General features: G+C 50.6%; 12 protein-coding genes across 36 annotated transcripts in view; 4 read left to right on the top strand and 8 right to left on the bottom strand.

Moving 5' to 3' along the window:
• Positions 1-38,383, bottom strand: part of XPO6 (exportin 6) — a 106,111-nt gene extending 67,728 nt beyond the window's left edge. For both annotated transcript variants that reach the window (XM_082670128.1, XM_082670129.1), the window contains exons 1-4: positions 38,014-38,383; positions 4,292-4,382; positions 1,193-1,305; positions 196-393 (exon numbers count right to left, since the gene is read on the bottom strand). In XM_082670128.1, coding sequence (XP_082526254.1) covers positions 196-393; positions 1,193-1,305; positions 4,292-4,382; positions 38,014-38,016 — 405 coding nt within the window. In that variant the 5' untranslated portion in view covers positions 38,017-38,383. The remainder of the gene's footprint in view (positions 1-195; positions 394-1,192; positions 1,306-4,291; positions 4,383-38,013) is intronic.
• A 31,337-nt stretch (positions 38,384-69,720) lies between these two features.
• SBK1 (SH3 domain binding kinase 1) lies at positions 69,721-117,268 on the top strand. Its single transcript, XM_082670273.1, has 4 exons — positions 69,721-70,106; positions 113,560-113,792; positions 115,229-115,431; positions 116,169-117,268. Exons 2-4 carry the CDS (start codon positions 113,567-113,569, stop codon positions 117,000-117,002), a joined length of 1,263 nt encoding a protein of 420 aa, XP_082526399.1. The 5' UTR covers positions 69,721-70,106; positions 113,560-113,566; the 3' UTR covers positions 117,003-117,268.
• On the top strand, positions 81,881-82,335 carry LOC309833177 (protein transport protein Sec61 subunit gamma-like; the record flags this gene model as incomplete). Its single annotated transcript, XM_082671355.1, has 2 exons — positions 81,881-81,951; positions 82,181-82,335. The coding sequence occupies 2 exons, from the start codon at positions 81,881-81,883 to the stop codon at positions 82,314-82,316; spliced, it is 207 nt and encodes a 68-aa protein (XP_082527481.1). The 3' UTR covers positions 82,317-82,335.
• A 32,763-nt stretch (positions 117,269-150,031) lies between the features above and the next one.
• Positions 150,032-154,302, bottom strand: LAT (linker for activation of T cells). 4 transcript variants are annotated; one of them, XM_082670528.1, is made up of 11 exons: positions 154,044-154,177; positions 153,840-153,867; positions 153,680-153,714; positions 153,327-153,411; positions 153,129-153,193; positions 152,859-153,036; positions 152,693-152,787; positions 151,002-151,064; positions 150,738-150,800; positions 150,566-150,640; positions 150,032-150,413 (listed from the first exon to the last, which is right to left on the bottom strand). In XM_082670528.1, exons 1-10 carry the CDS (start codon positions 154,144-154,146, stop codon positions 150,573-150,575), a joined length of 783 nt encoding a protein of 260 aa, XP_082526654.1. In that variant the 5' UTR covers positions 154,147-154,177; the 3' UTR covers positions 150,032-150,413; positions 150,566-150,572. The 4 variants fall into 4 exon arrangements, with proteins under 4 accessions (XP_082526654.1, XP_082526656.1, XP_082526657.1 ...); XM_082670530.1 differs by having other exon boundaries at positions 150,032-150,640; positions 152,859-152,919; positions 153,007-153,036; XM_082670531.1 differs by having other exon boundaries at positions 150,032-150,640; positions 154,044-154,302.
• A 606-nt stretch (positions 154,303-154,908) lies between these two features.
• Positions 154,909-162,917, bottom strand: SPNS1 (SPNS lysolipid transporter 1, lysophospholipid). 6 transcript variants are annotated; one of them, XM_082670405.1, is made up of 13 exons: positions 162,847-162,898; positions 162,308-162,598; positions 162,144-162,209; positions 160,238-160,374; positions 158,923-159,074; positions 158,760-158,826; positions 157,827-157,972; positions 157,365-157,520; positions 156,889-157,078; positions 156,463-156,528; positions 156,106-156,204; positions 155,641-155,812; positions 154,909-155,367 (listed from the first exon to the last, which is right to left on the bottom strand). In XM_082670405.1, the coding sequence occupies exons 1-13, from the start codon at positions 162,866-162,868 to the stop codon at positions 155,273-155,275; spliced, it is 1,659 nt and encodes a 552-aa protein (XP_082526531.1). In that variant the 5' UTR covers positions 162,869-162,898; the 3' UTR covers positions 154,909-155,272. The 6 variants fall into 6 exon arrangements, with proteins under 6 accessions (XP_082526531.1, XP_082526532.1, XP_082526530.1 ...); XM_082670406.1 differs by having other exon boundaries at positions 154,912-155,367; positions 162,308-162,516; positions 162,599-162,917; XM_082670404.1 differs by having other exon boundaries at positions 154,912-155,367; positions 162,308-162,512; positions 162,599-162,917.
• Positions 162,918-168,903: 5,986 nt separating this feature from the next.
• NFATC2IP (nuclear factor of activated T cells 2 interacting protein) lies at positions 168,904-179,617 on the bottom strand (the record flags this gene model as incomplete). 2 transcript variants are annotated; one of them, XM_082671423.1, is made up of 8 exons in its annotated part: positions 168,904-171,156; positions 172,758-172,867; positions 172,993-173,137; positions 174,380-174,566; positions 174,657-174,737; positions 175,442-175,556; positions 177,867-177,939; positions 179,231-179,617. In XM_082671423.1, 8 exons carry the CDS (start codon positions 179,615-179,617, stop codon positions 170,998-171,000), a joined length of 1,257 nt encoding a protein of 418 aa, XP_082527549.1. In that variant the 3' UTR covers positions 168,904-170,997. The 2 variants fall into 2 exon arrangements, with proteins under 2 accessions (XP_082527549.1, XP_082527550.1); XM_082671424.1 differs by lacking the exons at positions 172,993-173,137; positions 174,380-174,566; positions 174,657-174,737; positions 175,442-175,556.
• A 7,761-nt stretch (positions 179,618-187,378) lies between these two features.
• CD19 (CD19 molecule) lies at positions 187,379-192,865 on the bottom strand (the record flags this gene model as incomplete). The annotated part of the gene is made up of 14 exons (XM_082671268.1): positions 187,379-187,467; positions 187,570-187,662; positions 188,241-188,297; positions 188,397-188,456; positions 188,561-188,629; positions 188,712-188,816; positions 188,939-189,052; positions 189,440-189,528; positions 189,852-189,900; positions 190,170-190,280; positions 191,309-191,602; positions 191,712-191,915; positions 192,238-192,525; positions 192,775-192,865. The coding sequence occupies 14 exons, from the start codon at positions 192,863-192,865 to the stop codon at positions 187,379-187,381; spliced, it is 1,713 nt and encodes a 570-aa protein (XP_082527394.1).
• Positions 192,866-197,992: 5,127 nt separating this feature from the next.
• On the top strand, positions 197,993-209,543 carry RABEP2 (rabaptin, RAB GTPase binding effector protein 2). Its single transcript, XM_082669749.1, has 14 exons — positions 197,993-198,068; positions 198,572-198,781; positions 200,831-200,988; positions 203,492-203,602; positions 203,898-204,245; positions 205,178-205,273; positions 205,358-205,456; positions 206,660-206,815; positions 207,633-207,810; positions 207,961-207,972; positions 208,065-208,120; positions 208,217-208,270; positions 208,363-208,479; positions 208,921-209,543. Exons 1-14 carry the CDS (start codon positions 198,008-198,010, stop codon positions 209,020-209,022), a joined length of 1,758 nt encoding a protein of 585 aa, XP_082525875.1. The 5' UTR covers positions 197,993-198,007; the 3' UTR covers positions 209,023-209,543.
• Positions 209,544-209,652: 109 nt separating this feature from the next.
• On the bottom strand, positions 209,653-225,973 carry ATP2A1 (ATPase sarcoplasmic/endoplasmic reticulum Ca2+ transporting 1). Its single transcript, XM_082669742.1, has 22 exons — positions 225,605-225,973; positions 225,276-225,293; positions 224,858-224,940; positions 223,361-223,465; positions 222,531-222,669; positions 220,520-220,600; positions 219,550-219,635; positions 219,101-219,398; positions 218,741-218,907; positions 215,832-215,920; positions 215,458-215,560; positions 215,078-215,209; positions 213,666-213,788; positions 213,322-213,540; positions 212,331-212,666; positions 211,913-212,133; positions 211,609-211,811; positions 211,331-211,416; positions 211,099-211,232; positions 210,868-210,985; positions 210,587-210,704; positions 209,653-209,828 (listed from the first exon to the last, which is right to left on the bottom strand). The coding sequence occupies exons 1-22, from the start codon at positions 225,720-225,722 to the stop codon at positions 209,803-209,805; spliced, it is 3,003 nt and encodes a 1,000-aa protein (XP_082525868.1). The 5' UTR covers positions 225,723-225,973; the 3' UTR covers positions 209,653-209,802.
• Positions 225,974-229,995: 4,022 nt separating this feature from the next.
• Positions 229,996-238,403, bottom strand: SH2B1 (SH2B adaptor protein 1). 6 transcript variants are annotated; one of them, XM_082669744.1, is made up of 11 exons: positions 238,048-238,116; positions 236,433-236,460; positions 235,059-236,086; positions 234,702-234,803; positions 234,383-234,474; positions 234,095-234,270; positions 232,245-232,448; positions 231,823-232,034; positions 231,463-231,690; positions 230,957-231,056; positions 230,647-230,777 (listed from the first exon to the last, which is right to left on the bottom strand). In XM_082669744.1, coding segments are annotated over exons 1-11 (2,178 nt in total). In that variant the 5' UTR covers positions 238,054-238,116; the 3' UTR covers positions 230,647-230,775. The 6 variants fall into 6 exon arrangements, with proteins under 6 accessions (XP_082525873.1, XP_082525874.1, XP_082525869.1 ...); XM_082669745.1 differs by lacking the exons at positions 236,433-236,460; positions 238,048-238,116 and adding an exon at positions 238,233-238,403; XM_082669746.1 differs by lacking the exon at positions 236,433-236,460 and having other exon boundaries at positions 238,048-238,123.
• A 9,833-nt stretch (positions 238,404-248,236) lies between these two features.
• Positions 248,237-251,646, top strand: TUFM (Tu translation elongation factor, mitochondrial). Its single transcript, XM_082669826.1, has 10 exons — positions 248,237-248,366; positions 248,469-248,663; positions 249,136-249,302; positions 249,519-249,623; positions 249,715-249,879; positions 250,027-250,159; positions 250,243-250,347; positions 250,447-250,598; positions 250,688-250,807; positions 251,286-251,646. The coding sequence occupies exons 1-10, from the start codon at positions 248,324-248,326 to the stop codon at positions 251,457-251,459; spliced, it is 1,359 nt and encodes a 452-aa protein (XP_082525952.1). The 5' UTR covers positions 248,237-248,323; the 3' UTR covers positions 251,460-251,646.
• Positions 251,647-254,278: 2,632 nt separating this feature from the next.
• Positions 254,279-265,631, bottom strand: ATXN2L (ataxin 2 like). Of its 10 annotated transcripts, none has more exons than XM_082670126.1 (24): positions 265,102-265,607; positions 263,566-263,602; positions 263,292-263,348; positions 263,134-263,205; positions 262,584-262,734; positions 262,058-262,182; positions 261,118-261,209; positions 260,470-260,670; positions 259,686-259,861; positions 259,405-259,515; positions 258,655-258,849; positions 258,495-258,566; positions 258,174-258,244; positions 257,704-257,999; positions 257,556-257,625; positions 257,025-257,171; positions 256,828-256,900; positions 256,547-256,734; positions 256,066-256,195; positions 255,854-255,975; positions 255,477-255,689; positions 255,161-255,350; positions 254,798-254,834; positions 254,279-254,685 (listed from the first exon to the last, which is right to left on the bottom strand). In XM_082670126.1, exons 1-23 carry the CDS (start codon positions 265,395-265,397, stop codon positions 254,803-254,805), a joined length of 3,117 nt encoding a protein of 1,038 aa, XP_082526252.1. In that variant the 5' UTR covers positions 265,398-265,607; the 3' UTR covers positions 254,279-254,685; positions 254,798-254,802. The 10 variants fall into 10 exon arrangements, 7 of the variants coding, with proteins under 7 accessions (XP_082526252.1, XP_082526253.1, XP_082526248.1 ...); XM_082670127.1 differs by having other exon boundaries at positions 254,279-254,556; XR_014297688.1 differs by having other exon boundaries at positions 254,279-254,556; positions 254,798-255,350; positions 265,102-265,631.
• Between the last annotated feature and the right edge of the window lie 15,122 nt (positions 265,632-280,753).

Here is a 280,753-nt window from a genome sequence, read left to right as displayed (position 1 = left end):
CACCTTCTCCACTGCACCAAGGTACAACACGTCTCAGGAACACAAGGTTAAGTGAATGAGATAATCCACCCCACAATGACCTCACCACTGCAGTTCCAAAATGCTCATCTTAAAAATCCTCGTCAAGACAAGAAAATAACCACTTCTTCAAACAAATTACTTACAAGATAAAGTTTCCATAGGTTATCTCCTTACCTGTAAAATGTTAGTAAAAAAGTCATGGTAGAACATGGGCCAATCTTGACGGCCAATGTCAACAATCACTTTGCAGAGCTTGTTCCGGATGAAGTAAGGTAAGGTCTTGTGGTGAGCCAAGAGGAGTTTGGGCAGGCAGCTACGGATTTCCATCTTATCCTGAGATGGGACCCCAAGCCACATTTTATTGATCAGATTCTGAAAAACAAGTATACATCTTGTAAGTTAACAATCTATACACAAAACAAACTGGTTTTCATCCAACAGTAGCTATCTCCCTCAAACAAGAAACTCTGCTTTTAAACAAAGGTTTGGAGCAATTTGGCAATGAGAATAATAAAATATTCAAATTTTATGATACAATAATCCCATTCCTAGGAACATAATTTAACAGCTACATAATTTAACAGAAACAAAAAGGTGTAGGTGCAAAAACTTTCTATAACACCATTGTCTCCACCAAAGAATAATGACAGAAACAACTTTAATGTAAGAATAAGAGAATGGCTTGGTGAATAATGGTACAACCACTTATAGAAATATAATATAAAGGTTAAGTGGGGGGGAAAAAACAGAATGCAAAATGAAATGAGCAATATGATTATAATTAGGTTTTTTGGAAAAAAGTGTGCACAGGAAGGCAATGATTGGAAGAGAGTTGAAATAAATGAAGATTTTTAATGGGTATCATCCCTCCTCCCAACTGTTTTTCTTTAATCATCTTTCTCTTTTAAATGATAACATGGAAGGAAAAGTTACATGTTACCACAAACGACCTCCCGACCTCACCTATCTTACCTTTTGGTGCTGAAGATGGAAAGGTGCCCTGGAAAACCTGACATCTTGACAAAGGCAGTATATGGGGAAGAAGCCCCTGAGATGGGTTACCACTATTTCCCAGCCATGTACACATCAAAACTCAAGTCTAGTGCCAATAACAAGGCAATGTGACTAAGAAATACTCTTCAGAATAGTATAAAAGTATCTGACAACTTACCTCAAAAACCGTTAAACTGTACATCATTACATAGTCATTCCTAGTGCTGGAGAGAAAATACAGGCAGAATCTCCAGGCTCCTATTTGCTGAGCAAAGTTATTAAGAAGTTCCTCTGGAAAAGTTAAATAGCAACAAGAGAAGGCTATGAAAATACACAAAATTAATACAAGGCTGGCTGTTTTACTATTTTTTTTTTTTAAAACACACCTCTTCTACATAATGTAATGACATCAAAACCAACTACAAAATCAAGCTGATTCTTCAAGATAGAAAGGACAAAGCATACAATATTTTTCTGACTCTGAGGTGACCATGAACGCTGACACCCAAATAACAATAACCTAGCTACGGACACCTTTTTTTTTTATGGGCACTATTTTAGGTAGAGAAACTTTCACTGCTGAAATTCTTAATCTAATGTGTAGACAGACAGATAGAAGAGTATCATTTTTACCTTACAAATGATGGCCAACCGGTAACTTACTTCCTCTGGGGTACAGCTATATGTTATCTCCTCACCACTCACTCAACACTGTTCTTACACACTTATACACACACACACACACACACACACACACACACACACACAAAATGATGGCCAGAAAAGCAGGAAAAGAAAAAATTAAGACTAATCTTATAAATGCAGGATTGGAAAAAATGCAAGAGAATTCAAGATGGCTAACTCCCTTCATCTGAGTTGGTTTTATTTTAAAATATCACCCAGGAGTCGGCAAACAAGAGCGGCAGTCATGGGAGTTGCCAGGAACCACCCTGGGCACCTCAAATCAGTTAGAAGTGGTTTTCTTCCTCCTGAGGCTGCTGGACAAACAGCAAGCATTAAGAGTCTATCACCGTGTTTCTGGACATGCTGCCCCTTAGTCACCTTGACCTGCTGCGCTGGTCATAAAATATAACACAGAGTGGGTAAAAATACAAAGGCAACAACCCTGAGAGATTCTAGGAAGCCCTTGGAAAAGCAGCAAGCACTGCAGCCCGTTCTAACCCTAAAGTCACCGCTCTGCCAGTGCCCTACAACGCAGGCTAAGTGCACCAAGGCAGTCTCATTATAAATCCCATAAAGGAAGCTGATGATGTGTTCTTATAATTAAGCAAAAGTTTCTATGACTCCCAGAGGTGAAGTCCAACCAGAAAGTGATCTCTGGCTGGAAATGAGGAACGCTGGACTCTGTTCTAGACTTTGCCACTAATTCACTGAGTCTGATCCCAAGCAAATCACTGCTCCTCTTTGATGTTTCAGCCTTCTCCACTTTTAAAAATGACCAGACTGTCTCTTGAGGCTCCCTGCTAACAGCTCTATCTCTAGAGCACTTTTGGTGGAGGATGGGTGGAGCCCCTATAATAAAAGGTCTCCCTCCTTTCTCCCACCTAGCTAGGAAAGACTTTAGTTTATCCTAAGACATCAAAAAAGAAGCAAGAAGTGGTTCCAGCCCACACACTCAAATAAAGCTATGGAGACTAGGTACAAAAAGAACTAAGACACGCCTACTACCAAACCCCCGGATTCTCCTTAGCCGGCATTTAAATTAGACTTCTGTAGCATCTGGTTATTTAAAACTATTTAAAAAATCAGATTAGAATAAAAATGTTAAAAAGCTTCCACTTTTAATTCATGAACACTGAGGTGAACAACATTAGCTTTGCAATCCAAAACTTAAAGAGAAAAACAAAAAGCATATCAATTATAAGCTTAAAACAGGACTATGGAGAAATTAGATATAAGGGAAAGATCCTTCACCTCCTTTGGTAAAAATCACCACTGATACTTTTACTATGAGGTACTTTGGTAGCATAAAAGTAACAAGAGGCTCACTCTGGGGGCAAGAGGTGGGTCAGCCCAACTGAGTAATAAGAGAGAATCTAGGGAAGCAAGCAGAGGGGATCTTCTAAGCCAGATGCCTGATCATCTACTGGGCTCAGCTTCCATCAGTATCCCCTGTTTATAAACTCTCTGGTTCCCTACAGCACAGTCCCTCAGAAAAGAAGGCATATACAGGGCAGGCCCACAAGAGACCACCACATTTAAAATTAAGAGATAAGAAGCTACATCCACCGGAAGCTAATGTGATACTCAAAGGATGCAAGGGAAAATGGGCTGCAGCCAAAGGTCTACTAGCCACCTGAAAATCCAAACGCTAATCAAGCTTTGGCCCAAGGGCAGAAGTCAGCCATAACACTGAGCTGGCTAACAAGACTTAGAGAAGCCACGTGCGACAGAGAAATGGCTCTGCAGAGACCCGGAGACACAGAAAAAAGCCTCCAAGGAAGTGAAAGCAATGAAGGTCAGTACAGAGCAGCCAGACACACAGGGGAAAGCCTCGAGGTCTGGATCAAGAAAAAGATTTTTCATCGTCAAGTTCAGGGCTTAAGTGAGGACTCAGAGAGAGAAAAAGATTACTCTAGGACTTTAGTGCAGCATGTCCCTGAAGCAGAGATCTCACAACTTAAATAAACCTTCTAGTTTACAGTATGCTTTAATGAATATTGTGCATGTCAGTGAGTATAAAATTCAAAAAGAGGTTCTAGAAGGTGCCAAGGTTCCCAGAAGACCTGAAATTACACCTACATCTCTCTGTTGTTTGAAGCCTTTATTCAACAAAACTTGCAGAATGAGAGCGATAACAGTGGCAATAAGGAAAAAGCAAGAAGGCCCCAAAGGATACACCCGTTAAAGGATCTCTGGGCACTAGATGAGGTTCAGGATAGACCTCTACACACCAAAAACATGTTTGTTTTAATGCTTTCACGAGTTTTTTCTTTAAATTAAGTCACAGACATCTTATAAAAGTTTAACATTGCTAAAATTAAGAGCAAAGCAGGGGTAGGGGTTTCCACACATGGCCAAAGGAAAGAAAATCCATCACTATGGATTATAGTGGGCTCTACCGACTACAGCCCTTGCAGCTAGGTTTGTAGACCTCACCAGCCACCAACCAGCAGGACTGGAGCAAAAGGAGCCAGAATTCAAGGGGAAACATGCAGGCTTGACCAGGCTGCCAACATCAAGGCTACCAACTCCTTCCTCCCCATTGGGGCCTTTTCGTTATAAACGACTCTTTACTACTCAACATTTCACTTACCTATCTCACGTTTTCTTTCATTGGTTGTACAGTCGTGGAAAAACTCTGTCATCAGACTTTCCAGTGCCCTGAGAGAGGCTTCTTCAGATGCCTAACAAAGAAATTTGAAAAAAAACAAACAAAAAAAAATCAGTAGCTGTATTTTCAGTTCTACTGTTCCTCAGTTCCTTCCAGGTCAATTCAACAGCCATAGTAATTTACTTCCTCAAAACATCTTGGTTCAACATTCTTCAAATACATGATATAAGCCAGAAAAACTGCAAGGAATTTCCCAGCTGACTCAAAACCCAAAGTTTTAGTATACTCTATAAATTCATGCTACCGTGCTATCGATTTTCAATTATTTATGCTAAGGAAAAGAGAGCAAATAATTTAAAATTTAATTCTTGAAACATACTGAAAGCAAATTAACAGCCCCTGGCTCTGACTGAATAGGCAGAATGAAGAGATTCAGAAAGGTTAGGGTGCCCTATAGACTATCCGTCAACGTTATTTGCCCCATGTCTGAATAGTTAGCCATATTCTAATTCAGAGCAACTGTAGTCAAACTGCTGCATGGATTCCTGGGGCTTTCTGAAGGGACTTCAGGAGCCAAACATCCACTCAACTCTCAATCTCACATGAGCAGTCAACAGAGATTAAGGTGCAGCTAAGAGCCAAGCAGAGCAAGGACTCAAAATGAGACAGTACCTCCCACGCTCAGGCCCACAGAGAGCCAGACTCTCAGCAGAACCACTCAGGCGGAGAATAAGAGGAGAGGGACCCTAAGCCCCCTAAGGCTCATCCTCTCCCTTTTCCATACGGAGCCCCAAACCCACTTCCTCTTCTCTCACTGAAGGAGGGGACATCAGGTGCAGCAATGAACTTGAGTCAACACTCCTTCACATAACCAGTCTGCAACAAGGTGAGCGTTCGCAGGCCCCTCTCGAATCCTCACTGGCAATAATTACCTAGACATGATCAGAAGCCAAGAGCAGTTTTGATTTCTTAATCATCTCCTAATTTCCTTCTTCCCACCCACCTTCCCTATATCCTCTCCACTGCCCCTAGAGTGAGAGCTGACTATTAAAACTGTATTTTGAAACAAGCTCACAGGGACTTCGCTGGTGGTACAGTGGTTAAGAATCCGCCTGCCAATGCAGGGGACACGGGTTCAATCCCTGGTCCGGGCAGATCTCACATGCTGTGGAGCAACTAAGCCCGTGCACCACACTTCTGAGCCTGCGCTCTAGAGCCCATGTGCCACAACTACTGAAGCCCACACGCCTAGAGCCCGTGCGCTGCAACAAAGACCCAATGCAGCCGAAAATAAATTTATTTTTAAAATAAATAAATAAAATAAGCCCACACTCAAATGTATCACGTATCAAGCTGTAATATTACCAGGGGCCTCCACTTGGTAATGGGCTTTTGAGGACACTGAGGAACTTGGGCCATTTCTGTGGATCAACGAGCACTTCTTGGGACTGGCACTAATTACAGAGGCTGAATCAGGCTTGCACCAGCCCACCTACATCAACCAGCACATGTTAGCACACTAGACAGCACACGGGGGGCCACGTTCAAGCAGTGCCAGGCACGGCTGTTGCTCCCATGCTGCAGTCATGGTGACAGCTGTGCAATGACAGCTGAACTCTGACATGTTGAGTGATGAATTATTGTTTAATAGTTCTAGCACTTGTGAGTTTGAGGGACTTTTTTATTTATTTATTTACTTTTATTTATTTATTTTTGGCTGCGTTGGGTCTTCATTGCTGTGCGCGGGCTTTCTCTAGTTGCAGTGAGCGGGGTCTACTCTTTTTTTTTTTAATTAATTAATTAATTAATTTTGGCTGCATTGGGGCTTTGTTGCTGCACGTGGGCTTTCTCTAGTTGAGGCGAGCGGGGCTACTCTTCGTTGCAATGCGCGGCCCTCTCATTGCAGTGGCTTCTCTTGTTGTGGAGCACAGGCTTCAGTAGGTGTGGCACGTGGTGCATGGGCTTCAGTAGTTGTGGCACGTGGGCTCAGCAGTTGTGGCTCACAGGCTCTGGAGCGCAGGCTCAGTAGTTGTGGTGCACGGGCTTAGTTACTCTGCGGCATGTGGGATCTTCTCGGACCAGGGCTCGAACCCATGTCCCCTGCATTGACAGGCGGATTCTTAACCACTGCACCACCAGGGAAGTCATGAGGGACTTTCTGGTCTGAATTTTATGATAAATATTAGCCCTCTGCTCTTTTTTCAAACCAATATATCAGTTCAACTAAAAAATACCCTTGGATTGCAAGTTAAGCTTTTTAATGCAGAAATAACCGGAATGTGGAACAAAAATAGGACTGCAATCCTCTTTAACCTGTTTCAAGTTTTTGTGTTGATCAAAACAGCCTCACTGGAAAAAAAAAAAAAAAAAAAAAAAAAACAGCCTCACTGTTCTCAGTGACAGATTTGCTAAGTGTTATAAATTCATAATTCAAAATGAATTTGTATAAATAAAAAAATGCTTCGGTCTGCTTCATTAATCAACTTGGTGTACCATTTCATTTGAAAAAACAATTTTTAAAAATGTTTGAGGGAAGATTTAAAAGAATCAAAGGAAAATCTCCTATGTTAAAGTAACTTATTGGCAAAGAAATAAACATAAATCAAGACATATTTCTCGAACCAAAATCAGCTATTTAGTCAAAATAAATCTATAGTTTTTCTGGAGCTAAAATAGGTTCCTGAACACTAATGATACATCTTCAAGTCACACCTGCTACATAACTTATTCTTTTTTTTTTTTTGGCCGTGACGCGCAGCATGTGGGATACATAGTTCCCTGACCAGGGATTGAACCGGGGTCCCCTGCAGTGGAAGCGTGGAGTCTTAATCACTGGACCGCCAGGGAAGTAAGTCTCTCCACAACTTATTCTTGCAATGAATCATTTTAGAGTAGATCCTGGAAAAAACCTGAGCTTATCACATTCAAGCAATCAACTGTCAAGGTTTATTTCATATGGGTTCTTGAGGCAGAAGTTTGTGAACTTGACAATTACAGGCCATACATCAAAGCCTGCTGAAAGCAAGTCTCTGACTCCCCAGAGAATCCAACCCTATCTCCATTCCCAGTCCCATCAACCTCACCCCTCCCAGCTCCAACCCTAGCTAACATTCCCAAAGAAAGTGGAAAGACAAAAGTATCCACAAAAATCACAGGATGATAGTCTCACCTGATTTTGTAAATGATGGTTATACGAAAAAGGAAACTCTAAAACCTAATAATCCAGTGGCACACCAGGTGTTTCTCAGCAAGAAAAAATAACATGCTGTTTGCATTTTCAATCATTTCGATAACTGCAACAGGAATACCTACCCCATGGGGTGTTAAGAGGATCAAATGAAATGCTCCATGTAAAACTGATACGTAAACTCCACGAGGTTATCTAATTCACAGTTATGGCTGTTATCATTTTTATTTGGTCTCAGATACCAAATGAAAACAGACCAAAGCAAAACAACAAAAGTGGTCAGGCCTACTTTGAAACTGGAGATTCATGCCTTCAGGCTTAAGGGCTTTGTCCCAAACATTATCCAGTGGCGCTTTTTTCTAACTGGATTTCAAAACAAAACTATCTTGAGGAGAAGAAAAGAAGGGTGAGACTTTTCCAGGATCATACAATCAGAACAGAGCTATAAGGACATAAAGGAGGGCTTCCCTGGTGGAGCAGTGGTTGAGAGTCCGCCTGCCGATGCAGGGGACAGGGGACACGGGTTCGTGCCCCGGTCAGGGAAGATCCCACATGCCACGGAGCGGCTGGGCCCGTGAGCTATGGCCACTGAGCCTGCGCGTCCGGAGCCTGTGCTCTGCAACGGGAGAGGCCACGGCAGTGAGAGGCCCGCGTACCACAAAAAATAAAAATAAAAATAAAAGACATAAAGGATATGTTCAAGACCTGCAAATGGTTGAAGGATATTGGAGAATTAGCCCCATTTGGCAAGAAGGCCACTGGACCCTTTGCTAGCTGTTTTAAGCAGGTGGTGAAGCCAGAATCCAGACGGCAGTGGGTTAAGAAATTAGTGGCCTACTGAAGCCCGCGTGCCTAGAGCCCATGCTCCACAACAAGAGAAGCCACTGCAATGAGAAGCCCGTGCACCCCAACAAAGAGTAGCCCCCACTCGCCGCAGCTAGGGAAAGCCCACGCACAGCAAAGAAGATCAAAAATAAAAAATAAATTTATAAAAAAAATTAGTGGCAAGTAAGTATCAATACATGGGAATATTCCATACAGACTGCACTTTCAAGTTATAAAAGGACAAAGACATTTTAAAAAAAAAGTGTCATGGTGTGGTAGGAAGAGAGGTTTCAATTCAATTCCCAAAGGCTATTCAAGCAATGCTCTGATTAACTGATGAACAACATTCAGGATTCAGAGACACCTGACTGCTTCCCATCTTGGACTTGGGATTTAAGACCCAGATCTTGCAGAACTAAAAGACAAGGTTAGCTTAAAACCAAGCGAGGCACATTCACACACACAAAAAATTTCAGTTACGTGACAGACATAAAATGTAAGCAGTAAAACAATAAAACTTCTAGAAGATAATACAGATCATCCTCATGACCCCGGGGTAGGGAAAAAATTCTTAGAAACACTAAACATAAAGGAAAAGATTGATAAATCGGAATATTCATCAGATGGCACAATGAAGAGAGTGTAAAAGAAAGCCATGAAATGGGAAAAGATATCACCAATATGGATAACAGAGAACTCCTATCAGAGTATAAAATAACTTCTACAGATCAATAAGGAAAAGATAAATGACTCAATTTTTTCAACAGGCAAATAGTTATTAAAGAGGATATCCAAAAAGCCGATACATAAAACAAGTGCTCAACCTCATCAGTCATCACAGAAATGTAAATTAAAAACAAGACAGTGCTACAAATCTACCAGAATGGCTAAATTTTTTTTTTTTCCCAGAATGGCTAAAATTTAAAAGACAGTAACAAGTATTGGTGAGTATGCTGAGCAACTGGGACATGCACACACTGCTGCTGGTGGGTCTATAAACTGGTGTAACCATTTTGGAAAATGAACATATGCATACTTTATGATCCTGTAATTCTACTCCTTGACAATATATCCAACAGAAATTTGGATACCCCACAAAACGTACACAGATATTCACAGCACCATTATCCATAATATCCAAAAAGTCTAAAGAACCCAAATGTACATCACCAGTGGAATGGACAAATAAGTTGTAGCTTATTCACCAGGAAGATATTATAAGACAACAAGAATGAATGAATAGGTACTTCCGTAAGTAGCGCAGTGGTTAAGAATCCGCCTGCCAATGTAGGGGACACGGGTTCGAGTCCTGGTCCGGGACGATCCCACATGCTGCGAAGCAACTAAGGCCGTGCGCCACAACCACTGAGCCCACGTGCCGTGATTACTGAAGCCCGTGCGCCTAGAGCCCGCGCTCTGCAACAAGAGAAGCCACAGCAGTGAGAAGCCTGAGCACCACAACAAAGAGTAGACCCCGCTCGCCACCAACTAGAGAAACCCCGCACGCAGCAACGAAGACCCAACACAGCCAAAAATAAATAAATTTTAAAAACAAAAAGAATGAATGAATATTGCTTCATACAACAACATGGATGAATTTCACAATGTTGAATTAAAGAGGCCAAAACACATCCTTCATTATTCATCTCATATTAATTTTTAAAAACAAGCAAAACAAATCCATGGTGTTATAATCAGAATAGTGGTTATTAACCTCTGCAGAGGAGGGATTCTGGGATGCTAGTAATATTATGTTTTCTTGATCTGAAAGTTACACCAGGATGACTGTGCACTTTTCTGTAAGTACATATACACAATTTTTGAAACTTAATGTTATACTTATTTTTAACATTCAGGTTGGTATTTGCAGACTCTGATTTCAGAAATTGTGTTTTTCCTCTATTAGCACAATTATTAAGAGCAGTTGGGAGGCCTACAGGTGAAGTCTGAGCATGAGACTCCTGGATTCCTAGGAATCATCACCGATTTGTCTTCAAAGCTCCAAGGGTGACAACAGAAAGTATTATAATCCCATAAGTCTATGCTTCCCCTGGGCTCACCTCAACAGCAAATTAAAATCCTTAGGATGATGAATTAAAAGTGGCTCAGAATACATACACTCTCGGAGACCTATGTATATACCTAAAAACTCTTTTGTGTTCCAAAAAGAGTTAAAATCTGCCAAGTGGAGCTTTCAACTATGCCTGCCTTGACTTTATCTGCATTTTTATTGCACTGCTCATGGTCCAGCAGTTCAGAGACTATGCTGTACGACTGACTCATTTATTAAGGAACTACTAAGTCAACCAAGACTCACAATCACCTAATAAATTATAAGAAAAATTGGCAAGAAGGGCAAGGGCCACATAATTTGAAATCTTCTTTGACTTTTCCCTCAATACCACTTCTACCAGGCCCTAATCACCCCCTGCCTAGATTGCTGTAACTTCTTTTACCTAGTCGTCCTGATGTCAGCTTTCCCAATTCCAATCCAATCTGTACTTCACTACCAGATAAATACTCCTAAATATCCATTTTCTGCCCCAATTATTCTAAACCTAGCTTTAAAGAGGCTTTGAATCTGGTCCAACTGAGACACTCAGCTATCCACTCAACAAATAAACTCAATATTCACTAAGTAACTGATACTGCATTAGGTCCTTGAGATACCAGGATGAGTAAGACTGTCCTTGACTTCAAAGAACTGGAGATGGCATGGGGGGTGGGGGGGGGCGGGGAAGAAGGGTAGAACCTATGAATAAAAACGTAGAATGTGATGGTCTACATCCTATAGTAATGACATACATATAAATGGCTTTAGGAGCCTAAACAGAACTAACTCTGTCTGAGGGAGACAAGAAAGCTTCACAGAGATGATAATATACATTGGGATTTGAAGAATGCAGAGTTTACTAAGAAGAAAGAAGGAAAGCATGCCTGATTCACCATTACTCACCACAGGAAGCCATCACTCCACTCTGAATACTCATGGTCTCAGAACAAATGTCTATTCCCATCCTGCATTTGCTCCTGGGTCTGCAATTCATAGTTCAACCTTCATGAAATTTCTTACGAAGTTTACAGTGCAGATCCCCTCCTTGTTTTCATCTTTTGTCTTTTCTTGTAATCGGTATCACAGAATTTTGCCCATGGCACTGTTCTCTGCTCATTTCGGAATGGCACAATGAAAGAGCACAGGCTCTGGTGTCAGGTTCCTTGGGTTCGAATCAGAATGCACCTTGGCCTAGTTATGTAACCTATTACTCTTTCTCCTCTTGTGCAAAACTGGGGATAAGAGAAACTAACACACGGGGTTGTTCTGAGGATTACATAAAATAATCTATGTAAGGCATGTAGTAAACCTAATGCCAGGAATAAAGTAAGAGTTGAAAGTCGTATCTGTAACTATTAATAATTCATAGATATTAGGCCTCTCTAACCAGAACATGAACTGTCTGGAAAGAGATTCTGCCTAATATGTTTGTACTTCCTGTAACGTCCAGTATGGACTGGTACTCAAATATTTTACAGACCAAATTCAGGAGAGTAAAAGGAACAAGTAGACTGTTAGTATCAGTTTTATTTTCTCAGGAATAATGGTAATTCCCTCCAAATTCAAGATACATATGACTCTGTTTAAATTTCCCCCTTTAAGAGCTCTGATCAGGGCTTCCCTGGTGGCGCAGTGGTTGAGAGTCCGCCTGCCGATGCAGGGGACGCGGGTTCGTGCCCCAGTCTGGGAGGATCCCACATGCCGCGGAGCGGCTGAGCCCGTGAGCCATGGCTGCTGAGCCTGCGCGTCCAGAACCTGTGCTTCGCAATGGGAGAGGCCACAACAGTGAGAGGCCCGCGTGCCACACACACACAAGAGCTCTGATCAGAATGACCTTTGCTCACAAGCACTCAATGAATACGTTTTGAAAACCAGGAGACTGCTAATAATTTATCTTAAAAACACTGAGACTGATGATGGGTAATATGGTGCTTTGTTTGTTAAGACACCTAGATGACAGTTTTCTCAAATCCTGATTAAATCTGTAATGTTTTACCTAATTGCCTCTATAACACCCCTCTCTAACACATAAACTTTTTATAAAATAGATACTGGGGAAAAAATGACTTTTTTTTTTTTTTGTGGTACGCGGGTCTCTCACTGCTGTGGCCTCTCTTGTTGTGGAGCACAGGCTCCGGAAGCGCAGGCCCAGCGGCCATGGCTCACGGGCCCAGCCGCTCCGTGGCATGTGGGATCTTCCCGGACTGGGGCACGAACCCGTGTCCCCTGCATCGGCAGGCGGACTCTCAACCACTGTGCCACCTGGGAAGCCCAAAATGACTATTTTTTTAAAGAAGGTTTTTATCAAGCTTTTTGCCAGGAGTCACGTTTTGTCTATCCTTCAAGGAGGTGAATCACATGAGCCTTCTGTATTCAGGTTCATGCTTCCTTGATAGTAAACCTAAAAAAATGACGGCGAGCATAGCGGAGTTCCAACTCAAATACTCCTGTGGCATATCTAGAACAGTTTTACTACTCTATTTACTTATACATAAAGAACGTTTCTGAGAAAAGTGATTCTATACTAACTGCTGACCAAGGTTAAAAATAAAAAGTATGCAAAACATACCTGGTGTGTTACAACAGACACCATTAGCAAAGAAATTCAATCTCACATAAACTCTGGGAGCTAAGAGGATTACCATGGATGCCTAAACTCTCAAAAGAACACTCTCATTCTTCCCTATACCCTTCACCACTGCAAAGAAAACAGACAAGGGAAAAAAATCTCTTTGGCCTTTAGGCCTGCATATAAGTAGAGATGAAATACTAAGCTTAAAATAACACACAATGGGAATCAATGTGACATCTATCCATCCCCTCCTGCAGTCAGCTCAAAATGCTAAGAAGCGCACCAAGGAAGCCCCAGGCAGGAGAAGAATACGCAGAACAAGTCTTCTTCCCACCTTTCCCATCACTGCTCTTTGTGTCTCAACCTGCAGATACTGTCCTTTTAAAAAACAAACTAAACACACCATGATGAAGTAGAACTCTCACTTTATTTCTCTGAAAGCAAATTGGTAAAACCAGTTGAATCTTCAAAGTCTGACACTCAGAAGTGCAGTCACCCTGGGGGTGTTGAATGCTTCCACCAAAGACAGAGGGGAGACAAAGGGTACAGATACACAGTGAAGTAATTAACTCTAAAAGTTATATACCGGGCTTCCCTGGTGGCGCAGTGGTTAAGAATCCGGCTGCCAGGAAGGTTAAGCTGGGACGAAGTAAGAGAGTGGCATGGATATATATACACTACCAAATGTAAAACAGATAGTTGTGGGAAGCAACCGCATAGCACAGGGAGATCAGCTCGGTGCTTTGTGTCCACCTAGAGGGGTGGGATAGGGAGGGTGGGAAGGAGACGCAAGAGGGAGGAGATATGGGGATATATGTATATGTATAGCTGATTCACTTTGTTATACAGCAGACACTAACACACCATTGTAAAGCAATTATACTCCAATAAAGATGTTAAAAAAAAAAAAGAATCCACCTGCCAATGCAGAGGACACGGGTTCGAGCCCTGGTCCGGGAAGATCCCACGTGCCGCAGAGCAACTAAGTCCGTGCGCCGCAACTACTGAGCCTGCGCTCTAGAGCCTGAGAGCCACCACTACTGAGCCAGAGTGCTGCAACTACTGAAGCCTGAACTCCTACAGCCCATGCTCCGCAACAAGAGAAGCCACCGCAATGAGAAGCCCGCGCACCGCAACAAAGAGTAGCCCCTGCTTGCCTCAGTTAGAGAAAGCCCGCGTGCAGCAACAAAGACACAACACAGCCAAAAATAAAAATAAATAAAGTAATTTTTTTTAATTTAAAATTAAAAAATATAAAAGTTATATACAAAAGATGCAAGGAAAAAAAATATTTTCTACTGGGCTTCCCTGGTGGCGCAGTGGTTGAGAGTCTGCCTGCCGATGCAGGGGACATGGGTTCGTGCCCCGGTCCGGGAAGATCCCACATGCCGCGAAGGGGCTGGGCCCGTGAGCCATGGCCGCTGAGCCTGTGCGTCCGGAGCCTGTGCTCCGCAACGGGAGAGGCCACAACAGCGAGAGGCCCGCGTACCGCAAAAAAATATATATATATATTTTCTACTGAAGGAAAGACATGGAGAGCCACACCATGTTCCAGGAAAGCAAGGCCGGGGCAGATGCACTTACCACAACTCTACGAACACATGACTGGAACTAACTACTAAAGTTATACGTGTGCCTCGAAAGGCTCCTGGTTGTCTCACCTACAGCTTAAATCTGAACAATATTTGCCCTTTGAGAATAACTACAGACGTAACTTTGAATGATATCATCATGCAGATACTTAATATTTGATTAAAACATATACTGTGGCTGTATCTAAACATAACTCTAATCATTAAAAGGCACCTATCTGCTTTAGTCTAAAACTACTATAAAGGTGATCAACTACAAGACATTCCCGCCCCTCCCACCCCCAGTATTTCTTGGGTTTGCAGAAAGTGCCCAGTCAGATTCTCCGTCCCTTCCATGAACAAAAGGATCTGTTTACTGCTGAGGACCAGGAGTCAGGAGCAGGATGACTGCCAGTCATCTGGGCCAGAAAGCCCAATGGGTCCCACTATGGTAGTGAGAAAGCCAAAGCAGTATATTCGGTCCCTATGGGGACCAATTAGAGGAAACATCTTGTACACAGAGGACAGTGTGTTTTATGCTGGGAAAAACCAATCCACCCACTACTAGACAAGCTATAATAACAAGAGGCACCAATTAGCTACGAATGGACAGGTGCCCTGGTTTCAAAATTTTCCAGCAAATCTAAAGAAAACTACAGAGTCATGACAAATAACTGTCATTCCTGATTCTAGACTAGATCCTGTACTGGAGGGAAAAAATGCTATAAAGGACATACTGGGCCAACTGACAAAACTGGAATACAGATGGTAGATCAGATAAAAGTACTGAATCAATGTTAAATTAATTAAAGTTGACAACTGCACTATGGTTATGTAAGAGAATATCCCTATTAGGAAATATACTATCTAGGGGCAATGGACCATGATGTAGGCAACTTACTCTCAAATGATTCAGAAAATATCGTGTGTGTGTATATGTATGTATGTGCATAAATATACATAGAGAGGAAGTGCAAATAATGAAAGCAATCATGGCAAAATGTTAACAATAGGTGAGTTTGGGCTAAAAGTGTAAGAGTGTTCTTGGTACTACTACTTCTTTGCAAGATTTGTCCAATTGGAATTTTTCCAACTAAAAAATCTCATCTGTTGGATTGGTACTCTCCACCTTGCTCCTCACTGCTCCAAGCTAGCTGGTCAAAGAGGAAAGAAAAAGTGACAAAAGAGTACAATAAGAAGGAAAGGATTATGTTACTCTCTCAGATGCCAGATTTATTATCTCACACTGTTTCTGAAAAAGGATAATACATAGCCTAGACATTAAAAATTTTGCATCTGCTGGTTGGACAAGAACCACATCCCACTAAGAGCTAAAATACGTACAGCTTATACACTTACTTATTTATATTCTAGTCCGAAGGCTTTAATTAGACAGCCAAAGAAGCAAATGATAAAAATAGTTATTCTGCAAGAAACTGCCTAAAATAAATGTGTAATACAGCCAAGAACAGGCTCTCTTCACAATCCCATCTGCTTCTCTTTCCCAGGTACATATCCCAGGAGGATGAATGTTTATACCAGCATGCCTAGTCAATTAAACTCAAAAGATACTTAGTGAGCACATTTAACACAAGGCATGCTACCAAGAATTCCTAAAAGAGGACCACAGAATCTTAAGAGAGAAATAAACAAACCCCAGAGAACAGCAAGTCCAACCTCATTTTACAGATGAGGAAAATGAAGCTCAGAGTATCTTGCCCAAAGTCAGCCAGCTATTGGTCAAGTCACTGGGCAGGGCCACCAGAGTCCTTTCCCAGCGACGGCTCCTCTACCCCTTAAAGAAGCCCAGAGAAGTTCTGCTCCAAGGGCTGTGGGAACGATGAATGAGCTGGCATTACCCTGCATTTGATGAAATCAGGAAATGAATGGGTGCAAGGTTGATGGACCACCATAAAAACACACTGCAGGGCTTCCCTGGTGGTGCAGTGGTTAAGAATCTGCCTGTCAATGCAGGGGACAAGGGTTCAAGCCCTGGTCTGGGAAGATCCCACATGCCGCGGAGCAACTTAGCCTGTGTGCCACAACTACTGAGCCTGCGCTCTAGAGCCTGCGGGCCACAACTACTGAGCCAGCGTGCTGCAACTACCGAAGCCCATGCTCCTAGAACCCGTGCTCTGCAGCAAGAGAAGCCACCGCAATGAGAAGCCCGCGCACCTCAAGGAAGAGTAGCCCCCACTCGCTGCAACTAAAGAAAGCCCGCGTGCAGCAACAAAGACCCAACACAGCCAAAAATAAATAAATTAAAAAAAAAATACTGCAAATCTGAATCACAATTAACACTACAGCTCAAATGTAAATAATTTCATTTCACTGCTGTTACCACCTGCACCATTTAAGAGCAAGTCTCTTGTAAACCCATACCACCTTCCTCCTGAATTACTCCCAGAATGGCCTTTTAAATAAGTTAAAATAACATGTTTGTAATTTTGGCAAAAATCTCCAGACTATATTACAGACTGTTGGAATCTGGGGGAGCATAATCATTTCCCTTCTCTCACCCTCCCTGGTTCTATCCATTGATATACAGTCTCAAGAGATCAAGTACAGGTCAAAGTCTAATGTCCTCCTCAGGACGGGTAAAGCTGCAACCCCTTTCTCGTTCTAAACTGCCCTGGCCCGCCCATGCCTAGCCACGAGGGGAAGGCGGACACAGAGGAAGACAAGGTTCTCCTGAGAGGAAGCAAGTGAGAGGGCACAGGCACAAAGCTGGGCAGTGTTCTGATGCAGTCAGTGACCTTGCACCTAGTAGATACGGGCCTTGGTGCTGGGCTCCCCCCAGTGCAACCATCAAGAGATCAATCACTCTTGTGGGAAGAAAGAAATGCGAAGAGGGAGACAGGGCCCAGAAGACTGTGCTCCAGTACTGCTCCCACTTGGGGTACAGACGACAATCCCCTGAATGTGCACCAAAGCAGGAATGAGGGGACACAGAGAAGGTGCTTTTTACACGAGCAATGACAGAACTAACAGGCTGCATGGGAACCAATGCTACCACTGAGAGGTCCTCAGCCACAGCCTGGCAGGCAGAGAAAATACCAAGTGAGAGCCGGCCCCAGCTCCAGAATACAGCCTGCATAAATTTGGGCCAATCCTGCCAGCTCTTGGAGCATCCTTGGTACTAAATGCAATCAGGTGTGTGTACTGCATGTTGATTATAAAGCACTATGTAAATGTTGGCTAATACAGTAGTTCCTCTCTCACTACAGGTTTCTCTTAGCCCACCCTCATGTTTGGATTTGCTTTTATAAAGGCAAAGTCTCCTAAGTTGTCATCAGCTTGTCCCTCTCAATACACCCAGCACCACCTTAATGCTGTAATTCTTAATTTATGATCAGTCACATTACTCTAAGGCTCTCCGAGTATCACTGCCGACTGCCAAAGGGTGCTTATGTATCCCACACAACGTAAACAATGATGCCCACGGGAGCAGCTGCTGAAGGACCTTTGACGGTGCTACATTCTGCAGGAAGTGTGATGCTGCTACACAAGCAGAGATCTGCGTTCAGTAGGAGGTGACTCTTCCTGACTGGGGAGTTCTAAATGCTCCTCCCATCACCATAGATGACTACTAGTCACCAAGAAAGAAGACACCACATGCTCTGGTGAGAGCAACTCTCTCCACCAGGGACTATCCTGGGTGCTGGGTTCTGCACAGCACTATTAGTCGATGCAATTTTCTTAAGTTTTACTTTCAATAGTATGCTTGGTAATCACAACTGTGATTTTTAAAAAGCTGTAACTTTTACAATATGGAAAGCTATCGTAATATTGAAACTATTCATGTTTCTCTTCCTCCACCCCACTGAAGATTCACTGGGTTAGAAGACAGAACAATGGCAGTTCTGGGGATGTTTTTTTAGGAGTGGGGGAAGTGGAGGTGGGAGGTACACAGGAGAAAGGAAATGGATACTTAGCTCCTGTCCAACTGTCTGATCCTGCCAGGAATCCTGGCCTTGCTCACATCCCTGGATAATGAAGGGATGACTCAAGAAGCAGCCTTCTATCAGCCTCCAAACCCCACACAACAAGCATAATTAGCTTGAGACGGGAGCATGTAACCACCCTTCCTACAGTTCCCAACCGACCCTGCTAGGACATGGGGGAAAGGAGTAGAAACAGAGGTAAAGATAAAGTGCTGCTTTTGATTCCCACCTCCCAGCTCTGCTCCTTCACTCTGGGCAACAGCCCAAAGCCAAGGACTAGAAATTCCACACCATTCCACCTGAACGTGCCCTTCCACCATACAGCTGGCTGGGTACTCCCTATCCTGGGAATGCCTTAAAATGAATTGTCACAGCGTAACTGTGAGGGGTGTGGACTCTGGAGTCAGCCTCAGGTCTGTATCTGACCTCTAACTTTACCACTTTGTGCATGACCTGGCACAAAGTACTTAACGTCTCTGAGCCTCAGTTCTTCACCTGCGAAGTGGATTTACAACAGCTCCCCACCAGGTAGCTGTGAGAAGTAAATGACATAACACACAAAAACCCCTTGGCACCTTTAACTATAAATGAGCAGAACTCTTTCACTATATATTTCACTGATGAGTCAGTAAGCTTTAAAAAAAGGAAGAAACCAAATAAACAAAAATCCCACATAAGTCAACTAAATGCTCAAAAAAATTCCAAGAATGCCACCGTCTTCACTTTCATTTTTATAGTGATCAACCTACCAGTGCCGCACACAAAGAATAAAAGAACAGCACCATTGTCTTCCAGGCTTCTATTTGTGTTTGGGACAACATGGGTTGGAATTAGATTCATGATTCCAGCAGCAAAAGCTGTCTGGTCTTTTTTTTAAGAAAAACATATTACATAGAATCCCAATACATAAAATAGACTCCATCAGAGACTGCTTAATTAATGGGGCTGAAGGAGGAGAACCCAAACGCCTATCCAGCATTTGGGATACCTCCAAGAAAGTACCACATTAAAATTCCTCAGAATTAAAGCCCTTCCAAAAAAAAAAAAAAAAAAAAGCCCTTCCAGCTTCGATCCAGGTTCTACCAAGTCTGGCAAGTTTTCTTCAGGTAATAAATGGTTTATAAAAGACTGGTTTGCAAATTCTCCCTCAAGTATCTTTCAACTGCAAGCCTCTCACCACCACCCAGGGGCTTTGCCACCTGACCATCAGGGGTGATCAAGTCACCCCATCACCTGGCCCTGACCTGCCCCTTGGACGTCACCATCCCCATGCTCCCTCTTCCAGTTTCCTCAACCACCCTGTGCCCCAGCCAGACCCAGCTTCTCCACATAACAGCTCCATGTCTTCACAGATGCCATTCCTGCTACCTAGGATGCACTTCTCTACCCAGAAAACTCCTACCTATGCATTAAGACTCCTTGAAAATGGCACCACCTCTGTGAAGCCTACTGAAGTTCCCCCGGCAGGGCCGGCCATTCTTTGTGGGCTTCCTAACATTACACTGAACACGGTGAACTGAAATGACCTCTTTCACACAACACTGGCGAGATCATAAACCAGTGCCACCACAATGGAAGACGATTTAGCGGTTATCTACAAATTTTAAATGCATAGACAACTTCACCCAGCGAATATACTTACAGCAATTTTTTTTTTTCCTCCAAAAGTTTATGTGTCAAAGGACCTTCAAGTCAACACTGTTTGTAAAACAAAAGATTGGGAACAACCTAATTTTCCATCAAAGCAAGACTGGTTAAATAAGGTACATCCCTATCATGGAATACTATGCAATAGTGAGAACGCTCTATACACATAGGTATGTGGAACTACATCCAATACATTAAAATTTTTTAAAAGGCACGAAACAGTGTACCAGTATGTACAGTATGCTACCCATTAGTAGAGGCAGAGTAGGGAATATGAAAATACACACGCTTTTCTTTAAACTGGTAACGGTGGTTGCCTCTAGAGAAGAAAATGGGGTTCTGGGGACAGGAGAAGGGAAAGAGGCTGACTTTTCTCTGTACACTCTACTGTATCATTTAAATTTTGTACAATGTTCACTTGTTTAAAAAAGAAAACAGAGAAAACAACTAGAGAAAAAAGAAATTTCCTGCTAATGTGTGGGTCTCTCCAGTAGCCTGGAGTGCATAGGCAGAGACCACTTCCTAGTCATCTCTGTTCCCAGGGTCTAACTAGCACACAGCAGGCACTTAATAAACACTTGTTACAGGAATTATTTTAACTCTTTCTCTTATACTAAGTGAAGCTATAGTTACTCAATGGTGATAACTTAAAAAACTAACATTTACTTAGCACTCAGTACATACCAGGCACTGTCCTAAGGACCTGACATCAACTCCTTTAATCCTCGTAACAATCCCATTGCACAGATGAGGGAAATGAGGCCCAGAGAGATGAAGTAACTTGTCCCAGGTCACATACCTGGTTAAGTGGCAGAGCCAGGATTCAAACCCAGGCCCCAAACCCATGCTCTTAAACATGAGGTTATACTATTTTTCAGATACCTAGGAATGTATTAAAATTGCTAAACACTGAATGCATTCCTTACTTGAAAACTTGCTGCAAAAATCCGTCCTTAACTGCTTAATCATAAGCAATGTTGAAATAAAATGAGTTAGGCCACTGCCTACTTGGAGACTGAGGTATCTCTAATCCAAGTTCTGATCACTGGCTTTGCTGATTCACAATGACCCCACCCCACTCTCATGGGTATCCGGCTCTGGGGAAATAACACACTGACTAATGAAAACAAGACATTGACTTGCCCACAGAATTTACCATGGAAGCTATACTTTGTTCCATAAATAAAATCCTCCATCTACACCAAGCATTCCATTTCAGTGGGTGCCTGATCAAACTCTGAAGGCCTTTGGAAAAACGACCTGAAAAATGAAAAACCACACAAACACACAAAACTTCCCCCACTACCAAGGACTTCCAATGAAGATGTCAAACACGAAAAAGACACCCCGGACCCTCTCTGGTTGTCCTTGTTGTCCCCAACACCACTCTTACTCCTAAGCAAAAATTCGTACATTTCCTGAGGTATTATACATTAGATACTGTCACAAATGTATTCATTCATTTTTAGGCTGGCTATTTTGTTGCTATTGTTGTTATTTTTTGATGACACAGAGGGAAGCACCTTACCTAAAGTTCTCCAAATCATGCTGCTGTAGAGGTTAACTTCTAGACGAGTTTCCTATATAGTCCCAGCCATGGAATGTGCTGTCATTTCACTGGCTTTCACTCTCCAAGCCCATATTCTTCCAATCTTTGTCCCTATTTCAGGTTCCCTCCTCCTCCAAGGCCTGTAGCCCTCTGTTCACCAACAACAACCATAAACTAGGAATGGGACATCTTGACCAACTAAATATGCTGAATTCAAGACTGTTGCGGGGACTTCCCTGGAGGTCCAGTGGTTAAGACTTCGCCTTCCGATGCAAGGTTCGGGTTCGATCCCTGGTCGGGGAGCTAAGAACCCACATGCCTCGCAGCCAAAAAAAAAAAAAACACCAAAAAACATAAAATAGAAGCAATACTGTAACGAATTCAATAAAGACTTTAAAAATGGTCCACATCCAAAAAAAATATCTTTAAAAGAAAAGAAAAAGACTATTGCCATAGATGGACTGTCAATTTTCAAACTTTAATATTAATACATAGACTCAATTCAAATTTTATTTAATCTAATTCATCTTTTTTTCTGCTTTAAAGGATATTGAGATGTCATGTACTATATGATCCCATTTATATGAAACATCCAGAATAAGCATACCTATAGAGACAGAAAGCAGATTTGTGGCTGTCAGGTGCTAGGAAGAGGCAGAAATGGGGAGTGACTGCTCCTGGGTACTGGGTTTCCTCTGGAGTGATGAATCACTCTAGAACTGAAGAGTAGGAGTAGTTGCATAACAGGGTGAATGTACTTTAATGTCACTAAATTGTACACTTTAAAGTGGTCAACTTTCTGTTATGTGTATTTGAAGAAACAATAAAAATCAACTTAAGACTATGGAAAGAAAAAGTTAAAGGCACCATTTCTAATATATTACAGTAAGCGTAAAGGATACTTAAATAGTAACTAAAGTAACCATAAGGGATCTGTCTCCTATAAACAAACAAAAATAAAATCTAACTTGGTAAAAACTTTTCCTACAAAAAAAGATATTAAGGAATAATGAAAAGCCATTTTTTTAATCTACTAATTTTGCAACAATTTTCTTAAGACTACCCAATGCTGATGAGTATTTATCCATACCTAGTGGAGGAATAAACTGGCGTAACCTTTCTGGAAAATAGCTTACAACATACCTTAAAAATGTTTATACTAAATCTAAAACTATTTTAAAATAAAAGATTTATTAAAAAAAAAAAAAACTTCATACCCCCTTGGGCCCTTCTGGGAATCTAGCCTAAGGCAATTTTCTGAAATACAGAAAAAGCTTTTTGCAAAAACATTAATCACATATTATTTACAATGGCAAAAAATGGAACAATCTAACTGCCAAAGAATCCATGCAATGTGATATTATAGAGCCACTGTAAATATTTATGAAGTATTTAATGATTTGGAAAACTACTTATACTATGTTAAGTGGAAAAGGCAGAAGAAAAAAGTACATTTATAGTGTGATCTCAACCGTATTTAAAAAGTAAATAGAAAAAAAGACTGGAAGGAAACAAAAACGTTATTAGAGGTTGAATCAGATGGGGGTAATTTCTTGTCTATTTTATACTATCAAATAGTCTACAGAGTTCAAAACACTTTTTACAATCAGGAAAAATAAGCAAAAATCAAAAAATGGCAGAGAAGACCTTGTGATCACATCAGTACCTACTTTAACAGCCAAGCAGTACTGGAAGGAAGAAGGTGCAGAAACTGAGCTAAATTACTGGAAGACTTGGCTACTGTGGTTTTGTTTTTGTTTTTGTCTTTAATAAATCCCTATGGGAGAAGAGTATACAGGAACTCCCTGTACTATTTTTGCAACTCTTCTGCAAGTCTAAAATAACTCAAAATAAGATATTTAAATTGAATAAATAGGGACTTCCCTGGTGGTGCAGTGGATAGGACTCCACACTCCCAATGCAGGGGGCCCAGGTTCCATCCCTGGTTGGGGAACTAGATCCCTCATGCCACAACTAAGAGCTTGCATACCACAACTAAAGATCCCGCACGCGGCAATGAAGATCCCACATGCCGCAACAAAGACCCAACAGCCAAATAAATAAATAAATAGTTTAAAAAAATAAAATAGATAAACAACAAGGACCTACTGTAGAGCACAGGGAGCTATATTCAATATCTCATTAAAACCTATAATGGAAAAGAATCTGAAAAGAATATATAATGTATACACATATATTCTATATATATACACATATATTATATATATATATATGAATCACTTTGCTGTACACTTGAAGCTAACACAACATTATAAATCAACTATACTTCAATAAAAAATAAAAATTAGGGACTTCCCTGGTGGTCCAGTGGTTAAGACTCCATGCTTCCACCGCAGGGGACACACATTTAACCCCTGGTTTCCAAGATCCCACATGCCTCGCAATGTGGCCATAAAAGTTTTTAAAATAAAAATTAAATTTGTCTTTCTCTAAAAAGAGAATGCAGAATATAGAGGAATAATTTCCTAGGTAATAATAAAGCACATGGCTCCTTCCCTCAATAATTAAATAAAAACCTTTCCAGGAGTAGCTGCCTTCACAGACGTCACCTGCACTGCCTATTAGAACTCCTTATTCTTCAACATTTCAAAGCTTTCATCTTCACGACCCGACCTAAACACGCTGCGTTTTTTTTACTCTTCTGTGTATACCTGTGGCTCCATCTGTCCAAAATGGCCCTTCTGCTTCCCCACCACCTCATGTCCCAAATTCTATGCCTAGGGACTTCCTACTTCTGCTTTGAAACCCAACTCATTTGCCACCTCCTTTGGGAAGCCTTCCCTGATACAACCCTCCCATCCCCAGTGTGGCCAGGCTTTTTTTTTTTCTTTAAGTACAGTTATACCTCTTACAAAGTTATTTTTCTGTACTTATTCCCCAGCATTGTAATCATTTGCTGACATGCACATCTCTTCCAGAAGTTACAAACTTCTGTAACTTCTAGTCACCCTTTTCCATGCTTACATTCAATAGCTGTAGGCCAGCTTCCAGTTATCTTGCAACTCTGTTGCAAGTGAGCCCCCAAATTCACCAACAATGTTTCCTCCAGCTCCTGACTTTCCCTTTCAGTAAAGAATTACAAATTACACACATTCCAGTGAATAGAATAACACCACAAATTAAGTGTCTTTTCAACTTTCTCTAAATAATCAGCAACAGTTTGCAATGGCCCACCTAGTATGAGGAATTGTTTTCCTTTCCTTCCACACCTAGAGTATGGTGGATCCAAGGCACCAAGTTTTTAACATTGTTCTCTAATTTGTCCATAACTCCTTTTTGCTAACTAAGAACTTTAACTTCCTCAGATCATTTCATTTGCATCACCAGTTCTATTAGTTGAATTTCTTTGCAGGATTTTCTTTCATAAAGTAATGAAGATTGTCATAACCCTGAACAGTAAAGAACCCCCAGGCTGTACTGAGCTAGGAGATCAGCCGGGCCCACTCATGTGCCAGCCAAGTGAGTTGCTCCAGACACCTGAAGGTATTGCAAATCATACTTTTTTTAAATAACAAATGATTTATCAAAGGCTTTGAAGGTTACTGACAATCAAAAACACAAGTGTTACGTACCAAGGGTCTATCTACTGAGTATGCCAATAAAAGCAGTCTACTCAAAGCTCTCTTTCAATCTGTTCCCTCTTGAGGTGTAAAGGGGTATTTTCTCAAAACGTTTCCTTATATTTCTTTTGAGGTCTTTTCAAAAGCCTTAAAGTTTTTTCTCTTCATAAGAAGTCTCCTTTACAGATACACCAGGATATTTTTCAACGCTCCTCATAAAAGTATGTCTGTCCACAGAGCTCAGGAGACGTGGACCAGGTACCCCCACAGTAAAATGTGATGATGGCTACACAGCGCTCCTCAAGATAATGGATGTGCCTGGATCGTTAATTTGCTTGTAAAGATTGGGGAGGGAGGGAAGGGAGGAACAAAAGAAGAGAGGGAGAGAGGAAGAAAGAAAAAATATATATTGACTTTTAAACAACACAGGTTTAACATACAATTCAAGATTATCAAGAAACTTCAGGTTCACAGAGAGCTGCTATGACCTAAAGCCCCAGGACAAGGGCCTTCTCTTAAGCAGGTGTAGGCTCTCTCTGCCATTAGAGGAATTTCAGTAGAAAATCAGGGAAACCCTAAGCATGATCGGTAAACTCTCCTATGAAGCTACTTCATATATCTTTTTTTTTTAAACATCTTTATTGGAGTATAATTGCTTTACAATGGTGTGTTAGTTTCTGCTTTATAACAAAGTGAATCAGTTAACTTCATATACCTTTTAACATTCTAAATTCATGCACCCAATTAACAGGACCAGCAACAAATGATTACCAGAAAAATCACTTCATTCACCAGGGTGAGCACTGCAACTTTCTGGCAATAGAAGTTCTTTCCTATGATTAAACCTGTTCTTACATCATGTTATGACAAATACATATGAAACCAAGTGGGAAGGAATAGACAACTTAATTACATGGATCATCAGACAAAAGGTCTGATGGTTCAGAAAACTATCAGATTACAGCCCCCTCACCAAGACAATCTTTTTATTCAAGTCCACAATACTAGTACACAAGAAATAATAGTGTTCTTAACCTGACTAAAATTAGTGGCATGAGATTAATCAACCAAATGTGCAAGCTATTCCAAACCTAATTTTATCAACATTCTAAAACTATTCAGCCAAATTACATTTAAAAAAAAAAAAATGTTGGCTGACCCAACAGAAAAATGTATAGAGGTCAGGAATGGTCAAGTGACATAGGAAAAAATACACATGGAAATAAAACATCAAAAGATGTTCCACTTCACTCATAACTAAAGGACTGCACATGTTATTCCTGAAGTGCCATTTTCATCTTTCACATTAAAAAGTTTTATTGGTGTCAGCCAGAAGGTGGGGAAACAGGAACTATCCCACTAGTGAGAATATAAACTGATACAATCTTTTTGTAGAAAAAGCACTAAATACCAGAATTTTTAAATGTACTTTTTGCCCCACAATTCCACTTCTAGAAACTTATCCTACAATCTCACAAAATGGACAAAGAGAAATTTGATGTGTTTATTGTAGTACTGATGCAGCACACACTAGAAATCTAAAATATCCAACATTAGGGAACCAGGTAAAAACATTAAGGCAGGCATACCATGTTCTAGGGCAAAATGATAAAAGAATGATCCACACTTAAAGATATCCTAATTGAGTTACTGAACTTCAGCAATACAGAGTTCTCCTAGCAGTCATGCAAAAAAGGCAAGTTCTCTCTCACTGAGGTAAAGGGAGAATGCATTAGGCTAACCAGGCTTTTCCACACAACAACCTTCAATGGAAGAAAACAATGGAGAAATATCCACAGAATTCTAAGGAAAAGAATGTATGACCCATTAGTATTATACCCAGCCAAGTTACCATTTATGGATAAGGACGACAGACATTTTCAAAACAAATAATTCAGGGAACAGAGCAACCATGAACTCTATTGGAAAAAAAGTGTATACACACACACACACACACACACACACACACACGTATCAACTAATCAATGTTAAATGGCGAAGTGGTTGAGAATCCGCCTGCCAATCCAGGGGACAAGGAAGATCCCACATGTGGCAGAGCAACTAAGCCCGTGCGTCACAACTACTGAGCCTGTGCTCTAGAGCCCACAAGCCACAACTACTGAGCCCACATGCTGCAACTACTGAAGCCCGCGCACCTAGAGCCCATGCTCCGCAACAAGAGAAGCCCCCTCAATGAGAAGCCCGTGCACCTCAACAAAGAGTAGCCCCCGCTCACCGCAACTAGAGAAAGCCCGTGCACAGCAACAAAGACCCAACACCGCCAAAAATAAATAAAATAAATAAATGTTTAAAATAAATAAATAATAAAATAAAATTAATAAATTCAAGTAGACGGAGAGACCTCAAGAGCACTGTGCTCAGTGAAAAAAATCAATGTCTAAAGGTTCCGGCCTGCAGATTACATTTACACCACTCTCAAAATGACAAAACTGTAGAGATGGAGAACAGATTAGTGGTTGCTAGGGGAGAGGGAGGAGGGCTACAAATACAAAGAGTATTAGGAAAAATATACTCAGGCATGAGTTAGATCTTCAGCGGTGATGGGACAGCTCTGTACCTTGACTGTGGTGGAAGTTACATCAATCAATACATGGAATAAACTGCATAGAGCCATACACACACATGAATGCAGGTCAAAAAATGGTGAAAACTGAATAAGGTCTGTAGTCTAGTCAACAAATGCCATGTACTAATGTCAATTTCCTGGTTTTGATATTGCACACAGCTATGTACGGTGTCACCGTTGGGGGAATCTGGGTGAAGGGTACAACAGGAATCCTTGCACTCATTTTGCAACTTCCTGTAAGTATATAAAGTATATAAATATTTCAGAAAGTTTTTTTAATACAAAAAATAGTAAATTGATTTTTATTTTAAAACTAGCATGACCCAAAAAATCAGCATCACCACTTTTTTAATAAAAGTACTTATTTTAGATATCTAACCTCCTTACCTTATAGACAGATAGAAACAAAGACATATGGATTGTTAATCATAGTTCAGGGTAGGAGGATTTAGGGGATTTCTTTTTTTGCCACGTTCTTTGTATTGATACCTTTTGATACTGCTTGATTTTTAATGAGCATACATAATTTTTATACAAATTATCCAACTGTTAATCTAAAAAAAAACCCTGATCTATCCCAGGTCTGATTATTAGCCAATTTAAAAACTAATGACTTCCCCCACAACTGCATTTAACTCATAAAATACCTTTACCTTTTCAAGGAGTCTGAGATCAGAGATATTTTTCATTATAACCTTCATATAAAACAGCAGCAGACTGCTCTGATGTAAATTAACTACTGTGTATGCTAAGCCTAATGGGCTTAACTGAACTGAAATACATAAAGAAGCCAAGCAACCTTCCTCTCTGTTGTCCTGTTATGTGGTCCAGCTACCACTTTGCCCTCGAGTCACATTTTTTCTAATCTATCACATTAGAGCATATGCAGAAATATCTATTTTCTCGTTTGTTATCAGTGAACTTTTACCATCTTGCCCTTTCCATTACCAGGTGTAAATTATGCAGCTTTTAAGGTTAGATGACTAAATGTACTGTTTTTCCTGGGACAATATACCCAGTTGGGCTACATTTCAAGTAACGTTTGTCATCAGCAAACTTTTACCATCTTGCCCTTTCTGTTATGAAAGGTAAATTATGCAAGTTTTAAGGCTAGCTGGCTAGATGTACTGTTTTTCCTGGGACAATATACTCAACTTGGGTTACATCTGAAGTAAATATACCTATGTAAATGTGCATAGGCTTAAAAAGAAATCTAGTGCTACAGAAAAAACTTGGGCTGTGCGTTTAGAATCTTGGGTCAGCATCCCATCTCCATCAACTTGCTATGTAACTTTAAACAAGCTACTTATATTACCCTCCCTGAGCCTCGGGGTCCTCATCTTCCTCAACTGTAAAACAGGAACAGACAGTAATACCTACCTTGCAGGGTGGCTGTAAGATGAAATGAGGTACTGTCTGTAGTATACATGAGGGCCCCCAAACAACGGCTAACACAGAGTGTTGAAACACTCACAGACCTTTTTCCTCCCTCTGAGCCCCAGCTTCCTTCCCTTCCCATTAGCCTCTTTCACCTCCCTCACTTCTCTCTGCCTTGTGGGTTTCCTCAGGTACATCCACAGCTCTCACCTCACCCCACCCCTACTCCCACTTGTTCCCCAGCAGTCCTCCCAGAAGCAATCAGTTTTTGGAGCCTCACAGGAAGTGTACCATCTGCACAGCATTTGTTCTAACAATTCCTCTTGCTTACCTGCTCCCCACCTCCACCTGCCCAGGGCAAAAATGCTGCTATCTGAGCTTGCTGGCTGCATGGCTTTTGGAAAAACAGGGTTTTACTATATTCATACTCTATTTCAAGCTTACTATACTCTCTAAATGCTGCTACTATCATTTACTAACCTCAAGGGCCTACCTTGACCTTCTTGGATTTGTTTTCACACCTCTTTTTTGGGGGGGAGGCGGGGGGGGGGCGCATCACACAGCTTGTGGGATCTTAGTTCCCCAAACAGGGATCGAACCCAGGTCCTTGGCAGCAAACGCAGCGTCCTAACCACTGGACCACCAGGGAATTCCCATCACACCTGACCCTTTCAATTACCTAAATATCTGTTGAATGCTTACGGGGCACTGGAAATGTAAAGACTGAGATTCATTCTGATATGGGCTCATAAAGAGAAAGAACTAATCCTCTCCACTCCCAGGCTTGGAGGGGGAGGAAAGGAGAGGAAGCCAAGGAAAGGATGGAGGAGGTTCACATTTTGCTCTTCAAACTTCTGAGTTATTTGACACTTACTACAAGAATGTAGCCTTGTAATTCTTATATAATAAAAACAAATAAATCAAAATAATAAAAGCAAAAAAAAAGAACACCTAACTATAATCAAAGATGAGAAATGTTAAACTAGTGGCTGGAAAGCCTCAAAGAGGTAGGTAAGGTCTCAAAAAGAAGAAAAGGACATTCAAGCAGAGGGAACAGCACTGAACAAAGGCAGAGACGTACGAAAGCGTACTCGGTGTTCTGGGAATGACAAGTGGCTTGCTGTGGCTAGAGAACAAGATATAATTTGAGAAGTTTTGAAATGAAAAAGGGACCAGTGTTTGCCAACAGCCAAAAGATGGCACAAGGACTGAAAAGAGGCTATTTATGCATTCACTGTACTACGCCAACTTATGTAAGGAACTTGAGCATCCATAGATTTTGGTATATGCAGGGGCTCCTGGAACCAAGCCCCCGTGGATACCAACGGATGACTGTATATACTGGAGTCAGCACACAGTGGTCGTTGGTGATCTTGAAAAGTAGTGAAGACAAACAATCAGTCTGCAGTGGGTTGCACAACAAACCACTGGTGGAGAGGAAAAGGGAGGATGAAAAAGAAGCGGAAAGTAACAGCTACACATTCAGGAATTCCCTCCCTCTTCACCCCAGCTGGTGCAGTCACGTCTCCCTTGACTTGGACACATATGTCAACAATCCAACTACCTAAAAGTTGTCAAGATCCTTGTCCTGCGCAATGCCAATTACCTTCATCTCAACACAGCGGCATCTGCCTCCCTACCTACAGAGCCAAATCCCTTATTTTATCGGCACATGGACTGTCTCCTGTCATCTCCCTGTCAGTTTCTTTACCTGTCATCTCTTCCATTCCTACCAAATCCAACCACCAATTAATTAAAATTTCCTACTATTCCCAATCACCAGTTCAGAGGCTTCCAAAATCAGCTTGAGCTCCTCCCTTTTCTTCATCCCTTGAATCTGGAATCAGTCAGTTTTAAGTGATGACTCTCTTGGTCAAGTCTTCCTCTCCACTCCTAACTCCAAATCCAAGAACAGGCCTTTATCACATCCACACAGGCATGGTGTCCTATCTGTTTTCCCACACCAATCTAACCTACACACAGTAGATGGATTAATGTTCCTTTAAGAAAAATCAGCCGAAAAACAAAGCCAAACTCCCTTGGGTAGTACTGGAGGCCCTTCATAACCCAGCCCTTGACTGCTTTTATAAGCTTTCTCCCCAACCACTTCTTCACAAAAATCTCCACCATTGCCAAACCAGTCTATTATAGATCCTTTCATAACACTACACATTCAGTTACACCCTTCTCTTCTGAAATACCCACTCTGTGCAAGTTCTATGTACTCCCTTTCTCTAAAGGTCTTGAACACCCAAGACCTCCACAGCATTCCTAACTACAATGTAACTGTCTACTATGCCAGCAATTGTTCTAGACTCTCGGGATACATCAGTGAACAGAGCAAAGCTTTAGGGAGTTAATATTTTAGCACAAAAAGATAACAAAAAATAGATTTCATAAATAACATTAACCACGTAAAATGTTTAAAAGTGTAAATGCTACAAAAAGTAAAGCAGGACGTGAAGGACTGGGAGCTCTGAGATGGGGTTACAATTTTAAATAGGGTGGTAAGGACTGGCCTCACCGGGAAGATGCCTCTTGAGAAGGCCTCAAGGAGGTCACGCTAGTCATATAGACATCTAGAGGAAAGTGCAGTCCAAGCAATGGCAACAGCCAGGCCAAAGCCCGGAGGCAGGCACACACCTGGAGCATCTGAAGGACAGCAAGGAGGCCAGAGTAGCTGAACAGAGTGAACCAAGGGGAGAGTAGCAGGAGATGGGTTCAGAGTGTAACCATGGGCCAGAATATGGAGGGCACAGTAGGTCACGGAGGCGCACGTGGGCCACTGTGGCCTTCGCTCTAAGTGAGATGAGGAGCCATGGGAAAAAAACAAAGACATGATCTGCCTTAGACTTTTCAAAGGATCACGGAGGCTACTGTGTTAAAACAATCTATCATGGGACAAGGTCAGAAGCTAGGAGAACAGTTAGGAGGCAACTGCAGTAATTCAGGCAAGAGATGATGAAGGCCTAAACTAGAGAGACAGCAATGGAGGGAACAAGAAGTGATAAAATCCTGGCTACATTTCGAAGGTAGAAAACAATCAGCCTTCCTGATACGGACCAGATGTGGGATATGAGAGAAAGAAAGGTCAAGGATGACTCCAAGTTTCTGCCACAAGCAACTAGAAGGATGGAGCTGCCCCCAACTGAGAAAGAGAAGACTGTGGGTAGAAAAGAATTAAGGGGAAAGTCGGGAGTTGGGTTTTAGACAGGTTACATTTGACATGCCTGACAAACAAGCTTGCATGTCAAGTAGGCATCTGGATACATGAGAACTGCGGCTCAGGAGGGAGGTCTGGCCTGGGAGCTAACTAGGTCTGAGGCCTAGAGCACTCCAGCTGTTCAAAGATCAGTGCGATGAGGAAGAAATATCCAGTAAGATGGCGGAAAAGCAAAAGCACATTTTAGTGTCCTGGAGGCCAGGTGAAGAAAGACTTTAACAGAAGGGGGAGTGTTCAACATGTCCAATGCTACCGACAGATTGACTAAGATGAGAACTAACCCCTGCGTTCAACAGCAGCGGGGTGGGACCTTGACAAGTGAGCTTGGGAGAGAATGGAAGGTGAGGAATCAAAGACCACTCCTTCCTGGAGTTCTGTTGCACAGAGGAACAAGGAAATGGGGCAGCAGCTGGCCAGGAAAGTAGGAATAAAGGTATTCACGATGAGAAAAAATAGCATGTTTGTGTACTGTGCATATAAATGCACATAAAGCCCTACAAAGTCCTAAGTACTCAACGAATGTTAATTCCTTCTTTCACTTCCACCCCTGACACCTATTACTTTCTATTATCTTTATTGATACATATCTAATCTTTGTAACTATCTGCAAACTTTCAATTAGAAGGCTCTCCCCCCCCCACCCCACCCCACCCCACCACCCCCCACCCCACCCCCCGTGTCCAGCTGTCAAACTCTTCCTAACCCTTCAAGACTCAAATATTCCTCCTGGGAAATCTTCCCTGTTCCCTGTCCTCAGGAATGCCACCTTTGTATCAATGCATTCTGTGTTAATGGTCACCCTTAACACAGCCTCTCATAATTACCAGAATATATGTCCCATTTCCTCATTGAACTGACCTCTAGAGGGCAGGGACAATACTATCCCTCCTGGGGTGAAAGTGTAACAGTTGAGAGCACTGAGTCTTGAGCCAGACTGCCTGGCTCTGAATGCCAGTTCTGCCACTTGGTTGTAGTGTGAGCTTGAGAAGCTGCCTAACCATTCTGGGTCTTGAATGTTCTCATCTATAAAATGGGAAATAAGAACTTCCCTGGTGGCACAGTGGTTAAGAATCCGCCTGCCAATGCAGGGGACACGGGTTCGAGCCCTGGTCCGGGAAGATCCCACATGCCGCGGAGCAACTAAGCCTGTGCACCACAACTACGAAGCCTGCGCTCTAGAGCCCGAGTGCCACAACTACTGAAGCCCGCGCACCTAGCGCCCGTGCTCTGCAACAAGAGAAGCCACCGCAATGAGAAGCCCGTGCACAGCAAGGAAGAGTAGCCCCCACTCACCGCAACTAGAGAAAGACTGAGTGCAGCTATGATGACCCAATGCAGCCAAAGATAAAGAAAAGAAAAGAAAATGGAAAATAACAATAGCCTCTGCCTCCTGGAATTGTTTGAAAGAGTAAATGAGTTAACATATGTAAACTCATTAGCCTGGCATATGCTAAGCCCTATAAATACAGACTCTTTAACATATTGTATCCACAGTACCTGGGATTTTAAGCTTGATGAGGGAAGTCAATAAACAAATGAATAAACTGAGGTACTCAAAAGCTGGCCTACCATACAGAATTACTTCTCTGTACCACATTAATAGTGCTTTTGGGGTCTGCTTAGCAGGTAATTTTATCATTTGAACCATGTCATCTACTAATTTTTTCACAAGCTGTTCAAGTCATTTCTGGATATATACTTGTCTCCCAGACAACCTCTAATGCCGTGACTGCCACAGAGCCCCTCTGACAACCGCTGAACCTTTCCCTGCCATCTCCCTCCACCGCCACAGCTTCTTCACGCCTCCCGCCCCGGTGCACAATCCAACACAGTTGCTGAACTAACAGAAGACACACCAACTGAGTGGCCAAATTTAAGGTCTGATTTTCCCTCCATTACAGGGACCATTCATGAAACACGACAGTCAAAAATAAGAAAGTAGGGCTTCCCTGGTGGCTCCATGGTTAAGAATCCGCCTGCCAATGCAGGGGACACGGGTCTGAGCCCTGGTCCAGGAAGATCCCAACATATCGCGGAGCAACTAAGCCCATGCGCCACAACTACTGAGGCCCGCGCACCTAGAGCCCGTGCTCCCCAACAAGAGAAGCCACGGCAATGAGAAGCCCGCACACTGCAAAGAAGAGCTGCCCCTGCTCGCCACAACTAGAGAAAGCCCACGCGCAGCAACGAAGACCCAACACAGCCAAAAATAAAATAATTAAAAAGAAAAATGAGAAGGCAGACTTCCCTGCTGGTCCAGTGGTTAAGACTCAGCACTTCCACTGCAGGGGGCACAGGTTCGATCCCTGGTGGGGAACTAAGAGCCCACATGCCTCGCGGCACAGCCAAACATAACAAAAATACAGAGTTCAAAAATGAGAAGACTTTGTAACCAAAGCAATCTTCTAAGCAACTAAAAAAGAAAAAAAATGCTAATTTAAGTAAGGGTTCAATTTTGCACAAAATTTCCACAATAAGCAAAGCTCATTTGATATTAAGTAACAACTTTTCAGAGAAGTAGTGGGAACCTCTAAGATGTTACATCACTTGAGAACTCATGGGAATTCAACCCAAAATGATGATTTAATCCAATGTAGTTAGAGTTTAACTGTTCTAGGAATTCTGTACTGCAACTACAAATTTTTTTTAACTAGCTCTAAATTTGCAGGTCAAAATCCCTCCTCCTAGAGGGACAGTTTAAAGGAAATTCCCATGCTCCCCAGCCCTCATCACTATCTCAGAACCAAATAAAATATAGTTGGATAACATTCCCAACCAACTTCCACATGAGGAAGCACCTGCACCTCAAGGAGCACAGGCTTTGGAGAAGAGCACCTTGGACCCAAATGCCGGCTCCACCACTTGTTAAACAGGTATCCTACACCAGGTCTGTTCATCTCCTCCTCTGGTAGTAACGGCAATAAGGTAACCAACCTACCAGTGTTGGTGTGCTTAACTGATACTGAGTGACTGAAAGAAAAACCAAATAAATGAAAAACAGCTAGCTTAGTATAGATACTTAATAAATGGTAGTTCTATCATATTACACCATTTTCATCTTAATAGAGAGTTGAAGTTTTAAAAAGAAGATATTACAAAGGCCCATACTTACTTGCCAACTCTTTAAACGCTTTTTAAAGTAAAAATGTTAAGTCAGTAAGAAATGGAAAAAAGTTCCTGGAATAAAGAACTGTGATCCCAGGCAAAAGACCCTCCTCTGGGAAGACACAAATCAGGCAATGGCTTCCTTGCGACCAGGGACAAGGCCTGCCCTATCCACACCCCTGAACCTGGGACACCTATAGGAGATGAACCCCTGGTGTCAGTACTGCAAAAAGGATGTAATTTGACAGTCCTATTCACCTTAATCCGCTGTGGTCACCCACTGTGTGCTAAAATAAGTGAGGGGTAGGCTATAGAAAACTTGACTCAAAACTTACCTCAGAAAAAATTGTAAATGGTAAAATCATGAAGTCAACTACTACTACTTTACAATTACTGCTCAAAGGTGGTCATTTTCATAAAACTCTCCTGACCGCCAATTAAAATGGAACCTGAATACAAGAGTGCCTGGCCAGCTTAAATCAATAAACAATAAAATTCTGTCCAAAGGTTCTAAAGCAATGTTGTCAGCTACCCGAGGGGAGGTACGTGTCTATCTTGTTTAGCTGACATTCGCTAGAGCCTCGAATATAGTGGCTACTTAAAATTCATTAAAAGATTTGTACATCCATGTTCACAGCAGCATTACTCACAACAGCCAAAAGGTGGAAGTAATCCAAGTGTCCATCAACAGATGATCGGATAAACAAAATGTGGTCTACACACACAATGGAATATTATTCAGTCTTAAAAAGGAAGGAAATCCTGACAGATGCTACAACACGGATGAACCTCGCAGACATTATGCTAAGTGAAATGAGCCAGTCACAAAAAGACAAAAACTGTACAATTCCATTTATATGAGGGACCTAGAGTAGTGAAATTCATAGAGACAGAAAGTAGAATAGTGGTCACTAGGGGACAGGGAAGGGAATGAGAGTTACTGTTTAATGGGTACAGTTTCAGTTTTACAAGATGAAAACAGTTCTGGGGATGGACGCACACAATGCGAATGTACTTAATGCTACTGAACTATACACTTAAAAATGGTTAAAATGGTAAATATTATGTTACATATATTTTACCACTATTAAAAAAAATTCATTGAAAGAATCAATGAAGGATTACTGAATACTACTTTCATCGTTCACTAAATATTATACCTCATACCTTTAGATTATTCATTAGAAAATCCCTGTCTCCACATTTTATAGCTGAGGAAACTGGGACTCAGAGAGCTTAACTGACCTGCCACTATCCTACATACAGTATCTATTATACAGTGCTGCTTGGCATTAATGGTGCATTTTATCTGACTGGTTGTAAGCCCCACGAAGGCACGGGCTATGCCTTAGGGCTTCTTTCTCCGCCCAGAACCTAACACATAACCCACAGGCCCCTTGAAACTTCTGAAAACCCCACTGGCCTGAACAGTTGTATTACAGATGTAATCCCCCCCTGCATCCCCTTCTCTACTAGACCACTAGTGTGGAAGACGTAAAATGGGCAACCTTAAGAACACTTCTGTAACTGGAAGTGGTCAAACACAGGCCAGGCAACCACCCCAGCGGGCTTACTATGTTCCAAAAGCTGGGGCAGATAAAAGTTCAGACAATTTCATCTTTGAGAGTACTGAGTCTACTGCAATAGACAATTACAATAACAATAAGACAAATGCTTAAAAACAGATGTGACCGCACAAACCTAAGGAAGTACTGACAGTGCCTTTGGGTCTGGAAAATGTGGAATGTTATCTTCAGAAGTGGCTTCTGAACTAGATCTAGAAAGATGAAGAGTTCTCCAGGCACTACCAGGGAAAAGGCCAGAGCATGTAGCAGAAAGAAAGGCAGAACGGGTGTCAAAAGAACAGGCCAATTCCTGACTTTGATTCCTAGTTCCTATGATCTAGGTAAGTGACCTCTGAAAACCACAAACCCTCTCAGCTGCCCCGTATATAAACCTACAGCAAGACCCCCTCCAGCTCTGTGAAGTGTGTTCTATCAAATAGGAGCTCTGAAATCAAGACTGCCTGGGTTCAAATCTTGCCACTGTTACTTAAGAGTGACCTTGAGCTGGGTAATTAGCTGCTCTGTGCCTCAGTGTCCCCACTTCAGAACACAGGGCTGGTATGCTAATTAAATAACACACGTCAATCACTTTAGCACAGCGCCTGGCACATAGTAAGCACTCAATAAATAAATGATAGCTACCATCATGATGAGCTGCTACAATGTAAGAGAGGCAAACACCAGATGCAAGGGTTGTGTCCGCTTGGCGTCCAGGTCCCTCCCAGTTCTGAGCGATCCCGAGGGGGAGGGGGGATGGGAGCTCAGAGCCCGGCTGCAAACCCTGCACGCATGTGTCACTGTCGGGCTCGGCACGCGCCTCTCCCCGCCCCGGGGAGAAGCGATGGCTCAGCAGTCCCGGGCCCGCTCCCACCGCTCAGACCCGGCACCCGGGAGAGAAGGGGCCCCGACCCCACTTACCATGCTGGCTGGGGGAGAGGGCGGCTCAGGTGAGCTAGCTCTCGGGCTTCGGACACGTCCCGCTCGCACAGTTCAGGTCATGGTCCCGGCAGGCTCGGGAAGTCCCCCACCCATGCAAAGACAACCGCCTCCCCACCCGGGCCCCGCGGGGACCCTCTACAAAGAGCACGGCCCCCTGGCCCGCCTCATCGGGGACCCCCGGAACAATTCATCCAGACCCACCCGCCCCTCCGCAAGGAAACTGAAAAAGCAGGAAATGGGGCTCGGAGGCCGGCGAGGAGAGCAGCGGCTCGGGGCCCCCCGCCCGGGCCCGACCCCCAGTGGGAGGCTCCGGGCCCAGGCAGGGGCTCCCCGGCCCCCGCGTTCAGAAGTGGCGGTGGGCCCGACCCCGAGGCTGAAGGGGCGGACGCTGAATGGGCCTCGGCGGCGCAGCCCGAGCGGCCGGCTCAGGGGAAAGGCCCGAGGGCCCGAGCTATCCTTGCCGCCTCAGCCCACACGGCCGCCGCCGCCGCCCCCCGGAGCATCCCTGCGCAAGCCCGCTCCAGTGCTGCCCGCTCCCGCCGCGCGGCCGCCCCCAACCAACAGCCCCAACGCGCCGGAAGTGGCGAGTGCCCGGCGCGGCCCCACGGCGCGGCCGCCGGGCTGCGGCGCTGGAACCGGACCAATCCGGAATCGAGCGGGCGGAGGCCGGGGGGGTGCGGGGCGGGGCCGCACCTGACGGCTCCCTCTGGCACCGCCCCCATTCGGCCCCGCCCCGCGCCCGGCGCCCTCCGCCAGTCCACGCGGGCCGGCGGCCATGTTGGTAAAGGGTACCGGACCTGCCACCTTGGTAAAGTGTCGATTTCTCTTTCGTTTCCTGCGCTCATTCATTCCCCATATCTTCATGGAGCGCCTTCTGCGTGCCCAGTACCCGGCTAGAAGTCGGCGGCACACAGCCTCTGCCCTTGTGGAACTTACATCCATTCAGCCCAAACATTTTAGCCCTGCCGTGGACCTGGCGCCGCTGTGGGTGCTAGGACTAGTGTAGTAAACAAGACTACTGTAGTCTCTGCCCTCAAGGAGGCAGATAAGCAGCAAGTAGAGAGCAAGTGAATAAATTAATTGTAAGAAACGAGGAGTGCTGTGAGTGAAATGAACGCCACAAACACGCAGGGTCCCGAGATAGAAAATGGAAGGGAGGGATGGAAATGTAAACTGAGGCCTGAAGGATAAAGTCAGTAGCGGGAAGTGTGATCAAAGTCGAAGGAACAGCAACTGCAGAGGATCTCAGAGGGCAAAGATGCGTTGGGTTCCTGTTCCTTTCCTCCAACCACTTTACTTGTGAAAGTGCTGAGTTTAAGAAATAGAAGCAAGAAACAATCCCAGGCAGCAGAGGTGCTGCTAGCGTGCATAGGCTGGATAGCAAATCTGTATAGTGGCTTTCAAACTCCAGCATGAACCAGAATCACCTGGAGGGACTGTTAAAACACTGATTGCCGTTCCCCACTCCTAGAGCTTCTAATCAGTAGAAGCTCATGATTTACACTTCTAACAAGTTCCCAGGTGATGCTTGTGCTGCAGGATCACCCTTGGAGAACTGCTGATATAACTCATGGCTACAAAAAGCAACCACTTTCGTTTATTCTTTCATCAAATATTGTTGCCCACTAAGTGACAACCACTGTTCCAAGGATTCAGTGCTGAGCAAAACAGACACACTTGGGCCCTTATGGAATAGAGAAACAAATTATTTTAAAAGTATTACAAAATAAGTCGGGCTTCCCTGGTGGTGCAATGGTTAAGAATCCGCCTGCCAATGAAGGGGGCAAGGGTTCAAGCCCCCGTCCGGGAATTTCCCACATGCCGCGGAGCAAAGAAGCCCCTGCGCCACAACTACTGAGCCTGCACTCTACAGCCCGCGAGCCACAACTACGGAAGGCCACGTGCCTAGAGCGCAGGCTCCGCAACAAAAGAGCCACCACAATGAGAAGCCCAGGCACCGCAACGAAGAGTAGACCCTGCTCGCCGCAACTAGAGAAAGCCCGCGCGCAGCAACAAAGACCCAACACAGCCAAAAATAAATTAATTAATTAAAAAAATAATAATAAGTCATCACTTACAATTGTAATAAGAGCATTAAAGTAAAATACAAACCACTTGAGAGTTAATAGCCAAGGGATATAAGCTAATCTTGGGGGTTGGGATGGAGAGGCAGTCAGGAAGTGACTTTTATTTAGCTGTGGCCTGGATGACATGTTGTAGTTTGCTAGGCAAAGAGAGGGGACATAGAATCTCCTAGGCAGCATAAACTGCATGTACAAGAGAAGCCATCTCAGAAGATAAACAGGGACTTCCCTGGTGGCCCAGTGGTTAAGACTCCGGAGAGTGCCACAACTAAGAACGGGTGCAGCCAAGTAAATATATATATATTTTTTAAAGACCATAAACAGATGAATCAGGATCCATGCCAAGTGACTTGGCCTTTCTTGGCTCAGTTTAGTGAGATGAGCAAAGGCTTTAGGATGAGACAGATTTGAAGCGGAAAACCCCGCTCTTACTGCTAGCTGAGATACATTGAGCAAGTCTTAATTTTCTCACCGTGTGATTGGATTAAAAGTCAACCCACCCTCAGTAAGAGGTATGCCTTTGGCTCGCATAACTCCCATGACTGGACAACCAGAAATAAGTCAGCTTCAGGCTGGGAGTGATGGGAGCCCTGGATCCATTCCTCTAGGATGTTCTTGGCTCTGCAATCCTCCATGTATCAGCCTTGTCCTCAAGATGGCTGCCGGGGCCAGCCAGGGCCACAAAATTCCCTGTTCACATCCAGCAAGAGAGAGCACCTTTTCTCATGTCCTATCTCATGGCAGTAAGCTTTATCCTACCGGTCCTAATTGACCCAGGCCTGCCCATCCCTGAACTAGCCATGTGGAGGAAGATGGAATTGCTATAATTGACTTAAAGAATCCTCCCCTTGGGCTGATTTCAATTCCCCAGAATAAAGTGGACTTGTTGGAGTCACCACACGTCCATCATACCTCCTTTGCCAGGCTAGAGTGAAGATTAAATTTAATGTACACAAAACGTCTAGCACATAAGGCATGCAATAAATCACAGCTATTATTAATTTTACTCCAGGGATTTTGTCCAAGTCAACTAAATAACATTCTGTTATTAATATTAATCTCAGGCCTGTCTATTCCAAAAAAAGATTTAAGACTGCTATTACTTTTTGTTGGCACTGCAGGGATGGCCCCCATCCATCTCCTCCTGACCATTCCTATTGCTACTGCCTTGGTCTCATTCATTCAGTTATTTGTTCAACATTCAATGAGTTAGTATTAACTTTCTGCCAGACCTTTTGCAAAACCTAAGAGTTCCAAAATGAATAAGATTCAGGCAAATTGTTCACTGCCTCATGGTGGAAACAGCCACCCAAAATTACAGTATAGTGTGACAGGTGCTATAACAGAGGTGTGTACAAGCCTTCTAGCTATGGCAGGGGGAGTAGTTGGGAGGCTAAACAGAAATTGTAACGTTTTAGTTGGGTCTTGCTGGATAAATAGAAGTTCACCTGACTGCTGCAGTGTCCCCAACTCCTCTTCCCACTCCAAGCTGTCTTGTACTGTGCCAAGACTCTTTCCACTGCAAGTGACAAAGTTGGGACTCTAGAGTTGGAATTCTAACTATCATATGGAAAAAAGGGACTATATTGTCTCAGGGAGAGATCCAAATGGTCGCTTGGATTTTAGACATGGCTGGATTCTGGATCTGAAGTGATGTCATAGAACTCAGTTTTTCTCCATTTCTTGGTTCTGCTTCCTTGGTTCTGGCGGTCCACATGGTGGGCCCTACATACTCAGGCTTTATCTTCTCCCAGGTTGAAGCCTGGTAGAGAAGAGAGTATACCTCTCCTACAAATGTTCCAGGAATATAATCCCATTGGCTTTCATTGGATCGCTCCTGAACCAATCACTGCAACCAGGGGGAATATGATGCTCTGATTGGCTGGACCTTGGTCACATGCTCCATCCCAAGCTCCACAATAGCTCTTTCAATGGCCAAGATCTCTCTGAGCCCCACCACAATTCTGCCAGGCTGTTAGAACCTGGAGAATTCTCCCATTTTGCAGATGAAGAAACATATTAGTTTTTCAAAAGACATAGGTGTTAGCGGTAGCACTCAATATGGACTTAATGAAAGAAGGGAAAAAAGGGTGAGTGTCTGGCACCCTCTATAGGTGATGGGAACACACTCTCTTTAACCTGTCATTCAAGGCCTTTGACAGTCTTTGAAACTCTGTAACCAGAGTCTCTGGGTTGAGTCTTTACTCTGCCTCTTACTAGCTGTGTGGCCTTGAACAAGTCACTTAAACTCTCTGTACCTCAGTTTCCTCATCCATCAAATGGGAAAAACACCAGTACCTAACTGGCCAGGTAGGTACCTGTGTCAGTCAGGTTCTATCAAGAAACTCTAATTCAGATTTGAAGAATTGACAAAGGGGTGTTTCAAAAGGGGTTTTTGTAGGGAAACCCTACAAAGGATAATGCAATACCCCGGGTCTAGTAACAGCAGGACTACTGGTACCCCTAGGCCTAGAGGGGCTAGAGGAGGAATGGTTGCCAGAATCTGGCAAGGGAGAATCATGTGAGAGCAGCTGAAGGAAGCATCCAGCCAAGGTGATCCTGCAGGGAGGAGGCCAGTGGAATAAATACACTGACCTCACTCTCTTCCCTCCCTCTCTCTCCTGCTGCGGCTCCCCTTTGCATAAATCCAACTAGAAGCCAGAGACCAAGGGAGGCTGGTGACACAGTTCATAGAGGCCAACCTCCTGGACCCAGGGTTAGGTAGAGAAGGGGAAATGGAAGAGACCCAGCAGAGCACCATGCAGTATTTAGAACTATGTCTGGCATATTAAAAGATTTTCAATCATTTTAGTTATTAATTACTATCTCCATCCTAGTTCCAGTCCTCCTTTCAATCTCCTCTCTCTCACCTAGCTAGAATCCTCATGGCTCCTGGAAAACAGCAGCCTCTTTCATGTCTCTGAGCCTATGCTTAGGTTGTTCAACCTTTTAGAATGACATTTTCCTAATCCCTTTTCCTCCCTTTCAAAATCCTACTCATCCCAAAGACCAAACTCACATGTCTCCTACCAAGTGTCCTCCTCATGTGGAATAAAGGGCAGTTAATAAACAGTCATTAATATGATATCGGAGAAATATTGTCTGAAGACTTAACTAGTTGTAACATCCACCAGAAATATCCAACAGGAATCATCCATGGGTACAGCATCATGGGGGACAGACCCCTAGTGTCCAGCAATATCTCCCCCTGTTCTCTTCCAAGTACAGGGGAGGATTACATGTCCCTATTCCTTGCAGTTGGGTAGGATGATGCCAACTGAGTGGAAGTGACCCATGTCACTTCTGGGCCAGAGCATTTCCTTGCCTGGGCAATTCCCTTCCATTCTGCTCTCCCCTGCCATAGTAAACCCTGAGGCACCATGTTGAAATTGTGGTACCATGAAATGAGTGACTACATGGGACAGAACCCCTTCCAGACCCACACCAGACCAGCAGAACAAGCAATAAATAAATTTTGTGTTTTGAGGCACTGAGATTTTGAGGTAGTTTGTTACTGCAGCATAACCTGGCCTTTCCTGACTGGTACACATGACCATGTGTGCAAAGATGAGCCCCCTCTGAGTCATATCTGTCAGTATTCTTAGGCTTATGTAGTCCCCTGCCCTTGAACCTGGGCTGGCCCTGGGAATTCAATTCTGACCAATGAATTGGAGTGGAAGGGAGCATGACTTCCAAAGTTAGATCTTAGAAAGCTTATAGCTTTTACCCAGGTTTCATGGAATATTCCCTCTGGGGCAAGTCAGCCACCATGTAAGAAGTCCAATTATGTAAGAATGCCATGCTGCGAGGAAATTCTGGCTAGCCACATGGAAAGACGGTGGGAAGAAAGAGAGTGTTGCCTGACCAGCTTTCATCCATCACAGCTGGCCCAGGGGAGGCACCAGCCATGTAAGGGAAGAGGCCATCTTGGATGGTTGAGCCCAATCATGACTTGGGAAGACTCCAGGCCCAGCACCTGTCTGCCTACAACTGCATGAAAGGCCCCAAATGAGAACCACCCAGCTAGGCCTGGTCAATCTGCAGAACTGTGACAGATAATAAGTTGTTGTTTTAATTCATTAGGTTTTGGGAGACAACAATACCTGCCCAGAACCTGCAACTATCCATAACCAGAACACTATAGTAAGAGTCTGCCCTTTAAGGGAGCCCATAAGGAGCCATCACAGCTCCTTTCTTGTAGGACTATGAAAAACCAGTTGTCCACAACCCCAGTCAACCACTGGGCAATCCCTTGACAGGAGACCTGGTTAATTGTCTGTTGACTGTGTCCTTAAAAGACAGAAAGTGCCTGAGGCTCACATCATGCAAGATCAAGACCATCCAACCTCAAGACACACCCAGGCCTCCTACAGCTTCACTGAGCCCCCGCAACCTTCAGATCAGAGACCCTCCAGCTCAAGCCCAACCCCCGCCTCCACCTTCACCGTTAGCTAGTTGTCGAAATGGATTTCTGTTGACCTGGCAAACTTTGGAGAAATGAAGCAGGGCATATGTATTATTAATAGAAAAAAATCTGTGAAGTTGCAATACCTCAATTCTGAACATTGTGTGTAAGAGTTATTTTTACCTAAGTTATTTCCCAAACAACATCTAAATTGAGGAAATCCATAAATAATTACTTTTTTAATGGCTAACGAAAATGGTGAGGGTAATAAAAGATCATAAATGGTTCCAAAAATATGGTGCCGACAAAAGAGAAGATGAGCCCTGGTCTGTGGACAAATGAATACAAATTGAGTGCAAAATATCTCTATTTTATATGCAGATTAGACCTAATGGGAAAAAATGTAAAATGCAGAAAATTAAAAGGACACCTTATGGGAATTCCCTGGCAGTCCAGTGGTTAGGACTCCAGGCTTTCACTGCCAATGGCATGGGTTTGATTGCTGGTCAGGGAACTAAGATCCCACAGGCTGTGCGGTGCTCTGGCCAAAAAAAAAAAAATTTTTTTTAATTTAAAAAAGAAAAGGGCAATTTATTATGAAGCAGACAACAAAGAGGAAATAAATCTAGGGCTTTAATGAAGGAAGATATAAAAAGAGAAATTAAGTGATGTAGCTACAATATAATCAAAAGTCTTTTTTTTTAAGTCTTTTTTTTATAAATTTATTTTTTAAATTTATTTTTGGCTGCGTTAGGTCTTTGTTGCTGCGCGCGGGCTTTCTCTAGTTGCGGTGAGCGGGGGCTACTCTCTTGTGGTGCGCGGGCTTCTCACAGCAGTGGCTTCTCTTGTTGCAGAGCAAAGGCTCTAGGCATGCGGGCTTCAGTGGTTGTAGCACGTGGGCTTCAGCAGTAGTGGCACGTGGGCTCCGTAGTTGTGGCTCGCAGGCTCTAGAGTGCAGGCTCAGTAGTTGTGGCGCACAGGCTTAGTTGCTCTGCGGCATGTGGGATGGTCCCAGACCAGGGCTTGAACCTGTGTCCCCTGCATTGGCAGGCGGATTCTTAACCACTGCACCACCAGGGAAGTCCCTGTAATCAAAAGTCTTATATTCAGGTGTAACCCAGGTGTCAGCTGTGTCTTTGTCCTCTGGCTCCTGTATGCTCTGCTTTTTGCCTTACATCAACCTGGATGCAAAACCCAAAACATCTTCAAATTTCCCAAAACAATTGACTCACACCAAAGCAGTGTTTCCAATGGGGTGCGACTGGCCGTGTGTGAGAAACATCTCACCAGTTAGTATGATCCTGGCCACCGAGACAGTAATGACCATGCCCTCACCCCCAGCAGTCACTGTGGCCAGTAAAAACAGCCCACATGTTTCTAATGCTGCTGGGGCAGCGCCATCCTCAACAGAGTAACCGTGCACCAAAGCAACAAGGACCCATCTTTACTAAAGATTTCATAAGGATACAGAAGAGGAGACTTACATCACACACCCCATTGCAAACAACCTAAAACCTTCATTCACACTCTGCTTTTTTCTACAATCCTTCATCAGCAAAACTGCTACTGGCTCGTTTTTTCTTTAGCCCATCATCTCTCATAGTGCCTGGCAGTCTAGTTCATTTCTCTCCCTGCAGAATTTCATTCCAAATCTCAAGTTTCTCTCCTCACTATTATACAGAAAGGAGACTTATCATTGCCCTGGATGCTACCCCATATTTGCATATGCACACTCATCATTTGCTCAGCAAAGCAAAGGGCCCTCATGTCAACAGAACTTGCCCTCCTTAAAAGGTGGTTTAGCCACCATCTCTGGTTACCTGAACACATCTTGAAATCTTACCACAAGTATCATATCATCTCTGTTTGCTCTGGAACGTTCTGATGAAGGAAGTTGTCTCCATCTTGTTACACTGGAAGAACATAAATGACACAAGGGACTCCTATTTTTTTCCTGTCCCTTCTTCTGATAACCTCAGTTTTGCTCAGAAGGTACCTCTCCTCCACTCTCAGTGTTTAAAGTTTGGGTGGACTGACTCCATGTCAGGGTTAAGCATGTGACCCAAGATAATATGTTTTCCATTCTTTTACTAACAAAATCAATACTGTAAAAAATAATCTTGGGGACTTCCCTGGTGGTCCAGTGGTTAAGAATCCGCCTTCCAACGCAGGGCACATGGGTTAGATCCCCAGTCTGGGAACTAAGATCCCACATGCCACGGGGCAACTAAGCCCGTGCGCCACAACTAGAGAGAAGCCCGCGAGCCGAAACCAAGAGCCCGCACGCACTGCAACAAAAGATCCTGTGTGCCACATCTAAGACCCGACACAGCCAAAATAAATAAATAACTAAATAATAAAAACCTTGTGCCTCTACATACATAAGTGTGCCAGAGTGTCCATAGAATAAATTCACAGAAGTAGAATTGCTGGGTCAAAAGATGTTTCTGATGGACGGTGCCAAATCACCCTCCAGAGGAGTTGCGTACTGCTCTAAGCTACACAGAGAGTAGCTATTTCCACATAGACTGGGCCAGCAGGATATATTGTCAAGCTTCTGAATTTTTTTGCCAAACTGAGAGGTGCCGTTACAATTTTTCTGTGAACTGTCAATTTATGTACTTTGCCCCTTTTTGCCATTGAATTGTTGGACTCTTGCCTACATTTCTAGGAGTTCTTTATGTAATTAGGAGATAAACTATTTGTGATACTGACTTGCAGGTATTTTCCCCAGATTGTCATGTGTCTTTTGATTTTGCTTATGGTTTTAATTTTCCAAGAAGTTTTAAATTTATTTTTTATACTTGAATTAATCAGTCTTTTATGATTTCTGGATTTTGAGCCATACTTCGCAAAGATGCTACCGTGCCAATGTTTGAAGGAATTTGTCCATGCTTTCTTTCTTTTTTTTTTTTTTTAATATTTATTTATTTATTTGGCTGCGCTGGGTCTTAGTTGCGACACACAAGATCTCCGTTGCTGCGTGCGGAATCTTTAGTTGCAGCAGGCGAACCCTTAGCTGCGCCATGTGGGATCTAGTTCCCTGACCAGGGATTGAACCCCCCCCCCGCATTGGGAACGCAGAATCTTAGCCACTGGACCCCCAGGGAAGCCTCTGTCCATGCTTTCTTCAAGTACTTTTATAGCTTTAAAAAGAACACCAAACAACAACAGGTAAATCTCTGATCTGCTTAAGAGTTTATTTTGGTGTACAGTGTGAGGTATGAATCCAAACTGTTGTTTGAGACAGAAGACTCCAAACCCAAACCAGGCACAGACTAAGGTGACTTAGTTCCCAGAAAGAGGCCAGGCCAGTTGCTAGGACCTGATACACAGAACGAAAAAAAGTGCCCAGAACTGGCCAAGTTTAGACTCCAGGACAGCAGGAACGAACAACAGGTCCTAGTAGAATGATAGCAAGAAGCAGAATCAGATGGCAAGCCCAAGGTCCCAGCCAGCAGAGAGACAAGGAGACGAGGAGAGGGCCTGGGAAGCTGCTTCCAGCACTCCAGACGAAGCCTGCACGTGCCTGGCCTCTGGTAAAGTCTGTGGCTCCAGGCCTGCCAAGCCTCATGGCCAACGTTCCCTTGAACCCTGCTAACCTGATACATGGAGAGAAGTGGGAGAGAGTCCTTGCCCTCAAGTTCTCATTCTTAAGGGAGAGCCACAGGGTATTCCCTGGTGGTCCAGTCGTTAGGGCTCCATGGTTCCACTGCAGGGGGCCCAGGTTTAATCCCTGGTCAGGGAACTAAGGTCCCACAAGCTGCCTGGCTCGGCCAAAAAAAAAAAAAACAACACAAGGGAGAGTCACAGCTATCTGCCACCAATTCTAATGAAAGATTGAAAGCAGAATAAAGGTCAAGGAACACTGAGCAATACATTCTGACTGGGGGGCTTCATGTAGGAGGTGATGGCATTTGTGCTGAGCCTTAAAGAATTAGTGAGCTCTGAACAGATGGAGTTTTTTTTTTTTTAATTGCAATAGCATATATTATACAGATCATCTTGGGAAGAAGCGACATCTTTATGCTGTTGACTTTTCTTTCAAGAATAAGTCTGTCAGGGCTTCCCCGGTGGCGCAGTGGTTGAGAGTTCACCTGCCGATGCAGGGGACACGGGTTCGTGCCCCGGTCTGGGAAGATCCCACATGCCGCGGAGCGGCTAGGCCCGTGAGCCATGGCCGCTGAGCCTGCGCGTCCGGAGCTTGTGCTCTGCCACAGCAGAGGCCACAACAGTGAGAGGCCCGCGTACCGCAAAAAAAAAAAAAAAGTCTGTCATTCCATGAGTTCAGTCTTCTTTTGCATCATTCAGCAGCACTTTAAAGTTTCCTTCATATAAATTTTTCATTTTTCTTTTTATAAATTTATTTTTATTTTTGCCTGCATTGGTCTTCATTGCTGCGCGTGGCCTTTCTCTTGTTGCAGTGAGCAGGGGCTACTTTTTGTTGCGGAGCATGGGCTCTAGGTGCGTGGGCTTCAGTAGTTGTGGCACGCAGGCTCAGTAGTTGTGGCTTGTGGGCTCTAGAGCGCAGCCACAGTAGTGGCGCAGGGGCTTAGTTGCTCCGCAGAATGTGGGATCTTCCTGGACCAGGGCTCGAGCCCGTGTCCACTGCACTGGCAGGCGATTCTTAACCACTGCACCACCAGGGAAGCCCCAGACCTGGGTTTTCCAGATATAAAACTATATCACCTGCAAATCATTTTCATTTTACTTCCCTTTATCTATTTTCTAGAGATGACGGGAAATCAAGGAGGGCATTCCTCCTGATTTCAAACCCTACATGGGAGAAAAAGGAGAGAAATTTGCATCTAATATAGTACCTCATGGCCTTTACATATGTTCTTTCCTTTGCCACTACCTCTCCCTTTACATAAGAGATCCCCATTGAGACAGGAGGGAAGAGGGCAGGGCACAACCATTAAAAGAATGACATAGGTGTTGAGGATACAGACAAAAACTTGTTAGAACCAACTAGGTCCAAGATGGCGGAAGATTTGACTTCCAGTCGACTCTGAGCCTCATTATACATGCATAATAATGCATTATCATGCTAAATGACACACCCACAGGTGCCAGGACAGTTCTGAGGCTAACCATAAAAGGCCAAAAGTGGGTGGTGACCCAATTCCTGGAAATCTCCGCCCCTTCCCAAAAATAGTTGGAATAATCCTCCCCCTTATCAGCCTATGAAACTATCCAGCCCATAAAAACTAACCACCCCCCGTTTCAGGGCTGCTGTCCCTTCCGAGATGGACTACATTCTGTCTGCGGAATGTGTATCTCTGCATAAACTTGCTTTCACTTTACTGTGGCTCCCTCTTAAATTCTTTCCTGCATGAAGCCAAGGACCCTCACTTGGCAGCCAGTCCCAGGGACTCACCTGAGACCTGTGAAGGGACCATCCTCTTGCACCCCATTTTTTCTTGCAGCACCCTCACTCTTAAAGCCTGGGATCAAATGTTGCTTCCTCTGGGAAACTCTCCCTGACCACTTGGCCCAAGTCTGGTTGGCTTGCACTTCTCCATCATGGAGGTCACCCCAGTCCATTGTACTGCCTTGTGAGAGTATGTGATTAGCCTCAGCCTCCTGCAGGCTGGAACTCTGAGAGACAAGGGAGTGTGCTCATTTGGGGAGCACTTGTTTTCAATCTGCCCGACATCCATCTCCCCCTCAGTTCCCTTTTGACGTTTTCTTCCTCTTATTAAATATGAAACCGAGCCCCCCTAAAACTGAGTTCTCCTGCTGAGTTTACGATGAATCTCTCTATCCAAAACTTTATTCCCTTTCTTGTCCCACCCCTGTTCCCCTCAGGGTTGAGGAATATCAAAGAAAAGGGGGGATTAAAACCGAGCAGGACCCTGCGGGGCCTTCCCAGGTACAAAAGTCCCTCTGTGTCCCCCATTTCTTGCTTGTAGAAAAAAAGGCTTTAGTCTCCAAGGGCTTCCCTGAGTTCCAAAGAGCAGGTTCAGACAATTGATGATTAGGGCAAGAGCCACAGGACTCTAGTTCCTCCTAAAGGGAAATAGATAACAATCTGATGCATACCTTTAAGTTGTTCTGCAGAAACTAAGACCCCCACCCAGGTGGAGGATGGTGACTTCATGCTGCTTCGAAGCAGACCCCAGGCTGATTGGAACCAGAAGTTTGAGATTCCTGAAACATCACCCTGTTACCTCGCCACCAACCAATCAGAAGAAGGTCCACAAGCTGATCAAGCATCCTATGACCCTCTCCACTAACACTGTCTTTTAAAACCCTTGCCTGAAATCCACTGGGGAATTCAGGTCTTTTGAACATGAGCTACCCCTTCTCCTTGCTTGGTACCCTGCAAATAAACCCTTACTTTGCTGCAAACACCCACTGTCAGAATTTGGCTTTGTCTGTCATGGGTACATGAGCCCTTGCTCAGTAACAAATACAATTAGCAGGGCTTGAAATCAAAGATTTTCTCTCCTCGTGCAAAGGGGAATGTGTGAACCCCATTACTCATGTAGTCAACACTTGTTGGACGTGAGAGGATTGACATTGAATAAGAAAGCCTCAGTGTAATGAAGGAAGGAAATTATTCAGTGAGCCCTTAATCCTAGGTGACCAAGAAAGTTAGTTTAGCATACAGCTAAAACTAGGTCAGATGGAGCCCTCCTCCTAGGAATTTGAATACTGAGACAAAGAGATCAAAATGATTAGACTGTGATTCCAGATGCAGTGCCTGCTCCATGTGACTATTTCCCCTTCCTGACCTCTGGAACTGCCCATCATCTCCAAGCCTCCTGTTGACCCCATGAGCAGTCCATTTCCTTCCAAGAAATTCACTTTTGCTTAAGTTGGCCACAGGTGATGTCAGGGTAAGTTATGCTGCTGTAACAAACAATCTAAATTCTCAGTAGCTTATCACAGTAGAAGGTTATTTCTTGTTCATGTCACAGTCACAGTGCCTCGGCAGGAGAGCTTCGCTCCACACAGTCATTTGGGGTCCCACACCTTTTCCATCTTGGGACTCAACCCACCTTTAGGACCTTGGAGTCCTTCATGGGATCCTCTGCATCTGCTGGCAAAAAGAAAAAGAGAGAGTGTGGAGGATTCCACTGCTTTAGGAGAAAGGCCTGGGAGTGTCATATATCCCTTCCGCCCAAAATCCTTTGGCCAGAACTTAGCCATATGGCCCCACCCAAATGCAAGAGAAACTAAGAAATGTAGTCCAGCTGTGTGCCAGAATGAACAAAGAAACAGTGTTTGCCACCATTGCTTACTACCAACCAAATTATATCTTGACATATACTCGCCATTGTATTTTTAGCTTCTAGCCCCATACCTGACACAGAGTGTCACGCAATAAGTATTTATTGGGATTTCCCTGATGATGCAGTGGTTAAGAATCCGCCTGCCAATGCAGGGGACACGGGTTCGAGCCCTGGTCTGGGAAGATCCCACATGCCGCGGAGCAACTGAACCCGTGCACCACAACTACTGAGGCTGTGCTCTAGAGCCAGGGAGCCACAACTACTGAGCCCGCACACCTACAGCCCGTGCTCTGCGGCAAGAGGAGCCACTGCAATGAGAAGCCGCACACCACAATGAAGAGTAGCCCCCGCTCACCGCAACTAGAGAAAGCCTGCGCGCAGCAACAAAGACCCAACGCAGCCAAAAATAAATAAATAAATAAATTCTATAAAAAAGTATTTATTGAATGAAGAAACAAACGAACGACATTTTATACTGTTTAGTGTTCACGATAGCCCTGATGAGGCTCAGAACAGTTAAGTAACTTGCTGAAGGTCACCCAGGTGGTAAGTGGCAGAGCTAGGATTCAAAGCCAGGGTATCTTCCATTGTCCCATGCTGCCACCCAAAAGTTCCATCTGTGTGCAGAGCCCTAAGCTGTGTAGAAAAATGAAATCAATAAGAACCAGCCCCTGGCCTGGAGGAGTTCACATAAAAAGAGGAAGTTGAAAAGCAGCCCAAGTTTGCCAAGATTTAAAGACCAGCTAAGGACAACAGATGAGATGGCACATAATTTAGTGCCAAATGCACTGCACAGACAAATGTGGAGAGCAGAGAGATGCACTCTGGGCTGGAACCAATGGTCTGGGAAATCCTCAGGGACAAGGCAAAGCTGAAACATCAAGACAAGCTATATGCACCCAGATTCTCCCAGGGGAACTTTGGAATCAGGCTCTGGTCATCAGTGCATTGCAATGGATCTGACAATGGGCAATGTGGGCCTTAGGTCTCAGCCTAGCTGCCTAGAGACCACACTGTTCTTCATGAGCTGAAATTCTCAAGACATTTTTACTTTGTATGAAAGAAAGCAATTCAAACTGGCTTTAAGAAAACAGTGATATATTCTGATTCACATATATCCTTTTATAATTCTTTTTTTCTTTTAATTTATTTATTTATTGGCTGCGTTTTGGGTCTTCGTTGCTGCACACGGGCTTTCTCTAGTTGCGGTGAGCAAGGACTACTCGTTGTTGCGGTGTGTGGGCTTCTCTTATTGCGGAGCACGGGCTCTAGGCACGGGCTTCAGTAGTTGTGGCACACGGGCTCAGTAGTTGTGGCTCGCGGGCTCTAGAGCGCAGGCTCAGTGGTTGTGGTGCACGGGTTCAGTTGCTCCGGGGCATGTGGGATCTTCCCGGACCAGGGCTCGAACCCATGTCCCCTGCGTTGGCAGGCGGATTCTTAACCACTGCCCCACATATATTCTTAAAAGTTTCTAAAAAAAAAAAAAAAAAAAAGTTTCTGTGCAGGTGGTCTTCAGGCATAGCCTGATCCAGGAGCTCCTACCATGTCCTTGGTCTCTATCTCTGTGGTTTTGCTTTGCTCTTGGACAGGCTCTCCCCTAGTGGTGGACCCTGGTTCCTCCATACTATCACCCTCTCAGGAATGATTCTAAAGGAAAGAAAGGTTTTCTTCTTGGATTGCTCTGGGAAGAGTCCTAGGGCTTATTCTAGGTTGGCTTGGCTTGGGCCATCACTTTTGAGCTGGATGGAGTCAGATTTGAAGTTCTGGATAGTACACATTCTCCAAACACCAACCATATCTGTACTCTGTCAACCCTCTATTTTCAGGCCTTGATGACTTCGTTTGAAGAAGGATGCAGAAGGAAGGGACTAGCAAAGGGATTTCCCCTTGCATAAAGGAAGACCTCAGCCTGGCACCTTCCTCTGGAGCAGTCACGAACCTGCCCAACGTATCATGACACACCTGTAGAAGCCTTCTAGTAGACAAGTCTGGATTTTCCTCAAACACCCAGTGAATGATGGCCTCTGCTGCCCAAAAAGGGGGCCAAGGAAGTGCGGTGGGTCCCAAGGTTGACAATAGTTGGTGGACTATCTCCACCCTTCAGCCTGCTTGAAGAACCAAGATTTTCCACTCAGTACCCCTCAGCAGAATTTACTTACCTATGTGACTCACTCTGAAACATAGAGCCTGGCATGGGGACCACCAGGACAGAACTGCTGGCTGGGTCTGGGCTGAGCATGATGGAGGATAGTTAGGAATACTCTTGCATCCACATGGCCCAGAATCCAAGACACTGTCACTGTCTGGGCACCAGTCATGATAATAAAGAGAAACCCATTTGTGCTAACTTAAATAAAGTTATAGTATATACATTAGGAATGGTTTCAGCAGCAAGAAACAAAGACATAAAAATGAGGACTTATTTTTCTTGCTTAATAGTAAATAAGTGATGCTGTGTAAACTCAGCTGCTCAACGGGTCGGTGGCATCTCTGATTCTCTTAGCTTTGCCTTCATGGTGGCAAGATGGCTGCTGCAGCTCCAGGCATTGTGTTCACATTCTAAGTAGGAAGCAGAGGGAAAGAGATGGTGGCAGCCACACCTGGCCTCTTTTTTTGGATAAAATAAAAGCTTTCCCGTAAACCTTGAGCAGTCTTCTGCTCTCATCTTATTGACCAGAACTGAGAAATACAGCTTCCCTAAGCCACAAGAGAGGCTGGGAAAGAAAATCTTTAGCTTTTCCAGGCTGTACAGTGGCAACAGCAAGAGGGAAGGAGGTAAGGAATGCCAGATAGTGTCAACCACAGGGAAGTTTATTGAAAATATGGCAGGACAATATTTTGGGGATATTAACCTATGTTTTTTAAAATTTCCTGATATTTTCTTTTTTCTTTCCTGCTGTCAAGCCAAAACCTGGGCTTGTCACCTCAAGAGAGGAATGTGAGTGGGTAAAAAGCCATGAGTCTGGCTTTTGTGTCCCAATAGCTTAAGTCGTAACTGGAGAAACATAGAGGCTTGCCAACTTCAGATCAGAAATATTCCCCTGAGGTATGGGACAAAAGAGAGAGGCAGAGGAGAGGTAATGAAAAAAGAGAGTTTGGGAAGTCTCTGAGGGTGAGGCCCTGAACTCAACTTCTTGTGGGGAAAGGAACAATATCCCAGAAAGAGGTTTGAGAAGCCCAAGGGCAGATGGAAAGAATGCGGGCATGGGAACAGCAGAATGACCCCTGAGCCTTGAGGATGGTCCAGAAGAGGCCAAAGGAGCTGCAGAGACAGAAACGAGGGGGACTGTACAAGCTAAAGGTCAGTGGCAGACGGCTGAGGGCTGATGTTTTGGGCACACCTGCATGGATAGAGGACTTTAGGACAGACATCGCCCACCATAGCTGGGCATTTCAAAAGCCACCCAGGAATTAGACACATTCACACAGTGAGGTGGCAGTGCCATCCTAGCTTGCGATAGAAATTATGCTAAGTTGCGGAAAACACAAACAGAGTTCTTCATGTACCCTTGAGTACCTGGACTGAGGCCACGGTCTGTGGTTGCCTCCCCCAGCATCCATTCTCCCCTTGCTTCTTAGGAATAAACCCTTGCTTTTAGCTGGGCACATTTCCCAGACTCCCTTGCAGCAAGGTTTGATCATGTGACTAAGCCATAGCCAATAAGATGTTAGCAAAACTGCTCCATGGGACTTGCAGGAAGTTGCCTTAAAAAGGAGGGATCCACTCTTTGTCCCTTCTTCCTTGATGCTGCCTGTAATAAGGCAACTCCGGCAGCCATCTTGGTCCAAGAGGTGACCTTGAAAATAAAAGGTGGGAGAGAAAGTGGAGCCTGAGTCTCTGTGACATGGCCGTACCATCTTGGACTGCCCACCTCCAGACTTATTTGACATGAATGGGAAATGATCTATATTAGTCTGCTCGGGCTGCCATAACAAAGTGCCGTAGGCTGGGTGGCTTAAACAACAAAATGTATTTTCTTACAGTTCTGGAGGCTAGAAATCCAAAGTTGTCGATAGGCTTCTCTCATTGGCTTATAAATGGCTGCCTTCTCCCTGTTTCTATGTGGTCTTCCCTCTGGGTGTCCCTGTGTCCTAATCTCCTCTTCTTATAAGGACACCAGTCATTGGATTAGTGCCCACTCTAATGACCTCATTTTACCTTAATTACCTCTTTAAAGACACCATCTCCAAATTCAGTTGTAATAGGGAAGAACAAATCTGACTCTGTATTAGATCTGTCTCTTTTACTTTAACCTTTGTGTTCTATTGCCTTTGCTTCCAATTAAGAATGTTGCCTATATCCTGAAATATACAGGGTAGCCCATTCTCAAGGCTCTGACCTTTAAGAGTATAACACTTCCATTCATATAGAGATAAAAAGTTGCTGAACAGAGAATAACATTTGACTCATTGGAGGTTTACAGGAACATTGTGACCTGACCTATGTGGACAGCTGCAAGAACAAAGGATTCCGACACCAAGAAGTTTGCAACAACTAACCACTCCCCTTCCTTGCTTTTAAAAATGCTTTGCTGAAAGCCTTCAGGAAATTCGGGTTTTGGAGGCCGAGCCACCCATTCTCCTTGCATGGCCCTGCAATAAACCTTTCTCTGCTCCAAACTCTGACGTTTCAATTTATTTAGCATCACTGTGCCTCGGGCACAGTGACATTCTAAGGGACTGGGGTTAGGACTTGAACATATGCGTTGGGGGAGGGGGACAACACTACAGAACAGGTACTTGCTAGCAGGGGCCAGGCCCACCTTGCTGTGCAGCTCTGGACAATTAGCCCCCCAGACCTTTCTGAGCCTCAGTTTCTTCTGTTGTGAAGCAAGGGGTTTAACATGCTGGCGGCTGCTGCCGTGCATTTTGCTTCTCAAGCTCACTCTGGGGCTGCTTTTCAGCTAAATTTAGGGCCAATCTGTCCCCGCTGTGGGCTTGTGGAGCTGGAGAAGGGTGTGGGTGGACTTGTGAAGTGATGGCTGCCAGCCTGCAGCCTCCCTGCCCCTCAGCCTCACTTGCGGTCTCCCTCCCTCGCATGCAGTGAGGGTCGGGACTGCCTCAGGCCTTCCACTGACCATTGACTGTCCTCCCAGGCTGCACTTAGAGGAGTTATGGACAAGGTCTTTTCCCGAAGCTGGCGTCTGCACCCAGCCTACTCAGGGCCTCAGAGAAGAAGTGAGAGTTACATCTGATAAGTCAGTGCTAAGTGCTTTTCATAGTTAGCTCATTTTACAGATGGCAAAACTGAGGCAAATCCCGACACTTACACCCGGGCCTTGAATTCCAACACTCCTACCCTCTTGCAAACCTCTCTCTTCTATATTTTCAACCACTTTCTCTCAACTGGAATCCATCCCATTCATTTTTTGTTTTAGATATTCATTTATTTATTTATTTGGCTGCACTGGGTCTTAGTTGCAGCGCGCGCAGGCTTACTTGCCCTGCGGCATGTGGGATCTTATTTCCCCGACCAGGGATCGAACCCACGTCCCCTGCATTGGAAGGTGGATTCTTAACCACTGGACCACCAGGGAAGTCCCCCATTCACTTTTTAAAGAGTAAATAATTTACCGGTTTAATAAAAAAACTAAGAATAAAAATAAAGTTATATTTGTCTTTTCTGTTCCCCATCCTCCCTATGTCCCAACCTTTTGTGATAACCATTTTTTACTTTTTCCCCCTCAGTGGTTTTTTTTTATGTAAATAAAATATATTTTCATATTTCCCATTTCCCCCATGTCTTACACAAAAGATGGCATTCTAAATATACTCTTCCTTTTCTTGCTTTTTTTGGGCTTAACATTGTCCTAGTGATTTTTCCACTACAGCACATAGAAGCTTTCATTTTTTTATGGCAGTGAATCAGTCTTTTTTTCATTTATAGCAAGTAGTCATTAAATGTTTATTACTTGAATGAATGACTAATAATTTCAATCCAACAATCTTTAAATTGCTTAAAACTATGACACTATTTACCTTTTCAAATTTCATATAATCTTCTTCTTTCTCTGCTCTAGTTTCTAAAATCTTGATAATTCTTTCTATTTCTTATCAAAAATTCTTATGTAGCAAATTAGTCCCCTATTGATGGCTTCTTGGGCTATTTCCAGTCTTGTAAGAAAAAAAGTCAACAGAAACAATAACCAACATACATATACACACACACACACACACACACACACACACATTTTCATCCATGTCAAGTTGCTCTATAGCATAAATTCCTGGAGGTGAGACTGCTGAGTCAAAGGATAAAGGCATTTGTAATTTTTAAAAATTGTATTGAACCATAGTTGATTTACAATGTTGTGTTAATTTCTGCTGTACATCTAAGTGATTTGGTTATACATATATATATATATTCTCTTTCATATTCTTTTCCATTACGGTTTACCACAGGATATTGAATATAGTTCCCTGTGCTATACAATAGGTCCTTGTTTTTATCCATCCTATATATAATAATCTGCTAATCCCAAACTCCCAATCCTTCCCTTCCCCACCCAAGGCATTTGTAATTTTGATAGATAATGGCAAATTGCCATTCACAAGAATTGTACAAATTTGCACAACGCATCAGAAATATACACAAGGGCCTATGTCTCTTTTGCCTCACAAGAGTCAAAAGAAAAATGACAGGGCTTCCCTGATGGTGCAGTGGTTAAGAATCCGCTTGCCAATGCAAGAGACATGGGTTCGAGCCCTGGTCCGGGAAGATCCCATATGCTGTGGAGCAACAAAGCCACTGCATCACAACTACTGAGCCTGTGCTCTAGAGCCCACGAGCCACAACTACTGAGCCCGCGCGCCACAACTACTGAAGGCTGCGCGCCTAGAGCACGTGCTCCTCAACAAAAGAAGCCACCGCAATGAGAAGCCTGCACACCACGACGAAGAGTAGCTTCCACTCGCTGCAACTAGAGAAAGCCTGCGCACAGCAAGGAAGACCCGACGCAGCCAATACATACATACATACATATATACATAAATAAATAAAATTTATTTAAAAAGAAAAGAAAAATGACAAGCTAGGGAAATATATTTGCAGCTCATATCACAAATGAAGGACTCTTTTGCCTAATATGTAGAATTCTTAAAGTCAACAAGAAAAAGACCAATGAACCAATAGGAAAAATGGGTAAAAACATGAAAAAGATAGTCTCTAAAGAAAAATTTCCCCTAGACCTTTGAAAAGATGCCAAGTTCACTCACAATAAGAGAAATATACGGTGAAACCATACTGAGAGGCTATTTCTCACCTATCAAAGAGTGACAAAGAGGGCTTCCCTGGTGGCGCAGTGGTTGAGAATCCGCCTGCTAATGCAGGGGACACGGGTTCGAGCCCTGGTCCGGGAAGATCCCACATGCCGCGAAGCAACTAGGCCCGTGAGCCACAACTACTGAGCCTGCACGTCTGGAGCCTGTGCTCCACAACGAGAGAGGCCGCGATAGTGAGAGACCCGCACACCGCGATGAAGAGTGGCCCCCGCTTGCCACAACTAGAGAAAACCCTCGCACAGAAATGAAGACGCAACACAGCAAAAATAAATTAATTCATTAATAAACTCCTACCCACAACATCTTCTTTAAAAAAAAAAAAAGTGGCAAAGAAAATTCAAAAGTTTTCACACTAATATATACAAAATAGATAATTAATAAGAACCTACTGTATAGAACTGGGAACTCTACTCAATATTCTGTAATGACCTACATGAGAAAAGAATCTAAAAGAGTGGATATATGTATATGTATAACAGAAACTAATGCAGCATTGTAAATCAACTATACTCCAATAAAAATTAATTTAAAAAAATAAAAGAAAATTCAAAAGTTTGCCACTTCATCGTTATTTATACATTTTCCAAGTTGCCCTCTCCGGCACTATTTCTCTTCTCTACGAGCAATCTTCTAGAAACAACTACCTAATGTCACTGCCGCCGTTTGCATGCCTACTCAAAACACGCTGCCGAGGCAGGGGTTCTCAACCAGGGTCAACTCTGCCTTCCAGGGGACATTAGGCAACATCTGGAAACAATTTTGGTTGCCACAGCTGGGGAGTGGGGTGCTACGAGCATCTAGTGGGTAAAGGCCTGGGCTGCTGCTAAACAATCCTCCAAAGCACAGGACAGCCCACAACACAGAATTATCCAGCCCAAAGGTCCACAGTGCCCAGGCTGAGAAAGCCGGCATCCAGGCTGCCTCTGCCATAAACGTTACATCCAGTTGGCTTTTTCTAAGTCTTCATCTCTCTTGGCCCCTCGGCAGCGTTCAGCACTGCTCACCCTCCCTCCCTCTTAAAAAGCTACTTCTCTGACCCAGGTTTCCTTTCTTCATCCCCTTTCCTGGCTCATCTCCGTCTATGTGGCAATTAAATTTGGGGGTTCCTCAAGGCGGGGTCCTAGCCCCCCTCTTCCTCTCACTCCACACTAACCCTCCTTGTTGTCACTTACTCCCTTGAGTTTAATCACCATCTGCCCAAACCGACCCTGGAGGTTCAGTTCTGCATGTCTAACTTGCTACTCCTCAATTCCACCCGGATGTTTCCTACGCCCGTGGGACCCATCAGGCTAAGCTTGCCCTCACAATGCTCCGTACCAATTCTCTTTCATTGTTCCTTATTTCATTGACTGACAAAACTGTCGGTCTAGATATGTGAGCCAGGAGCCTAGAAGTCCCCCTCTTCCTACAACCTCACCAAGGCCTGAGATTTACCCTCTACATATCTTTCTAGTTCATCCGCTTCTTCCATTCCCACTTCCTCCAGTCTGCTCCAGGCCACTGTCACTTTTAGCCTGGACCACTGCACCATCTCCCGCATGGGTTCCCCACCCCGACCCTGCCCTCAGCAGCCAGAGGGGACTTTTCAAGTCACAAGTTTGATCATGTCTTTTCCTCCTGATTAGCCTCTGTTTACTCTTAGGATCAACTCAAAACCCTTAACCTGCTGGCATGGCCTGGTCCCTGCTGGCCTTATCTCACACAGATGACCTTCCAGGGGCCTTCCCACCTTAGATATTGTGAAATTCAGGCCCCTGGTCATTTATAGCCCTTAGACTATACAGTGACACTTGAGTGACACAGACCTGAAGGAACCGGTGGCAAGTGACGTTGCTACCTGGGGGAGGAGTGTTCCAAACAAATGAACAGGAAATGCAAAGACCCTTCAGGGATGAGAGGAGTTGAATATCTTCCCCATATACTTATTGGCTGTTTCTATTTCTTTGTTTTGGAACTGCCAGTTCACAGTCTCTGCTATTTGTCCTATTGGGTTCATGGTCCTTTTCTTTCTGATTTGAAAGAGCTAATTTTGTATTAAGGACACTAGCTCTTATCTATCATTTGTACTACACACTTTAAAAATAGTTGACCGGGCTTCCCTGGTGGCGCAGTGTTTGAGAGTCCGCCTGCCGATGCAGGGGACACGGGTTTGTGCCCCGGTCTGGGAAGATCCCACATGCCGCGGAGCGGCTGGGCCCGTGAGCCATGACCACTGAGCCTGCGCGTCCGGAGCTGTGCTCCGCAACAGGAGAGGCCACAACAGTGAGAGGCCCGTGTACAAATAGTTGGCCATTTGTGTTTATTTGGTTTGTAGTAGTTTTTGCCGTGTAGAAACTTTTAAATTTTTTATAGTCAGATTTATAATTTCTGAACTTGGTTTCTCACCAGGAGAACACTTTCTCATTGAGATTATTTTTATGTACGGTTTTTGTTTGCTTGTTTGTTTTGAGGTACGCGGGGCTCTCACCACCGTGGCCTCTCCTGCTGTGGAGTACAGCCTCCAGACGTGCAGGCTCAGCAGCCACGGCCCATGGGTCCAGCCGCTCCGCGGCATGTGGGATCCTCCCGGACCGGGGCACGAACCCGCATTCCCCTGCATCGGCAGGCGGACTCTCAACCACTGCGCCATCAGGGAAGCCCTATTTTTAAAATTTATTCATATTTCCTTCTAATTCTTTTATAGTTTTATTTTTAACTTTGAAATCTCTGATCCATCTGTTGTTTCCTATGCTTTAACGAGTGAGGTATCTAGTGAGTGAGTATCCAGATATATATTTTTCAAAGACTATCAAGTAGCCCTTCTTTTTCTCACTAATCTGAAATGCCCCGGTGCCAGGTATTAGGCGCAAACCTACTCCTTCTATACTTGGCCTCGTAATGCAGGGGCCGGGGCTATGCAAACCACCTCTCTGCTGGGTCAGAGCTCTACGGTCGTCTCTGTCCATAGGGGGCGCTAGAGGTAGACTTCGAGGATGGAGGACTGAGGACGCACGTTGGCCCTGGGGCAATGGTGATGCTTAGGGGTGACTGAGCCGCTCAAGCCCTCCCACCACTTCATCAGTTCCCCCCACAAAGTCATCCCAAATAAGCATTCTAAATTCAACAGCACCCTGGCTCTCCACTGCTGCCTCAAAACAAGCTCCTCTTCCTCTTCCAATCAGATTGCCTTCCCAAAGATGTCTACGGAGAAACTCTGGAACTGACCTTACTTGGGTTCAGAAGGAGAGATCATCAAGGTCCAAGGGGGCTGGTCTCCCAGGTCCAAGACCCGCCTTGCTGAGATCTGCACACAGGTCACCCAGCCCACAAAACTTCTCTTTGCAAAGCTGAGCCCACCCAGGTATATTGACCCAAAGACAGCATTCCCTGCGTCCCACCCTCTGGTTCCTCCTTCCCACCACATACCACTCCGGAAGGGGGATGCAGACCTGAAGGCGGAGTCCCCCAGTACCAGGGACTGACCCTGCTGGGCTGGGAACCCAGTTGCCTCTCTGAGGCCACCAGGCTTCTTCAGCTGTGGCCGGTGCCACCGTAGTTCTTTGGGCAGCTCCATCACAACACAGGGTCACGAGGCAGCCGCTCTCTAGCTGGCATCTGACGGAAGGGAGGGGCGGGATTCTACTTCCTTCACATGGGTCCCCAAGGGTAGACGTAAGGCTGGTGGGTGGAAGGCACGGGGGCCCTTCCTATTGCTTGTAGCCGTCTTGGAAGGCAGTGAGCTCCCCATCCGTGATCCTTTGTCTGGAATGGTTTTCTCCCAAGTATTAACATTAATCACCACTCACCTCCTTCAGCTGTATCACTCAGGTGTCACTTTACCAGTGAGGCCATCTGCGACCACCTTATCTAAAATTGCAAACCTCCCTCTCCATCCCTCTTCCTTGCTCCACTTCCCTAGAGCATGTCGTCATATATTTTCTTAATTGATCTTGTTAAGTATCTGTCCTCCACCACTAGAATATAAGCTCCACAAAGGCAGGGGTTTTTATCTGTTTTGTTCATTACTGAATCTTTTGTGTCTAGAACAGTGTGCATAGTAAGTGCTCAATAAATATCTGTGGACCCCTCCCAACCACCTTCAGAAGTAAGTAGTATTTTTATTTTTTGGATATGCTGTGCAGCTTGTGGGATCTTTGTTCCCCGACCAGGGATACAACCCAGGTCCTTAGCAGTGAAAGCTTGGAGTCCTAACCACTGGTCCTCCAGGGGATTCCCAGTAAGTACTATTTTTATCCCCATTTCACAGCTACAGAAACGGAGGCATATAAAGATGAAATAAGCAGACTTAGCAGCAGCCCTGGGTCTCCAATCCCAGGCATTCTATGTCCAGGGCATGTGCCCTTAACTCCACACTGCATTGCAGTTACAAAATGCTTATATTCCAACATTGTCTGTAACAGAAGGCTACAAACACAGTTAAATAAATTACAATACTAGGCATCCTGTTATAGCCTATAAAAGCAACCTATAAACAAATTAAGCAGATCTATATGTGCTTATCTGGAGTGACCTCCAAGTTATTGTTGAGTGAAAATAGCAAGATGCAGAACAGTGCATAGCATGGGCTCTTATCTGTAAAAAAAAAAAAAAAAAACATAAACAGGATAATCAGACACAGATAGCTTGGATGTGCAGAGAAATGTTCTGAATGGATACTCTAGAAACTGTTGGCAAGGTGAAGGTCTCTAGCGGGAGAAAGCCTTTGCATTCCATTTGGTGTTTGGGGGATTTTATTTTATTTTATTTTAAAATTTATTTATTTATTTATGGCTGTGTTGGGTCTTCATTGCTGCGTGTGGGCTTTCTCTAGTTGCAGTGAGCGGGGGCTACTCTTCGTTCCAGTGCGCGGGCTTCTCATTACGGTGGCTTCTCTTGTTGCAGAGCATGGGCTCTAGCGTGTGGGCTTCAGTAGTTGTGGTACGTGGGCACAGTAGTTGTGGCTCGCAGGCTCTAGAGCACAGGCTCAGCAGCTGTGTCACATGGGACCAGCTGCTCCGTGGCATGTGGGATCCTCCCAGACCAAGGCTCGAACCCGTGTTCCCTGCATCAGCAGGTGGACTCTTAACCACTGCACCACCAGGGAAGCCCCGCTTTGGGGATTTTAAATCATGCACATGATTTATTTTTTTCAGCAACGTAAATCTTCCACATGGTTTAAAACTCAAATAAAACTACAGGGCTTAGGGACTTCCCTGGTGGCACGGTGGTTAAGAATCCACCTGCCAAAGCAGGGGACACAGGTTTGAGCCCTGGGCAGGGAAGATCGCACATGCCGCAGAGCAGCTAAGCCCGTGCACCACAACTACTGAGCCTGTGCTCTAGAGCCCGCAAGCCACAACTACTGAGCCCGTGTGCCACAACTACGGAAGCCTGCGTGCCTAGAGCCTGTGGTCCACAACAAGAGAAGCCACTGCAATGAGAAGCCCATGCACGGCAATGAAGAGTAGCCCCCGCTCGCCACAATTGGAGAAAGCCTGCATGCAGCAACAAAGACCCAAGGCAGCCAAAAATTTAAAAAAAAACCTACAGAGCTTATATCAAACATTAGCAGTCCCCTACTCCACCTCTCTTGTACTCCAGGTCTCTTCCTAAAGGCAATGAATTCAACTCTTTCAGCTGTTCCTTCTATTTGCCATTCTCTTTCTTTTCTTCTTTTTTTTTTTTTTTCATTCTCTTTCTAAGTCAGGGTTTCTCAAACTTCAAGGAGCACGTGAATCACCTGGGATTTTGTTAAAATACAGGTTCTTATTCAGCAGGTCTGAGGCGGTTTCCAAGGTTCTGCATTTCCTTATTATTTGTTTTAAAATATTTATTTATTTATCTGGCTGCACTGGGTCTCACTTGCAGCATGCGAACTCTTAGTTGTGGCAAGTGGGATCTAGTTCCCTGACCAGGGATCGAACCCGGGCCCCCTGCATTGGGAGCGTGGAGTCTTAGCCACTGAACCACCAGGGAAGTCCCTGGCATATGCTCTTAATTTGTCAGAAGGTTTGCTTGAGCCACTGTAATTGAAGGCCTCTTTGTTACAGCAGTTTAGCTGCACCCTAATTAATAGTGAAGGGCCATCTCTCACCCATCCCCTGCTGGGCAGGTGGTGGGAGTGTTTCCTCTCTGGACCTGTCTGGGCCCCCACGTGCACTGCCCAGCATGGGGGGCCTGGCCTAGAGTGTGCACCCCGTGACTACTGAATTTGAACTTGAAATGGGAGCTATTTGTGTCTGTATTTGCTTCCCCCTCGGATTATGAGCAATTTAGATTCTGTCATTCAGGTCTCCAATGAAGGACTTTGAAAAGCCCCAGCCATGCTCAGGTGTGCCCAAGGGGAAGGTGCTTTGTCCAAGCTTCAGAGGCCCCTGGGCGAGAGAACCCGTCCAGTTACTGTGTACCTGGCATTTCACGTGCCCTGGTTCACATAATTCTCCCCACCATCCCCCGAGGTAGATATTTGGAGTAAACCTCAGGAGATTTTGCCTGCCCACCATCCACGGAGGTGAGAGGGAATGAGAAATGAATCAAAAGGAAAAAAAGGGTCCTGTGTGGACCGAGAATGACAATGTGCCATGAACTGAAGGGAAAGATTAACCTCGCCTTCTGCACACCTGAGTCCAAAATGGAAAATAAGGGGCATGGGGGAGCGTTCGCTGGGGCCTGGGTGGACAGGAGAGGTGAGGCCTGGCAGTCACTGTTCACATCCCGGTTCCTGGTTCACGAAGGCCAGGGTGCTAGGCTAGGAACCCGGCAGACAGCCCCTGCGGATGGCCTGAGTGTTTCCACCCAGCAAAGGCGTGGGTCCAGGGTCCACCAGGAAAGGCCTAGGCTCTCAGGTAAGGAGGTGGGTGGGCCTCTCCAAGGTCAACACACCTCAGGCCTCTTCCTTTTTTAGAGGCTCACTGTGCTCTGGAAACATTAAGAAGTGCTAAAAACAGCATTATGAACGCCACGGTGTATCTTAAATGTTTATACTTGCCTAATTAACATACATGCAAGTACAGTGCAAGATAGTTGTTCCGTTCACGAGGTAATGACAGGATTCATAAAGGACAGTGACTCAGGGATACCCCATGGAGGGGTCAGGGGAGGATGTGGTCTGAGATGGGACAAGTTCTTAATGTCCCATAAATGTTCTCGGTTCTCAATCCCATCAGAGAAATTGTCATGCCTGAATGTATAACTGCACATAGAAATCGTATCAGAAGCTTACATTTAAGTCTCTTCAGGAATGTGAGATTCCCCTGACGCCTGAGACAGGTCTGTGAGCCGAGCCTGAGCCCAGGAGGATGGCTGGGGCTGACCCTGAGTGCCAAGGGCTGCAGGCCTGACTCCAGCCCCCCAGAGCCGGTGGGGCTGCCCCTGCTGACGTGTTTCTGGCCCATAAGTCTGGTGCGGGAGCCATCCCTCTTGGAGGGGGGTCAAATGGCCGAGGTGTAGTGCTCAGACTCTCCCGAGATGCTTGGAGCTGCCTGGTGACTCTAATCTTCCCTCCCCAGGCGGGGCTCAGAAGCGGGTGGGGCCGAGAGAAGGAAAGGCAGAGTCTCAGGCTCCTGCGAACTGGGTGTGATCCTCCACCCCCACCCACAGCCCAAGAGCAGACCCAGCCACCCAAACAGTAGACAGACAGAGCTTCACAGCCACTGAGAATTAAAACCTATTGATTTTCCCCATTAGCTAGAGAACACCATCAGAGTGCATTAAAACCAGGCAAAGCACCAGCGTCATGAATAATTAACATCCACAAATGACAAACCCAGGGGGCCCAGGGGAGGGGAAGGGGCGCCTGGAGGCCTAGGGCACCTGACCCCTTATGACTCCCACCCCAGGGAGTCCTAACCTGGCCTGCCCTCCCCTCCCTTCCCCTCCCCCTCCTCCATGAATCTCTACTAGTCCTCCTATCCCCTCTCATTTCTTGTCCTCTCCTTAAAGAAACATCAAGTCTCCGAGGGAAGCAACCTAGGAAGACAGAGCACTGAGGCGAGAATCAGGAATGCCTGGCCCTGCCGTGTGTCACTGTGTGACCTCCAGGGAGTCTGCCCCTTTCTGGGCTCATTCCTCTGGCTAAGTCTATAGATCTATGGTTCCAGAGAGGGATGGTGACTGGCCCAAAGCACACAACAGGTCTGTAAGCAGAGACCATACTTGAACCTGGGGCCCCTAGTCATGCCCCCCCAGTCCCGCCTATGGGGCACCTTTATGCAAATCAGAAAAAAGTCCCCCGCTTTGGATTGACCACTGGAAAATGGCACCCCTCTGGGTGAACCAATTAGATGAAATCATGCCCTCTGAACAGATCAATTCAAAAGCGACCCCCCCTCTAAGCGGACTAATTTTTAAAAAGGCACTCTTCAGGCTGACCAATAAGAAAAAGGAACTCTTTTGAGTGGACCAATTAGAAAAAGGTGCTCCCCAACCCCTGCATGCGGTCAGAGTTTTAAAGGTGCAAGACTGCAGAGCAGAGGTAGGGCTGCATGTCAGCCCCCACTCACCACCCACCGGGCTGCCCTGTGCAGTGTGTGCAGCCTAAACAACTGTGTGTGGCGGGCTGTGTCCCCACCCCCACTTTTCTTGGCCAAGGAGGCCCAGATCTGTCCTTCCAGCCGATGGAATTCAGTTCACTGAATTGATGTTTCCTTCCAAGCCGCTCCACCTCCCGCGTACTTCCTCAGCCCCTCAGCTGACCCAGGTCCCCACTTCCATCCTCCTCCCACCCATTCTTCCTCCTCAGAGCCCCGGGAGGGGCAGCGCTGGAATGAATACCTCCTACATCTCTGACCCGTGTTACCTGCATCTTCTTCCTGTCCTGCAGGGCACCCAGCATCTTTCCATGCGTCTGAGCCTTTGCAGGTACACTGCTCTCTGCTGGTGATGCCCCACCTCTAGAGCCCCTGGGAAACATCTACTCACTCTAAAACTCAGCTTCGAGACCTTCTCCTCTGCTCCTCACTCTGTTCCTTAAACATGCCAGCTAGTTCTTGCCTCTAAGGCTTTGCACCTGCTGGTGCCTCTTCTTGGACCTGTTCTGCCTCCAGATATCCTCCAGCTATTCCAGCTGGGTCCTCCTCCTGCCGGTCACAGCTCGGGTGTCCCCTCCTTGTGAGGTCTTCCCTGAGCACCCTGTCAAACCACCTCCCATCAGCCTCCCTCCAGCTCCATGTCTTATTTTTTCATAACACTTTTCACAAGATGAATTTATTTTTCCTTTGTTTACTGGTGCTTCCAAAGCCACTTTGAATGGCTCTGCATGTTGTAAGTTGCAGAGGAGGTGAGTGGGGCTGCAACCCAGCCTGCCATGCACTACAAGCTGGTGCTGGGGAGAGGGGCGGGGGTGTGTGTGGGGGAGGGGCTGCCCCTAATTCACACACTGCCACCAGTTATACAAGCTTCAGCCCCAACAGCCTCCAGCTGTGACAGGCAAGCCCACCAACTCAGGAAGTGTCTGCCCTCTCCGTCGCTGTGAGTCCAGTGTCCAGCACAGTGCCTGGCATGTAGCTGGTGCTCAATAAACATTTTTCAGTTTTTTTGGGCTGCACCTCTCGGCTTGCGGGATCTTAGTTCCCCGACCAGGGATTGAACTCAGGCCTCGGCAGTGAAAGCGTGGCGTCCTAACCACTGGACTGCCACGGAATTCCCAAACATTTTTCAAGCAAACAAATTCTACTCGGATTCTCCCACTCCCACCCTCTCCCCACTCTTCAATAGAATACACCATGCATATGGTCCATTTCTGGGTCCCACAGGGGCTGCGTGTGGTTCATTGTGGCGGGGCAGGGGGGTCCCACAGGAAGCCAGTGACAGAACTGGACCCAGACTTGGTGACGGTAATTGTTTGTTAAGGGAATGCAGAGGGGATCCAGGAGTGGATGTGTAAGTGACGGAGTCCTGGGGATGCTCCCTGTAACTCGGTGCCCTGCTCATGACAGGGACGATGCCCTGAGACCCCAGTCTCACGTGGCTCCCTGGAGAAGCGCGTGGTGGGTTCAGGTGGCCCCGGGCACTCTGACCAAGATCCAGATGCCGAGCGCTGCACAGTCATTCTTGGGCAAGAGGTGGCATCTGAGGTCCCGTGGGAGGCAGACCAGGCTCAGGCGGGGGCGGAACTCAGGCGCTGCCTTCCCTCTGCTCCCTGCGGCCACCCGCCTACCGGCCTCCCAGCTCTGGCAGGGAAGGAGTTAACCTCCCGGCTTCTCAGCGTGAATGTGTAGCTATTAATACCCACAGCCAAGCCGGTCTGCGGAGCAGAGCCGCCACTGGAGTCGGAAGAGCCGGGGCAGAGGGAGCTCCAGTGGGAGCCAGCGCTGGAGCCTGGACTCCAGGGCCCAGAACTTTTCTCGGGGATAGCGAGGGCACTGTGCCAGCCTCACCTGGTCCTTGCCCACCTTCCAGCTTCAGGTCCCGGCTGTCCTTCCCGGAGGCCACCCGTGCCGTGCCACCCACCCCAGCTGGGGAGAGCAAACTTTCTTAGGGAAACCACCGCCACTGCCGTGCTGGCTGGACGGCGGGGAGCAGACGGCCGGACAGACAGATGAACAGATGGACAGGACATCTGCAAACCTGTCCTCCTGGTCCTGCCTCTGACAGGCTGCAGCAGACTGGGCAGCTGAGGGGCCTCGGGCGCCACCAGGGGCAGCAAGGGGCCCTGCTGGACCTTTGTCCACCAGCCAGCTGCCTCTGAGTCCAGGCGACTGGAAGCTGCTTCCCGGGGCCCAACCCAGTGGCTGGAAGGTCTGTGGGTCAGGACAGCAGATCCCACCAGACAGAGCCCCAGGCTCTCCCACCCACCGAGGCGACGGGTAACCTGAGTGAAAAGGCACAGGTGGCAGGTGGGCAGGTGCAGGCGCGGGGTCCTGAAGCCAACAGGCTACTGACCCTGGAGCACGCTGGCTCGGGGACCCCTGCCCAGGCAAGGGACGATGCTGCCGAGGCCGCCACCAGCCACCCCTGCCCCGTCCTGGAGCTGCCTCCGGCCTGGCCCCTGGGCTGTGGAACAGAGGATGTGCCAGCCTTCTGCTTCGTCTGTTTCCACAGGGAGGAGGAGGAGGAACTGCTGGAAGAAGTCCCGCTGCAGAGGTCAGTGCCTGCGGTGGGCAGCGGGTGGGCAGGGTGAGGGCACAGGGCTCAGATGGGGCCCCTGGGGGCCTGGAAGTCCTGCTTCCGAGTTCCTCGTCTGTCCACTGCTTACCAGCCACCACCACCTCCCTGTGTCAGACTCTCAGATCTCCCACCTGGGTATCCCCACAGCCTCCTCCCTGTCTCTCCCATCCTGCCCCCACAGTGACCCTCCTGTCCTTTCCCATTGTGGTCATGTCCTCCCTGCTCAGAGCCCTCCATGGCTCCCAGCTCCCACACGATGAAGTCAACACTCAGCTGGGCATTCAAGGCCTGCGAGATCAGGCAAGCCCCACCCACCTCATCTCGCTCTGCTCTCCTGTATTTACCCCCAGTGAAACCCTGCCCAGACTTCCCTTTCCCTGGCTCCCCTCCTTCCAGGCCCGGCTGCAATACCTCCTCCTCCAGGAAGCCCTCCAAGAAGCCCCTGCCCCAACCCAAGCTGAAAGCCACCTTTCCTCCCTACACTGACACCTAATAGTGTTAGGTTTTCCTTGAATTAAAAAGTGGAAATGTCTGTGTGTGCATATGCATGCGTGTACGTGAGTTTGTGTATAAAAGAAAGGGAGGGAATGAAGGGGAATGAAGGTTTGTGTGTGTATGTGATTGGGTATCTGGGTGTGAGTATGTGGGATTGTGAGTATGTATACATGTCTGTGGCAGTGAGTGTGAGTTCTACGTACTTATTTGGGGGAGGGGGTGTGCACTGGGACTGGGTTGGGGGGTTCATGCCCTAGAGATCATTGTCTCTTTTGCCAGCTCTCCCTACCCCCACCTTCAGGAAAACCCAGGCTCCAGCCAAGTGCATTTCACAAGCTGTGACCGCAAGCTCTGGGAATAGATGGAACATCTGTAGGGGAGACAGGGGTCACCTCTCTCCAGCCCAGCCTGCCCACGCCTCCATCACTGCCTGAGTCAGCACTGCCCTGGGTGGCGAGAAGGGCAGGCTCAGGGCCAGCCCAGGTGTGCCCTCCGGGCCCCTAGTAGGAAGGCGAGGGTATGGGCTCCTGCAGCCTGGGACAGGTTCCTCCCTGAATCTCACTGGGTCGGTCATTTCCCTTCCGCGGGTCTCTGTCTCCTCATCTGGGAAACGGTGGGCTGCTCCTTGCATGGTTGTCAGTTCATCATTCAGCAGCGACTGAGAACTCATAGTGCGCCAGGGCCCCAGCCTTCATGGGGTCCAGCCTGCTAGGAGAGACCCGAAAGCAAACCGATCAGTTTGGCAGAGCGATGGGCGCCTTGATGGGCGTGAGTGCACTGCACGCAGGGAGTGAGGCGGAGGGACTGACCACCTCTGCCCTCAGGAACCCTAGGAGCCCCTGCGGGTCTGTCCTCTGCCAAGTGGTGAGTGAAGTTAAGGAAAGGACATCCCAGGCAAGGGGTACGGCGAGAGCAAAGACTTGGTGATATGAAGAAGGAATTGTGAGGGCATGGTGGAGATGGGGCTGACAGGGTCTGCGGGGGCCAGATCACCAAGGGCCTTGACTGCTGAGCCAAGGACTTGATCTATAGGTGATGGAGCGAGCAGTGGGAAGGGCTTGAAGCAAAACGGGGCCAAGTTAGGTGACTCAATGAGGCCACAGGTGTGGAAGTGTTTCTCGAAATCCAAACCAATGGATTCCTGAGAGCAGCACTATTTTCACAGTAAGAGCTCAAAATGCTTGTTGAATGATTGGACGAATGGACGAATGAATGAATGAATGAATGAATATGATGTGGGGAGATGGGACATCAGAATCACTGAGCTGGTGGGCGCTGGCCCTTTAAGATCTGGAGAGGGGACACCGCCAGACTGGGCAGAGACAGTGACCACAGGTGCCAGGTGGTAAAGCTAAAAATACTGAGTGATGGTGGACACCCAGGCTGCAGGGGCCGGCAGTGCTAGCGGGGAGTGGGGGGGGAAGGCTCTGGAGTGTTTCTTTCCTACTGGAGGAGGGGCAGTGGGTAGTGAGGTCTGGTAGGGTCACCTTGTGGGTATAGAGGAGACTGTTCCCCTCCCCCACTACTCTCAGACTTTCTCCAGCCCCTGGAAGGTGCCAGGTTTCACTCCCAATAGCTTCCATGTTTAGTAGCCCCAGGGCGTGCTAATTCTGAGGCATCCTGCTTCTCTGTGACTCTGGGGAAGTCATTTCCTCTCTTTGGGCCTCTGTAAAATTAAAGCATTGCTGGGGCGCTTTTAGGGACAGAGAAGCAAGGAGGGATGCAGGCAACCAGTTCACTCATGTGTGGATTCAGCAAATGTTCCCCGAGGCCTCCTGGGGACTAGATGCTGAGGCCACAGAGATGAACACAAACCAGGCACTTCCCTGGAGGAGCCCAGCAAGGATACACTGGAACAATTGCATGCAGCAGCAATGCGCTGTCATTGAGGTGTGAACGCAGTGCCCTCCGTGGGCTGATGCAAGAAATGGCCATACTGAGAACTCAACTGCATTTGGTGAAAATTTGTCAACAAAAGCATCACCCATCAGCCACCTCCACTTGATGCTTGGCGTGTGATGAAGGTGAGGCTCGCAGCCTTAATGAACAAGCCCTGGAACCGCACGCGCTTCACATGGTAGAGCCTCCTGTGCTGTTCACGCAAAGTCCAGAGGGGGCTGGGGTGTGGGGGACACTGCTCTACTCAGTCTTTCGGGGACCCAGGCTCCTCCCACCTTGTGATACTGTCATCACCCAGGGCCTCAGAATCCATCGCCGGATCCTCTGCTTCCACTGGCAGATGAAAAAGAAAGAGGGTGGAGATCACGTGGAAGGGTTTTCCGAGCCAAAGCTGCAAGTGGCCTACTTCACTTCTGCCCACACTCCATGGCCAAAGCAGCTAGTTGCAAGAGAAACTGGGAAACGTAGTCCTGCTGTGAAAATGATATATTTGGTGTACATGAAAGTGCCTGGCACACGAGAGGTACCCAGCATGTTCGTGCAGAATGCATTCATTCATTTTGCAGATTTCACTGAGCCCCCTCAGTGGACTGGACAGTGAAAACACCAGTCCTGCTCTCACTGGGCTTTGATCCAAGGGGGAGTCAAACAAAATACAAGTCCACAAACAAACTAATATGATCTTCCGTGTTCAAAACCCACTGTTAAGGAAATGACCAGAGGGATGGTTGGGGGAGACACCCACTTGGCATAAGGAGGAGGGGAAGTAGGGACAATTCCTCTAAGACCTCAAGAATGAGAAGGAGCTGAACAGAGTTGGAGGAGGAGCATTTCAGGCATGGAGAACAGAGAGTGCAAAGGCCCAGAGGCAGGTTAGAGTTTGGAGACTGTGAGAAAATGTCAGGTCATTGTGGCTAGAGGGTGAGTGATGGGAAGAGTGATACGGGTGATGGGGAGAGTGACAAGGGTGACAGGGAGAGTGCCAAGGGCGATGGAGAGAGTGACACGGGCGACGGGGAGAGTGACATGGGCAATGGGGACAGACAGGAATGGCTAGATCACGTAGGCCTTGTGGGCCATGGTGAGGAGGATGGATTTCATTCTGGATAAGATTGGGAAAGCTTTGGAGGCTTTTAAGTGGGGGAAGCTATATAGTTTGATTGACATCTTAAGTGATCACTTGGGCTGCTCTGGAGAAAATCCATGGCAGCCAGGCCAGAGTAGACACAGGAAACCGGGGTGGAGGTCACGGTGGTGATGGAGGGGGGCCATGGCGTTGGCCTGGACCATGGTGGCCCTTGGAGACGGGGGGAATAGGTGCCTTCTAGATGTATTTGGGAGACAGAATTTGCTGATGGGTTAAAGGAAGAAGGGAAGCAAGGATGAATCTGAGGTTTCTGGGTTGGATAAGTGTGGAGATGATGGGAAGGTTCAAGAGAGGGAAGAGACGTGGTGGGAAACTCAAGAATTCGGCCATGGATGTTTTCAACCTAGAGACACATGAGATGCCCAAGTGAAGATGTCAAGTGAGGACTTGATACTAAGAGTCCGGAGCTCAAAGCTGTAGTTTTTGGCGGGCGAGAGGATATCAGAGACTTCAGTGTGAAGATGGCATTGAAAGCCATGAGGTTGGGACTTCCCTGGTGGCGCAGCGGTTAAGAATCCGCCTGTCAATGCAGGGGACACGGGTTCGAGCCCTGGTCCGGGAAGATCCCACATGCCGTGGAGCAACTAAGCCCTTGCACCACAACTACTGAGCCTGCGCTCTAGAGCCTGCGTGCCACAACTACTGAAACCCATACGCCTAGAGCTCGTGCTCCGCAACAAGAGAAGCCACTGCAATGAGAAGCCCGTGCACCGCAACTAGAGAGAGCCCGCGCACAGCAACGAAGACCCAACGCAGCCAAAATTTAATTAATTAATTTAAAAAAAAAAGAAAACCATGAGGTCACAAGGAGAGAGAGGAGAGGAGAGGCCCCAGGATGGAGCCCTGAGGAACTCCACAATTTTGGGGTCACGTGGAGGAGACGCTAACAAGGGCGGAAGAGAAGTAAAGTAGGAGGGAAACCAGGAGCATGGGTAGTCATGGAAACCAAGAGACGAGTGTCTCAAGGAGGAGAGAGAGGTGGACAACTGGCTTCAGAAATGCCAAACAGCCAAGGAAAAGGAGGATAGATTCAGCAGCACAGAAGCTGAAAGTGACCCGGCTGAGAACATTTCATGGAGGGGTGGAGACAGGAGTAGGTGTGAGCAGAAACTTCCGGTTAAAGACGGTGGATCGAATACACACATCCAATTTCTCTGTGTCCTGAAACCCCATGAAAAAGAAGTGAGTGGGGTTTTTTTTTCTTTTCCTTTATGGTTCATTACAAGATATTGAATATATTGATAGTTCCCTGTGCTGTACAGCAGGACCTTGTTGTTGTTGTTTTTTTGGTTTTGTTTTTTACTGGTGTTTTTTGGCCACACCATTCCCTGACCAGGGATCTAACCCGCACCCCCTGCAGTGGAAGCACAGAATTTTTTTTTTTTTTTAAGATGTTGTGGGTAGGAGTTTATTAATTAACTAATTAATTTTTGCTGTGTTGCGTCTTCGTTTCTGTGCGAGGGCTTTCTCTAGTTGTGGCAAGCGGGGGCCACTCTTCATCGCGGTGCGCGGGCCTCTCACTGTCGCGGGCTCTCTTGTTGTGGAGCACAGGCTCCAGACGCGCAGGCTCAGTAGTTGTGGCTCACGGGCCTAGTTGCTCCGCGGCATGTGGGATCCTCCCGGACCAGGGCTCGAACCCGTGTCCCCTGCATTAGCAGGCGGATTCTCAACCACTGCGCCACCAGGGAAGCCCAAAGCACAGAATCTTAACCACTGGACCCGCAGGGACGTTCCAGGACTTTGTTGTTTGTCTCTTTTATATATAGTAGTTTGTATCGGTTAATCTCAAACTCCAAATTTATCCCTCCCCCACTTTCCCCTTTGGTAACCAAAAGTTTGTTTTCTATGTCTGTCTGTTTCTGTTTTGCAAAAGTTCATTTGTACCGTATTTTAGATTCCACATATAAGTGATATCATCTGATATTTGTCTTTGTCTGGCTTACTTCACTTAGTGTGATAATCTCTAGGTCCATCCATGTAGCTGCAAATGGCATTATTTCATCCTTTTTATGGCTGAGTAATATTCCATTGTGTGTGTGTGTGTGTGTGTGTGTGTGTGTGTATGTGTGTGTATAAATATAAAATTGTATATATACATTGTATTATATATATATATCACATCTTTTTATTATTATTTTTATTGAGGTAGAGTTGATTTACAATGCTGTGCCAGTCCCTGCTGTACAGCAAGGTGACTCAGTTTTACACATACATACATTCTTCTTTTAATATTGTTTTCCATTATGGTTTATCCCAGGAGGTTGGATATAGTTCCCTTTGCTATACAGTAGGACCTTGTTGTTTATCCATTCTAAATGTAATAGTTTTGTAGATAGGTTCATTTGTGCCTTATTTTAGATTCCACATATAAGTGATATCATATGGTATTTGTCTTTCTCTTTCTGACTTACTTCACTTAGTATGATAATCTGTAGTTGCATGCATGTTGCTGCAAATGGCATTATTTTTTCTTTTTTATGGCTGAGTAGTATTCCACTGTATCTATGTACCACATCTTTATCCATTCATCTGGTGATGGACATGTAGGTTGTTTCTCTGTTTTGGCTATTGTGAATAGTGTTGCTATGAACATAGGGGTGCATATATACCACATCTTCTTTATTCATTCATCTGTCAGTGGACATTTAGGTAGCTTCCACGTCTTGGCTATTGTAAATAGTGCTACAGTAAACATTAGGGTGCATGTATCTTTTTGAATTCGAGTTTTCTCTGGATATATGCCCAGGAGTGAGATTGCAGCGTCATATGGTAACTCTTTTAGTTTTTTAAGGAACCTCCATACTGTTCTCCATAGTGGCTGCACCAATTTACATTCCCACCAACAGTGTAGGAGGGTTCCCTTTTCTCCACATGTGAGTGGGTTTTTAAGGTATATTTATTGCTCTTTTGTTGCTGCCATAACAAACTACCACAAACTTCGTTGTTTAAAACCAAATTTATCATCTTACTCACTATATGTCAAAAGTCCAACACAGGTCTCCCTGGGCTAAAATCAAGATGTTGACAGGGCTGCTCTTGGAAGCTCTTTCTGGAAGAACTTTCTGGAAGCTCTAGGGGAGAATCCATTCCCTTGTCTTTTCCAAGGTGCCGTTTTCCAGTTGGCCCCCTCCCTCCGGCATGGGAGCGTCTCTCTGGCCCTGCTTCTCTCATCACGTCTTTCTTGGACCACAGCTGGGAAAGGTTCTCTGCTTTTAATGCTGCATGCGATTAGCTTGGGCTCATCTGAGCGATCCAAGCTCATCTCCCCATCTCAGGGTCCTTAACCTTAATCACACCTGCAAAGTCCCTTTCTGCCACGTAAGGTAACCTACTCCCAGGTTCCGGAGATTAGGACACAGACATGTTGTGGGATTAGGTGGTCCATTATTCTGCCTGCCACAGCATGAATCAGCAAGAACTAATACATTGAAAAAGGAGACAATAGCAACACAGTTTTGGAATCTGGAAAGCAGAAGAACATAGTAAATGATGTAGCAGTCTGATGACATTGCACCTCAAGTGAACCCTAAATTGGGGGTGAGAAAGCCAAGGGGCACCACAGTTCCCCCACAAAACCCCAAAAGGCCCTGGTGTTAATGGACTAAGTACCGCCTGGAAGTGAGCGTAAAGCCGGGGCCAAACACGGGAGGATTGGTCTAAGAAGGGCTTTAATTCTCAGATTTCTTTCTCTGCTCAGCACCACTGGGCAGCTGCCTCTCCCCCACCCTGACAAAGACCGAAGGCTTATTCTCCAGAGAGGATAAAACACAAGAGTCTCTGAGCCAGAGGACAGGGCACCGTGAGGATGAGGGGAGAGTTCTACACCCTACTGGCGGGATTATTTGAATATTGCATCCTGAATGTGGGGAGCTCTGCCCCGCCCCCATCACCTGGGGCCTCCTTCCCCATCTCAGCTCCCAGAATAGTGAAGTCCAGCCTAAACTCTCCAGGCAGGACACTGCAGATTTATTCCCTTCAATCTCTGAATATATTAACGATTGGTATTTTTTTCTTGCTCTTCTCTTGTTTCCTGTTTTAGTTTTCTTCTCTCTGTGCATAGTTTCTGTTTCCTCCAGATTTTTTTTCTGTTAAGATTAGTTCTGTCTACTACTGAGTCCGTGTGGGTTTAGTTGCCTTGCATCATGTGGGATCTTAGTTCCCCGACCAAGGATCGAACCCGTGTCCCCTGCATTGGAAGGCAGATTCTTTTTTTTTTTTTTGCGGTACGCGGGCCTCTCACTGCCGCGGCCCCTCCCGCCGCGGAGCACAGGCGCCGGACGCACAGGCCCAGCGGCCACGGCCCACGGGCCCAGCCGCTCCGCGGCATGCGGAACCCTCCCAGACGGGGGCACGAACCCGCGTCCCCTGCATCGGCAGGCGGACCCCCAACCACTGTGCCACCAGGGAAGCCCTGGAAGGCAGATTCTTAACCACTGGACCGCCAGTGTCAGACTCTCCAAGAAAAGGATACCTAAAAAGGTTGGCATCAGGGATTTCCCAATGAAACAACCCAATGCGAATTCTCTATATTGACCCCCTGAGTCAGCCAAGCCCCCCTACCCATAGCATAGAGCTTCTCAGCAGCTTGCTTGCATAAGTTGTATTTTTATATTCTTTAATCAAGGCATAATTACTGTGAAATGCAAAGGTCTTACGTGGCCAGCTTAATGAGTTTTGACAAATGTATACACCTGTGTAACCCACACCTCAAGCAAGATATTACCATGTGAGGTAACATGTCAGGCTTTCATCATGCCCCAGTCAATACCCAACACACACAGAGGCAACTACTATTCTATCAGCTCTTTAACTCTCTTAAATATGAGCAGATAACCAGGGACCATCAACATTTGCGAAAAACCTCTAATATGAGAGTCAGAGCAAAAACAAACAGAAAAACAGAATTTAGAGGAAACAGAATATGCAGGGAAAAGAAAACTTAAAAGCAAAACTATAATTACTATATTCAGAGATTTAGGAAAATATATTGCAACTATGAAACAAAAACTAGATGCTATTTTGAAAGGGAAAAAACCTCTGAGGACGAACAAAACAAAACAAAAAAGCTCTTAAAAATTAAGAATATCATAGCAGTGGGAGTTTGGAGTTAGCAGATGCAAACTAGTATACATAGAATGGATAAAAAACAGGTCCTACTATATAACACAGGGAACTATGTTCAATATCCTGTGATAAACCATAATGGAAAAGAATATGAAACAGAATATGTGTGTGTGTGTGTGTGTGTGTGTGTGTGTGTGTGTATGCTGAATCACTTTGCTATACAGCAGAAATTCACACAACATTGTAAATCAACTATACTTCAATTAAAAAAAAAGAATATCATAGCAGAAATGGAAAATGTATTTAATAAAGTTAGGGGTCAGCAAACTACAGCCTTCGTGCCAAATCCAGCCTGTCACCTGCGTTAAAAAAAAAAAAATTTTATTTATTTATTTTTGGCTGTGTCAGGTCTTAGTTGCAGCCCGCAGGATGTTTTGTTGCAGCGTATGGGCTCTTCACTTCATTGCAGCCTGTGCACTTCTCTCTAGTTGTGGTGCACGGGCTCCAGAGCACGCAAGCTCAGTAGTTGCGGCCCGTGGGCTTAGCTGCCCCTCAGCATATGGGATCTTAGTTCCCCGACCAAGGATCGAACCCATGTCCCCTGCATTGGAAGGCAGATTCTTAACCACTGGACCACCAGGAAAGTCTCCGGTCACCTGTTTTTTAAATAAAGTTTTATTTGAACACAGCTACACCATTTGTTTAGGTACTGCCTATGGCTGCTTTCACATTGGTGGAGTCAAGTAGTTGTTACAGAGACCCTAAGGCCCATAAAGCCTCAAATATTTACCATTGAGCCCTTTATAGGAAAAGTTTCCTGACCCCCGGAGTTAAAAGATAAAGTTGAGGAAATTTTCCAAAAAGTAAAGCAGAAAGGTAATGATACGTATCTGTTTGGATCCTCCAGTAAACAGATGGTGAGCTGAGTTAGCAGTGTAAGAAGTCCTGGGGGGCTAATGCCTGTGAAAAATAAAGGAGGAGGAATCAGGTTTAGGCAGGAAGACTTTCAGACTGTGACGTAGATCTGACATCTGTGAAATGAAGGAGGAAAGGAAATAAATCTGGGAAGAGAGAGCCTGACTTTTGGTCAAGAAAGTCTTGACCAACCCAGTGGGGGCTGCAGAGCAAAGACTGTCCATTGGAGGAGCCCCACACTGGGCAGAAAGGGCCAGGTCCTGGTGTCCCCGCTGTGCTCAGTCATTCGCTGGGCTGCCCAAGAAGACCTTGGTCTTGACTCAAAGGCTGTGGTAGGTCTCAAAGGCACTGTAGTTGGAGGCTGTCAACCAACTGCACTCTTCACAGCTGAGTAACAAGTTCTTTCTTGAAGGGAGAACCCAGTGGGGCACCTGCATGGCTGCCACACATGGAAAATAGGAAAGAAAGAGTAAGAAAGAGGACCAGTGCAAGAATCTGACACCTTAACAAAGGAGTTCCAGAAAGAGAAGAGAGAAAACAGAGAAGAGGAAATAAGTCGATGAAATATTTCTCAGAATGGAAGGACCTGAGTTTTCAGATCAGAAGGGCTCACTGAGGACTTCCCTGGTGGTGCAGTGGTTAAGAATCCGCCTGCCAATGCAGGGGACACGGGTTCGAGCCCTGGTCTGGGAAGATCCCACATGCGGCAGAGCAAAAAAAACCCATGTGTCACAACTACTGAGCCTGTACTCTAGAGCCTGCGAGCCACAACTACTGAAGCCCATGCACCTAGAGCCCGTGCTCCGCAACAAGAGAAGCCACCACAATGAGAAGCCCGCGCACCACAACGAAGAGTAGCCCCCGCTCGCTGCAACTAGAGAAAGCCTGTGCACAGCAACAAAGACCCAACGCAGCCAAAAATAAATAAATAAATAAACAAATTTATAAAAAAAAAAAAGAGGGCCCACTGAGTGTCCAAAAAATGGATAAAGTTCGACCCACACCACAGCCAGTCACTATTAAATTTCAGAACGCAGAGACAAGAAGAACATTCTACCATATTCTACTAAGGATCAAGAATCATAATGGCATCAGATTTCTCAACAGCAATCCTGGAAACCAGAAGACAAGGAAGGTATTTTCAAAAGTATAAAAGAATTATATTCGGTCTAGAATTTGATACTTAGCCAAACCATTAATAAAGTACAAAAAAGATATTTTTAGATTTACTAAGGCTCAAAAATTTACCTCCCATGCACCCTTTCTTAAGAAAGCTACTGGAGGATGTGTTCCTAAAACAAGGAAGTAAACCAAGAAAGAGTAAACCTGGGAGGCAGGAAACAAGGGAGCCAACACAAGAGAGAGTTGAAGGGCATCTGCCAGATGTTGGTGAAGGGAGATCCCAGGGCAGCTTCTCTGAGGAGCAGGCCTGGAGGGCAGGCAGTTCACATTGGAAAAGTCAGAAGGTTCTAGAAAAGGTTTCTCCAAGGAGATGAAACTGATAGGATGCCCAATATACTTAAACTTTTGAAAGATTTACACAACAAAGAGAGAGTGTGGGTTGAATTAGACATAAACAGATAGAAAAATAGGCCCTACCCCCCCAAAAAAAGTTATTAAATCCAAGAAAAACAACTTTTGTGCAGAAAAGGGAAATTAAAAATTTTAAACTTCTGCTCTAACACACTGTTAAGAGAATGAGAAGATAAGCCATAGAATGGGAGAAAAACATTTGCAAAAGACATCTGATCTGATATAGAAATGTTTAACTGATAAAAGACTGTTATCCAAAGTATACAAAGAACTGGTGAAACTCAACAATAAGAAAATGAACAACCCAGTTAAAGAATGGGCAAAAGATCTGAACGGCCACTTCACCAAAGATGATCTGCAGATGGCAAATAAGCATATAGAAGATGCTCCACATCATATGTCATCCGGAAACAGCAACCTAAAACAACAGTGAGGGGCTTCCCTGGTGGCGCAGTGGTTGAGAGTCCGCCTGCCGATGCAGGGGATGCGGGTTCATGCCCTGGTTCGGGGAGATCCCACATGCCGCGGAGCGGCTGGGCCCGTGAGCCATGGCCGCTGAGCCAGCGCGTCCGGAGCCTGTGCTCTGCGACGGGAGAGGCCACAGCGGTGAGAGGCCCGCGTACCGCAAAAACAAACAAACAAACAAACAAAAGAATCCGCCTGCCAGTCTTTGGCTTGCGAGCGAAAGGCGGACATCATGGATCAGGTAATGCAGCTCGTTGAGCCAAGTCGGCAGTTTGTGAAGGCCTCGATTCGGCTGGTTAAAAGATGCACCAAGGGCTTCCCTGGTGGCGCAGTGGTTGGGAGTCCGCCTGCCGATGCAGGGGACACGGGTTCGTGCCCCGGTCCGGGAGGATCCCACATGCCGCGGAGCGGCTAGGCCCGTGAGCCATGACCTCTGAGCCTGCGCGTCCAGAGCCTGTGCTCCGCAACGGGAGAGGCCACAGCAGTGAGAGGCCCACGTACCGCAAAAAAGAAAAGAAAAAAAAAAAAAAAGATGCACCAAACCTGATAGAAAAGAATCCCAGAAGATCGCCATGGCAACAGCAATAGGATTTGCTATAATGGGATTCATTGGCTTTTTTGTGAAATTGATCCATATTCCTATTAATAACATCATTGTTGGTGGCTGAGTACCTTTTTAGAAAAGTGTTTTTCCATCTTGGGGATTGGTGAACAAATGAGGATTTGAGACGCTCATGGAGTGAAAATTTCCCTATATGTTTTGTGTTTTTCTTTCATTTTTTTTCTTCCAAGATGTTTTCTATTTGTAAATTAAAATAATTAAAAAAAAAAATTCGCCTGCCAATGCAGGGACATGGGTTCGATCCCTGTGCCGGGAAGATCCCACATGCCATGAAGCAACTAAGCCTGTGCGCCACAACTACTGAGCCCGTGCGCCTAGAGCCCGTGCTCCACAACAAGAGAGGCCACCGCAATGAGAAGCCCGCGCACTGCAACGCAGAGTAGTCCCTGCTGGCTGCAACTAGAGAAAGCCCGCACACAGCAGCGAAGACCCAACACAGCCAAACATAAATAAATAAAATAAATAAACTTATTAACAACAGCAAGAAAAGAAATGGATGGAGATGTGTGGTGGAGGAGACACCAGAGCCCGCGAGCTGGGGGGACAATCCTGGAGAAAGGAGGAGGGGGAAGGGAGGGGGGGATGTCCTGAAGAATCCAGGGCCCAAGGGAGGGGTTGGCCTCAGAAGGAGAAGGGCCACCCCCCGCTGAAGCCTTTGGAAGAAGTGAGGAGCTCGGAGCTTGGTGGGTTTGTGCTTTGATGGTGGGAGCCAATGCAACTGCAACTGGTCCATCTGTTTTCTCAATGAAGTGGCAGCCACGGTTTGAGGAGCGAGGAGAAGGTGGGAAGACCTTGCCATTCAGAGTGGGGTGCATGGACCAGCAGCAACAGCACCCCCTGGGGGCTGGTTAGATGTGCAGAATCTCAGGCCTCACCAAGATCCCTAGGAGATGCACAAGCAAATTAAAGTTTGAGAATCACTGCTCAGAGAGAGTGGGGAAAAGCAACTGACAGGCATACTTGGGTTGTAGGGCGGCAGCAGTGAGTGCCGCTTTGAGACCATGAAGGGAAACTCCCAGCCAGGTGTGGGACCCTCAGACCAGTGCTAGCTTGTGCAGTTGCAGGCAGAGAGCAGGTGATAGCTGGCATTTTTCCAGGCAGGTACTTCAACAGGAAAGTTGGGCCCAGCAGTGGGGAGTGGTTTCCAGGGAGCGGCCATGGTGAGGGTGTGCGGAGCCCAAACAAGGCACCGTGGACAGTCGTGGCAGAAGGAGACTGATGGGCAGTGAGAAAGTGATGGGGAGAGTGGGCTGGTGGCCTCGATGAGATCAAAGAGCTGTTGTTTCTGGGTACCAGATGAAGACGATGGAAGGGGGAAACAGAGGGAGATGATCAAAACAGATCTCAGAGTGGGTGGGGTTGGGATAATTACAAGGCTTGGGTGTGAGCCTCAGAGGCTGAAGGAAGCAGAGAGGGTTAAGGTGGCAGAAAAGGCCAGAGAACGGAGACGCGTGCTGCAGGCTGCCTGACATCTCCTCTGTCCTCCCCTCTAATGATGGTGGTGTGGCCTACGCATCAGGACTTTTGAAAGTTCCCCAGTAGATTATAATGTGCAGCAGAGTTTGAGAACCACGGGTGTGGTCAAGGAGACCCAGGCTCTGACAGAAAGAGACACAGAGGAGCAACCAGAAAGTTCCTTGGGGCTTGCGTTGCAAGTGGAGCCTGACCAGGGAAAGGGGCAGTTGGGTAGGGGCCGCATGTCCTGGGTTGTAGATGAGGAGATGGAGATGTCGTGGTCTTCCCCTGGAGAACCAGATAGTAAATATGTGTGTGAGACAGAGACCGAGAGATCGGACCGAGCAAGGCCAGCGCCCCGTTAGCCCGTCTTCTGTCCTGCACTGTTGCAGACTGGCCGCTAGAGGGAGCGCCGCACCCGCACATTGCGGGACGGCCCAGCAGGTTCCAGTGGTGAGGCTTCGGCCTCTTTTTCGGGCAGTTTCTGTGTTCAAAGTTCAGATTCTGCAGCCACGTACCCCTGGGTTTCACTCCAGGTCCCACTACTTCCAGGCTCTGTGATCTTGGCCAGTTACGCGACCACTCTGTGACCCAGTTTCGTCCGCGGTACAGTGGGCACAGCGTTAGTTCTAAGCTGAGATGGTTCAAAGGATGAATGAGGTCATGCGGGTGAAGCGCTGAGCCACACTGGGGAATGGCTAACACGACCTGACAGTGGAGGAAGGTTTGCCCCCGCCTCTGTATCTCTCTGCTTCTCCTGCAGCCCCTCAGCCCTGCCCAGCCCAGATCCAGGGTGAGAAACGAAGTGGGAGGAAGCAGAGGCTGGGTTGGGGGTGGCCTCTAGGCCAGGGACATGCCTGGGCTCCTCCCTTTCCTGCTCAGTCTTGCTGATTCTTTTGTTTTGCAGCAAACCTCACCCTGTGGCTCCTTCCTGGCCACGGTCTCTCCTTCTTACCCCAGACCTTCCCCTGCTCCTCCAGGTGCCCAGGGAAGCAGCAGCTGCCCTTGCCTGGCAACCACATCATCCCTGGACCCACGGGAGGCCTGGTGCCCAAGGGCTCAGCATGGGTGCTCCATCCCAGCCATTCTCCTCACTGCCCCCGCTCCTTACTGGCTCCTGCCCAAACCAACCAAGAGCTGACCTGTGAGGCCACACCCCAGGGGATGTCTGCATTTCCAGGTTTGCCAAGACCCCCGGTGTGGAGGTTGCAGTGGGTAAAAGGCCCACAGAAGCAGTCCCTCTGTCCTATCCTTGGTCCCACAGAGGGGTATAGCCTGGCTGACATTTTTAAAATGATTTGCCAATATTTTAAAAATCAGGGCATTACACCTTAGGATGCAGATTTCCAACTTCTCCTGAATAATTGGAAGCTCTGCAAACCTCAGTTCACGTTCCCACATGACAGCAGTGGGGCCACAGGGGAGGGGAGGCCGCCACTCAGGTGGGCCAGGGCTCTCCGGCTCACCACGGTCCCCACCTAGGCCGTGCACCCCATTCACAGTCCCTCCCTGGCTCCCGTGAGCATCTCAGTCTGCGACCCCAGGAAGGGGGAACTGTGCCTAAGAGGGTTCATGTAACGTGTCATTGTTGTAGCCACTGGCCCAAGGCAGGCAGAAATGCAGAGGTAGAGGGGGTGGGGGCCCCGGAAATGAGAGCAGACCCTCAGGGGCAAGGAATCTTGGGGGGCAGAGAGCTGCTTAGTGTCCTCAGCTGTTCGTGGAATTTCATGGTCCAGGGGCCAAGGGCACTCTACACACACACACACACACACACACACACACACACACACAGCCCATCCCATTGGCCAATCGGCCAGCAGATCCTGCCACTTCTCACCACCTCTGTTCCTACTGCCTGGTCTGTTGCTATCTTCTCTTGCCTGGCTGGGTACAGGAGCCTCCTCACTTCCATTCCCCCACAGTCTGTCTTCCCCACAGCAGCCAAAGGGAGCCTGTTAAAACCTACAACCCACCTCCTGCCTCCTCTGCTCAAAACCCTCCAAGGACTCCCACCCCGCTCAGAGTCAAAGGCAAAGGCTTACAGTTGTCCTGAACAAACTTTCCCCGTCACCTCTCGTCTCCTCCCTTGCTCCATCAGCCTCCTCGTTGTTCCTGAGCATCCCAAGCACACACTCTGGCCTCAGGGCCTTTGCACTGGCTGTTTCCTCTGCCCGGCCCACTGTACCTGCCCGCCTTCCTCCACATCTGCATGGCTCCCTCCCTCCTTCACCTCCTTCAAGTTTCTGCTCAAATGTAACCGTCTCTGTGAGGACCTTCCTGTATGCCCTGTCCCCTCCCTGCTTTACTTCTTCCCTCCCACTAATCCCTTGAAGCATAATCGTTTACTCGTGTACCCTGTTTTTTGTCTTCTCCCCTCACTACAATGGACAACGGCAGGGATTTTTCTAGGTTTTTTTCATTGCAAATGGTGCTTGGCATGAAGGAGGCATGCAATAATATTGGGCTGGCCAAAAATGTCGTTCGGGTTTTCATAACATCTTAGGGAAGAACCCAAACAAACTTTTTGGCCAACCCAATATTTTGCAAGTGAATGAATGCATGAACAAATATGTGAAGTGAGGGCAGTAACGGTACCAAGTAAGCAGAGTGTCTGTGAGGACTCAGTCAGTGTGCAGCATTCAGGGCCCCACACTTGGGCTGTAGTGCTCTGTGGTTGGCATCTTGCACTTTTTTTCATTTTTTGGCTGCGCTGCGTGGCTTGTGGGATCTTAGTTCCTCAACCAGGGATCAAACCCTCGCCCTCAGCAGTGAAAACACAGCGTCCTAACCACTGGACTGCCAGGGACTTCCCAGCATCTTGCAATTCTTAATCATTTCATCTTTGAAGTGTAATGAAGTCTGATTAACAATGGCGCATGCACTGTGAATCCCACCTCCCTTCCCACATCCCCTGGGTATGTCTTGGCCACCCACTCCTTGCCCCCAGCCAGTCAAGGCTGCTATCCTTCGTCTGGCAGCGGCCTGGGTGCAGGAGGGTTCCGTGTCAGGTGTGCATCAAGGTGGCCCCAGGCACCCATGAGGGCCTGCACTGGCCCCAGGAGTATCCCTGTGCCCAAGGCAGCATGACATTAATGGCAGGCGGAGAGAGAGGCTTGGGTAGGAAGGAAGAGCTTCTCTTCTGCTTTCTGAACAAGAAGCCCCACATTCTGTAGCTGGCCCTGGTGTCAAGGACACACACCTCACACGTGTACCTGCTCCAGCCACGGGTGCTGTTGTTGTTACTCAAGACCCCATGATTAGAGGGAAACAGAGCCCAGCAGGGGAAAGCCCCCAGGCTCCTGGGCCAGCTGCTGGCCTCCCAGGGGACCGGCTTGGAAGAGAACATTCCCCTGCCACCCACCACCTGCCTCGCATCCACTCTGTGAGCGGTGGGCTGAGGATGCGCCAGGGCACACCCCTCCCTCCTGGCCGCCGTTGCCACATCTGTGAGCTGGGACTGAGAGCACTGCAGGTTTCCCTCTGGCAACGACAGCGAGTGCTTTGCCAGCTTAAACCTGGGGGAACGTGAGGGTGGTGGTCACGGTTCCCAGGGATTGTCGTGGCTGCTTTGCAGGGTCCCTGGGTCAGGGCTCATTTCCTGCCTCCATCCCCCAAAAGTTCAAAGGGTGATATAGCTTTAAGCCCTGAGTGGTGGGTGACAGGCAGTCAGGTCTCCATGGTGACCTCAACCCAAGCATCCCAGAGCATATGTGGCCTTGGTGAGGGCACTGCACCCTGATGGTAACTTCAGGCCAGACCCTGGGGGTGGCTGCTGACCCCGATGGTCTCAATAGTGGCCTCAGAGCCCCACGGTGGCTGCAGACCTGGTGACGGTGGGGAGGTGCCAGGCACTTTATCCCCCCTCCCTCCGTCCTGCCTAAGCCTCCATCTCTCCTCCGCAGCCACTAGGATTTGAGCCATTCTCCAGGATCCACTTAATTAGCTGAGCTCACTAACTCCCACAGGCTTCTCCTCGCCACCTAATTAACTAACTTAATTAGGGCTTGCAGGCCCGGTTCCACCTGGCCCCCTCCGACTGCACCCTGCCCACGTCCTCCAGGCCCCTGGCTCAGCCAGGCCTCCACCGGGCTGCGAACGGATGGGGGTGGCGCTCGGTCCCTCCAGCGCCCAGGCCTCCACCCTACGTCCCTCCCTCCAGTCCGGGGTCCCAGCGCAGAGCCCCTCCCGGGCAGAAGCTCATGGGCAAAGGAGTGGAAACCGAGAGAGGGAGGTGGGTAGGGAGAGGGATGGAACTGAGACAGCGGGAGCAGGTGAGAGGAGGCGAGGTTGCTGGGGCTGGATGGGCTGGGCACCGGAGCAGTTCGGGGCCTGGTCTCCGGAGCCTGCCTGGGTTCAGGCCCAGCCAGTGTGTCCATCTCTGCAGCTTCTCACCTCCATGTCTCAGGTACAAAATGAGAGCACGCCCACACCGTAACGTTGTTGTGAAATTTAAACGAGTTCACCCGCGTCAAATGCTTAAACTCTGGCACCAATCTGTGTTCATCAAATAAGCGGGTGGTGTGGGCAAAGGCTCCCTGCGGAGGAGGGGCTGGAGGAGGGGAGGGGAGGGTGCTGCCCGTAGGTGTCGGGGAGACAACCCCCACCCCCACCCAGGCCAGCAGTAGAGTGGGCCTGGGAACTGCAACCAGAGGCTGCCAACTGGGAGGGACCCTTGACCTGGGAGAGGTTAAAGGGACAAGTAGCAAGAAGGGCACAGGACAGAGCATCCTGTTCCTACTCCAGCGGGTGGGAGAGGCTGGCCTTGCTCGTGCAGGACCCCCATGCTCTGTGCCCTAGTTTCCCCATCTGGGGGAAGGTCTAGCCTTGTGGAAGCACCTGGCACATCCTAGTTGCCTCATAAATGTCTAGAGCCTCATACCTGAGAAGCGAGGTGACCTGAAAAGGTGTTCAACGGCCTTCACCTCCCCCGGGACCAAAGTAAAGAAAGTGGGCTGCACTAGCAGCAGGCAGGATGCACGTTAGACAGGAGGTGGGGCTTCCAGGTTGAGGAGTACAAGATCCCAAATGCGGGAAGGAGAAAAGTTGTGTCTGAGCTGCTGAGCGGGTTCCGGGGGAGAGATGGCCGATCAGCAAGGAGCAGGAAGGAGTGAGATGGGGCCTGGGACTACTTAGCTCACAATTTGACGTTTACTGGTGTGATTGGTATAGGGTCTCCCCCACTAGACTGGAGGCTCCTGAAGGCAAGGATTGTCTGTTTAGCCCACCCTTTTATCCTGGTGCCCTTACACAGCAGGTGCCAGTGAATAAATGTGAATGCGTGAATGCACGCCTGCGTGCCTTGGCCAGGAACACAGAGGTTCCTGATGCTTAGAGGGAAAGGGGCCCCACGTGGCAGCCCAGGCATCCACCCTGCCTGCTCAGCTATGATCCCCCCAGCTCTTCACGTGGCCCCAAGAACAACCAGCCTAAGGTGGCAGGAGCTGGGCTCCAAGGCTTCCAAACTCCTGCCCCTGGACACACTGAGCTCCCTCTGAGAATCTCTTCAGACAACCTGGGATGCGGAGGAAATAGTGATTATGGGGGACAGAGGGGAGAACCTTTCATTTACTCCTGCATTCTTAAACACTTTAGAAACCCCCATTTACACATAGTGCAAAGAGCTTGGGGTTGTAAGTGACAGAGACCCAATTCAAACTGACGTAAGCACAAAAGGGATTTTTGGGTTACACGACTGAAAAGTCCAGGGTCTTCAGGTATGGCTAGATCCAGGGGCTCAAATGATGACACTGGGATTCTGATGCTCTCCATCTCTTGGCTCTGCTCTCTGCTAGGTCAGCTTCTTCCTCTGGGAGGTTCTCCCTCGTGGGAGCAATTCCAGGCTTATATCCCACCCTCTTCCGGGGCAATGGAAAGAGAGTTCTATTGTATCAGCCTGGCATGGGGCACAGACACGTCTCAGAAACAATCAGTGTTTCTGGCCAGGGGACTGGTATATGCTGATTGGCAGGAGCTGGGTCACAAGCCCACCCCTAGAGCTGAACAGGTGAGCCCCACTTTCAGAAGCCCTAATGAATAGGGAAGGGTATGTCAAGGAATGTGAGTGCCCAAAGGAAAACTGGGGTTCTGTTGCTAAAAATGGGGGACAGATGATGCTGTGTAACAGAATTCCACTCTACTTGGAATAGATGGGCATCAAGCCACCCCCAGGGCCCTGTTCGAAGGGCTGGTTATTTGTGGCAGACACTGTCCGTTTCCCGCCCGGATCTCCCTGGGCCCCTTCCCAACTTCTATTTGCCAGTATCCTGGCCCCTCTTCCTGAGGGCCTTCCCTGTTTCAGCCTGCTCTGCCCACATCCACAGGGGCCTGCGCCCCTGCCCAGCAGCTCTCACCAGCGACTGACAGGAGCCGGGATATCATACATGTTCAGTGTATGGCCGTGCATGTTCTATACTGTCTCTGAGAGTGCCCCAGTGTGTTCACCTCCAGTTGCCTGCAGTGGTGATTTGTCACGGCCTTCCTGTCTCTTTCCTCTACCCCCCTACCTGGGATCACCTGCCAAAAAAACCCCACAGGATATCGAATCCCTCTCTCAGGGTCTGTTTCTGGGAAACCCAAACTAGGACATCATTAAAGCCAGCCCTCCAGGGATGTGTACAAGACAGCACTTTCTTCCTTTCAAATGTCTATTACATTCCTGGGCTGGCTTTGGTGACCCATCCCTGAGGAAGGAACAGAGACTGACAAGGCTCTGAGTAGCCTCTGTTCTGAAGATGCTCCCAGGTCCCCTGCAGTAAGCATGGTGGGGGAGGGGCAAAGACCTATCAGATCCTCACTCCACTGTGTCCCAGAGAAACAGCCACATCCATCCCTGAGGAACACAGGCGTTCAGATCCGCCATGAGCAGTAGGTACAGGTGGCAGGGGGCCAGGGAGCCAAATGTACTACTCATTCCCGTGCTCCTCAGAGAGCGAGAGATGAGATCATTTCAGATAGTTCTTAGACCTGGCTTTAGAAAACAGAGTCACACAGTGAAAAAATTATTTTTTCCTCTCTTTTTTCAAGATCCCATTTAAAAACGCTCCCACTAATTTTTAATTATTTTGAACAAAAAGTTTAAAAAAATAGAGAGAAGTGTAACCCTGTGCATATCCACAACTAGAATCAATGTTAACATTTTATCATATTTGTGTCAGATGTTTTCAATAAAAAAATAATAAAACATGACAGGTAAAGGTGAATTCCCGTGATCTGTCCCCGCCCCAGTCCCATTTCCTGGACTCCATCCCCAAGGGCAACCACAGTTAGTCTTCTCAAATCAGTTGGCACGCTTTCAGCTGCAAAGGGACAGAATTCCCTTCAAAGCAGCTCCAAGTACAACTCAGCAGCTCTGAGGTGTCACAAAGAAGAGGGTTCTTTCCTCTCTGCACTACCATCACTCTGTACTTCCCATCATCAGTGGCATCCTGCTGGCCGTGGACACAGAGTTGTATTTCGACCCAGGAGGTGGAGAGCCCATCAGGACTCTTGCTAGAACACTGTGTTTCTCACTTCAGAATATTTTCTCTAAAAAGGTGTTGAGAGATTCAAAGATCCATGGCGTCCAGCTGCCATACAGCTGGGGCTGCCCCACTGTCTGCTTTCTGGTCCACTGTGGGTTCAGGTGGATTCTTGGTTTTCCTTACCATCTATAACTTGACCTGTGTCTCCCAGCGGCCCTGAATGCTCCCGCTCCTGGCTGTGGGCAGCTTCTGTACCTTTGCCCCAGATGGCATTGTCTCCAGCATCCTAAGCCTGATCAGCTCTCTGAGCTACTCAGTCACCAATGCCACCAGGGCCCCTGATCATGCTGCATGAGCCAGTCGCCAGCAGCCATGTCCTGGGCATGATGGTGGCCCTCCGGGGGAGGAAATTATTCCTGTACAAGACCATCATAATGCAGACCAACAAGCCAGGAACGTCTTCTCCCAGTCATGACTGGGGCCAGATGCAATAAGGACCATCATAGAACATAGAGTACACTGGGGAAAACCCCCAAAGGCCATCATTGTTCATTGATGGAGATGATCAACGCGGCCAAGACAAGGTCTCAATAGAGCCTTTTCAGTACAGCTGGTAGAGGTACCCAAACCCATATAGTTTGAAACATTATGTAGTTTCTAGAGGACAGGGACTCTCAATTCCTTCCCTGTTTCCCCCAACAGTAACAGAAATTTCTGACACATCAATGAATAGAAAATGCAGCCAAGGGAAAAATGCAAAATCATCAAAAGTCCTGTGGTTCCAGGTCTCACATGCTTCCCTGTGCAGGGAGCAGCAACTCACTGTCCAAGACCATGAGGACATGTCAGCATTGGAGACGGGTGTGGGCAGAGGAAATCTCAGTGGAGGTCTCTGTTTTCCAGTGTTCCTCCCGTGTTGCTAGGGAGGTGACAGTTAAGTTTTACGTTTGTGTCCTGCTATCCAAGTGACACCCATCAAAACCCTCTCTTGCAAAGGCAGCATTTGCTGTGGGTGCAAAATTTGAGCTGGCCAGAGTGGCTTATCTCTGGGTGTCAAGGAAAAAGGGCTGCAGCATTACACACAGCTGTTTTAGTTCCTCTCTTCGCATACATTGTATTGGTTCAGTCCTCCAGGAAGTGGGCCAAGACGGGGTCAGATATGCAAGAGATTTACTGGGGAAAATGCTTGGGCGGGAACATGGGGAAGGAGCCAGAGGAGGCTGGGAGAACTGTCTGAAATAGATCCAATATTTGGAAAAGGGAAAGAAAGGAAGGAAGGTGGGATAGGAAGCGTCTTAGATTGCAGTGCAATGTTAAGAAAGTTACGACAAATCCAATGGAGAGTCCTTGATCTCAAGTTGCCCATCAGAGAAGCCCTGTATCTCCCAGGAACTGGGCGCTTTAGAGTCTCTGCTGCGCTCAGTCTTTGGCTGGGATGGGCTGGAGGGAAGCAAAGGAGCCTTCTCTGTGAACCCTGCAGACTCCACAGCTGCTGCCCTCAGAGTCACCATCCCTGCAGTCAGAGATCTGGGTGGTGCATTCTCAGGGCTGCCACATCCCACCCCTTGTGCCACATGGCTCTTCTGTGGATGTCATGAGCCTCTCTTTCTAAGGGGAAACTTTGAAGAGGGAGATCAGTGGAACCAACTACAGCTCCCCTCCCTTCTGCTGCACTTGATCTCAGGGACATAACTGGTACTCATCCCATTCCCCTTCCACCATCCATTCTTAATTATCCATAACCCTCAACTGTTACATTGGCAGGTCTTGATGGGTCACCGGATGGTGTGACCCAACCCTTCAGTCCTGAGGGGTCTAAACTCTTAGTTATCATAACCAATGGATCACTTCAATGGATCACTGGGTTCCACATGTATTTCTCCCTGCTCCCACTTTGTAAAAGCAGCCCTGCCTTGTTCTAGTAACTGATCAGGGTACTTCTAGTAACTTCTAATAACTAATGAGGGTCAGTTACTTCTGCCAGGACAGTGACTCCTCTTCTTGCCTGCTGGTCCCAGAACACACGGAGTCCAGAGTACCCCGGCAAGCAGCCATAGCTTAAATTTTAATAGGACCTTTACTGTGTCCCCTGGTAAGAGTGTGCCCCCTTTGGGGACCAAGACTTCCCTCCCTGCAGAGCTGGAGTGGGGGTGTTGATTACCCACAATGCATTTTGGCAAAGCTTTACTAATCACAGGGGTGGGAATCAAATCCCCAGTTGAAGAATCAGGGAAGGCTTCTTCGGAAAGTGGCCTTGAACAGCACTACCCTTGATAACCATAGCTGGGAGAATTTCAAGGCCTGATTCTACCTCTGCTCCTCTCTAGACCTCAGTTTCCCCACCTGTAAAAAGAGGAACTACTCTCTAAATGCTAATGTTCTGGGATTCATGTGTTAGACGAAGGAAGATATTCCCTTCCTTCTTTCTCTAGTCTCCCTCTACTACCTGCCCAATAACTCAAACCCCTCCATTCATTTGTTTGGGACAATAAGGCCTTACTTGGAGAGGATCAGAACACCGAATGAAATTTGAAACTCGGGAACATTGCCAGGACAGGGAGCAGAGAGGAAAGGTAGACAGACATACAGGAGGTATCTTGGAGGAAAGCTGTTTGGAGTACAAAGAAGAGGGGAAAGATGTTCGAGGCAGAGAAAACAAAATGTATAAAGGCACAGAGGTACAAGAGAGCAGATGTTCTAGGAATACCGGCTGAGGTCAAGGCTGAATGGAGAAGAGGGGGCCTCAGCAGGGGAAAGGTAGGAGGCCCCAAAGGCTAAGGGCTTGGAATGCCCGGATAAGGTTAGAATTTTACCCTGGTGGTAACAGGGAGTTATTGACAATTTTATGTAGGGGAGCAACCCAATCTACTTTGTACTTTACGGAGCTGATGATCACATAGACTTGGATTCTTTTTTTTTTTTTTTAAGTTTTGATAGAGGCTGGAGGGAGACAAGTTAGGAAGTAAGGCAATATTCTCCCCAGCAGAGGTTGCAAACCGATGGCCCATGGGCCAGATTTGGCCCCAAAGAATGTTTCATTTGGCCCATTCGGTATTTTTGAATTTGGGGAATTAGTTTCAAACATTTAAAAGTTGGACAATTGTACGTTAGAATATGGATTTCCTGCTTGAAAAATCATCTGTCCACCCAGGGCCCATGATGCTCGCTTGCTTCATCTCCACCATTCCCTATCACGTTACACCTGACCCCAGTCACTATATTACCTATAAGTACTTGAGTTTGCAATCCCTGTCTCTAAAACTTCTAGAAACAGTCGGGGGGCGGCGGGGGGCGGGCAGTGGTTGGGAAGAGTGTGCTGGGTGGACAAATAGGGAAGGTGCAGGGGGTGTTAGGGGCTTTCTCTTCAGGGAAACAGTGTGGGTGAGGCTGAGAAAGAGGAAAATAGGGCCTGGGAGGCTGAGCTGCCCCCATCTCATCTCCATCCTCATCCACCCCACTTCCCTCCAGGTCACAATTTCCAGTTACCAAACAGACAATATCCTTCATACCTGGGTAGTGCCTTCGCACATGATGCTGCCTGGAATCCCCTTTCTTCCCTTGTATCTGGTGAGCACTGTGAATCCCAGCTGCATCCCATGACTAGCCACTACCTGTTTACAACCGGGGTCAAAAACGCAACCTGGGCTGGACATGACCTTCAAGGCCCCAGTTTCCAACCTCTTTCCTAAGTAGACTTTCCTGAGTTAGTTCTCTGACGTTCTGCTCGGATGGACGGTTGGATGGATGGATGAATGGATGGATGGATGAATTTACAGCGGATTGCAGGGTTTAGATGTTTCCCTCCTTGAAAAAGACAGGCTCCGCCCCACAAGAACAGACTGGGACAGTCTGGGGCAGTCTGGTCCCGCAGGAGCCAGGAGGCTGGACCAGGTGACCCTCTCACACTCCCCCGACTCCTCTCTAACCTCGTTCTCGCCCCCTTGTGGGCTCTGACCTAGAAAAGACGGGGATGGGAGGAGAAAGAAGCAGCCCTCGGGCGCTAGGACCCAGCGCGGCCGGAAGGCGGGGTGGGGGCGCCGCGCGCTACTCTCGCCGTGAGGGGAGAATCTGCGCCCAGCGGCGCGCGGCTGGAGGGCGCGGCGGGAGGGCGAGAGCGCGCCGGAGTTAGTGCGCGTGCGCGAGGGCGCGCGCCAAGCGGGGCGGACAAAGGGGCGGGCGGCGGCGCGCGAGCCAGAGGGCGGAGCCGCGGGCCAGGCGGGCAGGTGCGCGCAGGCCGGAGGGCGGAGCCGCGATGCCGCGATGGAGCGCAGCCCGGGCGGGCGCCGGGGCCGGGGCCCGAGCACCAGGCGGAGCGCGAGCAGGAGCCGCAGCCAGAGCCCGGACCAGGCCGGGGTCCGGGACCGCCGGGCCGGGCTGCTCGTAGCGGCGGCGACGGAGCCCCCCAGCGGCTGAGGGGCTTCCTCCCAGCTCCTGCGGTGGCCGGGACTCTGCAAGCCCCCGCAGCCGGGGAGCGTGGGGATCCCCCCAGCACATCCAGGACCCAGAGACCCTTAGGAAAGCGGGTGGCCCCTCCAGATCCAACACAGAGCTGTTCCCCAGCCGGGGAAGGCGGAGACTACCTCCGTATTCAGAAGACAGCGACCTCCCTGCGGTTCCGCGAAGACACCCCCTCTTCAGTCGGGGCCCCCACAAGACCTAGAACGCAGTGACCCCCCTGTCCGGGATTGTGGGGACCCCTTCTCAAGATCCTGGCCATTACAACTCCACACCTCAAGACACGAAGACCCAGCTCAGAACGCCCCTAGATCAGGGGTATTAGACCTCCCCCCCTCCCCGATTCCGGCTCACAGAAACCCCAAATCTAGGGACCCGAGGACAGCAAGAGCTATCCCTCACCAGCAAGAGGCCTCTGGGACCCCCCCCTCGAAGCTCCAGGACTGGGGCGACTGAGCCCCTCGCGGCGCCCTTCTCATCCCAGCCCATGGTTGTGGCGCCCTGAGCCCCCCGGGCCGGGCTGACGACGAAAACCGAGACGGCGCCCAGGCCCCCTGCCGCGGCGTCCCCGCGGCCCCAGCCCAGGTAAGCCGGGCCCAGGTGAGGGGCAGCAGGTGAGTGGCCGCCGAGGTCCCTAGCCCTGCAGGTGGGGAAGGAAGTATTGGGTGCGCACCGCCCCCTCCCCAGCGTCGCCATGGAGCCGAGGCTGAAGGACGTCTCTTTGTGTCTCGCTTGGAGGAGCCGCCCCCTCCTCCTCTCCCTTCCCCCACCCCACACCCCGGCCCCGGGGTTTGGGCACAGCTTCCCGGCCCTGCGGGGGAGTGGTGGCAGAGACCCTTGCGCCACAGAGAAGGGGGAAGAGGGTGAGGAGTCCACCCCCCAAAATTGTGAGCCTGGAGCTGTTGGATCCTTGGTCCTTGGAGTGTATATACCCCTCCCCCAAAGGCCAGGCTGAGTTCTCAAGTGAAGTCCCCCCCTGGGAAGAGAAGATTTGGGGTGTCCACAGGTGAGGGGGCCTGCAGTGTGTGGCCCTAGGGTGATGGATGGGGCTTTGGGTGTGTGTCTTTGTCTGCGAGAGACAGGGAAGGGGTGTGTTTGAGAGAATGGGTGGGATTCCCTTCTTTTCTCTGTGATTCCACTGCCCCCAACCCAGGCTGGGAAGGGGTATCTTTACCCAGGCCATGCTTCGTGCTCCCTTCAGGACAGGAAGGGACAAGCCCTTTCCAAAGTGAGGCTCTGGTTTCTGCGGAAGGGAGGAAGTCTGGAAGAAGAAGCCATTTCAGGTCAGGGCACCTTTCTGTCCCCATGTACCCCAGGGGCAGCAAACCCAAGGCCCTCCCTTCTGCTCCTGACCTCCAAAACACCCAGGGCCAAACCTCAGGTGGGGTCAGTGTATCCTGGACAACCAAGGAACCATTCTAGGTTCTCACTGTAGCTTTATAGGTGGTGTACAAAGCAGTACCCCAGCCTGGCCTTCAGTGAGGTCCTGAACCCCAGGCCTTGCAGCTCATGGGAAGATGAGAGGCCCAGGGGATGTTTTATCCTGGAATTCTGGATCAGAGATCGTAAGAAGGGACTGGACCATGCCGAGGGAACACACTCTGGGCTGCTAGCGTTTCCACCAGCCTCCTCTCTCTGAGCCCTCTGCGGGCGAGCAGTGATGCTGAAGAAGGTAGGACTCTGAGTACAGGTAGCCCCACCAGGAGTTCCTTTGTTCACTTATTCATTCAACAAACCTTTAGCTAGTGTCTGTGATGTACCAGGCCCTGGAGTCAAGGTCCTTTTTCCCACTTCATCCTCTTTCCTGATCTTTCCTGTTCATCAGATGTCTGGGCTGTTCTCAATTTGCCCAGGCTGTGCTTGGTTGGATCAGTTGGGGTGGGTCTGGTCAGGCCCAGCTGACCGGTTCTGACCCCACTCCTGAAGCACCTGATCCTCAGCAGGATCTGCATCCCCAGCCTGGTCCCACACTCCACCCTGGGGCCCACATAGTGCTGCAGACTTGGGGGCGCTGAGCCTGGGCAGCAGCTTACTCCTCTCCCCGCTTCCCAGTACCAAGTGCCCCCACCCCCACCTGCTGCTGGCATGGACCTAAGGGGTAGGATGTGGTCAGCTGGAGAAGAGGTTGGGGAGCTCCAGGCCAGAGCCCTGGCAGCCCCACCTTCAAATTCAAGGACAGTTGAGACAGTGCCCCTCAGCCCAGGCTGTGGGGGGAGCCAACTGCCCTGAAGACTGGGTGACCTTGGGCAAGCATGTGGCATCTCCCAGAGATAACGGCAGTGGGCCACTCACTCTGCAGCCGGTGGGGTGGATGTGGATCGCCCTTGGGCGGCAGAAGCATCCAGGTGTGTCCTCTCCATCTCTAAAGGAGTTCATTTCCCCCGGGGGGTTCCCAAGAGCCCAGGGCCTTGTCAGACGACCCACCAGGGAGGGAGTGGAGTGAGAGGCTAAAGAGTGGAGATTTGAGTCACTGTGACTAGGGAAAACCATCAAGAGGCCAGAGGGGGACAAGGGAGTAAGATCTTCCCTCCTCGCTAACCTGCAGAGGCTCCCCGTTCAGTCTGGAATAAAGCGGCATCAAAGCCCTTTGCAGTGTGGCCTGAAACCACCTCCTGAGTGCCAGTTCCCGCTCCTCACTCTCCAGCCTCTACTTCTGCCTCCTGTCTGTCCTTCCCTCTACCATGTGCTGTTCCCCCGACCTGGAAAGCCCCACTATAGGATGGCTCAAGGGCAGCTCTCCACCTTCCCTTTTGATCTGACCTGGGCTGGCACAGGGTGGAGAGTAGAGTTAGACTGATGGATGGTTGGTGGCTGGGAGACGGTGGCCCGTGTCTGTATGTGCTGTGAGAGTGTGTCTCCACATCCAGACTCCGATCTCCGACCTCCAGGAGGTGGGACCAGGTCTGCGCCCTCCCTGCTGCATCGGCTTTGTCTAACCCAGAGCCCAGCATATTGTGTAGCACATGTTGTAAAACACAACTGCTAGACACATCTTGTTGATCCAAACAGTGTTCTTCTCATGTTTGTATTTGTTGCCAATGCTAAACAAACATACAGTTTCACACACAAATATTGATTTTTGGATCCTCTTGGAAAATCAGATGCTGTGATAAGCCCAGGCGAGAACCAAAGAATGACAACCTTCTTTAGATTGGCTATCGCCCTGCAGCTTGACCCAGGCCCCACCTGGCCTGTTCACTCATTTCCATGACCTGCTGGCCCCTCTTATAGGCATCTGGTCTTGCAGGCCTAGGGTAGAGGCCAGAAAATGTTTGCTCAGAGGGTGACCTTTGTCTGTGTGTGTTTGCACACATGTGTCTTTCCTGCCTCCCCCATGGCCAAGTTAGAACCTGTACAGAGCAGTGTCCCTCCAAGGCTTTGAGGGCTAAGCGGTGAAGTGAGCCTGGATTCCTCCAGCCAGAAGCATCTCCAGCCTGGTCCCACTTTCCACTCTGGGCCCCATCTTGTGCCCCCTCCTCTAGATTAGAAGGATTCAGCCAGCAAAAACCTGTTTTAATTGTCCTATTTGCCCAGGAGCAAAAGTCCAAGGTTCTAGACCCAGGTCCTACTGAGGACTCTTGGGGGAGGTCTGCCCTCTGGGCCTCAGTTTACCCATGTGTCAGGGAGGAATTGGACTAGAGGTTCTCTCAGCCATAATCTTCTTCCTTGTTCTAACTTTCTAGGACTGAGTCCAAACTGCTGTAGTTTTGGTCGGGCAGGAGACGTGCGGGCCTAGATGCAGAAGTCATGCAAAAATATTGACATACCCTAAGCATTAAGGAAACCAGTGGGTGACACTAAGTAGCTGGGCCAGGGGTCAGGAGTCAGCACTGGGCCCCAGCCCCTGGGCATGGCCCTGGAAGGGAGTGTGCCGTCTTCCTGGATGAAGGTCTACAGCAGCCCGAGGCCAAAGGAGACAGCAGAGCACTATAGCTGAGAGCACAGGCTCTGGACTTCTGGGTCTGAATTCCATTTAGCTGCTGTGTGATCTCAGGCAAGTCACTTAACCTCTCTGAGCTTCATTTTACTTATGTGGAAAACAAGGATAATACCTACCTCAGGGTCAACAGGGGGATTAAGTGAGCTAAAGCATGAAAAGGGCCTAGGACAGGGTCTGTCATGTGAAAAGTGCTCAGAAACTATTGGCTCCTATTGGAAAGGGCACATTGGCAAGTGGGTAAGTAACCCTTGGTGGTAATGTCTTCTTGGTCTTCCTATAGCTGTTCTGGGGGAGCCAGAGGGCTTTTGGTCCCCAGGAAAGGCGAAGCAGGTATTTGAGAGGCAGTTCTGTGTGGTGCTTAAGGACCTACCTGCCCCTGCTACGGGTGGGGTAGGGTGAGAGTCAAGCCTGAGGGCTGGGACATACATATGGCAGCTGTAGTCGAGGTCCTCTTCCTGCCCAGAGCTGCTTTCTAGGTGAGGTGCCTGCCAGGCTTCTGTCCCCAGGCTTCCTCCTCCAGGCAGATGGGCCTCTGGCCAGAGCCAGGACCAGCATCTCCAACAGACCTAGTCTTCTCCAGACTGCCCCCTCCCTCCCCTATTCCCTTGGTCCCTCTTCTAGGTCTCAGGAAGCTGTGGCGTTAGGCCTGGTGGGGCCCGTTAGAGCCCCCTCTCCTCTCCTGTCCACCCTCTCCCCATCCTCCCCTCCACCCACCGTATAGCTTGGCCACAGTCTGGAGAGGGGACAAGTCCAGACTCCCCGCTAAGCCCCCATTCAGGGAACCATGTAATATCAGGGTTGGAGGGAAGCATTCTTCAGTGTCAAGTGCCCCACACCGGCCACTGGACATCCTTTCTCATTTAGCACCGAGAGCAGCACCTCCTTAACCCAGAGTGGGGATTTGAGCCCAGCTCTGTGAACCCCCAAAGGTTTTGGTGAAACTGGCATCAGACTGCCTTGACCACTCACTAGCTACGTGACCTTGGATGAGGCAGTGTCCTCCATGCCTCAGTTTCTTCGCATGTAGAATGGGAATAATACCAACACTAGCTCCTTCCTAGAGTTGTGGGGAGGATTAAATGATAAAGCACTTTTAGCTCTGCCTGCTCCTTAAGTGTTTGCTTAATACTTCTGCCACCCGCAGCGGGGTATGCAAATGAGTGGGTCCAGCCACTGTGACTCCCCACTGCACCTGCTCTCCTTCCCTGTGGCTTTAGCCAGTCCTGGGAGAGGCAGAGAATGTTCCACCTGCCTCTGGGTGTTGGGATGGCCCTGAGGGGCAGGGGTGGGGACTGGACAGGACAGAGCTGCCTCGTCCTCCTCCTGGTCAGGCCCTGTTGAAGCTGCACAAATCCCTGCCCCAGGGTAGCTTCTGGTCTGTTGGGCCCCCCAACATAGCAGGAAGGCTTCCTACTCTCGAACTGGAGCCCACAGTCCTGCAGGGAGATCATCCCATCCCGAGGGCTTGGGTACCTGCCAGCCCTGACCCCAAGTGTGTCTGGGAGGGAGTGGGGCCAACAGTTAACGTGGGTTAGTGGCCAAAAGCACAGCCTCTAAACTCGTTGTGTGATCTTGGGCCAGGTGCCTAGCCTCTGTGCCTCAGGTCCCTCACCTACAAAAAAGGGGACGATACTAGTACTTGCCTTGTAGGCTCATAGTGGATTAAGTGATGGAGGTTTGTAGAGTGCTGTGAGTGGCACCCAGTACCCTCTAAGGTTTGCTGTTACCACCAGTCCCCTGAAGCCCTGAGCAGAAATGCTAGTCCCACTTGTACAGTTTTAAAAAAAAATGGAGGCTTGGGGTGAAGGTCTTTACTCAAGCTTCCATATCTAGGATTCGGAGAAGATTCTGCCCGCTCTTCCATCATTCACACATAGTCCACAGGCCACGGCCAGCCAGAAGGACCCGGCAGAACCTAACCTGGGCCCTGGCTGCGTTCCTGGACATACTGCCCGCACACCTCTTCTCACCTGGGGCCACGACAGCCGAGAGCTGCAGCACAGAGGAATCTTCGAAGGAAGTCTGTAAGGCTCCCCTATTCCTTCCTCACTCAGCCCCTCCAAGGACAGTGGTGGGATGCTGCTGGGGGCTGGACTGGGGGTCTCCGAGTGCAGCGGAGTCGGGTTCCTGCTGTCTCTTGGCCTCTCAGGGCCTGGCGCATGGGCTGGCTTCAGGAAGGCTTTGCCCAGGTCCGGAGTCTGGCATGCATCTCCAAGTGAAAGGCAGGTCCTCGCCATGGCCTCCAGGGCCCTGCCCACTGCCCCCCATCCCTTACCTCTACACTCCGCTCTGGCCCCTTGCACCTTACCTGCTACTCCACAGCCATGCCGGCCTCCTCACTGTTCCATGAGCGCACCAAGCACAGCCCTTGCCATCCCCCCCTTGCCTCTGCCAGCAGGGCTCTTCTCCTACAAGATCTAGTCTCCACGTGCTTGTAGCCTTCTCAGGGGCCTTTCCTGACCCCCCTCACCCCACCATCTACAATCCTATTCCCCACCCCCAGCGTTTCCTCACCTCTCCCTGCTTTGTTTTTCCCTTTAGGACTTCTCACTGTCTGACTGACGTCTCTTACTTACCTTTATCATTGTCTCCAAATTAGAATATAAGGTCCTTGAGGACAGGGCTGTTTGTCTGGTTCGTGAATGTATTCCAGACCCAAACACATAGTAGGTGCTTGGCAAATATTTACTGAATGTTCTGGAGCCAGGCAGATCTCTCTAAGCCACGCCTTAGCTGTGTGCCACTGGACACGTTACTTAATCGTCCCTTCTCTGAGTCTCGGGTTCCTGAGCTGTGAGGGATATAATAGGAATAGCGATAGCAGCTTCTCCTAAGATGGTTATGAGGTTTGAATGAGTCAATCTGTATAAAATACTTACACTTCAGGTGGCTCATAAATGTCAGCTATTATTAATAATACTTCAACCTATTTAAGGTATTATTAACCCTATTTTACTGATGAGGAAATGGAGGCACAGAGAAAGTAAGTGACTTACCCAAAATTGCATGCTGGTGACCTGGTTCCACCCAGGGGTGGCTGAATCGGGGCTCCAGGCTCCTAAGCTAGGCTACATCCCCACTTCCATCCCTCAGTAGGGGCTCAGGGAACGGGGGACAGGTGAAGGCCTTAGCTAAGGAAGGGCTCATCTCTTCAGGGAGCCTCTGCTCACCCAGCCATCTCCCCACTGGCCGGCCCCTGTCCACTGGTGGACACCCAGGCGAGGCCCCTGAGTGCCGGGCTGCCCACGTCACCCAGCAACAAGGCTCATGCCTCCTCCCACACCCACAGGGGCTGCCACAGGTAGGCTGGGAACGAGGAGGCCCAGGGCTCCCACCTCCCCACAGGGCCTGGCTGGAGGGTCTGTCCCAACTCTGGGCACCAGCTGCAGGCGAGCGGCAGCATCAGCTATTAATAACCACCAAGGATGTGCCCTGGGGAAGGGGCAGACTGCACCAGCTGGGAGGGGAGGCTGAGACAGAGGCTGGAGCCAGAAGCGGAGCCCGGCAGCACAGGGAACCCCAGGCTGCCCCTGGTGGGCAGGGCAGTGGGAAGAATGTTGTTTCCAGCTTCTGCTGCTTGATCTTGGGAAAGTCTCAGCTCCCCCTCTCAGTCTCCCACCTGGGAAATGTCGGGGCTGGCCCACGTGATCTCCAAGGTCCTTCCTGGCTCAAGCAGGTTCTGGGGGTAAGATTTAGCAAAGCCAAAACGGCCCCCATGTCCAGCATAGAAAACCAAGACTCAGTGAGAGTACAGCCTCACTCAAGACGGCGCAGAGTTGTCAGGGTCCAGGACGGAACCAAGGTCTCAGGCCCCTCTTCCCAGCAGATTCTTCCTGAGCATCTGCTCTGTGCCAAGCACTGTAGGAAGTGCCCCTTTAATTCTTACAGAAACCCATCATGTTAAACAGGCATTCTCACCCCATTTTACTGATGGGCAAACTGAGGCTTAGGCAGGTGTATGACCCCACAGCTTAGGCCACACAGCGAGAGGGGATGTAGCCAGAATTTGCACCATGAGGGAAGACAAAAAGATTTGAGAATATTCTCCTCCTCCTTTTGACCCTGAATAGAATGTTTGGCAGAGTCTGTATTTGTGTCAAAGGACCGAGGGGAGGGAGAGGACTTACCTGGACTTTCTTATGGGCTCCCTGGGGCCCTGACCCCCTGGTGTTGTATGTAGAGGTGTGAATGTGGTGGCTGGGGACATTTTTCAGGGGAAAGCGTACTGAGACTTCGGTGACCCATGAAGGGATATGAAATGGCTCATTTCACAGATTGGAAAACTATGGGCGGGGGAGCTGGACAGGGCTCCCTGGGGACCAGCAGCAGAGGCCAGAGCTTACCCAAGCAACTCACAGGCCTCTTTCTGGGGTGAGAGGGCCCAGCTCTGGACCCCCCACTCCCTGGCAGCAAATAGGAGAGCCCACACGTGAACTGATTTCTGCCCTGGGGTAAAAAACATGAGGGTCAGGGATACCCTTCCGAGAAGGTGTTAAGTGGCATTGAACCAGACTGGGCACTGGCCTTGGGGATGTAGGGGGAGGGCTCCCATCAGGGGTGGGTGTCAAGGGGGCTCCCAGCTGCGCCCACCTTCCTGAGCACAGGCCAGCTCCATGTGGAAGTTCAGGGCAATCAAGCTGGACCACTCCTCCCCAGGCCCCTCTCAGGGGACACCACCCTGGGGTGCTGAGCCTGGGCGGGTGGGCACAACCTCTCCTCACACTCTCCCTTGGCATTGTCTGGACCCCCAGCCATGCCTGATTCCTTACACCCCCTAGACCCAACAGGATTGTACCTAGTGAAAAGTTTAATTCCCGCCCTGCCCCTATTTGCTCAGTTCCCACTTCTCTCCTCAGACATTCATTTGTTCATTCATTCATTCTTCATTCATTCACCAAATATTTATTAAGTGCCTACTATGTGCCAGGCACTGTGCTAGCTGCTGGGGGTACAGCAGTGAACAAGACCAGCCCAACAAAGTCCCTGCCCTCCCAGTGCTTAAGTTCTAGCGGGAAAAGAGACATTCACAGTAGACATTACATTAGACAGTGATACACTCTACTGGGGAAAAAAAATAAAGGCAGGAAAAGGGAGTGCAGTAGGATAGCCCTAGTTGAGAAGGTGCTGTTTGAGCAGAACTTGGAGGAAATGAGCCATGTGGATGTCTGGGGGCAGAGGGAACAGCCACCAGGCAGGGAGCTGGCGTGTTCAGGGAACAGCAGGGAGACCAGTGTGTCTGGAGCAGAAGGAGGGAGGAGGCGGGTCAGAGGGGTAAATTGAGGGCCGTTGTAAGGACTTTGGAATGAGATGGGAGCCAGTGGAGCGTGTTGACCTGGGGAGTAATGTGATCTGATTGGGGTTTGATGGGCTCCCTGGCTGCTGTGTCGAGAAGAGATTGGGGTTGGGGGGGCGGGGGGGAGCAGTTAGAAGGTCGCTGCTGACGACTCAGGCCAGTGGGAGTGAGTGCTGAAGGTTCATTAGTGTCTGGTTGATTCCAGAGTTACTTTACGCACATGCAAGCAAATGAGGAACTTATTCCTGTTTTCCCCCACTTCAAAGTAACGTACTAAACAAAGTGATATGGAGGCCCAGAGAGGGTGAGGGAGCAGGCAGCAGCTGCTATGTTCCACCAAGAAGTAGCCCTCCCCCTGCATGGCTGGGGGAGGGCCAGTGCAACAGCCCTCTGGGGGACATCGAGCTCTCTGCAGAAATTCCAAATGCACTCATCCTTTAACCTGGCAACCCATTTCTAGAATTGATCATACAGACACACCTGCACACTGCAACATGACTGATGTACAAGGCTACTCATTGTTTGTGGCAGCAAAAGGTTGAGCACACCCAACATCTATCAGTTGGTTAAATAAACGGCAGCACATATATCCATACATACCTTTTCAGCCCCGGGGGCCTGGGTTTGGTTTGTCAGCCGTTCCTCCATCCTTCTGCCCAGCCTCCTCGGGCCTCCCCTAGCCTTGCGCTTTGTGCAGGGCTGGCCCGGGTGCTGTCCACACCTGTGGTGCTGAAGACATGGGGCTGGAGGGAGGCCTTGGCTGCAAACCAGAGACCAAGAGTAGGAAAAGGGAGATAGAGCAGGAGTCATTCAAGGTTCAATTCCTGGCTCTGCCTCTTACCAGCTGAGCGACCTTGGGCAAATTGCTTAACCCCTGAGAGCCTCAGCATCCTTATGTGTAAAATGGGTTGCTGTGAAGATTGAATGGCAGCAGCAATGTAAAGAATTGGCAACTGAGAAAATAAATGATCATTTTAACTGTATCATTTTAGAGACAGTAAAGCACAGTGGTTAAGCTTTTGGACACTGCAGTGATAATGCCTGGATTTGAATCCTGGCTCTACCACTTGATTGACGGTCTTGATCAAGTGACATGACTGCTCTGTGCCTCAGTTTCCTTGTCTGTAAATTGGAGTGAATAGCAGTCCGCATGTCACAGGATGTTGTGAGGATTTGACGAGTTAATTTACCTGAGGGACTTGGCACAGGACAGGGGTTCCTTAAGTGTTAGCTCTTACTGTAAATTTCTTCTCCATTATCTTCATCATTCTCATCACAGCACTCCAGCCTCTCTGTTCACAGTGGCCAGTGTCACTCACAGCCACTCCCATCTCTGCTGTGCTTGGGGCTGGGGCTGTTAGAGCGAGACCGCACCTTGCCCTGCAGATGCCCTGACTTCTAGCCCAGCCCTGCCACTAACTTTATATGTGATTTTGAGCAAATCACTGTCTCTTCTGGCCATCAGTCTCTGCACCTGTAAAATGGGGCTAATGATCTCTCACGCAGGCCCCTGGGAAAATAGCTATGTGCCTGCAGGGTCACATTCAGGAAAGCCAAGATATAAAAAGTTACAGCTTCCCAAACACGTAAAGAATTATTCACTGGGCATTTGTCACACACTGGCTAAGTGCTAGGAATAGCGAGATGGTTAAGGCATGGGGCTTGCTTTCAAGGAGCTCTTGGGTTTCTTGCTAGATTGTTAATCCCCTCCAAGGCCCATTAAGGTGTCACCTCCTCCAGGAAGGTACCCTGATCCCCACTGCCAGGACCCTTCTTGGAAATGTTGGAGCACTGATCATGGCCTTCCTGGCCTCATGATGATCTGAGTCCTTTATTTGCCTCCTTGATTTGTAGGCTCATACCCTCTATCTCATACCCTCTATCTAACCTACTCACCCTGTGCCAGCACCCAGCACAGTGCCTGGGCTCAAATAGATATGCTTGTCTGGAGGCCTTAGGCTGTAAGCTACACAAACTCAACTCAAACTGGCTTAAGCCAAAAAGGAAATGTATTGATTCATGAAACAAACATTCAGGAATGTAACTGGCTTTCAGCATGTCTGGAGGCAGGTGCTCTGGACCATCAGAAGTCTTTCCATCTTTCTGCTCTGCCTGTCTCTGTTGCTTCATTCTCGGTCAGGTGCTCCCCTCATGGTGGCTCAGCCAGCCCCCAGCAGCTCCAGGCCCGTGTCCTCCAGCTTTGCAGCCCAGGGGTCAGAAGGTATCTCTTTCCTGATAAGTGCAGCAAAAGTCCTAAGGCGAGATCTCAGTGGGTCACCTTTGGTCACGTGTTCATCTCTGAATCAGTCAGCGGTGACCTGGCGGATGGGATGGATCCCCTGGTTGGCCGGCCCTGGGTCAGACCTGCGCTTAAAGCCAGAGTGGGGACAGCCCTACTGAACCACCGGACTGAGAGAGGGACTGTTCCCTGGGGAAAGGGAAAGTGATGCTGGGCAGGAGAAAACACCACAGGCCGATACAGGGAACCACTGAAAATGCACAACAAGGCAAGGATCAGGTCAAATCTGGTCTTGAGACAATTTATTTGACCCTGCAGGTGGGGAGGGCTAGAGGGGAGAAACGGGGAGGCGGGCACGCGGAGAATGCGGGGTGTGGGGAGCTGGCTCAGCCACGCAGGCTGAGGGGATGAAGCTCCAGCCCCTCCCTTGACAGAAGCAAAGTGAAGCAGGTGAGAGAAGCCAGAGGGGCTCCGTGTCCCCCCTCGGTACCTGAAATTCCACCTCGTGGCTGCTTTTTCACAGGGATTTTTAATAATAGAGTCACCCAGAGAGGGGACCCACCCAGGCACAATTACTATTCAGTGGCATCTTCCAGGCCAGGGCTTTGTTGAGGATACCCTTGGGGTTTGCCTGTGCTAAGGGCATAGCATGGGTCCAGCGACCTGAGAGAGGGGACCCCGCCATGGGGACAGAGAACCTTAGACTCCCAGGGTGAGAGTAAGAAAGGCCTGGCTGACTCGGTCCAGCCGCACCCCGCATTGATTTCCCCCAACAGATGGGCTTCCAGTATCTGCTTCTCTGCTCCCAGCGGCAGAGAACGCACTTCCTCCCTGTGTGAGACTGTGAGACTGTGAGAACTGTCTCATTTTTGAGTTGCTGTCTGCCTGGGTCTGCCTGTAGGAGCCTCGCAGGACACAGCATATAAGAGCATGGGATCTAAAGCCTGATAGCCGGAGTTCAAATCCCACTCTGCTAGTTATTAGCTCTTGGGCAAGTTACTCAGCCCATCTGTGCCTCAGTATCCCCTTCTGTAAAGTGGGGATAATAATAGTAGCACCTGCCTCTGAGACATCTTGCGATTAAACGATTTAATCCACTGTTAGCGTACCACCTGGCATACAGTAAACAGTAAATATTTGCCAGTATTATTATCCTCCCACAAGACAGGGGAAGAGCGGTCTCCCTTCCCTTCACAGGCTGATCACCCTCCACCTACTCCTATAACTGGATTCTTGGTTGCCAGTGTTACCACCATCCAGGTTACCTTGTCTGGCCACATTCCAGGCAGTCGAACACACTGAGGTTCAAATCTTAGCTCTTTTGTTTACTTGCTACATAACCCTTGAATTAGGGCAGTATTAGCTGCTGTAACAAATAAGCCCCATTTATCTCAGCAGCCTAACAAGTCTACTTCTGGCTCACAAAATACAGAGCAGGTAGTCCTCATCGGCAGGAGGCCTCGCATGCCCAGGGGACCCAGGCTCCTCCTATCCCGTAGCTCCACCACCGTCTTCTAGAGCCTTGGAGTCCTCTGCATCAAGCCACAGAAGAAGAGAAAGAAACTTTAGCCACTCTTAAAAGCTTCAGCCTAGAAGTGACGCCTCACTTCTGTTCCCATGCCACTGGGGAAAACCAGTCACAGGTGGCCACCCCAGGTGACCACACCTGGAAGCAGGCGAGAGGAGAAATGTAGTTCCCTGCTGACAGCCACCCTCCAAAACAGCTCTGTATTACAGAAGAGAGAACACAAAGCTTTGATGGGCAGTTGGCTATCTTTGCCATAACCGTAGTAAGTCACGGTTTGCATGACTTAGGGCAGAAGTCATCTTTGCCATAACCGTAGTAGGTCAGCGGTTTCTTGGGCCTCTGCTCTTTATCCACAAAGTAGAAAGCATCACTTGACCACGGCAATGGTTGCACAGCTCCGTGCATTTGCTGAAATCATTGAATTATACACTTGCTACGGGGGAGTTTTGTGATATGCAAGTTATACCTCAATTAAGCTGATTTTTAAAATGGGAGGCATCTTGCCCCCTTCTCAGGGTACTTATGAGGACTCAGTGAGTGAAATTTTGCCAGACTGGCACTGCGTGTGTGTGTTTGCGTGTGTGCATGTGGTGGGGAAGGGGGTCCCAAAGTAGGCCTGAGTTGGGTTACGCTTTGGGTGTTGTTTTCATGAAAGTGGCACCCAGCTTGAGCCACCTGCCAACAGGAAGTGGTAGATGATTCGGTCTTGCTTCTTGCTTGGGAAACTCTCCCCCACACTACCGTGGCCCTCCCAGCTTGTGGCGGAAGACCCAGCCCATGGGGCCAGAGTCTTTGTGGTCAGGGCCACGACCACTGCCATGAAGACGGGGTGACGCCCTCCTGCCTTCCGCACCCCAGATGGGGAATCGAGGGCCTCCCTCGGGGCCAGTGAGGGCACACACTTGAGTTCAGGTCACGTGGGGTCCCCTGGGGCAGCACAGCCAGCTCGAGTGTGCACGGATGCAGCACCAGCTACACCGGGTGAATGGAGGTTGGCCAGGACCTCTGCTGCCTGGTGCTAGGAAGTTCACGGCCGTCAGGTCCTCGGCTGCTTCTCCAGGTGGAGGCAGTGAGAGAGACGAAGGTAAAATACTTTTAGGTCAAGTTCCCCCTGATGCCAGACGTCTATGCCTTCAACCACCAGTGAGGCTGATGTGTCTCACTTCACTCTCTGGGCTCAAGTCCCCACCTGAAAAAGGAGCTGGTCCACCTGCCTCGGGGACTGTTGAGAGGATTGAGTTCATACACGTGGCACACCTGGACCGGTGCCTGGCACCCAGTCGGCTTTCCGCAGGAGCTCCGTGACGGCATGCGCATCCCTGGCTGAGGCTCTGTCCTCTTCTGGGTCTCCATTTCCCCACTCAGATACTGAGGGATATGGATGCGATGTTCACACATTCTGACTTGGGGGAAAAAACAGTGGTTAAAAGCACCAGCTTTGGAGCCAATGCCAGCAGTAGCTAGATGACCTTGGGCAAGTTATTCAGTCTCTGTGCCTCAATCTCTTCACCCCTAAAATGGGGATAATAATAATACCTACCTCATGGAATTGTGAAAGTGAGATGAGTTCATCCTCCAGACAGGGCCTGACGTAGTGAGTACATTTAAGTGTTAGCCGCTGCTATTACTGTTATTATTTTCTTCATCTTATGGATGTAGAAGCTGAGGCCCAGAGAGGTGATGTGACTTATTCAAGGTCACCCAGCTAGAAAGTGGCGCACGTTAGGATCAAGGCCAAGCCTGCTGAGCCCCAAGGCCTGTGCCATTTCCATCGTTCCCCACTGTGCCTCTTAAGTCACGTGTGTAGTAACTGGGACGGAGGCAGTGTGTACCTGGGGGGATGACGCAGCCGCAGGGACAGGGTGCGGGTTAATTCCTTGTCTCCTGCTGACACCTTGCAGAGAACAGGCCTGAGGGGAGAGGGAGGTTGAAGGAGTGAGGGGGGGCAATATACAGGATCCCCCAACCTGGACCCTAGGAACCAAGGGAAGGGACAAGGAAGAGTTGAATTTGATGTAGTACCAGCCCCCAGGGCGCTCTTGGCCTGTTGATGGGGACAGACAGGGACACACAGCTGAGACCACCATATTCAACAGAGGCCCTGAGAGAGAGACATACAGACCCTGTCTGAACCCTGGGGCCCCTCAGAGACAGAAATTGGCACCTGGGGCAGCACGGAAGGCTTCCTGGAGGAGTGGCACCTGAGGATAATGAGATAAGGAGGTGGGGTGTGGGGCAGGGGGCAGCGAAGGCAGGCAGCAGGAATGACGGAGGGCACTGGAGAGGCGTGTTCAAGCTGTAGAGAGGCAGAGCTGGGCAGTGGTCAGAGCACGGGCTGAGCCTGGGGTGAGGGAGCAGGTGTGCCCCCCACCAAGCCCGGTGCCTGCCCAGGGCAACTCTGAGGCCAAAGCAGCAGAGATAAGCCAAGCACCGACAGTCCCTGGGGGAGGGAGGTGGGGCGGGAAGAAGGGCTTCTAGCAACTTGCGGCTGCCAGTCCAGCTCCCAGGAGATGTGGAAAACGGCCCAAGCTGATCTGACAGGGGCCGAAGCCCGAAGTGGGTGCACTGCCGCACGTGTGCACACATGTGCCCACACACACGCGGCCCGCCCGCCTCAGCAGTCCTTGGGGAGTCCACACACATCAGGAGAAGTAGGTCAGCATAGCAGCCCAGCGCCGGGAACTCTTCCTGGTGGGCAGGGGGAAGAGCTCCAGATGAAGAGGGTGTGCGCTCATCGGCACCCCTCGGGGTGGGGTGGGGTGGGGTAGCCCCACACTCCACAGGAACAGCCTTACCTCTCCCGGCTACTTAAGAGCAGGTCGTTCTCACTCGGCGTCCTTTCCCCCCCAGCTAGCGGGTGGACATTTGATAAGAAGAGAGAGCTGACCCCTTCCAGCCCTGCAACCAGAGGAAGCCTTGTGGGGAGATGACACCCCACTCTAGCCCTGCAGCAGGAGGGCCCCAGTGCTGTCCCGCCCGGAACAGGGACTGCAGAGGCTTGACGACGGTGCCAGGCAGGGTTGGGTTCAACACACTGAGGGTGGCGGAGGAAGCAGGGCCGGGTGTCAGTGGGCCTGGCGCCATCCCTCCATCTTCAGGTCTGTGAAATGCGCTGGAGACGCTGAGGGCATCGTGTGGGACTTTGGCGGGCTCATGAATGGAGGGGAGGGGCCCGCACGGGGGAGCAGGATCCTGAGGAAGCGGAAGGGGGCGGGAGCCAGAGCAGAGGGGGCGGGGACGGCTCCCTGCCCCGCCAGCCAGCCGGGAGGACGTGCAGATGGAGCTCCGTTTGGGGCTGGGTGGGAGGCAGGAGGTTCCCTCCTCGTGCTCCTCCTCTCCGCGTGAAGTGGGAGGCTGGGTCGTGCCGAGGGGGAAGGGGAGGCAGAGGAGGAGAAGAGGGTTTGGGCCTGGGAGGGGAGCGGCCGGGCCAGGGTGAAGATGCCAGGCTCGCCTCTGCCCCCAGCCTCCAGCCGTGCTCAGCAGGCGAGCATGGAGGTCATCCGAGTGAGAACGCGTCCACGCCTGACACTGGGGTGCTCACTGTGCACCAGGCGTTTCGCGTCCTTTGACCCTTAGGGAAAAGATACTATTATCCTTTTGCTAAGGCGGGGAAACGAGGCACAAAGAAGTGAAGTCGCTTGCACGAGGGCATCCAAATAGCGAGTCATAGAGCCAGGCTTCAAACTCGGCAGTCTGGCTCCAAGTCTGTGCCTTCCCTCAGAGCCGCGGGGTTGTTCTGCAGGGGTGGCGGCTGAGGGGTGGGCTGCGGCTGCTGAGAGCAATGGGTGGTCCACCTGGGATTGGAGGGAGAAGGCAGTGAGGGCAGAGGAGCTGCAGCAGGAGGCAGCTCCCGAGGGTCCAGCCTAGAGCGGATTCAGCGCTGGCCTCCCCTGCTGGCGCGCACGCAGACACGGACACGCGGACACCTGCTCCCGGGGCCTCAGCGCCCTGGTCTAAGCCTCCCCCATTAGACAGACGAGGAATGCAGACTCCAGATGGGCGTTCACTGTCACCCGGCCCTGAACTGTCCCCATTGCAGCTCTCTGCCCCCCTCCCCGGCACCATCTGGAGGCAAACTCAGTACCCCCGACGGGGTAGGTGTATCCAGGAAGGCCTTCCCACCCAGCTCGTGTGAACATTGAAGGGGTCGGTCGGTGAATTTGGAGGGTAGGGGCGAGGGAGGGCGGATCTTTGCAGGACAGGCATTCTGTCCTTGTGTCTGGGGAGCCTGGGTGGGGCCCTGGGGCTACAGCTGTGGCAGTGTGTACCTGAGCCAGGCTGTGTGTTGTCCTCTGAGGTTGGGGGAGGGATTAATGCTGTGATGGGGGTGTGGCCACACCTGCACCGCCCTGCCAGACTTTCGTCCGAGACCCCTGCCCTCAGACCTCGTCTGCCTCTCCCCCTGCCTTATTTTCTCTGTGGCGCATGTCACCTTTTATCATAATATATCATTCATGGGTTCATTGTGTTTTGTCCATTTCCCCCCTAGGACGTAAGTCCTGTGAGGGTGGGAGTCTGGTCTATGTGTTCAGTGCTCTGTCCCCAGGGCTCCAAAGAGCACCTGGCGAAGAACAGGTGCTGATCAGTACTTGTGCACTGGAGCACTCATGTGAACTCAGTATGTGGCGTGTCTTTGTGTGACATAAAAACGTGTGCATTGCCTGACACAGTGTCTGGATGATAGCACGAGACAGGCCAGCGGTACCCAAGTAGGGGCTGGGAGGCAGTGGCTGTGTCTCTGGGGAGTGCTGGCTCAGGCCTGGCCCTGAAGCTTTGGGGGAAAGGTGATGCAGCAAAGATGCCTGTTGCCCCCTTGTGGTCATCTTCGGCCTGGCTTCGGACCCAGCCCTGGGGATCCTGGGCCCTGGGGAGGGAGGAGTAGACCCTGGCTTGATGTCACACTGCATGCCACACAACAGGGAGAAGATGAGCGTGGGCTGCCCAGAGCCCGAGCCGCCCCACTCCCTGCCCTGCTGTGGGCCAGGGACCGCCCCTGGGCTGGGTGCAGGCGTGCCCCTCCTCACTGAAGACATGCAAGCGCTGACCCTCCGCACGCTGGCCGCAAGCGATGTCACCAAGCACTACGAACTCGTCCGGGAGCTGGGCAAGGGCACCTATGGGAAGGTTGACCTGGTAGCCTACAAAGGCACAGGTGAGTGTCTGCAGGGTGGCCAGCTCTAAGACAGGAGTGGGGACTTGGCTGGGGCTCTCTGTAGGGGCCAGGAGGCCAGCAGGAGGCAGAGTCAGTGGTCCACGTGGAGAGAATGTGGCCTGAAGTGGCCCAGGGAGGAGGGGACCAGGCAGATGGGACAAGGGAGCAATTTCTGGGCAGAGTGCCCAGACTGGAGGGTGGGCTGCTTTGGGGCCATCCAGAGTGCCTTTGGGACAGCCAAGGGGATACGCCCGGGGACATCTGGAGTCAGGGGAGAGGTCAGGGCCGGCGGTGGTGTCTGGGGAATCACCAGCATATCGGTGATAGCAGCCCCCAGGGAGGTGGACCGAACTGAGGGGGTCCTCGGGAACAGGGCACCATGCTTACAACAGGTGGGAGAGGGCCTTGTGCGGTCAGTGTGGCCGTCTCCATTTCTCAGGTCACTGAGGACTCTGAGACCCAGAGAGATTCAGTCACTCAGCCAAGGTCGTGCAGCTACAGAGGATGTGAGCTAGAATGAGACCCCAGTAATCAGCTCCAGGGCCTTCTTGCTTAACCCCTGAACTTGATGCCTTCCCCACAGTGTAGGCTCACAGCAGTGCCCACACAGCCAGTCAGAGACAGGGGCTGCATGAGCGCCCACAGCTGCACACAGAGGAGACAGGGACAACAGGAGGAGTACTGGACATGGGGTCACCTGAGCTTTGCTACTTGCTTGCTGTGTGACCTTGGGCAAGTGACTTAACCTCTCTGTGCCTAGGTTTCCTCCTTTGTAAAATAGGGTAGCATTAATGCCCAGCTGATAGGGTCCTAATGAAGAGTGAGCTGTGCACATGAAGTGCAGAAGGCAGACCTGTGATGTGTAAGTGCTCTGTGGACACACACGTGTGTCACACAGCTATGCACCCAGGTGGCTACAGATGCCTGCTCAAGCTCAGAGTCAGGGACGTGCGCCTTGCAGGTCCTCATCTCTCCGTGTCTAGTGCCTTCTTATTTATTCATCCATTTAAGAAACATCTGTTGAGTACCTACTATGCATCAGACTGTTGTCGGCACTGGAGACACAGCAGCAAACAAGACAAAGGTTCCTGTACTCAGGGAGCAGCCTTCTAGGTGGGCGAGACAGACAGATAAATAGGTACACAGTATGCCAGGAAGAAAATGAGAGGGTGGAGGAAGCAACAGGCCCTCCTCATCAAGGGCTTCAGGCTGGGCATGGAGGACCCAGGCTGAGCCCTGACTTGCTGCATGGCCTTTGACAAGTTCCTTCCCCTCCCTGGGCCTCAGTCTCCTACCTGTGAGGTGAGGAGAGTCACACCTGCTGGGGCCATCATTGTGCACTGTGGCTGGGGCAGGCTGTGCAGACAGGCACGGGTGTGTGAGGTGCAGGGGTACAGGGAGAGGGGTCTTCACCACTGTCACTGTCACCTGGCCAGGCACAAAGATGGCGCTGAAGTTTGTGAACAAGAGCAAAACTAAGCTGAAGAACTTCCTGCGGGAGGTGAGCATCACCAACAGCCTCTCCTCCAGCCCCTTCATTATCAAGGTCTTCGACGTAGTGTTTGAGACCGAGGACTGCTACGTCTTTGCTCAGGAGTATGCACCTGCCGGGGACCTGTTTGACATCATTCCTCCTCAGGTACGGGGGTGGTGGCTGAGGAAGGGGAGATCCCCGGAGTAGGAGAGTCGAGGAGGAGTCAGGCGCCTCCCGACTTAATCGTTTATTATTAGGCGCCTACTGTATGTCAGTCACTGTTTGGAGGGCTGGGGATACGCAGCAAACAAGACGAGGTCGTGCTCTGGTCCTAGAGGGGGAAACAGACACTCCACAGTCAGCCAGATGATGCACTGAGATGAGGAGCAGCCAGGGTGATGGGATGAACTCCAGCAGCCCCCTCCTCCGCAGTTGCATAGCAACAGGTGGGGACCCAAGAGGGGAGGTGGCAGGGCCACCAGAGGAGGTGCCCTGGAGTGGGGAGAGTGCCCGGGGGGACTCCAGGCACCTGGTTTTTTGCAGTCGGCCAGGGTGAAACTGCTCTGCCGCTTGCTGGGTAAGTGACAAGGCCTCGGTGTAAGGGAAACGGGCATGTAACGTGCTGCAGAGTTGAGTCGTGCGGGATAGGTCGCTTAGCAAAGCACCTGACGCAGTGTAGGCGCTCTGGACAGTTGTTGCGGGAAATGCGGGGAAGGTGAGGAAGGTGGGAAACCACGGGGCCAGGGAGGGAGCCTGGGATGAGGGAGGGTGGCTGGCACCGGATCTGCCCAGGAAAGGGACCCGGAGGGAGTTCAGGCGAGCGGTGGCGGGGACGGGAAGGAGAGGACTGGGTCGGGGCCGCCCGGCGCCCCTGATCGGCTCTCCCGTCTGGCCGGCCGCAGGTGGGGCTCCCCGAGGACACGGTGAAGCGCTGTGTGCAGCAGCTGGGCCTGGCGCTGGACTTCATGCACGGCCGGCAGCTGGTGCACCGCGACATCAAGCCCGAGAACGTGCTGCTGTTCGACCGCGAGTGCCGCCGCGTGAAGCTGGCCGACTTCGGCATGACGCGCCGCGTGGGCTGCCGCGTGAAGCGGGTCAGCGGCACCATCCCGTACACGGCGCCCGAGGTGTGCCAGGCGGGCCGCGCCGACGGCTTCGCGGTGGACACGGGTGTGGACGTGTGGGCCTTCGGCGTGCTCATCTTCTGCGTGCTCACCGGCAACTTCCCGTGGGAGGCGGCCTCGGGCGCCGACGCCTTCTTCGAGGAGTTTGTGCGCTGGCAGCGGGGCCGCCTGCCGGGGCTGCCGTCGCAGTGGCGCCGCTTCACCGAGCCGGCGCTGCGCATGTTCCAGCGGCTCCTGGCCCTGGAGCCCGAGCGCCGCGGGCCGGCCAAGGAGGTCTTCCGCTTCCTCAAGCACGAGCTCACGTCCGAGCTGCGGCGCCGGCCCTCGCACCGCGCGCGCAAGCCCGCCGGGGACCGCCCGCCGGCCGCGGGGCCGCTGCGCCTCGAGGCGCCCGGGCCGCTCAAGCGGACGGTGCTGACCGAGAGCGGCAGCGGCTCCCGGCCCGCGGCCCCCGCCGTTGGGCCCGGGCCCGCGCCCGCGCCCGTCCCCGTGCCGGTCCCCGTGCCCGAGCCCGGTCTGGCTCCCCCGGGGCCCCCCGGCAGGACCGACGGCCGCCCAGACAAGAGCAAAGGGCAGGTGGTGCTGGCCACGGCCATCGAGATCTGCGTCTGAGCCGCCCCCGCCGCCCTCGGGCCCGGGGCGCCGTGCAGCAGCCAGGCCGGGGCGCGGGAAGACGCCCTGGGCCGAACCGGCCAGCCCCCCGCGGCGGCAGAAGGGAGTAGTGGTAGACGCCCGGCCCGCGGCGGGCTGGTGAGATCGCCACCAAAAGGAGCCAAGCCCCCCCAGGCCCGAGGATTCAGAGGCCCCCTGACACCAGGAGCAAGGGAGCTTGCCGGCAGACTTCCCACACCTCCCTGAACCCTGGAACCCTGACTAGTTGCTCCCGGCCCTTTGCACCCCCTGGCAGATCCTGCAGGCCCGCCCCCGGTCCTGCCCTCCCGGCCTCCCCGCCCCCCACCCCCACCCTGGGCACGAAAAGGGGCTGAAGTGCTGGGGCAGAGAAGGGCCTTAGGGCCCCTGGGCACTGGCTGGGAGGAGGGAGATGAGCTGAGGGCGGGGGCGTCGCTCAGCGGCCACCTGCCCCTTTCCTGGGAGGCTGGAGGGGAGGGACCAGGCCCCCTGCAAAATGTAGCAAATGTCTGGAAGCTGCAGAAGTGTGTATGTGCAGACACAGGGCCCGACTCCCCACCACCCAGTCCCCAGATGAGGACACTGAGCCCAAAAGGAGGGCAGCCAGCCAGAGACCACACAGCCAGAGAGGTGGAGCTCTGGCGGCCCTCCCCTCCCCCACAGGGATTTCAGGACAACTGAAGGGCTCCGGGACCCCTACATCCCTAGGCCAAGGGAGTGAGTGCAGGGCCGGGACCGCCTGCCCACCGCACCTTCCCCAGGCCCGGGAAACCTCAGATCCTTCTCAGTCCTCGCTGCCCCAGCCCAGACTCAGGGGCCTGGGCTTTTGGCAGGCGGCCAGGTGATCTGTGCCAGGAATCTCTCCTGGGTTTCTGCTGGGGTCTAACATGTCAGCCCGGGGCTGACCCCATCCCCACGTCTCCCAAGTTTCTGGTACTGGGGTGTGGGTGTGAGAATGGGAGGCCCTGGAAGTGGGAGGGGTGAGTGTGTGAATAGGTATGTGTGCAGTGTGAGTGCATGTGGAGTGCACATGTGTGCGTGTAGCCTCGTGTGTTCAGTGGCTGCATCCAGACGCCTCAGTAACTCCACCCCAGGATTCTCAGCGGGCAGCTGCCAGAGGGCTTCCAGGCCTGCGGTTCAGCACACCCCTCAGGGAACCCAGCAAGGAGGCACCTGCAGGTTGGTTCAGGACCCTAGGCAGCAAAACAGACCAGAGGGACCCAACCTCACCCAGCACGACTCCACGACCCCCGCCCCCTCCGTGGAGGCCTGGGACCCCGCAATAACCTCAACATGGGTGAGGCTGCTCCCTCTGCCTGGCAGTGCCCCATCCACTGTCCCGGGCCACACCTTCCAGGGTTCCTCCTGGGGTTCTCGGCCATTTGAGGGAGCTCCCTGACAGGCCAGGCTGACCAGAGGGGCCCCTCTGGCCTGAAGTCCCCACCTCTCCATTCACCCTCATTCACACCGCGCAAAAGGGCTATAGGTCCCCCTGCCCTGCCCGGGTCCAGTTTACAAACTGTGCGGTTGCCCCAGGGCCTGGCCCCCACCCCTCCTTGGTGTGCCCACCCCTCTTGAGACCCACCTCCCCAGCGGGCATTGGGGCCCTCCACATGCCAGGTAAGTAGCAAACCCCTCCTCCCACCAAGGGCCAAGTCTCAGAGAAGGCCCCCCCATCACTGCCCCCGGCCCACCTGGAGCCCATCTGGGCACCTCTCCCAGCCGCAACTTCTCCTTTTGCCTTAGGCCTCTTGACATCCTGTCTCTCCTGCAATAACAAGGAAGCGAGATTCCAAGTAGACGCCCCTTGCGTGCGCCCTCTCACTCTCTCTCTCTCTCTCTCTCTCTCTCTCTCTCTCTCTCTGTTAAGATCCTGTCTGAGAGTCTCTCCCTCGTAGTATCTAGGATGTTAGAGTGGGGAAGGGATCATAGTTCTGTAGCCCAGCCCCTGTTTCCGGAGGCACAGAGAAGGGGCAGCAGCGGCCAACAAGGAAGCAGGACTGGAACCGGGTCTGCGCCCTCCCTGTTGGGGCCTTGCTGCCGCTGCCGCCACCACCTCTGCTGGTTGGGCTGGGACCCTGTGCCCCTTAGGAGAGGTGTTGGTCACAGATGTTTACCTCAGTTTATGTCACTGTCGAAGAAAAAATAAACAGCAAAAAATAACATCATAAACATGAAGACTTAGAAGACAAAAAAGAACAAAAAACAAACAAAAAAAACCCCCTCGCGATTCTTCTGTGAAGGTGTATGTGTGTGTGCGTGTGTGCCTGCATCTCTGTCCTCCCCTGGGCAGGCCGGGTCATCCCTGCCCTCTGTCCCAGCCCTGTGCCCCCCACACTGCCCCCTGTCCTTCGGTGCTTCCCAGAGGCCCCTCTGAGCTGGCCTGTGGGGTGTGGGGAGCCCCTGCAGGGGAGGCAGGGCCACAGGTTAGCTAGAGGGTCTCCCACCAGGCCAGCTGAGCAGAGCCCTAAGGCTGCCACTGCTCCCCGAGCCCACTCTGTGGCCGGCAGGACAGTCACGATGGCTGGCGTCGGCATCCAAGCCTGGCTCAGGGCCTGGGTGGAATCCCATCCCCAGAGCCCCAGACCCTTATGTTGCCACCGTCCCCCACCATGTGTTTGTAAATACTCTGGCATCCTTTGGCCCTGAGAAGGTTTTTAAATGTGTGATTTACTTCTCTAATCATGACAATTGCTATAAAATAAACAAAAGTTTAGAAAAATTACCACTGGGTGGCTGTCTTGTCTCAGATATGGGGTAGAGAGGGAGGCACACAGAATTACTCTGGAAACTGAAAACTTGACAGATGGGTTAAGGTGGGGTCTGCAGAGTCCAAGGGCAGCTACTCCAGGGCTCCTGCGACCTCTCATGTGACCTAAAGTAGGTCCAGCCCAGGGACTGAGTGTGAAGGGAACAAGGACCCACGTTCTGGGGGAAGAGGCAGGGACTTGTCCCTGGACTGGAGTCCGGCTTTGGCGTGGAGCCCTTCAGACTGGGCAGGAAGTAGAAACAGAAAGCCCAGAGGAACAGAGTAGGCGATTCATCCAGCCGCTGCTCAGCAAATGTTTACGGAGTGCGCCTGTCTTCCTAGCGGAGCCTGGGGATGCGCCAGTAAACAGGACAGATGGGGCCCCTGTCCTCAGGCAGCCAGCGATCTAATGATGGAGCAGACATTACCCACATGGAAGGCTGGGTGCTGGGAAATTACATAACCGAAAAGCTGTTCAAGTTTGGAGGCGGCAGGAGCTCCCTGAAGACGGAGACCAGAGGACGCGGCAGAGTTGTCTGGGCATCGGGCACAGAGGGTGTGAAGAAGCTGATTGGCAGTGGACTCAGAGGCAGCAGGCAAATGGCCGTTCTAAAGCAGGGCAGCTGGGGCCGGCTGTGGAGAGTTTCATGATTCAGCATTCATTCGGCAAATATTTATTAATTACCTACTTGTGTCAACAGAACAATTCTGTTGGCTCTGCCTTCAGACACAAGTCCACCCAGAATCTGAGCTCGCTCACCGCCGGCATTGCTCCCACCGGAAGCCGGCAGCCCTCCTCTGCCTGTTGCCCCTCACTGGTCTCCCAGCTTTCTCTCCTGAGCCTCTTCAGGCTTTTTTCAGAACAGCAACCAAAGTGAGTCCTCCCATAGACAACACCTGTCACTCTGTTGGAAACATTACAAAAGCTCCCTATTTCACCCCAAATCAAAGCTGAAGTCCTTACAGTGGTCTCCAAGGTCCCAGCCCCATCCCCTACTCCACCCCTGTGCTGTCTTCAGGCCATGTTGGTCTCTAGGACAGCCAAGCGCACGCTCCCCTCAGGGACTGTACCCTTGCCTTGGACTCTCCCAAATCTCCCTGAAGCCCCCTCCCTCCCCTCCTTCAGGTCCCTGCTCAAATCTCAGTGGTCGCGGGGGGCGGGGGGGGGGAATGGTGGTGTGCTGAAGTGGGCGATTGGGATTGACATGTATACACTGATGTGTATAAAATTGATGACTAATAAGAACCTGCAGTATAAAAAAACAAACAAAAACAACTAATACTAAATTTTCTTTAGGTTATTTGTATGGAAATATGTTAATATAAATGTTTCAGACATTACATGAAATTTCTAAAAATCTTATATGTTCTGGTATAATGTTATAAGTCATAATTCTAGGTATGACTTTAAAATGCATATCTCAGAAATAAATTTCCTTGTCAATTGCATCATTATGAACTTTCATCAAATCTTTAACCGTGGTCATTTTTAAGTCTTTTGTCATTTACAGACAGCTCTGGGTGTACTCTGATGCTTTTGCAAAAATGTTCCTGTAAAAGGGTTTCATCTTCAAGGAATTCATGGAAAAGACTCTGACAAGTACAGGTTTCTGGTAACTGACTACACTGCTGAACTCAATGAATAAGCATTTTCAGAACTCTAATGGAAAACTGATGAATTCATAGAAGTGCTAACAAAAGATCAAGATGAAAAAAAATTAATTACATGGGACTTAGCGAACTGATGAGGATGATTATAATTTTTGTGACTTTCTGTTTGAATAAAAAAAAATCCGACAAGGACTCAGAGGGAAAACATATACAAATCAATTTTCACCGCAAAGTAAAGGAGCTGTTACAGTGGAGGATTACTGGACTGTCAATATTATGACACAGTGTGAGTGTGTTTCGTGTTCGGTAATTGCGATCATTGTTGCTTTTGTTGTGGTCATCCATTTACAATGCTTGGTGTCAGTTTATTTATCTCTTGTAAAAATAAAATACAGTGTGTGTGTGTGAAAAAAAAAATCTCAATGGTCAGAGACGACTCCCTGCAGCAAATGACCCTCGCCCTGCTTCACTCACCACCGCTCGCAATACCAAGTATTTGTTTGTTCTCCATCTCTCCCCATTAGAACGTAAGTTCCATAAGAGAAGAGTCAGTATTTGGCAAACTGCTACTCTCCTCCCCATCCCCACCTCAATCCTAGTACAGGGCCTGGCACATGACACTCAAGAATTTGTCAAAAAGGGCTTCCCTGGTGGCGCAGTGGTTGAGAGTCCGCCTGCCGATGCAGTGGACGCGGGTTCGTGCCCTGGTCCGGGAAGATCCCACATGCCACGGAGCAGCTGGGCCCGTGAGCCATGGCCGCTGAGCCTGCGCGTCCGGAGCCTGTGCTCCGCAACGGGAGAGTCCACGGCAGTGAGGGGCCCGCGTACCGCAAAAAAAAAAAAAAAAAAAAAAAAAAAAGAGAGAGAGAGGGAGGAAAAAATATGAGAAAAAACAAAATCCACCCAGACTAGATCGGAGGGGGAAGGACTCCTACCCAAGAATTTGATCAAAACCCTGTCACTTCAAAATATCTGCCACTTGTCTGCAATCATAAGGGCGGATACCTGGGGGCAATAATCACTTTATTTAACAGACCATTTTAATGGATTGTTAAGGGACGGAGGGTAAATCTATGAATGTACAAATATCCCCTCTTTGTAACTCCCAACGTGTCAGAGAATGCCAGGACTTACCACTAGGGGGCCTTGGTTTTCTGCGCTGTTGCTTCTGTCTGCCTCTCAGCATCACGGCTGAACTCATGCATCCTCCAGGGTGATAAAGCCATCATCCTGCCAGAACAAAGGGGCTTGACAAGAAAGGTTTACACACACACACACACACACACACACACACACACACACACACGAGTTTCAGAGCCCAACCGACCCCTGGAACCCCTTAGATCCTTCTGTTTAGCCTGGGCCACCTCCCTTTAATCATGGAGAGTTCCTGCTCCAGAGCACTTAGTGTCCTTTCCTGTCCACAGTCTTCAGTCTAGACTTACTCAGTCGCTCAAAAAGTTTCCTATAACATTGAGCTTCAGAAGAGAAGAAATTGTATTCTTGATTCCTTTTTCCCCAAGGTGCTCCTTGAACCCCATGCAAAATTTCCCAACTCCTTGCCAGTGACAGCTAAGTATGCCAAGACAAGGAATATTGGAAGGGGCAACCTCAAATCTCCCATTATACCCTTCATGCAGGGCAATGGATGCCTACTCAACTTGCCTCACTAAGGGAGAGAGTCCCCTCACAGCATCTCTGTCTCAAAAATGTAAAGCCCTACCCAGCCATCTAGTGACTAGTCTGGGGGTGGAAATGTGGGTGTAAGAAAAGCAAATTTGAGGTATTTACTGGCAGTTGAGGGGAGGAGAATATTCATCACCTAGCCTTGGGTTAATGGAGCTTTGGGACAATGGAGGAATTCAGGGGTTTCCATTTGGAGCCAAAGAAGGGCAGAAAGTGGATGGTGGCTTCAGAGGCCGAGAGCTCATGGGGAGAGCCAAGAAGTAAGCTGTATAATTAACCTACTGTATTGTATACTTGAAAATTTCCAAGAAAGTATATCTTGTGTTCTCACCACATAAAATTCTAACTATGTGATGTGATGGATATATTAATTAGCTAATTATGGTGGTGATCATTTCACAATATACACACACATATATCAAAACATCAAGTTATACACCCTGAATATATACAATTTTTTTTGGCCACCCTGTGCCATGCAGCTTGTGGTATTTTAGTTTCCCGACCAGGGATTGAACCCAAGCCCTCTGCAGGGAGAGTGCAGATTCCTAACCACTGGACTGCCAGGGAATTCCCAATATATATAATTTTTTTTTGTCAATTATACCTCAATAAAGCTAAGGAAAAAAAGGAGTATGCTGAGCATGGCCTGGCGTGAGAGACAGTGAGCCCCAACTTGGGAATCCTCGGAGAGATCATGGAGGTACCTGATTACCCTTAATATGTGGTGAGGGGTTCGTGTCATTTTATTTTGATGTTAAAGAAAAATGGAGGGTGACTGCAGAAGGTGGAGGATTGGGGGTTATAGTTAATTACAGCTGTGATAAGAACCACAGGATGCTAAGAATAACATAAGACATAGTGGACATCTGCTATTTCCTGTTCTGCACCCACTCCCCTCTCTTTGGGTGACAGCACCCCAAGTTTTCCCTTCCATGTTCTTTTTTTTTTTTTTTTTTTTTTTTTTGCGGTACGCGGGCCTCTCACCATTGTGGTCTCTCCCGTTGTGGAGCACAGGCTCCGGACTCCCAGGCTCAGCGGCCACGGCTCACGGACCCAGCCGCTCCGCGGCATGTGGGACCCTCCCAGATCGGGGCACGAACCCGCGTCCCCCGCATCGGCAGGAGGACTCCCAACCGTTGCGCCACCAGGGAAGCCCTCCCCTCTCTCAAGTCCCCCTGGCAACTGGATTATAAAATGCATAATTTGGGACTTCCCTGGTGGTCCAGTGGGTAAGAATCTGCACTCCCAATGCAGGAGGCCCAGGTTCGATCCCTGGTTGGTGAACTAGATCCCACGTGCATGCGACAACTAAGAAGTCCACATGCCACAACTAAAGATCCCACATGCTGCAACGAAGATCCCACATGCTGCAACTAAGACCCAGTGCAGCCAAAATAAATATTAAAAATAAAATAAAATGCATAATTCATGCAAAACTCCTGAGTCTTATGAGATACCAGAGAACTGAGGATAGGCGTAGGTTCCTGGAATGTGAGGGCCATCGTCTGTATCTTGGTCCTGCTGTCCTGGAAGGATTCAGAGATGCCCTCTCCCTCAACTGCAGACCTGAGGTCCTAAAGCCATTCTCTAACTAGGGTCCCCAGGTCCCTCAACTCCTCCCAGGCTCAGAAGATGCCCCAACTTTTTCTGCCATCATCTGCTTCCCCTCCCACCCCTGGAAAAACAATCTGAAGTAACTTCCATTCAGTGACCTGGGAGGTGCAGTGCTGGTTTGCAATGGGCAAAGAGGAGTTTCTTTCTTAACAGCTCATCCATGGTGTCTGTTGTGGTCCTGACCTGAGGATGCAGCCACGGAGCTCCATGAGGATCCTGGACTTCAAGGGGTCTCAGAGCTCTGCTGGCTGAGGCCAGAAGTGTATCACAGCAGCTCTGAACCTGGCTGTTCACTAGCATCACTAATGTCAGGATTTTTTAAAAATATTTAAGGATAGAGGAACAAGGTAAGTGACACCATGAGGAAAGAATCTGGGAAATGCCGATGTAGGGTATTCTACATGACAACTGGTCTCTTCAAGAAGTAAACGAGGGGGCTTCCCTGGTGGCGCAGTGGTTGAGAGTCTGCCTGCCGATGCAGGGGACACGGGTTCGTGCCCCGGTCTGGGAAGATCCCACATGCCGCGGAGCGGCTGGGCCCGTGAGCCATGGCCACTGAGCCTGCGCGTCCAGAGCCTGTGCTCCACAATGGGACAGGCCACAACAGTGAGAGGCCCGCGTACCGCAAAAAAAAAATAAAAATAAAAATAAAAATAAAATAAATAAAAATAAATAATAAATAGAGTTCTGTTAAAAAAAAAAAGTAAACGGGGAACTTCCCTTGTGGTCCAGTGGCTGAGACTCCATGCTCCCATTGCAAGAGGCTAGGGTTCAATCTCTGGCCAGGGAACTAGATCCCACATGCCTCAACTAAGAGTTGGCAAGCCACAACTAAAAGACCCCGTGGGGCTTCCCTGATGATGCAGTGGTTAAGAATCCGCCTGCCAACGCAGGGGACACGGTTTCGAGCCCTGGTCCGGGAAGATCCCACATGCCGCGGAGCAGCTAAGCCCATGTGCCACAACTACTGAGCCTGCGCTCTAGAGCCCACGAGCCACAACTACTGAAGCCCGTGGGCCTAGAGCCCATGCCCTGCAACAAGAGAAACCTGCACACCACAACTAAGAGTAGCCCCCGCTCACCGCAACTAGAGAAAGCCTGCGCACTGCAACGAAGACCCAACGCAGCCAAAAATAAATTAATTAAATAAATTTAAAAAAGAAAAAAGATCCCGCATGCTGCTGGGCTTCCCTGGTGGTGCAGTGGTTGAGAATCCACCTGCCAATGAAGGGGACGCAGGTTCAATCCCTGGTCCGGGAAGATCCCACATGCTGCAGAGCAACTAAGCCCGTGAGCCACAACTACCGAAGCCCACGCGTCTAGAGCCCGTGCTCCGCAACAAGAGAAGCCACCATGATGAGAAGCCCGCGCACCGCAACAAAGAGTAGCCCCTGCTCGCCGCAACTAGAGAAAGCCTGCACGCAGCAACAAAGACCCAACACAGCCAAAACCAACCAAATAAATACATAAATAAACTTATTTTTAAAAATAGAAGATATTAGAGAATTACTGTTAATTTTCTTGGGGATGATGAGAGCTTGAGGCTATGGAGGAAGATATCCCTATTTTTAGCAGATTCATGCTGAAGTCTTTAGGGGTTAAGTGTCATGATGTCTACAACTAACTTTCAAACATTTTAGCAAAGTACACACACATGGCCCAAGCAATACAGCAATTATTATTAATTATTGAATCAGATGATGTAATCATTATACCATCCTTTCAACTCCTCTGTGTTTGAACCTTTAAAAAATAAAAAGCTGGGAAGAAGGTATGGCTGCCGCCTAATTGAGTGGAGCCTGCTCTTATCAGCCCTTCTGGGTCGTTTAAGGACCTTGGATTCTATCCTGAGTGCGTGAGGAAGCCCTGGAAGGTTTTAAGCAGGGTGTGACATGATCTGATTTTTTTTCAATTTATAGCTTTAAAAAAGATATTTTCCTTTTGAGGCTTGGCAAAATGGATGACATAGAAAATGGTTCATGGCCAAGCACCAATGTCTGCACCAGGAAAGCATAATTATCAGATTATAAACCGGAAGCCACCTCATGTGTTGATCATTCTGAATAAACCTAAATTCTTTGGTTCCCCAAAGCTGTGTGAAACAAAATCTCATAATCACTTACAGATAATAATAATAGCACAGGGACTTCCCTGGAGGTCCAGTGGTTAAAACTCCACGCTTCCAATGCAGGGGGTGCAGGTTCGATGCCTGGTCGGGGAACTAAGATCCCACATGCCACGCAGCCAAATAAATAAATAAATAATAACAGATACTGAGGCACCACCCACACCAATTAAATCAGATTCCTGGCACCAGGATCTGTTAAAAAAAAAAACCCATGTGAGCCTGCAGTCCTGGGGTGACAAGTGCCAGCCTGTGATGGCTCGGCTCCCAGAGTCCCTGAGAACACGGCTGGCCCTCAGTGCCGGTAGAAGCACTAAACTGCAAGGACACGTATTGCACCCTGGACCTCTCCCAAATACAGACAGACCCTGGCTCTGGAGGGCCAAGGTCAAGGAAAACTGCTCCTTCCCCCAGGGTTTCAGGACCTCTCAGCTCTTCTTTTCATTTTCACTTAACTTCTCTGATTATAATGATCCATATACATTGTAACGAATTAAAATAATATATAAAATATGAGAAAGAAAGTGAAATCACCGAGAATCCCACCGCCCTGAAATAACCACCATCTCACTTGGTGATCACCCTTCAGGTATTCCTTTACGAGGCTAGACACGTGTAAGCATGGAGATGTATGTAGGCGGGGTCCTAACACATAGGCACTGCTTATCGCGGGCAGTCTTTGCTTTTCTCTGGGCTTATCTCCCACCAGGTCTCTCCTCCACTCCATCCCTTCCAGGTAAAGCTAACAATGCGGTGTGTCACCTCTTGTACCTTCCCTGTCTCATACGACCACATCCAAGCATGTATATGCATAGAAAGGGGATTTGCTTTTGTTTCACAAGACTAGAATCCTATTATCCACACTTCTCTCTGTTTGTTTTACTTTCTCCATTTAAGAGCATTTGATGGAATCCCTCCAAGAAAGCTGGGAGGGATCTATCAAATTCATTCTGTCTCCCGGCCCCGTGGTATTCAATGGTGTGGATGTTCCCCAATTCGTTCAACCATCTCCTCTTGGGTGGACATTCACTTTCCAGTTTTTGCTGCCGTGAACCCTGCTGCAATAACCACCCTTTAAAAACTTATTGGGGCAGAAAAAAAATGTGAAGGATAATGGCTGAAAACTTCCTAAATTAGATGAAAGAGATTATTCTGTCCATCCAAGAATCTTAGCAAACATAACTAAGACATGTAAACTCTACTCAGCACTGAGCCATGAAGTAAATTATGATTACCTTTCCTTTCTGCACTTTTTTTTTTACCGGTGTTTGTAATTCTCTCTTTTTTTTTTTTTTTGCGGTACACAGGCCTCTCCCTCTTGTGGCCTCTCCCGTTGCGGAGCACAGGCTCCGGACACACTGGCTCAGTGGCCATGGCTCATGGGCCTAGCCGCTCCGCGGCATGTGGCATCTTCCTGGACCGGGGCACGAACCCATGTCCCCTGCATCGGCAGGCAGACTCTCAACCACTGCGCCACCAGGGAAGCCCTAATTCTCTTTCCTTTTCTTCCATTTTTCCCTTCCCTCTTTTCTATGCTGGAGCTCCTAGTTCTGTATTAAATTATGTTTCTCTTCCTCGATTGCCTCTCTTGTTTTGGTGGAGCACGTTCTTTTGTAGTTGCCCAATAAAGCATGCATGAAATCTTGCAAAAAATCTTGCAAAAATTCTTATCACATATTGCCAAGTTGCTTTCTGAAAGAGCTTTTAACAGTTTGCATTTCCCTCAGCGATATACGAACCCCAAACCCCTCCAGTTCTTTCATTTTTGCCTACCTGCTGGGTAGGAACGGCCAGCTCATTGGCACTTTAATTTGCCTTTCCCTGCTTACTAGGAGACTGAGCATCTTTAATTGATGTATTTGTCATTTGGATTTACTCCTCTGTGAACTGACTCTTCATACCTTTTGACATTTTTAGGGGGGCTGTTCGTCTTTTTGCTCCAATCTGTAAGGACTGTCTGTGCAGAACAAGCCTGGACCGTTCATCTGCCATATTTGCAAAGACAAATCATCTTTAACTATGCTGACAGTATCTTTCCATACTTCTCCCTCTAATTTTACCATAGTCAGACTCATCTAAAAGATTTTTGGTGGCCTCTGGGCTTCTTTTCTTGGTTTAAAAAATTTCCCCCAAACCTTAGATTGTAAGTCTAGTTTCCTAAGTTTTCTTCTAAGACTTTTATTAAGCCCTTAATTCATCTCTAATTTACTTTTGCCTATGGTATGGAATTTTTTTTTTGAAGTAACACCCTCTCTTTCTTTAATATTTTTACCTATTTTATTTTTATTGAATTTTATTTATTTTTTTATACAGCAGGTTCTTATTAGTTATCTATTTTATACATATTAGTGTATATACGTGAATCCCAATCTCCCAGTTCATCCCACCACCACCCTCCCTCCACTTTCCCCCCTTGGCATCCATATGTTTGTTCTCTACATCTATGTCTCTATTTCTGGCCTGCAAACTGGTTCTGTGGTATGGAATATCGATCCAGTTTTCTTTCTTTCTTCCAAATGGATAGCCAGTTGTACAGGCACCTATTACGAAATAAACTGCTATCTTCTGGGACTTCCCTGGCGGTCCACTGGTTAGGGCTCCGCACTTCCACTGCAGGGGCCTCAGATTCGATCCCTGGTTGGGGAAACTAGGATCCCACAGGACGCATGGCCAAAAAAAAAAAAAGCCCTCTTCTGACTGATTTGAAGTTCCACTTTTGTCATGATTATAGATAAGACTCCGCCTGCATTGGCAGGAGGATTCTTTTTTTTTTTTAATAAATTTATTTTTTTATTTATTTATTTTTGGCTGAGTTGGATCTTTGTTGCTGCACGCGGGCTTTCTCTAGTTGTGGTGAGCGGGGGCTACTCTTCGTTGCAGTGCTTCTCACTGCAGTGGCTTCTCTTGTTGCGGAGCACGGGCTCTAGGCTTGTGGGCTTCAGTAGTTGTGGCACGTGGGCTCAGTAGTTGTGGCTCGTGGGCTCTAGAGTGCAGGCTCAGTAGTTGTGGTGCACGGGCTTAGTTGCTCTGCAGCATGTAGGATCTTCCTGGACCAGGGATTGAACCCGCATCCCCCACGTTGGCAGGCAGATTCTTAAACACGGCGCCACCAGGGAAGTCCCCCTGTTATCTAATTTTTCAAAGCTCCGCATTGGGAGCTGCATGTGGGGCATTCATGTTTTTCTGACGTTTTAAGTCATACTATTTTCTGAGGTTAACTCTTTATCTTTGTCCTTCTGCACATTTTTTTCTTCATAGAGATCTGCATTTTCCCTCTTAAATTTATCCACTGATAATATAAATGCAGATGAAATCTTTTCTTTTTTCTATTTCTACCAATGAGTTCTTACAGTATCAAATTATCTTATCCCTTCTTTTTCAATAGTGAGGATTTCATTTTTTAAATCCTGGTGTGTTCGATAGGCCCTCCAAAATACTGTTTTATTTTGATTTCAAGGGAAATAGCCTTAGTATTTACAATGAAGTTTGCTGTCAGTTTTTGGCAAAGAACCTTAATCATAGTTCAGTAGTTTATTCCTTTTTAAAATTTATTTTTAGTAATTTTTTTGAAAAAGCTGTTGAATTTTTTCAACTAACTTTTTTGTTTGTTTGTTTCGTTTTTTTTCTGCCTCTCCCGTTGCGGAAGACAGGCTCTGGACGCGCAGGCTCAGTGGCCACGGCTCACGGGCCCAGCCGCTCCGGAGCATGTGGGATCTTCCCAGACTGGGGCACGAACCCGTGTCCCTTGCATCGGCAGGCGGACTCTCAACCACTGCGCCACCAGGGAAGCCCTCAACTAACTTTTCGACATCAATTGATATGATCACATTGTTACTAGACTTTAATGTGATGTAAAGAATTACGTTGATCAATTACTTGATATTGAACCTGTCTGGATTCCTGAAATGAAGCTCTATTTGCTCAAAGCATGTTATTCTTTCGACATACAATTTTATTTTACTTTTTAGCATTTTATTTAGAATGTTTGCATCCAAGTCATAGAGAGATTGGTCTACAATTTATAGGCTTGTGTTATGTCTTTTTTTATGGTTTTAATTTGTTTGTTGGTTTACTATGTTTATCAGATTTTCATATTAAGGTCATGCTGCCTTCATAAAATAAAAGGGAGGGAATTCCCTGGTGGTCCAGTGGTTAGGACTTCACGCTTTCACTGTAGGGGGCCCGGGTTCCATCGCAGGTCAGGGAACTAAGATCCCCAAAAGCTTCACAGCAAGACCAAAAATAAATAAAATTTAAAAAATAAAATGGAGATTTTCCCATCTTTTTCTATGACCTAGAATAGTTTAAGTAACATTGGAATTACCTTTATTTTTATCAATTTCAGCTATCTGACGATTCATCTTTGAAACTGTCAGGGCCTGGTGCCTTTACAATTTTATATGTACAAAAAAGGTAATGGGGCTTCCCTGGTGGCGCAGTGGTTGAGAGTCCGCCTGCTGATGCAGGGGATGTGGGTTCGTGCCCCGGTCCGGGAGGATCCCACGTGCCGCGGAGCGGCTGGGCCCGTGCGCCATGGCCGCTGAGCCTGCGCGTCCGGAGCCTGTGCTCCGCAGCGGGAGAGGCCACAACAGCGAGAGGCCCGCGTACCGCAAAAAAATAAATAAATAAATAAAAATAAGGTAATGTAACATAAATGTAACTTTGAAGACAGAGGATGCCAAAGGCCCGAGAGCCAAACTAAGGTACATTTATAAATTAATCGTCTGTGTTACCAGGGTTCAGCCTGGGCACTTTTGGGGGTGGGTTTCTCAGCTGTAAATAGATTTGTGTGAGGTTTAAATAAGATAAAGGCTGTGCAGTGTCTGCAGATATTCCACCAACGTGCCTCTTCCTTGTCCTCTTGTCCAAAGTCTCCCCTAACAGAAGACTGCACTATGTTGTGTGGGCAAGGGGGAGCCACTGCTAGTCTTCGAGGTGGGGAGTCCATAGGACTCCATAGGAAGGGTTTAGTGCTGGGAGGTGGACTTAATTAGCCTGATGTTACAGGTGAGGAAACTGAAGCACAGAGAGGGGAAGTTCCTTGCACAAGTTCACACAGCTGCGAAGTAACAGCCGGAATTCAAACCCAGGTCTTTCGGACTCCAGGCCTCTCAGTCACAGGATCTACCCACCCCCAAACTCCAGAATCTGGGAGAAACCACAAGCCCTCCATAGCCCACTGTACCACCAGCTTCTTGGGAGGGACACGCATCAACCCCTTGTGCCCCACATCTTTCGTACTGGCCCCCGCATGAGTCACTGAGGGAGCCAGAATGAAAGAAGCCACCCCCTGGAGGCGTTCTCTGTGTGAGTGCATTTCGGGTTCTGTCTTAGTCACCACTTCTCTTGGTTTCCACCCCTCCCCCGACTGCCAGGAGCCTATGCTGTCCCCATGCGTCCCCAGCCAGGGCTGCCAGTGCTTCCCACAGTGGGTTCTGGCCCCAAGTGTGGTGGAGGCTCGGTGGTGGGGCTGGTGAGGCGGGGTCCTGAGATGTGGGCAGGGTGGCTGCGGGCACCTGGCCCTATAACCACTACTGTCTTCCCTCAACCTAATTGAAAGCAGTGAACCTATCAGGCAAACGCAACCTCAGCGCTAATAACAGCTGACACTTCTGGAGTGCTGACTTCAGCCAGGCCCTGCTCAAAGCCCTTTGCATCAATTAAGACATTTAATCCTCATAAAAACCCATGAGGTACTATGGTCCCTATTTGATAGATGAGGCAACTGAGGCTCAGAGAGGGGAAGTGACTTGCCCAAAGTCACAGAGCCAGCCAGAGACACAGCAGGGAATCCAACTCAGGGAGCCTGTGGCCCGAGTCCACGCCCAGACTCACTACACAATCCTTCCTCTTTGCCCTGCTGGCTTCCCCTGGCCCTCCCCTCCATGATCAGTATCAGAACCAACACTGCTAGGTCCCTGCCTGGGCCTCAACCTGTCCTTCCAGACCAGCCAGCCAGAGCCCCTGAGAATGGCGTGCAGCTCCCCCAGGTTGCCAGGCTGCTCAGCCTCCAGGCCTTTGTAGGTGGTTTCCTTTGTTTGGATCACCCTCCTCCTTCTCTCCACTGGACCAATCCCCTCTCTGGTACAACTCAAGCGCAGTGCACCTCCTCTGGGAAGCCCTCTGGGATATGCCCCCATGGAACCCTAAACTTCCCCTAATGAGTCCCAAATTTGGCATATGCTTGCTGTGACCTTAGGCAAATTACTGCATCTCTCTAAGCCTTAGTTTACTGATCTACAAAATGGGGCCAATGATATCTCAAGGGGTTGTTCAAAGATGAAGAAATAAACTGGGCAACGTGCTTATGACAGGGCCCAGCCCAAGGTGAATGCTCATTAAATGGGCTCATTTTATGGCACTGAGTTCTGGACACTGGGTTGCAATTGTTTGTGTCTGTCTCTCCCACTGGACTGAGTGCGCTACAAGAGAAGAAATCCCAGAGCCCAGCACGGAGCCCACCCTGAAGGACATCTCAACACATATCTGATTTATTGGATGAACGACCACAGTCCAGCTCCCTGGCGGTGGGCTGGGGCCCAGCACTGGCTGAACAGGAGGGCAGGGCTCACCCTGCGGGGGGCGGGGGACTGCCTCTTCCTGGTTGCGTGACCTCGTGCAAGTCACTTAAATTAACCTTTCTGCAACTCAGTGCCTCCAGGCCAAGTGGGGATGACAGTCGTCCTACCTCTAAGGACTCTTAGGAGGATTAACCGAATGACTATTTATAAAGCACTTAAGGAGAGCTGGCCACGGCCACGCTGTATGAGGGCTGTTGGAATAAAATAAGCAGCTGCACCCCCTTCAAGTGTCCACATTTGGCCGGCTCCACCCCCTGCCCCAGCCACCTCAAGGTCTAGGTCACAGGGAGCACTTCCCTGGCCACCTCGTCCTTCATGCCACTCCCTGGTTGTCCCATCGCCCTCAAGGCCCCGCTCCCAGCTGAGCCTCTGTCCCAGATCCGGGGCTGGGTGTCCCTCTCCATGCCAGGCACTCCGTGCAGGAGAAAACCACAGAATCCAGAAGCAGAGGAAAACAGTATAAACTTGTTTTCCGAACCTAATTTTCTTGACGCTGGTGATTTTTAGTCACGGTGAAGACTCTGAGTCCCAGCCGTTTTACGACAGTGGTCACGAGATTCTTCCCCCATCACCTGCCTCTAGGCTGGGCCGTGGACCCCAGGCCACAGGGCCACCGAGGGGCGGCTAGGAGCCCGATGACACGGGGGGAGAGGACAGGTCGGACTGCGCCGGGCCGGCTGGTGCTTCTGCCCCGCCCCCTCCCATCTGCCCTGGGGCGAGGATGAGTGGGAGCGTTGTGGTTTCCCCTGCAGCTTCAAGGCTGTCTTCTCCGTGTTCACTGTTGCTGAGGCTTCTGAAGTCTCTGCTCGACGCCCGGTTGGCAGCAGCCCTCAGCTACAAGGTCGCATCACCCCTAGGCATAGGCCTGGGATACCCCTGCCCCTTCCCCCAGAAACGCCCTCCCCTCCCCTCTCTGCCCCATCCGTTTCACACCCACGGGCAGGCTTGTCGGATAAAATACAGGACACCCAGTTAAATTCGAAGTTCAGAAAACCAACAAGTAATGTTTTAGTGTAAGTCTGGCCCAAATGTTATATTTTTATTTGCCAAACCTGGCAGGGCAGCTCGTGGGGCTGGATATGTAGGGACCTGGCCCAGCAAACCCAGCCAAGGAAGGCGTTGTTGGTCTCCCTGTCTCTCAAAGACCCCACACTCCTTGAGGGACTCTTTCTGTGGTTCCTTCCCTTCCCTCCGCCCTCTTCCCACCCCATCCTTGCCCCTGGATGCCCTGAGGGGAGGGAGGGAAGAAAAACTCCACCGGCTCCTCAGCATCTCAAACTCCCCCTCCGCAGCCCCTTTCCGGATGGGGTACGTTTGCCCTCTTGCTGGCAGGAGAAACCCTGTTCTCCCACTTGGCCTCCCCTCCCTGGTCCCCTCTGTGGCACACCTGGCAGAGGCTTTTGAACTGGCAGTTTGGCTCTTTGTCTCCATTTCCAGCTGCCTTTGGGGGAGGTGGTAGAAAACAACACGTTGTTTGATGTCTCACATTAACAGGCCGCCACAGATCAGCCCCTCCATGCCATCCCGCTCTGCACACGTCCTCCCCTTAGAGTCTCCCTACAACCTGCCATTTGATAGATGAGGACACTGAGGCTCAGAGAGGTCAGGGCCTCGCCCCAGGTCACACAGCTGGTGAGTGGTGGGCTGGGAGTCTCTTTCAAGGACTTGGGGCTGCCCGGAGAAAACTCCCGTCTCTGCGGAGACCTGGGTTCCCCGCAGAGACTAGCAGGCCCTGCAGGGAGGGGCTGAGCTGCTGAGGAGGCTCCAGGCCCCTCAGCCCACGAGGTTTGTTCACACAGGAGCTGGTGCTGCAGCCGCCCGGGTGAAGCCTCATCCCACCCCCCGCAGCTGGGTCGCGTGTGACATTTCCTCTCTGAGGATCAGCCACAGCCTCGGGGCTGGGGGAGAGGGAGGAAGAGGGGGCCCCATCCACCCATGGGAACTCAGAGAAATCTGTCTGCTTGAGGCGGCCAGGCCCCTGCGTGTGGGGCTCAGGGCCTCTTCTAGAACGAGTGCCGCCACTCAGCAAGGTCCCGGGAAAGTCATTTCGTGGCTCCAAGTCTCAGCTTCCTCATCCCCAATAGGATTAAACATGGCCTTAAATAATAAAAATAGGGACTTCCCTGGCGGTCCAGTGGTTAAGACTCTGAGCTTCCAATGCAGGGGGCTCGGGTTCGATCCCTGGTCAGGGAACTAAGGTCCTACATGCCCACGGCACAGCCCCCCACCAAAAAAAAAAAAGGTTCACACTTAGTATTATATGCCCTAGACTGCTCTAGGCACTTTACATAATATATTAAGTTATTTAATCCTCCCAACCAACCCATGAGGTCAGTCGTATTATTATCCCGACCTTGTAGATGAAGAAACTGAGGCAGAGGGAATTCCCTGGCGGTCCAGTGATTAGGACTCCACACTCTCACTGCCGAGGGCCCAGGTTCAATCCTTGGTCGGGGAGCTCAGATCCTGCAAGCCGTGCAGCTCGGCACCCCCCAAAAAAAGAAACAAACTGCGGCAGAGAGATGAAGTCGCTCGTTCAAGGTCACGGAGGTCACAGTAATTCTGAGGGTTCAAGGCTCTTATGTGTAAACCACATGGCACAGAAGTGCTCAAAAACCCTCCACATCAGGAATCAACAACTGAAATGGCCCACGAAGAGACAGATGTTATCAAATGGACCAAAAATCCAGAACCAGTCCCGGGGAATTTAGTTCAAGATATGGCAGCATTTCAGAGTATATGATTATATACATAATCCATAGACAGAAAACACGGACTGTTTCATAAATGGCATTGGGACACGGTTTAGCCAACCTAGAAAAAAAATAATGACTGCTCCATAGATCATACCTTACACCAGCACAAATTACACTAAAGATTTAAGTGGAAACAATAAAACAGCAACAATGCTAAAATAAAGTCAGGAAAATGCTTTTATCTCAGTGTGGGAAAGGCCTAACTACGACAACAGAACCTAGAAGTCATAAAATAGGAGATTGATACACTCAACTGTGTAAAAATATGAAACTGCTCACAGCAAAGCCTAGGATAAATGATGATAAACGTGAGAAACAACAGGGGACACAGGTGGGTCCACTTTGTGAAGATTCCTCAAGCTACACGCTTCTGATCTAATAGTTTGCCGTGTATGTTGTACTTCAGAAAGTTTTTGTTTTTAAAGAGAAGTGACAAACTGGGAAAATATGTTTGCTCCTCATGTCATAGATGAAGAGTTCCTTTTCCTAATATATAAAATGTTCCTAGAAATAATAAGAAAAAGACTACTCAGAAAAATGGTGATGGACACAGACAGGTCACAGAAAAGAGAATACAGATGACCCTTAAACACATGAAAAGATGCTCATCTTTTCTTATAATAAGAGAAATGCAAACTAAAACTACAGTTAGATGTCAATTTTTAACTGACAGTCTGGCAAGAGATTAAAGAGTTATATAGCACTGAGTTGGCAAGGATGTGGGGAGACAGGCGCTGTGGGATATTGCTTGTGGGAGTGTCAATTGCCCTCCTCCCCCGAAGGGGAATTTGGCAATATCTATCAAAATCACACTTGCTCGTTCATTTCGATCAAATGACTCGACTTCTAGGGATTCGTTATACAGAGATACTCCCACGTATAAAATCGTTACCGCAACTCGATGTGTGCAAAGTAAATTATTGGAAACAATCTAAATGTCTGTCACTAAAGAACTAGGTAAGGTACATCCATATAATGTCAAACTACAAATCTGCAAAAAAAAAAAAAAAAAGAACGAGCAAAGTTTTGGGATATGCACAGAATAATCTCCAATACATTGTTACATGAAAAAAACAACATACAAAGATCATGTAGAATTATACCGTTTACGTAAAAAAGGAGGGGTGGAGGATATGCACATTCATGTATTTGCTTATATGTGTGAGAAAAATCTCTGGGTAACATAACACCCACCGTGCCTTGGGTCAGGAACTTAGTGGCAGGGGATGAGGTAAGAGGTGAAATTTTCCACTGTATACCCTTTAGTACCTTTGGGATTTTGAAGCACAGGAATGCAATACCTATTTTTAAAAACATATTACATTTTCATTTTAAAACTTTGAAAATAAAATAGAACAGGGCAAGACCTACACAGCTCTGGCCAGTGGTTGCCACGTGGTAATGCAGAGCCAGCCTTGCCAGACATGTCACATCTTCAGGAGAAGCTGGAACTGAATTTCATATGGAAATTACCTGTGTTCTTCATGTTGGCAACAGTGGGGAACCCATAGTGGCCCTCTCGTTACTTGGTTCTTCCTTAGTTACAGAACTCTGATTTGAAGATATGATCACGTTAAAAAAATGCATTTCCTGGCCTCCCCTGAAGTTAGGATTGGCTAGTGAAATAGAAGCTGTGGTCTCCCTGAGTGGAGATGCATAAAATCTGGAATGGGGGCTTGGAGTTGGTGGGAGAGGCACCCAGTTTGCCCCTCCCAGCTCTACTTTTTCCTGCTGGAACACAGATGTGAGCACTGGCAGCCATCTTGTGACTCTGAGGATGGAGGTAAGAGTTGAAGATGGTGACTAGGAAATGTAGAAGGAAGCTGGGTCCTCGGTGATGCTGTGGAGCTGGCACACCTCCCTGGACCAGGGGCTGCTTGCCTCACAGGACATATTCACATGGTGGACATGGCAGATTTATATGTGCATGTGACCATTTTCTGGAATACAATAATGGAATGTCTTATTTGAACAAAATCAGCATATCACAACAATTTTCCAACAGGGGGAAATAAAGTCTGTGGAGAAAAGGGTATCTTTCTCTAATTTGCACAAAGAATTAGACTATTATTTGCCTGATCTATTATAGTCAGGTCTCAGTCAAATCTAACTAATACAGCAACTAATTTTTAAAAATTAAATAGAAAAAAATCCATCCTAAAATTCATGTGGAATCTCAAGGGACCCTGAATAGCCAAAATAATCTTTTCTTTTTAAATATAAATTTATTTATTTTTATTTTATTTAGTTTTGGCTGCATTGGGTCTTCATTGCTGCATTCAGGCTTTCTCTAGTTGCAGCGAGTGGGGGCTACTCTCCATTGCAGTGTGTGGGTTTCTCATTGCAATAGCTTCTCTTGTTGCAGAGCATGGGCTCTAGGCATGTGGGCTTCAGTAGTTGTGGCACACAGGCTTAGTTGCTCCAAGGCATGTGGGATCTTCCCGGACCAGGGATCGAACCCATGTCCCCTGCATTGGCAGGAGGATTCTTAACCACGGCGCCACCAGGGAAGTCCCCCAAAACAATCTTGATAAAGAAGAACAAATTTTAGAAGACTCATACTTTCTGATTTCAAAACTTACTACAAAGCTACAGTCATCAAAACAGTGTGATACTGACATAAAGACAGACAGACAGATAGACCAATGGAATAAAATAGAGAGTCCACAAAGAAGCCCTCACTTATATGGTCAAATGATTTTCAACAAGGGTGCTAAGACCATTCAATGAAGAATGGATAGTCTTTTCAACAAATGGTGTTGGTAAAACTGAATATCCACTTGCAAAAGAATGAAGTTGGACCCTTACCTAACACCATATACAAAAATTAATTCAAAATAGATTAAACACCTAACACTATAAAACTCCCAGAAAAAAAAACATAAGGGGAAAAGCTTCGTGACATTGGATTTGGCAATGATTTCTTGAATATCACACCCAAAAGCACAGCAACAAAAGCAAAAATAGATAAAAGGGACTACATCAAACTTAAAAGTTTCTGTGCCTCAAAGGACACAATCAGCAGAGTGAAAAGACAACCTACAGAATGGGAGAAAATATTTGCAAATCATATATCTGATAAGGAGTTAATATCTAGAATATATAAAGAATCCTACAACTCAACAACAAAAAACCAAACAACTGAATTAAGAAATGGACAAAAGACTTGGATAGACATTTCAACAGAGGAAGGGATAAACAAAATGTTATGTATACATAGAATGGAATATTATTCAGCCTTAAAAATGAAGGAAATCGTGTCACATGCTACAACATGGATGAACCTTGAGGACATGAGGCTGAGTAAAATAAGCCTGTCACAGAAGGACAAATACTGTACGACTCCACTTGTATGAGGTAGCTAAAGTCAAACGCATAGAAACAAAAAGTAGACTGGTGGTTGTCAGGGGCTGAGGGAAAGGGAATGGGGAGTTGTTTCAGTTTTGTAAGGTGAAAATGTTCAGGAGATCTGTTGTACAACAAGGTGAATATACTTAATACTACTCAACTGTACACTTAGAAATGGTTAAGATGGTGAACTTTCTGTTACATGTTTTTTTTTTTTAACCACAATTAAAAAAAAATTAAACACTGCAGTGGGCCACCAGATTGCAACCCTTCTCTTAGACAGTGCTTCCCTCAGACTGGATGTGTGACCACGTGTTAGGACTGCAAGGGCCACGGGGAACTTTTCACTTCGGGGCTCACATGCTTGTCGTCAGCTCTCTTTTAATTCATTCATTCAACAATACTTACCGAGCACTTACTCTGTGCCAAGATCAATGCCAGGCCCTGGAGGGAGAGAGATGAAGGGGGAACTAGCTCACGATCTAGAGGAGAGACAAACGATAAACACCAAATGCATAAAAATCAGTGTTATGATGACCGGTGACCGGATTCAGGGTGACTGGGAGCGGGACAAGATTACTTGAGGAGCTGAATGACAAAAGGAGAGGGCCATGTGAGGACATGGGAGAAGGGCTCCAAGCAGATGGAAAGGCAAGTGCAAAGACCCATGGGCAGAAATGAGCCTGGCCTGTTTGGGGAGGACGGGGCAGGAAGGTCAGCATGACTGGCTCAGAGAGCAAGGGGGAGGTAAATGGTTGAAATTCTGCCAGCAGGCCCACATACATGAAACAGATAAAAAGCAGCCTTTTATCAGCATAAACATTTTTTTTCAATCAGCATAAACTTGATTTGTGAGTTCAGATATACCATTATCTTTCATGGTAAAAATAAATTATAACAATTATTTTGTCCAAGAGAAAGGCTGGGTCAACAGACGCCCCTCAAAATCTCCTATTTGCCTCAACACATCCACTGTCTGCCAAATCTCTGAATTAGTTCCTTGGGGTAATTTAAAAACCACTGATCTGCTTGGGCCCCATCACCCCCACTCAGCAGATGAGTGGACTGAGGCCCAGAGCAGAGAAGGAGCTCCAAGTAAGGCCAGGGCAGAGCAGGAGTTAGGCCTGGCGATGAGGGGTGCCTGGCTGCCCGGTCAGGGGTGGGGAGGCCTCGGAGAGGGGGCAGTCCACAGCCCGTGACCCTTACTCACATGGGAGGAGCCATGAGCGACGGGACACTGGAGGGCCCTGGCCCTGCTTCCCGTATAGGGAGAACCCTCTCCCCAACACCCAGGTAGCCTGGGCGTGGGTGTGGGGCCTGGGAGGGACAGTTGAGGGTCAAGCCAGTGGCCTGATGGCAGGGCTGGGAATGTCTGAGCACGGCCACCTGTGCTCAGACCTTCTCCTCACTTCCTGCTGGTTTTCCAAACCCGCCTCAGCCCTCTCCTGTGATCCTCTGGGCCTGGCTCCCCCTCTGGTGAATCTCTTTGAAGCAAACAGTCTCAGCTGGTTTCTGTTGCTTGCTACCAGGAGCTCTGCAGGATCTGGAGGGTCTCCCAGGCTGCAGTGCCTCCGCCACCACCCATCCAGCCCCTCCGATGGCTGCTAGGGTCTCACCTCTGTTACTGACTGGCCACGAGGTCTGGGAGAAGCAATGGCGGGCTCGGCCAGGCTGGGAGGGACATTGGCAGAGCAAGTAAAGGGCTCTCAGTCACCGACCGGCTCTGGGTTTCCTAACATTCAATTCTGAATCCACATTCAGGACTTTTACCATATCCATAACTGCCTGTACTCAATCTTATTATTTTTCTTTAAAATGACTTCCTTTAAAAACTCAAATTCAGGGACTTCCCTGGTGGTCCAGTGGTTAGGACACGGGCTTTCACGGCAGGGGTCCCAGGTTCAATCCCTCATCAGGGAACTAAGATCCCACAAGCCATGCGGTGAGACCAAAACAAAAACAAACAAAACAAAACAAAAAACCTCAAATTCATTTAATAGGCAACTACATGCCACATTCCTAAATGGAAATCCTGTATTTCTTTCCTTAAATAAAAGGAAACCCTAAAAAACAAATCCAGCAAAATCAAAATGGTTAAATTCCATCCACTGCCTGCTCAGGGCACTGAGCTTGAGGCTTCCTCTCTGTGCACAAAGGGAGATTAGCAAGTGTCTAAGGACAGTTAATAGCACCCAAAGAGCCTTTCTCCATAACCATAATCAGAATTGAGAAGAAAATTACTTTCTCTCCCCAAGATTTAAGGTGAGTTAATGCTGCCACTGTTTAAAACCGGCACGTATACAATGTACCCAGACATTGGCAATGATCAGACTAATTCAGCCAGAGTCCTGTCACGTCGAGGGTTCCAGCTGTGTGACCTTGGGCAAGTCACTCAACTTCTCTGTGCCTCGGTTTCCCCATCTCTAAAATAGAATAAATAACAGAACCCACTTCCTCAGGGTATTGTGAGGATTAAAGCAATGAATAGCAGACAGGACTGCCAAACATCTGTTAAATAAATAAGCCCACCGTGGTACAGGTGGAAGCCCTGAGGTGCAGGGAGGGGGAGGGATGGGCTCAGAGCACCTGGAAGCCTCCCTTCCCTCAGCCCCTTAGCAACCCCAGCCAGCCTCGCCCTTGGGCACGCCGCCCTGCCCCCTCCCTGCTGCTCCTCACTCGCCCCATCTTCCTGGGCTCCCGCTCCGGCTGGGCTACTTGATTTAATTCTCACAGGAACCCCGGGAGGGAGGCGGGCTCATCAGGCCCAGTCCACGGAGGGTCGGCCTGAGCCCCAAAGGGGTGACATAATTCCTGTCTGTCTCTGCGTGCACCAGGGCTGGGAGGAAGACGCAGCGGATTCTGGGCTCCCCCCACATCCAACCCAGGCACCCCCCACCAATTATCTTTAGGCGGCAGCAGCTGAGCCTCCTGGTATCTCTCTGATCCCCCAAATTTCCGGTTCCCCAAAGACAACTCAGGATGTGGGGAGGGTGGGGCAGGGAGAGGAGGAGGGAGACAGAGAACGAGAGAGAGATCACAGAGAGACAGAGGGCCACAGAGACAGAGAGAGACAGGGCAGAGAGACAGATGAGAGATACGGCTTCCAAGACAGAGACTGTGAAACAGATTGAGGCCCACAGAGAGGGAGACAAAGAGTCAGGAAGGGAACGGGTGATCCAGAGACACACAGAGACGAGGGGCGAGGGAAGGGAGAGGCCAAGAGAATACGGTGGAGGCAAAAGTGAAAGTGGCGAGTGGGATGGGGAGAGAGGGGGCCCGGAGTCGGAGCTTGGTGTGCGGGGTGCCGCAGGGTACCCGGAAACAGAAAGACAAGTGGCGAGCCTGAGAGCCAGGTGGGAGAGGGAGAGAGAGCTCAGAGGTCCAGCCGAGGCATACAAGGAGGCAGATGGGGACGGGGACCCTGAGCGTGGAGGCAGGAGGGGCCCCAGGTCCCCATCTTTCTCGGAGCTCAGGGGGCTCCCAGCCCCCACAGGGCCACAGATGCTCCAAGCGTCCACCCCTCAGGCTCACGTAGCCCGTGTGTCCCCAAGAAGAGGGACTTGGCTCAGGTCCAGCTGCCCACAGCCCAGAGCCTGCAGCCCCTTTGAAGTCCGGCGGGGGAGTGAGCCCTGAATGGCCTTGGCCACCCGCCCCATTGGGGGACAGAGGTGGACAGAGAGGCCTGAGGGGGGACTTGGTGGGTACAGATAGAGGGATGCACTTGGGAACAGGGGTTGCTTAGACCACTTGGGGAGGGGAAGCCAGTACCCTGCTTGGTCTGGCCACCTGCCCTCTCTGAGCCTCAGTTTCCTCATTTGTAAAAGGGTGATAATGAGAAGAACTTACTCAGGGTCACGGTAGCGACCAAACACATGTGAACCGTGTGACATCTCGCATGGCCTATGTCACTGCCTGAAAGTGGGCCTCGTTGAAGGTCGAAGACCCACGGCATCCTGTCCAGATGAGTCAGGGCCCTTTCATTTGCAAACGACAGAAACCCATGGAGCAGAGCCAAGTGAAGGGTGTTAATTAACTCATGTAACTGAGCAGTTCATGGGTGGTGCCAGTTTCAGGAATGTATGGATCCAGGACCTCAACCCATGTTCTCAGGAACCATTTCCCCCCACCTGGCGCTGCTCACCTCTGTGCTATCTTCCCCCTCACAGGTGCCCTTCACATGGTGGCCCCTGGCAGCTCCAGGCCCATGTGTCCTCCCTGTTGTGGGGTCCCAGCAGAGAGAGAGAGCCTTATTCCCAAAAGTTTTAGCAAAAATGCCTATGCAAAGCAGAATTGGCTCTCTGTGGAATTTCTCCTTGGGTCTGCTTCCTTGTTTTCTCCTTTTGCACCAACTTTTAACATAGTCTCCCTCCCTTCACTCCAAAGTAGACGGCATTTCCATAAACAACTCTGGCATTTGCTGTGTGACTTTAAGCAAATCACTTAACCTCCCTGAGCCTGTTCGCTTCTCTAAAAAAGGGGCTCCTTATACCTTGTAGACCAGAGTGTTGTGAGACTCCGTGAAATCATGAGTGCGGCACACAATAAATGTGGAATAAATGCATCCCAACAGCCATCCTCCCTTCTACCAGCAATAGCCCCTAATTTTCTCTGGGTGTCTTCCATTTCCGGTGCCTTCCCCATTTCCACTCCCTCAGAGTGGAGCATATGACCCAGGCCTAAGTCAGTCAGCACATGGCATTCTCCTGGCCAGTGATTGGTTAGGGGAGTCTTGTGACCCAAGCTAAGACAATTAGAGTAAGTTTAGGGCTTTTGCTGGCGGTGCTGGGACATTTTGCTCCCCCCACCCCCCAGGATAGGAACTGGAAGGACATGGTTGCTGCAGCTGCCAGAACCATCACCTGACCACAAGGAAGAGGCTGTGAAAATGGAATCAGTGGAGAAATTAGAAGTTGGTAGTGATACTTAAGCCTCCAGCCATACCTGAGTCCCAACTACTTTCTCAGCAACAAGGGATCCCATTCTTATACTTCCAGGGACAGCTTTTGGGGTTAGGGACCTCACAATGAGAAGGTTTTAAAACTTAAGTTCAACATCCTCAAAGGTTCCCAAAGTCCAGAAATCTAGTGGCAGAGTTGGGACTGAAACTTAAGCCTCCTCACCTGTATCCCAGTGCTCTTGCCACCAAACTCAGTCCCCTCTCTAGAATTATTGCTCATCAGCTCCAAGACTAATAATACCAAGTAAATAAAGCAAAAGTAAGGAAAACCCAGAAAGATTTCCCTGGGCAGGTGGGTGTTGAGGAGGAAAGTGGGACACTGGGAGGGGATTAGGTAGGAGGGCAGACCCATGTGTCCAGGACAGGTGGGTTACCAGCCATAAAGTGTGCACCCAGGTATCTCTGAGGAGCAGTTAGAAGAGGTGGAGGGTGAGGAAAAAGGTGAGTTTCACACATTGGTCACCAGGGGCTCATCACCAGCCTGGGTTGGCCTGATTGTGGTTGGGATTTGGTGGAAACGATAGGCGCCGTGGTTATCCACTAGGAATTTTTTGTGGCAAGTAGAAGAAAGCCTGGCTCGAATGGACCTCACCAATTGGCCTGATGAGATTGACTCATCAGGGAGTAATGTCTTCAGGCATGTTGGATCATGGGATCTGGGTGCTTATACAGCTATCAGGACTCAGTTTTCCGATTTCCATTTCTGTTGACTCTGCTTTCCTCTCTGGAGCCTTCATTCTCAGGCAGCCTCCCTCTAAGTGGAAGTCTGCAAAAGCCAGGCCTACGTCTTATGGGCTTGACACCACAGTGGACAAAGAGCTTCTCTTTCCTATTAGTTCCACTGAAAGTCTCAGGAATGTGTCTCATTGGCCTAAATTGGGTCATGTGCCCCTCTATCAACCAATGACTGTAGCCAGGGGGATGGGATATAATGATTGGTCAATCCTGGGTCACATGCACATCTAAGACTTCCTAAGTCCCACCTGAGCCACATAGACATTTCAAATCCAGGTGCCGTCACTGGAAGAAGAAGGCATGGATACTGGCAAGGAAAAACAAAAGAAGTCCTCTATAGATGTTAGAAGGTGGCCGGCAAAATGCTAATAACATTTTTTAAAGTTCTAAAGTCAGGGCTTCCCTGGTGGCACAGTGGTTGGGAGTCCGCCTGCCAGTGCAGGGGACATGGGTTCGAGCCCTGGTCTTGGAAGATCCCACATGCCAGGGAGCGGCTAGGTCCGTGCGCCACGACTACTGAGCCCAGGAGCCACAACTACTGAGGCCCGTGCGCCTGGAGCCCGTGCTCCGCAACGGGAGAAGTCACCGCGATGAGAAGCCCGCGCACCGCAACAAAGACCCAATGCAGCCAAAAATAAATAAATTAATAAATTTATTTTTTTTTAAAAAAGTTCTAAAGTCAAATACATTTGGGGAATACTAGATTAGGCAAAGAGAAACAAAGGTTTCTCACGGGATCCCTCAGAGCCATGAACTCAGCAAAGTGCACTTGACTCTGTCCGGAGGATTTAAAGAATGCACTTTTCCCAAACTCTCCTGAAAGCAGAAGGCTTCCTTGAGAAGCTTCTCTCGGGACTCATGCGCCACACAGTGCATTCTGGAAAACAATGGCACTGAATACCACAAACGGCCCGAGCTCTTGCAACAGGCACTGTCGATGTCTTGTCCGTGGCCCTCCTCACCATTTCAGGGCTCACTGGCCCACGCATCTGCCGGCACCTGCCTTCCTCTGCTCCAGGCTTGCTGGGGCCACTGGTGCCCACTGTGCCCACATGAGTGGCAGGCCAGAAGTTCTGGAGAATTAACAGCCCCCCTTTCCCTGGAGCCACCCTCAGTTGGTGAGTAATGGGCGAGGTTGTACAAATACCCCAGCTCCCTCCCCAGGATGGCTCATACCCACCCACTCCACAAGGCCCCCAGACTGCCCTGGCAGGGCTGTGCCCCAGTTGCCCACATGGGTAACTGGCTCTATAATGCATCCTTTGTTGGCTGCCTTCTCTTTCCTGTCTCACTCCCCTGTCAGTGTTTTTGGGACCACCTCCCAAATAAACTATTTGCACTGGGACCCTTATCTCAAGGACCGCTTCTGAGAGACCCCAAATCAATAGAGCTGTTACCTTCCGATGGCCTTTACAAGCACCCAATTTTCTCCCCAGCAATTCCAGTAAACATTGTCTCTCACTTATCACTAAATCTACCTTTCCTCCAGCAACGGACTTCAAGAAAAAATCCGTTTCTGCTCCCCAGCTGCAGGGATTCTACCCACTGACCGCCCCACTATGCTAAGAACCCCAGCCCAGCCCCGTAGATCTCGTTGCCTTGACTATCTGTCCCTCCTGGCTCATCCGCTGGTGGAAGCAAAGCCACATTCTCTTGCTGATCCAAGAAACACCAGTGGGAAGCTGCTTCGTGCCTCAGGGCACACCCCGCCCCAATCCACCAAGGCAAGGACCCAGAGTCACCTTGGACTTCCCCAAGCCTCGCTGCCCACGGCCAACCCATCACCACGTCCTTTGCTTCTGCCTCCAACATCCCCTTCTACCACCTCGCTCCACGGCCACCGCCACGTCTTCAGCTAGCCCACCACGTCTCCTGTGGACCTCTCTGGGAGCCGCCTCACGGATCCCACCTCGGGGCCCTTGCCTACGTTGCTCCTAAAGCCTGGAGCACCATGTGCAACTCACCTACTGGGCGCAGACAGACCGGCCCCTCTCAGCCTCCTGTTTACTGCCTCCTAAAGCTGCCCTACTTTTCTGCCTCCATCCACTGCCCCCTTAGGTCTTGGCCTCTCTTCTTATTACAAAATCATTCAGATTTGCAAACACTTGAGAGACACGTAACATACACCTCTGTATCCAACCCTGCTTAATACGAACAAGACATTACACATATCATGGAGGCCCTTCCTGAACTCCTTCCCAGGTATCCTCCCCCTCTGGCCCATGGTAGCCACCCTCCAGAGTTTGATATTCCTCATTCCTTTGCCTATCTTTTTTTTTCTTTTCTTTTTCTTTTTTTTGGCCGCGACTCACGGCTTGTGGGATCTTAGCTCCCTGACCAGGGATGGAACACATGGCCCACGGCAGTGAAAGCACAGAGTCGCAACCACTGGACTGACTGGGAATTCCGTCCTTTGCCTATCTTACTATCCTTGCATATATGTGTATCCCTGGACAACATGTACAGGTTTTTCATGTATTTAGGTTTATATAAATAAAACACTTGCTTTCCTTTTCTCACTCCACCTTCTGCTGGTGATATTTATCGGAGGTGACATGTTGCTCCAGTCCACTGATCTTTCTCTGCTGGTGGGTCTCCACGGTGTCACTGGACTGCAGGCCCTCCGTCCACTCTCCCAGTGACGGTGTCGGCTGTGTCCCGCTGTCAGCCATTATAGTTTGCCCTGAGCCCCCTGGACCTACCCCTTAGCCCACGTGCTGCTTTGTCCAGGTTTACACCCAGGGATATGCTAGGCAAAGGGACACACCATCTTCAGCTTGGCTGATGTCGCTAGGTTATTCTCAGGGTGGTGGCACCAACATGACCTTGTTGGTAAACTGTTTCTGTCCCTCAGCCCAGGCATAAAGGTGCCTCTGCCCTTTTCTATTTCCTCCCAATAAAATGACTTGGACTTCCCTGGTGGTCCAGTGGTTAGGACTCCGCGCTTCCACTGCAGGGGGCGTGGGTTCGATCCCTGGTTGGGGAACTAAGATCCCACATGCCACACATCGGCCAAAAAAAACCAAAAAAAAAGACCATGCCACCTGTTGATGTCCAGCTTGTCCAAACACTTCCCCAGACCTCCCTCCCCCACTTCTCCAACAGGTCTCTCACAACCTCCCCGCCTGGCGCAGCGGCACCTAATACAACACCCAGAGCAAGGGTGCTGGCGGCAATGACTCTGGAGGCCAACAGGCCCAGATCTCAGCCCAGATTTGCCACTGCAAATCACTTTTCCTCTCTGAGCCTGTGTTTCCTCACCTGCAAAATGGGGATACGCACAGCAACTGACAACAGGGGCGTGACAATGATGAAATAAGCACGGAAATGTGGCAGGCACTATATAGAGGAGCTGTTGCTATTACCTTTGGAAGCCAGAGGACACCAATAACTTTGCATCCCGCTCAGGACTACTCTAGTTGTATGTGACAGAAACCCCAAATCAAGCTGGTTGAAGAAAACTGGTCATTTATTGGCCCAAGTAACCAGAGTCTGAGGGGATGTCTCGCTTCAGGTGTGACTAGATCCAGGCATTCTGACACCACCAGGAAGCCAGCCCTGCCCACCTCCAGGCCTTCTCTCTTCCATACTGGCTTCATTCTTGGGATGCTCTCCAGGTGGGGGCTCCAGGACCACGTTCTCCCAGCTTCACAACTGCCATGAACAAAAAGCTTCTCCTGGGCTTCCCTGGTGGCACAGTCGTTGAGAGTCCGCCTGCCGATGCAGGGGACACGGGTTCGTGCCCCAGTCCGGGAAGATCCCACATGCTGCGGAGCGGCTGGGTCCGTTAGCCATGGCCGCTGAGCCTGCGCGTCCGGAGCCTGTGCTCCACAACGGGAGAGGCCACAACAGTGAGAGGCCCGCGTACCGCAAAAAAAAAAAAAAAAGCTTCTTCCTGACACTTCCTGCTCATGTCCAGCGCTGGGCCTCACTCTGGCCAGGTTGTCACACGCCCGCACGGGGGCCAGTCCCAACGACCAGGGTATCCACCAGACCCTCGTACTCGGGGGGGGGTCTTGGAGCAGCAGCAGTAGAACCACTTGGGAGCTCGTTAGGAATGCAGAGTCTCAGGCTACATCCCAGATGGACTGAATCAGAATCTGCATTTTCGCAAAACCCCCAGGTAAGTCATCTCTAAGTCAAGTCTGAAGAGGACTGTGCTGCCCGTTAACTTTTTCAGTTGCTTAGACAATTTTTAAAGTTCTGTTTTATTAAGAACCACAAAAAGTAAGAATTAAGAAAGCCATTTGAGAGACTTCCCTGGTGGCACTGTGGTTAAAAATCTGCCTGCCAATGCAGGGGACACAAGTTCAAGCCCTGGTCTGGGAGGATCCCACATGCCACGGAGCAACCGGGCCTGTGCGCCACAACTACTGAGCCTGCGCTCTAGAGCCGATGCTCTGCAATGAGAAGCCACCGCAATGAGTAACCCCTGCTCTCTGCAACTAGAGAAAGCCCGTGCGCAGCAACAAAGACTCAATGCAGCCAAAAACTAATTAATTTTTTTTAAAAAAGCAAGCCCTTTGAGGTCATCAAGTCCACCCCCTTGTTTTAAAGATGGAGAAACCAGGGGCCGGTGGGGAAGGGTATTGCTCTAGACGCCCACCCAGCGCTTCCCCACGCCCTGTTCTCCCATCACCTCGGCCATCGTCTGCCACTTCCAAGGACTAACTCATGAGGAGATGCACCTGAGCCCCAGGAGTGCCAGCTGGGCTCAGAACTGCCTCACTCAGAAGGTGACGTGTCCCAGGCTTCGTTCAGTCACTCACACATACCTGGTCAGGACCCTCGGGAGCACAGAGGGTCTGCAAGGATGGAGACCCACAAACACACACATACACACACACACACACACACACACGTGCGCGCACACACACGCGCACACACACACACACACTCAGGACCTCGGACACAGCCCACCCTCACCCTGACTCCGACCCACTGGGCCCCCCAAAGCTAAGAGCACTACAGACCACAGCAGCCTTTATTCTGTTACAGAGCAGGGCTGGGGCCAGGGTGGCTTGTTCTCAGGCTGCATCAGAAGGTGCAGGGTACTGGGGCCACACGGACGGGACCCCGAAGTGACAATAAGTTAGGGGGAAAGTTCTCAGGCTGTCGTCAGGCTGGAGGCGGGGCGGGATGCCGAGTGGGGGCCCACAGAGCCGCTGCCGGCTGCTCAGCTCAGCACTCCCAGGCAAGGCTGGCTCCAGACCCCACGCGGCCTCCCACTGAAACACAGCGGGCCAGGGACAGAGGGAGGGGCACAGGGTCAGGAGGTCGGGGGCGGCCACAGGGGCCCCAGACTCAGAGAGGAGAGGGCGGGGAGGGCCCGCAGGCCCGGGGCAGGGCCGGGCAGGGCCGGGCCGGGCGGGCCTCTCACCGGGCCTTCAGTGGATCTGCAGATTCTCGTAATCTGGAGCTTCCTCACCCTCCACCTCCTGGGAACTCCGGCCGGCTGCGAGGGAAGGGAGGTTGGTCTTCAGCTGACAGGCCATCCCGCTCTCCTCCAAGGCAGCTCCCCCAGCGTCTGCCCTACCTCCCCCGACACACACCAGGCTCGCTCCTCGCCACGGGCGGCAGCTCCTGGGACACGTTCACGTACTCCCGGCTCCCATCTGTGGGGACAGGTCAGAAGGAGGGACGGCCATACCGAAAGTGGGGCAGGCCACACTGAGGGTGAGAGAGGAGGCGGACACCCAGGCAGAGGGTGAGGAAGCCAGAGAGGGGGCGGTGGGCACCCTCAAGGCCGGAATGAGAGTGAGGATGGGGTGGGGGGGTGCGAGAGTGAGGAGGGAAGGCAGACCCCAGCCACTCACCCAGAGACGCATCCGCGCTCTCCTCACTCTCAGGGACATTCACGTAATCTTCCCCCGACTCCACTGCAGGAAAAGCATTGGCGCCCACGCACTGTTACCCAGACCCCCCGAGGCAGACACCCAGAGGCTCCCAACCGCAGCCCCCAAAGACTTTCGACATAACCAGCCCGAGACTCCTACACGCAGACCCCCAGAGACCATCCCCACTGTCAGCCCCAGAGGGAGGCAGGGAGGGCGGTCCGGACCTGCCACGCGGGTGGCGATGGAGAGAAGTAGGACGACTTGACCAGAATTGATTAGGGGAAACGGAATTGTGGGAGGAGAGACAGCAGACCCCAGCGTGTCCCCCAGGCCAGGGAGCAGGGACGGGGAGCGGCTCGGGGTGGTGGGGCTGGGCGACACGTGTGCGGAAGGAAACAACACGCGGGGCTGGGCCGAGTCAGAGGCGCCATCAGCCCCGCTGGCCCCTCCTCCTCAGCCAGGCCTGCCCTGACCCCCCTCTCCTGTCCTTGTCCCTTCCTAGCGCCTAGCGCCATTGACGACATCTTATTCTTTCATGTGTTGACTTATTTCTCCCTGAGGATGTGGACAAGGCAGGCTTCGGAGTCAGACTGCCCAGGTTCAAGTCCAGCTCCAGCATTAACTAACTGTGCAACCCCAGGCAAGCTACCTAACCGCTCTGGGCCTCAGTTTTCTCATCTGTAAAATAGGGTGAGGAACGGTACCCACCACACAGGGGTGTTGTGAAAACGGTGAATTAAAATAAGGCCTGTCATACCGTCAGTGCCGCCAAGTTTCTGTTAAATAAACAAATCTTTGTACAGATGGGACAAGTGTGGGGCAGGAGGGGAAGGGACAGGCTCAAAAGCCCCTGGGAATTGTGACGTTTAATATTAATAAGTTAATACACATAAAACTCTTAGTAGGGCATGTAGTAGGCCTTCAATAATGTCAGTTGTTTTAATCACAACTCTGCCTCATTAGATGTGATTATATCAGGGGCACCCAGTAAATATGATGGATGACTGAATGAGTGAATGAATGAATGAAAATAAGCACTTGGACAGATGGTCTGGGGCTCAAGAGAGAGGCCGTGAGTTGAGAATCAGGATGGCACATGAAGCCAGGGTGTGGAAGTCAAGACCCAGAGCAAGTGTAGAGAGGAAGGAGAGGAATGGAACACTGAAGATCACAAGACACTTAGAAAAGCCTCCAACAGGCAGGACGGAACCAAAACGAAGAGAGAAAAGCAGCCCAAAGGAAACAGAAACAACACAGAAAGCAGACGAAAACTTCCCAAAGAAACCCCCAAAAAGACGACCTATAACCTACTTCTCCTTAGAGATTTACGAGATGATACTGCCTTTGTGAGACAAGATAGGCGGCTATGAAAAAGGAACATTCAGAGATGAAGAAAGGGCTTTTGGACAAGAAAGACAAAAGCATAGACTCAAAAGAAGAATAAAGTCAAGGAAATCTTGCAGACAATAAAAGCAAAAGACAAGGAGGGAAGAGAAGAGAAAAGGTAAGGAAATCAGACGATCGGAGCCGGAAGTGCCCCTATCTGAAGGACAGAAGTGCTAGAAAGAGACAAGAGAGAAAATGGAGGGGGAGCAAACATCCAGGAGGAGAGGGAAGAGCCGAGGGGCCGCAGCACAGAGGGGCGGGGAGTGGTCAGAAGGCCGACTCACTGGAGAAGGCGCTATCTCGGAGGCCAGGGTTGCTGGACGCAGGAGCTGGTGGGACGGCGGCGCCAGTGGCCGGGACGTTGTCAGGAAGCACGACCCTGAGGGGAGCCAAGGAGCGGGTGAGCAAGGAGCCCCGGCCTCAGCTCCCACCTCCCGCCTGGCCACTCACAAGTAGCCCTCGGGATAGTCTTCCTCATCCTCATCTTCGTCCGCATCCTCACAGACTGCCTCTGGGGTGGGTAACGACACAGGGTCAGCGGAGCCCAGGACAGGCCCCAGCCTCCTCCCAACCAGGGCCGCCGGGGCCCCTGACGCACCCTCGTTCTCATAGCTGGCCACACTGTTGGCTGCAGAGAGAGCAGGAGAGGGAGACTGAGCTAGCTCGGAGGGGCCTGTCCTCTGCCTGGCCCCAGCCCCACGGGCCCGGCTCCACGCTTACCACCATCTGAGTCCTGCTGGGAAGACGGCATGCGGGGGGAGCCTCCGGGGGCCTGTGGGGATCTCCTGGGAATCAAAGGTCAGAGGGCAGGCTGGGGTGGGGCTCTGGGGCAAGAGGGATTGCAACAGGGAAAGAGGCCCCCAATCCAAGCAGGTGAGGGGGTAAAAAGGGGGATTTGGAGGGGAAGCGGCCACTTACGGGATGCGGAGCAGGTCTGGCTGGCTCTGGAGCAGGTAGGTCACAGGCGGGTAGGAAGTGGCTGGTGGCCAGGAGGCGGCTGTGGCTGAGAAGACAGGACCAAGCTGAAGGAATGACTCCAAAGCTCACGCCCCTACCCTGGACGAGGCCTCGAAGGGCAGACTAACCCACGACACCCCTGTGCCCTGGACAGGCCTGGTGGGGGGGGGCACCCATCTCCCTCCCCACCCCCAGCTCAGGTCAAGGCCATGTGGGCAGCCACAGGGGGAAACTGAACAAAGGCACACACTCTCCCACCCACACCAGGAGATGCTCCCCCTGCGTCCAAGGAAGGTGACCCTCCATGTACTCACGAGGCGGTTTGATCACGATGCTACTTGGGGTCAAACTAGCAGGAGAGACACAGTTTGGGTAAACAGCTGGGAGAGGCCCCAGACCCCATCTCAGTCCCCTGGGGCCCAGCCCTGCACGGGGTATTGAGGGAGACACCCAGGGTAGACGGGGCAGACTCACCCATCGGAGGCAGCAGTGTCATATGAGCCTGGGGAAGAGAGGGCCCGTGAGGCAGGAAAAGGGGGTGACGAGGGCAGAGGGTGATGGAGTATGGGGCTCTCAGCGACTCGAAAGAGTTAAAGAGGGACAAAGGAGTTGGGGCGTGGGGTGAGGATCCCTGTCGGTGTGTCTGAGTACCTGGACACCCCACCAGTACCCACTCACCTGGCAGCTCTCGGCAACGCACACACAATGCCATCAGCAGCACAGCCAAGAGAGGCAGCAGCAGGAGGCCCAGCACAAAGAGGACCAGGCTGCCTGCCTCCATCTGCAGGGGAGAGCGTGGACCGGGCCTAGCTGCTCGCCGCACACCCCTTGGGGACAGAGCAGCAGCGGGGCAAGGGCCAGGCCACAAAGGGTACAGGGGCTGAGCGGGCACGAGGCTGGGAGCCTGGTGGGGGGCAGCTGCGCCCTCCTCGGGGGCTCCCTGGGTCTCCTCCCCTCAGCGGGCGTCAGCGCAGGCTCTGGAAGACCCTTGAACCCAGGGCGGTCAGGCCCTGACCTGGAGTCTGGCGCCAGCCACCCCTACACAGACCCTGTGCCCCAGCCCTACCTGCCCCTGGACTCTGCGCCTGCCTCTCCTCAGTGCCTGCCTGCCTGTGGCAGGAAGCTGTGGTGAGCGCCGGGTGAGGGCAGGAAATCATCAGGGCTCAGCTGGCTGCACCCTCCCCCTTCCCACCCCCACCCAGCCAGTGGGGAGGGGGAGGAGGCGGCCTCAGGAGCCGGCCTGGGCCCTCAGGAAGGGTCTGCTGGTCCCCGGGACAAGGGGCAACTCAGACCAGTGGGAGGAGGAAAAGATACTTGCAGGCCAGCCAGCTGCTGTGCCCTCCACAGCGCGGCTCAAGGAGGCGGCAGGGAGGGAGGCCCTGACACCAGGAATTCTGAGGGGCCCAGGGCGTGCCCACCACACCTCACCCTGGCCGGCCTGCCAAGAAGGGCGGGCTCTCGGGGAGACATGGGCATAAGCAACTCCTGGTCACACCGAGCCAGCTCACTCCGCCCCCTCATTCACTGGCCCAGAAGGGCAGGGATTTGCCCAAGGGCCCGCAGGAGTGACCCAACAGCCCCTGGGAACCTGGGACTAGAGAGGGGGCGTCCCCTGCAATCCAGGGGTCACTAGCACCCAGAGAGACTCCAGCAGGCACTTGGGGTCTGGCTACAAACTTTATTCAGTTACAAATAGCACCGAGCCCCTGGGGCTGCTCCAGTGGCAGGGGATCCCCCTCCCGGACCCCCAGAATCCCCTCTTGGCCACCTGTGTAGTGTGTAAGAGCTGGAACATGGCCCAAGGCCCCTCCTAGAAAATGGGCCAGCCGAGGATTTGGGCCCGGGCACCTCCTGGGGTGGGCCCAGGGCCAGCTGTGGTAGATGTGCAGGTAGCAAGCGGCGACCCCTCAGATGAGCACACTGGACACGGGGACCCGGGTGGAGCGTCCTCTCTGGGGCACCACAATGCGGTCATCAGCCGGCCCGGCCTCACGCAACAGACCTGTCAGGGAGGGATCAGAGCCAGGGCTGGATGGACAGACAGACACAGGGCCAGGGAGGGGACAAACAGGCACTAGCAAATGGATGGGGCAGCAGAGCCACACAGTGGGGCATCAGCTCGTGGGACAGGGAGACCTGAGGCCGAGGGAGGGGAGGGCTGTGGACTGAGGGCTGCCAGGGACACGGGGCTGGGTGGGCGGATGGATGGACAAGCAGGCAGCATCATGAAGTTAGGCAAGGAGCTGTGGACGGACAGCGGGGAGGCCCGACCGACCCTGCACGTGCAGCTGGGCCCGCCGGCGGTCGCCCTCAATGAAGATGGCAGCGCCCAGGAAGGCCGCGCCGCCCAGCGCCCCCATGAACGCACAGAGCATGAGCGAGAACTGCAGGGCCCGGAACTCAGACAAGAAGGAGGGGGGCCAGCCCTGGCGGAGGCGGTCGGAGATCTGCAGGTAGACAAGGAAAGAAAAGTCAGGAGAATGGAGAGGAAGCCCCTGAACTCCAGGAGAATGAAGAAGACTTAGGCCTGGACCTTACCGGTAGAAATCTGACAAGACAAAATCATGCCCACCCAGCTGAGCCTCCGAGGTGAAGGGTGCCTGGCACAGGGGACTCGGATGCCTCACTAGGGTGAGACCCTCTAATCTGGCCTGTGCTCAGGCCACTGGCCGCCAGCCGGTACTGGGAATGTGGGGTCCCCCGAGCCCCATCCCAGGCCCAGCCAAGGGACCGTGCTCACCAAGCCAATCAGGTAGGGGCTCCCAGCGTCACCCAACAGGTGGGACAGCACGATCTGAAAGGCTTCAGCAGTGGAGCGGCGTGTGGGGATCACCACGTACTGGGAGGAAAGAGGGGCAGGAGACAGGGCCAAGGCTCAGCCTAGGCTAAGGTCAGGTGAACCCCAGCTCAGAGGTGTGGCTGGGGTGAAGGGCAGGGCGGGCCCGGGCTACAGGCCCACCTGGGGTTGGACTCTGAAGTCAGTCCAGGGCTGGGTTTTGAAGAAGGGGTGAAGGTCACAGTTCAAGGCAAGTGAGGTCCCCTGCCCCAACTCCCTGCTCCCATCAGCCTCTGGGGTAACCCTGGGCCACCTACTCACCAGCAGAATGTCAGCCACAATGGCCCAGTTCATGGACAGCAGTGTCTCTCCAATAAAAATGAAAATCTGGGGGATGGGAGGTAGGCGGTGAAGGAGGGGGAACAGGGGTGGGGTGTTGGTCTCATCACAAGAAGAGCAAACACATGGAGGGTTCACTAGGTACCAGGCCCATCTATTAACTCATTTAACCCTCACAACACCCCTAGGAGACAGTTGCTACTTTTATTCCCACTTTACAGAAGATGAAACTGAGCACAGAGAGGTTAAGTCACTTGCCCAATGTCACACAGCTAAGAATGGCCAGAGCTGAGATTCAAACCCAGGCATTCCCACTCCAGAGTTGGCTCTGACCCTAGTCCTGCCCCAGTGCACCATTCCTCCAACCTGGACCCAGAACACCCCCTTAGACACCTGCTGGCTACTCACATAGGTGGCCACGATGCTACCACGGGCACAGGCGAGGGACAGGAAGAGGAAGGGTGAAGAGCCCAGGAGGCCAGCAGCACAAACCAGCGGGTCAGCCCGGGGGTTGGAGCGGCGGAGTCGGCGGCTGATCTCCACGCCCAGGCCCACACCCAGGACCCCGGTGAGGCAGGTGATGAGCCCAAAGATGAGGCTGGGGGGAAGGGGAGGGGCAAGGGGGCTAGCCTCACCCCCATGGCCCAGAGAGAACGATCGTCCATCCCGGCCACCCTCACAACCCAGGTCTATCCAGGCACAGCACCCCATGGTTCACAAGAGGAAGGCACCTATTCCCAGACTAGGAAACTGAGACTCTGGGAGAGGAAGTAGCTTGTGGAGTCAGGATTCACACTCTCCTTGCCTGAGTCTGAATCACAGACTCTCTCCACTTCATCCCCTGCCACCTGCAGAGCTACCCAGACCAGACCCCATCTGGGTACCTGTCAGAGGAAGAGCAGGAGTCTCCAGGAAGGCAGGGGGGGGTCTCCCCCAAGACCACACGGGAACGCAGCAAGAAAGCAGGAGCCCAAAGAGCCAGGGAGCCCGTGACAAAGGCCACAGCAGTGAAACCAAGGGAAGACAGGATGAAACTAGGACTGCAGACAATTAGGAGGGAGGAAGTTAGACTCCACTGAGGTATCGGTGTCAGAGACCTCTCTTCTCCCTCCCTGGCTTATTTTAATAGTCAGGGCACTGAGTCTGGAGGCTGTACTGGCCTCCAGGATCTGGGCCTGTAATTCAAGCAGTTGCCATAAGGGGGCAGTGGCGACAGAATTCCTGGCCTTAGGGTAGGGCCAGCTGACAGAAAGCAGAACAAAGACCACACCCATGTAAATCTCAAACTAGACCTCAGGGCCTCCCTGGGGGCCTCAGATGTTGGGTTAGGATGGAACTGAACTCACTTTCTTGCCAGAGCCCTCAGATCTTCCCACCACGAGGTGGGGTTCAGGGGTGGTGAGTGTGAGTGGCGCTCCACAGCTCCCCTTGGTGGCTCCCGTACTACCAGGAACAGCAGCACAACAGCCAGCACTCCTAGACCTGGTGTCACCTGGGGAAAGAGTGGGCTTCAAGAAAGGCACAGACGGGGAGACACTCAACCCTGGGGGCTGAGAGAAAGTGAGGGTGTATAAAAGCAACTCAGGCCCCAAGACCTCAAACACCCAGTGAGTGCCTGCTCAAGGAAGCTGAACCTGTGGTTGAGGGGAGGGGGTGACTGCCACTAGGAAGTGTTTCTGTTTCTGCAAGCCTAACTGCTCCCTCTTTAGCAACAGCACCCTAATTTTCTTTTGGGAAACGACTCCCCCATTTCTCTCAACCCATGTGGTTCAAATAGGGTGGGGCTTGTAACCCAGACTTTGCCAAGAGTAATGTTAAACCTCCCAGGCCTCAGTGATTGAGTCAGTGCCAGCATGTGACCCGCGTTCATCTAATCAGACACCGCCCAGGACTACTGCTCAAGGATCCAGGGCGCTGAAGTTTCTAAACGGGAAGATAAACACGTGGAGCTTTCACTTGCTTGAGAAGGAAGATAACAGAGGAGAGTAGAGCTGAGAAAAGGATGATCAAATTCCTATGACACTGCGGGAGTCCTGCATCCAGCTTTACCTGAAGCTCACCCTGGGACTTTCCATTATGAGAGCCAATACAGTTCCATTTGGGGGTTTACAGTCGTACAATGGGCTTCTATCACCTGCAATCACGAGTTTTACCTAGCACGTGGCCTCGCAGTGAGGGCAGCTAGGCTGCCTGTAGGCTTGGCAGAGTGAGCACTGCCTTCAAAAGGGGGAGTCAGTGAGTGCACTGCTAACTTTTCCCCAGGCCGTGACACGACTCACCCGCAGAGCCCAGTGCCAGTCCCCGGCCACATCCTTCACTTTGGAGCCTGCAATGTAACCCAGACCACTGTGGGAAGGGGGTGGGGGAGGAGAAGAGACGGCTGGTCAGTCCCGTTCCAGGCAAGGCCCTTCTGCCTCCCCACCAGGCCCGAGGTCCTCTCACCTGCCCACAGGGATGGCAAAGTAGAACACGCTGAGCATCCGACTCCGCTGGTCTGCCACGAAGAGGTCAGCGATGAGGGTGGGCGCGATGGTGGAGTAACTGGCCTCCCCGACCCCCACCAGGCCCCGGGTCAGGAGGAGCAGCCAGAATCGCTGGGGAACGAGATATGGGGCAGGTGGCACCCCGCCCTGCAGCCAGCCTCCCAGCCTCCCTCACCAGCCAGCTCTGGAGAGGTGGCAGGGATGGCAGGAGAGGCCTGGGTTTTAGAACCAAACCAAACTGAGCTTGAATCGTGGCTCCACTACTTACTAGCTGTGACTCTGAGAAAACAACTTAACCTCTCTGAGCCTCAGTTTCCTTATCTGCAAAAGGGGGATAATAACAACTTGTTCCCATACCTATTGTGAGAACTGGACAACAAAAGGTCTGTTCATTACCTTGCACCCAGTAGGTACGAAATAAATCTTTATTTCTATCTTGTCCAAACCACCCAAGACACCCCAACAGTGAATAGTGATCTTAGGCGGGGGGTTATTTGTCTACCAGGGACACCAAAGCTAATAGCAAGGCACAATCACCCAAGGAGAGTGTGTAGTGTCCAGGGCTGAGGAGACAGAGTCCCAGGTCAGAAAGTGAGAACAGCCAGAGGTGATTTCAAAGGAGCAAAGAAGCAACAGCCAGGGAGACAGGATGGAAACCGGAAGAGGGGGTCACAGAAGTTAGAAGAGAGTTTTCGGAAGGAAGAAGTAGGTCAACAGAGCCAGAGGCTCCCAGGAGATCCAGCGAGAACAGGACTAGGAAGTAGGAGCTACAGCTAGCAACTGACAGGGCACTGCTGACTTTGGCAACGGAGGGACGGGGGCAGGTTAGCCAGCAGTGCTCAAGCGGGGAGTGGGAGGAGAGGAAGTGCAGGCAAAATGAGAGCCTCGCCCCAGCTGCTCCTTCACCCAGACTGGAGCTCCCCTCTGTGGAAGTCTGACTAGGAAGAGGAAGACGGACAGAGGGCAGTCCTGGTAAGGTCTTTCCTGTGATAGAGAAATGTGTGTGTTTAGGTGTGCAGTGGAAGGAGGAGATGATGGACAGAAGAAGGTTCTGGAAGAAAAGGGGAGAGGATGGGGTGGGCAGATAACTCAGGCAAACAGGGAACAGAAGACAGCATGGACCAAGGGAATGGCCCAGTCTGCAATGACAAGTTCCCCGGGCCCAGTCTGCAATGACTCCAAAGAGCAGCAGCAAAGACTGATGGGGGAGTCAGGGTTGGGGGGAGGAGAGGGCGGGGGGGAGGGCAGAAGCAGGAGCCAGTGTGGGACCTCACCTCTCTGGGGATGAAGGACGACCCCAGTGTCACCAGGGACCAGAAGGCAATGCCCCCGCACATGAGGTACTTCCGATTGTACCTGTCACCCAGGTAGCCAAACACAGGTGCCAACACCATGTAACTGGAGATGAACACTGGGGGGAAGCAGAGAGTCACAGCCCAGCCCCAGTACCCCTAGCCCACCCCCAAACCAGCTCAGGGAGGGCGAAGGGGGGCAGGAATAACTCCCAACCCTGAAACTATCAGAGCTTCCTGCAAGCGGGAGTAGGGGGAGGTAGTAGTTGTCCAGCTCCACCTCCAATGCTCTTCAAATCTTCCATTGTAGAATGGATGGCCCAGCTGACTCATGCCTTCCTCCTACCCTGGTCTGCAACGCACTTATCTGATCTAGCCTCTCCCTACCCCTCCAACTTCATGCTTATCCACTTTCCCTCTCTGTACCCCAATGGCCCAACTGCCAAGTTCAATACCACCTTAAGGCTTTGGGCACCTGCTGTCCTCTCTGGAATTGTCTCTCCTCTCCCCTGAACTCCACAACCTTGGCTCCTTCACCCTCAGCTCAGAAACCTTCCCAACCACCACATATCCAGTCTCTCTCTATCACAGCTACTCTGTCTTCTTTTACATAACAGTTATTTCTATAGAAAATTATCTCATTATTAGTTTAGGTTTTCAGGGACTGTTGCCCCCCTCATGCACAGCAAAATGTTGGCTCCAGGAAGACAGGACTGTATTGGCCATGACTGTGTCTCCATCACTTAACACACTGCCGAGCACAAAACAGGTGCTCAACAAACATGTGTTGAATGAAAACGTGAACAGGTTGCCGAGAAAGACCTGGGGGTTTTTTTTGTTCTTTTTTTTTTTGCTGAGCCACGGGGCATGTGGGATCTCAGTTACAGGACCAGGGATTGAACCCCCGCCCCCTGCATTGGGCGCACAGAGTCTTAATCACTGGACTGCCAGGGAAGTCCCAGACCTATTTCTTCTCTAACTCAACAACTCTTTAGAGATTTGCAGACCTGGACCTATGATCCCATTCTCATTCCATTAAACTTTGGCTTAAATAACTCCAGTTCCTTGGTGGCCTGGAGTGGAGCAAAGAACACTGCAAGACCTGGTTTCAAATGCCTCTTCTGCCTCGAACTTGTTGTGTGACCCTAGGCAAGTCTTAACTCCTCTCCAAGCCTCAGTTTCTTTATAAAAATGTAGATGATACTACCTACTTTCTCTATAAAACAAGAATAATAACTCCTTGGCTGATAAAGGATTAGAAGACAATGGGGGTAAAACGTCTTGCGAAATTCTTTGGATGTTATCGGTACTTCCTCCAGGGCCTGGCACATGGTAGGTGCTCAGAAATGAAGGAAGGAGGGAAGGAAGGACAATAGGACTTGGCCTTGGCTTTGCCTTTCCCATAAATCCCAAAGTTCTGAACAAGTAAAACTCACCTCCTCCCCTTCTAGACACCCTCTTCTGCCATTATTTACTGGGCACCTACCATTTTCCAATACTGTACTATGCACTTCACAGACATCTCATTTAATCCTCACATCAGCCCTATGAGGTGAGCCGGGGTTATTACTAGCTCCAGCTCACAGACAAGGAAAGTGAGGCTTAGAGAGGTTGAGGGCCTTGCCTACCATCACATTAAGTGAAAAGCTGGTATATAAACCCAGGTCTGTCTTAACTGTTATACAAAACCGACTCCCTCTTTAAATCTCTTTAAATGTGGTGTCCTAATCGAACAGGACAGCCTCAGGGCAGAGCCATGGCCATCTCCTCCCCTAGCTCAGACACCAGACCTCCCAAAAATAAGGCCCCAGGCACGCCAGCGTGTGGTCCCAACTGGGGTAGAACAGAAAGAAGAGGTGCGGTGTGCCCAGGAGGGGCCTCCACTCACCCGTCTGGATAAGGCCAGAGCTACTGTCTCCGATGTCGAAAAACTGCTCAATGTCCGGAAGGACGCCTGGGAAGGAGAAGACTCAGGATGGGCTGGCCGAGGCAGCCCCACCTTCGGGACCCCGCTCCCATCCCCCTTTCTAACTTGCTCCCAGAAGTCAGTACCAGCCACGGTGAAGCGGTCCATGTAGTTCAGGAGGTTGATGTAGCACAGCACGGCCACTATGAGAGCCGAACGGCCCGAAGACAAGCCCGTGATGCGCTGCAGTCCCTCCCGGTCTGGGACTTCGGGATCCTCGGACTTCGGGTTCCCCATGGACCCAGGCAACCCCGGGGTGCCGGGCGCAGGCCCGTCGTCCGTGTCATCCGCCTGGCTGAGGAAGGGCGCGGTGTCGGACCCGGACATGGTCCCGGGGGCCGCGCCCGCCCGCGCTACGGTCCCACCGACGATCCCACCTGCGAGGGGAGGAGGCTGGAGAAAGGAGGATGGAGGGAACCCAGGCGAGGGAAGTGCGCTCGGACACCGAGAGGAGCTTGCCCCGAAGCACAGATCACGGGGGATGGAACCCGGGCTCTATCATGCGTCCCCGCCCCGGCAGACACACCGCGCGGAGGGACGAGTGGAACTCCGGTGAGATCAGAGACAGGAACGGGTTGAGGAGAGTCCGATCCCCCGCCCCCTCCCGGTTGAGGTCACCCCTCACCCCGGGTAGGAGCCCACCGCATTCGCGGTTGGTCAGCCCCAGCGCCGCACCACCGCCACCGCCATGTTGTCTAAGAGCCGGTCATGTGACACTGGAGCAGGGGCGGGGGCGGTGGACGCCACTGCGGGCCGGCCCCTGACGCGACTACGGAGGCCGCGCGCGCCCCTGCGGTTTGGCCGACGTTCCCGCGTCACGTGACTGTGGCCGGTCGCCACGGTCCTCGGCTGCGTTCCCGCCGTGACAGCCGACCTAAAGGTGTCTGGGTGAGCTGTTACAGTCCCTCCCACTCTGAATCTCGGCTTCCTTATCTGCGACGCTGCTTGGCAGACTTCTTACTGAACGAGATCAAACGAGATAATGGAACCTTAAAAGATTCTGGAAATACAGTAGTACTGTAAATATCTCTAAACGTGCCAACAAACAGTTGTTTTTAAAAATTTATTTATATGTATTTTTTGGCTGTGTTGGGTCTTCGTTGCTGCGCGCAGGCTTTCTCTAGTTGCAGCGAGCGGGGGCCCCTGTTCATTGCGGTGCGCGAGCTTCTCATTGCAGTGGCTTCTCTTGTTCAGGAGCACTGGCTCAGTAGTTGTGGCTCGCAGGCTCTAGAACGCAGGCTCAGTAGTTGTGGCGCACGGGCTTAGTTGCTCCATGACATGTGGGATCCTCCCAGACCAGGGATCAAACCCGTGTGCCCTGCATTGGCAGGCAGATTCTTAACCACTGCGCCATCAGGGAAGTCCCAACAGACAGTTCTTACTCTCTTCCCCACGGTGTCCGGTTGGGGCTTCATACGTGCTCAGTAAGTGTTGGATGAATGAATGAATGGTGAACAGTGGCCCCCGTCCCTACCCTTCGGATTCCCCAATCCAGCTGAGCTTTCCCTGCAGACGTTTAAGAAAGTGTCCCCAGACCCCACCGGCCGCGTCTGGAGCCAGTTTTTCCTCACCTCCAACTTGCGCCCTCTGATGGTCTCACTTGGAACAGCCAGGGGCTAAGGAGACTCCTAGCCATGGACGGGGCTCGACCACAGAGCCCTGGCACCAAAACAGCTTTGTTCCTGAGTGCCTCGCCGCCCCAATCGCCAAGCTACAGCTAATAAACATACACTCTAAGTAAAGTTAGTGTAGTTCTATGCAAAGGCAGCTTCAAGACCCCTCTTCCAACCAGACCTCTTAAGTCCCCCTGCCGAAATTCTAGAGTCTCATGTTCTTGGGACCCCTGCAAGAGGCCTTATCAGAAACTCTTGAGTCACTGTCCTGCTTGGCGTTGCCCCAGGAGTACTTCACGTTTCAGAACCTTAAGCCTGGTCTCCCTTTAGGGTCTAAAGGAAAGAGATGGAGAGGAATTTCAGATTGTAGTCACTGAATTTCCTCAGTACTATTGAGCAGCTACTATATGCCTGACATTGTGCTGGGTGTCAGGCAACTGCAGATTTACCTACCCTCATAGAGCTTATCTGAAGGAGCTTCTGCATGCAAAAGGTGCACCTGTGAAATGAAAAGGCAAGCCACTGATTGGAAGGAAGCATTTGCAAAGCATGTATCTGACAAAGGACTTCTATCCAGATGTATAAAGAACTCTTAAAACTCAGTAAGACAAAAACACAATTTTTTAAGTGGGCAAAAGATTTGAACAGACATCTCACAAAAGAAGATATACGCATAGCACAGGGAGATCAGCTCGGTGCTTTGCGACCACCTAGAGGGGGGATGAGGAGGGTGGGAGGAAGATGCAAGAGGGAGGGGATATGGGGATATACGTATGCATATAGCTGATTCAGTTTGTTATACAGCAGAAACTAACACGACACTGTAAAGGAATTATACTCCAATAAAGATGTTAAAAAAAAGATATATGAATGGCCAACAAGTATATGACACCATTGGTCATTATGGAAGATAGAATTAAAAACACATTAAGATACAACTATACTAGAATAGCTTAAAAAAATAAACGCACTGGGACTTCCCTGGCAGTCCGGTGGTTAAGACCCTGCACTTCCACTGCAGCGGGCATGTGTTCGATCCCTGGGTGGGAAATAAGATCCTGCATGCCGCAAGGCGTGGCCTAAATAAAGAAATAAATACCCTGATAAAGTACCGGAAATGATATGAATGTTTGTGGGAATGCAAAGAGTACAGCTACTTTGAGAAACAATTAGGCAGTTTCTTTAAAAATTAAACATACAGGGCTTCCCTGGTGGCACAATGATTAAGAATCCGCCTGCCAATGCAGGGAACATGAGTTTGAGCCCTGGTCCGGGAAGATCCCACATGCTGCGGAGCAACTAAGCCCGTGCACCAAAACTACTGAGCCTGCGTGCCACAACTACTGAAGCCTGTGTGCCTAGAGCCCATGCTCCACAACAAGAGAAGCCACTGCAAGGAGAAGCCTGTGCACAGCAACGAAGAGTAGCCCCCGCTCGCCACAACTAGAGAAAGCCTGCACGCAGCAACGAAGACCCAACGCAGCCAAAAATAAATAAATTTAATAAATTAAAAAAAAAATTAAACATACACTTCCCATATGACCCAGCAACTCCACTACTAGGTATCTATCAACAAAAAATGAAAACATATCCAAACAAAAGCCTGTATGTGAATGTCCATAGAAGCATTATTCATCATAGCCAAAAAATTTGAAAAAAACCCATGTATCCATCGACAGGTGAATAGTATATTCATACAGTGGAACACTGCTCAATGATACATACAGTATGGGTAAATCTCATAAACACTATGCTAAGTGAGAGACCCCAGACACAAAAGACTGCATACTGTATTATTCCATTCATATAAAATACAGAAAAGGCAAAACTAATGTGACAGAAAGCAGATTAGTGGTTGCCTGGGGCCAGGGGGAGGAGGAGGTACAAAGAGGCACCAGGAAACGTCTGCAGGACTGTGGACATTTACTAAAACTCATTGAACTGTAGACTTAAAATGAGTGACTGCTGAGGCATGTAAATTAAATTCCATTAAGCTAAAAAAAAATTAAAAATCTGTAGTCCAAACACAGTACCTCTGGATATTAATGCAAATAAAACTTTCTGGTTATAAAGACAAATATTTTGATGCTAATTGGTTTTGGCAAATGGGAAAAATATTTGGTCCTTCCCCAAGTATAGGTGACATTTATGTATTTATTTATTTATTTATTTATTTATTTATTTATGGCCACGCCTGCATGTCATGCAGGATCTTAGTTCCCCCACCAGGGATCGAACCTGTGCCCCCTGCAGTGAAAGTGCTGAGTCCTAACCACTGGACCACCAGGGAATTCCCCCAGGTGGCTTTTTTTTTTTTTTTTGGCTGAGTCAGGTCTTAGTTGTGGTCCACGGGATCTTTATTGAGGCATGCAGGATCTTTTCGTTATGGCACGCAGTCTGGGTTTCTCTCTAGTTGTGGCGCTCGGGCTTCTCTCTAGTTGTGGCGTGCGGGTTTTCTCTCTTTCACCCATGCGCGTGGGTTCCAGGGCGCATGGGCTCTGTAGTTTGTGGCATGTGGGCTCTCCCCGTTGAGGCACGCAAGCTCAATAGTTGTGGTGCGAGGACCTAGTTGCGCCACGGCATATGGGATCTTAGTTCCCTGACCAGGGATCGTACCAGCGTTCCCCTGCATTGAAAGGTGGATTCTTTACCACTGGACCACCAGGGAAGTCCCCCCCACCCCACCCCCTGCCCAAGGTGCCTTTTAATTTTATGGATCTCTCGATTAAAATTCCTTTAAGTTCAGATAAATAAATATGTCTGTACAGTTCTCTTGGTTTCAACTGGAGCCCAACTTTTGCTCTATTAGCTTTGGAAATTGTGGTTTGTGAAATATAAGTACATGTGGAATTTCTTGGAAAAAAAAGTTCATCCATGACAAGTGCCACAAAAAAGTCTGGCATATGGGTATTATAAGGACCTGATAGCAGGGGCATTTGACCTGGTCAGGGAGGTCTGAGAGCCTCTGAAGAAATGGTCCCTGAGCTCTGCAAACAAAAGAAAAGCAAAGAGCATTTTGCTCAACATCCAAGTCTACAAAGATTAACCTGCTGCAGCAGCTGACCAACAGCGCACTCGGTGCTTCAGATGCAGAGATTAAGCAGATAACGGGATGAAGCACTCTGCTCCAGACGGAGGAAATTAAGGAGAACAGGATGCTTGTGCTCTGGATAAACAGGCTTTTAGGTAGCTAATATGCATTTCAGGAAGAATTCTAACGAACCCAGCTTCTTGCATCTTCCCATACATAGAAAAGCACTATAATCATTAACTTGAGAAAACTGCTCTTTGTGACCGGCAGTAATCTTTTACCAAAATGTATATCGATTGCTTGTACTCCCTGACCAAAATATTTACATGTAAACTGGTCTCACCCCCTACCTCTTTGGAGCAGTTTTTCAGAGCTATCTGAGAGGCTGTCTCCCAGGCTATAGTCCCCAGTAAGTCCCTGAATAAAACCTCAGATGTGGGGGAGGGGCGGTCATTGACTTTCCAGGAGGGAAAGAAGAGCAGTCCAAGCAGCAGAAAGCATGTGCAAAGGTCCTGCCACAGAAGGCAGCCTAATGAACACCAGGGTCTGAAAGCAGTGCAGTGTGGAGAGCAGTGAGAGAGGGAGGCTGGCTGGGGAGCGGGCGGGGAGCGGGCAGGGAGCAGTCTTCAACAGGCCCACCTGGTTTTCCATCTGGCTCTGCATTCCGTGGCCGTGTGGTCTGGGACAGGTTAATTCATCTTAGCTTGTTTCTCTTCTGTAAAATGGGAATAATAACACCTGCCTCCCAGGATTGCTCTGAGGATGAATGAGAGTAGGAAAAGTGCCAAGCTGTGGCACCAGATCAGGGCTCCTTAAAGTTTTTTTTTTTTTTTTTGCGGTACGCGGGCTTCTCACTGTTGTGGCCTCTCCCGTTGCGGAGCACAGGCTCCGGACGCGCAGGCTCAGCGGCCATGGCTCACGGGCCCAGCCGCTCCGCGGCATGTGGGATCTTCCCGGACTGGGGCACGAACCCGTGTCCCCTGCATCGGCAGGCGGACTCTCAACCACTGCGCCACCAGGGAAGCCCTCCTTAAAGTTTTGAATGTTTCTAATCAGGGGAGTTTTAGAAAGATTCCCTGACGAGTGATCAATCTCTTTGATCAAAAGGATGAATAATCACTCTCATCATCGAAGAAATGCAAATCCTTTTACAATGAGTAGTCTTTCCGTATCTTCCCCAGATTAAGCACTGGGGAAGAAAAGAGGAAACTGGAACCTTCTAGCACTTGCTAATGGATTTATAAAGAGGTCCAGTTACTTGTACTCAAGAGAAAATGGGTAGGTGCACATCCAATGATCTGTGATTCCATTCCTGGATATAAACCTGAGAAAAATCCCACTCGGGGTCACCACAATGTTGCCTGTGATAGCAACATACTGGGAGGCTAGAACGGGGTTTGGTTACAAGTGACAGAAATCCTCCAATAGCAGTGATTTTTTTTTTTTTTTTTTTGGCCACACGGCTTGCAGGATCTTAGTCCCTGGCTAGGTTTTGAACCCGGGCCCCAGCAGTAAAAGTGCCAAGTCCTAACCACTGGACCACCAGGGAATTACCACCCGATAGCAGTGATTTAAACAAGACAGGAAGTTCCCCTTCTCGCCAAAGCCCAGAGGTCAGTAGTGCAGGGCTGGTAAGACGCTGCATGGAAGCTCAGACCCAGGCGCCTTCTCTCCTTGTCCTGCCCTGCATGGCTTCCTTCCCCAAGGTCACCTTGTGTCAGTAGGGATGCTCCACTTCCAGTGAGCAGCAGGAAGAAAGCCAAAGAGAGGGGCACACACTGCCCGCTTAGGGACGTGTCCTGGAAGTCGCACACCTTCGTCTGAATTGGCATTTGGCCACACTTGGCTACAGTGGAGGCTGGCAAGCACTGTCTTCATTCTGAATTCTCTGTGCTTTCCTAAAAACCAGGGGTTCTGTTACCCTGGGAGGAGGAAGAATAGGTGTGAGCGGACAACAAATGGTCTGAGCCACAGGGGTCATGGGGAGGGCGTGGTCACGGGAAGGACAGAGAGACAGAAATCCTCAAATATACACAAGTTGAATGTATTCCCGTTTATTCTGTTGAGATTGAACATATTTTAATTTTAACGTGTTCAGACTTATTAATGGACATAAAATATCTGAAAAAAAATGAGTTATACCATATCACGGATTATTTAAATGTTAAAAAATTTTCTTTCTATATTTCCCACATTGTAAGTTCAAAGGAATACCACATTCCAACGAAAAACTCTTTAAAGAGAGTGATATGTTTTTGCCAAAATTATACCACCTATCAGTGGAAAATTCATGGCTTTATTAGTAGACGGTGCTGAGAAAACTGGCTCATTATATGGTGAAACTAAAACTTGGATCTCATAGACAAAGGTGAATTTCAAATAGTTTAAAAGTAGTATTCAACATTTCAGCAGCCAGTACAGCCTGGCATTAACCAATGAGAACAAATATTTGACCATGCAAAGCAGATGCCCGCACATACCAGTGTGTACTGGCTGGACTTCAGCCCGATATTAGTGGCCTAAATGTGAAAGAAAAGCTAATAAACTAACAGAGGAAAAATGTAAAATATCTTAACTACTTTTAAATAAGAAATCAAAAGCAACAAAATAGGTAATTCATCTACATTAAAATTAAGAATTTCTGTTCAGTGAAGGACACCCCTCAATATACAAACACAAGTGCCGTTTTGAGAGTTTTTTGCAACTGCCCAGGAATATACGAAGAACTTTTGAGGGTAAACAAACAAAAAAAAGATAGGAAGCCCCCATGAGAAAATGAGCAATTCACACAAAGGGAAACCAGAAAAGCTGACGGGTATATAAAGAAATTCCCCAAATTACTGGTGATCAGATGAATGTACATTAAAATACAGCACCACTTTACACCCAGCAGACCAGCAAAAATTAGAAAGTTGGCCAGTAGCAAGTGCTGGTGAGGATGGGGAGAAATAGGAAGCTTTAAGTGGGAGAGTCAATGGCCATTCTGAAAACAAATAGAGAAATTAACCTGTCCGACCCATATTCCCGTCCTGGGTACCTCTGCCAGAGAACTTTTCACGAAATATGGAAGGGGACACATAAAAAGATGTTCATGCTGAGGAGTTGGAGGCACCCAGGTGTCCACCACTTAGCAAACGTGTAAACAAAATGCAGTTGACACCCACCATGGAATACCTCAGAGCAGTTCAAAGAAATAAAGCTGATGTAGCATAAGCAACACAGGTTGAGTGAAAAAAGCTACAAGATCTACAGCATGATACTACATGTGGAAAAAGTCTATGCACACGTACAACATGGCATTTTTCGAGGATACATTCACATTCAAAAACATGTAATCAACACATTAAAATGGACGCTTACGGGAGAGGATGGAGTGAAGGGGAAAAGCCATAAAACCAGAGAAGCCTTGCGTGGACTGGAATCCTGAGATCCAAAACCAAAAGGCTCAAGGTGCTCAATTATGCCTTAAATAATGTGTGTGCATCAGGAAGGTGGCTTGAAAGGGTCCTGGGGTGAGGAAGACACCCAAGCCTGAGAATTTACTATATTCTTCAAAAGAATAACCCATCGTCTGCCTCTGCTGAAGCTAATACATGTGTGAGCTCGATCCTCTAGTTTCCTGCAGGCTGAGGAGCCACACCCCTGTATGTGCTTCAAGCAAACTTCACCCCCACCCCCCAATGACACTGAGGCCACTGCTGGTCCTGGACGTGGCATAAACGCCAGGCCTGGAATCCCATACCAGGGACTTCATGTTGATTTCAACTCACTCTTTCAATAGGAGCAGTCTCATAACGAGACATTTCGATAAAGGAAAGGGTGATGGTGGAGGAAAGGGTGAGGGTAAGGGATACCTTCTCCATGTCCCAGGGGACTGCAAAACTCAGCACACCCTGTGGATGGAGCCACAGTCCTCCCAGGGCAGCAAGGACCACCACACAACTAATCAGGTAGCTAACGGCTGGAAACCAGGGTCGACGGGGCGGGGCGGGGGGTGGTCCAAGCTCACCCCTTGATTTTGCTTCGGCTTGAGGATACGTTCTACCTCAGTTTCAGCGAGCCCTTATGGGGCCAAAAGGGGGCAGCCGCTCTCCCCAAGTCCAAGCTGGGCCTCTAAACAGGGAGTGGGGTTTCAGCTCCAGACCTCGATGAGGTCCCCGGATTCCATGCCCAGATCAGCCGGCAGCTCCTTGCCTGAAAGCTTTGTCCCATCGAAGAAGAAGGAGAGCTTGCGGCCCGAGAGTCCCATGGCCTCCTCGTAGCGGGACATGAGGGTCTTGAGAGGAGAATCCTGGATGGAGAGGAAAAACTGGATGTAAGAATTTGAAAAGAGGGGCTGAGGAGAACTTGTAGGGACAGACAGAGGACTTGCGACAGGGAGGACAAGGGAACAAGTCAAGTCAGAGCCCACGGAGGGAAAGGCAACTGGCTGAAGAGGCCAGCGGCAAGCTGGTTCCTCTCTAGGGAGCTGGGCCACAGAGCCCAGGACTGGGATGTCGGCTGTGGGTCAGGCAGGTTCTCCAAAGCCGGTCTCCTCACCTACGATGGAGGCATGAATCACAAGGAGGAAGCCAGCCGGGCTCTGGCTTCTGACCCAAGCTGGGGGCCAGGCGCTCCCACTGAAATGGATGTATAACCCTAGCCAAGTGCTATGGGTTGATTGTGTCCCCCAAAAAAGATACCTTGTGGTCTTAACCCCTGGTAAATGTGCATGTGACCTCATTTGGAAGATGTTATCAAGATAAGATGAGGTCATACTCGATTACAGTGGGCACTAAGGCAACAGGACTGGTGTGCTTATAAGAGAAAACAGACACACAGAGAGACACACAGGGAGAACGTCATGTGAGGAAAGAGGCAGAGACTGGAGTGATGCAGCTGTGAGCCAAGGACTGCCAGCCACCACCAGAAGCTAGGAGGAAGCAAGGAAGGATTCTACCTAGAGTCTCTGAAGGAGCATGACCCTGCTGACAACTTTTCTTTTTTTATAGTTGATTTACAATATTTTATTAGTTACAGGTTTACAACATCATGATTCAATATTTTTATAGATTATACTCTATTTAAAATTATTATAAAATAATGGCTATATTCCCCTCTTCTGTCCAATATATCTTTTTTTTTAACATCTCTATTGGAGTATAATTGCTTTACAATGGTGTGTTAGTTTCTACTTTATAACAAAGTGAATCAGCTATACATAAACATATATCCCCATATCTCCTCCTTCTTGCATCTCCCTCCCACTCTCCCTATCCCACCCCTCTAGGTGGACACAAAGCACCGAGCTGATCTCCCCGTGCTATGCAGCTGCTTCCCACTAGCTATCTATTTTATATTTGGTAGTGTATATATGTCATTGCCACTCTCTCACTTCGTCCCACCTGCTGACAACTTGATTTCGAACCTGTAGCCTCCAGAACTGTGAAAGAATACATTTCTATTGTTTTAAGCCACCCAGTTTGTTGTATTTTGTTATAGCAGCTCTCAGAAACTAATATGGCCAAGTTACTCCACCTCTATAGAGGTTGGCTTCCGTATTTGTTAGATGAGGGTAACAACAGTGCTTTCCCATATAAGATTGTTGTGAAATTCAATAATATCCTGAATGTGAAGTAAATATCCTTAACACAGGGACTGTCACTTCTTTTGTAATTACGATGGGTTTTATTGGTTACTGTCCAAGGGTGATTTTGACTTCAACCAGGAGTTAGGAGACCAGAGCCAGGCTCCCAGCAGAAGGGGGAGGGAAATTGAACACTGGGCTTTTTCCACTATCTAGGATGGGTGGGGACCCAAGACCACAGAGGGCAGTGACTCCATCCTCCACCCACTGACACGAGACCACAGAGCACGGGGCAAGGGGCACAGAGAGCCAACTCCCCCACTCACTCGAGGCAGCGAGACTTCCAGCAGCTGGTGCTTCTCCTTCCCCTGCACCCGCAGCTGGAGCAGGTGGGACTTCTCTGTGACATCCGGAGAACTTGCTAGCACCACGCAGTCTGTGGGGGGCAGGATCGGGAAGCCAGGCCTAAGCGGGGGTTGGAAGCAGGGTCCCCTCTGGGCCTCTTCCCATATCCCCTCCCTGTGGCAAAAGCCTCCTCAAGCCTCCCTGCCTTCCTCTCACCAATGATGTCAGCCACTCCAAGCTTTAGGGTCCTGGGGGTGGCGGTAGGGGACAGCTCTGTCTCTCCGAAGAGCAAGAGGATCCTGCTTGGGGACACCCCAAGACGGCCGGCCATGTGGTCCACCACGCTCTGGAGGGGCTCCGACTGGGAGGGGGACAAGAAGTGAAGGAGGCCTTCCTGCCTTGATGTGCTTCCCCCCCACCCACCCCCAGTTTCTGGCCTTAACTACTTGCTGAATTCCTCATCTGTGAGTTCCACCATATTTACCTGGCAAGGCATAAAATAAAATCATGTTAACAAGGGGTTCAGGCAAGTGACACAAAGACACGAAGCAGCCATGAGTTAGGAGAGAAAAGGGAGTGGTGGGGATTGCGGCCAACCAGAACCAGATACGCCCCATCTAAACAGGCCAGCTGTTCCGCAGTTCCAGCTGATTGGTACCATGTAGGAATATGGGCCAGGTACTGTATCTTCCTATTTAAGAGAAACCAGAAATCTGGACCCTGGTACAAAATCACCCATTGCAAAGGTTGGCGATGAACTCATATGTTCATGTGAGTCATACATGGGACTTCCCTGGGGGTCCAGTGGTTAAGACTCCACGCTTCCACTGCAGGGGGTGCGGGATCGATCCCTGGTTGGGGAAGTTCTGCATGCCGTGAAGTGCAGCCAAAAAAATAAATAAATAAAAGCACCGTACAGCACAAAAGAAGAAGAAGCATGGGACTTCCCTAATGGTCCAGTGGCTAAGATTCTGCGTTCCCAATGCAGGGGGTTCGATCCCTGGTCAGGGAACTAAGATCTCGCATGCCACACAGCAGGGGCAAAAAAAAAAAAGAAGAAGAAGAAGAAGAAGCACAGTTGATAAGGCCATGGGCTGCCAGTTCACAAGCCCTAGCTTAGTTGCTTGCCTGATGCATGGTTACTGCTGGATAAATGGTCACTTCTGTTATCATTCTTGTTTTGGAATTGGAGTCATCCCTACAAAAAGAGTAGCCTTCATCAGGAAGCTAGCGGGGATCGGAATGACCAAGTGACATCTGGGTGTCCAAGGCAGTAAGAGCAAGCACAAGAGGGAAGCACAGGGTCCGAGGGAAGGAAAGAGGGAGGGATGCACCCTGGGGAGGGGCTACCAAGCAAAACTGCTTAGGATGTTTTAGTGGAGCCTTGAAAACGGGTGGGAAGTTTGCCAGAAAGAGAGGGGAGAGGGAGGAAAAAAATCTCCCAAGGGGAAGAGTGAGCACAAAGGCGCACAGGGCTGAACAAGCGCTGGGCAGCTCCAGACAGCAGGATGGGCAAAGGAAGCCACGGTCCCTCTGCCCAGACACCACAGTCTCTCCACAGACAGTTCCTGGGACCCTTCTCCCAGGCTCTTCAGGCACTTACCATTCTGACGGGCAATCTGATCAGGTCAGCCCGGCACTGGATTTTGAGCGGCAAGAGCCGAGGGTTCTCTGGGAGAGTGGGCCCCTCCAGTAGGACCACCTCATCCTCTTGGCTCAGGTGGTCCTGGCCCTGGGGCTGCTTGGGACTCAGGCAGGAACGGAGATCTTGGAGGCGCTTGTTCACCTCTCTGGGGTGCAGAAGGAACTGTGGGTCAGTCAGGGTGGGCCCCTCCACCCTGCCCCTCTCCACCCCGCCCAGAGCCCCCTGCCCCTGGCACCTTAACTTCTGGAGTGCCCGAGCATGCTTCCTGCTGTTGGTCCGGGGCAGACGTGGAGGCAAAGGTGAGGTGTCCTGAACCCTGTAGAGATAAAAGAGGGACAGGATGGAGAAAGAGGTGAGACCCCAGCCCCACACCTCTCCTCATGGGACCCCTGGGGACCAGAGGGGTACCTGCAGAATCAAGAGAGAGCATCTTCCAGTGACATCCATCTTATGGGAAGACAGGGGGAGGTAAGGACAGGGAAAACCTGAGTCATAATTTTTATATTTATATGACCCAAATATGAGGGAGGAGAATGCCTAACTTTTAAGATAAGTTACTTCCCAGGTAAATGTCTGATAACATCCAAATGACACCAAGCACTTACTATCGGCCAAGGGTTAACTCTTAATTTACCCCAAAATTCTGACCCAGGTACCACTATTATCCCCATTTTACAGAAGAGAAAATTGAAGCACAGAGAGGCTGGCTAAGAGACAGCTGCCGGATTTGAACCACAGGGCAGTGTGCAAAGCCACACCCTTCACCCCTGCATCACTACTTTCTTAGACACAAAGCTGAAATCTCCACTTCCTGGCGGGTCCTGAGGGCCCGCTGTCATCCTCTGATGGGGCTCACCTCTTCTTTCCCCCAAGAAGAGCTTCATTCCTCACCTGAACCTCAAGACTCCTTCCGTCCTTCTCCTTACCCTTTGAGGAGCCAGCCAAGGTTCTGCCTGCCTCAGCCTAGCCCCCCCAACTCCCTTTCTGCTCCAGCGGCCCCAGGACCCTCGCCTCACTCACAGTAACATCTCTTTCTTCTCTTCTCCGTCCCTACTCCTCAGCTTCTTCTTCCAGGGAGAATTGGGACGTGGGGAATCCTCAGCGTGGAGACTGCTGGAATCTGCCATGTCTGCCTCTGGGGACAGAGCAGGAGGAAGTGGAAAGGGTTAGCCAAGAGAGGGCAGCGGGAGGCCAAGGAGAGACAAGTCAGAGGCTTCAGAAGGTTCTGAGAAAGGAGGAGACTAAGGGAGCCCCAGACACACACAATCACTGGGGAAGGGCTCAAGGGGTGTGAGTCAAAAGGGAAAAGCCTACCTCAGAGAGAAGAATGAACTGGAGCCTGACAGATTAGAGCAAGAGAGTGTCAGAACTTCGTGCTAAGGCATGAGACAGTGGTGAGTGTGGACAGTCGGAAAGTGGCTCACCCCAACTGAAGCATGCTCTTCTCACTTTTGATCACATGCACCCCACAAATGAAGAACACTGAGCACACAACCCGGAAGACAGGTATTTACTTAATACACATATACTACGTACTATACAGGGACATACTATTATATATGTTATGAAACATACACTAAAACAAATGTCAAAGGATGGGGTTTTTTTCTGATATTTCTCTTATTTTCTTCCCATACTCAGTTTGGTGGGCACAGAGAGACTGTGACTCAGGTGGAGGAGGGGGTGTGGGGCAGGGAGGGAATGAGGTAAAGAGGTAAGTATAGGCCTTCTGAGCCTACGTTTCTCAAATTTCATCCGTGTGTCATTGCCATATTTTGCCATATCTCTGTATTATTTAATATCTTTCTTTCTTTCTTAAGTTAATTTATTTATTTTCAGCTGCGTTGGGTCTTCGTTGCTGCGTGTGGGCTTTCTCTAGTTGCAGCGGGTGGGGGTACTCTTCGTTGCGTGCGCGGGCTTCTCATTGTGGTGGCTTCTCTTGCTGTGGAGCTCAGGCTCTAGGCGCGCAGGCTTCAGTAGCTGTGGCATGTGGGCTCAGCAGTTGTGGCTCGCAGCCTCTAGACTGCAGGCTCAGTAGCTGCGGCGCACGGGCTTAGTTGCTCCGCGGCATGTGGGATCTTCCTGGACCAGGGCTCAAACCCGTGTCCCCTGCATTGGCAGGCGGATTCTTAACTACTGTGCCACCAGGGAAGTCCTAATATCTTTCTTTAAATCACTCATTTTAACTTGAATATCTTATAAAAGGAAATCAGGTATAATATTCTAAACTACAGAAGCTCTTTTCCATTTGCTTGCCACACGATCATCATTAACCATAAGATAATTACTGTGAATACAAAACAGTGATAATGAATCCTAGATCAGTGGTTCTCAGAGGCAATTTTGCCTCCTGGGGGACATGTGGCAATGTCTGTAGACAATTTTGGTTGTCACAATGAGGGGAGGAAGGGGTTGGGGTATGATACTGGGATCTGGTGGGTAGAGGTCAGGATGTTGCTAAACATCCCACAGGGCACAGGACAGCCCCAAACAAAGAATGATCCAGTCCAAATGTCAGTAGCACCAAGGTTGTGAAATCCTGTCCTAGTAGCTGCCAGAGGCCTGAGATTCTGCGTTTCTGACAAACGCCTGGAAGATACCCAACATTCCTGGGTCCACATTTTGAGTGGCAAGGACAGAGGTGCCTTTGTACTTCTCTGTTCCAGGTACCATATATGCAAACCATATATGTAGCCCAAGAGGGGGCTTTCTATATATTCTCTTTAATTAAGTCTCACCAGAATCCTTTGACATAGGTCCATTTTTTATCCCCATTTTGCTGATGAGGAAATTGAAGCATTGAGAGATTAACTCGCCCAAGGTCACACAGCTACTAAGGGGTAGAACTGGCATTCAAACCAGGCCTGCTGGTTCCCAAATCAGCTCTTAATCACCCTGCCATACTCCCTCATGGTGCAAAAGTCTTAGTCCAAGGTCTGCATTTGCCCACTGGATCGCTTCCCTATTAGACTTGATTCCTACTCACTGCCCTTGAGTGGTTTGCAAAAATCACATCACTGAGGGAGAATAAAGGCTGGGCAGCCCTGAAAAGATTCAAATAACACCCTGCTGGCTCCAGAGTGTTCCCAAGACACTTGTTGAAGACGTAACAAGATGTTACAGATTCTTAACACTTCCCCCTCCCCTGTTCCCAGGATTACAGAATCAGAATCTCTGGGGCTGGCACCTGGAAATCTGTATATTAGCTCACTCTTATGCCTATTAGAGTTGGCGGAAGGGTGTTTTGACAGCATTTTCTGTGCCTTCTGGTTAACAATCCAGCTCCTTTCAGGATTGGAGCTTTTTCTGGCTAGGATGCAGGAGTCACCTCTCCCATGTCCTTCCCCTGAGCCTCAGGAAACAACTAACCGCAGGGATGTAAACTCCAGAAAGTCTCCTCAAAGAGGCCAGCTCTGGGCACCTCTCCCTAGAAGCCCTCCCTTACCTTCCTCAGTCTCTGGGGGGCAGAATTTCAGGAGGGACTTGTGGTCTGGGATGAGGTGGAGGCTGCTTTTCACCTGCAAAGAAAAAGTAGATCAGTCCCAAATCCTCCCTCCACTTAAAGAGAAAACTGGGGTCGATTCTTCCCTCACACCCAGGCCTCCTCCAGCTCCCAAGTCCTCCCTAAGGATGTAGACATTACAGCCCTCCCACAGGGACTCTGGAGCTCAGCTTCCCCAGGATCCAAAATTGGAGTACCCTACCGTACAGTATCACTTATATGTGGAATCTAAAATATGACACAAACGAACATATCTACAAAGCAGAAACAGACTCACAGACATAGAGAACACACTTGTGGTTGCCAAGGGGAAGGGGGGAGGGATGGACTGGGAGTTTGGGGTTAGTAGATGCAAACCATTACATATAGAATGGATGGACAAGGTCCTACTGGATAGCACAGGGAACTATATTCAATGTCCTGGGATAAGCCATAATGGAAAAGAATATAAAAAAGAATGTGTAGGGCTTCCCTGGTGGCGCAGTGGTTGAGAGTCCGCCTGCCAATGCAGGGGACACGGGTTCATGCCTCAGTCCGGGAAGATCCCACGTGCCGCGGAGCGGCTGGGCCCGTGAGCCATGGCCGCTGGGCCTGCGCGTCCGGAGCCTGTGCTCCGCAACGGGAGAGGTCGCGGCAGTGAGAGGCCCGCGCACCGCAAAAAAAAAAAAAAAAAAAAAAAAAGAATGTGTATACATACATGTATAACTGAATCACTTTGCTATACAGCAGAAATTAACACAACATTGTAAATCAACTACACTTCAATTTAAAAAGATAAGTACTCTGACTCCGACACCCCTTTCCCTAATGCACTGTAAGGATGCAAGGTTAGTTCCCCTTTTTTACGAAGCTGCTAGCCATCCTGCTATCTTAGAATCCTTGGGAATCTCAGCCCCCTAGCTCACCCTACCACGTGGGGACTCCAGCCTCCTGGAGCCCCCACTTCTCTCTGAACTTCCATGGACCCCAGTCCCCATCTTCCTGGATCTTTAGCAGTGGGCCCCAACCTTAAAACCCAGTATGCCCCAAATCCCAGCCCTAGGAGCCTCAACTCTTCTCTGAACCATCAGGGATCCCAAATCCTTAGGCTCTCTATACCCCCGACATTCCAGCTCCTGGGAATCCCAAACTCCCAGCACACTCCAAACCCCTTCACCTCCCCAATTTACAGAAACCCCAGGAACCCTGCCCCCAAGGCTCCTAGCCCCTGCTTCCGTTTAGTCTCCCAAGACCAATCCTAGAACCCTACCCTCAACATTTCTAAACCCAGCCCTTCCGCGCTAGCCCTCTCGGGGACCCGCGTGCACCTTCTCGGAGTACACTGGAACCGCCGGTGCCTCCTCGGGATCCAGCAGCAACTGCCGCCGCCGCCTGACCAAGACCCGAGGGGTTTCAGCCGGCCGTGCGTCCGCCCCTTCGCTGTCACTGTCGCTGTCGTCCCGGGGCGCGGCCGGCACGGGGGGTTCCGGGAGCGGGACCTCGGCCGGGTCCGCAGTGCCCCGCGCCGTTGCGACCTCCAAGACATCCTCATCGCTGTCGCTGACCAAGTCCACAAGCACCGAGTCCAGGGTGCGCCGGGCTGGCGATCGTTGAGCGCCAGGACGCCGGCCACGGCCGCCCCGGGATCCCCGAGCCCCTCGGCCGACACCGCCGCCTCTGGGCCGCCGGCCCTTTTTCCTCACCGGCTCCGCCATGGCACACACCCGGCTGCCACAGTCGCCCGCCTCTAGCCAACTCGCCTGGCCCCCTCCAGCGGCTTCCGCCCTTCATTGGGTGAACTGCCTGCTAGTCAGCACCTCTCCCCGCCCACACCCTCTGGATCCACCTCTCCGCCTTTTCACTGGTCGCTGCACCCGCCCATCACACATTCACCACTGAAACCAAGGCGCCAAAGATTCCAATCAGCCTCGGCGCAATCGGCGTAGGTTTCGACTCGTCCCGGCTCACCCATTGGCCTGACCATCCTTCTACAAAGCCCCGCCCACTGAAGAGAGTCTTTTTGCTGGTTGGTGGAGGAGCGGGGCATCCTGGGAATTGTAGTCTGCAAGCCCTCAGGCTAGAGTGGAAGGAGTCCGGCTGGGAATTGCTTTTAGAAACTGCAGACCTCACGGGTGTCCCGTTTATTCTTTCCCCCAACCGCTTGGTGGGCTGAGTAATTCCGCTCGACGCCGACCCCTCGCACACGACCCCTCCTCACGTACAGAATCCGCACAATACGACCCTGGACCAACACTTCAATACCGCGCAACTCTTCGCATAACCTTCGACAGCATACATACCTTCCCTCACACTGGAGGTCCCGACAGACACTTTTCACGGGCAAAGTCAACCCAACATACACTCTTGCAACACCCTCCCACAAGGTACACCTAAGCACAACCCGCCTCACAAACACCTGGAAGGGCAAATACAAGTGAAAAGTAAGAGGCTTAATTCTCCCTGTTGAAAATAAGGGACGTGACTTCTCCCCCTTCTCCCTTTTCTTTCAGAATTTCTTTCTTGGAACTTTTCAAAATGTATGTAAATCTTTGTAATGGCTAACTAAGCCTCTTGCCAGTCTCATAACTCAGAACTCCAGGACCTGGGAGACATTTTCTTTTTAATTTAAGTTTAGTTGATTTACAATGTTGTGTTTCTGGTGTACAGCAAAGTGATTCAGTTTTCCATGTATTTTCTTTCTCAGATTCTTTTCCATTATAGTTTATTACAAGATATTGAATATAGTTCCCTGTGCTATGCAATAGGACCTTGTTGTTTATCTATTTTATATTTAGTAGTTTGTATCTGCTAATCCCAAACTCCTAATTTATTCCACCCCCCACCCCACTCCCTTTCCCCTTTGGTAACCATAAGTTTGTTTTCTATGTCTGTGAGTCTGTTCCTCTTTTGTAAATAAATTCTGGAGCCATCTTTTTGAAATGCAAGCATCAGGGGAAATAGCTCCCAATCTCCCCATCTCCCAGCTCCAGCGGGAGAATAACAGCCTAACTTCATGGAGGCTCTGCTGCAATATACAAAACCACCTCCCATCAAAAATACTGTAAACAACTACACTCCAATAAAAATTTTTCAAAAAAGAAAAGAAACGAAACTCGATAAATCAGACTCTAGAAAAAAAAAAAAGATGTCATAAGTTTGTCTTGCCCTTGGATAAAAGCCAATCACCATGATAAAGTTAGGATGATCTACGTGTGCCTAAAGGTAGTGTCAAGTCTTCTTACTTGAGGCCTAGTCATTGTTTATCTTGAAAACAAGATATGGGTTTTGAAAACTTATCTTGAAAACAGGATAATGGGTGGTACCTGCTTGGCTATATAAAATGGTGAGATTTCTTTCTGCTTTTGCAATCCATCTCTCAGGGGATTGCCTGTAACGTGCCTGGCATTCTGTTTAATGCTTATTCAATAATAAAACTGTTTTCTCAAACGTATGGACACCAAGGGGGCAAAGTGGCGGTGGAGGGTGGTGGTGGGGTGGGGTGGCGGTGGGATGAAGTGGGAGATTGGGATTGACACATATACATTAATATGTATAAAATAGATAACGAATAAGAACGTGCGGTATAAAAGATAAATTAAATAAAATTCAAATATTCAAAAAAATAATAATAAAACTGTTTTCTGTCTCTACTACCTCTGTGTAGAGGTTTTCTGGGTGGGAAGAAGGTTTTGTTTTTTTCATTTCATTTCCCCAACACACCCACCAACGACATTGCATACCTCAGAGGCTACATATCCTCCACACATCTACTGTATCCACAACTCCTGTACAACATGCACCCCAACGCAGCACAGATGTAACCGATCAGGACCCCATGGGGCCTTCCTGGGACAGGCCCTCCCCCCCATATCTTCTGCTTTAGCTCCTCTCTGAAGTATTGATACCTAGATAACAATATTTGATGCACACTTCCTAAGTTGTTTTACAGATGTGAAAACCCCCCACCAGGACTTGGGGCAGTGGTTAAGAATCTGCCTGCCAATGCAGGGGACACGGGTTTGAGCCCTGGTCTGGGAAGATCCCACATGCCGTGGAGCAACTAAGCCCGTGTGCCACAACTACTGAGCCTGTGCTCTAGAGCCTGCGAACCACAACTACTGAGCCCACGCGCCTAGAGCCCTGCTCCGCAACAGGAGAAGCCACAGCAATGAGAAGCCCACGCACCTCAACAAAGAGTAGCCCCTGCTCAGCCCCTGCTTGCTGCAACTAAAGAAAGCCCGTGTGCAGCAACGAAGACCCAACGCAGCCATAAATAAATAAATAAAATTTTAAAACTATGCTTTGCCGAAACCATTTGGGGAGCTCCAGGCTTTTTAGGGCAGGAGCCACCTGTCTCCTTGCAGGGCCCTGAATAAACTTTTCTCTGCTCCAAACCTCGATGTTTTGGTTTGTTTGGCCTCACTGTGTATTGGGCACACGAACTTGCACGCTAACACAGACACACCCCTCCTACACTTCACACCTCCCATATTGCCTCCAACTGCATGACCCTCGTTGGCCTTAGAAATAAAAGTCAGTTATTCTACCAGCAAGAATGTGTTTATTCAGGAATAGCAGAGGAATTGCAATTTGGGACAAGGAAGCTTTGGCGAAAGCCATAGGCAAGTCCAACAAAGAAGGTTATTTTATAGAGAAAAGGGAGGACATTGGGAGGGGTCGTTTTGAAGGAAAGTCCATTGGAGAAACGTGAAAGTTCAGGGTGATGATGGTTTCTCATTGCCTGAGTTGCTCGGGTAGTGGATTTCTTCTAGGAGATTTAATGTACATCTTTTCCTGTTGGGACCTGTAATTGATAATTCTTTCCTGTCCATGATTCTTCTGTTGGGGTCTTTAACTGACAGTTCTTCCTGTAATTGATGACAAGTGGTACAGCATGAAAGCTCCCCCTTCAGACTCCATTTTAGTGAGGTTTCCTTTTATTAATTTTCACTCCCCTGACACCTCACACTATACATGCCACACTATACTTCACACATAACATCCACACAGCATACACCCAATACCACCTGTCTCTCACACACTTAACGTTCACATAACTTGTACTTCACACATCCATCCAGTACAGCATCTTTTTTTTTTTACAAATTAATTAATTTATTTATCTATTTTTGGCTGTGTTGGGTCTTCATTGCTGCGCGCGGGCTTTCTCTAGTTGTGACGCGTGGGGGCTACTCTTCGTTGCAGTGCGCGGGCTTCTCCTTGCGGTGGCTTCTCTTGTTGCGGAGCATGGGCTCTAGGCGTGCGGGCTTCAGTAGTTGTGGCTCATGGGCTCTAGAGCGCAGGCTCAGTACTTGCAGTGCACAGGCTTAGTTGCTCTGTGGCATGTAGAATCTTCCCGGACCAGGGCTCAAAGCCGTGTTCCCTACATTGGCAGGCAGATTCTTAACCACTGCGCCACCAGGGAAGTCCCAGTACAGCATCTTTTTTTTTTTTTTTTTTTTGGCTGCGTTGGGTCTTTGTTGCTGCACGCGGGATTTCTCTAGTTGCAACGCGTGGGGGCTACTCTTCGTTGCAGCGCGCGGGCTTCTCATTGTGGTGGCTTCTCTTGTTGCGGAGCACAGGCTCTAGGCGCTCAGGCTTCAGTAGTTGTGGCACGCGGGCTCAGTAGTTGTGGCACACAGGCTTAGTTGCTCGCGGCATGTGGGATCTTCCCAGACCAGGGCTCAAACCCGTGTCCCCTGCATTGGCAGGCGGGTTCTTCACCACTGCGCCACCAGGGAAGTTCCCCTAGTACAGCATCTTGATGACCACCCACATCCCATCCCATCCCCCTCCTCTGCTACACTGATATCCCCCAAACACACACCCCAACTCAGCCCACACTTCAAGTGCTCCACGTAGACTCAGCCAAGGTCAAGACTGAAAGCACACAACCCCAGCAGGTGAGGCTGTTCCCCAAGGAACAAAGACTCTGGACCTGGCAGAGTGGACTCCAAGGACCTCCTAGCCCTGGGAACTCTTCATCCACTCTTTATAGTAAGGCTGGAAGCATAGAGATTACACCAAAAGCCCTTCTGCAGCCTCGGTCCCTACCTGGGAGGCCCCTGCAAACTAGGGGTGACCCTGAGGGCCTGAAACCTCTCTCAAGCCTCCTTCTCCCTAAATCTTGTTCAGGAACTCTAAGTGATCCAGTCCCTGCCAAAGAAACAGGTCATGGGGTGGGAATCTGTGAAGCTTTGGAGTGTGGCTTTCTTCTGAGCAGGTCCCTGCACTGGAGGAGTTCCTAATCCAAATATTCTGTGTGCCCTCTGGCTCCTGGGACACAGTAGGCCCTTAATAAATGCCAAATAATAATAATAGCTAATGTTCGAGTGCCTACTATGCTACTGTCATGTGCTTTACATCTCATTTAAGATTCACTAAGGTAGCTATCATTATTATCCCTGTTCTACAGACCAGGAAACTGCAGCACAGAGAGTTTGAGTCACACAGCCAGAAAGGGTTGGAGCTGGGATTCAAACTCAGGTAGTCTAATTCCAGAGCACTGGGCTGGAGTTAGCACACCTCTGTTCCTCATCTTCTCCCAAGACTTCACTGGGTAGCAGAGCTCACAGGAGTAGCTCCAGCCTCTGGCCCCTGAATCTCAGGACTTGGCACAGTCCTTCATTCACTCCTCCTTCCCCACTCATTTCCTGAGCTCCTGATCTTTGCCATCCCCTGGCTGGGTACCAGGGGCACAGAGAAGACCCAGACATGGATTCACCCTTGAGAAGGTAGGATGTTTTCACCAGGAGTGTCATGTTCAAATGATTCAGGCACAGGCAGGAGACCTACATGAATGAAGCAGACTGGGTGAAAGGCAATAGGGAATGGTGGGGACTTTGGCAATATGGAAAGCTTACATTAGCTGAAGGGTAAGGTCAGGTCAGGGTGTGAATCCTGAGCTAGATCTGGGATATTTATTATTATTTTTTTAATTTTGTTTCTGCCACATGGACTGTGTCCAAGAGGGAAGGCCAAGGAAATGCTGAAGTTTCATTTCCCATCCCCTGCATTCCAAACGTACACTATGCAAATATAACAAGAGGCATCGCTTTCCTTCTTTTCTTTTTCTTAATAGATACCTGAGCTCAAAAGCAGGACAGAATCTCCCTGGTTCTAGAAATAACGAAGGAAATCAAAGCTACAACATTGAGAGGGCAGCGCGTGGGAATGCTGGGATCCCTGGGATTGGAGTTTTAATGTCCCCATGGGGACAGAGGTTAAGGCTGCGGCCCCAGGAAGAGCAGAGATGGAATCCAGAAATCTGGCTGCTGAAACTAAGCCCCATGTGCAAAGCTGGGAGCTGAGAAAGGCCTGTCTCTCCTGGGCACAGAAGACAGAGGGGAAAACAATCCATCCACAGGCCTTGGGATGCAGTTTGGAAAAAGTCACGGCAGGAAATCAGAATCCCCAGAGTCACCAGAGTATGGGCTTCGAGTCAGACCAAACCCCTAGGGCAAAAGCCTGCTCTAAATAAAATGGTCAGAAACCTGTGCAGCCTGTAAGACTGTGGCAGAAGCCAAAGCAAGCTGGCCCCAGAAGATGTGAGTGAGGCAAAGGACTCCTGCAGGAGAAACACGAAGAACGCTTCCATGGTGACACACCGTGGGAGGTTTCACCCCATTGCACAGATGGCGATAATCGCCTCCTCCCTAATGCTACTTTATGCCTGGGAACACTGAGGGCCATGGAGCTTGAGTAAGGTGCCTAAAGTGAGCTAGCAGCTGAAGTATTTAATTTCTCTGTGCCGCAGTCTTCTCAGCTCTAAGGTGACAATAATTTTAGCGTACCTTCCCCATGGAATTGTCATGAAGATAAAATGGGCTGCTACTTGTAAAGCATTTATTAGAACAATGCCTGGCACATCATGATGGCGTTAATACAGTTAAAGTAAGTTTTAAAGGTTCCGAGATAAAGAAGGAAGAGAGTCTCAAAAACGAACACAGGACATTATGAAGAAAGAACAGGTACATTAAGAAAAGGAATTCTAGGGCTTCCCTGGTGGCGCAGTGGTTGAGAGTCCGCCTGCCGATGCAGGGGACACGGCTTCATGTCCCGGTCCAGGAGGATCCCACGTGCCGCGGAGTGGCTGGGCCCGTGAGCCACGGCCGCTGGGCCTGCGCGTCCGGAGCCTGTGCTCCGCAACGGGAGAGGCCACAACAGTGAGAGGCCCGCGTACCGCAAAAAAAAAAAAAAAAAAAAGGAATTCTAGAAATAAAAATATAGGTACTGAAAAAGTCTAGACCATCTTACAGAGAGCGTTGAAACTTCTGGAGGAGAGGGACTAGGTTTCAGATGCCAGTCCTGGGTTTCAGAAGAGCACTGGAGCTGGGGAGACCAGGCAGAAGACACCAAGACTATCAATGACTGAGTCCACCTTTGCCTGAGACAGGCAGGAATTTGGGAGTGGTAGAGCTTGCTACATAATGGTTTCAGGGCCTGGAGACTTTTAGCTCTGAAGTCTTTGTGTTTGTGGTTTATATCATAGGCAGTTTACCAGGCAGTAGGCACCATGGCTAGAACAGCAGCCAGATTTCTGGATTCAGCTCTGTGAAGTGCTACTCGCATGACTTGGCCTCTCTAACCCTCAGTTTTCCATCTACACAACTGCACCTAGGAAGAGAGAGTGTCAAGAATGATATAGGGTCTGGAATTAGATGGCCAGAGTTCAAGTCCTGACCCCAACATTTATTAACTAGGTAAGTCTTGGGCATGTAATTTAGGGTCTCTGCCTCAGTCTCCTCATCTATGAAACAGGGTTGTTTGTGAAGATAAAATGAGCTAATATATATAAACATACACACACTTAAAATATACATAAAATACTTTGATACAATCCTGGCACATAACAGATGATTAATGCCTTCATTGATGTTAGAACATAGTAGATGCTCAATAAATGGCAGTGATGACTGCCAATTCCTGGATTGCTTCGTCTTCACTGGGCGCCACAAATACAACTGCTGAATGAACAATGACCGAATGACTGGCTGGCGGGAATGGCAGGCAAGTGAGGGAGATGAGTGCAGGTCAATCCCCAGGTGGGAAAAGGCCCTGTGGTTCCGGAGATGCAGTTCTCCCTCCTCCGCTGGATTCAAGAAGGGATGGGAATACACGCATCCTCACCTTCCCTTCCCCTCCCACACAAGGGCACTATGTCACAGGATTGGAAGAGCTCACTGAGTTTATTTGGGGAGTGCAAAGGGGGCCGAAGTTTCGCTTGTGTACACTGTGTGTGTACACAGATACACGCGTCCTGAGTAACACTGCTCCAGAGGCTGGCGCCATCTGCTGGGGGCCCCAGATTTCAGAGTCAGGTGTGGATCTCAGGGGCCTGAGGAGGCCCATGCTACGCAGAAGAAATGGTAATGGGGAGCAGTCCAGGAGCCAGCACCCCACTTCCATCCCTATTCATCTCCCTCCTTCTTTCCCATCCTTGGAGGGCAGTTCCCAGCTCACCTGAAGGGAATCACCTAGTTGCTCCAGGTGCCCATGTGGCCCCCTCCTCCCCATGCTGGTTCTGGTCCATCGGGATTATCCATATTCTCATAAGAGTCTGCATCTGGTCAGGACCAGGAAGGAGTAAGATATAAGTGGAGCTGAAAGTCAGCTGGGAGGGAGGAAGCCTCAGAGGACAATGGGAGACAGCAGGAGAAGCACCCACCTTCTTCATGACTGGGACCAGGCTGGGCTTGAACAAAGCGGAGCTGGGGGACTGCATACAGGATCCCTCTCATATCCTCATAGGACTGGGACCCTGCTTGGCCAGGGGATGGAGAGTTGGAAGCCTGGGAGCCATGCTGGGGGCTTGGGGAAGGGAAGTGCAGCCTAAGATACTGAGGGAGTCTTAGGGGCAGAGGAAAGTGGAAGGCTTGAACAATATTGTACTAAGAAGGAGTGACAGGGTTAGCATCAGATTCCGGGCCCTTGTTTGTTGTAGGGTTTGATCATGTGTGGTTAGATTATGGTAGTGGTCAGAGAAAAAGTGAAGAACGGAATTGGAAGGAGTCAAAGTCAGAGTTGTGAGGAGGTTGTAGAGAGAGCTCGGGTCAAAGGTGAGGCCTGCATTGTGGCTGAGGTGAGCTGGAGGTCAAAGTCCAGGCTGGAACTGGATTGGGGTTGGGGCTGATGTTGATGATGAGGGACGGGGTGAATACTGGGCGTCAGGATGGACATTGGGGTCAGTGTTGAGGTTAGAGTTAAGAGTCAAATCTAAGGTCAGGATTGGGTTTGGGTTTGGGGTCAGAACCAAGGTCAAGGTCGGGCCTGACATTAGAGCCGAGGCCACATCAACCCAATCTGGACAAAGACAGGCAGGTCCCAAGCACTTCTCACCAAGGGAGGTTGCCTCCCTGCTGGGGTCCCAGGCTGACCCATGGGGGCTCAGGAAGTCTGGAGAAGGAAGAGGGAAGTCACTCCCGGCCTTCGCGTCACACACACCACCACCACCACCCATCCACCCCGCAGGAATGTGACCATCCTCACACACACCTGTTGTCCTGGCAACTGGCTGGGCCAGTTCTTCATCCTCATTCTCGTAAGATTCAGCTGCTGCCAAAAAAAGAGAACTCCAGGGACCACTCCGGCCCTGTAGGGGATCCACAGCCCTGTGGGTTCTCCCAAGTCTGTGAGGCCCCACGAGTACCCCAGATTACCGTTGGAGAAGGAGTCTTCATCCTCAGGACCCAGGACCCCTTCCTCAGGGTTCTCATAGCCGCTGCCATCTGGTGGAGAAGGAGGGGGATCCAGGGAGGGCTCACAGCCCGCCCCAGCTGAGAAGGTGAGGATGAGGGAGAGCAGTCTTACCCTGGGAGAGCTGGTCCTGCCCAAGGTTGGAGTCGTTCTCGTAGAACTCGGAGCCCTCCTCACTGTCCGGCTCCTCATAGGCCTCCCCTTCCTCTTCTTCTGGGCCTGGGGTTTGGGGATGGGGGTGGGAACCGGGTCACGGGCCCCCTCCTCCAGGCCCCAGTCCACTATTCCTGCCACAGACCGCTCCAACACCTCCCACGTGAGTAACCATCCCCCTCAATCACCGGTCCCTGGTGGGCTCCGGGACTCCGAGGCTCTGGCCTCCTGGACGTCGCTGCGCGGATTTCCGTAGGGCGGCACGGTGGCTCCCAGGCCCGCAGCCCACCGCAGGGCGCGTCCTGGCGGGTGAGAGGAGACGGGGGCGGTCAGGGCTACGGGCAGAGGATGCTTCAGGGCCTGCTGGAGGACTCCGGGTCTAGGTACCCAGCCTTGAGCCAGCAGGGCGGGATCTAAATCTAGAGGCGTGGCCTGAAGTCTCGGGCGAGGTTCTGGGGTCAGAACCGGACTTCAGGTGCCGCGTCTGGGGACGGGGATACGAGTTCTGGGGGCGGGCCTTGGTCCTGGGGGCGGGGCTCAAGTCTGGGCGGGACTCCGCACCTCGGGGCGGGCTCTTTTCTGAAGGCGGAGCTCCGAGCTCGGGAAGGCTAGGAGCTCAGGGGTCTAGAAGGATGAGGAAAGTGGGTGGGGCTCTAGCTCTGGGTCAGGGACCTGGCGGTGCCTCCTACCCGTGCCTGAGTGGGGAGTGGAGAGGGAGAGCATGTTCCCGTACTGGTTCTGGGCCCCGTTTCCCGGGGGAGGCGTCACTTTGAAGAACCTGGCGGAGGAAGGGGAATTGCACTGTGAGGCCAGGTCTGGAGGGGACTGGAGGGGACACTCAAGATTCAGGCTAGACCCTCAGAGGTTAAAATGTGGTCACTTGTTATGAGCACCTCTGTTCTGCCACAGCCTACAGAGGGGTCTGCGCTCACTCGAAGGGGGACTTCACAGAGGAGGTAGCTTTGGTGCTGGGCTTTGAAGGTTGGGCAGTATTTCAACCATAGAGATGGAGAAAAAACACCCCGAGCAGAGGAAACAGCAAGTGCAAAGCATAAGGTGAAAGTGCAGGAGTGGGAGCCTGGAGAGCACTGGCATCATTACCTTCTAGTGGGATCTGTCATTCGCTTTCTTTTCCTCCTCAGGATCAGGGCTGGGGGGAGTTAAGGGGAATGATCAGAGGAGGGACTCAAGAGTGAAGATTTGGGGGATGCTGGGGAAGTCACTTGGAGGAGATGGGATTTCAAATTCCAAAGAGCTCGGGTAGTTTGGGGGAGGGGTAGAAAAGGAGTGGGGGCAGGATTCTGAGGTCTGTGGGGGAGGTGTGGGATGAGAAACAGATGGTTGTCAGACTGGCCAGTGTGGCCTCTCCTGAGGAGGGAGGGGTAAGTTTGGGAAGACCAGCTGGGGGACAAGACTCACCTCTTCGAAGATGAAGAAAGCCCACCAGGGAAGCCAGGCAGAAGATCAGATAAACTAAAGTCACAACAGGGACTATCCAGCCACCAGTCTCCAGTAGCCAATGCCATACTGCTAGGGGGAAGGAGCTATGAGATGAAGACCCCGGGCTGGCATCTTGCTGTCCAGCCTCAATACCTCAAAGGGCCCTAAGTCTGGGGGGCCGGGGCAAGACACAGATCCTCAACGTCCCAAGCTACAGGGAGGGCTCTCCTCCCTCCCGCTGAGGACCCGGAGCCTGGCACGGAGCCTGGAGTGGCATCTGTTAAGCAAACCATGAACAAACTATGACTATAGTCAGACACAATGTTAGGATTAAGGGGAGCATAATTATCAGCTTCCTGCTGCAGTTAAGGACAGCCATGGTCAACGTAAAGGGCAAAGTCAAGTTCACAAGGTTAGAGGTGAGATGCGGCAATGTGCTGCCGAGGTCGAGTTTGGAGGGAAAGTTCAGGATGAGTTTGAGAACTGTGGTTGCAGTAGCATGGTAGGATTGAAAGAAGGGAGACAGAATGGGCAGAACATTACGGCCAATTTGGTGGACAGGGGAGGAAAAGGAAGGATGCCCAGGTTGCTGGCTTGGGCACACGGGCAGGTGGTAGTGTCCTTCACTTCTAGGGCCACCTAGAAGACTGTGCTTGAGGAAGATATCGAGTTTGATTTTGTACATGTTGCAATGTCCATGGACATCAAATGGCAATGCCACGAGTTGGCTGGCTGTGGGGTGTATGGAGCTGAGTCACCAAGGCATGGTGGCCTAAGGAGCCATGGGAGTAAAGGAGGTCAAACAAGAAGAGTGTGTAATCAAGGGCGAGAAAGTGTAGACAGGGATAAGAAGAGGGCTCAAGGCTCCAACAGTGAGGAATGAGGGAGGAAGGAAGCCTCTCCCAAAGTTGATGGGAAGAAACAACCAGTGGCAAAAGACCCAGAAAAGTAGTGTCTTGGAAGCAAGGGAGGAAAAAGTTGGGGTCAGTGTTCAGTGTAGAGGTTGGGGTTCGGGATGAGGCTGCTACTAGCCCTCAGGTTGGGGAACCAAGGTTGCCGGGCTTCCGGTTCTTCCCAGTAGCCCCACTCAGATGCCCCACAATTGGGAGAAACTCTACCTGACTGGGCAGTGACCTTCAGCTGCATCTGGGTGGTCACGTTGCCATGGTTACAGTGATAGATGCCAGCATCTTGAGCTGTGGTCTCGGGCAGCAACAGAACAGCCTTTCCCCCGAGGGTGCCCATGACCCACATCTCTCTGAGTTGGGCATCCTCACTCAGGTTTAGGCTCAGCAATTTGATCCTAGGCTTCTTGGGACGCACATGGATCCAGGAGATGGGACCTCTGGCCAGTGAGGTACGGGATGCCCCACAGGACAGCGAGAGTGTGGAGCCAGGGGCCACCGTGAGGTCTGGGGCAAGGAGAGCCAAGGCTAGGGAAGTGTAGTCCTTGGGGTCTCCTCCCCTGCCCACCATCCAGTTCCCATCCCACCACTTCCTGGCATCTCCCCAGCACCTTACCATGGTTGTTGCTCTGGTTCAAAGTGCCGTTAGGTGGGGCACAGGCAGAGTCTGTGTGTAAGATCTTAGGGTTGTTCTTGGCCCACACATAGACCTGGGACCTTGTGGGGTGACGAGAAGAGGGCCTGGGGCCCTTTGAGGACCTGTTCCGCAGGCCACAGCTTGGGTCATTTAGGTCTGAAGCATTCCACCGGAACAGTTCTCCTGGGAAGATACCCAGAACCAGATACAGAGACATCTAGGAGAGGCAGAGAGATACGGAGACCCAGAAAGGCAGAGGCAAAGACCCAGAGAGAGACAGAGAAACAGCGACTCAGAGAAAAGAGTGAAAGACAAATACAGAGCGCGCAGTGCTGACGTCACAAAGCCACAGCAGTTTTTAGAAGCCACCTAAAACTGGCTCCCAGCTTGTCCCTCGGACCCTCCAGCCCCTCCCTCCAGATCCATTTCAGCTGCTGGACCTCCTCCATCTACGGTGGGCCTCCCTCTTCTCATCCAGCCCTCCCTGCCCCAGCCCGGACCTCACCGCTGCCCTTCACGCTGACCGTCCAGCCAGGCTGCCAGGCTTGCTCAGAAAAGGGGCCTCGCTGGCACAGGTAGAAGCCCCCCATCTGGTCGGAGACATTGAAGATGAACAGCAAGGTTCCCTGGGGCTCCTTCAGGGTGCCCAGGGGCCCCACATGGATGCCCAGGCCTGGTAACCCTAGGCTCAGCTCTAAGAAGGGTGTTGATTGGGAGCCCCGAAACCAGGCCAGTTGCTCAGGGGGACCATCTGAGAGACCGTCAAGGCATGGCAGCACAGCATTGCCTCCCTCTGTGGAGAGAGAGAAGGATGGGGGTGGGGAGTGAGGAGCCCCTAGCCCCCTTCACTCCTCACACTGGGTTATAAAGCCAACGACCCCACCAGCTGGGAGTGGAAGAGTCCTCAGAGTCCTTGCAGTCGTCCCCTGAATTTTACAAGTAACAAAATGGAGGCTCAGAGAGGGTAAGTGACTTGGCCAAGGGCACCCAACCGGAACCCAGGTTTCCAGCCCTTCCATCCACCTCTGCCCTCCGGACATACCTTTAGCCTCCAGTAGGTGTGCTTCCTGGGGCCTGACTCCCATGGGGGTAAGGAACAGGTGGAGGAAGAAGAGGAGGAGAGGAGGTGGCATGGTGGCCAGACTCCCCGGGGCACCCAGCTTCGCCGCGCGGGGGATGCTGGGGCAGGCGGGGACCTGGTGGGCACTGAACCATGGGCGTCTGTGGGGGAGGACAGGCAGTCCCCCCGGAGAGGAAGGGGTGGTCATGCCTCAGGCCCTTTCTCCATGCACCCCTCCAGAGCCACAAAACTCGCCTCCTCCCTGCTACCGTGTTTTATTTTCATCACAGCACTTACCACCATGTGAGGTGATCTTATTTGCGTGTCTCCTTTCTTGGTGGATTTCTGTTTCCCCACTAGAAAGCCCCTTGTGGCAGAGACTTTGTCCTGTTCACAACTGTACACGCAGTGCCCCGGAACAGTGCTTGGCACGTTATTGTGTAGGCACCCAAGGAATATTTATTGAATGAGTGGGTCCAGGCTCCCTCCTTCTCCCCCTCCTCCCTCCTTCAACCTCAGGCTCTTAGTTCATTTCCCTTCACACACACACCCCCTTCATTCATTCAACCAACGTCTCTTGGGCCTTTCTCCACCTCCGTACAAGCAGCCCATCACACATACGGTGGGATCTGGCAGACCTGAGTGTGAATCCTCCACCTCCGCCACTTGGCTAAATGTCTTCATCTTTCTAAGCCTTAGTTTCTTTCTCTGTAAACTGGGGATAATAACCGTAGTCTCAAAATATTGTTTGTGCTTTCAGGTCCCTGGGGCCAGGATGACACCTCCACACTGTGGCAGTGTATGGCCTGTTCTTAATTGCTGCTAATTCGATGATGACCCCTGTCCCCGTTTCCCCAAAGCATCAGCTGGGCCAGAGTGACGTGTTACAGATGAGTGAAAGAGGAGTCCCTGCTTCCCTCAGAGATAAAGGGAGCCGAGCTGCAGTGCTGCATTGGGCTTCTCGGCCTCCAAGATCTCCTCCCACTTCCAGAATCCAGACATAACTTTGCATGTTCCCCTTCCCGGGAGAAAACCAACTGTCAGAAAGGGAGACACATTGCCCCCTCGCCCTTCTTCCCCTGAGATGGATCCTGGCTTTTCCTCATCCTGCTCTACAGTGCCCGGTAGACAAGTGCTATATTGAGTACAGACCTTGTTAAGACTTGTCCTGTAGCTTGGTATTACAGATGTGCTATTCGTGCAGTAAGGTGAAGGCTGTCTGCCCAGAGAAATTCATAATTTATATAAGAAAATAAATTTCATAAATTAAAAAATGTATATATATTGTTTGTGGAGATTAAACAGGATGATATACATACGGCACTTGTAGCTTAGCACAGCACATAGCAAGCGCTCTCAGTTCGTGAGAGACAGTGTCCATTAATAGCTAAGGATTCAAGCCATTCTGCTACTGGGGCTCCTTTGCAGCGGTGCTGAGGAATGACTGACGCTTAATGCCCCTTTGTCTCCCAGTTCTTCCCCAGGAAGCCCCTGCTTCAGTTATGGAAGGAACCCATTTAGAAGTGGGAAAATTGAGCCCCCCCCCCACACACAAAGGCAGGGTGTTGCCTGAGATCACACATTGGGCTGGTGGTACAACTGGGCACCAGAACCCAGGCGTCCTGACTCTTAAATCTGTTCTTCTGACACACACCCCTCCATGTCTCTCTCTCTCTCTCTCTCTCTCTCTCTCCCCCCCACCCCACCCCACCCCACCCCCTCCATGTGAATCTCTGTGTCTGTCACTGCTGCAGTCACCGAGGGAAAAGGGCCAGGGACCCAGGAGACCTGCTTTCTCAGTTGCTGGTTCCCAGGCCTGTCTCACTGGGCTGTGGCTTCCTGTTTGCCTTAGGCAAACCCCAGGGGACCCTCCAGCTGGCAGGGCCCCCACCTCCCTTTGGGGGGGTTGGGGTGGCTGGGGAGGGGGGAAGAACATGGAGCCAGTGAGGGGGCAGGACCCCATCTGCCTTTCCTTCAACAGAATCTCTCTCATCCCTTCACTAGCTTCCCAGCTGCCTCACACGTAGTCTTCTTGCTAGAGCATGCCAGCTCCCTGCTTAGAAGGTTCCAGAGACTGTTATCTGCCTAAAATAAATATTCCAAAGGCCTGAGGGAGGCTGCCCGTGACTACATTTCCTACCTCAACTCTCCGCCACTCTGCCCCTGACTCAGGGCCTTTGCACTTGCTGCCCTTCTTCCTGGATCTACTCTCTGCTCTTCACTCCACTGGCTCCTTTCCATTGCTCAACTCTCAGTTCAAACATTCCTTCCTCAGAGAGGCCTTTCCTGACACCCCAGGTACTTTGAAATTAACCTCACACGCCTGTTTTATTTCCTTCCCAGCATTTGCCCCAGTCCCAAAGTTCGATTGTTTATTTTTTAGTCTTCTCATTAGCCACCTGCCCTAGATTATTCATTGTGCTACAACAGGGCTCTTTACTGCCTGGTTCACTGGCATCCAGTAGGTGCTCAATAAGTGTTTGTTGTATAAAGGAAGGAAGTTAGTTATGGTTTCCGAAGGGGAAATGAACGGGGGGGGGGGAATAAATTAGGAGTATGCGATTAACAGATACAAATTACTATACATAAAATAGATAAGCAACAAGGATTTAGTGTATAACACAGGAAACTATCTTCAATATCTTGTAATAACCTATAATGGAAAAAAATCTGAAAAAAATATATATATACACAACCGAATCACTCTGCTGTACCCTGAAACTAACATAATATTGTAAATCAACTAAAATAAATAAATAAATAAAAAGGGGAAGGAAGTTAGGAAGAGTGACAGGAAACTTTTTCTCTTTCCCCCATGTACTCAGTCACCAAAGCTAGTTCATTTTCTATCCTCAATATTTCTAGAGTCAATTTTCTCCTATTTTGGACTCTTCTCAACCAGAACCATTTCAACAGCTTCTTTTGTGGGCTCTCTGTCCTCTACTTCCTTTACTTCCCACCCACATTCCTCACATTCCTCACAGAGAGTGTTTCCTTGGAATTAGCCCTGTGCTTCCCCTGCTCAACAGCCTTCAATGACTCCCAGGGTCTCGGGTTAAAATCCAAGCCTGATAGTTGACCGGAACCTTATTTACAGGCATCATTTCATGCCCTTCCCAAGAAACCCTGCCACATATACAGGGAGTCTGGACTCTATTCTGAGGGCAAGAAGCTCTTGGGGATTTATAATCTAGGAGTTGACCTGGTCAGATTTGCATTTTCTAAAACTACCCAGGCTGCAGTGGGGTGGGGGAGGGGAGGGGGTTGGAGGGAGGCCAGAGAGATCAGTAAGGAAAGTGTTCATTCACTCATTCACCAAATATTTATTTATTACTGTTTATTTACCCGGCACTGTGCTAGGTGCTGGGAAAATAACAGGGTACAAGAAAATGTTCCTAATCTCATGGAGCTCTGATTCAAGTCTTGGGGGCCGCAGAAGGCTAAAGGGGGTAATAAACATGTTAACCAGTAAACAATTGGTTAACCAATTGTTAATAAATAATAAATAAGTTAACCAATAAACAATTTCAGGTGGTGAGAAGTCTCTAACGCGATCTAATGGTGGACAGGTGATAGAAGTGGCTACTTTAGATAGGGTGGTCAGGGAAGGCATCACTGAGAAGGTGACTTCGGAGCCAAGACCTGGGGTGGGGAAAAGCTTGATGTGTTCAGGTAAGGTCATGTTTAGTTTTCAGCGGCCATGGCTCACGGGCCCAGCCGCTCCGCGGCATGTGCGATCCTCCCGGACCGGGGCACGAACCCGCGTCCCCTGCATCGGCAGGCGGACTCCCAACCACTGCACCACCAGGGAAGCCCGGTCATGTTTAGTTTCGTAAGAAATTGTCGTACCCTTTTCCACAGTAGCTATACCGTTTTACATTCCCATCCGGAATATATGAGAAACTCAGTTTCTCCATCTATTCACCAGCATTTGGTATTATCACTCTTTAAATTTTAGCTGTCCTGGTAGGTGTGCAAGTAGGAAATCTGCACTTCCCTAATGGCTAATGATGTTGAATATCTTCTTTCATGCACATATTTGCCATCTGCGACATCAATGAAATGTCTATTCCTGTCCTTCGCCCATTTTTAAATGAGACATGACCTGTTTTACAAAGATCACTCTTAATTGCTTTGAGAATTAACTAAAGGGGCCAAATGGCAACACAGGGGGAGCCTCTGGCTGCGTGGAAGTTCAGGAAAGAGATGATGGGGACTGGGGCTGGGTGGGGCTAGTGATGGTGGGACTGGGGCTAGGTGTCAGAGCTGAAGATGAAGAAAAAGGGACCCGTTCTGGAATATTCAGTCTTTTGGAGGTAGAGCTTACAGGACTTGCAGGAGGACACGAAGAACCAAGGACTTGCAGGCTCCTGGAATGTACTTTCCAGAGGGAGAAACGGGTTTGGGAGAAAGGCAATCAAGGCTCTAGACTGAAGTTTGAGTTACCTGTCACCGTCCAAGGGGAGAAATCAGGTCGGCTGTTGGAGGGGAGAGGTCACAGATAATGAGAGCTTGACCTAGGGCAGCGGCCAACAGAGGAAAGGAGGGATTTGAGAGGCACTGGGAGGTGGAGGGAGGATTAGCAGGAAGCGGTGACCGGCTGAATATCAAAGTGGGGATGGGGACTTGGAAGTTTCTGACTTCTACGACTGACTACGCGGGGACCCAGGCGCCCAGAAAAGTGAAGTCGACCCATTAGCCCTGCCCCGAGGACGCTCCACGAAAGCGGAGGTGCAAGGAGGCCAGACCACAATTCGCTGTAACGTGAGCCTAGCTCAGGCGGAAGGGCGGCCAGGAACCGATCAAAGGGGTCAGCTCCGAGGCTTGGGAGAGACCGCGAGAGCTTCGCCCTCCGTAGGCTGAGGCAGTGGGCGTCCCGGAGGACGTGTAATTTGAGCAAAGCTTCCAAGGTCACGCGGAGACGCCCAAAGGCCTTTGACGAAAGAACTACTTCGTGGTTTGAACGGCAGGCGTCCTTCTCGAGCATCGCTGCCCAACAAAGAAGGCGGGGAGGGGCGGGACCTGGGGCCGCGGCCGGGAGTCCACTCGGAAGTCTTCGGCCGAGTCTCGGCCACCCCTCCCCAACTCCGGCCTCAGCCTCGAGCCCAGGGCCGATCCGGAAACAGCCGAGCGGATCCGGAAACAGCCGAGAGGACCCGGAAGCGGTGAGCGCGGTCACCAGGGAGTGCGGGAACCCGCCGTTTGAGCGGAGGCGATGGCAGCACCTGCGCCGGCGGCCGCGGGCGAGGATGCCCGGCGGCGGCAGCCGGAGGCCGGTATGTGAGGATGCGTCCGTGCACGCGAGGGGCGGCGAGGCCGGAGGCGGGGCCGAGCTTGGCGTCGGTGGGTGGGGGGTGGTGCGGGGAGCCTGGAGAAAGGGGCGGGACCACGCCGCCGGTGTGTGTGGGGGGGAGACGGAGGGGGCGTGGTCTAGCGATTCAAGGGAGAGGGCCAGTGGCAGGTTAGAGGTGGGGCCTAGTGTGGGAGGGGAGGAGCCAGGTGGACAAGGGGCGAGCCACTAAAAGGGAGGGGTCGTGTCAGAGAAAAGAGGGGATTGGGTGAACCGAGGGAGGAAGAGGCGGGGCTCTAGGCAACAGTAGGCAGAGCTAGGTGAGGAGGAGTCGGGGAAGGCGAGGGGCCAGGTGAGGGGGGCGGGGCTAGGTAAAGGTGCAGGGACCTTGGCTGCTGTACTAAGTTGCAGAAGTTGAGGATTTGATGCCCTGGGAATATTGGGAATCCGAGAGTGATGAGAAAAGAGGCTGATCCCTGTCCTTCACAGCGCTGGACCCCCAGACTCCGGAGGGGACAAAAGTTGAGGCCGAGTCAGGGGAGCTCGACCGGCTTCGGGCTGAGCTGGCAGGCGCCCTGGCAGAAATGGAAACCATGAAGGCTGTGGCCGAGGTGAGCGAGAGCACGAAGGCCGAGGCTGTGGCTGCAGTGCAGCGGCAATGCCAAGAGGAGGTGGCCTCGCTGCAGGCCATCCTGAAAGGTGAGGCAGGCACTCCTCCCAGACTCCCTCAGCCCCATAAGGGGGAGTACATGACAAGAAAGGGGTCAGCGGGCATAACCTACACCTATGGGGTAGGTTAGCAGGGCTGCCTAGCGCAGGGCAGACCCAGGGACTCAGAGGGAGACGCGCCCTTTTCTAATTTGCATAGCGGCGTTGCCTGCGCTAGCAGCAGCTCTGTCAGTTCCAGCTAAGTTTAGCTCGGAGCTGCTACCTGTTCCCTGGCCCCATGTCGTGTCATTTCTTGTCCCTCACTGATGACTGATCAACCCTGAAAGTGAGCAGCTTCTCAGTTCCCTGAGAACTCGTTTGAGCCTCTGGCCTTCAGACTCGGCCCTGGGCCTAGTCTCTGTAAGTCTCATCATCTGGTTTCCCTTCTTCCCCAAACACCCCTGCATCTGCGCACAACCTCCCCGCAACCCCGCCCCACATGCACCGACTTCTTCCCCTCTCATCCTCTGTACTTGGGACGCATCAGCTCCCCTTATCCCAGATCCCCCAGCTTCTTTTCCTCCATTCCCCTTCTCCTGTAGTCCAAGGCCAGAGTCTCTGCAATAGCTCCCAGTTGCATCCCACCCCTTTGCTTCCACGGCCACTGCTGTAGCAAAGCTCTCGTCAACTTCCCCGGACTGTTGTCCCAGCCTTCTTACAAGTCTCCCTCTATAATCTGGCCTTGACATTGACTTCCAGAGTAAACTTCCTACAGTTCCCGTCCCACCATGTCATTTCCCTTTCTAACAGCTGCTCCTGGCTCCAGACTTCTCTGGGGCCATGGTTCCCCACATTTCAGGCATCCATGTACCATCTGTGCAACATGGTTGTCCTTGTATGACTTACCCTGTCATCTACTTAATATTGTTCTTTAAATAGATCCACTTTTAAAAAACCTATATACATTTATTTTAAAGGGAACTTCCTGTCCCTGTAAGAAACTGTGTCCTAAATAATAATAATAGTAATAATAATTACAATAACTAACATTTATTGAGTGCCAGGCACTGAGCTAAATGCTTTATGAGTATTTAATCTTCATAATAATCTCTATGAGTAAGGAACTATTATCCATCTCCATTTTACAGAGGAAGCTCTGAGGCCCAGAGAGGTTAGATAACTTGCCTAAGGTCATACAGATAGAAAGGAGATTTGAACCCAGGCAGTCTGGCAACAGAACCCTTACTTCTAATGTTAGTATGTGTTAAAATAAATAACTATGCAAATGAAAAATGACCATGTTCCGCCCAGCATCCGCTTACCTCCCACTGACATGTAGGATAAATCCCAAACTCCTTGGCATGGCATTCAAGGCCTTAGGAGCCATTCACGGCCACCCTCTTCACCCTTCCCAGCATCTCCTCCTACATCTTCACTCCAGTTTTTCCAATGTGTCCACCATGCCCCAGCCACACCATCCACCTTCCCACCTGTGAGCCTTTGCTCCTGTTACTTAATGTGTCCTTTCCATCCTTTACCACTTGCTGGTGTCTCTCCTGGCCTGGCAGGTAGAGTGAGGGGCTCTTTCCTCTGGGATCCGCAAGCCCAGGAGTGGTCCTTTCATGAGCTCTCCTCACACTGCTTTGTAACTATTTCCACGGCTGTCTTCCTCACTGGACTGTGGGCTCCTGGTGTCAGGGTTTGTGTTTGATTAATTTCTCTATTTCCAGAGCCCAGCTCAGAGTCTGGTCCAGAGTGAATATTTATGACTCTTACTAGATTTTGATTGTTATCGGTATGTATTAATAGCAACAGATAGCCTATCTTTAGCATTTATTATGTACCAGGAAGAGGGCTGAACCCCTTCCAGATATCACGTCATTTGATCCTGTAACAAGCCAGTGGGATAATCATTGGCCGAGGACATTATACAGAGAGGCGAACTGATTGCCCAGGACCATCCCACCACAAAGTCCACTGTCATCACTGCTATGGTAAATTGCCTTGCAGAGAGCGGCAGTGATGGAGCGCCCCCCGCTCGCCCCGAGGTATGGCTAGTGCACTGACCCTCCCTCTCCTCTGCCCTTCCTGTCTCGCCAGACTCCATCAGCAGCTATGAAGCCCAGATCACGTCTCTGAAGCAGGAGCGGCAGCAGCAGCAGCAGGACTGTGAGGAGAAGGAGCGGGAGCTGGGGCGCCTGAAGCAGCTGCTGTCCAGGGCTCACCCCCTGGACTCCTTGGAGAAGCAGATGGAAAAGGTTGGGGTTGGGATAGCCTACCCGCCCCCTCCTCAGGGATGTGGAAATGTGTTGAAGCAGCCAAAGGTGACCGTGGGGCAGAGGGATTATCCGTGTCCCACTGCCACATCACTGGGAGCAGGGCCCCCAGTGGTAATTCTAGGCATAACATACACGAGCCCTGTGCTCAGCACGGTCCTGGCTTGCCACTTACTAGTGGGATGGCCAGGTGTGTTTACCCCTCAAATTAAGAAAAGTCATGTAGGGAATTCCCTGGCGGTCCAGTGGTTGGGACTTGTGCTTTCACTGCAGGGGCCCGGGTTCGATCCCTGGTCGGGGAACTAAAATCCCGCAAGCCACGTGGCGCAGCCAAAAAAAAGAAAAAAGTCATGTCGTGTAGAGGGGAGGGAGCTAGCATTTAAGGATGCCTCTCATGCACTCGGCATTGCAATACCTGCTTGACGGATTCAAGTCTCCCCAGTCTTTCCCCTAAAAGAGGGACCCATTAGATCCATTTAACAGATGAGTAAGGTGAGGCTCAGAGAAGTTTAGTAATTCTCCCCAGGTTATGCACATAGAAAGGAGCAGATCTGGGATTTTAAAATCTAGGCAGTCTGGTTCTAAAGCTTTGCTCTTAATCTCTGTGGTATATTGCCTCCATTATTCTTGTCATGAACAATTGTAGGAAGCACATATTACCAAACTCTTCATCTTTCAGAGCAAATTCACATCTTCCCTCATTTGATTCACACAGCTGCCCTGTGAGGTAGGTACTTACCTCACTTTATACGTGAGGAAACTGCGACTCAGGCAGATGGAGTAAGTTGCCTGGTTAGAAGGACACAGATTAAAATAGGAGCCCAAGAAAGGAAGGTTCCAACCCACAGTTTGCCAGCAGAGGCTGCTACTTACTTGCATTCAGAGTGTTCCTCCGGGAGCGGTTACACAGGGTGGTGAAGGAGAGGACTCCGGTGAATTAAGGCTACCTGGTACGGCGCAAGGAGCCACAGGCCCAGAGTCGGGAAGTTCCAGTCCTGGCCTTGCATGCATCTACGACGTGGGCATCTGCAGAGCATGCAGGCTTACCTTACCTGTTGCCACTGTGCACACAAGAGATTTGGAGGGTTAGACTGAACTTGTCTGAGATGGGTTTTTGAGTGATTCACGAGGTAGAAATGGCATGACTTGGAAGAGGATGGATGACTGGCAGATTTCTGCCTTGGATAGCTCGGTGGATAGCAGTGTCATTCTCGCCAATCTAGCGCTTATGGGAGGAGAAACGGCATCATGAGTTGGTTCAGATTTGGCTGTACTTGGACAGAGGAGCCTGTGCAACATCCAAGTGGAGGTGTCCAGAGGCTGTTGGCTGTGCAAGTTCGACAGGATCCCAAACCTGAAAAGACTGAAAAGAAGTGGCCAGAAATATGCCAGTAATGGGAATATGGGAAGACATATTGATTAGGACAAAGTTTGAAAGCCCAAATAACAGTGGCTTAAATAAGATAGAAATCTGTTTTTCTTAGAACCAGAGGTAGACATTCCAGGACTTATGTGGCAGCTCAACAAGTCAATAGGAACCCAGGCTTCTCCTATGTTGCTGTTTTGCCATAGGTAGCTTACTGCCTCATGGTCCAAGATGACTGCTTGAGCACCAGCCATCACATCCACATTTTAGCCAGCAAGAAGAAGGAGGAGTAAAGAAAAGCATACCCTCTCCCTTTGAGGAGTTGTCCTGGAAGTTGCACCTGACACATATGCCTACATCTCATAGCTAGAACTTAATCATATGGCCATGCTTAGTTATAGGGAAGCTGAGAAATGTAGATGGTATTCTAGAATTTAGGTCATGAGCCCAACTAAAAATGTGACGTTCTATGATAAAACGGGATACATGATGTTGGGAAAGAAATGTATGTCACTCTACAAGTGGGCAACAGGAAGGTAGTTGTGACTTTGGCTCTGTACCATGTGACCTGGGGCAAGTCATGTAAGCTCTCAGAGCCTCTGTGTTCCTCTCTCTAAAATGGGGGTGGGGATTTCCCTGGTGGCGCAGTGGTTAAGAATCCGCCTGCCAATGCAGGGGACACGGGTTTGAGCCCCGGTCCAGGAGGATCCCACATGCTGCAGAGCATTGAAGCCCGTGCTCCACAACTACTGAGTCTGCGCCCTAGAGCCCGCGAGCCACAATTACTGAGCCCACGTGCCGCAACTGCTGAAGCCTGCGCGCCTAGAGCCCGTGCTCCACAACAAGAGAAGCCACTGCAATGAGAAGCCTGTGCACCGCAACAAAGAGTAGCCCCCGCTCGCCGCAACAAGAGAAAGCCTGCGCGCAGCAACGAAGACCCAACACAGCCAAAAATAAATAAATAAAATATTTAAAAAGTAAATAAATAAAGTGGGGGTGGACGGTGCCTGCTTGGGAGAATTATAAGAGCTGATGTGCTTGGAGGGAAAGCTCTGAACAGTCCTGAGGGTCCTGCAGTCGGGAGAGGGGGACAGTCACTGCCCAACCCCCCTTCCTCAGGCCCACGAGGACTCGGAGAAGCTGCGGGAGATCGTGTTGCCCATGGAGCAGGAGATTGAGGAGCTGAAGGCGAAATTGCTGAGGGCAGAGGAGCTGATCCAAGAGATCCAGGTGGGGCTTCCCTGGTGGCGCAGTGGTTGAGAGTCCGCCTGCCGATGCAGGGGACACGGGTTCGTGCCCCGGTCCGGGAAGATCCCACATGCCGCGGAGCGGCTGGGCCCGTGAGCCGTGGCCGCTGAGCCTGTGCTCGGCAATGGGAGAGGCCACAACAATGAGAGGCCCACATACCGCAAAAAAAAAAAAAAAAAAAAAGATCCAGGTGAGGGGTTGGCCAGGGGGCGCTGAGAGAAGAAGCGGCGCCGTAGGACCCTGGCCCCCCAGCCTCTTCCCTGCCCCCTCTCCCTAGAGACGTCCCCGGCATCCCCCTTCCCTGCACGGCTCCTCGGAGTTGCTCCTGTCCCGGGACCCATCTCCACCACTGGAGCCTCTTGAGGAGCTGAGTGGAGACGGGGGTGCGGCGGCCGAGGCCTTCGCCCACAACTGTGATGACAGCGCCTCCATCTCCTCCTTCTCCCTCGGCGGTGGAGCCAGCGGCAGTGCCTCCCTGCCCCGCACCCGCCATGGCCTGAGCCCCGAGCAGGAGGAGACAGCCTCTCTGGTGTCCACGGGCACCCTGGTCCCTGAGGGCATCTACCTGCCCCCTCCTGGTTACCAGCTCGTCCCAGACAACCAGTGGGAGCAGCTGCAGGTGGAGGTGAGTGGAGTGGGTGGAGTGGGCAGCCGACGTGCACGCATCCGTTTCTTGCTTCAGGTACTTACTGAGCACCTACTATGTCCAGGCCCTGAGCTAGAGCTGGGGATCCTGCAGTGAAGAAGAAACTTCCCACCCTCTTGGAGCTTCCTCTAGTGAGGGAGCCAGGCCCAAACATGCACATGGGCACATGAGGAAGACAGTGTCACTGGGTGAGACACCCAGAACAAGACTTAATAGGGTAATGGGGTAGAGACTGGCAATGCAGGAGACCATCCTGGCTGGAAAGTGAGGTGCTTTTTGAAGATTGGGGACCTAAGGAACTGCAGTTTCCAAGGCCCAGAGGACGGACAGACCACGGTGTGTCTGAGGAGCAGGAAGGCCACAGAGGAGGGGAAGAGAGATGAGGTCAGAAAGGCAGGCAGGGGTCACAGGAGGTCGGCCTTGGCCTTGGGGCCAGCCATGGAGTTTGCATCTTAGAGGAGAAGCTGCAGGAAGCCTCTGTGGTGTGTCAGGCAGGGAGAAGCCTTCTCTGCTCCAGGCCTTTATCAGGTCACTGGGGCCTCTGGGTGGGAAAGGACTGCAGTTGGGGGAGGGGGCAACGGGAGAAGCAGGGTAGTGACCGGTTGGGAGGGCGATGCTTGACATAGTTTAGAGAAAGGTGGTGACTGGGACCAGGAGATGGCAGCAGAGGTGGAGAGAAATGGGTGGATTTGGAATCCACTTTGGAGGCCACCGGGCAGGGACTGCTGGTGGGTTGGACCTGGGGAGTGGAGGACTTAGAAGAGTCAGCATCCGTTCCTGGGCCTTTGCCTTGAACGACTGGGTGAAAGATGGCACTGCCCACCGAGGTGCAGGGAGCAAGGCGTGAGAGGTCTGGCGAGGAGGGAAGGCCTCCCCTTGGCGGCTGGGGCTGAGGCCGGCGTCTGTGGCAGGGGCGGCAGCTGCAGAAGGACCTGGAGAGCATCAGCCGGGAGCGGGATGAGCTGCAAGAGGGCCTGAGACGGAGTAACGAGGACTGCGCTAAGCAGGTGGGTTCAGCCTCTGCTCCGCAGGGCCTCCGCTCCCTGCCTCCTCCTGGCCTGGCCTCACCCTTGCCCTCCTTCCACCCACAGATGCAGGTGCTCCTGGCCCAGGTCCAGAACTCAGAGCAGCTGCTGCGGACCTTGCAGGGGACCGTGAGCCAGGCCCAGGAGCGGGTTCAGCTGCAGATGGTGAGGGCTGGGGGCCGGGACGGGAGGGAGAGGAGTGGGACGGGAATTGGTTGAGGGAGCCACGTGGAAGGTTGAGGCACCTGTCCTTCCTCGCCCCCTGCCCCCCCCCCCACCAGCTGCTCTGGCTTTGCCCTGGAGTTGGTGCCAGGAGGGTAAAAGGGTTTCAAGGGCACCTGGTACTGATTCAGAAGAACCCACCACGCACTCACTGTGATCTTGAGCTAATCCCACAAGCCCAGAGCCTCAGCCTTGATGCCTTGAAATTGAGATAATGGGTCCTAGCTTACAGAGTTGTGAGAATGAGAAGCAGGGATTGCAAAATCGGATACTTCCTGAGACCAGACAGGAGAGGCAGATGATTGAACTGGGCCACGTGTGAGGCAGGAAGGAGTAGCAGGGCAAACCAAGAGACCCTGTAAAGGGAGCTAGTGCCCCTTGACTCGCTGCCCATGGTGTGTGGGAGTGCAGGCTTGATGCTGCCTGGTTTTCTCATTTGTTGGGAGAAGCCAGAGATCCGGATGTTTGTGTGTAGTCTCCCAGTTTTTAATGTTGTACTTGTTGAAGGTTTTTTTGTTTGTTTGTTTGTTTTACGATACACGGGCCTCTCACTGTTGTGGCCTCTCCTGTTCTCCCGTTACGGAGCACAGGCTCCGGACGTACAGGCTCAGCGGCCATGGCTCACGGGCCCAGCCACTCCGCGGCATGTGGGATCCTCCCGGACCAAGGCACGAACTCGCGTTCCCTGCATCGGCAGGCGGACTCTCAACCCCTGCGCCACCAGGGAAGCCCCTTGTTTAAGGTTTAAAAACACCCATATGGACCAAATAAAACACCCGATGTGGCCTGTGGCTGCCACTGTGTGACCTCCAAGTCATTGAGGATGGTGTAGAAAGAGCTTGAGGGAGTTCCCTGGCGGTCCATTGGTTAAGACTCCACGCTCCCACTGCAGGGGGCTCAGGTTCGATCCCTGGTCAGGGAACTAAGATCTCGTGAGCCACGTGGTGTGGCCAGGAAAAAAAAAAAAGAGCTTGGGAGCCAAAGACGCTTACTAAAGGGTGTTTCTTTCTTTCTCAGCCTAGAAGGAGGGCGTGGGCTTCCTGGCTCTCATTCCTGACCACTGGGAGGAGTGTTCAGGCTTTGGCCTCACGGGAGACTGGAGACCCCCTGTCCCCTCATCGCCTCGTCCTAACTGTCCATCCCCAGGCAGAGCTGGCTACCTCGCACAAGTGCCTGAGCCACGAGGTAAAGCGACTGACTGAGGAAAACCAAGGGCTCCGGGCTGAGCAGCCGCCGTCTTCAGCCCCCCGGGGCCTGGAGCAGGATGAGGGCCAGGAGGAGTCGCTGCCCGGCTCGCTGCTGGTAAGGCGGGGGACAGGCCCTTCCTCTCCACGCACAGCAAAGCATTGGCCTGGGGCCACGGGAGTCGGGGACGCACCCAGGCTGCTGTGTATTAGCTGCGTCACCACGGCCAACTCACTCAGCTTTTCTAAGGCTCAGTTTCCTCCTCTGCCAAATGGGACCACACCCCCCTCCCAGCATCAGCACAGAGAGAAAACGAGTTAACAGAATGCTTGATGCAAAGGAAGCAGTAATTTGGCTTGTTATTTTTAAGTGACATGAGATCCACAAAATTGAATTCATCATAATCTTTGGTTCATAACAAGCTGTCATCATTGATCTGTGTGTGGCCTCTGCTGATTGAATTTATTAAAAATATGAACATCAGCCGGAACCCTTGCCCACCTTGAGAACTGTAACTGACATCGCCTTACATGCGCCCCGCCCCGTGGTCCTTGGCTCTGTTCCTGCTGTCCTGAGCTTTATCATTCCCTTGCCCTTCTCTGGGATCCTTTTTATTACATATACACGTCTGCCTAAACCGTGGAGTGCTAATTTTAGTTGTTTTTAGTTATAAAAACTCAGAATCTTGCTCTGGGTAGTCTCCTGGAGCTTTCACTCAGCACCGCTCCTGAGGTCCTCCACCCCGGGTTGTGCTGTGGGAAAACATTCACTGCCGTCCCAGGGTATTTGTCCACTCTCCCCGTGATGGGTGTTCGGGTTGTTTCCTCTGTTATGTTTTCTTCCTTCTTTCCTTCCTTTCCCCTCCCCACAATCCCCTTCTAGCTGCTGGCCCCCGGCCGGCCCCGCACCCAGCCCGTGACTTGCATCCTTCCAGGAGCTGCGGCAGCTGGTGCGCCGCACTCAGCAGGAGGCGCGGGCCCACCAGCAGGCCCAGGAGCACGAGGCCGAGCGGCTGCGGATTGAGATCGTGACCCTGCGGGAGGCGCTGGAGGAAGAGACGGCGGCGAGGGCCAGCCTGGAGGGGCAGCTGAGGGGGCAGCGGGAGGAGACAGGTGAGGGAGGAGGCAGCGAGCCACCCCACCCTCGCTCCCCAGGAGGCTGAGTCCCCACCCCCTCGGGGACTGCCTGGGCACCAGGAGGGGAGAGAGGACGCAGTGCGAGAATGATGAGCTTTGACCTCTCTTTCTTTCCTTCCCGCACAGAGGTGTTAGAGGGTGAGTATGGGCTGGAGCCTGTGCTGGGCCGGGCGGGGCGGGGAAGGAGAGAGGTTGTGGGCCTGACGCCTTGCCCCTGCCTGACTTCCCAGCCTCCCTGTGCAGCCTGAGGATGGAGATGGAGCGGGTCCAGCAGGAGCAGAGCAAGGTGAGGCAGGACCCGGGCCAGGCCGGGATGGCGGAGGAGGGTGGCAGCGTGGAGAGGACCCTCACCAGCCCCTGCTGCCCTTTATGTCTCCCTTAGGCCAGGCAGCAGGAAGTCCTGAGGCAGCCACTGGGCTCGGGCCGCACAGAAGAGGTGAGGATCGGGGGCGATATTGAAGGGGTTACCCTGTCCAGACATCCTGTTTCTTCAGCCCAGGGCCCTAGCTCTGCGTCCTGTGCCCCTAGGCCCAGCTCACAGACCTCCTCTCGGAACAGAGGGCAAAGATGCTGCGGCTGCAGGCTGAGCTGGAGACCAGTGAGCAAGTGCAGAGGGATTTCGTACGACTGTCCCAGGCCTTGCAGGTATGGCGTACCCCCTCCCCACCAGACTGGCATGACTCCAGGTGACTTGTCCTCCGTCTTGCAAGGATAGTCTCCCAGTTAGAAGAGTCCTCTCCCTCCCTCTGGGGCTGGCATGGTCCTTTCCTCTGAGCTAGTGCTCAAAAAACGTTGAAGATCTTGTGCTTCCATCTTTGTCGGTGGTGCGAAGCCCGTGGCCCAGGGCCTGGCACGCCGACGTGCCCCGTGCTCATCACGTCACTTCCACCTGCCCCTGCCAACCCTTCCTCAGGCTGCTCTCTTAGGATCCATTTCTTCCCTTGAACCATTTTCACTGGGGGTTGGGAGAGGTGAGGTACACGGGTACACTGGTCCCGTGCTCTTGCCCCTCAGGGGGCTGGCCGATGGGGTGGAGGCTGCACTTTCCCACCAAGGGCCCTCTGCCTCCCTCGCCGGCCCCCACAGGTGCGCCTGGAACGGATCCGCCAGGCAGAGAGTCTGGAGCAGGTGCGCAGCATCATGGACGAGGCGCCCCTCAGGGACATCGGGGACATCAAGGACACCTGAGGGGCCAGCACCACCCACCCTGGGGGGAGACCGTCTTTCTCCACTCCTGAACCGTGAGGCCGAGGCTTTGGGGGGTCTCAGGATGGAGTCTTCACCCTCTCCAAGCCTGGGGTTGAGGTGACGGGGCCACCGCTGCCCTGTCCCTCCAGCGCCTCCTCCCAGGGGCGGCTGGGTCTTCTGCTTCCAAAGATGACACCTGGGTGAGGGTCCCAACCCCCTCTGGAAACCAGAGGGGCAGGCTCAGCCCTGTGGCTTTCTGGCTGCCATGCTGCCTCCTGGGCTCCAAGCCTCCCGCCCCCACCCCCACCCAGCCTAACAGCCATGCCTGTTACCTCCGTCCCCTTCCCCAGGCACAGCCGAGCTGTGAGTGGTGGCCGGGAGCCCTGGGTTGTGTCCCCGGGTCCCTCCACACACGCGCCCTGGGACAGGTGGCTGCTTCCTGGACTGCATGACACTAAGATGCTTGTCCCCAGGGGCCCGAACCAGGCCCCAAGGTGTGCACAGAGACAAGGCCAGATTTTTCTGTCATTTATTTTCAATAAATAAGCAGCTCAGCTCAGTCGGTCGCCTTGTCCCTGCAAGCCCCACGGGGTCGGGGAGGGGAGGTTTTACAAGGGCAAAAGGGGGGGGGCGGTTGCTGAGGGGGGAGGAGACGTGAAGGGGACATTATGTTTATAAACAAGAATGTCGGGCTGGGGGGCACGTGGTGGCGGCCTGTGCCACAGCTCTGGCTGAAGACGTGTCACTATCAGGGTGGGGAAGGGAGGGCAAAAGGACTGGTTACTTCCTTCTTTCATCTTCTGGATCTGGAAGAAAAAGGGGGAGGATGAGACTGGTGGCAGGGCGGCACAGGAGAGGAGAAGTCCCTCTCAGCTCCCTACCTGTCCCAGTCCCCCAGCACACTCACCTGGAGGCCCCCCGCCACCCCCCCACTCACCTGTGTCCCCAGCCCCCACTCCCCCCAGCCACTGCAGCCCCAGCGGCACACGGCTCAGCGGCCAGCCAGCGCGACGCAGCGCAGCCCAGCAGACAGTGGTGCCCGGGGCCGGGCAGTGCCACCCCCGCAGAGTAGAGGCAGCAGCCCAGCCCCACTTGGAAGCACGGCAGTGGCGGCGGCGGCGGTGGCTCCAGGTGGAGCTGTGAGGGCACGTGACCCCGGCGCCGCCTGAGGGGGAGAGGGGGTGGGCAGAGGGGGCACAGCAGCTAGGGCACGGGCAAGAAGGGGGGTGATACCTGTGACACGGCTCAGAGAGATGGAGGAGGGGGAAACGAGTTATCCTATGGCCAGAGAGGACAGAGAGACAGCCGTTATCGAGGGAGGGAGGTGGGCGCAGGGGACCAAGAGGGCTGAGGAGGCTTTGGGGCGCCAAGGAGACGGGCTCGGAGGAGCGGGCAAAGGCGGGGCAGGGGCTGGGTGCGCCCCTCGGCGGAGGACACGGGGCCTGCTGGGGCTCTGGGAACTCACCCACCTGACAAGGAAGCGGGGCAGGCGCCTTCACGGCCTGGAGGGAGGGGCTGTGTCAGGGGCCAGGGGCTGACAGGGCTGGGGGCGGCGCGCTCTTACCCTCCAGGTAGTTCCGAGCAATGAACTTGAGGAGTTCATCGAGCCCGATGACTGGTAACGAGATCTTGAAGACCATGAGCCAATGGGGCAGGTCCAGGGCCTGCAGCTTGAAGATCATCTGGGAGGAGGCGGGAAGGGCAGTGAGAAGGAGCCCAGGAGCTGCCACTGCGCCAGCCTGACCCCGCCCTCCTCCCTCTGGCAGTGGTTGTGGTCGCGGACCCCTGCAGAGGCCCCCTGTGGGTGGGGGGGGGCAGGCAGCCCCTGGCCAGAAGAAGGCTCACCGGCAGAGGGTCCACGTAGAGGATGAGGAAATGGAGGGACATGGAGAGGCAGATGGAGCCCACCAGCCAGATGTTCACCCAGGGCGGCATCCGCAGGAGGGACTGGTTCTCAGACAGGCTGCAAGGGGGCGGCCGGGCGGAGCCAGGGGTGGAGGCACAAGGGGAGAGAAGCGGTAAGCAGGGGGAGGGTGGCCTCCAGAGGGCCGCAGAGGGAGGGAGCGCGGACCCCACCTGTTGAGAGCATTGCACATCTCGATGGTAACCAGCACGGACAAGGCCATGGTCATGGGCTCGGGGGCCTCGAAGACCTCGCAATCCACACCCTCAAAGTCAGGGTTGTGCTCTGCACACTTCATGTAGTGAGTCTGCAGGAGGAGAGGGGAGAAGCCGGGGTTCCGAAAAAGCCTCCACGGCACCCTCCTGCTCCCCTCGCCTCCTCCCACCTCCCTCCGTGCTGCCCTACCAGCTGGCTGTAGGTGATGTGAGGCCCGTCCTCAGCGTATAGGAACCACCAGGCTGCTGCTCCCACCGTGGCTGCACCCACATAGCCTGTGGTGGAGAGAAGATGGGAGTTGGGGGCCCAGGGCTGGGGAGACGGGAGGAGCTGAGAGGGCCTCCTGGCCATGAACAGCAGCTGGAGGAAGAGGGCCCGCCGCAGTGGCTGCTGTGGGGAAGCTGGTGTCCCAGAGAGGGGATCAGCCCTGAGGGTCGGGAAGGGGTGTGGGGTCTCATCCTGCTCACCCCCAATTGCCATGTAGCGGAAGAAGAGCCAGCCACTGATGAGGGGCTCCTTGGGGCTCCGGGGGGGCCGGTCCATGATGTCCAGGTCGGGGGGGTTGAAGCCCAGGGCTGTGGCCGGGAGCCCGTCTGTCACCAGGTTCACCCACAGCAGCTGCACGGGGATCAGGGCCTCAGGCAGCCCCAGGGCAGCTGTCAGGAAGATGCTGCCAGAAGGAGGAGGTCACACGTCTGTCTTGCCTCCCAGGCCTGTGGTCACCCCCCACCAGCCCCGAGCTCCTCCTAGATGCCCTTCCCGGCTGCTCACCAGACCACCTCTCCCACATTGGAGGAGATGAGGTAGCGGATGAACTGCTTCATGTTGTTGTAGATGGCGCGGCCCTCCTCCACGGCAGCCACGATGGTGGAGAAGTTGTCGTCGGCCAGTACCATCTCGGAGGCCGACTTGGCCACGGCGGTGCCGGATCCCATGGCAATGCCGATCTCCGCCTTCTTCAGGGCAGGGGCGTCGTTGACGCCATCACCTGTCTGTGGGGAGGGAGAGAAGGTGGGCATCAGCCCCTTCCTCGTACCCTCCTTGAGACTCTTCCATCGGGGCCCGAATCCCTCCCCTCCGTGCATCTCGCCAGGGCCCCTGCTCAGCCCCGTCCTCCCTCGGTCCCCAGCTCCCCAGGACGGTCATGTCAATAGACACCAAGCAGACCGCCCCACGCCAGTCGTCTCACCATCGCTGTGATCTCGTCGTAGGACTGCAGATACTCCACGATCTTCGACTTGTGCGAGGGCTCCACGCGGGCAAAGCAGCATGCGCGTTTGCAGGCCTCCCGCTGCGTGGTCAGGGGCAGGTCATCAAACTCCCGGCCAGTGTAGGCTCGGTCAGCCACATCCTCGTTCTCCCCGAAGATGCCAATTCGTCGGCAGATGGCAATGGCTGTGCCCTTGTTGTCCCCAGTGATCATGATCACTCGGATGCCAGCATCACGGCACAGGAGGATAGAGTCTGTGACCTCCTTGCGGGGTGGGTCCAGCATGCCCACCACGCCAACGAATGTCAGGTCCGTCTGGGGAGACAGAGAAGAGAGCGACAGGGTCAAGGAGGAAGCCTGGGGGGAGCTGAGGGGAGAGCTGTCCCTGGGCCTGGTGTTTAAACCTCAGTGGGGCCTCAAAGCTCAGGGGTGGGAAATGTTCACATGTGTGTCTGCAGGCCTGGCGGTGCCAGGCCCATTGTAGGTGGCAGAGCGTGTCTTTCATAGAAAGAACTTGAACTGGAAGTGAGGCAGGTGGTTTCTGCTTTCAGCAGGGCTGCTCACTTGATCTACAACTTGGAGCAAATCTGTGTTACCTGCCAGGCCACGCTGTTCCTTCTGTAAGATGGAGTGGGCTTTGGTGCTGTTCAGAGAGCAGGTCCACTACGAGATAAAGCGCTAGTGCCAGAATGGAGGCTGATGCACGTCCTTAGAAAACCTCACTGTGGAAACACATCAGCTAAACCCGAGTGGACCTGGCTGGCTTCTGTTCTGGAGCAAGCACCTCACCTCATCTCAGATGGGTCCACGGACCACATGCCAAGTAGCCCTGGACTGGATTATTCCTAAGGTTCTCTCAAACTCTAACGTCCTGTGATTCTAGGCCCCGTGACGAAGTAGGAAATGACAAGGGTGGCGGAAGGGGTAAGGCAGGTGACTCTGGGACAACGGGATGCTTCCGTCTGCTCACCTCGTACTCCATGAACCTGGAAGAGTCATCCAGGACCATCTCCTCTCGCTTTGGGGGGGTGTCCCGGGTGGCCAGGGCCAGGCAGCGCAGGGTGTCCCGGCCAGTGCCCCACTCCTTGATTACCGACAGAATCGTCTCCTTCACCGGCCCTGTCATGGGCACCCGAGTGGTGCCGACTCGCACGTAGTTACAGCGATCGATGACCCCCTCTGGGGCACCCTAGGAGAACAGAACAGTATTCAGAGACTACTGTTCCTTCCAGTGCACGGTGAGCGGGGCAGGGAGAAGAGAGAAGGGTTCAGGACTGGGAAGAAGCGGGGCTGAGGCGCACTCGGATTCCTGACCTTGACAAACATTTTGTTGCCCACAGCAGCCCGGGATTTTGCTGGAGAGCAATAGACAGACATGGACTTTCTGTCCCGGGAGAACTCCAGCGTGAATTCCTTCTTCATTAGCTGGCGGATCACCTGAGAGAGAGGAGACAGGGAGGGAGAGGCCAGATATGAGACCAGTGGAGAAAGAGTGATGATGCTATGCTAGAAGGGAAGAGTCCCAGACCCTTTAAAACATAGTCGAAAAGGATCTGGAGGTCAGAGCAGACCCCAAGCTGAGTCTGAGATAAAGCTAAGTCTGCTGCCTACAGCAGAAATGGAGAGAATTCCAAGGCTAGTGCTGCCACTGTCTTCCTATATTCAGGTTAAAGCACAATAGAAACAGGATGGCGTAGTGTGGCACTGCCTGATAGAACCTTCCGTGATGATGGGAATGTTTAATAATCTGGATGGTTCAATACAGTGCAATCGAACAACGGCTACTGAGCCTGGGGAATGTGATGAGTGCAGCTGAAGAACTGAGTTTCTACTTTTATGTAATCATTTAAATGTAGACAACCACCTGTGTGAGTCTACAGACGTACGTTGCTAGACAATGGAGAGCTGGTACCTGGCACGTAGTACTAAGCACTCCCTAAAAGTGAATGTGCCAAATGCATTCTAGATGTTTCTCCACAAAACAAAAATAAAAACGATAAATAAAATTAAAAATAATTTGATGTTTTTATTATCATTTGTAAATTTTTAAAATGAATCCTGTATTGATAAATACTTAGGTTGTTTGCATTATTTTTGTCATATTAAATAAAGCAGCCATGAGCATCTTGCCTATATAAAAAAAAAGGAATGAGTGGTGTGGGGAATATAATATAATACCCCAGAGGAATTCAATAGAGACATTCAGTAAATATTAATAGCAAGAACTTGGAGTGACAGTCACAGAATTGGGCTTGTTCACCTGGACACGGGGAAGCAGAGGCATATGAGGCAGTCATATTTCCCAAATCCTAAATCAGGCATTGTGATCTGATAAAAACAAGTGTGTTTCTAGAGACAATGGGAAATAGTTGAAATTGGGGCTGTCCCAGGATGGGTCACTTGTGGTTTCTGTGTCCAGCTCTGTCCCTTTCAACTAGGGACACGACAGGAAAAGTGATCTTAAATTCTTCCAGGGATGCTGCAACCGGGCACCAGGAAGAGCAGTGTAAGTGCAGGTGCAGTAGGTCCTACCCCAAGTCAGCCTTGCCAAGGAAAGCTGCGGAGAGGCTCTCTGCCTGTGCCGGCTGGGTCCCAGCATGGGGCACAAGGCCCTGACCAGCCTGACCTGGGTGGGGGTGGGGGGCCCTGTCTCCTGAGGTTCCTTAGGTCCTGGCCTGTACAGTATGGGCTGGAGAAGGACCGTGGGAGGGAGTGCCTAGACTCACCAAGTTGCAGGCGTTGGCCCTCTCCACCTTTGAGAGGTTTCTCAGTTCAGTGTTGAATACATTCATCTTCTCCACCAGGGTGGTGAGTGCAGTCTCGGTGGCCTCGCCCACCTTCTCATAAGCACCTTTGGCCTGAGAGGGCAGAGGAGGAAGAGGAAGTAGGTGCCCTGGGCTCCCAGCCCCGTGCTCCCATCTATCATGCCCACCTTCCACCTAGAACAGGAAGGGAGCAAGCCACTCCCTTCCCCTTACACCCAGGAGAGGGCTTGGTACAAGGGACCCCCTTCCCCCGAGCCCTTCCTTGCAGCCTGTCGAGGAGGCCTGGACTCTGAGGCAGCTGGAGGGGGAAGGAGGGGCGGCTTCAGGAGTGGAGAGGTTACCTCATTGAAGTCCAAGGAGGAGTCATTGCAGAGGGCACAAATGGTGGCTAGCTCTACCAGCCCATCATACTGCCCTGTCCGGACTGGCTTATCATTCTTCAAGCTGGCGGCCGGGTGGGGAGGAAGGAAGGGAAAGAGACAGGTAGAGAAGATAGGGAATGAGATGCAGAGAGAGCACAGGGAATGCAGCAAGGAGATGGCAACCAACTTGGAGATCAGGTGGGAGAGAGAATAAGGTTGGGGAAGGAACAAGAGAGAAACAGGAAGACAAAACTAGAGGGAAGCCCCAGGGAGAGAGGATATGTGTGTGTGTGTGTGTGTGTGTGGTGGGGAGGGGCACGAGGAACTGGGAAGACGACTTTGGGGGAACTTACATCTCTCCTTCTGGAGCGTAAGTGGAGCCAGTGATAGAGAACTTGTTCAGAAGGCAGATGTCCCCGTCCACCTTTTCGATGATGAACATCTGCAGAGGACAAGGGCATGCACACAGATGTTTAACTCTCCCCATCCCCGAAGGCAGTCTGCACTGAGGGGGCCCATGCCCCAAGTGTCCCTCTACCCGGCCATCTGCTAGGACTTACCCAACTTCCCACCATCATCCCCTGATTCGTCCTTCCCTTTTCCTCCCTTTTCCTCCCCTCTCACACCACTCCCTTGCAAATCATTCTCTAAGTTCTGTGTTCATGGCCTTAAAACAAAAGGCCATGCTGGAGGTTCTTCCAGATCAATTAGTAAAATAAGACGTGCATCACAAGGTGTGGTGGCCACCAGTCTACCTGTCAGTACATGGCCCATCTACAGCTCCAGCCTCTTGTGGCCAGATCTTCCAGTTTTGCAGGAAGAATTAGAAATTCAGGTTATTTTCCTATGATATCCCTTGACTTTTCAAATGTGGGCAATTAATTCACTTTTATGAAACATGACAGAAGACCAGTGGTCTGGCTTTGAAGCCTGTGCTTTGGAGGGATGGAGATCACACAGAGCAGAGGGGAGCAGCCCACTCTGAGCCAGAGCACGCGTGGAAGGGATGGGGCTTAAGATGTGCTCCAGGATAAAATGGTTCTGTGGCCAGGTAAGTTTGGCAAACTCGTTTAAACTGAGCGAAATCCACCCTCTCTATGGTCAGCCTTCTCCGAGGCTTTCAAATGCCAACAGGCATGTGGTACAGCCTTTCTCGGCCTGGTCTGACCACACAACCCTTGATCCTTAGGACACCAATTTCTGTTTCACAAACATGCTATTCCAGAAAACTCTGTTTAGGTCAGGGGTTCTTTGCCTGGGGTCCATGGATGACACCCCGGACCAAGGGTGTCTGTGAACTTTGATGGCGAAACAAAAATTACATCTTTTATTTTCTCTCTGACATTTAGCATTTCCATCCAATTATGAATGGGGGCAATGGACCACATTAATATTAGCAAAACCTGTGACTTGGCCACCAATATAATCACAAATACTCTCTTGTCACATTGTATTGTTGCAGGGCTCTCAAAACAGCATTTACGCTCATCACTGCTTCAGCGTTATGGCAATTGTGAGACCCACTGCTGGACTTGCTACTTAATACATTAATAAAGAAGCATACGTTTTACCAAATCACAAATCTGTGTTTTTTTTTTAACATCTTTATTGGAGTATAATTGCTTTACAATGTTGTGTTAGTTTCTGCTGTATAACAAAGTGAATCAGCTATACGTACAAATCTGTTTTTAAAATACTTTGACTACTGTATTTCAATCATTGGCTTCCTCTGTAATCCAATGTATTTTTTTTTAATAGAGACACTCTATTTATTTATTTTTTAAATGCGTAGTTTTTTAAAATTTATTTATTTTATTATCTATTTTTATTTTTTTTGGTTGCGTTGGGTCTTCATTGCTGCGCTCGGGCTTCTCTCTAGTTGCGGAGAGCGGGGTCTACTCTTCATTGTGGTGCGTGGGCTTCTCATTGCAGTGGCTTCTCTTGTTGAGGAGCACGGGCTCTGGGGCGTGGGCTTCAGTAGTTGCGGCACGTGTGCTCAGTAGTTGTGGTTCGTGGGCTGTAGAGTGCAGACTCAGTAGTTGTGGCGCACTGGCTTAGCTGCTCAGCGGCATGTGGGATCTTCCCGGACCAGGGCTTGAACCCATGTCCCCTGCATTGGCAGGCGGATTCTTAACCACTGCGCCACCAGGGAAGCCCAGTCCAAAGTATTTTATTTAATTTATGTTTTTGGCCGCGCTGTGTGGCTAGCAGGATCTTAGTTCCCTGACCAGGGATCGAACCCGGGCTCACTGCAGTGAAAGCACCAAGTCCTAACCACTGGACCACCAGGGAATTCCCAATCCGATGTATTTTAGAAACAGAATCCTGTGCGTTTTATTTTATACATTGAAAATATTAAATGTAGAGATCCAGACTGCCAAAGAGTCCAAGGCGGGACTTCCCTGGTGGCGCAGTGGTTAAGAATCTGCCTGCCAATGCAGGGGACATGGATTACCGCCCTGGCCTGGGAAGATCCCACATACCGCAGAGCAACTAAGCCCATGCGCCACAACTACTGAGCCTGCGCTCTAGAGCCCACGAGCCACAACTACTGAGCCTGCGTGCCACAACTACTGAAGCCCGTGAGCCGAGAGCCCGTGCTCCGCAACAAGAGAAGCCACTGCAACGAGAAGCCCACGCACCGCAAGGAAGAGTAGCCCCTGCTCACCTCAACTAGAGAAAGCCCACGTGCAGCAATGAAGACCCAATGCAACCAAAAATAAATAAACAAATAAATAAATTTATATATATATAAAAAAGAGTCCAAGGCACGGAAAAGATCAAGGGCCCTGGTTCAGGAAATGCTGTTCAAGATTCGTGTGGCTGGGCTCCCCGGGCCCTGTCATGGATGACCACTCTGGAGGGTAGCCTGGTGCACAGGCAGGCACTCTAGGGCCAGACAGACTTGGGTTTGAAACTCAATTCTGCTCCTTATTAACTGTGCACTGAATCTCCTAGAGCCTCAGTTCCCTCTTTGGGAAAACTGGGTAAACAAGACCTTCCCCTGAAGGGCTGCTCTGGGGGATTAGAGATAACACAGGGCAGCACCTAGCACACGGACGGAGGCTGCAGGGAGCTGCCTGCCTGGGCCAGGGGGGCTTCTCTGCTCCCTCTCCTAGCTGGCAGGATGGCACTCTCTGTGCCATCTAAGCATTTCTTTCTCAGGCCAAAATGAAAAGCTACCCATGATGAAGGGGTAACCACAACTTTGGAGGGCTCGTTTCACCTCCCATCTAAGTGGGAGTTGCCACCCTTCCCTGACCTTGCAGACAGACATCTGGTTCGTGGTGAGGGTGCCTGTCTTGTCGGAACAGATGACAGAGGTGCAGCCCAGCGTCTCCACGGAGGGCAAGCTCCTCACAATTGCGTTCTTCTTTGCCATCCGGCGGGTGCCCAGGGCCAGGCAGGTGGTGATGACTGCAGGAAGGCCTGTGGCGAGGAAGGAGAGGGGGTGAGGGAACGACACTGGGGGAGGGAGGGAGAGGCCTAGTGGGGTAGGCTGAAGAGCAGCTCCCAAAGGTATCGGTCCCGATCCCTGGAACGCGTAACTGTTACGTTATTTGGGTAAAGGATCTCTGCAGATGAGATCAGCGAATGGGAGGAAAGAGAGAGGGGGCCCTACCTTCTGGGATTGCAGCCACAGCGAGGGCCACGGCAATCTTAAAGTAGTAGATGGCACCACGGATCCAGGAGCCCCCGTGGATGGGATCGTTGAAGTGGCCAATATTGATGAGCCACACGGCCACGCAGATGAGGGAGATGACCTTGGAGAGCTGCTCCCCAAACTCATCCAGCTTCTGCTGCAGAGGGGTCTTGTCCTGCTCCGTCGCGGCCATTTGGTCACGGATCTTCCCAATCTCAGTGTTCACACCGGTAGAGGCCACGATGCCTATGGCCTTACCGGCTGCAATGTTGGTGCCCTTGGAGGGGGAAGAAGAGGCAGGGAGTCAGGTGACGCCCCTCGTGCCGCATCCCCCCAGCTGTGGGTCTCATCTCTTCCCACACCGCCATGTCTCTCCCAGACCAGGGCCCCCGGCTTGAGCGCACGACAGCTGGCCCTGGAAGCCTCACCGAGAAGAGCATGTTCTTCTTATCCTGGTTGACAGCTCGGGGGTCGGGAACAGGTTCTGTGTGCTTGATGACAGAGACAGACTCGCCTGTGGAGAAGGGGCAGAGGGGTTTTCAGATGACATCATGTCGTTCTCCCATACTTCCCCCCCCTAACTCTCTGCTTGGCGGGACAGGGCCTGGTAAGGACCAAGCAACAATCCTGGAGGAAGTCTGGACTCTGGAGGAAGGCCCTGGAGGCAGATGGGAAACCCACTGCACTTAGAGTGAAAAGACCTTGACCCCAGTCCCAGCCTGACCACTCACAAGCAGCATGGCTTTGGATCACTTAGCCTTGGTTTGCTCTTCTGTAAAATGGGGACAAGGATGTGTACACTTCAGAGCAAGGTCTTGGTGAAAGTCAAACAAGCTGACGTATGTGGAAGTGCGCAGTCAACTGGAGAGCACGTTCCTGGGAGGGAAAGGCCCCCACCCTTGGGACCTTGCCTCCTTCACCTGATGGCAGGAGCTCAGGCAATCACCCTGGGCCAGCCCACCCTGCCTCCTTGGACCATGGAGCATGCGCACTGGCTCTTCACCCTCTCTCTCCCAGGACAAAAGGAGAAGCAGCTGAGGTTTTAAGTGTATCTGAATCCTGCATCCTATCCCAGAATCTCTGCTTCCTCAGTTGGGGGCTTCTGAGGAGGCAGGATAGTTCTCTGGGTGAGCGTGTCTGTATGTCCGTGTGGAAGGGATGGGTTGATGGCCATCTGGAAATGGGGACAAACATCCCGCCATTTCCCATGACCCCTTGTGTTCCAGGCTTAGGCAGTGGGCAAAGCTGAGCAGGGTTGATGTCGCTGCCACTACGGGGCCAGGAGGGGGCCCTACTGCTGAGGGTCCCCTTTCATCCCTGTCTGTCCACTCAGCTCTTCCCTCATCAAATCCTCATCACCCTCCCCTTTGATGCATCCCCTGACCCTGGCCAGCAGACCTGTCAGGATGGACTGGTCGACCCGGAGGGTGGTGGACTTGATGGTGAGGATTCGGATATCTGCAGGGACTTTGTCCCCCACTGTGGAGAGATGAGAGGAGAGTGAAGTCAGCTGAGATGGGAGTTTTCTTTCTTCCTAAGAAAAACCCAGTCTTTGATGATCTCACCTCATCCTTCAGGTCTCAGGGAGGTCACCCGGGTTGTGCTCCTGTCACCCAAGCAAGCATCCCCCTCTAACACTCACTCCAATTGTCCCCCCTGCTGAATGTTTTTCTCCCTACCAGGCTGTGAGCCTGGCGAGTGGAGGTCTGGGCACACAGTATGTGCTCACTAAATGTACCCTGAATGACACAGGGAAAATCAGGGCCAATCCTGTCATCTAACGAGAAACTAAAACTGAGGCCGGGAGAGAGCAAAACAGAGAGGGAAACACGAGGGAGAAAGGTGAGGAGGGACAGGCAAGAAAAGAACTAGAGAAAACAGGGTAAGTCTCACAGACCTGCGTCCGTGGCGGAGAACAAAGTGGAACAGCCGGAGAAGGCAGCAAGAAACAGGAGGAAAATATGGGAATTGAGAAAATCAGTGTCAACCCAGACAAAATGTGGAGTGAGAAGCAGGAGAGGGAAGTGTGAGAAGGACAGATGCAGGCGGAGAGGGCGGAGCAGCGGAGGCAGAGGGTGCAGGCCTGGCAGGTCCACACGGCGTGGATGGGACGCACATCAGAAGCCTGCCGGGCCCTGGTCTGAGTATCTGGGGAAGGCAGGAAGCCACGGTGAGCGAGCTGGGGAGACGGCAGCAGAGAAGGGGAGTCTGCAGGAAACAAGGCTCTGGGGGGGGTGGGGGGCGGTGGGGGGGGAAGCCATACACAACAGAGAGCTGAGAAAACAGGGAGGGGGAGGGCAAGGGATGTGCACAGAAGGAGGGGGTCCACAAAGGAAACTTGCTGGGGAACACGGCAGATGCCCCACCAGACTTCGAGGCCTCCAAGGAAGCCAACTGCCTCCCAGCCTCATCCCGCCTGGTCCCAAGGATGGTCCTGGGGGTGGGGTTTGACTGCTTTCCTTTCCCCGTCCCCAAGGTTCCTCCTCCGGTGCCAGAGGAAGCTGATGGAGGAGGGAGGAGGTCGGCAATGGAGTTGGGCGGGACACCCTGTCACCCAAACTGAAGCGATATTTATAGACATTCATGGCGCTGACTCCAAACTGTCACCGTGGCAGAACGGCCCTGTGATGGGGCACCGGAGTCTTCAGCCCACCCGCCCTCTCTGTCACCAAGCTTCCCAGGGTGGGGACTTGGGTATCTGGTGGAGGGAAGTAGGCCTAGAAAGACACATCTTCCTATGCCAGGGGCCTGGAGCCGTGGGAAGGCCTGCACAGGGCAAATATAAAAACCGCTGAAGGGGGCAGAATTCCAGTAATCTTAGCCTCCCGGCCCCCACCCCTCCCTGGTCAGGCATTAAGTGTCCCTCACCGGAGAGGCGGGGCCCTCCTTGAGCTCCCCTCCTCCCAGTCCCGTGCTCTCTGCTGGGGCCTGAGTTTCCCTTACATGGTCGGGGGCTTGAGCCTCCGGCCCCCCTCCTCCCTTCTACCCTTGCTCCTTCCCCTTTGAGAAGCCTCAAGGGTACGGAGAGGTCAAGATTTAAAGCTGACCAAGCTTGGGGGTGGGTGGAAGGAGAGGGAAGCCAGGCCTCAGGAGGGGGGTGGAGACAGGGCCATTGGCAGGGACTGGGTTCCACCTGTTACTTGCAAGTGCTGGGTGAGAGGAGGGGGAGCAGGGGTCTGCCTGCAGCGTCAGGGACAGGACTGGCTGTTCCTGCTGAGACTCTGATGGAGAGGGGGTGCTGCGGCCACAGTGCCCTGGGGTGACCTCCTGAGGAGTCTGGGAAGGAGAAGCAGAGACTCTACCATCCTGGCTACCTCCTGGACAGTGGGGATCAGGGCCCAACCAGCCCCCAACATGCACATCTTCTTGGCCTCGAACCCATCCTGGACCACTCGTCCCCATCACTCACCAGCCACCTCCACGATGTCTCCGGGGACAATGTCCCGAGCCTTGATCCTTTGCACCGACTTGCGGTCAGCCCGGTAGACCTTCCCCATCTCCGGTTCATATTCCTTCAGAGCCTCAATGGCATTCTCTGCATTCCTTTCCTGGGGGGACAGGGTTGGGGAGGGGAGGGTCAGCAGAGGGAGGAAGGTTGTGGAATGACAGAAGACTGGTCAGGGAGGATGGGGAGGTGTAGGGATGCAGGAGCAGGGGCCAGAGTCTCAGGGGAAGTAGGGGCATCACAGAGAAGGAGGCAGGTTATGCAGTTCTGGCTCCTGGCCCAGGGGAGCAGACAAACCCCACATGACGGTTAAGGAAACCATCACCCACAGCTGAGAACAGGTAAGGGGGTTTCGGGGAGAGAAGGAAGGAGAAACAAAGAAAACCAGAAAGCAGGGGACAGGAGAAGCAGAGGATGGTATAAGGTAAGAGAAAGAAGGACATCAAACTAGCATTTCCTGAGATCCTCCTTTATGCCAGACACAGGGCTGGGCACTTTCACACTCATCATCTTGTTAAATTTCACCACAACTCTGAGGGATAGGATTATGAGCCCCATTTTATGGATGAGGAAACTGAGACTCAGAGAGATGAAGGAACCTGCCCAGGGTTGTACAACCAGCAAGTGAGAGTGGGAACACCAGTCTCCTGCCTCTTTCCAACATTCTGGTCCTTTTGCCCAATTCAGAACAAGGCAAGCCCAGGGTAAGTGATGGAGGAGAAGGAGACAGGGAGGGAGGCTGGCCTCATGTCCAGTGTCAGGATGTGAAGGAACGAGGCGGGGTCAAAGCTAACCTGCCAAACCCCCACGATGGCATTGGCAATGAGGATCAAGAGGATGACAAAGGGTTCAACAAAGGCGGTGATGGTCTCTTCGCCTTCCTCGAACCAGGCCAGCACCTGGGGAGCAAGGGAAGGGAGAATAACAGGTTCTAAAGCCCCTCACGTGAGGAAGGAGAGGAAATGGAGGTGAGAACATGTGCAGGAGCAAACGGGGCAGGGCACCACGGGGGCACTGCAGCCCCACATCCCTTTAAGGGTCTACGTGCTCCACAGCTCGAACTCATGTAAGCGTGGCCACTACTGTTATTCAGCGGGTGCAGGCCGGCACAGACATGCGCAGCTAGGGGATTAACTGGGAATGCTTTCAGGTTTCCCTGACCAAGTTACTGGCTTGTAAACGAAGCTCAGGGGACACCCAGGCCAACTACCCCCGCAGCCACATCCATCCCCCGGGAGCCAAAACTCAGTAGGAAAAACCCTGTGGTCCTCGCAGGCGCCCGGCCCACGCACGGCCCTCCCCCAACAGCCCAAGGCAGGGGAGCTCCAATTTCATGAGGGAGCAGAAGTGGGGGATAGTGTTACGGGGCCTCCTGTGCACACCCCACCCCAGCTGTTGCCTCTGCCAGGCAACAGCCTCAGGCAAATGTCAAGGAGCAAATCTGAGGAGGGAGAAGTGAGGCCCTGCCAGCTACACTCAGGGGCCCAGGGGCCTCCACTAAAGACACCAGGGGACAGGGAGACTTCTTTGCCTCCAGAGTCTTGTCTTCCAGGACCATTAAGATGTTAAGGAAGAAACTCCAAAAGGCAGGCCGGCCTGCTAGGATGGTGGGTGCGGAGGGGAGCTCCAGGGCAGGAGAGGTGGCAGGGCCTTGAGACCCGGCGTGGGGCAGCCCTGAGGCTGTGAGGAGGAAGGGGAGGGTCAGGCCAGGTAGGTGACGAGGGGGATCCTGGGAGTTCTAGCCCTGATGGGGTGAGTAGGGAGGTGAGGCCCAGAGACAGGAGAGGCTCTGGTTCTTTGGAGTCACCCTCGCACCAGCAGCTCTTTCCCGCCTCTACGAGGGGAGTCTCTGCCTCGACCAATCAGTGTCAGGAGGGCGGGGCAGGGGCGCCAGGATGCCGCGGGATTGGTGGAGCAGTGCATGTGCCCCCGGGGCATGCTGGGAGCAGCGGTGGCCTGGGAACAGCAGCAGCGTTGGAGCCGCGGAGCCCAGCGCTTCGCGGGGGTAACCCGAGCCCTCGGAGCCCTTGAAGCTCCGGGGGCGGCTTAACTTCAGTGTTTTGGCTGAGAACACCCTTAAAGCTTAAAATAAAACCTGCCTGCGGGGTGTGGGGGAGGACAGAGGAGTATACAAATCAGCGTCACCCCACCTCCCTCATTTCTGGTCTGTAGGAAAGGATGCTGAATGCTTGGTCTACAGGAGCCGATGATTTGGAGCTGCCCGCCAGCAGACTCTCCAGATCCCCCAACCCACGCTCCCAGCCTGCCCCCAGATGCCCTCCCACACTTACAAAGGAAATGCAGGCGGCCAGGAGAAGGATCCGCACCAGGAGGTCTTCAAACTGCTCTACCACCAACTCCCACAGGGACTTCCCTGAGGGAAGAGGCAAGGGGAGGGGGCCCCCGGGGTTAAGGTCTAAAAGATGAACGGCTGGGACTCCAGGTGCCGGCAGGCCATTTGGTACTGAGAAAAGGGCTGAGAGGAGCTGGCCCGGAGTCCAGAAACAGGCTCCTTAAAGTGGTGGGCAGTTGTTCAAGGACTGGATGCCTCAAGGAGAAAGTGCCTGGAAACTTCTGACCCCAGCCAGACTCTAACCTTTGGGGAGGAACGATTGCCCAGGAGTTGGAAGGAAAGGGCAGGGAGAAGGGAGTGGGGCACAGAGGGGAGGAGGTGTCATTTATGAGAGCTCAGGGCTTCCAGTAACTTACCTTCCTCGGCAGGGAGCTCTGCCCAGGGAAAAAGAAGAAAAGGACATATTCATTTGGAGTTCAGTCTAATGCCGCCCACACCCAGGACTTTGTGGCTAAGGTAAGAGAATCAGGCCACCAAAAGTTTTTTATCCCATAAAACTTCCCAAAAATCAGGGTCTCAGGGACCCTGTTTTCTTAGTATCCTCCCCTCCGTTGCAGTCCTTGGACCATGTCCTGCCTCTTCCCTAAGATACCCTGGAGGGAGAGGCTCCAGTGTGTTTGAGTGTGAGTCTGTGTGTGTGTGTGTGTGTGTGTGTGTGTATGTGTGTCCATCAAGGGACACTTACCATTGTGGCCGTATTTCTCCAGATGCCGCTTAACTTGGTCCGGGGTAAGGCCTGTAGTTTCGCTTACCCCAAAATAGGCCAAACACTCTTCTGTGGTCTTGGAGTGTGCAGCCTCCATTGTGCTCCCTTCCTGGGGGCCAGGGGGCGGTGTGTTCCTTCTGGGGGGTTCTCACACGTCAGGGGCCTTCTTCAGTGTGTCCACCTGCCTGTTTGTCTGGGTTTCTTCCTTTTTCTCTTCTGCCCCCCCCCAAGTTATTCTTCCCTCCACGAAGCTCTGAGCCCCGGCCCCGTTCCACTTGCAGCAGCCAGCCACCCGCCCCAGCCCCCAGCTGGTCCTTATGAGGGAGTGGGGGGGGCCAGGCTCCCCCCTCCCCCAGATCAGGGATTGGCCGGCTGAGACTCTAGCAGGAGGGGTCAGAAGAGAGAGATATTTCTGCTGACAGAGGGGGAACAGTGGGGCTGCAGCCTGAGATGTCACTCATGAGGGAAGCTAAGGTGGCCCCAGCCCCAGGGAAGGGGGGGCAAAGAGAGACTTCACTTTCTGTCTTCTGCTACTGAGCCCTCCCCCAACTGCCTCGACTTCTTCAGCTGCACTGAATTTCCTGTTCCAACCTCACCCCTTCCAGTTCTTCCCTTAAACCCACTTCTCCTCTCAGGCCTTCACCGTTCCCTTTCCTCGTGTCCCCTTCCCATCTCATCTCCCTGAACCTGCCTGTTTCTACTGCCCCAGTCTCCTCCTTTCTCACTTACCTTGTTGAAAGGGCAGCAGAGATACTCCAACCCTCAGGGGATTGAAAAGGGGGAGAACATCCCTTGGGGGCGAGAGGAAGTGGCTCTAGAGGGACAAGGGGAAGTAGGGAGGGGAGAGGGTCAAGGGGACAGGGCAGAAGATGGTAACCCTACCCTAGGGAGGGGATGCCGCAGCCATCAACAAGGGATTTAGTGTCCAGGCCCTGGTGAGCAAAGCCAGGACTGCCTGTCTCTCCCCTACCCACCCCTCCCCATCACTCTAACTCAGCCACTGGGAACAGAGCCTTCAGGGCCTCGCATCCCTGACAGGGAATCCCCTCCACCAAGAAAATGGGATACCCAGGCAGCCGGGTAACCCAAGAGCCTACAGAATGTGCTGATGGCAGGGGGAGAGGGATCAATGTTTCAGAATGGGGGCAGGGGTCACCCCAAGTCATGGAATAAGGGTCACCTCATCCCACACTGTGCTCTCTTTAACCCACGGGGTTTACATGGCAGACCCCACGTGGCGTGTGGTTGCACTCCGCCCTGGCCCTGAAGTAGCTGTCCTCAAAGGGAGTGAAGATCAGAGCTGTGTGCTCAGGCATACCCTGGGCACATACCCTGTCGGCAGAGGGCTGAGGGAAGGGACGTTAAGGGAAGGGGCTCGGGGAAGCCGGATAGAGCAGAGGCTCTGGACCAAAGGAATGGACGGCGGGCAGATTGATGGGGACAGGTCTAGGGGAAATAAGGACAGTCATAGCTGGGGGAATAGAGACAGGGCTGCCAGGGTCAGAGGGAAGTCTGAGGAGCAGTGGGGAAAAGGGACAGCAGGGAGCTGGCACGCGGCAGCCAGGTGGGTGGGGGCCCAGGGCTGGGTGCAAAGCCACAAGCTGTCGCTGAGCGGCTGGCCTCAGTATCAGCTTCCTCAGAGAAGCAGCTGCTCTGAACACCCCACCCCCATCTCTGCTCTGGGATAGGGGCGTCTCTTGATTACTACCAGCTGCGGGAGGAACAGACAAGAGGGTAGCATGGGGTGTAGGCAGGGGAAGAAAGAAGGGCAGAGAGGAGAAAGGCTGAATGAGAGAATGGTGAGAGGTCAGTGAGGGGAAGCAGGCTTATGGCCTTGGCCTCAAGTCCTTCCTCCATCTAGGCCTCAGTTTCCTGAAATGAACAGTGAGGGGTATAGGCTACTGAAAGTGTTCTCAAGGTCGCTTCGCTGTCTGGCACTCAAGTTCCTAAGCAGACAATGGCACAGGAGACAGCGGGGCAAAGGAAAGGGAAGCCCCACTTTTGAGGGGTGGGTAGGCCAGCAGGGATGGATGGCACTGAAGGATTTAGCCCCCCATACCCATCCTTTCCTCTGCCTGGACCTGGGGGAGGGCAGCCTCTCGGGTGAGTTGAGGACACGGCGCTCCTTCCCTCTCCCTTTTCATGGGTCCAACAAACCCCTCCCTGAAGCAGAATCCTGCTGCGATGTGCGGGTGTGAGGGCTCAGACCATGGCGTGAGGTGTTGGGGGTCACACCCTCCACCTGGCCCAGCACCCACCTTCTCAGGCCAGAGTCAGGCTCAGCATCTAGCCAAGCCTTTTGGTGCCGGCTGGCTTCTCCCCGCCACCACCTAGAGGAGTGCCAGGGGCACTGTCTTAAAGGAGCAGGAGTGCCCAACACGGAGAAGGGGGAGAAGACTGGACAGATCTCGTCTTCAAGGGACTGGAGAGCATGAGGCCGAGGAAAGGAGGCAGGCTTTACAGGGCACTGCTGCCAACAGGGCCCTGTAAGGTTATTCATCTCTGCCTCCCCCAGCTTCCCAGAGGGGAAGCGAGCCAGAGAGGGAAAGCCACCAGCCGAGAGCTGCCAGGGATCACCGTCAGGGAGGCTGGGCGTGAACCGGGACGCAGGCGCGTGCTGTCTTGGAGCCCTCACCTAGGGTCTCCAGGCCCAGAGGTGCAAGGTCTTCATCCCCTCCTGAGCACTGAAGCCGAGAATGGGAGAGGCGTAGTTCTGAAGGACACAGAGACAGAGCCTGCTCAATCCCCGACCAGTTCCGAACTTCAGCTGAACCATCCATAGACGGGCTTAGAGGGAAAGTGTCTTAGGCTCCTCCAGCCAAGACATGCAAATCTTGGGGGTTCGGGCGGGGGCGGTGAGGAGGCTCTTGTGCCCTCCCCCCCCCCCCCGCACATCTTCAGAAGGCAAGTCCCTGAGGGCTGGCAGGATTTAGGGGGAGGGGGGAGCCTCGCAGCACCAGTTGCTGCTAGATTAGGAGAGGATCAGGTCCTGCTTACCCTGGGGCGCCACAGCCTTTACTCGCCATCTCACTTTGAGAACACAGCATCCAGGTCCACGAACCATCCCCCTCCCTCTGCAAGGCCAATCCTATCCCCAGTCTCCTGAGGCCAAGGTTTGGGGTAGCCCCAGGGATTAGACAAAACCAGGAGAGACAGCAGGCTTCCCCCATCTAGCCCCCAGGATGGGTGGCCTGTGAGCCCAGCTGTCTCCTGTCCATCTCCCAATAGGACGCAAGGCCCAGAATAGCAAGGTCATACGCGCGGTCATAGGGCCTCCTGGAGGTGGGGGCAGAGGCTGAGGGGCGTGGAAGTGTAGACTCCACACTGCCCGGGAAGGAAAGTGAGGCAGAATGGTTAAGAGGCGGAGCTGGATGGAGGTGGGGAAGGGAGAGGGCCAACAAGACAGGTGGGATTCTTCAGAACCCGGCCCCTCCTTGTTGGCACCCACAGAGGTGGGAAGCCCAGGGGTGCCCTCGGTTGGAGGAGGGCACAGCCGCAATTCAGTCCAGAGAGGAGAGCCTGGGTTTAATGGTGGGGGAGGGGGCGCAGGGATGAGGAGATGTTGCAAACTCAAATGCTCACAGGCCTAGCTAGGCACATCATGTGAGTGAAGTGGGCTGGTGGGGATGGAGCAGATGTGGAAGGTGGATACCACGTGAGGCTGGATCTTCTAATTTTCAAGAGAAACCAGTAATCTGAACTTTTATGTGAAATTCCAATGGAAACATTGTCCACGCCAAGCAGATCATGTCAGCAGCTCCAACCTAGATGCAACTTCCCATTTTACAGACAAGGGTATTGAGGCCTGGAGAGGCTATACCTTGCCCAGGCCACACAGCAAACGAGAAGCAAAGGCAGGAGTGGAAGCCAGCACTCTTTATCAACTACCTGGCAGCTTCCCAGCTTGGCTCTGAGAAGGGGGGCAGTCAGCCTGCCCTTGGGTCCCTCTGGCTACCACATTAAATCTCTCCCAACACAGCCACTGTGCCCCCAGCCCAGCCCCCCTACAATCTCTCTCGGCCTGCTTTCTCCCGAGGGTAGGAAGCCTTAACTTCTTAACTGAAGAATTCAGAGCAGGAAGGCTCCTTGGAGGTCATCAATCCTGCCGTTCACTGTCCTGTCCCATTAAGAGAACCTGGCTGGAGACCCCGAGAAGCACCGTTTGGCTCTGCACTTACCGCTCAAGAAACAGGACAGCCACCCGAGGAGTGATGGGCCGAAAGCACAGGTCTGGAGAGCAACAGGGACTCAACCTGACCCAGCCCTCCAGTCTCTCAGCTCTGGTGCTCGCAACACTGAGTGGGCTGCCTTCCTGACCCACCTGTCCCAGTCCCCACTGCAAAAACTGGTCAGAGCCATCACGATGGAACTGAGATAAACCCTTTTATTTATTTATGCTTCTCCATTTTGTTTAAAACAACAAGAACAACCACCTTAATATAACTGACAGCCCTTCCCCCTCACCCTTCCTTGGGCTGAGGAGTGGTTAATGGGGAAATGGCCCCCAGGGATGGGGCTGACCATAAGAGCCCCTTGGGGAGGTAATGGAGCCTGAATCCCCTGCCCAGGGGACGGGGCACCTGTAGTGTATGAACTGGGGAGTTAGCAGGGCTCTTGAACCTTTTTGTACCAACATGTATGCCCTTAGCCGTCAAGGGTCACGAAGCATGTGGGGAGGGGATTCCCACTGCTCCTCTATGTCCCTGCCCAGCCCCAATCCCACGAACTGAGGGCTGGGGAGCAAGAAGAGTGGAGAAAGGGTGGGGTAGGGTATCTCACACGAAGGAGTACTGGTTATTTATGGCTCTGGGATGGCCCCCTTCTTCTCCATCGCCCCCTAGTGGTAACTGCTGGAGCTGCAGCATCAGGGTTACCCCGGGGGCCCCACCAGATCCAGCGCCTCCCTGGGCCTCCGTGCCTGGTGCTATGGCCTCTTCCATTTCAACCACGGGGACCAGCTCAACCACGGGGACCAGCTCTTCCTGGACCCCTCCACTGCCCGCTTTCTCTTTCTCTTGCCTCTCTTTGGCTGCTGCGGCTGTTGCTGCCGCCACTTCTGGCGCCCCCGACGCCTCTTCTGCCCCAGGATGTGGGGGATCTGTCCATGAAGGGGGTTCAGGGGGCTGGGGTGGGTCATGGGAGGTGCTCGGTTCTGGATAGGAATGGTAAGAAGACAGACTGATTGTGGAGGGAGGCGAGCTCTTGTAGCAGCCCCCCCTTCACTCATCCCCCCAGGAGCCATGTGCTGTCTCCCCCGTATCCCATCTCCTGAGCAACCCCCATCCATGGAAGATGGATCATGGGCGGCGGTGAGAGGAGGACCACACTTACACACAGTCACTCGCTCCGAAGGGCATGAGGGTGGAGGAGGCATCGGGGTAGCATCGATCTCCCTCGCACACCCCTGCATGGCTCCCGGCCTGCTCCCGGCCTGGGGGGGGGAGGGGCAACGTGGGGACAGATGGGACGTTGGGGTGGGGAAAAGGGAGAGATCAGACAGGGACATCAGACATCAAGGGAGGAGGGAGGGGGATCAGACCGAGCACCCCCAAGAAGGGCAGGCCCAAGGCAAGGTTGTGATGAAAGGCAAAGACAAGGCCAGGGAGGATGGATCTAGGAGACAGACAAACGATGGAACAGACGGTCCGATGGAATGGGAATGCGCCAACCCAGCTCTCCACTTCCTCCCAGCTCCAGCACGGAGCGCCCTGCCTTCCTACATCCCCGTGTACTCCTTTCCCCAAGAAACCCAGCACACAGGAAGCTTCTCTACCCCTCTCTCCCTGACAAAGCCTCTCCTCCTCAAGCCCCCCGCCCCGTCTTTCTGGCACACACACCTCCTCACTTCTTGGGTGCACGGGCACCTCCTCCCCTGCAGACCTGCTCTGCTCACCCTGCTGTCGCTGGGAGGACACGACATAGCTGACAAGGACAACGTCACTGGAGCCTCCGGACTCCAGAGGGATGGGGTGCATCCGGAAATGCTCGAGCATATCAAAAATGGACTGGAACCACAGGTGCTGAACCCGGCACTGACCTTCCTCATTCAGCGAGAGACGCAGGTGCTGAGGGCAGGATGAGTGGGGTAAAGCAGGAGCCCGAACCCCGCCAGTCACAGAACCCTTCTCCCCTGATGGCAGCGCTCCCCACTCTACCCGCAGGCCCACTGCCTACAGCGGAGCCTTCTCCTCACTCACCTTGGCCTTGCCCTGGAAGTTGAAAGTGAGGACATATTCACCCCGTCTCGTTTCACTCTGACGTACCAGGAAAACGCCATGGGAGCCGGTACCTCCAGCCAGCACTAACTGGGCGGCCTTGAGTCGAGAGAGCATCCCGTGGAACCAAGGATACCCTGAGAGGGGCTGATCCCCCTCACCTCCCTCTGGCTCTCCCTGGAACAGTAACGACCCTTCAGGAAAGAGAGAGGGAAGGAGACTGAGGTGTCAGGGAAGCCTCCCTCATCCTGGGAAATGACAAGCCTTGCTTTCCCCTCATATGTCACTCCCCATCTGTTCCCCCACCAGCCCCCCAGGTCAGATCCCTCAGGATCCCAAGATAAGAGTTTCAGGCAGGTGGTCAACCAGGCTTGGAGGCAGACACACACTCACACCTCTGGTACCTGTGGCTGTTTCCGGAGTGTCCAGGGGTGGGTAGGGGGCTGAGAGGGGATGAACTGTCCCTGCCGGGGGTCCCTCTTCAATGGGGATACGGGGGGGCAACTCTGGGGGAAGCAGTTCCATTGAGTCAAAATGGGAGGCGGCAATGGAGGCGGAACTGGGGGAGATGGACGCCGAGGGGCGGTCTGAGAGGCCCCCATATGCCCCTGGAAAAAAAAAAAAAAAGAGGAGGGCAAAATTGAGCTCGAGAAGCTACTCTTTGGGAGGATTGGTCTGCTTGGCCCACTTCCCCACCAGCCAGGTTACCCTGGGTACACTGGTGGTCAGCTGGCTGAAATGCTGAATCTTTCTTCAGGCACTGAGCCCTGATTGTTATCAATGACTCCTAACTTATGCTTCACGCATTGCTGAAGGACTGCAGTTATTCCAACAAGGTCCTAGAATCCTAATGTGCCTACATCTCTTCTGAATCAACAGCTGAAATTACAGCTATAGTTGCAGAGGTGGGGATGGGGGTGGGTAGAATCCCTCAAATATTTTCACATTAAAAAGGGGTCCTTTTTTTGCCTGCAGGACAAAACCCCCAACTCTGAGAGGCATCAAAGATTCTCCTTCTGTGAATCCTCCCAACCTAACCAACCTGATCTTCAGATTAACTTGTATTCTCGTGTCCTCCGCTTTAACCCAATTATCCCGTCTAATTTTTCCAGCTCTCCGGGGCTCTCCCCATCTCAGGTCTCTGCTCTCCTAGCTTCTCCAAGCCACGTTCTTTTCTCACCTCGCCTGTGTAGAATTCCCCATCTATCCCACCTCCCATGATTCTCTTCCTCCTCTGAGCTCCCGAGGCTTCCTGCTGGTGCCACTCAAAGGACACTAAGCACAGGGTCTCCATTTGGGAGTCCTGCTTTTTAGAGGGAGTGATGTCTTGCCAACTCCGCTAGACTGTGAGCCCACAGGGCAGCTCTGAGCTCCTCATCCTGCCCCAGAGCCTAACAGAGGGTCGAGGATGTACTGGGGCGCTCCTCAATGTCTGCTGAGCGGCAGGCGTGAGCCTACAGGCACGTCGTACATAATCAGTGCTCCAAGGATGGGAATATGCGGAGTGCAGAGTGCCATGGTTCAGGCAACAAGCTGGCATAGCCGCTGTCTTTGTCAGTGACTCTCAGATGCCCTCAGAAATGCCATTTCTCCTCTCTGCTCTTAGCTGCCTGAGAAACGAGGAGATTGGAATGGACGACCTGTAAGGTCCGTCCTGGCTCTTAAGAGTCTTTAATTCGTTTGTTTACTCATTGCATACAGCCTGTGTGCTAGGACAGTGAAACTGAAGCTCGGAATGGAGGATCAGAAAAAAAGGGTGTAGTGGAGTCTAGAAAGGTGAGCTGGGGCCAGGCAGACACATCTTTGTGTGTTTATGTACGTGGGCAGCATACACGTGTGTTTAAAAGTAGGGAGTCAAAAGAAAATCTAGTACTGTCAACATGTGCACAGAGATGCAGAGTAGGAACAAAACAAAGATATGTACAAAGCGTTCTGGAAGCTCTGGAGAAGAGAACCATTACCTCTAGCCAGAGTGGTGGCTGGCATAAGGCTTCCAGAAAAGGGGACAAGGCCGGGCATAGAAGGCTGGAGAGGAGCTGGCCTGGGGTTCGTGTGGGGCTGGTGATGGTGATGGTTCTAAACTGTAAACTGTGGTCAGGCACGTTCGGGGACAAAAGTCAGACATTTGGTCGTGGCAGCTGAGGAGCAGGCATGGGGTGCACAGCAGAGCCTGGAGAGAGGGGCTGGGCCTGATGGCCAGGGCTCTTGCGTGGCGGGTCCCGAGGTTCACAGCTCTCTAAGGCTCCACCCTTACCCTGCGAAAGGCGGTCACTGCTCTCGCTGGGCCCCAGCAGCAGCCCCTGGCTGGGCAGACTCTCCAAGTGATTCAGGCAGGGCAGCTCCAGGCTGTCCGTGTTCTCCCTTGTCAGGAATGAGGTCCCAGGGGCCAGGGGGAGGGTCATGGGGCGGGGACTGGTAGCAGGGCAGGGTCTGCAGAGACAGGGAAAACGGTGCTGGGAGGAAAGTCACCAGGCGAGAGGCAAAAGGCTGCTCACCACCCTCACCCCCTGGTCCCCTCAGTGACAGAAGACGGGCTCCTCACCCTGGGCTCAGGCATTCTTGGATGTCAGACACCCAGGCCTTCACGTGTAGAGCATCAGCTGTCTCCAGGATATACTCCGAGGGGCCTTCCACCTATGGGGACAAGAGGAGGCCCACAGGCCACTTCCAGGTCTCGAGGCCTTAATTCACCCCCAACAGGAACAAGCACATCCTCCCTCTCACCCCTCGTCCCAGAAAAGCTGCCGCCCCAGGGACACACGGTCAAGGTACCTGGCATATGTGCCCCTCCTTGCATCAGTATCCCTTGCCTCAATGTGCTAAGAGTGCTCCAAGTGGACAGGGGAGCCCAGGGCTCCTACCTTAACCACAAACGTGTTCTCCCGGTCAGGCATCTCCAGGGCTGTGGTTGTCCGCACGTCGGTGATCGCAGAGCAGGGAATGCTAAGTCGAGGCCGAGACGCCTACGTCGGGGGAGAACAAGATCCAGACTTTTGGTGTGCAGAGACCAGCTTTCCTTTCCCTCGAGATTCATCTTTCCCTCCACACCCCAAGGGAGTTAGACAAATAGCACTACTTTCTCTGTCCTGCCCACACTAGGAACCCAGAGTCAGGAGCTAGCTTTAAAAATCCAAGTAAGCAAAGCTAGGCATGTGGGCCACGTCCCCAGCGCTCAATCCCTCACTCCCGGTCACCCACCCTCCTCCTCTGGCCCTCACCTTGGGTGGTACAAAGAACTCCAGACGGCTTCCTCCTCCTCCTTCTCCTTCACTTCGAAGCAGCAAGCGACACTTCTGCCACTGAGGTTGCCCTCCTCCCCCTGAGGTAGGCCCCGCTGCCCCTCCTCCCCGGCCCACTCCAGCTGGGTCAGGGGCTGCCTCTTCAGCCCCCATGAAACTCAGCAGCTCTTCCCTCTGCACCACGCCTCCTCCATCCTTCAAGGTCCCCCCTCCCCGACTGAGTCTCAGCCTCTCAAAACGGTGAGTCCATCTGTCCCCAGGGGATGTTCCATCGCTAACCAGTCCCCTACCAATGGTCCCAGCCCCGCCAGAGGAGTTGGAATTGCTGTTTCCACCTAATACTGGGGGGCCCGATGAGGTCTCTAGGGGCCCCGCTGGGGAGGGAGGGTCACCAGTCCCCCGCCACTGCAGGATGCCGCGGACTGAACCACGGACCGAGCGACCCACTGAGCGGAGGGAGAAGCGTTTCTTTAGCTTCGGCTTCGAGGAGGTTGTAGAAGAGGAAGAGACTGAGGAAGGGAGGGGGCCGGCCAGGTCCTCAGATGATCGAGAAGGGCCCAGCACAGCCAGGGGCCCGCCCACCCTGCAGCTCTCAAGGGACAGGTCCTGTGGCGGGATCTCCACACCAGGACTCAGAGGAGCCAGGATGGGTGGCGAGAGGGAGCCGGAGGCCCGGGCCACCTCGGCTTCAAAGTGCTGCAGGAAGAGCTCAGCAAAACGGCGGGAGAAGGCAGCCTCGGCCCCAGGCCCTGCGTATTGGGGGTGGGAGGCCAGGTAGAGGCGAAAACGGCGGGCAAAATCCAGGGCAGCCGCCCGGGCGTGGGACTCGCAGAACTCCCGCCAACTCGGGGGAGGGGGTGGGGGCAAGGGGGGAGGGGAGGGCGAGGTCCCATCCTCCGGGGAAGGGGCACCATTCATGATGGCCCCCAGGAGGTGGAGAGGGGGAGCCTGTGGGGAGGGGCAGCAAAGAGGGAAGCAGCCAGAAGACACAGGGTGAGCGGCAGCAGCTGCAGAAGGAAGAGGCACATACATCGAGTCACTGCTGAGGTGGGACCGGGGCCAGAGCCCCACCCCGAGCCAGACTCCCTCCTCTGGTCTAGACTCCTCAAGAGAGCAACGGGGCTGAACACCACGCTGCCACCCTTCCCTTCCCCAGATCCTCGTGCCCCACCACTCCCAGGTCTAGCCTGCACCCACTCTGCTGCCTCCCCAGTCCACTCTCCCTGGCTTCAGCTCCAGGTGTGGTGGACGGCTGTGCAGCACCTTCCTCTAAAAGGTACTCGTCCACGTCACCTCCCTTCTCTAAAACCATCCTTCAATATTTATTACGTGCCTCCCATGTGCCGTTCTTACCTTTCCCCGCGAGAGGTTTTAACAACCTCTGTAATAGATGAGGAACCCGAAGCTCAGAAAAAGTTTCAGAACTCCAAGTCTACTGTTCTTCCCACCGCATAGTCCTGACTGCACCAGCCTCAGTCACCGCCCCTCACTGCCCCAGCTCTCAGGGGAGCTAGGCCTGCAGAGCTTAGAGACCCTGCCTCATGCACTCCCCGAGGTCCATCTCTGAGGAGGGAGGCTGCTCATTAAGGAGGATGGATGGATGACCGATTCAAACAACTGTCTTGAAAGCCGACCCCAGGGCCCAGCACCCAAGCACTGTTGTCAAGGAGGCTTGGAATGCCCAGAGCCCACTTCTTTGGTGCCCCTCCAGGCGGGGGCCCAGAGGCAGCAGCACCAGGTGAGGACAGACTGTGGGTTGGGTCCGGGCAAGTCTCTGCTGGCCCCAAAGTAAATAAAATATAACAGGAAGCTGGGGCCTTGGATTTTTCACCTCCCTCTTCTCTCACAGGGGAGCGTGCCCTAAAGGCTGGTTAGCCTGATGGTTAAGGCCACAGGTTCTGGAGTTAGGCTTAGGATGAAATTCCATCTCTGCCACCTATTAGCTGTGTGATCGTGAACAAATTGCATGTCCTCTCCGAGCTTCAGGTTTCGTATCTATAAAACAAAGCTAATGATCTCTAACCCCTAAAATTGTTGGGAGAATTAAACAGAACATGTCCCTGCTTGACACAAAGTAAGCACACAATAAATGACTTGCCGTTATTACTATCTTTATGGGTTCCAATTTTCTCAAAGAGAAATCAGCGAAAGGAAGAGCCTTCCCAACGTCTTACAACTAGCAAGTGGCAGAGCTGGGCATGGAATTTACAACCCATGGCTCTTCTGTTAGTGTTCCTCCCCCATATTATACTGGGAGATGACTGGCACCAAGAATGGGGTGAAAGCAGTTCAGGCAAATCTCCCCAAACCCCAGACTCCTGCTCAGACCCGCGGTCAGCGCCCCCTCCCCTTTCTCCTTGACCTAGACCCTACACACTCAGATGGCTCCAATCATAGGGACAATTCCAAACCAACGAGAAGACGCCAGGAGATGAAAGAGTCATGGAGCACGGGGGAACCGAGCCAAGAGGTGCAGACACAGCAGAGAGACCAATCTCCAAGCAGAGGCCACCTCAGCTCACACCGGCCGACCCAACCCTCTGCACCACAGGCAGACCCAGCCCCCTTCAGGCCCGCTGACCCTGCGGCTCCTGAGCTGGTGACTCAATTTCTCTTCTGCCAAGTAGGACTCAGGCACCTTTTCCCAGTGCACCTGCCTCTCGGCTCAGTTCTGATATTTCCCGAAGGGCGGGTGGTGGAGCGTGCAGGCTCCGCTCCTGGCTCGGACCCTCCGGACCCGGTGGTCAACCCACTCCGACCCGACCCTCCTCCCTGGACACCCTCTACCCGCCCATTCCCCGGGGCCGCAGCCTCCAGGGAAGCAGCCCGCTCTGCTGCACTCTCCGGGGCCGGGCGCCCCTCCTGCCTCTAGCCCCCCACGCCCGCCCCCACCCAAGGCTCCTCGCAGGCGCCGGGTCGCGGAGAGGGAAGAGGGACTTGAAGAGGGGGGTTCCGGTTCCGGTCCCACCTGCATCTCGGTCCCCGCGGTTAGCTCCGGCGGCGGCGGCAGCTCCCGCTCCCTGCCCCACCCCCCGCCTCCGCGACTAGCTCCCAGCCCGGTTCTGCGCAGGCGCCGGGACCCCCTTTTTCCCGTCACCGAAGGAAGTGACCATAGAGAAGACCGAGGAGAAGGAAGGGCACGTTCACACTCACTTCCGCCATCCTCCCATTCCGTGCCACCCTTCCAGAGTTGAGAAGGTGGGAGTCTCGGAGTGCTCAGTGACTTCTCCAGTTGCGCCTAAAAGGGACCGCAGAAGCAGCCATAGGACGGGGTTGGGTCCCACCAGAGCGTCCTCCCAGAGGAAAGTCGGGACAGTAGGGAGCAGTCAACCATAGAGAAGGCACCTTAGGGGAATAGAATCCCGAGGCCCTGATGAAGGCTAGAGGAGCCACCGGTACCGGAAACCAGCGAGTTGAGAAGGCTTTTTGAAGGGCCTGCTGTAGCCTAGAGCGCCCAGCCGGGCTGCAGACGGGTTCGAGGACACCGCCCCCAAAGAGCTGGGGGAGGGAAGATGCGGGTGACCTTGATGAGGCCCTGCGAGGAGGCGGAGCCTGAACTTACGACCTTGGCTTCTCTGAGGAAAGTACTGGAGGTTCTAGGAGGTTCCAGCTCTGAACTGGGAAATAAAGGTTGTGGGGGCAGGAATAATGAGGTCAGTTTGGGGCATGTCTGTGGGACGTCAGGAGGCAGGTGGACATACAGTCTGGAGCTGAGGAGAGACATCAAGGCCAGATACAGAAATTGAGACTCATTAAGGTGTAGTAGAGGGCAGTCGAAATCATGAGCACGATGAGATCCTAATCGATCAGGCCTCTCACTGACCCAGCTCCAACTGGCCTAAGCAATAAGGGAGTCTTTTGGCTCAAGCCATTGAAAAGAATGGATCAAGCTTCTTCAGGAACAGCTAAATAAAAGGGCCAAAAGATATTGGGAACCTGTGCTTCACCTCTAGGCTGAGCTCTCCCCATGCCTCTCTTAGTGGCAAAATGGATTTCCATAGCTCCAAACTTAAGTCCCAGTAGCTTAGCAACTCTCGTAGGAGCATGTCTTTTTCTCTGAGATTTGCAGTAAAATTTCCAGAACTGACTTTAGCTGATTGGCTTGGATCATGTGCTTATCCTGAAACCCAAAGGCCGCGTGACCCACGAGATTGGAGATGGATAAATGCCCTGACTCACACAAGGATGTTTGAGGCTGAGGCTACTGGATGGAGTTGGAAAAAATCATTGTGGAAGGGCAAGTTCTGGCCTAACCAGCCTTTGTCCCCATCTCTACCCCAGATCTAACCAAATTAACATCAGCTCCCAGATGGCCTTTGTTAAGGTCTTCATCACCGTCTTTGTCAATTCCATCTTCCAGTTCAGAAAAAGATGTCAATGGAAAGGCCTCTAGTTCCGTGATCACCCCCCACTCCTCCCTGATACTCTTAATACCCTTTCTCTGTAGTTGGCCCATCCTTGTCCAGGAGAGAGAAAAGGTGAGGAATACAGAAAGGTAAGGGGCTGGTGATGATGGGTTTGGTTTGGAAATGTGTCTAAGCTGTCCAATAAAACTTTCTGCAATGACTGAAATGTTCTGTATTAGTACTGCCTAGTTTGGTAGGCACTAGCCACATGTAGCTTTTAAGCACTTGAAATGTGGCTAATGTGACTAAGGAACTGAAGTTTTCTTTTCTTTTTCTTTTTTTTTTTTTTTTTTGTGCCATGCTGCACGGCTTGCAGGATCTTAGCTCCCTGACCAGGGATTGAACCTGGGCCATGGCAGTGAAAGCGTCAAGTCCTAGCCACTGGACCGCCAGGGAATTCCCGGAACCGAAGTTTTCATTTTAATTAATTAAAATAGCCACATTTGCCTAATGACTACTGTATTGGTGTAAGAGGTGCCTGTAGGCAACTAGGTGGAGCTGTCCAGCAGAGATGGCTCTACAGCCTCAGCTGCACAAGGTAGTGTGGTCGTGATCAGACATGAGGAGTGGTTAAAGCCATGGACACGAATGAGATCATCCCAGTAATATATGTAGAGAGAAGAGAGCCTGAAATCTAATTCTGGGGGGAAAGCCACATGTAACAGGCAGGCAAAGAAAGAGAAGTACAAAGTGCTGAGATGTTGTCTTGGGTAAGATTTTCCAGAAGCATACTCTGCGATGAGAATTTTTGTGCAAGTGATTTATTTAAAAAGTGCTACCAGGAGAAACTAGTAAAGGAGTGGGAGAAGCAGGAGAGGAAACCAAGCAAACATGTGATCTCAGGAAGAGAGTAGTTCAGCTTGATTCCTCCCTCAAGGGAGCCCTGGATGTAAGTTGTCCCTCAGATTTATCCAGAAACAAGGGAGCTGGGCCTTTCATATACCAACATCCCTCAGCTGTAGACTAGGGCTTCCCCTGGGAGATGTCAATTCTCAGGCACTTCGTCAAAGCAAAGACTCCAGTAGCCTGAGGACAGTACTCAAAAAAAAAAAAAAATCTGGAAGGTCTAATTATTTGGAAGAAAAACCACACACCAAAGACCAGGGGGTGTGGGAATACAGTGTGTGTGTGTGTGGGGGGGGGGGATTGGGCAAACACTTCACACACAAATGACAAAAGAGGGATCCATGGTACTGGGCACTGTCATTGTCTCCTATAGAATACACTGACTTAGATTGCTTGGTCACTTTGTTGAGAGTATCTTTAGGGAAGTGAAAAGGAAGCAGAAGCCAATGGTAGTGGACTGAGGAATGAATGGAAGGTGAACACGTGGGAGGAGGAATGCTTAGAGCTGCCCTACAATTTGGCCAAAAAGGGAAGGAGAGAGATATGGAGGGCTGCAATTTTAGAGGGTGGAAAGGTTTGCTTGTTTGTTTCAATCCTGAGGGAAACCTGATTATGTCTGAAGTCCTAGGGGAAAGGAGCCAGTAGAAAGGATGGTAATTGAAGGAGTGAAGTTTGGGGAAGGTGGGAAGGATGGATCCAGGGCCCAGGTTAAGCCAAGGTATTAATATGAAAGGGAAAACACTTCTTCCTCCTTACGAACAGGGGATGTAATACTCAGGATTCTTTCAGTTACAAGTAATAGGAACACCCCCCCACCCCGTTTAAGTAGTTTAAACATGAAAAGAGGGGGAGTTTATTGGTTTACAGAATTTAAAAACCAGAGGTAGAATGATGTTAGGCATGGCTGGAGCCAGCCACAGGCTCAAACGATGTCCATCTGAACTTGCTCTCTGTCTCTTAGCTCTGCTTTCCTCTGGACTGTCTTCCTCCTCAGGCAGGTTTTCCCCTCATAGATAGCAAGATGGCCACCAGAATTCCAAGCTTACACTCTACCAGCTTCATAATCCTAGCAGAAGAAGATCATAGCTTTCCCAGTAATTCCAGCGAGTGCAATAGGGTTGTGTCTCATCATCTCAGCTTAGGTCACCCAATGCCTATCTATCGTATAATAAAGAATTTGTCTGGTCTTTGTCCCATGTTCCTGGCACAGAGCTTTTAAAATACTTGGAATTTCCTCAGTGACAGATGTGCCTGTTATTCGTGAGCCCCTCAGGTCACACCCGAGTTTCTGCTGACAAGCTGACTAATGGCAAGCCCCTCATAGCTTCAGGATGGGGTCACCAGAAACACCAACTTTGTGATTAGACGGTTGGGATTTTGAGCCAGTTTGACCTCCAGGGAGGGGAGGGGACTTGGAGATTGAGTTCAGTCACATGACAGTGATTTAATCAATCATGCCTAAGTAATGAAACCCCTAATAAAAACTTTGGACACTGAAGCTCAGTGGGGCTTCCTGGTGGGTGAATACACTGACGTGTCGGGGGGTGGGAGTGATGTGCCCAGATTCTATGTCTCTGTGGACCCTCCTGGACCTCTCCCTACGTAGCTCTTCATTTAGCTGTTCCTGACTTGTATCCTTTATTATAAAATGTAATCATAATTGTAATCGTAAGTATAGTGCCTTCCTGCATTCTGAGTTGTTCTAGTAAATTATCAAACCTGACGGGGGTCATGGGAAACTCCCAGATCCATAGGCAGTTGACCAGAAGTAGAGATGGCTGGGGGACCCCACTTGCAGGTGGCATCTGAAGTGGGTGCGGTCTTGTGAAGGAGTGAGCCCTTAACTTGCAGGGCCTGTGCTAACTCTGGGCAGTCAGTGCCAGAACTGCACTTCAGTACACCAGTGAGGGTTGAAACAGAATACTAACGCTGAACAGACACTTGTGACTATGAGAAATAGATTATGCTGACTGGTAAACACTGGATCACGGACCTATCACCTGAGGTTGGGATGGGCTCAGCTCCAATCAAACTCCATGGACTGAGCATGGCAGAGGCTGGCTCTTCAAAGGAAAACTGGAGTCTCTGACTGAAGGGGAAGTGGTTGCTTGTGGGCTTCTTCTGGAGGTCATCTTGACCCTCCCCCACCCCAAGAGATGGAAATTTCTCTTATTTTGTCCTATTTTCTGGGATGTCAAATTCAACCTTGGTGCTTTGACCAGAACCTCCTACCCTCCAAGCAAATCATGCTTTGCTCAATCAGGACATTCTGACAGCTGAAGAACTCCACCTTTACTCAGGTTCTGCCTCTGCTACTGCACGCACCATTTCCCCTAATTCTGCCAATCTTCCTCCCTCTGGTTTCAGGCTTCAAAGTGTAGCCTCCTCTAGGAAGCCATGCATGACTAACACACCTAGGTTGCCACTCAAGTGCCTTTTACTTAGGAGTTTTTGTGTGACATTCACAAAGTGTTTCCAACTGGAATGTCTCCAGTCACATCTGAGTGACATGAGTGTGATAAGCGTTCTGCGTTTGGAAGGGCATCCAGGGCCAGTATGGGAGGGCTAGGACTGGATGCAGAGAGGAGACGGGGGCAGTGGTCCAGGAGAGGGCTGAGGCTGACCTGGCCAAGGCAGTGCAGTGCGGTTAGTTCCAAGGAGAACGTCCAGAAAGATTTCTGAGGAGACACTGCCAGGCTGGCTGGTGGGGAAGAGTGAAGGATGCCCTTGAGCTTCCAATAAGTCTGTTGAGTGACACCAACAAGAAGGCTCTGGGTCCTAGTCCCCAATTTGCCACTAAATTGTGGGTCACCCCAGAACCTATTTCAATTATAGCAGACCCCATCTCCTTTTAGAAGTTAGAGCTACAAAAGGTCTTAGAGATCATCAGGTTTAACCTCTTCACTCATCCCCACTTTACAGATAATAAAGCAGAAGCCCCAGAAGTTCCAGTGACTCACCTTTATTTTTTAAATGAACGTGAATACAGAATTTGCCTTCCATCGAAGACATCGAGAAACTTAAGCCCAACACAGTGCTTAACTGAACGCTCAACTGAAATTATTCAACAAATTCTTCTTTCAACAAATACTTCTTCACCTAAGCATTAGGCACTGTTCCTAGAGTGAAAAATAAGTTCTTACTGTCAGGAGCTGATGAGACAGAAAAAAAAAAAAATCAAAAAACCAAACCCCCAAAACAAGCAAACTACTGAGATAATTTTGGATATTTAGATGCTATGAAGAAAATCAAAGAGGACCATTGATAAGAGAGTGACAGAAGAGGTGACATCTGAGGTGGGAAGATGAGAAGGAACAAGCTGTGGGGAAATCTCCAGGGAAGAGCATTCCAGGGAGAGGGAAGAACATTTGCAAAGAGCCTGAGGTAGAAGCAATGGTGGATGTTTGTGGAACAGAAGGATGGCCAGTGTGGCTGGGAGAGAGTGAGAGGAAAATAGTACTGAGATGGGGGTCAAAGAGGTGGGCAGAAGCCAGATCATGCATCTTGTGGGCCACAGGGAGGACTCTGGGTTTTTTTTTTTAATAGTAGGTTTATTGAGATATAATTCACCTGCCATACAGTTCAGCCATTTTAAAGCAGGAGTTTGGATTTTATTCTAAGTGTAATAAGGAGTCACTGAGGGAGGATTCATTTCTGAATCACATTTAAAGATTGATCTGGCTGCTGTGTGGAGGATGGATTTGACAGGTATTGAGAATAAGGACAGAAGCTGGGAAACCCACTGGAGAGGTCATGAGGTAACCTAGGGGAGAGGTGATCCCGGTTTGAACCACAGTATTGACAGTGGAGATAGAAGTGGCCACACTGAGCCTTATTTTGGAGACAGAACAAGTGGGACTGGGTAACGGATAGATGTCAGATAAGGGGAAAGGAGAAAGGTGGTGTCATTTATTCGGATGTGTAGGGAGACTGTGGGAGAATACAGAGAGTCCGGTTTTGGATATGTTAGGTTCATAGCATCACAGTGGTAGCACCCTTCGGTTTGGAAGGCTCATTAATATAGTTCAAGTGTAAACATGCACAGAGGCCTACTGTGGCCAGGCACAGAGTATACGGAGATAAAGGAAGCCCAGTCCTTGCCCTACTCAAGTCACTCAGTCTCAGACAAGTGAAACCAAGAAATATGTCTCAGGGTACCAAGTGCTGTAAGGCAGACTTATCTGTTAGGGTGTATTTGGCTGCAAGTAAGAGACAACTCTGACACAGTCTGGCTTAAACAATAAAGACATTTGTTATCTCACACCATGAGGAGTCCAGACTTCTAAGATCCTCTTCGCTTTGCCCTCTTCTGGATTTTGGCTTCATCATGGACTGGGAGCACGATGGGCACAGTAGTTCCAGGCTTCCCATCCAGACCCAACAACTTCCAGAATCTGAAGGATGTCCATCTCACCAGTGTCTCCTTCTTAAAAGTGAGGGATCCTCTCCTAGAAGCCCTCCCCAAGGTAGATATCCTCTTACCAATCACTAGCCCCAAAGGAATCACACACGTAACCCTAAACAAACCCCCTGGCAAGGAGAATAAGACCAGCAGAAGTGGGCTAGCCCTGTCAGGATTTATTCCTGGAACTGGGGAAAGGGCCACCTGAACAAAATCAGGGTCCTGACTGCAGGAAGATGGAAAAAATAGTTGTTAAGCGGGAGCTCAAAGTGTCTGTCATAGAGCAGAATGAATGCACTGCTGGGGAGACCAAGAAGGTCGTTTGATTTCAAGAGCATCTTTTTTAAAGAGTTCAAGATTCTGCACAAAAAACTTCTTTAACTGTAATCACATAAAAGAAATGTTTGCAAGAAAAATCTCTCCTTCTCCAAGCAAATTACAGCCTCCTAAAATCAGAATTGTTTTCCACTTTGTCCCCACTCCCACCTTGTACACGTACTATTTTTTTTTTTATAGGGGCCAAACTTCTTTCATTTAACACTGCTCACAGGCATTTTCACAGGTGGCTGGCTCTTGTCTCTGCAACCCTGAGCCCAACATTTCATCTAGTGGCTAGGCCAAAATTTATGCTACTGTATCCACGTACTGGGTATTTGTATTCATTCTGCTCTTTCACTGTGGTATTGGTCATAAGCATGGCTGGACATCTGGAGAAATTCCCTGCTATCAGTCTTGTTCTTACAACAAAGTTAGAAAAATACATCCCTCAGCCTCCTCTGATACAAGAACACTGAAATATGATGATCTAAACTTCTCCAGACACATCCACGTGAGCCTTTGAATTTGCCTGGCTTTGGGGGGAGGAGAGAAGGTCACTTTCTTTCTTTTTTTTTTTGCGGTACACAGGCCTCTCACTGTCGTGGCCTCTCCCGTTGCGGAGCACAGGCTCCGGACGTGCAGGCTCAGCGGCCATGGCTCACGGGCCCAGCCGCTCCGCGGCATGTGGGATCTTCCCAGACCGGGGCACGAACCCATGTCCCCTGCATGAGCAGGCAGACTCTCAACCACTGTGCCACCAGGGAAGCCCAGAGAGAAGGTCACTTTCTTGATGCAAAAGCGGCTTCAGTGCCATAAGCAGTCACTGTTACAGGTAAGTCTAAGTTCTGGCATTTAGTGTTTGGTGGCAGTGGCAGTAGCAGCGGTTTTCTTATCAGATCAGTTCTATGGCTTAGGAGCCATTTCTGCAGCCTGCCCCACAAGTCTATAAGCTGCCTACCACTTTTTTTTGTTATTTATTGATTTGTTTATTTGGCTGCATCGGCCTTTAGTTGCAGCATGAGGGATCTTTTGTTGTGGCAAGTGGGCTCTTCACTGCGGCACACGGGCTTCTCTCTAGTTGTGGTGCGTGGGCTCAGTAGTTGTGGCACGCGGGCTTAGTTGCCCCGTAGCATGTGTGATATTAGTTCCCTCACAAGGGATCAAACCTGCGTCCCCTGCACTGGAAGGCAGATTCTTAACCACTGGACCACCAGGGAAGTCCCAAGCTGCCTACCACTTTTAAACAAATCCCTTTCTTCTCAAACCAGCCCCTGTAAATTCTGTTATCTGTAAATCAAGACTCCTGACTATTACAGAGGATGCTACACTCAATAGCTCTACAAGAAATTCTCTCCCTTTGGACTCTTTTCCGGGCACTGTGTTTTGCAAATTTCAATCATTCATGGTCACCTCTCCCCAAATTTGCCATATATTCATACCACCCATTTTACCTACCAAGTATTGTTTTTCAAATTGATTCATTTTTTCAACTCAATATTTACAATGCCAGTCTTTCTGTCAAACTAATACACATTAAAATAAATACAGCACCACTAAAATAGTAAGCATCAGTTCAAGTACCAACCCCCAAAATCTCACATCCTGGTGGCAGACAATAGTGTCTTAGGAAATTCCCAGGAGTGACTGAGGTACAGGCTGGGGACAAAGAGAACCCTTTTATACTGTACCAACCCTTCGTAAGCAGAGCTGATGGGTTTGGAGGGCCAGGAGGACAGAATTCTTAGCAAGTTTCTCATTGTAAAACGACAGTTAAATTATAGTACAGTGCAGTGGCTAAGTGCACACTCTTTTGGAGGTTAGCTGTGTTGGGCTCCTTGGTCACCCTATGTTCAGTTTTCTCATTGTTAAAATGAGGTAAATAATGGCTCCTATTACACACGATAACACTGGGAGCATTGAACGTGAACCAATATGAAGCATTTCCACAACGTCTGTTCCATAAAAGTCTCTAATTCTGAGTTTCCCAAACTCCTCTGAGCTTAACAAGGGTGTTTGTGTGTGTTAAAAATATAGTTTCCTTGCCTATGCCCAGACACTACTGAATCATAATCTCCAAGGGAGGAATTAAGGAATCTATTTGAAACAGACACCGTCAATTGAGTCTTAGGCTCTGATGCGTTTCGGAAACATCAATCAAGGTTAAGCAGCTGCTATTATCATCCCAGGGTGATGAGATGATGGATGTGAAAGTTAAAGGTCATCCTTGCACTCATTCATTCAGTCAACAGACATTTATTGAGTACTCACTGAGTGCCCCGCCCCGTGGTAGGAGCCAGGGACGCAGCGGGAACAAGAAAGACTCAGGCTGCCCTTAAAGGCACTAGAAGTTTGTCTCTCACCTGGTCATCTATAAAATCGGGTGGGTGGAAAGACGATCGAGGGAATTACTCTCTGGGCTGCTGAGGGTCCACAAGGGTGGACGGCAAACTTTGTCGCCTCAGGCTGTGAGCCAGGAGCGAGGGTATTTGAGGGTCAAAGACTGTGGGACCTGGAGGCTTCTGGAGCCCTTTTCTGTCTCTTGCCCAGCTCATTTCCTCTCAGAGCCAGATGTCAGCATCTCCTTATGAAGTAGATACTACTATTCCCATTTTACAGATAAGAAAACAAAGGCTTAGCGGAGAGATGGGTCATACTAGAGCCCCACCTCCGAAAGATTCCCAGGACGGTCTTCCTCAGCCAGGCCGCAGGGCCTGGTCCTACCTCCAGCTGCGACACACGGCCGCCAGATCTGTCGCCAAACCCGCGCAGTGGGTCGCACTCCACGGGGTTCGGGGCCAGGACGCTCCGGAGTCATCCACGCCGGGACAACCGCTTCTGCCTCAAGGACGACGGGACCGCGCCTCCAGACCTGGCCTCGCCCTCCCACGCTAAGTGCCAGCACAGCTCGCCGCCCTGGGAACTACAACGCCCATGAGACTCCGGGGCGCAGGTGCGCTGTGGGACGCTCCACATCGCCCCCCGGTGCCACCAGAGAGAACTGCGTGGGCCCTGAGCCCGCGAGGCCCGAGGGCGCCTTGGAAACCTTCTCTACCCTCACCCAGCCGAGAGCCATCAGTACCTTCCTGGACGTCTTACGTCCCGCGCCCGGAAGTTGACGGGGCCATAGAGATTGGGGGCTAGAAACTCCCAGACTTGCCCTCTCGGCCCTCACTTCCGCCGGAAGCGACTTCCATCCACAGTTGTCCTTTGCTTACTGCACGCGCCGCCGCCAGTGCCCGGTACACACTAGTCCGGGCATCAGTACGACCACAATGGCGGCCTCGACGGTGCTGCGCGCGACGCCCCTCTTCAGCGGTGAGGGGGCGGGGGGGGCGATTGCGGCCCGGGTTCACGTGGGTTCTTCGGGAGCGGCCGGGCTCAGACCAGCGCCCTGACTCCAAGCCTCTGCCCCGGCAGGTCTCGGCGCCGGCCCGACCCCACTGCTGAAGGGCCTTTTGCGGCCGCTGAAGGGCCCGGCATTGCCCCTCTTGTGCCGCGGCCTGGCTGTGGAGGCCAAGAAGATCTATGTGCGCGACAAGCCCCATGTAAACGTGGGTACCATTGGCCATGTAGACCACGGCAAGACCACACTGACCGCGGCCATCACGAAAAGTAAGCAGGGTTGGGGTGGAGGCTTCCGGCAGCGCCTGCTCTGCTGGCGGGACCTGGAGCCAGGGAGGTGGGACCCGCGGAGAGGCTGCTAGAGGTGTTTAGTGTGACCCCAGGCGCCGGAACTCGGGCGGACAGTAGGTTGCAGCATGCAGGAAACAGATTTCCCGTAGACATGAAGAAGTTTGTGATGCATAAATTGGGGGACCCCGAATGGCCTACCTCCAGCCCTGGGGACTGCCGTGTAAGCAGAGGTGTTACCCTAGAGAAGTCACAGGGATGGCCCTTGAGGCCCTATAACCTTTCTTTCTGACCTGAAGTTACCTCTGCTCCAGGAGTTGAAGGAGGGCGTCTCGGAAGCCTGCTTCTCCCAGACTGTCCTTTGTATAGGTAGGAGGGGCCCAGGGGTGTGGCCTGAGCCCCTCCTCTACCTGTGGAACTTTAGCTGAAATGTGTGTTCCCTCCCTTCCGTTAGTTTTAGCCGAGGGAGGTGGGGCCAAATTTAAGAAATACGAGGAGATTGACAACGCCCCGGAGGAGCGAGCCCGAGGTATCACGATCAATGCCGCCCATGTGGAGTACAGCACCGCTGCGCGCCACTACGCCCACACTGACTGTCCCGGTCATGCAGACTACGTTAAGGTGGGAGCTGCTGGGGACAGGGCCTGGAACTGCCCCCGCCTCGGGAAAAATGTTAGGCTTGTGGGGAGGAGATTAAGATACTTGAGATGTATGGTTTTGAGATCATGGATCTGTGGGCCTGGCCAGTCACAGCAGGTGGTAAGGAGGTGGCTGGGGAGCTGAGGAGGTCACTGACCTACACTGAGTGTTTCCTCTCCTCTCCTCTCCTCTCCCTAGAATATGATTACAGGCACAGCCCCCCTCGACGGCTGCATCCTGGTGGTGGCAGCCAACGATGGCCCCATGCCCCAGACCCGAGAACACTTATTACTGGCCAAACAGGTACCCAGAGCCTGGGTACAGGTGGAAGGAGGAAGGGGGCGCGGCGTTGGGCCACTCGGGACACCATCTCTATGTCTTTCCCCACCTACAGATAGGAGTAGAGCATGTGGTGGTGTATGTGAACAAGGCGGATGCTGTGCAGGACTCTGAGATGGTGGAGCTGGTGGAGCTGGAGATCAGGGAACTGCTCACTGAGTTGGGCTACAAAGGGGAGGAGACTCCGATCATCGTTGGCTCTGCCCTCTGTGCCCTTGAGGTGAGGGCGGGGTCGGGCAGGAGCTGCTGCTGGCTGGGGATGGGGCTGGATGGGTGTCAGAGCTCTACTCTGAGTCTGGAGACTGGCTCTTGGCAAGTAAGAGGAGCAGAATGGAAGTTTCAGCGTCCTGTCACCTCCCGCTCATAGCAACGTGACCCTGAGCTAGGCCTGAAGTCTGTGCAGAAGCTGCTGGATGCTGTGGACACTCACATCACAGTGCCCACCCGGGACCTGGAGAAGCCTTTCCTGCTGCCTGTAGAGTCAGTGTACTCTATCCCCGGTGAGGACCCTGCTCATTTGCACTCCCTTCCCCTCACAGAAGCTTCACCCGGGATCCCTGATATCCTGTTCTGTTTCTCCCAGGCCGGGGCACGGTGGTGACAGGCACACTAGAGCGTGGCATTTTGAAGAGGGGAGATGAGTGTGAGTTCCTGGGACATAGCAAGAATATTCGCAGTGTGGTGACAGGTACAGAAGGAAGCCTTGGGACACAGGGGCTCCAGGATTACCCCTCCCCTCGCAGACCCCTTGTGCCTTCCCTCTGCCCCACACCCTCCTCCCTCCTAGGAATCGAGATGTTCCACAAGAGCCTGGAGAGGGCAGAGGCAGGCGACAACCTTGGGGCCCTGGTCCGCGGCTTGAAGCGGGAGGACCTGAGGCGTGGCCTGGTCATGGCCAAGCCAGGTTCCATCCAGCCCCACCAGAAGGTGGAGGCACAGGTGAGGGCTCCCTGCGATGGTGGGCAGGCACTGTGGAGAGGCTCGGTGCTTCCAGCCACGCCCAGCTCCACCGTCGTTTTCTCTCACAGGTGTACATTCTCAGTAAGGAGGAGGGTGGCCGCCACAAGCCCTTTGTATCCCACTTCATGCCTGTCATGTTCTCCCTGACTTGGGACATGGCCTGTCGGGTTGTCCTGCCTCCAGGGAAGGTACGATGTATATGACGGCGTGGGGGACTTTTCCCTCCTAAAGAGAAGCTGGCTGATGATGCAGGTGGAACTGGTGACGGAAGGGCCTGGATCAGTGGATTTAGGGGGAATGAGTCCTCATCCAGTATTCCTTAGCTTTGGTAGCATTTACCCACAAAGATTTCCCAGAAAAGTTCCTGTGGTTGAGAGTTCCAGTGTATTTTACATAAGGGCTCAGAGAAGCCCTGTAACTAAGACACTTGTATAACCCAAAATTCCCTAAACATTTTTTTCTCAAGAAAAATGTTAGCAACACTAATCACCAGTCCTTTCCTGCCTTTGCGTATGCTGTTTGCATGTGCCTAACGGCTGGGATGAAGGTATCCCCAGAAGGAATCGTCACCCTGCTTCATTTTCCCATACCTTTAACCTCGTTGGTAGCAAATAGGGAATGGAGGCACCCTGAAGAACATGAGTGGTCCTTGTCTCTGCCCTCCAGGAGCTTGCCATGCCCGGGGAGGACCTGAAGCTCACCCTAATCCTGCGGCAGCCAATGATCTTAGAAAAAGGCCACCGTTTCACCCTGCGAGATGGCAACCGGACCATCGGCACTGGCCTCGTCACTGACACGCCAGCCATGACCGAGGCGGACAAGAACATCAAGTGGAGCTGAGTCTGGACCTCTGCTGGGGCTGTCTTGTGTGGCTGCCCTGGCCAGTGTTCTTTCCTGCCTCTCGTGCCCCCTTCTCAGGGAAGAGGCTGCAGCCCAGCCGAGTTGCGGCTAGACTGACACTTCCCCTGGCCAGAGGGCCACGTGGCCGGCCAGGTGAGGTAGGTCAATAAACTGTTCTGTGAATAGAAAGCTAGTTTGTTTGCCTTGTGTCGTTTGTACACACTGGTGAGGATGAGGAATATAAAAATGGAGCTGGAGCTTCCCTGGTGGTGCAGTGGTTGAGAGTCCGCCTGCCGATGCAGAGGACGCGGGTTCGTGCCCCGGTCCAGGAAGATCCCACGTGCCGCGGAGCAGCTAGGCCCGTGTGCCATGGCCGCTGAGCCTGCGCGTCCGGAGCCTGTGCTCCGCGACGGGAGAGGCCGCAGCAGCGAGAGGCCTGCGAACCGCAAAAAAGAAAAAAAAAAAAAAAAAATGGAGCTGGACACATAGCTTGGGAGATCCCTGAGCCATTTGAACTGAGATCACCTCTCTAGCCTCAAGAGTTCATGTATGGTACAGGGTGGAAAAGCTCCTGTCTTAAAGCTGTCACCACTGCCGTGACAACTTGAGAAAAGGCAGAGAAGCTGAATTAGGATTGGAAGCTATTCTGTGAGCTTTGTCTGATTGCCTAGCAAAACGCTACATATAATAGGCTATATTTTGGATATCCTACTGGGAGATACCGGGAAAGTGGTTGTAGCTTGGGCCCAGTTCAGGTGCCACACCCACCTGGTTTCCTCTGAGTAGTTAGGCTGTTAATGTCTAGCTGCCTTTATTTAAGCTTGATACTGGGAACTGCATCTTACCCAGCACATAAAATACACTTGGTAAATACATAATTTGCTTGATGGGTTACCACCACCATATCACTAATTCCAAACAGGAGTGAGAAACTATAGCATATCCTGCTGGGAACAATCAATCATAACTGAAGTTATGGTTACTGAAAGTGAATAAAATATTTCGTCCAAGTTAAAAAAAAAATTATAGCATGAAAGTTTCATTTTCAACATTTACTTATATTTAACATTAATAAGGTCTTTATCAAATACACAGGGAGTAAAATGCTGAGATTTGGGGGAATTCCGCGGCAGTCCAGTGGTTAGGACTCTGCTTTCACTGCCCAGGGCCAGGGTTCAATCCCTGGTCGGGGAACTGAGATACCACAAGCTGCATGGCACGGCCCAAAAGAAAAAAGTGCTGCGACTTATAAAAACTTGAAATTACCGGTCAGATGCTGACCCCCAACAAAAAAGGTAACATTCAGCAGGGATTGATGGGCACCCTTTCAAACTTGGATCCTGACAAATGAGTATATTCAGGACCGACAACCTGTTCACAAGCAGCTCAGAAGGGAGGGTGGTCTTGGGCCCAACCTGAGAGCTGTTTTGAAAAAGCCTGATCGGTGATTCCAGAACGAGGCAAACTTGAGAGGACAAAGGAACTTCATGAAAAGTACTGTCCAACAGTAAAGCGAGGTTACTTGTTTTACCCTCTTCAGTGTCCAAGGTGAGGCTGAAGGGTTTCTCAGGATTCCTGACGGAGGGGGAGGCTTAGTTCCCTTCCAACTTCAAGACTTCTGCTCTTAGGAATAAATTATCATCAGAAGGGCTACTCAGGAATGCCTGCAATTACACCTCTCCCAGGACTACAGAAACCTGTCTCCATCTGCACTGCAAACATCAGGAGCCCAATTGAAGGCTTTCCTGCTCCTGTTTCTTCCATCATGGGCTGCCTCCCAACCCCAACGGATGGCCCCAGGACAGCTCCAGTCACTTGGAACCCCACACCAGCCCGTTTCTAACAGCCAGTTAGCTGCTACAGATAACCCCTTTCTCTCCTCGCCTCTTTAAACACCTCGCCTGTCTTCCCCAGTGCCATGCCTGCCAAATACCAGGTTTCAGATACTCACACTTGGGAATTCTCCCCCAATATCTAACTTCGTTCTTCCTGCCCTGGTCTCAGCCAATTTTCTCTGCCTATAACTGAACACCAGTCCCATCCTCTAACCTCTAAGGGTGAATCTTCACTTTATAGACAAGAAACCAAGGCCAGGTCCTATAGTAAGAATTCCGTCTCTGAAAGAACCCCCTCTTCTGCAGCCTGTTATTTCTCCATCCCATACTTGCCTCCCCTCTTCCTCATTTAGCTCCTGCTCCCCTCAGCCTGGCTCAGTTCAGCCCTCTCCCCACTTTCACCAGCAGCTTCATCTTACAGCTCTCACCCACACCCAAGACCTCTCAGCTGTGTACCAGTCAGGCCCTTATTTCCAGTGGCCCAAAACACTAAATGTACTTTTCAGTGTAAAGAGGTAGACATAACTCATGAAGTACTTATATCAGAAATGAAAACCTCAAACCATACCTATGAGGCCAACTTTGAGGGGAGAAAACAGCCACAGAGACTGGGTGACCTGTGCAGCACTTACAGAGCCAGAAAGGCATCTTTGGGCTGTACTGTTACACTGCCCCACCTTGGGAACCACGTAAAACGGAGCTGCGATCTCACTATTCTCCAAAGAGGAAACTATAAGCGGGTTAAGTTAGTTTAAAATTTTATTTTTTTAATTTTTTTTAAATATTTTTATGTAATAAAAAGTAAAAGTCCTTGTCCAACCATCCTTTGTGGGGCATCTGTGTCTCTCACGCAGGTCATTCAAGTTAATGGGGAAGAAAGAACAGGGGGCCCAAGTCTGAGGTTATAAATAATAGAAAATAAAAGATCTTCGTCTCCAGCTGGGGGGGATAGATGAGAGGATGGAAGGGCAAGATGGGGTGGGGATGGGCAGGGGCAGAGCAGGAACCCCCCACCCCCGCTGGACCCCGGCCCTGCCCACTTTGAGGCCCCCCTTCCCATTCAAGGTGCTTGGCAGGAATTCCCCAGCTCCCCCCGCCCCCGGGGGGAAAGGGGGATTGGGGGGCTGGGACTGGTCCGAGCTGCTGGGGGAAGAGACATAGGTCACTCTTCCCTCCACTCATGGAGGTCTCAGGTCGCGGCCAGGACAATCTTCAGTTCCCCGGGGGGTGGAAGGGGAGCTGCTGGGAGGGATGAGATTGAACTGGTTGGAGGGGAAAGAGAAGAGAGCAGGAGCATTAGAACCCAAGCAGCTGTCCCTGCATCCAGTGCCGTCCAGTGCGGGGTGTGGGGCAGTGCTGGTAGGAGCGCCTCCTCAAGGTGTCTCATGGGGCTGTCAGAAGCACAGATCAATCGCCGTTTCCCAGTGAGCCAGAGCCCTTCCTCATGTGCCCAGCTCAGCCCCCCACACCCCAGCCTGGCCCTGTCTGCTGCGCTGACCTTACCTCGGCTAAGTCAGGAGACAGTCGGGGTCACTGAGAGCTGGGGAGGCAGTGGGGAGGGGGGCTGCTGGATCACAACTGAGCGAGGACGGAGGGAAGCAAAGGACAGAGCCAGGAGCAAGCCCCTGGCGGCGGCGACTGTGGCTTCTGCCCACCCTACATACTTCACAGACAGGTGCAGGTCGGCAGGCGCCCTGTGGGACAGCCCTGCCTCCAAGACCCCTCACTCCCCACCCAGAACCCGTGCATCCTGCCCCACCTGCAGCCCATCAGCTCTTCCATGCCAAATTCCCCCAGCTAACGAGAACTCACGAATCCTGTCATCGGCTCCTCCTGGAAATCCAGGCGCCTGGCCAGGCTGCTCACCTTGGGGGTGTCCGATGTAGGGATAGGGTGAGGGTGTGGAAGCTGAGAGTGCAGGCACCCCACTCTGGGGCACCGCGCCTTGGGGGGGGCCCCCATGGCTCTGGGGTGGGTGCAGCAGCATCACCTGGGGCGGGTGGGGAGCCCCAGGGTGAGGGGGCGGGGCTGCTGTGATTCCAGTTTGGACATGGGCCTGCAGAGAACAAAAAGCGGCACCTTTCAGACACGAGCTCTGAAAATCCCAGTGTCGGGAGCCTGAAGTGAAAGGTGCACTGAGGGTTCAGGTCCTTGTGGCAAAGCAGGTCACGTGGGCTCTTACCTGGGTAACATGGGCCATGTTGGTGAAGCCGTGGGGCAGCTGCTGGTGGGCATGGATAGCATACACAGCGGCTGGCTGGGGGAAGCTGCTCTGAGGGGACTGCGCAGAAGGTCCCGGCGGCAGAGAAGGCGGCGTGCCTGTCAGGGCCCCTGGGTGGTACAGGTTCTGCTGTGGCTGTCCACTGCCCAGGTGTGGGGCCTGCCCCGCCTGGTGCTGTCAAGGAGAAGTGGAGGGTGAGTGCACTTCCTTCTCCGGTCCCCCGGCCTACCACTTGCTGACCCCTGGTCCTCCCTCCCCGCTGGGGAATGATCCCTACCCTATCCCTCTTGCAGCCACTCACTCCTGCCCCGCCCACTTGGATCCCCCATGGCAGGCACCTGGACGGGACTGGGGGCTGCATGCTGGGACTGCGGCTGGCTCCCAGTAGGCGTGGTGGCCGGCTGCGGCTGGTGGGCATGGAGCTGCGTGGCATGGTGTGGATAGGACTGGTGAACAGTGGCTACAGCAGGAAAGGGGGAGAGAATCAGGGCTGAGCACACTGGAGGGGGCCGAGGAGCACAGCCGGGAGGGGGGAGGGTACAGAACTCACCATAAAGGGCTTGGGGGGTGGGCTGCTCTGCAGAAGGGTACTGAGGGGTGGAGGACGACACAATGGCCTGGGGATGGCTCCCCGACGTCAGCATGCGTGGGTTGCTTTGAAGCATGGGGGCAAACACCGGCTAGAGGAGCAAGGAGAGGAGCGGTCGGCTCGGCGGAGGGCTCGGGAGGCGTAGCCTGCTGCCGAGCACCCTGGGAACAGCGCTACCCTGGTCTCATCACGACCACCCTGCTTCCCGTTCACAATAACCCTACTAAGTCTTTTTCCCTATAAAGTGTAGCACTACTAAGGCCCAGGGATCCACTGCCTTGCACAGGTCTTACCAGAGCCAGGACTGAAGCCCAAGTGGGACACCACCACCCAGAACTCTGCCTGCCTCCCTCGCCAGCTCCCGGAGTCTGGGAGATGGAGAAGACGGGATTCCTAAGAAGCGGGGGCTCTGCACCCCTCTCTCCTCCCGCGCCTCAGTCACCTGCGAGGGGTAGTGGGCCATGGGCTGCATCATGGCGGGCTGGCCTGGGAACTGCTGTGGATTGTAGGGGATGTAGGAAGAATAAGGTGTGGCAGCCACCAGAGGGGGGCCAGCAGCGGCGGCGGCCTGCATCATCGGAGGGGCTGAGGCTGGCTGGTGTTGGTCCGAGCGCTGGGGGGGCAGGGAGCCTGCCGGTGGGGGGAAAATAGTGCAGAGCTCAAGCTCCATCTGCCAGCAGGCACCAGGCAGTGCCACCGCCTGCCCCTCCTGACCCTGCTCACCTTTTGCTCCCCGGTACTTGCCCTGCTGTCCAGGCACTGAGTTGGACACAGGATATGGATACATCTGAGGTGCCTAGGGACAAGAACACAGGTGAGACTGAACGACTTGCTTATCAATGCTCAGAACAGGTGTGACTCGGTCCCTCAGGTAGCCCAGCCAAACCTCTTAGCCTGGGCCACCCAGTCTCTTCTCTCACCTGAACAGCTGGTCCCATGTGGATCTGAGGTATGTAGGAAATGTACTGGGGGCTATATAGCCCACTCTGGCCTGCCGTCAGCACCGGGATGGAGGGAGTTGAATGAGTCCGGGGCCCAGGAGAAGTTGGAGTACTGGTGGATTTATTCTGTGAGAGACAAAGGAGGACACGTGTAAGATATCTTAATGACTTTCGTACCCCCCCCCCCCCCCAGTCAACAGCATCCACGGAGTGCTGTGCGCCCAACACATCCTATGCTTTTTCTTGGTTAAGCCTCACGTCAAACCCTATGAGATGAGCTTTCTCAAATTACAGGTGAGGAACCTGAGACAGAGAGGTTAAGTGGCCTGAGATCACAAAGCCTGCAGGCACAGAGGATCACGCGGAGTCAGTGGGCCCGTGTCCTAACTACCAGACTCTGTCACCTCTCGCTGCCTGACAGTCAGGTGCCCCCGCCCCGCACTGCTCTAGCACCTGCTCCCAAGTCTCCCTCACGGAACCCGAAGCCCACATGCCCCCAGCCCATCTCACCACAGACAGCAGCGGCTTAGTGGGATTGAACTCCTTGGCATTAGGGTTCAATGTTGACTTCTTCACTTGTCTATGAGAGAAAAATAAAGTAAATGCTCACGGTTTCCCCTCATCACCCGATACCCACCCAGCTCCCCACCCCACTCACTCAGCAACAGGGCCCTCATCCTTGTCATCTCCCTTGATCAGGCCCACTGGGGGGCTACTGGTTTGGCTTGGGCAAGGCGGTGGGGGCTGATCCGGCCCTTCGGCGCCTCCTGCTGGTGGCAGGGGTGGTTTGTCCTCCTTATCCGATATGGATTCTGTCTTGGAGGAAACAGGGGACCCCATGGGCTCTGAAGCCAAAAGACCATCAACCTCCTTCTCCTTCCCTTTGGCCTCCTCCTTTAGGATCCGGGGAGGAAAAGGATCCAGGCTGGTCTCAGGGGAGCTACTGGGCTGAAGCTGGAAGGAGAGAAACACATACACAACGTACAGAGTACTGTCCAGTCCAGACCCCAAGCCCACCTTCCTTCCTTCATCTTTGCTTGCTCTCACCTCTTGGTGCCACCAGTGCCTATTCCATAACCCCCTTCATCTCCATCCTAACATCCTAGCTCATTCCCACACTTTTCTCACCTTAAACTGGGCCCCAAATTTTCTCAGTTCTTCCAGTTGAAAGCGTTTCTGCTCGTTCTGAAGGCCAGGGACTATGAGAAATACCAAAAAAGGAAAAAATATACGTTTCTTTTCTCGAAGGTGGCTACACAGCACCCCAAAGGACAAAGAAACCACGGAAAACAAGAAGAAAGAGCTCTTTAGAGCCCTTTAAGTTAGGATCAGAGGGCTGATACACGTTGTCTTCTTCTGAATCCCAACAACTTTCCTAACTGAAAGTCTGTCCTAATCCAAGGGATAATAGACTCTGGCAGAAAAAAAAAAAAAAAAAAAAATCCTCACCTTTCCCTGCTATCCGGGACAGCTCCTGGGACTCCAGCGTTCTCCCAGGTTCCTTGGCTGGGAGTTCTTTTACTGAACAAGAAAGGAGAGATGCATGAAGGCCCTTCTCTCCAGAACCACACTTCCCACTGTCCACGGCCCTCAAGCAGGTGGCTCTTACCATCTGTGGGTGCCAGTGAGATCTTTGGAGAAGCTGGGGAAATGGAGCCTACTCCAGGATCCCCAACTGATGATGTCACGGGGATGGAAGCTGAAGAGGTCGGTACTGCTGAGCCGATGGGAGGCTCAGGACAGGAAGCTGAGATTGGGGCAGGGGCAGCTGACTTGGGAGAGCGTGGGGGGTACATCCGGCCTACTGGAAGAAAAGGGAGAGCGACGTGATAGTTACTGCTGGTCAATGAGCAATGGGTACCGGGGACTCACCAGAAACACCAAGAAAAGTTTATCCACAAGGTCACAAACCTAAATACTTAGAAGGGCAAGGCAGATAGGGTAAGCAGGTAAAATGGCTTCATGGCTACCATGAAAGACTGGAATGCTGAAAGGGACAGGCATGACTCAGTTCCAGCCAACCAGAGCTATGCAGCAAGACAGGTTCAGTGTTGGCAGAACTTTCTGTATTTCAAAAGAAATTAGAAATTTTCTATGTTTTCTCCTGTCTTAAAATGTTGGCAACTAATTTAAACAAAAGACATCTGCTGGCCAGACACAACCCATGGATTGCCACGCTGGGATTTCTGCACGAGGGAAACTGAAAAATTATTTCCTAAAAAGCATAAATCCAAGCCTCCAAAACACCTTTCATCACATCTCGAAACTGTCTCCCATCCCAGCATTCTAACAACTGACATGCTTACATCCCTTCACAAATTTCTATCCATTTCTTCATGTAACACCACTGGAATCTTACCTGCAGGAGGAGGTGGAACAGAAGCTTCTCCAGAAGGCCTGCTGCTGGGGGAAGACAGAGTCTTGGCACCTCTCAGAGGCCGCTGTGCCTTAGGGGACATGCGGGAAGGGCCTAATTTTTTTTTTTTTTTTTTTTAAAGATGGGAAAAAAGAGGCAGAGTTCTTGCTATTACATTACCATCAACACACCTTCCTTCTAACCCATCTAAATCCTTTTAATTGTCTTCCCCACCTCCTTACCTTCCTGTTCCCTGCCCCCAGCAAGTCTGCTTCATAACTCACCTCCATTGATACCGCGTGTCTCAGAACCTGGGCCAGGGCTGCTATTGTCAAGATGGTGAGGGCCACGAGGTGGCAAAGAGCTAAGGCCAGGCCGGCCACCCCGAGAACTACTGCATCGAACTCCTCCCCGGGGACCTTCCCGAACTCGTTGGGGTAGAGGGATATACTTTCCCTCCCTGGGGAGAGAGTTCAAATAACATTAAGTAGCCACAAAACACATTTTACAAAGATGAAGCCCTCCTCCTAAAGTCTACCTCCTGCCTCAACACACACACGCAACTATGCCTGGTTTCGGCTGTCTGCACTCTTGCACTCGACGAACTGTCCTGGTTATGTGTTCTGTGACTCCAGGATTATGCCCTTATGTTGCATCAACCCCTGACCAGAACAAAGCAGCCAGTACTCCACAATCCTAACCCTCCTGGTCTACAAGAAAGGTAGTTTCACACTGTGGTTTAAGGTGCAGCTTTTATAAGACACTATACACTTTGGTTTCATTTTCATAAAGGGAAGAGTAGAAAAACATATGAATGAATATGCAGAGGAAAAGAACATGTATCAAAAAGCTGAAAAAAACCTGTCCTTAATCCATAAGCTTTAGCCTTGTTACCTTGGGCAAATTACCTAATGATTCTAGACTTCAGTCTCCTAAACCTAAGAACTGGGAATAACTATGTATAAACCTATATGGCTGTGAGGCTTCAACAAGAGTATACCGAGCTCTTGGCCCAAGCCCTGGCCCAAACGGTGAGCCCCACATGGGCCAGCCACCCCTAGTAATCACCTAGATGCCAAGCTGGGGCTCTCTCGCCCTGAACCCTGTCGCTGAACTGCACTGTGCTTCTCCTCCTCGGTGCGCCCGTCATCATTCTCCATGGCGATCCGCAGGCGGTACTGAGGGCTCGATTCAATCTCTCGAGCCAACTGGGCTGCACGCAGCTCCCGCTGACGAAATTCTTCCGAGTTGTCCTTCTCTAAGGGCACCCTGAGAGGACCACGACCATCCCAGTGCCACAGGACAAGAGGGGAAAAAGGGAAGACATTTCTATCAGTCCCATCACCAGCTCAGATATGTAGGTGCTTAAACCCTTCAACAACTCAGCATGTATTGAACTGGCATTTAGGAGGGTCCCAGGCAGAGCAGCAAGGCCTATCTCTGAATCTGAGGGACACTTAGACACATATATAAATCTGTTAAGGTTTTCGAGGAAAAGTATCGACAAGAAAGCAGTTAATTCTACTCATGGAATCAAGGTTAAAAGAGAAAACCTCTGCGGGAGCAGTTCACAGGCAGATCAGGAGTGGAGAGTGGGCAACCCAGCACCCAGAAAAGCATGTACAAAAGCTATGTTCCACCTAGAGACCCATCCTCCTCTCTTGATGACCCCACACCTCAAGCTGTACCACATGAGAAGTACCAAAAGACACTCACGTGTAAGAAGAGAGACTGCTGTCATAGGTGGTCTTTATGCCGTAGTTCTCCTCATTGAACTTGAACATTTCATTGGGGTCCCATCCATTGGACTAAAGGAAAAGGGAGAATGTTTTAAAACCCAGGAAGGAAAGCAACAATAACCTGTCTTTGTCATCCATCAGGTTGAAAGATTAAAAATCTGACCAAATCAAGAGTGAAAAAAGGAACACAGCTGGTGGGAATGTCAACTAGTACTAAGGACTGTAGTACAAACCGGCAATATCTAGCAAAAGAGAAGTCTTTAAGACCTAACATCCGTTTCCAGGTTTATATCCCAGGGAAATTCTGGCATACGTACATGGGGATACATGTTCTAACAATTCACTAAGGCGCTATTTTCAATACCAAAATAATGCCCAAAGAAACACCAATCAGTAAGGAAAGGGATAAATACAATTTGTTGTATATACATACATGTACATGTACATAAATAGGACACTACACAACAGTTAAGAGCAATGACTAGATCCACAGACCAACATGAAAAATTCAAAATCTATAAGAAAAGTAAATTTTAGACAAATTAATGCAGTGAAATAACAATGCGCTCACTAATGAGCAACTTTAAATGTTCACAGTAGTTGTTCTGATAAAGGAAAATGGGCCTACACAGTACTCAATCTCATCTATATATTTTTTTTTTCCCAGGCTGGAAAGAAACTGACTTGAAGCAAAGGTTAACAGCTGTCAATCACAGATGATGGAAGAACAGGTATTTCTGTTTTGTTATTTTCTGTATTTTCCATTGGACTCTAACTGCCATCAACAAGCAATAGTAAAAGTGGTCCCCCCCGCCCACCCCAGCAACGCTCGGTTCCAAGAATTATGCAGTGTCAACAACCCACATTCTGGGAGCAGAGCTCCCCAGCTCTCAGGTTCTCAGGAAAGGAGACTGTACCATGTCAGACTCCAGGTCGTAGTCATCGCTGTTGCTGTCGCCCCCCTCCCAGCGCTGAAGCACCTTCTCCTTGTGCTCCCCATTCACCTTCGAGTTCATGGCAATGGCTGAATCAGTGAACTTGTCTGTGAGAGCAGATTGAAGATCAGGAGTCAGGTGATATTTCACAGCCTTCTTTCCAACACCCCTCCCACCACGGGAGTAAAGAAAAGTTTCTGTGTGCCAGAGTCTGGGGGGTGGGGGCAAGGGGGGGTACGGCATAAAAAGCCTCATTCTAAGAGTTCAGAAGGAGCAAGGAGTTGGAAACAAAGCAAGGAGACTATGAAGAACCACAACACAGGCTGGAACTCCTTCCCCTGCATCTCAGACACTAAGACATATTCTCAAGAAGAAAAATCTAGCCATCTTCCTCAGAGATAAAGGAAGATGGTAAAGAGGGGGAGGGAGGAGGAGAAACAAGTCATCACGTTCTCTGCCCTCTACTCAAGAAGTGGGTCTGACATAACACCCTGGCCCAAAAATATACCTTTAGTAGCATAATTGAAGTCAACATTTCGGAAGTGGACAAGCATGACATCACTTGGCTTAAACACCATGGTGTCCACAATGTCTTCCCGACGAGGACCACCTGCTGGCTCCGATGCTTTCCGGTGCACAGCGTCTACTGCCAGTTCAAACTACAAAAGTCCCATTTCCCAACACCCAAGGGTCAGGATCAAGAAATGTGAAGACAACACTATGACTACTTTCGTTTCACCCTTTCTAAACTGTCCCCAACACCACATTCTCATGTGCACTGTCTTCTCAACACCAGCCACAGGACTTAGCCGAAGTCCCAAACTTAAAAATTCACATCTTTAAAGTTGAGCATTTTAACATCATAGTACTGAGCCCTCAAATCTCAAACCCATATCTTTTAAGTGCATGCAGCACTATTCCGGCACAGGCCTACAAAAATGAGTACGGCCACAATGCTGACCAACACCACTCAATTTATATCTGCAACTGAGCCTATTTCATTCTCCCCCTCTTCCTCCCATGTAACTCCAAAGCTAAGCTAATTTGAATACACTGACCTTTGAGCTCAGGGTCTTGAAGATACCTTCATAGGTGGTACCATTCTTTACCTTTACATCACAAGTGGAGCCCTGAAAGGGGGGCGGGGGGTAAGAAGAGTGCCTTTAGCAAACTGATGCATTACATTCCTCAACCTAGGGGTTAGGTACCCACTTACCACAACAGCTGTAAGGAAATGCAGCATCCTGGAATTGTTGTAGACACCCTCAAACACCTGTCAGTAACACAGGAGAGGGACAAATAAAGGAACAGCCAGTCACCATCTCACCTTCCTTCAAAATGTCCACATTCCATGCACACCCACCTTGTATGTGCTGTGCCCCTTGCGCTTCTGAACCCATCTGACTATTTCTGCACCTAATCTGCCCTATACCCCCACATATACATCTTTTAGGTCTCTGTACCTTAGGCAGGGGGGAAAAGGCACTCACCGGTGACTGTGGGGGTCCCTTTCCTGTGCTTTGTCCCCTGTAAGAGAAAGAAATGAGAAACTAGTTATTTAAATATGTTCAATCCCTCTTATACAACTGATTTCAAAGAACTTGGTATGCTAGAGCCAGATGCCATGTGAAGATGATCATTTAGGGTACAAACCAATTAATCAATAAGATTTTCAAATTCTCACTTTATAGAGAGAGAAACACAGGCATTAAAAGCCATTTTCTCCAAATGCCAGTCAATCATCAACAGTTGTCAATTGCTTTAAGAAGCCAATTCAACACAACCGTCTCACTTTCTGCAAGAGGGCCAGGGCTGCATGCTTCCAAAAGACAAATGCTACAATATTCGACAACAAATAACCCACCCCCGATGTAAAGGTGGAAACTCACAGAGTGCAGATTTGGAACTACCTAGCTCAGGCATATTACTTCCGAAACAGAAAAGACCATCATTTTTACGGCCTAAACCCTGGAGGATGGGGGTACTCCCTCTATAATCCACCCTTCTCGACTTCTTTACTCATTCAGCCTGTTACCCACTCTGGGAGGGGTCACCTATCGCCCGGTAACCCCGCTCCTCGCTGGGTGATGTAACCAGCGGTTGAAGAGGGCGATCAGGGGGGCCGTTGGCGGGGCTGGGGGACAGCGCAGCCGCAAAACCTATCCACCGGGAAGCCTCGCCCGGTCTGCGCCTGCGCACTAAAGCCCACGGGCCTCTTCCAACCCCCCCCCCACGCGATCAGAACCCATTGCGCCTGCGTGTACCTCCACTCTCAATTCCATACACCCACACAAGAAGAAACCGAGTGGGGTGTCCACCACTCATCCAACACCACCAGGCGATCCCGTCCACGCACACTCCCAGCAGCTGCCCTATATGTTACCCGGGGCTGGAGAATGGCCGGGTCATAAGACACAGCATCCGCGCACACGTAGGGGAAGAGCGCGCGCGCGCGCTGGAGGTTCCCGACCCGCAGTCCTCCCAGCTTCGTCCCTCCTTCCGTCCCCCCGCCCACCCTGCTCCCCTCCTACTGGCCAGACTGGGAAGGGGGAGGTAGCAACTCGCTCCCAAGTCCCTCCCTCCCCATTGGCCAAACTGTGGGCCGCGCGCCCCCCTCCATTGGCTACGGCCAGGGACCCCTTCCCGCAGCTGACTCCCCATTGGCTGAAGCCGGGGACCGCCAGACCCTTCGTGGTAATGGAGCCGGGGACCCCGATCACCTCTTCACCCCCCCCCCCCAAACTCCTCGTTCCGACGCCGCTGGCGGGATGCGCCCTGCCTGCCCTTAAAGCCCAGGTCCCGAGCCCTGACTAGGCTCGCAGAGGTGAACACGGCCCCTAAATGCCCCGGTGGCCATCCGGGGGCCCTTTTCCTCCGACCTGTTTGGACCTGAGGAGCCCAACCCCAGCTTCCCGGGGTTTCCCCACTCCCCCTGGCGCCCCTCAAAGGTGGCCAGGCTGGAAGTCCGCCTCGCGCGGTGTCTCAGCCACCTCGGCTCCAGCGCCCGGAAACCCACCCATCCTCACCTGGCGCTGCCGATGGCCGCTGCCCCTGGCCTCTCCTGATGTTGCTGCTGCGGCGGCGGCGGCGCCAAGATGCTCTCAGCTCCCCGGCGGAGCCCGCTCCCGGCAGCGGCTGCAGGCCCCAAGCAGGGGGAAGCAGCAGCGGGAGGCCCTGGGGGAGCCGAGGTGGAGGCCAGGGGCCCCGGGAGGCCGCCGTTGGGAGGGCTGGTGCCCCCGGGAGGCCGGCGGGCCACGGCCTGTTGCGTGGGGGGCGGCTGCTGGGGCTGGGAGGTCTGTTGTGGCGGCTGAGGCTTCAACATGATGGCAGCGTCCGGAAGGGGAATTAGGGGGAAGGGAGGGAGAGAGGAAGCCGGGGCTGGGCCCCCGCCGGAGAGCGCGGGAAACGACGGGGACTGGGAAGCTGGGGACCCGCCGTTGGCGGGCGGGGGCGAGCCCCGCGGTGTCGGGGGTGGAGAGAGAAGATCGCGGTGCGAGGAAGCGCCGCGAGGCGGAAGGGGAGGGGGTCTCGCGGGCCGGAGGAAAGCAAGAGGGCGCGAGCCGGCTTGGCGCGCGTGCGCGTCGCCGGGGAAAGGGGAGGGGGAAGAGCGCCCGGGCGGGAGCTCCCGAAGGGGGGGGAAAGGAGGGAGCGGCGGCGCGAGCTGTCCCCGCGCACCGGGGCGTTTAGCTCCGGGCGGGAGAGGCGAGAATAAAAAAAGGTGAATCTCGCGCCCCTCGCCTTTGGAGTTGGGAAAGAGCAGCGCGGGCGCTCACGCGCGCCAAGGACTTATGGTCTCTAGGTCTCAAGGAGCCCCAAAGGCTGCCAACCGCTGTCGCTTCACAATGAGCGTCTGAAGCGCTGGGGGTGGAGCCGAAGAAGCAGAGAGGAAGGAAGAGCCGGCCGCCCCGCCTAGGCCGCCGGCGTAGCGTCGGGATACCTCCGCAGTCGTGTGAGAAGTCACGACGAAGGGTACAGTTCTTCCGCCATTTGGGGGCCCATGGGCGGAGTCTTGAGTGCAAAAAGAAATCCCGCGACTAGACCAGGGACTTATCCTAGGCTTGTGGTACGTTGCATGGGGCCCTTATCTGCTTTACATAAAAGACTGATAGGCATTAAAGTTATCAGTTTGAGTATGCTGATCGTTGGGGATAAATCTATGCCTAATTCTAAATTATTTTAATGATTTTCAACCAAATGGTTTCTCCATGCCCTAGGATGAACCCTTAAACTATAGTAACAGAGACTGAAGGCCATAGTTCCTAGGGTCTAGTTCAAAATCCTCCACCCAACTCCGCAATGAAGGCAGCCTTCATTCATTCAAATTAGTTGGGCATTAGGACATTAGGCTAGGTGCCTCGGATGTAACTAATTAAACCACTTCTTGCTCTCAAGGAGTTCAAACTAATGGTAGATTCAGAGAATTAGATGAGATCTATTAGGTGAAGCACAGGGCACTATGATAGTACAGCTAATTCAGCTTTGGGTGATGGATTTCTAGGCAGGGGAAATAGGATATGACAAGGTAAGAAAACTTCATTATGTCGAGTATAAGATAAGAGGGAGGAATTTAAAAAAAAAAACAAAAACACAAAACTGGAAAGGTAAGTAACCAAGGACCAGAGTTTAAAAGAGATGTGGAGGGACTTCCCTGGTGGTCTAGTGGCTAAGACTCCACTCTCCCAATGCAGGGGGCCCGGGTTCGATCCCTAGTCAGGGAACTGGATCCCACACTCCACAACTGAAGATCCAGTATGCCACAACGAAGATCCTGCACGTGGCAACGAAGATCTGTGGTCCACAACAAATACGTGCTGCAGCCAAATAAATAAATATTTTTTAAAATAAATAAAAGGCACTTCCCTGGTGGCACAGTGGTTAAGAATCTGCCTGCCAATGCAGGGGACACGGGTTTGAGCCCTGGTCTGGGAAGATCCCACATGCCGCAGAGCAACTAAGCCTGTGTGCCACAACTACTGAGCCTGCGTGCCACAACAACTGAAGCCCACATGCCTAGAGCTCGAGCTCCACAACAAGAGAAGCCACCACAATGAGAAACCCGTGCACCGCAACGAAGAGTAGGCCCTGCTTGCCGAAACTAGAGCAACTAGAGAAAGCCCGCGCACAGCAATGAAGACCCAACCCCCCCAAAATTAATTAATTAATTAATTATTTTTAAAAAAGAGACGTGGACATCATCCTCAAAGCAGTGGGGAGCCTTTTACAGAAAATGAAGAGAACATATTTGCATTGTTAAAGGATTACTGTTTCTTTGCAAAGTGGAGAGTGGAGTGGAGTGATGGGTCTGTGGTCTTAATCCTGGCAAAACTTTCAACATGTCATCCTCTCTTCACTCAGGCATTAGCATTGGAACTCCTCCAGCTCCCAACTCTCCCCTGAACATGCACACACTTAGCTAAAAGTCTACCTTACTCTTTGGGAACTATTCCTTCGCCCCAGCTCTCTCCTAGCTTTTTAGAGTGTTAGGTTCCCTCCCTCTGTGTTTGGCCAGCAATTTTCTCCACTGTATTCTGTGAGCTCCCTTTCGTTCTGTTTTCCTGCTGGTATCAGCGCCCTCATGGCTGGGATCTTATTCTTGCTGCTCCTTCTGTGACACCTGGCACAATGCAGGCAGTCAATTAAACACCTATGAAGTGGATGGATCCAAGAGGTATTTTGAGGACCATGTCTCCTGGTTGTCTGAATAACTGTCTAGTTCTTTCCTGGCATTATGCCACCTCCCCGGCCTCGTTATGGGCACTCCTGTCTCCCCACCCACATTCTGCTCCCACACTCTGTTTTGTCTCAGCCTGTTAAACTCCCATTTCCGCAACATGCCTTGCCCTTATTCAGCTCTGCCTGTACATGTGCTGTTTCTTCACCTACTTCTCATTCTTCAAGCTCAGGTGTCAGTCCTTTCGAACATCTTGTTATTGACTCCCTCCTCCAGGTTCCCAGAACACTGTGATTTTCTTTTCTTTTTTTTTTTTGGCTCCCCTTTCCATTGGAGCCTAAGGTCATTAAGGTCAGGGACTGTATTTTACTCATTTCTCTATACTTCCTGTCTAGCTCAGTGGCTCGCACACAGTCATTCAATAAATTGATAAATGAATGAAATGTCTTATTACCTGCAGTTTAGAGATTATATCACTGTGATTTGCTCTGGAGTGATCTCCAGGGTACACTGTTAAGTGAAGAAAGCAAAGAGTATAAACTATGCTTCCTGTGTGCAAGGAAGAAGGGGAAATAAGAAAACAAATATATCTGCAAATTCTTCCAAAGAAAAACACAAGAAGGGTAAACCAAAAACTAATAAAATTGGGCACCCATGAGGGGTGGGAGAAGATGAGGGTTCCTTGGTTGTTGGGTTACATCCCTCTTTTTGAGGGAAACAACAGTGCCTTGAATGGGGAAAGGGAGACACTTCTTTGAGCCTTCTCATATAGTTTTGACTTTTCAAATAATGGTCAACATATTTAAAAAATTAAATCAACAGAAACAGAGTACGTAAAATCTGAATACAGACATAAATAAATGAACCCAACACTATTTTAGATAAGTAAAAATAACACCCTTGGGCTTCCCTGGTGGCGCAGTGGTTAAGAATCCGCCTGCCAATGCAGGGGACATGGGTTCGCGCCCTGGTCCAGGAAGATCCCACATGTCGCAGAGCACCTCAACCTGTGCACCACAACTACTGAGCCTGCACTATAGAGCCCGTGAGCCACAACTACTGAAACCTGCATGCCACAACTACTGAAGCCCGCGCACCTAGAGCCTGTGCTCCACAACAAGAGAAGCCACGACAATGAGAAGCCTGCGCACCGCCAACGAAGAGTAGCCCCTGCTCGCCGCAACTAGAGAAAGCCCACCTGCAGCAACGAAGAGCCAACGCAGGCAAAAATAAAAAACAAATAAATTTATTTAAAAAAATACCCTGAAGGGCAAAAAAATAGAACTAATTCAAGTAACTTTTAAGCACCTTCTGCTAAAGAAAAAAAATATCTGCAAACCTTGAATTCTTCTTAAGTCAGTTTGCTCTAGTAGTAAGGGCATGGCAATTCGGAAATTATTTTGGGTGTATGGTAGGATTGAGCACATGAGTAAATATGCAGACTGGTTGGGAGCGTTCTCACTGAGGAAGTAGGGAGAAGCAAATGTGGAGTGAGAGAAGTGAGCAAAAACTGTGGGGATTGGAATGGGAAGCATCAGTATAAATTTTTTTTAATTTATTCATTTTTATTTATTTTTATTTTTGGCTGCTTTGGGTCATCGTTGCTGTGCACGGGCTTTTTCTCTAGTTGGGGTGAGCGGGGGCTACTCTTCGTTGCGGTGCATGGGCTTCTCATTGCGGTAGCTTCTCATTGCAGAGCACGGGCTCTAGGCATGCGGGCTTCAGTAGCTGTAGCACGCGGGCTCAGTAGTTGTGGTGCACAGGCTTAGTTGCTCCGCGGCATGTGGGATCTTCCCGGACCAGAGCTCGAACCCATGTCCCCTGCATTGGCAGGCAGATTCTTAACCACTGCGCCACCAGGGAAGCTCCAGTATAAAATTTATGGGAAAAAATTAGGTGGATAGACAGACTGATATTTACACAAGTTCCCAGATCTTGTTTACTAAATATTCCACTGAAAGAAACCAGGGCTCCTTGAAGAAATGGCTGATTCCAGCCTGGACAGGCGCGAGGAAGGTACCAGATGAGCTTGGAACATTTTGTTGTGCCAGAAAATAAATACTAAAAACATTTATAAGCGCATCAAAGAGCCACTGGAGCCATCTTGAGGTGGCCAAATCTGGCACAATTTGAGCATTGAAACAAATAAGGATAGTGAGTGATTATAGCTCATTGAATAAAAGAATCCATGCATCCATACTGTTAACAGATATAAACATACATGCAGGACTTGCCTGGTGGCACAGTGGTTAAGAATCCGCCTGCCATTGCAGGGGACACGGGTTCGATCCGTGGTCTGGGAAAAGCCCACATGCCATGGACCAACTAAGCCCGTGCAACACAATTAATAAGCTTGCACTCTAGAGCCCGCTAGCCACAACTACTGAGCCCACGTGCCACAGCTACTGAAGCCCACGTGCCCTAGAGCCCACACTCCACAACAGAGTAGCCCCCGCTCGCTGCAGCTAGAGAAAGCCCGCTTGCAGCAACGAAGATCCAATGCAGCCAAAAGTAAAATTAAATAAATAAATAGTGCATACACTGCTAAAAAGAAGAAACGTAGAAATGACTGTGTTTTTCAAAAATGTCCATGGCATGAAAGGCAAAGAAAGGTTGAGGAACTGCTCCAGATTAAAGGAGGCTAAAAGTGACTAACAACTAGATGAAATACTTGATCCTGGCCTAAATCCAGAACAAAATTGCTATAAAAGACATTGTGGGAAACTTGATGAATTTGGAATATAGACTATGAAGTATTACATCCATGATAAATTTCTTGAATGTGCTAACTCTGTAGATGTGTAGGAGTATATTCTTAGTAATTATACACCAAAGTATTATGGGGCAAAGGAACATGATATATGCAGCCTACTATTAAATAGTTCAAGTTACATATATTCTTTATACACCCACAGAGAAAATGATGAAGCAAATTGGCAAAATATTAGTTGTTTGTGAATCTTGGTAAATGTTATACTATAGTTCTAGGTAGTAGCCTTTCAACTTACCTGTAAATTTGAAATTTAAAAAAAAAATTTTTTTTTTTGACACTCAGTTTGTGGGATCTTAGTTCCCCAGCCAGGGATTGAACCCCGGCCCTCGGCAGTGAGAGCACCGAGTCCTAACCACTGGACCACCAGGGAATTCCCTGAAATTATTTTTTTAAAATAAGGAATTAACACGTAATTAAATAAGTTAAAATTATTTGATACCTCTAAAGTTAAGGAAAGGAATAAACCACCTAATTATATTTACTAAACACTCATAAACTCGTTGATAAATTAGGTGAAGAGTTTTTAGCTCTTGAGAGTACCCTTAGGCAGTACCCCAGTGTTCACTGCAAAGTAATCCCACTTTGAGGTTCAGGTGTTACTAGACTCCATTGATACAAAGAGGCCACATTCCTCACTTAAGACATGTTAAGAGAGAGTGGCTGGAACAGCAAGAGACATTCGTTATGATGAAGCCCAGCTCTACGACATGTCCCCGACCGATATCCCACAGGGGCAGTTTTCCTTCACAAAGGCCTGCACGGTAGCAGAAAGAATAGAGAGTCTGTCCCGGGAGACGAGAACTCTAGCTCTGCCTTTGTCTCTTATTAGCTCTACCGACGAGGGCAAGTGATTGGACTTCTGGGGCCCCAGTCTGAATCTGTAAAAGGAGGGGCTGGATTAGAGGAAGGATCCCATACTCAAATTCCTGCATGAGACGGGTAATAAAATAGGGTGAAACAAAGAGGCACCGTGAAACTGGAGAGCATGTGCCCTATCTAAAAGGGGTGCCTGCTTCTCAGCTCCAACCAACGAATGCCAGGCAGGGATGTGTCCCAGTGTTGCCAGAGATCTTGATTTAAAAAAAAAAAAAGAAGCAGCAGCCAGAAGTTTGGATTTTTAAAAATAGAAATCTCCCAATTTTTCTCTTCTTTTTCGGGGGAAATATTTTGTGTGCCAAACAATGTATGTGTGCAAGCCACAGCGTGCAGCCATCAGGTTGGATGAACCCCAGTGTCTGCTGTCCTCCTTCACCAAAGTCTTTCCAATGCCGCTCATGCTATCCAAATATGGTATGAAGACCTGCTTCAGCCTTCATCAGAAGAAGGTAGGCACACCTTACTATGCCTTTGCAATCAGTTTGGAGAATAAGCTCCCTTTCTGAGCATATCTTGCACTTCCTTTCCAAAAGAAGACTCTGGATTTCTCATTTCCCTCCCAATGGACCACTAGGCCCAGATCTCCATGACTGCATCCTTCAGGAGGAAAGTAAGGGCAAGAGCGATGACACATTAACAGATGCTCTACCCACATTTTCCCACTGGATTCACTGGGTTTCTCTATCTTCCTTAGGTGTCTCAGAAGTTCCATCACCTTCTTTTGGCACCTGCTCATCAAACATTTCTTCACACTGCTTCTAGGACCTGGCTCTCTCATTTGTCCCCCCTGACCAGTCTCTCATGTTTATCTCTGTCCTCCTGAACATAGACTCAAAGATTGAGCTCATTTTCTCTCACACATTCAAGCTAACTCCTTCCATCTCCTTCCAGGAACCTCTCCATTCTTCAAAAACCATCTTTCTCTCTTGCTAGTGTCTGGCCCCCAATCCCTTTGCACTTTCCTGGGCTTTGTATTTCAGTATTTACATATCATGTTTTCATCTCTCCCCCACCTTCCAGTAATCCAGAGAACAGTGGGGTCTAGCACTCCTGCCTCCTGGGAGCTCCAGCCCACTTGATCATAGGGACTATGCTTCCAAGTCTACTTCAAGGACAGGAACCCAGTTCTCTGTGGCACCTCTTCCCTGTCCCCTCCATCTGCTGCTTTTCAGATCTTGAAGACTGGGAATACATAAGGATGCTAGAGTAGTTTCTCCTTCCAAAGAATCAATTGTTTAATTTTCTCCTCTCCCTGTCCAGAATCCCAGGATTTCCACAAGAAAGGCAGCGAAGTTCCTGCCCTTCTCAAGCTGCCCTGCCCCTCCTAGCCATGCCACCACGTGCCCAACTTTTATTTCTTGTCTCACTCTAGGGTCTTCACGTTGTTCCTTCTCTACCCCCAGATACTTCTGTGCTTCTTTAATTTTTTTTTTTTTTTTTTTTTTTTTTTGCGGTACGCGGGCCTCTCACTGCTGTGGCCTCTCCCGTTGCGGAGCACAGGCTCCAGACGCCCAGGCCCAGCAGCCACAGCTCACGGGCCCAGCCGCTCCGCAGCATGTGGGACCCTCCTGGACCGGGGCACGAACCCGTGTCCCCTGCAACGGCAGGCAGACTCTCAACCACTGCGCCACCAGGGAAGCCCTTCTGTGCTTCTTTAGATGTAGAAAATCACACAGCCAGGGCAGTGCTGCTCATCAGAACGGTCAGGATGATATTCCTAGGGCTCATCATCACCTTGAAAACCCTGTTGCCACTGCCAGTCTCCTGACCATGGAGGAAGGAAAAAAGTAGAGTCAGTTTCCTGAGACCTCTGGAGCAGACTCTTCGCCCTGGAAACTTTCTCACTTGTTCCAAGGAGAAAGACCTTCCCATAGCTCAGTGTTCAAATCCTTTAGAAATGATCCCTCTCCTGAGTACCCTCCAAATCTCTGACCACGTAGCCTCTTCGTGATGTTGGATGGATGCGTCCACATTCAAGAACTTTCCTTGTCCAACCCCAGACCAAGCCTGAACCAAGCCCAGACTTTTCTCCATGAACACCCTCTTCTGCCTTTCAGACCTGTATTCATTTCCCCAGTGCCCCCCTGTCTCTCATGCCTAAAATGCCACACACTGAGTTACTTTTTCATTCACTTCCCCAGGTGCCCTTTGTTCTCTTTTCTTTGGTTCCTCTTTCCGGTTCTCTGGCAAGTTATACCTTCTCTCCTCCTTCAACCTTTCCAATTCTCTTTTAGTTGGATTCATTTCATACCCATGTCCCTTTCTCCTGACTTCTGCTTTCCAAAACGATTTCTTATTTCTAGAAGTAACCTTCTCATCATCCCGTTCTCTCACTCATTCATTCACTTACGCATCAGCATTAACGGAGCGTCTATTATGTGCCCAGCACAACCCTAGCAATGAAGGGTGGATTTGAAGCTGAGAGGCAATAAATTGATAACCGTCATCGCAGCCATCTCTTTGGCTATTCAGCTTTTGTATGCACCCATTTTTTTACACATTAGAACACCCATGCCACTGTGTTCCCACCTTATAAGATACAGCTACCCTTCATACAAGTGAAGTTCTTTCCTGTTCCCTAAAATGAGGGAACCATCATTGTAGAAACTGCTGGTTATATGAATTACTCCTCAAATTCAGTCACAGTCCTACAGAATATTCTACTACCTAAGCACTAATTGTAAAGTTAACCCCCAACAACTTGTATAAAAATAAAAATGAGGAGAGAGAAAAAGAAATTGGTTAGCATATACAAATAAACACGTGACTATATTAAGGGAAGAGAAAATATTCCTAGCTTCTACAGTTACCATTTCTGTAAGTGGTCATGAGGCTGTAATTAATAACTATAGTTCCTTCTTCAAGTATCCAAGCCATCTTTCCTTGGCACTCAGCCAGAATCTCAGATAGTTGGGATTTCTACCTGGTGGAGTGATGCAAAGCTTCATTCCTTAAGGGTCCTCAATTGTCCTGCCTTCTTTTAGTTGTGGTAGCTCTCCATTAACCTTTGTAACTGGGCATGGAAGTAGTGCCCAGAGGCACCCCAGAGAACCCCTGGGTTTCAGACACACCATTCTCACCCCTACTGTGTAGCAGCAACCCAGTCTCCCCTGGTCATAAGTATCAGTTACTCCAGCCAGTAGAGTAACTCCCATTTTTTGCTGATTGGTTCAGTGGCATGAAAGTCCAAAATAGCCCAGCGGAAGTCCCATCTTCCAATTCAATGGAATCATCCTTGTGTGCCCTAGTGGAAGAATTCCTCCCTTGAGGACTAAGTCCTCCAAATCAGCAGAGCTCAAAGTTGCCAAGATGAGAAGCAAAAATTCTACAAGTGGGTTATGAAGTATAATAATGAGAAGAGCAAGATTCATTTCCACCCATTGATTCTCAGACCCATGTATTCTGGCTTTAGGGGAAACAGCATCATATAACGGTCTCTGACTAAAGTATACACTCCATGCTGTAAAAGAGAGCGCCATCCTTTCAGGGTGTGGCCGCCCAAGTGATGCCATAATTAGCCCTTAGCCCTTATAGTTAGCCCTTCTTGCCATAATGTTCTCACTCCATGGACTGGGGAGCCATTGTGGGGATCCTTCCATTTGCTATCAAGGTCTATTCTAGTTACACTCTCAGGAACTTAGAAATAACCGCAGGGTGGGACTGTGGATCAGCTGAGCCCTCTGTGAGTTGGGCTAAGACTCCATCTATTACCTGACCACCTTAAGCCCCCACTTTGATTGGTGAGCCACAGTAGCATTTGTATCCCCAGGAGTTATCAACAATACATAGCCAGTATCTAGTAATCCTCAGAAGGTCTGGGTATTTCCTTCTCCCTAATGTACAGTCACTCTAGTAAATGGGCCACAGTTCCTTTCTTGAGGACGCCCAACCTCCCCTTCAATCAAAGGATTCTGGATCTATGCTGACTTAGGTCTGGAAACTGGGAGAGAAGCCAGGGCTCTCCACTGTGGTGACTCAAGTTAGGTTTTTGGCTACCAGAGCAGGCTTTTTTCCCCCTGTTATATAGACCAAGCAAATTTTTAGTAGGCTTCTCATCTATTTGTTCTTAGGAACATGGTAACCAATTAGCCACTGCCAAAGATTGCTGTGGGCCAAGGCATTCCAATTAATGGTATATCCTGCTGCCCTTTACAGCAGATGCATCCATCTTGTCTTTGGTAGTAATATACTGTCATTTGGCCTCTGCTACCTCAGGTTCCCATTATCCCCATTGAAATCAGAGAGCCCATCTCAGCAGTGGCATCCTCCATGGTAGTACCTGGCTTACACAAACACACAGCAAAACGGAGCTTTCAATAATGAGGTGTTGGGACTTCTCTGGCGGTTCAGTGGTTAAGACTCCGTACTTCCATGGAAGGGGGCGCGGGTTCAATCCTTGGTTGGGGAACTAAGATCCCACATGCCACTTGGCGTGGCCAAAAAAAAAAAAATGCAGGTGTTTTCCTCACTAATGTATTACTCAATGCCTTTGTGAAGGAAATATCTTATAGGCCTTCTCATGAAATGTAATTAGGTGGTGAATATTTTAATTGCATGTGATAAATCTACTCCAACATTCCTATCTCTATTCCCTGCTCTACATCATGGCAGGAAAGTTCTGGCATCTCAACTTCACTGAAGGTAGGCCACTGTTAAGTTCACATTGCAGTCAACTTACTATGTAAACTGTTAAAGAGCCACCTGCAGCTATATGAGCCAACACATTAAATCCAGAGTCTCTAGCAAGTATACCCATATCAATGAATTCAACCCAACCCAGGGCTATACTTCGCTCTACTTGGTCTAACACTCTTAGGATCCCCTTCTGCACAAATTCCCCAGGTTTCTGCTGATATATATTAGCAAAGTCTTGCAGTTCTTTTGCTGTATAAATTATTTCCTCCTGGGTTATAGTGTGCACCTAAATCCTCTGGAGCCCACCAAGATTTGACCCTTGTTATGGATCTAATGGCAACAGGTGGTTTTAAGGAGGATGAATATCCCCTTCCAAGGAATCCGTCCCAGGTGAGGTTATCACAGAGTTTTCAAGCAAGGAACACTAGTGTCCTTAGACGTCAGAAGGCAAGATAGTTCTACTGGCAAGGGAGGCCCAGAAAACTTGTGTATTCAAGATTATCAGTTTCATCATGGTTCAATATAGGACATCCCTATTCCAAGTTTCAGGATCCCAATCTTTCCCCACCAGTGTCCAGAATTACATATAAGAAACTTGTGAGACTGTGAATGTAACTATTCATATGTAATTCATCAACTCATAGAATTCATTTTTAAACCAGCTTAAATTGAGGTATAATTAAAATACAATAAATTGTACAAATTTAAAGTGCAAAATTTGGTATGTTTTGACATATGTATACAACCATGAAACCATCACCACAATCACAATAGTAAACATATCCATCACCTCAAATGTTTCTTTGTGACCCTTTGTAATGTCTCCCACCTGACCCTCTCCAGGCCCCCCATACCCAAGCAACCACTGATCTGCTTTATGTCACTACAGATTGCCCGCGTTTTCTAGAGCAGGAGTTGGCAAACATTTTCTGTAAAGGACCAAACAGTAAATATTATAGGTGTTGTGGGACAAGAGGCAAAAATGAGGATACTATAGGTACTTGTATAACGAGAGAGAAAACAATTTTTTGCCAGATTAAAAATATAATAACAGGGCTTCCCTGGTGGCGCAGTGGTTGAGAGTCCGCCTGCTGATGCAGGAGACACGGGTTCGTGCCCCGGTCAGGGAAGATCCCATATGCCGCGGAGCGGCTAGGCCCGTGAGCCATGGCCACTGAGCCTGCGCGTCCGGAGCCTGTGCTCCGCAACGGGAGAGGCCACAACAGTGAGAGGCCCGCATACCGAAAAAAAAAAAAAAATATATATATATAATAACAATGAGTACAATTTTTGTAATATAAGTCTACTAATGAAAATAATGGAATTTTTTTGTATAACATTTTGCTTAATTGGGGTTCAAAGTGAGTGTTCCCTATCATCAAAATCTATCACAAATGTTTATATGTTAATTCAGATTTGTAATGATATTTTTAATCTGTGTCTTTCACACAGACAGGTACTGCAAAATACAGGTATCAATCCACAAGCATTTGATTGTTTTTTAATAGGATGCTTATTTTTTTAAATCTTTTTAAAATTTTTTATTTATTTATTTTTGGCTGCACTGGGTCTTCATTGCGCATGCGGGCTTTCTCTAGTTGTGGCGAGCGGGGGCTACTCTTCGTTGTGGTGCACAGGCTCCTCATTGTGGTGGCTTCTTTTGTTGCAGAGCACAGGTTCTAGGCATGCGGGCTTCAGTAGTTGCAGCACAGGGGCTCAGTAGTTGCAGTGTGTGGGCTCTAGGGCGCGTGGGCTTCAGTAGTTGTGGTGCATGGGCTTAGCTGCTCTGCAGCATGTGGGATCTTCCCAGACCAGGGATTGAACCTGTGTCCCTGCATTGGCAGGAGGATTCTTAACCACTGGACCACCAGGGAAGTCCCAAGCATTTTATTTTACTTGAGCATATTCATCATTTGGAAAGGCATTTAAAGAATTCTATTAGATTTTTTTCTTGATATTTACTTTTTAGCATGTCACGACATTGCAGATTGATCACTTCCAATTGAAGGTTATGTGGAATAGCCTCAATCACACTGTTAAATGGATTCTGAAATATGGAAATTTCCTTTGTACTGCCTGTATTAAAATCCTAAAAAATGCTGCTGGAACTGTAGTAGTTTGAGCTTGGAAAATAATAGCTATTACAAATTTGTGGGGGAATGGAGATTTTGCTTCTTGTTTTAACTTTTGACATCATGTGTATAATGCAGCTTGTCATTACTTGTGATTCAGACAATGTTGTCATTGAAATTACTTTACAGCATCATAATTTATGTATATAAATGCTATTTTGCCTTGTAATTTTAGGTTTAATTCATTAATAAACATTGTCAAGTCTGCAACAAAAGCTAGTTACCAAAGCCATTCAGTGTTGGATAGTAGTGGTTGAGTTTGATTCTTTTCATTCAGAAAAAATTTTAATCTAAGTTGTGAATTCAAAAAACCACAATAAAGCTTTAGCACTGCTAAGACATCAAACTGCTATGGGGTAGGGTAAGACAGGATATTCAGCTTCCATTTCTAACAAAAACTTATGATGGTTAAGTCCACAAGAGCAAATGAAGTTCACAATTGACAGTACTAGTTTCATATCATATAATAGATTCAAATAATTTCTGCAAAGTACCTACTGATGAATAATACAATAATTATAGGCTTTAAATACCTCACATTTTCACAAGCTTTGTAAATTTGTCCAACTAAGGCTTTTTCTACTCCACATATATTTTTACCAACATCAGTTGTAACATATCTTAGCAGATTCCACTTCAGTTTGTACTGAATTAGTGTTTTCTCAATTTCTTTAAACATGTTCTTACCTGTACTTATTTCACAGACTTATTTCATAGAGGCTAATTCTTGAGTTACTTCAAACATTGATTCCTCAAATAAACACACTAACTAAACAGTATTGGTAACATCTGTTAAATCATCAAGAGCCAAGAAAAACCACTTGAAAGCATTCCCTTGTTTTGTTTTGTCCATGCGACTTGTGGGATCTTAGTTCCCCAACCAGGGATTGAACCCAGGCCCTCGGCAGTGAGAGCATGGAATCCTAACCACTGGACAAGGGAATTCCCATTCACCTTGGTTTATTTATTTTTTTTGCGGTATGCGGGCCTCTCACTGTTGTGGCCCCTCCCGTTGCAGAGCACTGGCTCCGGACGCGCAGGCTCAGCGGCCATGGCTCACAGGCCCAGCCGCTCCACCGCATGTAGGATCTTCCCGGAATGGGGCACGAACCCGTGTCCCCTGCATCGGCAGGTGGACTCTCAACCACTGTGCCACCAGGGAAGCCCTCACCTTGTTTTTTAATTGTCATTCATGTTGCTCCCAATTTCTTCATCTCTTTTGAGCAACTATTCTCACCTAATGACTAATAGTCTAAACAAGTCTATTTTCTCTGAACACATTTCTTTGGTTACTGCAATCAACTATCATCACTGTCTCAAGAACTCCTTTCATCCTGAAAAATTGAAACTCTGTACCCATTAAAAAATAAGTCCTGGGCTTCCCTGGTGGCGCAGGGGTTGAGAGTCCGCCTGCCAATGCAGAGGACACGGGTTCGTGCCCTGGTCTGGGAAGATCCCACATGCCGCGAAGCGGCTGAGACTGTGCGTCCGGAGCCTGTGCTCCGCGACGGGAGAGACCACAACAGTGAGAGGCCCGCATACCGCAAAAAAAGAAAGTCCCCATTATCTTCTCCCTCCAGCCCCTGGCAACCATCATTCTATTTGTTTATTAATTTGACTACTCTAGGTGTAACTGAAATCATACAGTATTTATCTTTTTATGATTGGCTTATTTCACTTAGCACAATGTTCTCAACGTTCATCCATATTGCAGCTTCTATGAGAATTCTATTCATTTTTCTGGCTGAATAATATTCCATTGTATGTATGTATTCCTTCTGTTCTTGATCTCTAATTTAATCCCTTTATGCGTGGAGAACACACTTTGTGTGATTTCAGTCTTTTTAAATGTACTGAAGTTTGTTTCATGGCCTAATATATGTTCTATCAAGAAGAATATTCCAAGTATACTTGAAAAGAATGTTTATTCTGTTGTTGGGTACAGTGTTCTATAGATGCTTGTTAGGTCTAGTTGGTTATGCATCGTTCGAGTCTTCTATTTCTGTTAATCTTCTGCCTACTTATTGTATACGTTACTGAAAGTGAGGTACTGGAGTCGTCAACTATTATTGTTGAACTGTAATCTCTCTTCAATTCTGTCAGTTTTTGCTTCATGGGGTTCTAATGTTAGGTGCTTATATGTTTTTAATTATTGTATCTTCACAATGGTATGCTTTTATCATTATAAAATGTCCTCTCTGTCTCTAAAAACATTTTTTTCTTTAAGCTTATTTTGCCTGATATTAGTATAAACACTTCAGCTTTCTTTTGCATTGTATCTTCTATGATATACAGAGCGGGCCTTGGGCTGTGTTTTGTGAGGGAATAGCGCCCCCTGGGGAAATAAAGGTAGTGCGGAGGGTGAAGACAGACACTAGGTCAAGGATGTCAGAGGACTGAAAGGCAGCAAAATACTAGACTCTTCTACACTCAAACTTGAGGAATCTGGGGCCTGATGGTTCCATCTGAGGGCATCCTGGGTCCTGAAGAGGGGACCAAAGGCTTGCTTTGTGACAACTGTCTGGACTGTCCTGACAATCTCTTTCTCATCTCTTCTGACTGCAGATCTGTTCTCCAGAGCACAGGGGTGG

This window comes from Grampus griseus, assembly GCF_964374135.1.
Source record: "Grampus griseus genome assembly, chromosome: 14".
NCBI classification, from domain to species: Eukaryota; Metazoa; Chordata; class Mammalia; order Artiodactyla; family Delphinidae; genus Grampus; species Grampus griseus.
This window is presented reverse-complemented; position numbering and strand designations above follow the sequence as displayed.

Coding starts and splice junctions, on each gene's coding strand:
- SBK1 (XM_082670273.1), top strand. CDS start 113,567: ATGAGCGTGGGCTGCCCAGAGCCCGAGCCGCCCCACTCCCTGCCCTGC. Junction 113,793..115,228: donor GGTAGCCTACAAAGGCACAG/GTGAGTGTCTGC, acceptor TCACCTGGCCAG/GCACAAAGATGGCGCTGAAG. Junction 115,432..116,168: donor TTGACATCATTCCTCCTCAG/GTACGGGGGTGG, acceptor GGCCGGCCGCAG/GTGGGGCTCCCCGAGGACAC.
- LAT (XM_082670531.1), bottom strand. CDS start 154,146: ATGGAGGCAGGCAGCCTGGTCCTCTTTGTGCTGGGCCTCCTGCTGCTG. Junction 153,868..154,043: donor GCGTTGCCGAGAGCTGCCAG/GTGAGTGGGTAC, acceptor TCTCTTCCCCAG/GCTCATATGACACTGCTGCC. Junction 153,715..153,839: donor GACACTGCTGCCTCCGATGG/GTGAGTCTGCCC, acceptor CTCTCCTGCTAG/TTTGACCCCAAGTAGCATCG.
- SPNS1 (XM_082670405.1), bottom strand. CDS start 162,868: ATGCGGTGGGCTCCTACCCGGG. Junction 162,210..162,307: donor GGACCGCTTCACCGTGGCTG/GTACTGACTTCT, acceptor TCTCCTTCCCAG/GCGTCCTTCCGGACATTGAG. Junction 158,827..158,922: donor TTTGCCATCCCTGTGGGCAG/GTGAGAGGACCT, acceptor CCCTTCCCACAG/TGGTCTGGGTTACATTGCAG.
- RABEP2 (XM_082669749.1), top strand. CDS start 198,008: ATGGCAGCACCTGCGCCGGCGGCCGCGGGCGAGGATGCCCGGCGGCGG. Junction 203,603..203,897: donor AGCTGATCCAAGAGATCCAG/GTGGGGCTTCCC, acceptor CCCTCTCCCTAG/AGACGTCCCCGGCATCCCCC. Junction 208,480..208,920: donor GACTGTCCCAGGCCTTGCAG/GTATGGCGTACC, acceptor CGGCCCCCACAG/GTGCGCCTGGAACGGATCCG.
- ATP2A1 (XM_082669742.1), bottom strand. CDS start 225,722: ATGGAGGCTGCACACTCCAAGACCACAGAAGAGTGTTTGGCCTATTTT. Junction 212,134..212,330: donor ACGACGAGATCACAGCGATG/GTGAGACGACTG, acceptor CCCTCCCCACAG/ACAGGTGATGGCGTCAACGA. Junction 211,417..211,608: donor CCGCTACATGGCAATTGGGG/GTGAGCAGGATG, acceptor TCTCCACCACAG/GCTATGTGGGTGCAGCCACG.
- SH2B1 (XM_082669747.1), bottom strand. CDS start 235,997: ATGAATGGTGCCCCTTCCCCGGAGGATGGGACCTCGCCCTCCCCTCCC. Junction 234,271..234,382: donor CAAGAATGCCTGAGCCCAGG/GTGAGGAGCCCG, acceptor CTGTCTCTGCAG/ACCCTGCCCTGCTACCAGTC. Junction 232,035..232,244: donor CACTCCGGAAACAGCCACAG/GTACCAGAGGTG, acceptor TCTTTCCTGAAG/GGTCGTTACTGTTCCAGGGA.
- TUFM (XM_082669826.1), top strand. CDS start 248,324: ATGGCGGCCTCGACGGTGCTGCGCGCGACGCCCCTCTTCAGCG. Junction 249,303..249,518: donor GTCATGCAGACTACGTTAAG/GTGGGAGCTGCT, acceptor TCCTCTCCCTAG/AATATGATTACAGGCACAGC. Junction 250,348..250,446: donor TATTCGCAGTGTGGTGACAG/GTACAGAAGGAA, acceptor CCTCCCTCCTAG/GAATCGAGATGTTCCACAAG.
- ATXN2L (XM_082670122.1), bottom strand. CDS start 265,397: ATGTTGAAGCCTCAGCCGCCACAACAGACCTCCCAGCCCCAGCAGCCG. Junction 263,603..265,101: donor GCGGCCATCGGCAGCGCCAG/GTGAGGATGGGT, acceptor TTTCTCTTACAG/GGGACAAAGCACAGGAAAGG. Junction 254,958..255,106: donor AGGAGCCGATGACAGGATTC/GTGAGTTCTCGT, acceptor CTGTCTGTGAAG/TATGTAGGGTGGGCAGAAGC.